This window comes from Balaenoptera borealis, assembly GCF_965194805.1.
Source record: "Balaenoptera borealis genome assembly, chromosome: 1".
Taxonomy (NCBI): Eukaryota; Metazoa; Chordata; class Mammalia; order Artiodactyla; family Balaenopteridae; genus Balaenoptera; species Balaenoptera borealis.
The window spans coordinates 3,134,768-3,395,466 of record NC_138860.1 but is presented as its reverse complement, the minus strand read 5'-3'; the positions used below and the strand labels follow the sequence as shown (position 1 = coordinate 3,395,466).

At 38.3% G+C, this 260,699-nt stretch overlaps 1 long non-coding RNA gene across 4 annotated transcripts; it reads right to left on the bottom strand.

Annotated features, from left to right (window-relative positions):
- Positions 1-105,065: 105,065 nt before the first annotated feature.
- LOC309630580 lies at positions 105,066-212,138 on the bottom strand. 4 transcript variants are annotated; one of them, XR_014245768.1, is made up of 5 exons: positions 207,414-212,138; positions 193,334-193,498; positions 193,096-193,232; positions 176,074-191,523; positions 105,066-117,121 (listed from the first exon to the last, which is right to left on the bottom strand). It is a non-coding gene; the product is annotated as an uncharacterized lncRNA (long non-coding RNA). The 4 variants fall into 4 exon arrangements; XR_014245769.1 differs by having other exon boundaries at positions 176,074-191,520; XR_014245767.1 differs by having other exon boundaries at positions 176,074-193,232.
- Positions 212,139-260,699: the final 48,561 nt, after the last annotated feature.

Here is a 260,699-nt window from a genome sequence, read left to right as displayed (position 1 = left end):
GAAACACCCTTATAAATACACCCAGAAATGACATTTAACCAGATATATGAGCATACTCTGGGCCAGTCAAGTTGATGCATCACAGTAATCATCACAGTCTTTAAATATTATAATTTAGGTATTTTAGATATTGTTGGATGTGATTGTTAAAATTTTGTTAAAGATATTTGTATTCGTGAGAAATATTTGTAATTTCCTTTCTTGTAATGTCTATCTAGTTTTTGTATTAGGGTAATACTAGCCTTCTTTGATTTTCTGGAAGCATTTGTGTAAAAATGGCATCATTTCATCTTTAAAAACACAGTAAATTGAGGACTTTCCTGGCGGCCCAGTGGTTAAGACTCCACCCTCCCAATGCAGGGGGCACAGGTTCAATCCCTAGTTGGGGAACTAGGATCCCACATGCCATGTAGCACAGCCAAAAGATAAATAAGTAAAATAAAATAAATTTTAAAAATAAATAAAGTTTAAAAAATAAAAACGTGGTAAATTCACCAATAAAGCCTAAAGTTTCCTTTTTTGGAAGATTTTTAACTATGAACTCAATTTCCTTAATAGATATGTAGCTATTCAGATGATCTATTCCTTCTTGACTGAGCTTTGGTAGTTTGTATTTTGTTATAGAAATGCATCAGTTATTTGAGTTGTCAAATTTCTTGGTATAAAATTATTTACAGTTCCCTTATTATCTTCTTACAGTTTGGAGGATCTGTGGTAATAACCCGCTTTCATTACTGATATCGGTTCATTGTGTCTTCTCTTTTTTTCTGACCAGTCTGACTAGAGGTTTATTAACATTATTGATCTCATTAAAGAACTAGTTTTTGTTTTCACTGATTTTTTTCAGTTATTTTTTCTGTTTCCTATTTTTTTATTTTTTCTTCCCATATTCTTATGTTAAGTTTATTTGATCCTACTTTTCTAGTTTCTCAAGGTAGAAACTTATATCATTGATTTTAAGCGTTCAAGCTTATAGATTTTCCTCTAAGAACTGCTTTGGCTGCATTTCACAAATTTTTATGTGTAGTTTCTTTATTTCACTCAATCCAAAATATTTTCTAATTTTCATTGTGATTTCTAAATATTTTGATCTATTATCTTATTTAGATGTGTGTTGCTTAATTTTCAATTATTTAGTGATTTTCCAAGTAACATTCTATCATTAATTTCTAGTTTATTTCCACTGTGGTCTTAGGATAAACTCTGAATGATTTCAGTTTTTTTAACTTATTTTAAAACTTTTGATGGTCCAGAATTTGGTCTATTTTGTGACTATTCCAGGTGTACTTGAGAAGAATATATATCCTGTTGTTTTGGAGGTAGAATTGTGTAAATCTCAATTAGATAAGTTGGCTGATAATGGTTGGTCAATTCTTTTGTATACACTTAACAGATTTTTTTTGCCAACTTCCCGTAACTATTACTGACAGAGGAATACTGAAATTTTCTACCAGAATTGTGGATTTTAAAAATTTCTTATTTAGTTTTATTAGTTTTTGTTTCATGTGTGTTGAAGCTCTATTAGCCTTGTATACATAAAGATTGCTGTATCTTCTTGATGAATTGATACTTCTCTTATAGAATATCCCCTTTTATAATAATCTTTGTAAAATAGACCTTGTCATCCAATTGTCTTTTCTTCCATTCACTAAAATTCATTCCACAGTAAAATTCACACATTTTATTGTACAGCTCCATAATTTTTGACAAGCACATATAATTGTGTAATTTCCACCATAATCAAGACCTAGAATAGTTCCTCCCCAAATTTCTCCATGTGTTTTTTGTAGTCACCTCTTCCTTCCACCAGCATCTGGTGACAGCTGACCAGTTTTCTGTCATAGAATTTGCCTTTTCCATAATGTCCCACAACTGGAATCACATAGTATGTTTCTTTTTGATTCTGCATGATTTCCTTAGCATAATGATTCTGGGATTCATCCATGATGTTGCATGGGTCAGTAGTTCTTTTTGTATTTCTGGGAAGTACTCAATTGTAAGGATATGCCAGACACCACTGCCACCTATTTTCAAATTATGCTCTTTCCAAATTCTTGACCATCCAGCCAAACTTTTAGCCACTGGACGTAAATCAGCATAGATCTGTACCTCTGGCCACCTTTTCCTACAGGAAAATGAACAGATATCTGTATTGCTTGAAATTCTGCCCATGGGAAGGATTTCTCTTCACAGTTGTCCTTAAGAGTTACTCCTGGTTGGAGCTCTAGTGCTCCAGGTGTTCAGTTTGGGTAGTGCCAACATATCACGCAGAACTATCTATAAACTAAATCTGACTTTTTAATTCTCAGTCAACTGGTTATAGCAAATTCCCCTGGAGGTCATAGGTGTAGGTTGAAAAAGAGAAGAAAATCTAGCAAGAGTTGAAAATCTGGGCTACTTTCTCAGTAACTTGCTTGTGCTTTCAGTATCTGCTCATACGTGATTTCATATGAACCACTTCTTAATGAAGAAGTTCAGTGATGCACACCCAACTTTATGGCTTTGGTGATGGGCAGCTCATATTGCAGGGTAGGTTGGTGACCTGTGATCAAGGGTTCAGTCTTTAGTAGGATCCAGTAGCAAGTCAGAAACTGTATCTTTAAAAAGTAGTATAATTATCTCCAAAGAAAGGCATAACTTTGCTCCCAAATCTTAAATGTCTGTACAGGTTTATTCTGCGTCCATGCTTTCCACACGCTGCTCCCAGCAAATGTTGAGTGCTGCATATACACTATCGGGCCCATTCCTGAGAATAAAACTCTGAGAGCTGGCTTTAGCTTGAGATCTTCTTGACAGCCTTGCTGAACTTTTATTAAACTGTATGGCTATTTAGGGCATTTTCACCAACCACCCTTCCCTCTCTCCTTTAACTGGGGTCAGATTTGCATTGTGGTTGGACAGACTGCCTCCCTATTTTCTCTTACACAGCATTTTCCTCATAAAATACTTGCATGTTTAATCTTGTCATGGGATCTGCTCTCAACGGTCTCTTCTTAGTTCAAACAATTGTCTTCCCAACCTGGGCAACTGCAGTAGCCTCCTAACTAATCTCCGTGTTCTCCTCCAGCCCCCAAAATCTATTCACTGATATTTTCACATTTCTACAGTCAAGGATTTTAGAACCAAAAGATCTTATATAGTCATGAAGTTTATGATTTTCTTCCAGACATATAAATCGATCAGTTAGTGCAACAATTCTGAATGTCTTATTCTCATCAAGGTGCTTTGTGGCTGTACAAAAGTCATGGTTTCTTTCTTTCAGAAATCTTACTCTTTTTACAGAGAGAAAAAATAATGTATAATAACCAAAAATAATGTAGATTTTCATAAAGTCGGAGACTTTGCCCTTTGTGTTCCTTACTCTTTCTCAGCTCCTAGAACTGTGCTTTGCACACAGAAAGTTCTCAATAAATATTTGTAAAATGAGTCACTAAGGTAATACACAGCCAATTGCAGGGTTATTCCTTCCTTCAACAAATGTATACTGAGCACCAACTCTGTGTCAGGTATTATTCTAAATGCTGGAGATAAAGCAAGGAATAAAGTGGGCAGAAATAACTGTCTATAAAGCTTATGTTTGTGCATTTGTGTGCCAGGCAATAAATCAATAAAATAAATCAATAAAAGAGATAGGTTAGATAGTGATCAATAAACATTATGATGGAAAAAAAGCAGGAAAGAGGGATAGGGAGAGTGCTGATGGTGGTGGTGGACCTTTCTGAGATGATGACATTACAGCGAAGCAAGAATGAAGAGGAGGTGAGGGGGTAGCTGAGCAGGTATTTGGGGGACGATCAGTCCAGGTAGAAGAAAGAGCAAGCACGGGTGCTCTGAGGGCGGGCACATCTTTGGATGGCTTCCTAGGCCACTGTAAGGGTGTTGGTGTTTACTCTGAATGAAACAGGGAGCTTTTGGAGGGTTTAATTTAGGTTGATGTGGTCACACAAATGTAGCAGAGCTTCACAGACACGGAAAATCAGCAGCAGTTGGGCCATCTTTGTGGAGGAGATCAATCTCCAGTGAATGGGGGTTCTGATTTATTTCTTCATACCAAATACCAAGCGCTATTAGTCTGCATCAGCCACAGGATGAGGACTCATACTGCAGAGCCAAGTGACAGTTCCTACTGATGGGAGAATTTAGTAGGGTGAGTGGTTAAAGTCAGCAGAGAAAGCTTGCAGGTTAACAGATGCAGATGTTTCTGAGGAGGCCGAAGGGAGATTGGAGGCACAATCTCTCAGCACAGGCTTGGGGTTTGGGGAGTGAGGCTGAGCAAGTGCCTGTGTGATGGCATTATTTTCTCTGGGAAGCAGGAGACGAGGTCTCTGCTGAGAGTGCAGGAGGACGCTGAATGTGCTGATAATTTATTCATGTGCTCAGTGATTGAAAAGTCTCTGAGTATGAGTCTTTGTGGTGGCCAGTTCTGTTGGCGCCATCTGTCTCCAAGCATAAGGCATTTAAAAAAAAACAACAAAAAAAACCTCTATGATCTTTATAATGATGACTGTGGTTAAAAACTAGGAGCTGAGTAAAAAAGCATTATTGGATGGATGGGTAAGCAGACTTAGATTTCCTCACAAGTCCTGGCTACTGTGGTGTTTTCCATGGAGTGTATTTTTAATATCACAAAAATTCTGTAAGATAGTCTTTTACTATCCCAGTTTATATATGAAAACTCTGAGGTTGAGAAGGGTTGGTAACTTTCCACACTTCGCCACAGCAGAGTTAGAATTTGAAACCACATTTGTTTGACCCCTGAGCCAGTTTAATTGTCAACTAATTATATGCCCAGAAAACTTGACCCAGGGTGGAAAATCCTAAATAGGAGAGAAACATAAACGATTAGGAAGAAGGAGACCAGAGGAGAACAATAAAGACTACTATGGGGTAGGGACACAAGCTCTGTGGGGAAAGGCAAAGTGAGGCCCACAAGGGAAGATGAATTCCCCCAACAAAGGGATGGCTCATAACAATTTTCAAACACGTGGACCTTTTTCTTAAGGAGAGAATCAAACCATCATTGCTTAAATGTCAATAATCAGAATAGAGTAACTCACCATTGTTATATGGAACGTAACTGGCTACTGCAAACGTTAACTAGCCCGGTTCCTGTTGACCATGTGGATGCAGAGACTTCCCACACAGCCTGGTAATGCTGTGAAAGAAGCCATTATGGGGTGCCAAGGGAACACAGAATGGGAACCCCCAAGCCAGACAAGGATGGAGGTATCAGGCAGTCTCCCCATGAAGGTGAGGGAGTAGGGGACATTTAGAGAACTGCGGTCATTAATTAAATAAGGCTGAGAACAGGATTCAGGCAGAGTGGCAAATGAGCCAGAGGTAGGCAGGGGCCAAGTTCACAGGACATTTGTTTAAGACTGTGAACCCCTGAGGAGCCAGGACCGTATCTTGTTCGTCTTTGCCCAGCCCAGCACTTGACACATGGTTGACTCTACAATCATACCGATGAAGAGACTGTCTTATTCTAAAGGCAAAGGGGCTATTGCAGGATGACGTGCAGGGAGCCGCATAATTATAATAGATTTCTATTTCACAAAGTTTGAGGGTTTCGTCCAGTGCCCTTGGGATGTGGTGGGGTGAGGACCCCAGGCTCGGGAACAGAGGGGTCAGGGCTGGTAGCAATGAGAGATCATTTGGTGGGGGGCTGCTGATGGTGATCTTTCAATGCCAAAATGAGCAGTTTGGACTAAACTGACATAAGGAAATCGAAAGCCATTGTAGGGTGATAGATTGAAAATGTGTCTTAGAAAACTTGATTAGACAATGAATTGTAGGGGCAGGAGCCTAGAGGTTGAATGTTCAGTTTGGGGGCTTCAGGGAGGTGATTATGCACTAGATGGTAGAAGTTCAAGCTGGGGTCTTGAGCAGGAATAAAGAGTGAGAGAAATTTTTATAGAAATAGTACTTGGTAATTACATTCATTTCCTCATAATTCTTCAATTTATTCATTAATATGCCATATCATTCAATAAAGAATTTAAGTGACATATGAACAACAGAAAATAAGTTAAAGAAACCTTCAAGGTTTTCCCAGAGAAAACCATAATTCAAAAAGACACATGCACCCCAATGTTCACTGCAGCACTATTTACAATAGCCAGGACATGGAAGCAACCTAAATGTCCATCGAGAGGAATGAATAAAGAAGATATGGTACATATATACAATGGACTATTACTCAGCCATAAAGAGGAATGAAATTGTGTCATTTGCAGAGACATGGATGGATCTAGAGACTGTCACACAGAGTGAAGTAAGTCAGAAAGAGAAAATCAAATATTGTATATTAACACATATATGTGGAATCTAGAAAAATGGTACAGATGATCTTATTTGCAAAGCAGAAATAGAGACACAGATGTAGAGAACAAATGTATGGATACCAAGGTGGGGGGTGGTGGGATGAATTGGGAGACTGGGATTGACATATACACTACTATATATAAAATAGATAACTAACAAAAAAATTAAAGAGAAAAGAAAGCTTCAGGATTTTGATCCTGGGGAGAAAAGTGCCACTGTGCTGAACAGAAATTTACATGTGAATAATGAGGAGAGAGAAATTTAATTTGTGCATAATAATAATAATAATAATGTAAAAAAATAGAAAAACTTTTATCAAACACGTGCAATGTTCCCCTCACTCTGCTGTGCCTTACGTACATGATTTCCTTCCCATGGCTCGGTGATATGGGTTCTCTTACTGGTCCTATTTTGCCCTTGAGGAAACTCAGTCTTGGAGGTTATCTAAGTTGCCCAAGGTCACAGAGCTATAAATGGTAAGACTGGGATTCAAAACAAGCTAGATGATTCTAGAGCCACACTTTGAGCCAGTGTGTGACACTGTTCTCCCCTACACCCGTGGTTCTTAGGTGGTAGCTAGGCATCCGAATGGAGGTATTCTGGAAGAAGTAGAATATCTGGCTGAAGGGCTCAGACAAGCTTTTTTCCCCTTAGTTGTCAGCAATATGGTGATGATACTTGATGTTGAAAGTGTGGATTGTATTTTCAAGTAAGTGGGAGAAACAGGTCAGTGGAAACTAGATCTGAAACTATTTACAGCATTGCCTTTTTAGGGGTTGCAGGAGGTTTCTACGTTTTAGGGTACACGTTGATTTTTTTTTCCTTTCTGGGAGAGGTCCCTTCGGAATGTGGTTTCAGTCAGACGGCTGTAAGTTAAGTACATAGTGGTTTGGAAAGCTTCCTTCAGAATTAGTAATTCAAGTCCTCTGCTTAGTAATCTATATTGGGTTGCTTAGCAGAGATACTTTTCTTAAATACGAGCTTATATTTCTGTGTCTGTGGAAATTACAGTTTGGGAAGAGGTGTGTGTGTGTGTTCTGAGCAGCAGGCCTCAGGAAATCAGGCTTACAGACCAACAGGAAAGGACAGAAAAGCGGAAGGTGCATCTTCTACCTATTCTGGTAGCAAGAGGCTGGACATGCAGCCCTGGAATCTTCACCTGGGTGATTTGCTTGTGCCCCAAATACACTGTGATTTTGAATAACTATATTAAACTTTGGGATGGACGGACTCGTGGGTTTTGTGATTGCATTCTCAGGAAGAGGGTGGAAATCTAAACAGGGAGCTTTGTTTTCCAATCTCAACCCTGATCTTGCAAAACCCACTTAATGTCTTCTCTGTACCTGCAATACTATCAATAATGGTATTTACCTCACAGGGTCAAACACGTGTGAAGTTCTAACACTGTGCCTGGCACAGCACGAGCACTCCACAAATGCTTGCTTCTGATTGTTAGTGATACCTCATATGTAGAGAGTGCTTATAACAAGCAGGCACGATACCAAGTACTTGAAGTGCGTTATCTCATTCACCCGCTGTATCAGCCCCATGATACGGATGACATCATTTCCTCATTTTAGTCATGGAGACACTGAGGTCCAGGGAGCTGCCATGACTTCCTCACCGTCACACAGTTATAAGCAGGAGGCCTGGGATTCAGACTCATCTGAGCTCAATTCATGTTCATCATTCTCTGTTAACCATTGTTCCGCAGGAAAGAGACCTTGACATGGAGTAGGCAGTGACTTACTCTTTTCTCTGGGTCCCAGGAAGTTTGGTTCTTTCCCATTGTAGATGCTGAGCTACGTGAAAGCCCCGAATGCTAGGCTTGGAACAGTGGGCCCTAGGACTAGCCTTTTCTTAGAGCCACTTCCGTTGCTACTCTATGTGTACTTCAGTCATCCCCAAGCCTTCTGGAGGAATAGGTTAAACCTCCCAGTGTGTCTTGGCTTTCCTTGGGTGGGATAATACAGGTGTACACCAGGCAACATCAGCCTGGAGTAACCAGTTATCAGATGGTGCTGAAGGGTCTGCAGGACCCTATGGCTATAATTGCTTAGGCTATATATAGAGCTGCAGCTATCGTGAATTTGTGTAACATTATAAACACTGATGTAGCAAGAATTCCCAGAAATTATATGAGAAGGGGAAAGTAAGAGGATCGGATTTCCTGCCATTTTAGACTTTGAAAATGGTGTGCTACAGTAGCACAGCTCTAAAGGCAGCATTCACGTAGGCCTTGTGCTTCAGAAAGAGCCAATATTTAGAATGCAATGTGAGTGGTGCTCTCCAAAATTGTATAATGCAGCACCCCCGTGTAAAGAAAACTACTACACTCTGAAAATTGGAGTGATTTAGGGACATTTGAATTGTGTAAAAATCATCATTATTTAGTTCTGACTATGAGCTAGGCCTTGTACATTCATTATAGTGCTAATCCTTATGACAGTGCCTCTGTATTATCTCTGAAATACTGAAATAGAAATGGAGACTTCAAGGGGTTAAGTGACTTTCTCAAGGTCACATGGCTAATAAGTGTTCAAGCTGGAATTTAAACCTAGGTCAACTCATTCTATGATCTGGCCTTTTTTCATCATACTCTCTTTAGGACTGAGCCTTGGGCAGCAGAAGAAGAAGCAAAACAGGGGAGAGTCTTAGACGAAGTAGGAGAGGCAGAGAAGTTGGGAGCAATGGAAGCTGTGGGGACTTCAGGATGGAGGCCATGATCAGTGGTGGGAGATGCCACGGAAGGTGAAACAGCACCAAATAAAGGCAGGAACAACAGACCATGATTGCAATTTTCAACGTGAATAAAACCATATTTACCCTTAGAAGTGGCAGGGTAGTCAGAAAATAGTGGTAACGTCTAAAAAAACCTTCCATTTAAGAGATTAGGAATTAAATAAACTAAAAACAAAACAAAAAACAGAACAGTAAGTGTAGCCATCAGAATAAGCCACAGTAACAGCCTTCAAACCTTAATGGATTAGGGACTTCCCTGGTGGTCCAGTGGTTAACAATCTGCCTTCCAATGCAGGGGACGCAGGTTCTATCCGTGGTCGGGGAACTAAAGATCCCACATGCGGTGGGGCAACTAAGCCCGTGTGCCACAACTACTGAAGCCCGTGAGCCACAACTAGAAAGAAGCCCGCGCACCGCAACAAAAGATCCCACATGCCGCAACTAAGACCCAACGCAGCCAAAAACAAAAATAAATAACTATTTAAAAAAAAAAACGTTAATGGATTAACCAAAGTTTTCACCCACCATCTGTCCTTTGGCTGGCATCCTGCTCCACGGCTCCTCACTTTGGGTCCCAAGTTGATGGAACATCCACTCTCTCAAGTATTGACAGGTATCAGCAGATGGAAAGGGGGTTCTGGGCAGTCTTGCTTGGACAACTGTGTATCCTGGCTCAGAAGTGACATATGTCCCTTCCACTCGCAACTCCTGATCCTCGTGACTGTCATCACATGGCCCCACCTAATCATAAGACTTTCAGCCGGGGTTACAAACCAGACATAGGCAGATGGTCCTAGTACCTCTTTATAACATGGGACCTGAAAGGGATGATAGTACCCAAGATATTCTTTTCCAAAGGCAAGCTTTATTTTCTTTTGGCTTTGGATACTTGAAGGGAAAAGGAAAAGAGCCAGTTGATTGAAATAGGAAAGATTGTAAATATAAAAAAGCACGTGTCAGTGACGGAGCAAAGTCCTTAAAGCTGGAAAGGAACACAGGAAAAGGATCAGCCTGAGAATGGACAAGCCTCCGAGACCCTGGAGACTATGAGAGCGAGATGTATATAAAGAGAAACGTTGGAGTGAGGAGAGAAGAGACGCCTGAAGCAGTTACTGTGAGAAATGGACTGGAGAGCCTGGTGATGCCTTGTCAGCCCAGCCAGGGCCACACTGAGCACACGCAGCTGAAAGCCGAGCCCCAAAGGACAGATGAAACTGTAAGTCTAGCTGGCACCTGAAATAGTGTCTTACTTGCATTTTTTGCTTAGGAAAAAAGAAAGGCATTTTAAAGTTATATGGTTTCCTTCATGTTTGGAAATGACAACCACAGCCAGAATCCTGCAGCTTATGATATTTTATCCATGTGCATAAATGTTCAAAAGGAGACCATTTCATGGGTACGAGAATTTTCCTCCGTGGTCCCATCCGTCTTCATTGGGCCACATCTTAAGGTAAGACTGGACAAGCAAACACTCTGTATGTTGGTTTTCTTAGATAGCATGAGAATTTGACTCATACTTCTAAGGAAAAGAGTTCTATTTTTAAATGTGAGCAGAAAATTCCATAAAATAGTTTAATCAATGCCTGGGAACATATTCTTTTTCCAGAGTCAGAACACAAATGTGATTTGCTATATATATATTACTCAAGACTTAGTTCCAAGTAGCAGAAAACCCAGTTTATACTGACTTAAGCAAACAGAGAATGTTTTGTGTCGTACAACTAAAAAATCTTGGGGGTAGAATGAGGCTCCCACAGCATCAAGGCTCCATTTTCTTCTCTCCATCTCCCTCTCTCTCACTTCATCTCTGAAACCTTCTTTCTACTCTTTTGGCTTTATTCTCAAACAAGCTCCCTTACATGGTACCAAGATGTTCACCAGCATCTCATGTTTACATTCCATAAACTTTAAAGAAAAAGACATTTCTTCCTAATAACGTCAACAAAAATTCCACAGTTGTGTTTCACTGGCTCTGATTGGCTGGCTTGGGACACATGACCATCGTGGATACATCCTGTGATGCATCCTCATTAGGCAGATCCAGATCACATGCTCCCCCTCCAACTAGGGGTGGGGAGAGGGCAGGGATATCGTCCTAAGTAAAATCAGTGTCAATAGTAGATGATGAAGTAACAGATGCTGTTTAAGTCAAAACAATGTCTACTACATTGAAAAAAATTTAAGTATAATTTCAATCCTTTCATCTGTTCTGCAAAATTTTGGACTCATGGTAGTGATGTCTCTAGTCAAAGAGAATAACATCTATGGTTTTTTAGACTCACCTACTTTTCTAAAGGTGGCTCTTTAAATAAGGACTGTATTGAAATGGTCAATAGACAAGCAGAAGGTAATAAGAAAAAAAAAGTATAACCCAACATAAGTTGAAGTCAGAATATTTTCAAAGATGGCTAACTAGAATTATTCTATAATTACTCCACCATGGCCCTGAAATTGTCACCAAGGACTGAATATTTATAAGCTTTCTGACCTCAAAAAATTCAAAATCTTAAATGAGGTCACCTAAGGAGACTGTGGAAAACTTCCATGCAACTTATTGGCAGATGATTTTAGTTCTTATTTCAACAAGCTTGGTATGAAATGCATGCCATCTGGTTACTGGGAAAATTCTAGTCCGTATTAACTGCTTGTGTGAGAGACATTCCTGCCATTTAGTTGTAAATGATTGCACCTGCAAATAAAAAAAAAAAAAAGCACGTCTTGTCACTTGCTCCTGGGGCTGGAAGATTTGATGACACAATACTGCTATTTTATCCACTTTTAGAATCTGTGTCTGATCAGTACAGCTGTTCTCCTGCACTATTTTGAATATACTGTGTTGTATGATAGAACATAAGATTGTGGGGGGGGGGAATTTTCAAATAGCATAAAGTAAAGATTGCAATGGTCCCGTCTCATTTCTTGAAGGCAATTCTAACTACTTCAGATAAAATGCAGGTACTTCTGATTTTGATTTTAACCCTGTCAAAGAAGTATATTTCAGGAAAGAAGGCTTTACATAATTCTATGCTTTCCAGACTTGATTTACCTGAGATTGTTGGGAGATCTCTGCCTAAGATGAGGTCATGTAGGCACAAAAGAAAAATCCGCATGGACATCATCACTTTCCCAGTGAGACAATGGAGATAATCCAGGCAACCAGTCTAAAACTGGGAGATTCACAGACTTTAAAACTGTAAACCCTGTTACAAAGAGCCTGGCAGTACTACAGTCCATTTTGTGGACCCGAACTTTATTGCATTGGTGATGCACTGTGCATTGCCCTCAATATTGCAAACCCATCAGAGAGCAAAGGAGTTCTTGGTACAGTGGAAAGATGATAGAATTTAGAGTTTAAATAGAGTTTATTCATATCCAAGCACTGCAACTTATTAGCAGTGTATCATAAGGGAAGAGGAAGAAATAAAAGGAATCCAAATTGGAAAAGAAAAAGTAAAACTGTCACTGTTTGCTGTTGACATGATACTATGCATAGAAAATCCTAAAGATGCTACCAGAAAACTACTAAAGCTCATCAATCAACTTGGTAAAGTTGCAGGATACAAAGTTAATACACAGGAATCTCTTGCATTCATATACACTAAAAACAAAAGATCAGAAAGAGAAATTAAGGAAACAATCTCATTTACCATGGCATCAAAAAGAATAAACTACTTAGGAATAAACTTACCTAAGGAGGCAAAAGACCATTACTCCAAAAACTATAAGATGCTGATGAAAGAAATTGAAGATGACAAACAGATGGGAAGATATACTGGATTGGATTGGAAGAATCAATATTGTTAAATTACCATACTACCCAAGGCAATCTACATATTCAATGCAATCCCTATCAAATTACCAATGGCATGTTTCACAGAATTACAACAAATAATTTTAAAATTTGTATGGAAACACAAAAGACTCCGAATAGCCAAAACGAACTAGAGAAAGAAGAACAGAGTTGGAGGAATCACACTCCCTGACTTCAGAGTATACTACAAGCCTACAGTAATCAAAACAGTAGGGCACTGGCAGAAAAACAGACACAGAGATCAATGGAACAGAATAGAAAGCCCAGAAATAAACCCACACACCTATGGTCTATTAATCTATGACAAAGGAAGCAAGACTATACAATGGAGAAAAGACCATCTCTTCAATAAGTGGTGCTGTGAGAACAGGATGGTTACATGTAAAAGAATGGAAGTAGAACATTCTCTAACACCATGTACAAAAATAAACTCAAAGTGGATTAAAGACCTAAATGAAAGACCTGACATTATAAAACTCCTAGAGGAAAACATAGGCAGAATACTCTTGGACATAAATCACAGCAATATCTTTTTGGATCAATCTCCTAGAGTAATGGAAATAAAAACAAAAAAAAACTAAATTGGACCTAAATAAACTTAAAAGCTCTTGCACAGCAAAGGAAACCATGAACAAAATGAAAAGACAACCTATGGGATGAGAGAAAATATTTGCAAATGATGCTACCGACAAGGGATTAATTTCCAAAATGTACAAAACAGCTCATGCAGCTCAATATCAGAAAAAACAAACAACCCAATCCAAAACTGGGCAGAAGACCTAGACAGACATTTCTCCAAAGAAGACATACAGATGGCCAACACATGAAAAGATGCTCAACATCACTAATATTAGAGAAATGCAAACAAAACTACAATGAAGTATCACCTCATACCTGTCAGAATGGCCATCATCAAAAAGTCTACAAATAAGAAATGCTGGAGAGGGTGTGGAGGAATGGGAACCCTCCTACACTGTTGGTGGGAATGTATATTAGTACAGCCACTATGGAGAACTGTATGGAGTTTCCTTAAAAAACCAGAAATAGTTACCATATGATCCTGCCATCCCATTCCTGGGCATATATCCAGAAAAGATGAAAGCTCTAATTCAAAAAGATACATGCAACCCAGTGTTCATAGCAGCGCTATTTACAATAGCCAAGACATGGAAGCAACCTAATTGTCTATGAACAGATGAATGGATAAAGAAGATGTGGTACAAATATACAATGGAATATTACTCAGCCATAAAAATAATGAAATAATGCCATTTGAGGCAACATGGATGGACCTAGAGATTATCATGACAAAGTAAGTCAGACAGAGAAAGACAAACATCATATGACATCACTTATGTGTGGGATCTTAAAAAGTGATACAAATGAACTAACTACTTACAAACCAGAAGTAGACACACAGACATAGAAAACAAACTTATGATTACCAAAGGGGAAAGTGAGGGAGAGGGGAGAGATAAATTAGGAGTTTGGGATTAACAGATACACAGTACTATATATAAGATAGATAAACAACAAGGACCTACTGTATAGCACAGGGGCCTATACTCAATCTCTTGTAATAACGTACAATGGAAAAGAATCTGAAAAGAATAGATACAGATAGAAATAAACAGACATAGATATATCTGAATCACTTTGCTGTAGACATGACACTAACACAACATTGTAAATCAACTACAATTAAAAAATATATATACCTAGCTTGTGTAATTTTAAATTAAATTTTCTCAAGGGAAGAAACAAAATTTTCTGTAAACATCTGATATTCCAATAGTGTAGATTTATTAGATGTGAATATCTTTAAGGATTTAAACTAGCAATATAATATTTTTCAACCACTTATTCAATTCTTCCTACAAATTTTTCAGAGATTCTCTGACATTAATAAATAATGATTGTGAAATACAAAAAAGAGTAAAACATTTTCTAACAATCACGGAGGTACTATTTTGCAATTTATGAAATGGATATCATGGTGTAGAATTGATATACTTAATTAAATTTTTCAAAAGCAGCCCAAAGAAATGGTCAAAACTCAACAATATATATTGAATACATACTGTTTTCCATACAACAAAGAGACATGCAAACAAAATAGAGGTCTTTTTGAGAAAATAATTTAAGTTAAAACTGAAAAAGAAAAAAATTAAATTATTTTTATAACTTCTCTGCTGAAACAAGTTTTGGTAATCAACTTAACCAACATCATTTGCCTATGTCAACATAATGGAGTTGGTGGTTCTCAACTTTTCCCAATCCCATATCCTAACTGCTTGTCTCATTAAGAAGTCAGGAACACCAGACTAAACAAATGAGAAAAAAGGCAGTCTACCTGAAAAAGAATTCAGAATAATGATAGTAAAGATGATCCAAAATCTTGGAAATAGCAATGTGATACCATTTCATATCCACCAGAATCCCCAAAGTCCAAAAGATCAAGACCAAGCATGCCAAGGGTTGGAGATAAGGAGTGACCAGTATTCTCCCATTTTGCTGGTGAGAGGACAAAATGGGTAAACTATTGTACTATAGAGAACAATTCTGCACTTTCTTACTGTTAAAAAACTACCTTGTGACCCAGCAATTCCATTCCTACCCATTGATCCAAGAAAAAATATATATATTTTTATAAAATATATAAAAGTCTTAAAAGTTTTATAAAAAAGACTTGTACAAGGATGGTCATATCAGCATTATGCATAATAGCCAACCATTAGAAACAACTCAAATATTCACCAACAAGGATATACAAAGTCTCCTGTATTTATAGGATGGAATGCAACTCAGGAGAAAAGGAACATATTTCTGATACAATAAGGTCGAACCTCAAAACTTTTCTTAAGTGAAAGCATTTGGACACAAAAGAGAACATGCTCTATGACTGACTATGTTAAGTCCAAGAACAGGCAAAACCAACCTGTGGTGATAGAAATCAGAATATGGTGCTGGGAGGATTGCAGGGGAAAGGGAACAGCTCACAGGATAAGGAAACTTTATAGGGTGATGGTTTATATCGTGTTTTGGAAGTGTGGGAAGTTACACAGGTGTATCCTAACTGAACACTTAGGATCTGTTATTTTATGTAAATTCCATCATTTTTAAAAAATATCTTTATTGGAGTATAACTGCTTTACAATGTTGTGTTAGTTTCTGCTGTACAACAAAGTGAATCAGCTATATGTATACATATATCCCCATATCTCCTCCCTCTTGAACCTCCCTCCCACCCTCCCTATCCCACCCCTCTAGGTGGTCACAAAGCACCAAGCTGATCTCCCTGTGCTATGCAGCAGCTTCCCACTAGCCATCGATTTTACATTTGGTAGTGTGTATATGTCAATGCTACTCTCTCACTTCATCCCAGCTTCCGCTTCCCCCCCCGTGCCCTCAAGAAAGTTCTCTACATCTGCGTCTTCATTCCTGCCCTGCCACTAGGTTCATCAGTACCATTTTTTTTAGATTCCATATGTACGTGTTAGCATATGGTGTTTGTTTTTCTCTTTCTGACTTACTTCACTCTGTATGACAGACTCTAGGTCCATCCACCTTATTCAAAATGGCCATCATCAAAAAATCTAGAAACAATAAATGCTGGAGAGGGTGTGGAGAAAAGGGAACCCTCTTGCACTGTTGGTGGGAATGTAAATTGATAAAGCCACAATGGAGAACAGTATGGAGGTTCCTTAAAAAACTAAAAATAGAACTACCATATGACCCAGCAATCTTACTACTGTGCATATACTCTGAGAAAACCATAATTCAAAAAGATACATGTACCAATGTTCATTGCAGCACTATTTACAATAGCCAGGACATGGAAGCAACCTAAATGTCCACTGACAGATGAATGGATAAAGGAGACGTGGCACATATATACAATGGAATATTACTTGGCAATAAAAAGGAACAAAATTGAGTTATTTTTCATATCAATTTTTTAAACTCTGCTTTCAGAGTGGTTTTGAGTTTGGAATTGTAGGTGAAGGACTATGGATCTGTATTAAATGCTTATTTCCTGACAAATCTTGCCTTTGATGGAAGAAGTTAAATACTTTCTGCAGCGCAGAGGAATTCTGTTGCTAGAACTTCTGGCCTGGTGTTTCCATACTTAGTGACTGTTTGACTTTTCACAGACAAACCATACATAGTTGGGTTTGGTAAACTGTCCAGGCGTACTTCAAAGACAGAAAATGTGCTTTAGCATTTAAAGCCTCAAAGTACACCTGAGTCTAATAAACCTCATATTGAATATTTACATCTTCAAGAAAAGGCCCAGAGCCTTTTCTAGCTACCACATCTCCTGCACTCCAAATCATAGTTTATTAGCTTTCCTACTGATTGAGAGAGTGAAACTGAGCAATGACACTTCACTTGTTCACACTCATTACTGAGGGGTCCACAGATGGGGCACCTGCTGTTCACTTCTCCTGTGGTCCTATCAGCCTTCTACATGCCCAGTCATACAGCAATGCTAGGCCTTAAACTTCCTTTTTGGATTATGTTCCATATTGTAGAATAAACACACTACTCCAATGGGAAAACTCTTCCAGCTGGCAGGTAGAGCAGTTGCTGCAATTAAGATTCTTTGGGGAATGTCCTAATGAAGACTTTCAAACCAGATATTGCTGTCTTCATTTAAATGTGGCTTTGAAGAGGGTGGAAAGCTAGGAGCACCTCTTATACAACTGTCAAAAGTCTAAATGTTTGTATCTCTGCTAAAGAAAATTCAAACTTGGAATAATATTAAATCTTCAAATTGTGTGATGTGTTTCTTAAAGTTCATTGAGAAAAATATCCTTGTTTACTTTATAATATCCTTGTCCTCATTTAGATTGTAATCTGGGTGAGTGGTAGAAAACTATATATATATATAAATGATAATTATGTTATTAATTATGTTAGTTATACAAATCTTAAGACAATTCACTCTTTACTCCTGAAAGTAAGAGGCAGTGTGGAATAGAGGAAACCACACAGGTTTGGTGGTAGCTATCTTTCTAGCTATGGAACCAGGACACTTTTCTGATACTATTTGAGTCCTAGTTTTCTTATTTGTAAAGTGAGGATGATAATATTTACTTCAATAAGTACTTTGAAGTTACTGAAAGAACTGATGAAGAACCTGTTTATAAATGTCAAGCAGAGAAATGTCACATTTAACTCCTCCTGGCAAATTCTTAAGCAAATGATTTCATTTCTCTTTGCCCCATTTTCTCATCTGCAAGATAGGAATAATATCAGTACCTGACTTGTAAGGTAAAATTGATATATGTAAAGCAGTTGAAACAATGGCTGACCCCCAAAATAAATAAATAGAAGGCACTTAATATTAGCAGTTTCTCTCCATCCCTCCCATCTGTTGTGACATGAACAGTCTAATGTTAATTTCCTCACCACGATTGCTTTGGCTCTTCAGCCATCATTGAGAATTAAGGTCCAGAACTGCTCCAGGTCTGAATAAGTATTAGACTGACACTTCAGTCCTCATCACACAAAAACAGGGTAATAACAGTTGACACTTATTGCAAGTCTGTTATGCATAAGACACAATACTGCTTTACATGCATTATGTCATTTAATCCTAACAAAACCCATGTGATGTCAGTGATATTATTATCCTCACTTTACAGAGGCAGAAGCTTTAAATGTTATCCTATCCATGAATAGGCAGCAAAGAATTAAGCTCCAACCCACGTCTGATAACCCAAGAAGCAGAATGTATAACCAAAATGTAACAAGTTCTCATCAGGAAAGAGATGCTTTAACTGGGAGTTGGGTTGGGGGATCAGGGCAGACCCCGAGCATGAGTGGAGGAGAGGAAAATCACAGCACCTCTCCTGAGCACATCTGATTGGGAGAAAAACTGCCTTTTCATCTCTGATGATCCCCAAAGCCCAGCGGAGCCCTTGGTACCTACTATGAGTTATGATAATGGGTGCTAAGCTTAGTATCCTGTTCAAAATTCCCTGACCTAAGGAGAGCTTCCCTGAATCACCCTGATAGGATTAAATACACCTAAACACAGTACAATTTAGTGATTTGCATTAAGACTTTTAAAGGCATTCATACACTAATAGAATAATGTCTCTTCCCAAAACACACTCTTAAAGAGACAATCAGTTGTGAACCAAATTTGTTGTAAAAGGGTATTTCATGCAGAATTACTTAAAAGAGAATAAAATCTAAAACACAGGATATTAATGCTACTGATCTCTGGAACACACTTTGAGTATTTAAGGGCATTCCCAGGTGAAAAATGTTAAAATCATCTTTGCGACCTGGATCCTGGAGGTGACCTGATTAGAAAGGCATTTCTTCTACAGGACTGGAAGTTTGAGCTGAATTTTTGGATGGGTTTGGAGAAGAAAGACTTCAATGATTAGGACAAGAAAGATCCAGGGCACAAAGGAATGGCTTTGATAGGGGGTATTTACCCTACTGAGAACTGGAAATCTCGCAGCCCACAGTAAAGCAGTGTTTTAAAGTGGTCTGCACACAGTTGTGACAGAAGGATGCAACAGAAGAATGTGAGCTCCCCTCTTCTTATGAAAACACAAAATCACAACTGAACAACCACTGACAAAAAAATGCTGGAACCTACCAAAAAAGATCCCCTACAGCCAAAGGCAAAGAAGAAGCCACAGTGAGACGTTAGGAGGGACACAGTCACAATAAAATCAAATCCCATACCTGCTAGGTGGGTGACCCACAAACTAGAAAATAATTATACCACAGAAGTTCTCCCACAGTAGTGAAAGTTCTGAGCCCCACATCAGGCTCCCCAGCCTGGAGGTCTGGCAATGGGAGGAGGAGCCCCCAGAGAATCTGGCTTTGAAGGCCAGCGGGATGTGATCACAGGAAGTCCACAGGACTGGGGGAAACAGAAACTCCACTCTTGAAGGGTGCACACAAGGTCTGGTGTGCACCAGGACCCAAGGAAAAAGCAGTGACTTCATAAAAGCCAGGGCCAGACCTACCTGCTAGTATTGGAGGGTCTCCTGCAGAGGTGGGGAGTGGCTATGGCTCAGAGTGGGGACAAAAGCACTGGCAGCAGTAGTTCTGGGGAGTACTCATTGGGGTGAGCCCTCTTGGAGGCTGCCATTTTCTCACCAAGACCTGGCCCCGCCCAACAGCCTGTAGGCTCCAGTGCTGGGATGCCTCAGGCCAAACAACCACAGGGCAGGAACAAAGCCCCACACATTAGCAGACAGGATGCTTAAAATCTTCCTGAGCACACAGCTGCCCACTAAACACACCCCTTGACATGGTCCTGCCACCAGAGGAAAAAGACTCAGCTCCACCCACCAGTGGGCAGGAACCAGTCCCTTCCACCAGGCAGCCTGCACAAGCCTCTTAGATCAGCCTCATCCACTAGGGGGGCAGACAGCAGAAGCAAGAAGAACTACAGCCCTGCAGCCTGCAGAACAGAAACCACAATCACAGTTAGACAAAATGAGATGGCAGAGGAAAATATTCCAGATGAAGGAACAAGATAAACCAGAAGAACAACTAATTGAAGTGGAGATAGGCAATCTACCCAAAAAAAGAATTCAGAGTAATTATAGTAAAGATGATCCAAGATCTCAGAACAAGAATGGAGACACAGATTGAGAAGATACAAGAAATGTTTAACAAAGACCTAGAAGAACTAAAGAACACACAGAGATGAACAATAAAATAACTAAAATAAAAAATACACTAGAAAGAATCAATAGCAGAATAAGTGAGCCAGAAGAATAGATAAGTGAGCTGGAAGAAAGAATGGTGGAATTACTGACATGGAACAAAATAAAGAAGGAAAAGAAATGAGAACAGTCTAAGAGACTTCTGGGACAACATTAAATGCACAAACATTCACATTATAGGTGTCCCAGAAGGAGAAGAAAGAGATAAAGGGCCTGAGAAAATGTTTCAAGAGATCATAGCTAAAAACTTCACTAACATGGGAAAGAAAACAGTCACTCAAGTCCAGGAAGCACAGAGAGTCCCAGGCAGGATAAACCCAAGGAAGAACATGTCAAGAAACATAGTGATCAAATTAACAAAAATTTAAAGTCAAAAAATATTAAAAGCAACAGGAGAAAAGCAACAAATAACATACAAAGGAATTACCATAAGTATATCAGCTGATTTCTCAGCAGAAACTCTGCAGGCCAGAAGGGAGTGGAACGATATATTTAAAGTGATGAAAGGAAGACTCTACAACCAAGAATACCCTACCCAGCAAGGCTCTCATTCAGACCTGATAGAAAAATCAAAAGCTTTGCAGACAAGCAAAAGCACCACCAGACCAGCTTTGCAACATATGCTAAAGGAACTTCTCTAGGTGGAAAGAAAAGGCCACAACTAAAAATAAGAAAATTACTAATGGAAATGCTCACCAGAAAAGGCAAAGATACAGTAAAGGTAGGAAATCATCCACAAACAAATATGATATCAAAACCAGCAATCGTGAAAAGAGGAGAGTACAAATGCAGGATATTGGAAATGCATTTGAAATTAAAAGACCAGCAATCTAAACAATCTTCTTTACGTATAAACTGCTATATGAAAACCTCATGGTAACTGCACACCTAAAATCTACAATAGATACACACACAAAAAAGAAAAAGGAATCCAAACACAACACTAAAGTTAGTTGTCAAATCACAAGAGAACAGAAAAGGACAGGGGAAAAAAAGACCTGCAAAATCAAATCCAAAACAATGAACAAAATGGCAGTAAAAACATACATATCAACAAATACCTTAAACATAAATGGATTAAAAGCTCCAACCAAAAGACATAAACTGGCTGAATGGATACAAAAACAAAACCCGTATATATGCTGCCTACGAGAGACCCACTTTACATCTAGGGACACATATGGACTGAAAGTGGGCAGATGGAGAAAGGTATTACATTCAAGTGGAAATCAAAAGAAAGCTGGAGTAGGAATACTCATATAAGACAAAATAGACTTTAAAATAAAGCCTGTTACAAGAGACAAAGAGGGACATTATGTAATGATCAAGGGATCAATCCAAAAAGAAGACATAACAATTGTAAATATATATGTACCCCACATAGAAGCACCTCAATATATAAGGCAAACATTGATAGCCATAGAAGGAGAAATCAACAGTAACACAATAATAGTGGGGGACTTAGACACCCCACTTTCATCAATGTACAGATCATCCAAACAGAAAATCAATACAGTAAGGAAACATAGGACTTAAATAACACATTAGACCAGGACTTAATTGATATTTATAGAGCATTCTATCCAAAACCAGCAGAAAATGCATTCTTCTCAAATGCACATAGAATATTCTCCAGGATAGATCACATGCTGGGCCACAAAGCGAGCCTTGGTAAATTTAAGAAAATTGAAATCATGCCAAGCATCTTTTCCAACCACAACACTATGAGATTAGAAACCAACTACAAGGAAAAAAAAAAACGTAAAAAGCACAAACGCGTGGAGGCTAAACAATATGCTACTAAACAACCAATGAATCACTGAAGAAATCAAAGAGGAAATCAAAAAATGCCTAGAAACAAATGACATGAAAACATGATGACCCAAAACCTATGGGATGCAGCAAAAGCAGTTCTAAGAGGGAATTTTATAGCAATAAAATCTTACCTCAGGAAACAAGAAAAATCTCAAATAAACAACCTAACCTTACACCTAAAGCAACTAGAGAATGAAGAACAAACAAAACCCAAAGTTAGTAGAAGGAAAGAAGTCAAAAAATCAGAGCAGGGATGAATGAAATAGAGATGAAGAAAACAATAGGAAAGATCAATGAAACTAAAAGCTGGTTCTTTGAAGAGATAAACAAAATTGATAAACCATTAGCCTGACTCATCAAGAAAAAAAGGGAGAGGGCTCAAATCAATAAAATTAGAAATGAAAAAAGAGAAGTTACAACAGATACCACAGAAATACAAAGGTTCATAAGAGACTACTAGAAGAAACTATATGCCAATAAAATGGACAACCTAGAAGAAATGGACAAATTCTTAGATAGGTACAATCTCCCAAGACTGAACCAGGAAGAAATAGAAAATATAAACAGACCAATCACAAGTGCTGACATTGAAACTGTGATTTAAAAACTTTCAACAAACCAAAGTCCAGGACCAGATGGCTTCACAGGTGAATTCTATCAAACATTTAGAGAAGAGTTAACACCTATGCTTCTGAAATTGTTCCAAAAAATTGCAGAGGAAGGAACACTCCCAACTCATTCTATGAGGCCACCATTACACTGATACCAAAACCAGACAAAGCTACCCAAAAAAAAGAAAATTACAGGCCAATAACACTGATGAACATACGTGCAAAAATCCTCAACAAAATACTAGCAAACCAAATTCCACAGTACATTAAAAGGATCATACACCATGATCAACTTGGATTTATCCAAGGGGTACAAGGATTTTTCAATATCCACAAATCGATCAGTGTGATACACCACATCAATAAATTGAAGAATAAAAAACATGATCATCTCAATAGATGCAGAAAAAGCTTTTGACAAAATTCAACACCCGTTTGTGATTAAAAACCCTCCAGAAAGTGGGCACAGAGTGAACCTACTTCAACATAATAAAGGCCATATATAACAAACCTAGAGCAAACATCATACTCAATTGTGAAAAGATGAAAGCATTTCCTCTAAGATCAGGAAAAAGACAAGGATGTCCACTCTCATGGCTTTTATTCAACATAGGTTTGGAAGTCCTAGCCATGGCACTCAGAGAAGAAAAAGAAATGAATGAAAATTGGAAAAGAAGAAACAAAACTGTCACTGCAGATGACATGACACTATACACAGAAAATCCTAAAGATGCTACCAGAAAACTACTAGGGCTCATCAGTGTATTTGGTAAAGTTGCATGACACAAAATTATACACAGAAATCTATTGCATTCCTATTCACTAACAACAAAAAATCAGAAAGAGAAATTAAAGAAACAACCCATTTACCATCTCATCAAAAAGAATAAAATACCTAGGAATAAACCTACCTAAGGAGGCTAAACACCTTTACTTCAAAAACTATAAGATGCTGATGAAAGAAATCGAAAATGACACAAACACATGGAAAGATATACCATATTCTTAGATTGGAAGAATCAATATTGTCAAAATTACTCTACTACCCAAGGCAATATACAGATTCAGTGCAATCCCTATCAAATTACCAATGGCATTTTTCACAGAACTAGAATAAAAAATTTTTTAATTTGTATGGAGACACAAAAGACCCTGAATAGCCAAAATAATCTTGAGAAAGAAGAACGGAACTGAAGGAATCATGTTCCCTGATTTCAGAGTATACTACAAGGCTACAGTAATCAAACAGTATGGTACTGGCACAAAAACTGACATATGATTAATGGAACAGGATAGAAAGCCCAGAAATAAACCCATGAACATATGGTCAATTAACCTATGACAAGGGAGGCAAGATTATACAATGGAAAAAAAGACAGTCTCTTCAATAAATGGTGCTGGGAAAACTGGACAAGCTACATGTAAAGAATGAAATTAGAACATTCTTTAACACCATACACAAACTCAAAAGAATTAAAGACTGAAATCTAAGACCTGATACTATACAACTCTTAGCAGAAAACAATGGAAGAACACAATTTGACATAAATTACAGCAATATCTTTTTGGATCCATCTCCTACAGTAATGGAAATAAAACAAAAACAAACAAGTGGGACCTAATTAAACTCAAAAGCTTTTGCACAGCAAAGGAAACCATAAACAAAATGAAAAGACAACCTACAGAATGGGATAAAATATTCGCAAATGATGTGACCAACAAGGGATTAATTTCCAAAATATACAAACAGCTCATGTGGCTCAATATCAAAAAAAAAAAAACCCAATCCAAAAATGGGCAGAAGACCTAGAGAGACATTTCTCCAAAGAAGACATACAGATGGCCAACAAGCACATGAAAAGATGCTCAACAGCGCTAATTATTAGAAAAATGCGAATTGAAACTACAATGAGATGTCACCTCACACCAGTAAGAATGGCCATAATCAAAAAATCTGGAGAGGGTGTGGAGAAAAGGGAACCCTCCTACACTGTTGGTGGTAATGTAAATGGTACAACCGTTATGGAGAACAGTATGGAGGTTCCTTAAGAAACTAAAAATAGAACCACCATATGATCCAGCAATCTCAGTCCTGGGCATATAACCAGAGAAAACCATACTTCAAAAAGATACATGAACCCCAATGTTCATTGCAGCACTATTTACAGTAGCCAAGACATGGAAGCAACCTAAATGTCCATCAACAGATGAATGGATAAAGATGTGGTACATATATATAATGGAATATTACTCAGTCATAAAAAAGAATGAAATAATGACATTTGCAGCCACATGGATGGACCTAGAGATTATCCTACTAAGTGAAGTAAGTCAGACAGAGAAAGACAAATATCATATGATATCACTTATATGTGGAATCTAAAAAATGATACAAATGAACTTATTTACAAAACAGAAATAGAGTCACAGATGTAGAAAAGAAACTTATGGTCGCCAGGGGGGAAGGGTGGGGTAGAGGGATAGATGAAGTTTGGGATTGACATGTACACACTGCTACATAGCACAGGGAATGATGCTCAATATGCTGTAATAACCTAAATGGGAAAAGAATTTGAAAAAGAATAGATACATGTATATGTATAACTGAATCACTTTCCTGTACACCTGAAACTAACACAACATATACCTACTGTATAGCACAAGGAATTATACTCAATATTTTGTAATAACCCATAAGGGAAAAGAATCTGAAAAAATATATATGTATAACTAAGTCAATTTTCTGTACACTTGAAACTAACACAACATCGTTAATCAAATATACTCCAATATAAAATTTGAAAAAAACATAAAACCCAGCAAAAGTAAAAGAGTTACATAAATTGTGGGAACACCTTAACATGGGATATTATAGAAATTTTATAATGATGCCTTCAAAATTTATTTCATAACTGAAAAAATTTATGAAAAACCATTAAGTGAAAAAGAACTTCTATATATAAAATGCTGGTTGTATAGATAACATGCCCACGATTTTAAACCACAAAATATATGCATATAAAACATATAATTATATGGACACAAGCATATAAAGACAAATAAATTATTCTAAAATATGAATGGTGACTGTATCTGACAAGCTCTCAGGTAATTGGTATTTTCTTCTCTTCCATTTTTATGTATTTTTAATTTTCTACAGTTTTATAAATAAACAGAAAACATTCAAAATCAGAAACTACATTGAAGAGCTAGAAAATAAAAAAAATAATTTATGCTGTGAACTTGTCTGTGTCTCTATTGCCAAGCAGGGAGATAGACAGATAGATACATAGATAGACAGAAATAGCATCCAAGGTTATTTCATGAAGAATTACTTTGTGTATACATATATGGACACACACATACACTTTACATATGTATGCATATATCTATAAGTCTCCACTTCATAGAATGACAGTTTAGTGTTAGCTTTGCCGTTTTTGCAACATAACCATAGCCTAGTTGTCTAATGGCCTAAGGCTTTTATTTCTTCGTTTTTGAGAACAATTTCTACTATTCAGTGTTGTTGACAGGATTAGAGATAGTACATGGAAATATGGAAACAGTCTAGAATAGTATGGTTGCTCAATGAATAGAAGTTCTACTCATTATCATTACATTGTCTTACATTATTGTAATTTGATTTTTATGTCTAAATTAATTATAATTCCAGTGAGGAGAGGGATTATGTTATTCCCCACAGCACTACGCATAAAGTTTTGTTAAGAACAAGTCTTCAAATGAATCCACAAAATAAAGAATAGGCAATTAAGGAATACTTGAAAAATACTCCCAGTTTAAATTTGTCATATCTACAGCCACATATAACATAGAAAGGATCTCACACACAGGGATACAGGTACAGTGACTCACAGTATTCTCTCCTCTCCCAGTAACTCAGAATATGATTGATAAGGCTGGGCTTAGAATTCTTTCTCTGAAGCAAACTTGAATAAGTAGAGAGTACAGTAAAAAGCAAGCCAGTTCCATCTTTCAAAATATATATAATTGAAGATAGAGAATTTTGTATTTTGGGGTAAGGCATTTACCAATACAAATTATCTTTCAGCTTCCTCTCCTAAACCATAGGTCTTCTACTGATTTTCAAAGTACATATATATATTTCAAACTATGATTACCTTCAAGGTCTTACATGTTGAAGAAATCTCGGAAACAGAATTAAAGAATAAAATTATATTTGTCATAAAAATTTCCCACCAAAATATATACCTAATATTTTAAACCATGATTGTATTTTCTTTTTCCATTTATCATTAATTTTCAGATTATTTCACACTTTTCTATGTTGTGTTATAAAGCTTATATTCACAAATCATCTGTCATTTTTGCACATTTTAGAAGATGTTTACTAAAACCTGGTTTAGTGGCAAGAAGAGGGGTTTTGGAAACAGAGGCTGGGATTTAGACTGCTGCTCTCCACTTACTGGGTGTACTATCGTGGCAAGCAAATCCCTTTGAGTTGTTTCCTTAACTGTAACATATAAATTTAAATGTCACATTTTAAGCAATAAAAATCATTTAGTCTGTGAGAACTAAATGAGATTGTATATGTGGAAGCATTTTAACTGACATAAATGTTTTTATTATCATCAATGTTTTAAATATGCACTCATCACCAGTCCCTCCCATTAGGAAACTTGCACAAGCCTCATAGATAGCCTCATCCACCAGAGGGCAGACAGCAAGCAAGAAGAACTACAATCCTGCAGCCTGTGGAACAAAAACCACATTCACAGAAAGACAAGATGAAAAGGCAGAGGGCTATGTACCAGATGAAGAAACAAGATAAACCCTAGTAAAACAACTGAATGAAGTGGAGATAGGCAACCTTCCAGAAAAAGAATTCAGAATAATGATAGTGAAGATGATCCAGGACCTCGGAAAAAGAATGGAGGCAAAGATCAAGAAGATGCAAGAAATGTTTACCAAAGACCTAGAAGAATAAAAGAACAAAGAAACAGAGATGAACAATACAGTAACTGAAATGAAAACTACACTAGAAGGAATCAATAGCAGAATAACTGAAGCAGAAGAACGGATAAGTGACCTGGAAGACAGAACTGTGGAATTCACTACTGCAGAACAGAATAAAAAAGACTGAAAAGAAATGAAGACAGCCTAAGAGACCTCTGGGATAACATTAAATGCAACAAAATTCACATTATAGGGGTCACAGAAGGAGAGAGAGAGAAAGGACCAGAGAAAATATTTGAAGAGATTATAGACGAAAACTTCCATTACATGGGAAAGGAAATAGCCACACAAGTCCAGGAAGCACAGAGAATTCCATACAGGATAAACCCAAGGAGAAACACGCCGAGACACATAGTAATCAAATTGGTAAAAATTAAAGACAAAGAAAAATTATTGAAAGCAGCAAGGGAAAAATGACAAATAACATACAAGGGAACGCCCATAAGGTTAACAGCTGATTTCTCAGCAGAAACTATACAAGCCAGAAGGGAGTGGCATGATATACTTAAAGTGATGAAAGGGAAGAACCTACAACCAAGATTACTCTACCCAGCAAGGATCTCATTCAGATTCAATGGAGAAATCAAAAGTTTTACAGACAAGTAAAAGCTAAGAGAATTCAGCACCACCAAACCAGCTCTAAAACAAATGCTAAAGGAACTTCTCTAACTGGGAAACACAAGAGAAAAAAAGGACCCACAAAAACAAAAACAAAACAATTAAGAAAATGGTCATAGGAACATACATATCGATAATTACCTTAAATGTGAATGGATTAAATGCTCCAACCAAAAGACACAGCCTTGCTGAATGAATACAAAAACAACACCCATCTATATGCTGTCTATAAGAGACCCACTTCAGACCTAGGGACACATACAGACTGAAAGTGAGGGGATGGAAAGTGAGGGGATGGAAAGTGAGGGGATGGAGCAAATGGAAATCAAAAAAAGTTGGAGTAGCAATACTCATATCAGATAAAATAGACTTTAAAATAAAGAATGTTACAAGAGACAAGGAAGGACATTACATAATGATCAAGGGATCAATCCAAGAAGAAGATATACAATTATAAATATATATGCACCCAACATAGGAGCACATCAATACATAAGGCAACTGCTAACAGCTATAAAAGAGGAAATCGACAGTACACAATAATAGTGGGGGACTTTAACACCTCACACCAGTGGACAGATGATCCAAAATGAAAATAATAAGGAAACACAAGCTTTAAATGACACAATAGACCAGACAGATTTAATTGATATTTATAGGACATTCCTTCCAAAAACAGCAGATTACACTTTCTTCTCAAGTGTGCACAGAACATTCTCCAGGATAGATCATATCTTGGGTCACAAAACAAGCCTCAGTAAATTTAAGAAAACTGAAATCATATCATGCATCTTTTCTGACCAGAACGCTATGAGATTAGAAATAATTTACAGGGAAAAAACCGTAAAAAACACAAACATACGGAGGCTAAACAATACGTTACTAAATAACAAAGAGATCACTGAAGAAATCAAAGAGGAAATAAAAAAATACCTAGAGACAAATGACAATGAAAACACGATGATCCAAAACCTATGGGATGCAGCAAAAGCAGTTCTAAGAGGGAAGTTTATAGCTATAAAGCCTACCTCAATAAACAAGAAAAATCTCAAACAATCTAACCTTACACCTAAAGGAACTAGAGGAAGAAGAACAAACAAAACCAAAGTTAGCAGAAGGAAAGAAATCATAAAGATCAGAGCAGAAATAAATGAAATAGAAACAAAGAAAACAATAGCAAAGATCAATAAAACTAAAAGCTGGTTCTTTGAGAAGATAAACAAAACTGATAAACCATTACCCAGACTCATCAAGAAAAAGAGGGAGAGGACTCAAATCAATAAAATTAGAAATGAAAAAGGAGAAGTTACAACAGACACCGCAGAAATACAAAGCATCCTAAGAGATTACTACAAGCAACTCTATGCCAATAAAATGGACAACCTGGAAGAAACGGACGAATTCTTAGAAAGGTATAACATTCCAAGACTAAACCAGGAAGAAATAGAAAATATGAACAGACCAATCACAAGTAAAGAAATTGAAACTGTGATTAAAAATCTTCCAACAAACAAAAGTCCAGGACCAGATGGTTTCACAGGTGAATTCTATCAAACATTTAGAGAAGAGCTAACACCCATCCATCTCAAACTCTTCCAAAAAATTGTGGAAGAAACACTCCCAAACTCATTCTATAAGGCCACCATCACCCTGATACCAAAACCAGACAAAGATACTACAAAAAAAAGAAAATTACAGACCAATATCACTGATGAATATAGATGCAAAAATCCTCAACAAAATACTAGCAAACAGAATCCAAAAACACATTAAAAGGATCATACACCATGATCAAGTGGGATTTACCCCAGGGATGCAAGGATTCTTCAATATATGCAAATCAATCAATGTGATACACCATATTAACAAACTGAAGAATAAAAACCATATGATCATCTCAATAGATGCAGAAAAAGATTTTGACAAAATTCAACACCCATTTATGATAAAAACTCTCCAGAAAGTGGGCATAAAGCGAACCAACCTCAACATAACAAAGGCCATATATGACAAACCCACCGCAAACATCATTCTCAATGGTGAAAAACTGAAAGCATTTCCTCTAAGATCAGAAACAAGGCAAGGATGTCCACTCTCACCACTATTATTCAACATAGTTTTGGAAGTTTTAGCCACAGCAATCAGAGAAGAAAAAGAAATAAAAGGAATCCAAAGCAGAAAAGATGAAGTAAAGCTGTCCCTGTTTGCAGATAACATGGTACTATACATAGAGAATCCGAAAGATGCCACCAGGAAACTACTAGAGCTAATCAATGAATTTGGTAAAGTTGCAGGATACAAAATTAATGCACAGAAATCTCTTGCATTCCTATACACTAATGATGAAAAATCTGAAAGAGAAATTAATGAAACACTCCCATTTACCATTGCAACAAAAAGAATAAAATACCTAGGAATAAACCTAGCTTGGGAGACAAAACACCTGTACTCAGAAAACTATAAGACACTGCTGAAAGAAATTAAAGATGATACAAACAGATGGAGAGATATACCATGTTCTTGGATTGGAAGAATCAATACTGTGAAAATGACTGTACTACCCAAAGCAATCTACAGATTCAACGTAATCCCTATCAAATTACCAATGGTCTTTTTTACGGAACTAGAACAAAAAATCTTAAAATTTGTATGGAGACACAAAAGACCCCAAATAGCCAAAGCAGTCTTGAGGGAAAGAAACAGAGCTGGAGGAATCAGACTCCCTGACTTCAGACTATACTACAGAGCTACAGTAATCAAGACAATATGGTACTGGCACAAAAACAGAAACATAGATCAATGGAATAAGACAGAAAGCCCAGAGATAAACCCACCCACCTATGGTCAACTAATCTATGACAAAGGAGGCAAGGATATACAATAGAGAAAAGACAGTCTCTTCAATAAGTGGTGCTGGAAAACTGGACAGCTACATGTAAGAGAATGAAATTAGAACACTCCCTAACACCACACACAAAAATAAACTCAAAATGGATTAGAGACCCAAATGTAAAACCAGACACTATAAATCTCTTAGAGGAAAACATAGGAAGAACACTCTTTGACATAAATCACAGCAAGATCTTTTTTGATCCACCACCTAGAGTAATGGAAATAAAAACAAAAATAAACAAATGGGACCTAATGAAACTTCAAAGCTTTTGCACAGCAAAGGAAACCATAAACAAGATGAAAAGACAACCCTCAGAATGGGAGAAAATGTTTGCAAACAAATCAATGGACAAAGGATTAATCTCCAAAATATATCAACAGCTCATGCAGCTCAATATTAAAAAAACAAACAACCCAATCCAAAAATGGGCAGAAGACCTAAATAGACATTTTTCCAAAGAAGACATACAGATGGGCAAGAAGCACATGAAAAGCTGCTCAACATCACTAATTATTAGAGAAATGCAAATCAAAACTACAAGGAGGTATCACCTCACACCAGTTAGAATGGGCATCATCAGAAAATCTACAAACAACAAATGCTGGAAAGGGTGTGGAGAAAAGGGAACCCTCTTGCACTGTTGATGGGAATGTAAATGGATACAGTCACTATGGAGAACAGTATGGAGGTTCCTTAAAAAACTAAAAATAGAATTACCATATGACCCAGCAATCCCACTACTGGGCAGATACCCAGAGAAAACCATAATTCAGAAAGACACATGCACCCCAATCTTCATTGCAGCACTATTTACAATAGCCAGGTCATGGAAGCAACCTAAATGCCCATCGACAGACGAATGGATAAAGAAGATGTGGTACATATATACAATGGAATATTACTCAGCCATAAAAAGGAAAGAAATTGGGTCATTTGTTGAGACGTGGATGGATCTAGAGACTGTCATACAGAGTGAAGTAAGTCAGAAAGAGAAAAACAAATATCGTCTATTAACGCATATATGTGGAACCTAGAAAAATGGTACAGATGAACTGGTTTGCAGGGCAGAAATTGAGACACAGATGTAGGGAACAAACTTATGGACACCAAGGGGGGAAAGCCATGGGCGGGGTGGGGGGGGTGGTGTGATGAATTGGGCAATTGGAATTGACATGTATACACTGATATATATAAAACTGATGACTAATAAGAACCTGCTGTATAAAAAAATAAATAAAATTAAAACTTTTTTAAAAATAAAAAGATAAATATGCACTCATCCCACCCAGTATTAGTGCACATGACACTAACTACTTGTACTGATTGATTGATTGATTGAAGTATAGTTGATTTACAATGTTGTGTTAGTTTTAAGTTTATTTATTTATACATATATATTTTTTCAGATACTTTTCCCTTTTAGGTTATTACAAAATATTGAGTATAATTCCCTGTGCTATACAGTAGGTCCTTGTTGGTTATCTATTTTATATATTAACTACTTGTATTTAAATACCAGTAGTATTTAAATACCAGTTAGAAGCCCTGTGATCTGGCTTCATCTGTGTTCCATGATCATCGCATGTCAAGTTCCTCTGGAGTCTCTGCCCAGTTCTCTAGTCTTCACTACACCCTCAAACGATGGCCAATATTGTTTTTAATGCCTCAAATGCTTCCCCGCCCCTCCTTTTCCTTCTTCATCCCTCCCCATCCTTTCACTCTCAGCTTAGGTGTCACTTTTTTTTTTTTTTTTTTAACGGTTGTACACAACATTTATTGTTTTTGCATTTGCTGCCAGGAATGTTTGCCACGAGTTCGGGGCCAAGTTGTAGATAGTGATCTGTGACTCTCGAAGCATGACGGTGTCCACTCTTCCTGAGTCCATACCTAGACTCAGTCTCCACTTGGCTTGTTTGGGTTGGTTTAAGCTGTAAGCTGATTCAAACCTTTCTACACAAGCTGTGTATACATTCCAAACACAGACCATCTATCACCCTGGTGGTGAAATCTGACAAGAACAACATAAAGTGTTTTATAGCACTTATTGATTTTAACTTGGCTAATTTCCCAAACTAGTTAGGAGATAAGGCAGTGCTCAGCAAACTTCTGTTATTTGCCTACCACAGTCACAGTTTTTGTTGCATGTATTACTATTGTTTATAATCAATATTTTTCTTTAAATCTATTTCTTTTTCTTTTTTTGAATTCTATTTTTATTTTTTTATACAGCAGGTTATTAGTTATCTATTTCAGACATATTAGTATATACATGTCAATCCCAATCTCCAAATTCATCCCACCACCACCACCTCCCCCACCACTTTCCCCCCTTGGTGTCCATGTTTGTTCTCTACATCTGTGTCTCTATTTCTGCCCTGCAAACTGGTTCATCTGTACCATTTTTCTAGGTTCCACATACATGCATTAATATATGATATTTGTTTTTCTCTTTCTGACTTACTTCACTCTGTATGACAGTCTCTAGATCCATCCACGTCTCTACAAATGACCAAATTTCATTCCTTTTTATGGCTGAGTAATATTCCATTTTATATATGTACCACATCTTCTTTATCCATTCGTCTGTTGATGGGCATTTAGGTTGCTTCCATGACCTGGCTATTGTAAATAGTGCTGCAACGAACATTAGGGTGCATGTGTCTTTTTGAATTATGGTTTTCTCTGGGTATATGCCCAGTAGTGGGATTGCTGGGTCATATGGTAATTCTATTTTTAGTTCTTTAAGGAACCTCCATACTGTTCTCCATAGTGACTGTATCAATTTACATTCCCACCAACAGTGCAAGAGGGTTCCCTTTTCTCCAAACCTTCTCCAGCATTTGTTGTCTGTAGATTTTCTGATGATGCCCATTCTAACTGGTGTGAGGTGATACCTCCTTGTAGTTTTGATTTGCATTTCTCTAATAATTAGTGATGTTGAGCAGCTTTTCATGTGCTTCGTGGCCGTCTGTATGTCTTCTTTGGAGAAATGTCTATTTACGTCTTCTGCCCATTTTTGGACTGGGGTGTTTGTTTCTTTAATATTGAGCTGAATGAGCTGTTTATATATTTTGGAGATTAATCCTTTGTCCATTGATTCGTTTGCAAATATTTTCTCCCATTCTGAGGGTTGTCTTTTTGTCTTGTTTATGGTTTCCTTTGCTGTGCAAAAGCTTTGAAGTTTCATTAGGTCCCATTTGTTTATTTTTGTTTTTATTTCCATTACTCTAGGAGGTGGATCAAAAAAGATCTTGCTGTGATTTATGTCAAAGAGTTTTCTTCCTATGTTTTCCTCTAAGAGATTTATAGTGTCCGGTCTTACATTTAGGTCTCTAATCCATGTTGAGTTTATTTTTGTGTATGGCTTAGGTGTCACTCTTTAAAGAAGTCTCCCTAGATATTTCTGACCTAAGGGAATCCTCCTACTATAACGTAGCAATGCACCAAGTAGCTCTCCTTCACTGATGTTGTCACATGTTTCCTTTTTACCATGCAATGCCTGTTAGTCACTCATCGAAGAACTGTGAGAATAATGAATAAGAAGCTCTTTACAGGCTCGAGTAAGGTTAGACTTGGGGTCCAAAGTAAGCTCCAAGATCCAGCTAAATCCAGTGCCACTCCATTAACACTGTGCTGTACCATGAACTCTATGACTTTGGGGAAATTATTTAACTTCCCTTGCTTGTTCTCTCAAGAGACACTTGGTTATATCTGGAACTAGTAGAACTGGCGTTAAGTCAAATTTGTTGGCTCAAGTAATAGTGAAGAGAATTTCCCCACAGTGCAACCTCCTACGTCTAAACCATAACAGCATCTGTTGCCCTAGACTCTGCCCTCCTTCCTGTTACTATCTATTTTCTTATAAAACTAGAGATGAACTATACATTTCCTTATAAGAGCATTCTGTGCTTATGCCCTCAATTCCATCCTTCTCTCTCCTGCTTAAGGAACTGGATCCAGCAATTCTTCCTTCTCACTCATGCATCACCAATTTTTCTTTCTTCTAGATCATCCCCATGGACCTAAAAATATTCTATGATTTCTTTTGTCTTAAAAAAGAAAAAGAAAAAAAAATTTTTTTTAATTGAATCCTTCTCACCAGCCAAATGATGACTTATTTGTTTCCCTTTGCAGCAAAAATCTACAACAAAGTTGTCCATCCTCACTCTCTGCCTCCCTCTCCTCCCATGATCTCTTAGGTACACTTTAGTCAACCTTTTGCTCTGGCTACTTCACTGAAACCACTTCCAGGAAATGTCTCGGGTCAAGGTCAACAGTGGCTTCCACACTGGCCCACGTGACACAGCTGATTATTCCATCCTCTCTGAGCCACTGTGGTCACTTGCCTCCTACTTCACAGCTCACTCCTTCTCAGAGGAAATCTGCAGCTCCAAGACCTCTTAATTTGGACTACCCCAGGACTCTGTTCTCCTGTCCTCTCTCCCTACATGTATTGCTTTGGCAAGCTCATCCATTTTCATGTCATCAAATGCCAAATTCATTCCTCTCAGAGACTCATTCTCCTAACTCCAGACTCAGATATGCAATTCCTTACCGTCATAGCCACTCAGGTATCTAACAGATGCCTTACTCTTAGCATGTCCAAAACCAAACTGCTCCACCCACAGCCTTCCTCACCTCAGCTGATAGCAATACCACTTGCTAGTTGCTCAGGGGAAAAAAATGATATCATCATTGATCCTTCCCTTTCCTTCCTTCCTTTTCCATCCAATCCCTGGGGAAATGCTGTTGGCCCTGCATTCAGATCCGTCATCCAACCACTTCTCACAACCATGTCCGAGTCACCAGTAATTATGCCTTCCCTGAATTATTGCAGTAACTTCCTTATTAGTTTTTTACTTCCACTGTTGTTCACCCTCATAGTCCTTCTCGAGAAATCCTTTAAATGTATAAGCCGGATCATTTCACTCTGCCACTCAAAACCTCGCCAAGGTTTCACATTTCACAAAGATAAAAACAAAACTCTCCCAAGGGCTGCATGGCCCCACATCATCTGGACCTATCCCCCTTTTGCCTCTCTGACCTTCTCTCTTTCAATTCTCCCCTCAATCAATTCCAGCCACACCAGGTACCTTGTCACTGGGCCACACCAGGCACGCTCTCACTGCTGGTTGCGGCACTTGCTATTTCAGCTCCCTGGACCACTCTTCCCCCAGATGCCTCCCCAGATGCCTGCTTGGCTCACACCCTTTCAAGTATTTCAAGTATTTGCTGAAACACCTACCTTGACTCTTATTTAAATTGAAAGCTGCCTACTTCCCGTCCCCCAGCCTTGCTAATTTCTTTACCTTCCTCTATTGCCCCCACCCCAAAGGATTATCACCCGCTAACACATGATGTAATTTACTTAATTATCATGTTTATGGTCTGCCTCTCCCTGCTAGATTGTAAATCCCATGAGGTAAGTGCTTTTAACTCTTCTGAATCCCAAAAACCTAAATAGTGCTTGGCCCTTGATCTAGTAGGCACTCGATAAGTGTCTGTGGGTGAGGGGGTAGATTAGAGGTAGGCTGGGCTGAGGGACAACTGGTCCCACATCAGAACCTTGTTGTCTATGAAGGCTTTCTGCATCCCCTGTCTCCGTTTTGTGTCTGCCTCATTCCTTCCTACCACCGATAAATTTCTTTTGTAGTGTGGTGGGGGGGTGTGGTGTGGACACAGCCACAGAGAGTCCCATGTTTATCTTGTCCCATCTATTGATCGAAAAGTGAAGAGACAGCTTTTCTCTTTAGGGGTCAACAGAATTCCAGGGAAGGACTCTGATTCATTTGGTCAACGGACAAGACAATTGGCCATGTCTGGGTCACAAGGCCACCCTCCTGGGGGGTAGAACCTGTGACTGACAGCCTCATTGGAACCACATGCAGGCCAAGTGGTATCACCAAAATATCATAGAATCGAACAGGCTAGAAATATCAAAAGATGATCGCTCCACTGTCTCATTCCTCTGAATTTTTTCTATTAGCCTTTTCCTAATTTCATTTTGTTCCCTCTTCTATTAGGGCATATGTTGTTTGTTAAAACCATGTCTCTAATCAGAATATTAAAAACCTGGAAAATATCACACGAGCCTTAAGATACAGAAAAAAAGAGTGTGAAGCTCAACACTGGAAAAGGGGGTATCACACTTTCACGGGTGGTGCCTGATAAATACGTGGTGACAATCACAACAATAACTTCAAGTGTACAAAGTATGCTCACATACTAATTACAAAGATTTTTAAGATAAGTTATCATTAACCACATTTTTATGGATGACCAACCTGAGGGATAAAATGTTTCTTTTTCCAGGATCATGAAGCAATGAACTGGTGGATCCTGGGTTGAAGATCTGGCCCTTTTGAGTCTTTATGTTACAAACTTCTTACTACACAGCACTGCTTGCTCAGAAAAATTCTACTAGCGAGTAACATTTTTTCTGTCACTTTAAAGTTTTCACAGTGGCCACATTCTTAGCACCCAATTATCATCATGAGTAGATAACTCTCCACGCCAGACCAAGTGCAGCTCTTGGTAACATAGCCAAACATATGCTTTTATTTTTTCCACAGAATCCATACAAGAGACACTGACATGCAAGAAATATGTGGGCATTCTATGCTTTCCATTCAATCTTCATGATCAGTACCCTTAGAAAATATTTTTTCTACTGTGACTGAATCAGTCCCAAATCACTAAGAAATGGAAATTCTTTCTAAGATGAACTAGAGACGAGACTGTTCAGCCACACTGTCCTATTGTTGTCCTCTCTGTTGCAATGATGCATCATAGTTTCAAGAAAGTGTTTCATGAAAGACTTTTAGACACAGATTCATACTGGCTTGGTGTATGAATGTATACTTCCTACTAATTCTGGGCAAGAAAATGAATTTTATACAAAATTAAGTACTAGTTTTTAGAGAACATTTCCCCTTCCTACACAACAGTGAAAATACAGTCACTGAACGGCTCAAAGGAGTATAGGATAGGGATTAAGAACATAGGTCCTAAGGCCAGAATCCCCCAGTGCAAATCTCAGTTCTGTCCCTTAATAGCCGTGTGACTTTGAACAAGCTACTTCTCTTCCCCTTCCTCTCTCTCTCTCCAGCTATAAAAAAAGAGAATTGATAATAGATCCTACTCCATAGGAATGCTCTGAGCATTCAACAAATTATATGAAAAGCACTTAGAACAGTGCCAGGAAAAGAATAAACACTATATACGGGTGGGCTATTATGACTGTATCCAACCCTGTCATTTTACAGATGAGGAAACTTGGCAAAAAGAGGTAAAGTAACTTGCCCAACATCATAAATCTAGTGTATCAACATCTGCCAACTCTTAATCCAGTTGTTTTTAACATGGCTCTTCTTTCCTTTTATAGCCTATCTTTTAACACATCAAATATTTTCCATTCATTAAAGCAAATGTTAAAAAAAAAAGAAGCCAAAACTGTACACTACATGAGAACCAGCTTCGTCCACCTGAGTATATACCACACTCTAGGTAGTAAATGCTTCCAGATATGTAACTGAAGGACTCTGAGAATGATGCACAAGCCCAGTCATATTTTAAAACCCTGTTAACCATCTTGATGAGGTCAGTGAGGGACAGGTGTCTGGTGTTTCTGGGATTCTAATTTCATTGCTTTGCAGGAGTAAAGTCCTATTCTTTTCTTATTCGTTTCAGTTAATTTGCTCTGCAGATGGACATCAGCAGAGGTACACTTAATATAGTGTGAGACATAAAAATGGACAACTTACTATTCATTCCAGCCACATGGATGGGAGAGAAACAGGGCACTCATGGCCCTCGCCGTGCATCCATCAAGGTGCAGTGTCAAAATCAAGTGTGTTACAGTGAAGAATGTTGCCTTCAAAGGCTGGCCTTGCCATATAAAGCAGAACATGAAAGCCCAATATGCCATCCAGGCTGTGAATTACTTTTCCCCTTCCTGCTCACCTCCCCTTCCCTTTTATCTTAATGATAATGAAACTCTGAATCAGGTATTCCATGTCAACCTAAGGTATGTGTCTTCAATGCCCTTGCATTTGTCACAAAACACCCCGGTACACACTTGCAGGCTGTGCTGCCTTTCTGCCAGGAATGATGCATGAGGACAGAGCAGACAAATCCGAGGTTGACAATCAGGCACACTGACGTAATGTATATAATGTGTCACGTTGACAAGTCACCCCGGGAAATACTGAAGAGCCCAGCCGACACTGTTTTTGCTTTTTAGAGGGAATTTATGTGCAGACAGAGATTGATCTCAAGATGGGCTGGAGGTAAAAGAATTGATATCACTTCTGAAGAAAAGCTAATACTGTTCCCTTCATTCTCAAGTAGTTAGTTATGCTTCAAATAGGTAGTTTTTCTTAGAATACCGGCTTAGTTTTATTTTATAATATTAAGCAAATGATATGTTTGAGTGTAAAGAATCATAAGAAAGTTGACCTGGACACCTACAGCCTAAGAATGCATCTGAATTGACCAAAGTAACCTTCAGTGACATTCACTCTCTCTCTTCATTTGCATATTTATTCACTCACCTATTCACCAGGTACTTATTTAGAATTTGTAGTCACTGTGTGAGGCCGCAGAGTCAGACTCCCATCATTTTCTCCACGGAGCTCACTGACTAGTGAAAGACGTGAGAATGTTCAGGTAACTTCACTGCACCATTCCTGATGTAGCGAGTGTACTCAAGCATGTCTTTGAATGGACGACCACCCATAATTTATTAATACGACTTCATACCTGATATAATATAGGCACAAATATGGTGCTGAGGGAGGAGCGACTACTGCCCCCAGGGGTGAGAGAAGGGGTCAGAGAAAGGGTGACCTATGCGATGGGTCTTGAAGCACTAATAAGGTCCTTCAAGGAGAAGACGGAGGAAGCACATGTCACACATAGGGACCAGTCTGAGCAAAAACCCGAGGGGGTAACGTGCTTGCGGCCTGGGGAGGAGCTCCTTCGTGGTACCTCTGCTCACATCATGGAGAAAACAGAGCCAAAGGGGCAGGCTAGAGTCGGACCTTATTCCACATGAAGAACTTTTTTATTTTATCTTATGGTCATCAGAGGACCACCAAAGAGTTTAAGCAAGAGTGGGCTTTGCTATTTTGGGGAAAAGTAGTCGGCAGCAGTAGACAGTCCAATGAGATACAGCAACATCAGGAAGCCACGCACAAGACAAGTGCAAGAGATGCCCCAGCCAGACATGCTCAGAGTAGGCACAGGAACATAAGAGCTGAACTCAGAGAAAAAATAATCTCCTTTCCCAAGAATGTGATTTCATTCTTCCAAATAAAGACATCTCCATGACAGTGCAGCACCTGGTTTGAGCAGACTGTTTGGGGAAAAGATATTATAAAAACATTAGAAAAACAGAATGTGAGGAGGTTTTAGGTAAGAGTATCATATGCTGGGAGGCAGGAAGCTATAGCATCTGATGGAGTGATGGGATGGGTTATGCAAATTAGACACCTCACAGCAATGTGTAAAACGAGGGAGGATACTCTCAATAATGCCTACCCATTTCCAAAATGCTTAGTGATGAATTTGGGGGCCAGGGAGGTGTAGCAACACCCTGAAGGCTGAGGGCTGCCTGAGGCTAGGCTGGGTGTTGTCTCCTGGGGTCATGGCAAGATTAGAGCAGATCTCAGATTCGAACCACAAACAAGGAGAAGGAGAAACAGAAGCGTACACCCTATGACCAGAAGCTGTTAATGACGATTAGGCCAGTGGGTCAGAGCAGAAAAGAACAGGAAAACGGGGGTGGAGGGAGCAGCCGTCAGATGCAGAGCTGATGGTCTGTAGGCTGATCATCCTGGGTCTGGTAGGCACAGGTGGCCCACAGCCACGATGAGCTGAAGTCATAGTACAGTAAGTACCTTACATATGAACCTTCAAGATGCGAACTTTCAAAGATGTGAACGTGCTACGACCCAGACATCCCTGGATCGTTTTGTCAAGAGGGTGGATAGAACTGAATCCAGCAAGGAACCAGAACCTGTGCCACCAACGTCAGGCGTGAGTGAAATTACAGCTTGCCCTCCGTCTCCTATTGCTGACGATCCTTCAGCTCTACCATCTCCCACCTCCTCTCCCTCCTCCAGTCAGGAACTCTTCTTGCCTGTTCACTCGATGCCAGCCCCTGTGTGCCAGCTGTTGTACTGGACTACTGTACTTTTCAAGGGACTGTACTGTAAGATTAAAAATGTTTTCTTTATTTTTGTGTTTGTTTTTTATGTATTAGTTTTGGGAAAAGTATTATAAACCTATTACAGTACAGTACTTTATAGCCAATCGTGTTAGTTGGGTACCCAGGCTAACTTTGTTGAACTTAGGAACAAACTGGACTTCCAAACGCACTCTCGGAATGGAACTCGTTCATATGCAGGGGACTTACTGTACAAAGACCCTAAATTCTTGCCTTTACAGACAACAGCATCCTCCCTACTTCCCAGAACCTTTCAGTTTCACTCTTGGGCGTGATCAGACTGGAAGGTGTTCACTGTAAAGATGCATGTAGTGGGTTGAATGGTGGTTCCCCCAAAGATATGTCTACCTGGACCCTTTAAATGTGGACCTTATTTGGAAAAAAAAAAGGTCTTTGCAGATGTAATTAAGGACCTCAAGGTAATCTCATCCTGGATTAAGGTAAGCACTAAATCCAATGACAACTGACCTTGGAAGAGAAGGAAAGGAGACACACAGGGAGAACCTGCGAAGACGGAGCAGAGGTTGGAGGGATGCATCTGCGCCCAGGAATGTGAACATTGCCACAGCCACTGGGAGCTGAGAGAGAGGCAGGGAGCAGACTCTCCCTCAGAGCCTCTGCAAGGAACCACCCCTGTAGACACCTTGATTTTGGGCTCCTGGCCTCCAGAACTGAGAAGGAATACATTTCTGTCGCGTTAAGTCACTTACTTTACAGCAATTTTTCACAGCAGCCACAAAAAACAAATACAGTGCACAGTTCTAAGGCATCAGTTGGCATTCCCCAACTGAGAAGTCATAGTTATGCTCAGCATTTGAGGTGTTCAGACTTGAATCTACCTGGCTTGTCCTAAAATGCAAATGCAGGTTTTAATTTGAGGACAATAATTTAAAAAAATATCAGATGAAGTATTTAAATGCCACTCTGAAAACAGTTTTCTCCATGTACGTTAGAAGAAAACGCTGCTGTGGGTCCATTTTGATTTTCTAGAAGTTCTAGTTGAAGTAAGATTCAGTCTCCATGGAAGGACAGAAACGAGAATAAACCATTGGTCCCATCAGCACCTAAGCTAGCCAAAGCAGATCCCTTTTGTGACAAGGTTGCCCTCAATTTTACTTCTACATTTATAATGACTCTCATCACCCTTTCCACTTGTGACATTCCTATTTGCCACTAATTGACCAAATTAATCAGTGGGACGGGAAATAATCACTCACTAGCTGTCAAGCAAACCTCGTCACTTCGTGATTTCCAGGGGCTCAAAGCCATTCAATTCCATTAGCCTCAGTGTTTTACATGAGGCGTTATACATCCATTTGGAAAATTCCTTACTGTTTTGTTCTTTTTTTTCCCATTAGACTATGATACATCTTAATAAATATGCTAAAAACAGATACAGAACCAACAATGGTAAAAAGCGCTGCTTTTGAAAGAGTCACCATCCTCTGCTTCAAAATTAACCACTACAGAAGTTCTATCCTTTCTGAGTGCCCTTTTCATGTCTGGAGGAAAAACCAGATTTTCTGGTTGTCCAAAAAGATCAGTAGCTAATTACAGCTAATTACAGTCAACTTTCACCTCTCCTTGCTAATGGAGGGAAGCACTGATGCAGGCAATCCCCAAATGGCAAGTCTTCCATTAGGTTTCAGCAAATTAAAACACAACAGACGTTGCACTTCAAGGTTTTTCTCACAGTTCTTCGAGAAAACTCCCGATCAAATCAGGGGTTGACTTTTAGATTGTCTGAAGGTAACATGGACATGTTTCTAGGTCCCACTGGACTTACCCTCACAGTTGCACTTATACGAGAATTAAAATGTAATTTACATCCTTTAGCAGGGCTGAAGAATGAATGGGAGGAACTCAGAGAGCTCCTGGCACATAGAACTTGTAACCTGCACTTGGACCACTAGTAATTAATAACAACAATAACAATTCCTGTTACTGAGTACCTGTTGCCTGCCAGGTATGTTATCTTCACTAGCTATAATCGTGGTAACAGTCCTGCAAGGTGTTATTATCTTCATTTTAGAAACAAGAAACTGAGTCCTGGAGAAGTTATGTGACTGACTTTGCTACCTGAACAGTAAATAACCAAGGTAGGTTCAAACTGGATCTTACTCCACACTCCACACCTCTCCCACGAGGCTGTCCGGATGACACAAGTGGACAATGTTTACTGATCAGTTTAAAATTCTCCTGTTACAATTACAGGTGACTGGTGCCTGTGCTAGTTAAATGGCTTTACAAACCTAGACCTCTGAGTGATAAAAATATACTAATATCTCTCTAAAGAGCAGAATTTATTGTATGACAAATGCAACTTAAGGGTTCAATTACTGAAATTTTAAAAGAACCTAGTTAAAGGTATTTTTATTTAGAAGGCAACTGATGGTAAAAGACCAGTGAAAGGCCCTTTATATCGGTGAACAGACAGTGACAGGCCTGTTATACCAAGACCCTGGTGTACAAAAGTGTCATCATCTTGCCACAGTAACTTTATCCACTGCCTGGTTGAGTTCTAAATAAAAAATATTCATCAAGTTTAATTCATGTCTTCTAACTTTGTAAAAATTATTTTCTAGAAATGAACTTTTCTTTTAAAATGATTTTAAAAGTAGATATGCTAGAAAAAAGTTAAATATAGGAATCCTCACTAAAGAGAAATTACACTTCTGCAAAATAAAAATTATGATAAAGACATCAATGTTTTCTGTGTTCCTCAATCAGCTCATTATCCTTGAATAATACTGACTCAATTAAAAATTTCATGCCATGATGGTGGTGATTAAACTATTATCAGTAAATGCCATGCCTATCCACACGTGTGGATTGAGTCAGGTGCCATGCTAAGTGCTGGAATACAGAAATTATTAACAGTCTCTGACCACATTCTAGCAGAGGAGACACACCTACAGGAAGATGATTATATGCAAAAGTATAGTTTCTGTTGACAGCACCTCTATCCATAATGCCCCTAAAGCAGAAGTCTAGAGATAATGATTCCTTACCCTCTGAAACCTCTGCTTTCAGTCATTCTCAATGTCTTGATAATTTTACTTCATAAATGTTTTCAACTCTACCTCTTCTTTTCCATCTGCACTCTCACCACCTTTGGCCAGACCTGTGTCATCTCTCACCTAGACTTTCATCGGCCCCTTGTCCAGTCTTCCTATCTCTAATATATGATCCATTCCCGTATTTTTCTACATAGATTTATCTAAGTTGAACATCTGACCATGTAATTCTCATGTTTTCAGTCAGTTAATGAATGTCTTTGTGATACAAATGGGATTTAGCCTCAAAAAGAAGTTCAAATCCTGGATTTTCCATGTATTAAATGCGTGATCTTGGGCATTAGTTGTTCTCTTTGAGCCTTGTTCCTGATGTGTAAACTGTCAATAATAATACCTTGGCACCCTCAGGGATAAACGAGAATATTATAAATAAAACACAAGGCACATAGCAATCACTCAATTAAAAAACTCAATAAAAAACTGAATCACAATCATTATTTCAAGCTCTCTAGCTTTGCATGCACAAGTCCTCCAGCATCTCTCTGCCTTGTACTCTGCGTTCTAGCAACATATAAACATTTGTAGTCACCGGAAAATGCCATGCTTTCCCACACCACCACAGCTTTGCCTATTCTAATAGCTTAGCTTGGAATGTCCTTTCTTCTTGGGAGAGCAGTCAGCAGAGAGCCACCTCACCTGAGGTTACAACTTTCCTTAAGCAACCTACAGCTTGCGCCTAGGCTAAGTGGAAGTATTAAAAGCCCAGCCATTTTGGCCCAAATTCTGTCGGGCACAAATAGTCATAGAAATGGCTGGAACCGGAATCAGTACATTGTAGGACAGAAATATTGCATCTGAAATCAAGCCCAAGTAGGGCCAGAGAGCACAAGCAGTTAGTCCAATCGCCCAAGTCACATCCCAAAGTTGCACCAGTGCCCTTCCCTCAGCTCACACCAAAAACCATATGGGCATCCCATAAGACAAGCCAATGGAGGAAGGGGGGGGGGTGGAAAAACAACTTTTGTTCACATGGTGATTGGCCAAGTATGTGAGTAGAAGCCAAAAACAGATAATGACTTCATTCTAGCCACACTCATGGGTGGCCTTGAAGGAGAGTAAAGAGGGGGATTCTTCTTAGTGGGTGGAATAGAAAGTGGTGTATCTGGTCATCCATGCTGTGTGGAAGCAAAAGTGGGTCAGGTTAGTATACATGCAGCTTCTGGGCAGTAGCCAATAGTCTGATTGTCCGATCAAGGATGTAGAAAGAAGAAATGGAAGATGTGGGTGTGGCACATGGAAATGCAATGAAAGTGTGAAGATTTTTGTATCACATCTTAATGTCCACCAGAAATCGTACACCAGGGGAGAGGCAGTAAAGAACTAAGAAAACAACTCACCCCACTGATACTATCCAGTCATCATAACTGGCAACCCCAAAACTAACAAGGGCAAATGACAGGAACAGCCGTGGTGGGAGAGGTGGAGGCTATGCATGGGTCCAACAGCATGGACCTACACCTCCTAAGATTGATCTAGCTGCTGATCAACTGATCTCTGAATGCCCAACCTGCTAACCATATAGACCAACAGTCCACCCCCAATATGACACTCTTGCCTAAGAAGATCAGCTGGTCTGTTGGTGGCCAGTCGACTACATTGGGTCCCTTCCATCCTGAAAGGGCTAGTGGTCAGTATTCAGAGGGATAGATACCTCTCCTGGGTCTGTTTTTGCCTTTTCTGCCCAGAGAACCTCAGCCAGCACCACAATTTGAATGCTTACCGAGTCCCTGATCCCCAGCCATGGGCTCCCATGCAACATAGCATCTAGCAGGGGATTCACTGAACAGTGAAGAAAAGAGTAGACTCAAGACCATGAGGTTACCTTGTCAAATCATTTACTGCACCATTCAAAAGCAGCCACCCTCATATAGTACTGGAACTGTCTTGAAAATGGGACTGAAGTGCCAGCTTAGAAGCAATACTCTGTAGGAATACACACTTCATTAGAGCACCTCAATACGGTGCTGTTTCTGATAGGAAGGATACATGAGTCAGGGAACCAAGGAGTAGAAGCTGGAGCTGCCTTAATTATCCTCACTCCTAATGACCCATTGAGGGACTTTATGATTCTCACAACTGCAACTATGGGCTAGAAGTCCTGGTTCCCAAAGGAACACACTCTTGCCAAGGGACTCACTATGAGTCCCACTGAACTACAAATCATGGTTGCCCCTGTGCACTCTGGGCTTGTTGCACGCAAAGACCAGCGGACAAGAGGAGGAGGCATCATTGCGGCAGAGACATTCGATTTTGATCACCATCAGAACACAGTGCTTTTTTCACACAGTTGATGAAGTGAAGAACACAGGTGGAACCCAAGTGACCCACTTATTTCACTTAGGATGAGCCACTCTTTGCCCAGTTGGAACTGTGAATGTGCAACAGCCCTGACCCAAGAAGGTTATGATTACCAGGGGTTCAGCCCCTCAGGAATGATAGTCAGGATTACACCATAAAGCAAAGCACCAAGACCTGCAGAAGTGATGGCTGAGTCAGGGAGAATTTGGAATGGCTAACAGCCAAGGGAGATGATGAAAACCCAGCACAGCCCTGAGACCAACTACAGTGGTGGGGGCTGCTTTTCTCCACACTAACCTCCCTCTCTCTGTCTCCCCCTCAGGAGCAGAGGTACGCCTCCATGGCTGAACAGGGCCGTGGACATGTTGCTGTGGGAGGGGTGTACTGAGGCAGCTATGCGGTAGCCACTCAGCTCTCCCTTCAAGATGGAATTTGCTGCAAGGAGAGTCACTAGTTGGTTCACAGCCTCCAGTGCTACACCTTAGGGGTCCGCCACAGCATTCACTAAAGCCCCACTCTCCCAGGGCTGCTTCCAGCCAACGACCGAGCACAGTGGGTGGCTGGGCGGGGAGTGCTGGATCCCGACCATCTCTGCCCCCTGTTGGGACTCTGGGACTCTTCCAACAAGTACTTGTGCTCTGGAGCCCCCACAGACCTGGTCAAGACAGTCCCAGAGCTGCAATGCAGCTGGAGCTTCTCCAACTCTGTCCTTCTTCCTCTTTCCTCTCACAAGCGTTAGGTTTGCATCAAGCTCTGAGACTCTTCCCCATGGCTCCTGCTTCCTCTCCTCTTTATCCTACACAAGAATTTCCCTCAATAAATCTGTTTCATATCTACTCCTATCTTGGCATCTGCATTCTGGAGGACTCAGCAAGCATAATCCATTGTATCTATTTTTCATTTCTGGGTCTTTCAGTGTTTTGTTTTGCCTGCCCAAAGAGCGATCCTCCCCTGACCTAGCTGGCTTTGACTTTTTTTTTTTTTTTTTGGTATTTTTTCTGGCTGGCTTTGACCACTTTGACCGCAGACAACAGATAACAGTGTAGGCATCACTTCCTTCAATAAACCTTCCCTGGCCTCTCCACCACCACCAAAATCTATGTTGGATGATACTGCTAGGGGTTCCATAGCACCATGTACACTCCCATCCAGCCCTCATCCCTCTGATTTGAAATTTCTTTTTGTGTGTGTGTCTGCATCCCTCCGCAAACTATAAATGTCATGATGAAAGGATCTGTATCTATTTCTTCACCATTGTATGCCTATCATCTATCACAATGCTTAGCATTTTTTAGGGACTCAATAAATATTTGTTGAATGGCTATCTAGACACAAAGCAAGAGAATGAAAACCATGGAAACCAATCAAGGGAGCACCCTGGGAGGAAGGGCCCAGCTAGAACTTAGAAGAATTCCACTGAATTAAAAACACTCTTCAGACATTTTTAAAAGGTATCACATAGAAGATGGCAGAGTAAGAAGACCTGAGCTCACCTCCTCCCATGGGCACACTAAAATAACAACTATTTACAGAGCAACTATTGATGAGAATGACATGAAGACTAGCAGAAAAGATCATCTACAGCTAAAGATATAAAGAAGAAACCACAATGAGACAGGTAAGAAGGACAGAGACGCAGTACAGTCAAGACCCACACTCCTGGGTGGGTGACCCATAAAGGAAAGGATAATCAAAATCTCCCCAGGGAGCAAGGGGCCCAAGCCCACATCAGACTCCCCAGACTAGGGGTCTGGCACCAGGAAGATGAGCCCCCAGAACCTTTGGCTTTGAAGGCCAGCAAGGCTTGCTTTCAGGAGTCCCAGAGGATGTGGGAAATAGAGACTTCACTCCTAAAGGGCGCACACAAAACCTCACACACTCTGAGACTTGGGACAGAAAGAGTAATTTGAAAGGAGCCTGGGTCAGACCCACTTGCTGATCTTGGAGAGTCTCCAAAAGAGGTAGAAGGCAACTGAGACTTACCCTGGGGGGACACAGATGCTGGCACAGCTATTTTGGGGAGCTTGTTCTACCACGAGGACACTACGGCTGGCAAGTGACATTTTGGAATCTTCCTTCTAGCTTATTCGCACCAGGACCTAACCCCACTCACCAGCCAGTCAGCACCAGTCCTGGTGCTCCCCCCCAGGCCAAGCAGTTAGCTTCATGGGGACACAGCTCCATTCGCCAGCAGGCTGGCGGCACCCATAGGCCCCCATGAGCACCCCAGGCACCCCAGGACCTAGCCCCACCCATCAGAGTATCAGGACCTGGTCTTGCCCACCAATGGACCAGCACTAGCTCCAGTTCTGGCTTCACCCACCAGTGGGCAGGCACCATCCCCCTGGGTCCTGGCCATGCCCACCAGAGAGGGGACATCAGCTCTAAGATACCTTGGGCCCCTCAGCCAGCAGACCTGGGACCCAGATGCACCCACCAGGAGGCCAGCACCAGCTACAGGACCCTGTGTGCACAGGCAGCTGCCCTGGGACCCAGCTATACCTACCAGCAGGTCAGCACCAGGTTCAGGACCCCCAGGCCCCCAAAGCCAGTCACCCGATGACCTGGTCCCACCCATCAGCAGGCTGACACCAGCTCTGGGACCTCTGGACCACAGCCAGCCACCCCAGGACCCAGCTTTGCCCACCAATGGCTGACAGCCTCTGCACTAGGTGGGGCCTGGCAACCAACCAGGCCCGGAGCCACTCAGGCCTACCAGTGTGCCCACAGTAGTCAGCCCACCACAACAGAAGGGCCCATGCAGCCCACATAGGGGGCACCCCTAGAGAATTTAGCTCTGGTCACCAGAGGGGAGGGTGCTGCTGGGCCCCATAGGACGTCTTCTACATAAGGCTACTCCTCCAAGATCAAGAAATGCAATTAACCTACCTAATACATAGAAATAAAAACAGAGAAAACAGGCAAAATGAGGCAACAGAGTAGTATTTTTGAAATGAAGGAACAAGATAAAACCCCAGAAGAAGATCTAAGTGAAGTGGAGATAAGTAATTTACCTGATAAAGAGTTCAAGGTAATGATAAAAAAGATGCTAAACAAACTTGGGAGAAGAATGGAATAACAGAGTAAGACGTTTAACAAAGAGTTAGAAAATATAAAGACAAATCAAACAACTGATGAGTACAGTAACTGAAATAAAAAATACACTAGAAGGAATCAACAGTAGATAAGTTGATACAGAGGAACAGATCAGCAAACTGGAAGACAGAGTAATGAAAATCACTCAAGATGAACAGAAAAAAGAAAAAAAAAAGAGTTATAAAAAATTGGGTCAGTTTAAGGGACCTCTGGGACAACATTGAGCATACAAACATTCACCTTATAGGTGTCCCAGAAGGAGAAGAGAGAGAGAAGGGGGCAGAGAACATATCTGAAGACATAATAGCTGAAAACTTCCCTAACCTGGGAGAGGAAACACATCCAGGTCCAAGAAGCACAGAAAATCCCAGGTAAGATCAACCCAAAGAGGTCCACACCAAGACACATTGTTATTAAAATGGCAAAAATTAAAGATAAAGAGAGAATATTAAAAGCAGCAAGGGAAAAACTACCAGTTATGTACAAAGGAACTCCCATAAGACTTTCAGCTGAATGGAAACTCTGAAGGGCAGAAGGGAGTGGCATGATATATTTAAAGTGATGAAAGGAAAAAAACGTATAATCAAGAATACTCTACCCAGTAAAGCTATCATTTAGATTTGATGGAGAGATAAAGAGTTTTACAGACAAGCAAAAGATAAAAGAGGTTATCACCACTAAACTGACTCTACAAGAAATGTTAAAGGGACTTCTTTAAGTGGAAAAGAAAAAACCACAACTAGAAATATAAAAATTACAAAAGAAAAAATCTCATTGGTAAAGGCAATAAAGGTAGTAGATCAACCACCTACAAAGCTAATAGAAAGGTTAAATAACAAAAGTAGTAAAATCATCTATATCCACAATAAGCAGTTAAGGGATACACAAAACAAAAAAATATGTAAAATATGATGGCAAAAACATTAAATGTGGGGGGAGTAAAAAATTCAGGGTTTTTAAAATGCATTTGAACTTAAGAGATTATCAACGTATAAAAATCATATAGAGAGAGAGAGAGAGAGAGAGAGAGAGCGCGCGCGCGAGCGAGAGGGAGAGCTATGTATAAACCTCATGGTAATCACAGGCCAAAAATCTATAACAGATGTACACACATAAAAGAGAAGGAAATCCAAACATAACACTAAAGATAGTCATCAAATCACAAGGGAAGAGAAAAAAGAAGAAAGGAACAAAAAAGAACTACAAAAACAAAATGAAAACAATTTACAAAATGGCAATAAATACATACCTATCAATAATTAAATGTAAATGGACTAAATGCTCCAAAGACACAGAGTAGCTGAATGGATACTAAAACAAGACCAGTATATATGCTGCCTACAAAGACTTACTTCAGAGCTAAAGACACACACAGACTAAAAGTGCACTGCTGGTGGGAATGTAAACTGGTGCATCCACTATGGAAAACAGTGGAAATTCCTCAAAGAACTAAAAATAGAACTACCATACAATCCAGCAATTCCACTGCTGGGTATATGTTTGAAGAAAACAAAAACCCTAATTCAAAAAGATATATGCACCCCTATGTTCACTGCAGCATTATTTACAATAGCCAAGATATGGAAGCAACATAAGTGTCCATCAATAGATGAATGGATAAAGAAGATGTGACACACACACACACACACACACACACACACACACACACACACACACAAAATGGAATATTACTCAGCCATAAAAAAGAATGAAATCTTGCCAAATGTGACAACATGGATGGACCTAGAGAGTATTATCCTAAGCGAAATAAGTCAGACAGAAAAAGACAAATACTATATAATTTCACTTACATGTGGAATCTAAAAACCAAAATAAGTGAATGAACGAAAGAGAGACTCACAGATACAGAGAACAAACAGGTGGTTGTCGGGGTTGGGAGGAAAGAAATAGGTGAGGGAGATGAAGAGGTACAAACTCCCAGATACAAAATAAAAGAGTCACAGGGATGAAATGTAGAGTATGGAGAATATAGCCAATAACAATGTATGGTGACGTATGGTAACTAGACTTATTGTGGTGATCATTTTGAAATGTACAGAAATATCGAATCACTATGCCATGTACCAGGAACTAACATAGTGCTGTAGGTCAATTATACTTCAAAAACAAACAAACAAACTCACTCATAGAAAAAGAGATCATAATTGGGGTGTGGGGGAAGGAGGAGCTGGATGAAGGTAGCCAAAAGGTACAGAATTCCAGTTATAAGACAAACAAGAACTAGGGATGTCATGTACAATATGATAAATATAGTTAACACGGCTGTATGTTATAGATGAAAGTTAAGGGAGTAACCCTAAGAGTTCTCATCATAAGAAATTGTTTCTTTTTTTTTTTTCATTTTGTATCTATATGAGAAGATGAATATTCACTAAACTTATTGTGGTCATCATTTCATGATGTACATAAGTCAAGTCATTATGCTATACACCTTTTAAAGTGCTGTACAGCAATTATATCACAATAAAACTGGACAAGAAAAAGATGTATCCTGAAATTTCAGAAGTTGGCAGAGTGGAAAATATTAAGGGCACTGACCCAGCTCAGCACAAATCTTCACAACGCTGGATTCCAACCATGACATTCCTTTCATTGGCAACGTGATCAGTTCTTACTGAGCTGGAGATTGATGCTATCTCTGCATTCCAGAAATAACCCCCAGCCAGATGATGCCACGTACAAGAACTGCCGAGGGTCACTCCTCTATTTTGGCCAGTGATAAGAGTCACTCTGTGTATAAGCAGGTTATGGCACCAAGTCAAACTCACGGATTTACATATGCAACTTAGAAAAGGATACAAGGAAGCTCCCAAGGAAGATGAGCCTTGGGACCTTCTCTCATTTCATCTTCCAATTTGCTGGACTCTTGTCCTTATTCCCGTCAACTTGATCCCAGATTCCATACCTGCTTCTAACACTATTGGATTTAGCGACTCTGAATTCCTTCCTTGCCTTTTCTACCAAGGTTCGTATTCTCCTGTGGTTTGGGGCTTTTTCTGTTCTAGCTATTTCTGTGTCCATTGTTACTTTGAGAAGGTCCTCCATTCTTTCCCAAAGGAAACCCGGCCCTTGTCCTCATAAATAGACTATATCATTTGAGGCAAAGAAAATTATCATTGTAATAATATTTACTTTAAAATTTTATCATGTAGAAGCCATAAAAATTACATTCATTTTTCTGAGTTAAAAAAATTACATGCCTGAGTACATAGGAAAGTCTACTAAATCAACAATGGTTTGAAGGTAGTCACATGAAATCCTCAGAAGCTGAGGTCACTTCAATTAGACATCAAAAGTTGATGTCCCAAGACATCATACCCAAGAATGTAATTTATGCAGTAAATTTTGGTCTTAATGTATCACTTTCAAAACACCTTAAATTCTCAGAGGAATGTCTGTTAAAAAGAGAAAGTGTGCCTGATGTAGAAGATTTTCTAACAGCATCCTTTCTTACCTGCCAATCTATCCTCCTTCCGCAGCAAGGAAGCTGTGTAGGTTCACCAGGAGGCCACACAACTGATAGAGCTGAACAGGCAGCAGAAGCTCTTAAGCTACCTCAACACAGAGGGCAAGATCTAGAAAAGTGTCTAAGCAAGCTTTCAAGCACAGAGATCTTAGGGGGCAAGCAGTGCAAGGGTGTCTGGGGCTGAGGAGGAAAACCAGGGACTCAGAAAAGGAATAGCGGGTTTAAAAGAACAAGTAAGAGGAGGACCAGAAAAATAATACAGACAATAAATTACAGCCCACAGCCCAACCCAGATGTCAGTTTACAGCCTTGCAGTAGCCGCTGCATGGAGAGTTTAGTGAACTACATTTAACATGTGTGCATTTCACTTTATTTAATGTTTAAGCTCTTTAATTCTTTGTGTCTATGAACAGTCACAGTCAGAAAGTCCAGATGGGCTATATTAATCAGAGCACATAATTTTAGTGGTAGACATGCTTATTCCCAAAGCCTGGATATATTCCTAGAGCCTTTGCAGTGCCCCGTTGTCTCGAGGTAAGAAATATGGTTGGCTCAGCAGCATTTGTTAATTTATGTAAGAAGGAAAATGAATCACATATAAACATATGGAAATATCCAAATGCCAATTTTTTTTTTTAGGTTAGCTCTTTGCGTCCTCATTTTCCTTCTAACCTGGGATTTATGCTATCAACTATTAACACTAAACAGATTCCTAGCTTATTCTTAGTTTTCAACTTATACATATATAAATTTAAAAGATATATATGTATGCATGCATATGTATATATACACATATATATTTTTTTTTCGGACTAAGTAAAATTAGTGTTTTATTTGGATAGAAAACTGACAAAGGACGGGAACTCCTTCCTTCAGGATATTGCAATTAAGGGTTGTGAACATTTAAGCAGGAGTTACTGCCATCCAGAGGCAGAAAGCCATGAGCTGCCATATCCTGTTACAGTTTTACTATAAAGGAAGTAAGCCAAGAAAAAACGTGTGCATTGTTGCAGTTTGGCTCATTAAATCATCAAAGAATGGGAAATTAAGACCCAGAATCAGGTGTCACGGGGTCTGCAATCCCACTGCCCTCATGAATGGGGGAACATACTTTGGATTCTTCAAAGCTAGTCATAGTGAAAGAGGACGCAGCTTTCTGTGACATAAGGCCAACCATTTCCAAAGACTCCTCAACATGCAAAAGCATAAAATATCTTGAACATGATCTCTTGTACATTTCTTAGAAAATCTATATTTTTCTTGTTTTGAAGCCATATGATACTTCAGTGGAGACACTGAAAAGGATGCTTCTAGTGTCTGATGAAGGTTGCCCATCACCCTCAGCAGAGGTAAAATATAGGGTTTCCTGGCTATGAAAAGTCTATCAGGACACTAGGATACCTATCATAGAAAGTGGTGGTCGGCCTTTGAATATGAGCGTCCAAAAAATATTTGCAGTGTATGCAGTAAATAATTTTAGTAGAATTAGTAAGTAACATCCTGAAAGACTTTGCATAGCTGAAAAGTGTTGGGATTACATGAAGAGAGTCCCTTATTATACAGGCTCTGATTTAGAGAAAATATGTTATTCTTCTAGGACTTGATCATTTGACGTTACTATTTGACTACTTAAGTTTCTGTAGCCGTTCCATAGGCTGAGTTCCCTCTGTCAATAAATGAATAAACAAATGCACTAACTCGAGAATATTTCTGCTTGTTTACGTTTTGTTAGAAACCCAAATTCAAAACATGCATCAGTTTGGGTTTTTAACAACAGGAACAAATAATGACTCCAAATTACACTTGCTATTCACAGACACTTTACACACCCATGACAGGTATAGATATAACCTTTTGAATATGTTTTAAAACATTGAATACACATACACACACACACAATCTGAAAAAATAAACCAAGTAAAAATATGTCTCTTAACCAAGCCTACTTCAATTTTCTAACCAACTTACACAGCTCAAAAGATTTCAGTCTGGGAACACTTTGAATCAAATAAAATAGTTTATAATTAGATGAGAAAATATTATTAAATTACTATTTTCATCTCTACCAAGATCATTTATTGTGTATGTTAAAATATTTTTTAGAAGCCCACATTCAAATGCGCTAAAGTCAGGATGGGGAGGTCCTACCCATTAGAAGTATAAATAGTTCTGACTTTCAAAAAGAAAACCCCAAACTGCATTTCTGAAGTTGCACTGTACTATGATCTCTGTCTTAAAACCCTATTCCACTTTTTGTTTGTTTGTATCTTTACATGAGACTTCTTGCATCTACAGGGTTATCAGTGCCCTCTACTGGTTTTCAGCCTGAAGTTTAAAATGGAGAAAAAGAAGAAAAGGGATGAAACAGTCATTCACATCCTGGGAAACTGCACTATACTAATGAAATGGGGGAAAAAAGGGGGAGACTTACCGATGCTAATGTTATTTGTTTACTTGCTTGTTGTCTTAATAAACTATTATACAAAACATTGGTTGTGAGGTGGGTTGTTTCTGAGGAGTTCCAAATCATTATTAATTCTTAATTCATTTCCAGGAAAGAAGCTAGCAACATATAATAAGGGCGGAAAAACTGAAAATAAATTGCAAAAACATATATTTTTTTAAAAATTATTATTTATAAATTATTTATAAATGACATAGGAAACGGTTTGATGATACACACACACTAAACTGTTAACAATGGTTACCTCTGAAAAGAAGATTGGCATTGGAGACAAAGGTATAGAAGCCATATTTTCACTCCTTACTTACTATAGACATAGTTTAAAATTTTAACCAAGAAGTTGTATCCTGAATCCCTGCACTTCTCACCTGCTCTCCAGCTACCATTCTCTTCCAGGCTACAGTCACCCCTCATCAGGTCTCTTAACTGTTCTCCCTGTGTCCTTCATTATCTTCCTCGAGTCCAGTCTCCGAGAGCAGGCAGTGATTCTTCTTACATACGACTTCCGTCATGCCTTTCCCCCAACAAAGCCAGTCAATGGCTTCTCTTCATATTTAGAATAAATTTCAGCCTGTTTTGTTCCCTGATTCCCCAGAAGCTAGAATTATGCCTGGCCCATAGTAGGTGCTTTAAAAATGAGTCTTTAATGAATAGATGGATAGATAAACAAGAATGTACTAAAGTATTATCTGTGCAAAATGTTAAAAGAAAGAGCATTCAACTTGGAGAATAGGTGAAAACTGGTCACTAAGAGTTAGGCTTGAGTAAATTTTCTTTACCTTTGGATCTTATTTGTCATATGGATGAATAGTGGCCCTAGTTATAAAATTTTAATGGTTCAAGGTCTCCAGCTTTTGCACCTAAACACGCACACACACACACACACACACACATATAATGTGTGCTTAGTATAGAAGGAATCCTATCTTGAGCTATTTTCTGATGACATTACACTATACAAGTGATAGAACTCTGAAAAATATAAGTGACACTGAATACTTGCTATATGCCAGTGCTATGCATTTACAAATAAATTGAGAACTTATGATATATTCACTTATTTATATTTCAAACAACCATTGTTTTGGTGCTATTATAATTATTAACTTACAGAGAGGGAAATGAGACACAGAGTGATAAAATATCATTCCTAGAGTCGTATAATTAGCAAGTGACACAGGGGGATGCAAGCCCCTTCTGTCTGACTACATCACCCTAAGCCACCCCAGACCAGTGATATTCACCAAAGGAATGCCAGGTGCCAATTAGCTTTGTCAAACCCGTCTCCACCCTGAGGTTAGGGATGGACACATTTTCCCCTGAGTCACACAAGAGATGTGTGGATATTTGTACAAAATTAGGGTTCTGTTAGAAAGGAAAAAGAGGTAAATGGATGCTGTATGAATAAACAGTAGTGCTTCATGCAAAATGAAGACTTCCTAACAACATAAATGTTCGTCACTAACAGAGAGTTAAGTAAACGATTCTACATCACAAAGGTAAAATATGATGAAGCCACTAAAAATGAGGACAACATTGAACAATAAGAGAAATGCAGAGAGAAAAATATAGAAAGCACTATAATTATAATTATGCAAAACTGTACATGCATATGAACAAGAGGAGAAAAATTGTGTTTACCTTTTTATTTTTAGATTTCCATTATTTCTGATTTATTATTGTTTGTGCAGCAAAGAAAAAGAAAACCAGTAATCAACATCAAATTTCCTGAAAACCTACTCTAGACCAATGATCTAAATATACTATAGCCTGAGCAATAGCCCAGAGAAAACTATGAAGAATGTTTACCACATACTGAAAATATGGGTCCCCACGAACAAGAATTTGTTATATTCCTCCTGCATCTTCCCTCCTATCATTTCCTTAGAGTGATTTTTTTTTAGTACATCTCATTCCTCAATACCGGCGCCTCTCATTATACTTATCTCGAAATTTAATCCATGTTTTCCCTAGTTCAAACCACCCAACAGAGTTTATTCTACATCCTGTTGGCAATTCAGTGTATGAAATATTTCACACTCATAGAGTTTATCATTAATGAAGTACTATGAAATCTTGAATATTGTATAGCAACTGTAACTGAATGAAAAGCCCACAGGTAATATATTTTGTTTTAGAAATATGAGGGAGAAGTGGGTTTGGTGTACAGAGTGGAAGTGTAAGATTACCTCCTGGAATTTTAAACTATAATTTTTAAAAATGAAAATTACATGATTTTCCTGTACTTTATTAAACTATATGTCTATGTATATATGTATACACACATGTGATGTGTATGTATCAGGTTATGAATGTTTTTATTTGTGCTTAAGTGTGTGTGCTCCACAAATAGATCCATTTGAGTTACAATTAATTCGGCTTGGTGCTTTGTTGCTGTTTTCCTCCCTCCAATGATTAAAACTCAAAATATAATCAGTATCTTCACACTGATCAGGGTGAAATTTGAATCATACCCACACCAGAAAAATATTTTCAACCGTACAATGTTTGGCCCAAAGGATTCTTTATCTTTCAGTATTGTTTCAATATTCTTTATCTTTCAGTATTGTTTACCACAAAATGGTGAGAAGGTCAGAAAATATTTAACCGGATTTGAAAGAGAAATTCTCCTAACTAGAAAAAGCAAAAGTTCACACGTCTGGTTCAAATATTTGCAAAATGAGGTTGATAAAATTATCCATTAACAAAACAAAAATGTATAGTTAGGAAAAATATTGTGAAAATAACAAGGTATTGTATAATTTTATATTTAGTGTTTATAAACTTGCAAAAGCAATAAATCTAAGTCTTATGAAAACCAAATAAAACTTTAAATCAACACAAGAAGCAAACAACAGGTTTTGACTCCCAAAGATTTTAGACCATGGATAATCAGTTGCAAAACATAAAATAGAGATGCTTAAAATATTTTTTTAAAACAGAGATTATTCACAAACACAAAAGCCTTAAGCTACTACTTAGAATGCCATTTACATTAAGGCGGGAAAAAACCCTAAAGAAAGGAAAAAATACAATCACTGAAATTAAAAACTTAGTGGAAAATTATACAGCGGATTGCATTAGCTGAGAAGTAATGAATTACAATCAATCTAAATACTAACCCAGAGAACCGCAGAGACAAAAAGATGTAAATTATGAATAAGAAGTTAATAGTTATGGAGAAAGGGACATTATGTCTAACTGCAGTAACAGAAGTATAGAATAGAATAAACTGGGGGACAGGCTATATTCAAAAAACATATACCTGAGAATTCAGATTCAAGAACCACTGTAAAACACAAGCAGGAAAAATAAAAAGTCCACACCTAGACAAATTAGAGTGATACAGCAGGACTCCAAAACAAACAAACAAAAAAGACAGATTTTTAAAGCAGTCAGAGAGAGAAGACATATTACTAGAAAGGTATGATAATTAAATCAACAGCATAATTTTTAACAGCAAAAATACAAGCCAGAGGACCACAGAAACATCTTTTAGAACAAGGACAAAATAAATACTTTTTATTCAATTAACATCTCTGAAGATTTACCTGTAACAGATCTCCCCTAAAATAAGTTTTAAAGAAGTACTTCAGGAAATTGAAAATTATTCAAGAGAGAACGAATAAGAAACAAGACGGAATGGAACAAAGAAACAAAAGTAGATAAGATGGAGAAAATGTTGACTACATAAGACAATAATAATAACAATTAATATGGGACCTAAATGAAGCTGATATTAAAACTTGAAACAAAAATATATGCAAGAAATGGGGGTTCATTTAAGAGTTTAAAATCTTATATTGTTCATGAGGAGAGTGAGGAAAATTACTAATTTCAGACATTGTCAACATAAACATACATCTGTCACAAGTAATAAAATTTAAGGATAAGCACTTTGGTAGATTGATTGATGGCCTCTAATTTTTTAGACCTCCCTAAATCCATAACTTTGGTAGTACCCTCCCATACTTATTTTGGATTTTCCATGTAACTTTCTTTGGCCAATGAGACAATAACAAATTTGATGAAAGCAGAGCCTTTAAATGGGCTCAAGTGTTTCTTCTTCTTCTTATTCTTATTTTCCTCCTCCTCCTCCTCTTTTTTTTGCCTCCACCACCTGTATCTCTATGTCTCTTTCTCTCTCTCTCTCTCTCTGACTTCTCTGTAGTTGCCATAAGTACATGCATGAGCTAACATGAAAATATGCTCAGACTAGCCTGTTGGAGAGAAGTAAGAACTTCATGGAGAAAAACCAATTCATCCCCAATAAAATTATCCCAGACCAACCAGGCTTTCTCCTCCCTCACCCAAGCAACCTACCAACTTACTTTAGAAGTGTGAGGCAGGCTGGCTAAGTTGAGACCAGCTCAAATTAGCAAACTACTCAGCTGACTTGTAGAATCATGAAAAATAATAAATTTGTGTTGCTTTAATTTACTAAGATTGGGGGTAGTTTGTTGTGCAGTAAATCCAACTGATGCAACCAGAAAAGAAAAGAGAGAGAGAGAAAATTCCAAACTAATAGAGAAAAGAAGGGATTTTTTAAATATATTAATATGAGATTATCAAAAGTTATAAGGTGCATGTAATTGGAAATAAAGAAATGAAACGGAAAAGAGAGAAAAGGGTAGAAGAAATACTTGACATAATAGTGACCAAGAACTTTCCAAAATTAATAACAGATACAAAAGCCACAGATCCAAGAAGCTCAGAGAACACTGAGCAGGATAAATACCAAAAACATCACACTTAGACATATCATATTAAATGTTCAGAAAGCCAAAGAAAAAGAGAATATTCTAAAGAAAAGAGAGGAGAGGAAAAAGACATTTAATCTATAGAAGAACATGGATAAGAATTACAGCAGACTTCTTGTCAGAACTATGCAAGCAAGAAGAGAGCAAAGTAAATTTTTAAAAGGTTGAAAGAGAATAAACATAAGTCTAGAGTTCTATATCTAGAAATTACTTCTAGATTTCCTCAACCTATAAATCATCTTTAAATGTAAAGGAAAATTAGAGACTTTCTCAGACAAACAAAAACTGAGGGAATTCGCCACCATCAGATCTTCCCTTCAAGAAATATTAGAAGAAGTTCATTGGTCAAAGAATAATATAGGTTAGAAACTTTAATCTACATAAAGAAAGGAACAGCTTCAGAGGAGGAATAAATAAAGGTAAAATTGATTGTATTAATTTTCTATTCTAAATTGATCTAAAAGATAAATATTTGTTTAAAGTAATAGTGATAATATAATTGGGTCATTATAGTATATGGGTAATGAAATAAAAGAGCAATAGCACAAGAAATAAAAGGAGAAATTGGGAATATTTAATTATAAGTTAGCTGCACTATACTTGAAGTGGTATAGTGTTATTTGAAGATGGGCTTAGAATAGTTAAAAATGTATATTGTAAACTTTAGGACAATCACTAAATAATTTTAAAGTAAGTATAACTGATATTGTATAAGGGGATAAAATGGAATTATATAAAATACTCAGTATAAACAAGAGAAGTCAGAAAAAAGACTTTTTAAAAGAAACAGAGAATAAGGGCAATGAATAGAAAACACTTACAAACATGGTAGATATTAATCCAACTATGTCAATAATCACTTTAAATGTGAATAATCTAAAAGACATAGATTTTCAGAGTGGATTAAAAAGGACAACTATATTTTGTCTACAAGAAACCCACTTTAAATATAACTCAAGCAAGATAAAATAAAGGGATGAAGAAAGATATACTATGCTAATACTAATCAAAGAAAGCACTATACTAATTTAAGGCAAACTTTGGAACAGGGAACATTATCATGAATAAAGAGTGTCACTACATCATGATAAAGGAGATAATTCTCCAAAAAATCACAAGAATGCTAAATATGTGTGCACCTAACAACACAGTGTCAAAATACATTAGAAAAAACCTGAAAGAAGAAATAAACAAATCTACTAACATAGTTGGAAACTTCAACCCCTCTCTATCAGTACTGACAGCTCAAGCAGTGAGAAAATCAGTAAGGATATAGAAAACCTGAACAACACTATTAATCAATTTGATCTAATTGCCCTTTATGGAATACTCAGTCCAAGAACAGCAGAATGCACATTCTTTTCAAGTTCACATAGAACATTCTACGATAGACCATAATCTTTGTCAACAAAGAATAACAGATCTAAAAGATAAAACTCAAACAATATATGTTCTCAGACCACAATAAAATTAAACTAAGAATCAATAACAAAAACATAATGTAAAATTCCCAATTATTTACAGATTTTACAAAACACTTTAAAATAACACAAGGGTCACTGAAAAAAAATCTCAAAAGAAATTAAAAACATTTTAAACTAAAAGAAAATACAAACTAAATTAAATTTGTATTGAATGCAGTGAAATCAGTGTTTAGAGGGAAATCTGCACTATCAAATACAGCTAATCATGGTCTTATCATACAATTCAGCTATCACATTCCAAAATATTTACCCAAGTGATATGAAATCTTAGGTTCACACAATAATCTTCATGCAAATATTTATAGAAGTTTCATTCATATGTAAAGTATACAACAATAAATTTGATTTTAAAAACAAGTATATAAAAATAAATTGCATTCCTATACAATAAAATTCTCTTTTTAATAGACCCTAAATAAGTGGCAAGATATACCACATTCATGGATTGGAATATACAATATTGTTGAATTGTTCACAAGATATCTATAATTCAAATAAATGCAATATTAATACAGTCTAAAACCATACAGAATGTAGGAAAAATCTAACAAACAATACACTATATCTTAAGGAATAAATATAAACCTTTATTTAAGTACTTTGCTAAAGAACACAAATAAAATGAGTGATATATTATGAGTGATATATTATGTTCATAGATAGGAATATGTAATATATCATTTCTCTCAAAATTAGTCTATAATTATAATACAGAATCTCAATAGAGGTTTTGTGAAATTCTGCAAGTTGACTTTAAAATATACATGTAATTTGCAAATGAAGCAACTGACAAGGGATTAATCTCCAAAATATACAAACAGCTCATGTGGCTCTATTTCAAAAAAACAAACAACCCAATCAAAAGATGGGCAGAAGATCTAAACAGACGTTTCTCCAAAGAAGACATACAGATGGCCAAGAAGCACATGAAAAGCTGCTCAACACCACTAACTATCAGAGAAATGCAAATAAAACCTACAATGAGGTATCACCTCACACCAGTCAGGATGGCCATCATCAAAAAGTCTACAAACAGTAAATGCTGCAGAGGGTGTGGAGAAAAGGGAAACTTCCTATACTGTTGGTGGGAATGTAAATTGGTACAAACACTATGGAGAACAGTATGGAGAGTCCTCAAAAAACTAAAAGTAGAGTTACCATATGATCCTGCAATCCCACTCCTGGGCGTGTATCCAGAGAAAACCATACTTCAGAAAGATACACGAACCCCAATGTTCATTGCAGCACTATTTATAACAGCCAAGACATTGAAGCAACCTAAATGTCCATCGACAGAGGGATGGATAAAGAAGTTGTGGTACATATATACAATGGAATAATACTCAGCCATAAAAAAGAATGAAATAATGCCATTTGCAGCAACATGGATCGACCTAGATATTATCATACCAAGTGAAGTAGTCAGACAGAGAAAGACAAATATCATATGATATCACTCATATGTGGAATCTAATTTTTTTAAATGATATAAATGAACTTATTTACAAAATAGAAACAGACTTACAGACTTTGAAAACAAACTTATGGTTATCAGGGGGGAGGGTGCAGGGGAGGGATAAATTAGGAGCTTGACATTAACATACACACACTATTATATATAAAATAGATAACCAACAAGGACCTATTGTATAGCACAGGGAACTCTACTCAATATTCTGTAACAACCTATACTGGAAAAGAATCTGAAAAAGAATGAATATACATATATGTATAACTGAATCACTTTGCTGTACACTTGAAACGAATACAACATTGTAAATCAACTATACTCCAATAAAATCTTAAAAAGTAAAATAAAATATACATGTTAAGAATGAGAGTCAACAGTCAAGGTATTCCTGAAGAAGAAAATGTTAGGGGTTTAGCCCTTGCAGATATCACATTTTATTATAAAACAAAAACAATTAAGATATAGTGGTAATGGCACATGAATGATGAAATAAACAGAAGAAAAAGTTCAGAAATATATTCATGTATATATGTATATTTGACACACAATAGCTCTGGCACTGCAAATCAGTGTAGAAAAGGATGAAATAATCAGTAAGTAGTGCCAGGACAATTGCTTCTGCATAAAAAATTAGGCCTCAGTGTCTTATCTTATGCAAAGATAAATTCCAAAAATATTAAAGAACTAGATGTGAAAAGCAAAGTTAATTTTTAAGAAGTAATGTAAGAGGAGAGATATAACATGTTCTTGGATTGGAAGAATCAATATTGTGAAAATGACTATACTACCCAAAGCAAGCTACAGATTCAATGCAATCCCTATCAAATTACCAATGGCATTTTTTACAGAACCAGAACAAAAAATCTTAAAATTTGTATGGAGATAGAAAAGACCCCAAATAGCCAAAGCAGTCTTGAGGGGAAAAAAAATGGAGCTGGAGCAATCAGACTCCCTGACTTCAGACTCTACCACAAAGCTACAGTAATCAAGACAATATGGTACTGGCACAAAAACAGAATCATAGATCAATGGAACAAGATAGAAAGCCCAGAGGTAAACCCACGCACCTATAGTCAACTAATCTATGACAAAGGAAGCAAGGATATACAATGGAGAAAAGACAGTCTCTTCAATAAGTGGTGCTGGAAAATTGGACAGCTACATGTAAAAGAATGAAATTAGAACACTCCCTAACACCACACACAAAAATAAACTCAAAATGGATTAGAGACCTAAATGTAAGACTGGACACTATAAAACTCTTAGAGGAAAACATAGGAAGAACACTCTTTGACATAAATCACAGCAAGATCTTTTTTGATCCACCACCTAGAGTAATAGAAATAAAAACAAAAATAAACAAATGGACCTAATGAAACTTAAAAGCTTTTGCACAGCAAAGGAAACCATAAACAAGATGAAAAGACAACCCTCAGAATGGGAGAAAATATTTGCAAACGAATCAACGGACAAAGGATTAATCTCCAAAATATGTAAACAGCTCATGCAGCTCAGTATTAAAAAAACAAACAACCCACTCCAAAAATGGGCAGAAGACCTAAATAGACATTTCTCCAAAGAAGACATACAGATGGCCAAGAAGCACATGAAAAGATGCTCAACATCACTAATTATTAGAGAAATGCAAATCAAAACTACCATGAGGTATCACCTCACACCAGTTAGAATGGGCATCATCAGAAAATCTACAAACAACAAATGCTGGAGAGGGTGTGGAGAAAAGGGAACCCTCTTGCACTGTTGATGGGAATGTAAATGGATACAGCCACTATGGAGAACAGTATGGAGGTTCCTTAAACAACTAAAAATAGAATTACCATATGACCCAGCAATCCCACTACTGGGCATATACCCAGAGAAAACCATAATTCAAAAAGACACATGCACCCCAATCTTCATTGCAGCACTATTTACAACAGCCAGGTCATGGAAGCAACCTAAGTGTCCATTGACAGACGAATGGATAAAGAAGATGTGGTACATATATACAATGGAATATTACTCAGCCATAAAAAGGAACGAAATTGGGTCATTTGTTGAGACGTGGATGGATCTAGAGACTGTCATACAGAGTGAAGTAAGTCAGAAAGAGAAAAACAAATATCGTATATTAACGCATATATGTGGAACCTAGAAAGATGGTACAGATGAACCTGTTTGCAGGGTAGAAATAGAGACACAGATGTAGAGAACAAACGTATGGACACCAAGGGGGGAAAGTGGCGGGGGGGTGGTGGTGTGATGAATTGGGAGATTGGGATTGACATGTATACACTGATGTGTATAAAGTGGATAACTAATAAGAACCTGCTGTATAAAAAAATAAATAAAATAAAATTCCAAAAAAAAGAAGTAATGTAAGAAAATTTCTTTTTGATTCTAAAGTAAAAGAGGAAAATTTTTTTAAAAACAAAAATTTTAATTTATAAAGAAAAAGACTGATTTGACTGTATTCATATTTTAAAATATCTGTTCGTCAGAAGACATCAAACTCAAATTGAAGAAATAAGCCCCAGTCTTGAAAAACACATTTTGGATACATATAATTAATAGTCAGGACAAGTAAAGAACTTCTACAAATCAATAATAAAAAGACAAATAACTTAAAATGAGCTCTCATTCAGAAAATGAACAAAATATATGACGAGGCAATTCACAGAGGAAGAAAACAAATGGCACATACCTTCGAAAGGACGTTCAACCGGTGACAAGGAAAAATGTGAATAAAAATCACACTGAGGAATCACTTCACACAGTCAGATTTACAAAAATAAATGTAAAAAGAAGTTTGACAATACAAAGGTATGTTATAGGACAACAGGAATACTAGTGTGAATATACATCAATACAAGTGCTTTGCAAATTCATTTAGACCTATAGCTGCCCTTCCTATCCATGGACGGGGAACCCATGGATACAGAGGGCGGACTGTACTGTACCATTTTCTATAATGGACCTGAGCATTCATGGATTTTGATATCCACAGGGGGTCCTGAAACCAACCCTCTTCAATACTGAGGGATGACTGTCTCTTAAATCTGAAGATGCACCCCTTACCACTTGTCATTCTACCCCTAGGAAACTTTAAGATATGCATGAAGAAAACCAGCACATAAACGTTCACAATAATATCCAATAAATGGAGTCAATAAGAATACCTACCAAATAGAGGATGGATAACTAGTTTATACCATATTCTTGTAGCACACTATATAATTTAAAAGTGATGAAAAGCAACTCTTGTATCAACATGGATAAATCTCACAAAAATAATGGAGCAAATTCCAGACAGATACATACAGTATTTATACAAAATTCTAATTTAAATAATGTTTTTAGATATTTAATTTAAAGCAATAGGATATATTGTTTAGAAATAAATTGGTATGCATTTAAGAAAATAAATATATGGGAAAGATAGTCACAAAATTCAGACAGTGGCTACTTCTAGTGGAAAAAAAGGAACAATGGGATTAGCAGTGGAGCAAGAGCAAAGAGGGTTTCAATTATCTCTTAAGCTACTTTGTGATTATATGAGTATTATATTACTTTTGTCAGCTTTTTATATCTAAATTTTTTCACTAAAAAAATAAAGAGTATATATATATATATATATATATATATATATATATATATATATATGTAAAACCGAATCACTTTGCTATACACCTGAAACTAATACAACATTGTAAATCAACTATACTGCAATAAAAAAGAACATATAATCTAGAATCAATGTGTGAATCCCAGCTCCATCATGACCATGTTACTTTGAACCAGTTAATCAACTTGTTTGAGCCTCACGATCTGACATACATACAGTTACACTAATACCTGACTTATGGAGTTATGGTGAGGATTAATGCACTATTGTTAACATATGTGAAGCACTTACCATAATGCCAAATACAGAAATCACTCAATAAATGGGAGCTATTATTACCTGTATGTGTTTCATCCCCTGGGGAGTTCTCTCTTGAATCTAATTATTATGAAATCATGTGTATATTGTATTCAGAGTTTTCTCAAGAGGATACACACTCGTTTCCATAAAGCTTCTGGTGCATTTAACACCTTGTCAATTGTGTCACAGGGAATAAAATAGTTATTGTGAGTACTAAACATTGCACCACATTTAAGCAGACTACTGACATTGAGCTAATGTATGACTATATTAGCAAAATTATCAGAAAAATCTCACTTCTTTGCTAATTGCAAAATAAGCAGCTCTCTAGTCAAGAACTAATTCTAGACTAGCATTTAAGCAAAGTAGGTAAATGAGCTATTCACGGAGCCTTAGAGGTTTTTAATAACTTTCCTCTTCTCCAATAAATGAATGTGTTGCTCTTGGGAGTACTTAAGCTTTGCATTAACAGGGAGCTTGGAGTTTCTTACTGCACTGGATTTTCTACAGAAATGAGAAAATAAACATACCTTCTAAAGATACGCAAGTCAAAATCCAGTATAACTTCTGTCCTTTTAAGAAGAGAGGGAGAGATACCAGGACGATTGCACACAAAGAAATTGCCATTTGAGGACACAGCAAGCCAATGGCCACCTGCAAGCCAATGACAGAGGCTCAAGAGAAACCAAACCTGCCGACACCTTGATCTTGGACTTCCAGCTTCCAGAACTTTGAGAAAGTAGCTGTTGTTTAAGTGACACGGTCTGTGATATTGTTATGGCAACCCTAGCAAACTAATAAAAATGTTATTTGATTATATCACCAAAAAATAATAATAAAATAAAATAAAAATAAGCAAGTCAACAAAGGATATTCCCTCTGCTCTTTTGACCCAATCCAGTTCCCAAAATACCTCATAGTGAAAAAGAGAAAAGTCCTTTTATGTGCTTCATCAATACTGCCAAATTTATGATTTTATGTCATTATATTTCACTTCTACTTAAAAAAGAAAAAAAAGTATTTTTGAATATTAGCATGCCAACCGCCACAATAGTCTATTTGTTCTTGCTCTACCTAGCTGTAAACAAACATATAAAATTGCTGGATAAAAATATTTTTAATGAAAATGAACACTAGATTCATCATTGTAAAGTCAAACTCCAGAAACAAAAACAGACTCTCTTGCTGGCCAGTGGGCAAAATACATCACTATTATTTGCAAAAGTCCATTTATATCTCCCTTCCGAATCCAAAGAAAATAATCAATTAGAATCCGCCAAAGACTGTACATGTTAAATTTTAAAAATTCATTATTTTTCTCTCCTCTTCACCTTTCCAATGTTTTGCTCTTCTGAGAGAAAACAAGACTTTCTGTCCTGAAGTTGTGTAGTCTGGTTAGAACATGAAACCAAACAGATTATCTTTAGAGGTTAAAATAACACAACCTGTGAGTACTCTGGCTGAACTGGAAAAAATGTCACCTCAGGGGAGGCCCTCAATATGTACATCCCAAATGGGAACGAGACATGTATTTACTCCATCACTTTGCACAGTCTGCTCTTGAGCCAGACTTCCTCTTGTTTCAAGAGGAGCTCAAGGCAGCCTGAGCTCCTCTTCCGTCTAATGAATCTGCCATCTCAGTAGGGCAAAGATGTAACAGGCAAATGCAGTTTTTAAGAAGCAGGGATTGTTATATTAATATTAAACAGAAAGAATACAGACAAAGGTATTAAATGACAATGAAACACATTATAACGTTGAAGACTACAACTCACAATGAAGGATAAATGAGTCAATATGTATACACCCCAAACACAACAGCAACTTACATACAGAAGCAACTGCAGGAGATGGAAAAAATGGAGTGAAATGCTAATTATAAGGCATTTTAAGTACCTCTCTCAGTCCAAGACAGATTTAGGGGAACGTCAGTGAAGATAGAGAAGACCTAAAAATCAAAATCAATAAGGTGTATATTATATGTAAATACTATAACCTGATACTTTGACAGTAGAGAATATATGTTCTTTCATGTGAACATAGAACATTCATAAAAATGGACTACATATAATTCCACACACAAAAATTAATAAATTCAAAAATAGAGCTAGTTTTAAAATATTAAAATAAATAATACAAACAGTATACTTTGACGATATACAATAAACCAGGAACTAATAACAAAAATTTTTAAGTCTCGTCTACTTGCAATTTTTTTAAATGATATTAAAGAAACCTTGGATCAAAGGGAAAAACACAAAATGAAATTACAGAGTTTCTCAAAAATAATGACAATGAAACAGCTTTTGGGATCTAGTGTGACATTGCTAAAGCAGTGCTCAGAGAAAAGAATGAAATACTTACATTTTTCATAATTATTTATTATCAAAAAGCACCTCAAAACAATAGTAAAAGACCAAAAAATTAACAAAATAAACCATAAAGGGCAAAAGGAACAAATTTACAAAATGAGAGATTAATAAAATAGAAACCATAAGGGGAACAGAAGTCATAAACCAACCAACCTAAAATTGGATCTGATCTTCACACACTACAACAGAATAAATTCCAACTGGAACACAGGTGTGAATGTAAAATAATTACAACTAAACAAGTTCTAGAAGAAAACATGAACATATCCCCTTAAAATTGATTGGAAAAACATTTCTAACCATGCTTTGAAATCCAAAAGCCACGGAAAATAGTAACTCTGACGATATAAAACAAATACCATTGAATAAAGGCCAAAGTTAAATTATCAGTGACAAACTGGAGAAGAAATTGTAATTTTATCACAAAGGGATTATATCCTCCATGCATAAAGGACCCCTAAAATCTGAGAAAACAGCTTGTTAAAAAATGGGAGGGGGGTAAAGGTGCTTAACAGTATGGACAGATGGAAACTAAACTTTCCAGTGTGTGTGGTAGGCACACTGCAGTGTATACAGAAGTCAAACATAATATTGCACATGTGAAACAGATAATACCACAAACCAATAAAACTAAGGAAAACAAAAGGTAGGGAACGCCAGTTTTCTGGTTCTACACGTAAGGAGCTTGGAAGACGCCATTCCATCCTAACAACAACAAAAAGCTAAACAGACTGAAAACCAACAACTCTTCTTGGATCTATAGGTGACGTGAAAACACAGGAAAAACCACTGCATCCCCGGTTGAAGGTAGAAAGGCAAAAACAGGAGTAACAGCTTACCTGAGCAGAGACTCAGGAGTGGAAATCACTGTGGGGCCCAGGCCGGGGCAGGAACAGCTGACGTGTGACTGACGAGATCCTGGAGGCTCAGGAGGACACGTCGGAGAGTTAGAAACTCCACGGGGACCAAGTCGTGGGGGGCCCTGTGGGATTTACCTGCAGGACTCAACCTGACGGCCGCAGTCAGTACCAAGGCCTCTCTGGCTTCTGGCTGGGGGCGGGGAGAAGGAGACGCTTTGAAAGTTCCCAGAAAGCTCTGCGCTTCTTAACAAGGCTGCCCTCAGGAGAAACCAATTACCCAGAGCCTAACCTGCCGGGGGTTATCGGAATCTAATTCACCTGGGGAAGGGAAATACCCAGCTCCAACAAGCTCTACCCTTCTCGTGGGAGAAGGGAAAAACACAGCCTTAGGCCCTCTGGCCATCTTCTCCCACCTACAGGGGAGAAAAAAATAGCAACACCTGTGAAGGTCACAGTTTAGGGGCACAGGCTCACTAAAAGACCAAGACCTAATCACAGGACTATTAGACTTAGTCATAATAATTAATACTATTATATGCTTACCCTCCCCCAACACCTCACCACAATATTTATTAAGGCCCATTTATAGCAGTTACTTTCACACAGTATGTCGTGTCCAGCTATCAGGAAAAAAGTACGAGGCATACCAAAGGCAAATAACACTATTTGAAGGGAGAGAGCAAGCATCAGAACCAGACATGGCAGGAATGTTGGAATTATCAGATCAAGAATTTAAAACAACTGTAATTAATATTCGCAGCACTCCAACAAATAAAGTAGACCACATGCAGGAACAGGTGGGCCGTGTAAGCAGAGAGATAGAAATCCTAGAAAGAAACCAAAGGAAGTGCTGGACATAAAAACACTGTAAGAGAAATTAAGAATGCCTAAGTAAACTAGACATGGCTGAGGAGAGAATCTTTGAGCTATAGGCTATATGAAAAGAATCTTTAAAGACTGAGAAGCAAAGAAAATAAAGACAAAAAACAAAAAACAACAACAAAAAAAACAGAACAGAATATCCAAGGGCTGCAGAACAACTACAAATGGTGTAAGGTACACGTAATGGGAATATCAGAAGGATAAGAAAGAGTGAAAGGAAGAGAATAAATATTTGAAACAGTAGTGACTGAGAATTTCCTTAAATTAATGTCAGACACCAAACCAAACCGTGGATCTAGGGTGCTCAGAAAACACCAAGCAAAAAACGAGATAAAAGAAAACAAAACAAAAACAAACAAAAAAACCTGCACCTAAGAATATCATCTTCAAACTACAGAAAACCAAAGATAAAGAAAATATTCAGAAAGAGGAGAAAAAAAAAACTTACCTATAGAGGAGAAAAGGTAAGAATTATATCTGATTTCTCAGAAACCATGCAAGCTAGAATAAAGTAGAGTGAAATATTTAAAGTGTTGAGAAAAGAAAATAAGCACCAATCTAGAATTCTGTACTCTGTGAAATTATTATTCAAAAGTGAAGGAGAAATAGACTTTCTCAGACAAAAATTGGGTAATTGTTATAAGTAGAATTGCCTTGTAGGTAATGTTAAAAAAAATTCTTAAGAAAGAGAAAAAAATAATATAGATCAGAAAGTTGGATCTTCATAAGTAAAGGAAAAACATCAAGGAAGAAGTGAAGGTAAAATAAAAACTTATTTTTCTTATTCTTAATTTATCGAACAAATAACAGTTTGTCCAAAATAATAATAGCAACAATGTATCTGATTATACATGCTTATGTGTAGACATATATATATTAGGTATACTATGTATAAGCCTGCATTATATATGTGTATGTGTGTGTGTATATATATATATGTTTTTCTATACTTGTATGTAAGTGGAATGAATGACCTCAATGACACGAGAAATGAGAGGAAGAAATTAGGATTATTTTGTTATTGGAAGGTACTCACATTACCAGTGAAGTGCCGTAGTGTTATTAGAAAGTGTACTTGGACAAGCTGTAAATGTACATTGTAAAAACTAGGGCAACCACTGAAAAAAAGAGTATAAAAGTATACTTTTATTGAAACATAAAAAGTATAAAAGTATACTTTTATTTTTTTATTAAAGACTAAAAGTATAAAAAATAAAGGAGAGAAAATGGAATCATATAAAATGCTCAATTAAAACCACAAATGATAGTAAAAGAATGGGAAACAAAACTGAAACAAAGAATAGGAGCAACAAATAGAAAATAATAACTAATATGGTAAATATTAATCCAACCATATCAGTAATCACTTTGAACATCAAAGGTCTAAATGCACCTATTAAAAGACAGAGATTTTCAGAGTGGATCGAAAAACAAGACCCAACTCTATGTTGTCTACAAGAAACCCAGTTTATATATATAGACACATAAAGATTAAAGGTAAATGAATGTATAAATATATACCATGCCAACACTGATCAAAAGAAAGCTGGAGTCACTATATTAATTTCAGGCAGAACAGACTTCAAAGTCAGGAGAATTATCAGGGATTAAAAAGGGGCATTGCGTAATGATAAGGTTGTCAATTATCCGGGAAGACATACAATTCTTAATGTGTATGAACCTAGCAACACATCATCAAAATACATGAGGCAAAAACTGACAGAACTGCAAGGAGAAATAGAGGAATCCACCGTCATAGTTGGAGGTGCAACACCCCTCTCTCAGAAGTGGACAGACCCAGTAAGCAGAAAATCAGTAAGGACACAGTTAAACTCAACAGCACCATGAATCAACTAGATATAGTAGGCATTTGTAGACTACTTAACAAACAGCAGCAGATTATATGCATTTTTCCCAAGCTCACTTGAAACATTTACCAAGATAGATCTCATTCTAGACCACAAAACACACCTTCACAATTTGAAAAGAACATAAATCATACAATGTCTCTTCTCAGACTAAAATGGAATTAAACTATAAATTAATAACAGAAAGATAACTGGAAGTTTCCAAAATACATGGAGATTAAACAACATATTTCTAAATAACACATGGGTCAAAAAAGAAACCTCAAGTTAAATTTAAAATACTGTGAACTAAATTAAAATGAAAACAACTTATTAATATTTGTGGAGTATAGCAAAAGTAGTACTTACAGAGAAAAGTATGGCATTGAATACATACATTAGAGAAGAAGAAAGATCTAAAATCAATAAGCTAAGTTTCCACCTTACAAAATTAAATCCAAAATAAATAGAATAAAAGAAATAAGAATTAGAGCAGGTATCAGTGAAATTGAAAACAAGGAATCAAGGGACTTCCCTAGTTTTCCAGTGGTTAAGACTCCACTCTCCCAATGAAGGGGGCCCAGTTTCCATCCCTGGTCAGGGAACTAGATCACACATGCTGCAACTAAAAAAGATCCCACACGCCACAACTAAAAAGATCCCACATGCCGCAACTAAAAAATAAGATCCCGCACACTGCAACAAAGATCCCGCATGCCACAACTAAGACCTGGAGCAGCCAAATAAATAAATAAATAATTTTTTTTTTTTTTTTTAAAAGAAAAGAAAACAGGGAATCAACAGAGAAAATCAATAAAACCAAAAGCTGTTTCTTTGAAAATATCAGTAAATTGATAATCCTTTAGCCAGGCTAAGGAAAAAAAGAGAGAGGACAAAGAATAGGAACATCAGGAATGAAAGAAAGGACATCAGAACAGATGCTATGGACATTAAAAGGATAACAAAGGAATACTATGAACAACTTTATATGATCAAATTTAATAACCTGGACGCAATGGACCAATTCATTGAAAGATATAATCTACTGAAACTCACACAAGAAGACATAGACTATCTTAATAGGCTTAAAATGGAATCAATAATTAATAACCATCCAAAACAGAAAGTACCAGGCCCTAGATGGTGATGATGTCTTTATAGATACAATACCAAAGACACGATCCATGAAAACAATAACTGACAAGCTGGACTTCGTTAAAATTAAAAACTTCTCCTCTGTAAGATAATATCAAGAAAATTAAAAGTCACAGACTGTGAGAAAATATTTGCAAAAAATTCCTCTGGTAAAGGACTGTTATCCAAAATGTACAAAGGGCTCATAAAACTCAACAGTAAGAAAATATCCTGATTAAAAATTGGGCCAAAGACCTTAACAGACACTTAATCAAAGAAGATATACAGATGGCAAATAAGTATATGAAAAAATATATCATATGTATTTTGAGAGAAATGTAATTTAAAACAGCAGTGAGATACCACTACACACCTCTTATGGTGTGTGGTCATTTGAATGACCAAAATCTAGACCGTTAATGACACCAGAGGCTGACAAAAATGTGGAGCAATAGAAATTCTCATTCATTGCCAGTGAGAATGCAGAATGCTACAGCCACTTTGGAAGACAGTTTGGTGATTTCTTACAAGACTAAACACACTCTTAGCATTTGACCCAGCAGTCATGCTCCTTGGTATTTACCCAAAGGAGTAGAAAGCTTATGTCCACACAAAAACTTACTCTTGGGTGCTTATAGCAACTTTATTCATCATTGCCAAAACTGGGAGCAACCAAGATGACCTTCAGTAGATGAATGGATAAATAAACTATGATACATCCAGACAATGGAATGTTATTTAGTGCTAAAAAGACAGGACCTATGAAGGTCAAGTCATGAACAGACATGGAGGAACCTTAAATGCATACTACTAAATGAAAGAAGCCAATTTGCAAAGACTACACACTGTATGATTCCAAGTATATGACTTCCTGGAAGATGCAAAACCACAGGGATAGCATAAAGAGCAGGAGTTGCTGGGGATGGGGGAGGGGAGAGAGATAATGGGCAGAACAGAGGATTTTTAGGGCAGTGAACATACTCTGTATGATATTATGTCATTATCCATTTGTACAAATCCACAGAATATACAACACCAAGAGCAAACCCTAAGGTAAATTATGGACTTCGGGTGATTTTGATTTGTCAATGTAGCTTCATTCTTAGTAAAACATGTACCATTCTGATGAGTGATGTTGATAGTGGGCCTATCTATGAATGTGTGGGGCAGGCGGTATATGTGAAATCCCCGTGCCTCCCTCTCAATTTTGTTGTAAAGCTAAAACTGTTCTAAAAAAATAAAGTATTTTTAAATGGGGGGGTGTTATGTATAGCTGAATCACTGGAAAGGAAATAAAAATGTCTATTAAATATGTGAAAAGATGTTCAATCTCACTCACAAGAAAAATACTATTTAAAACTACACAATGATACATCTCTCCCTGTCAGACTGACAAAATGTGAAACTATGAACTATGAAATCATACTCCATCGATGAGACTGTGGAAGCTTCTTTTACATTGTTGGTGGGAATAAAAAATGGTACAAGTTTAAGGAGGGGAATTTGGCAATATCTAGCATAATTACATATAGACAGATAGATGATAGATAGATAGAGCTCCTCACCTTCAGTAATCTACTCAAAAGTTCACTGGCAAAAATACTAAATGACCTATACCCAAGGCTATTCATTGTAGCATTATTAGCTATAGCAAAAGCTAGGAACAACCCAAACGTCCATCAGCAAGGTACTAGTTGAATAAACTATGGCCCATCAACCCAATGACATAATATGCAATATAAAAAGGAAGGAAAACCCTCTATAAGTGATATGCAGTGATCTCCAGGCTACATCACTAGTGAAAAAGCAACCTGGAGAACAGCATCTCACTTCCAGGAGCAAAATCTGTTATAGTTATCTGTTGCTACAAGAAATACTACCCCCAAATCTGCTGGCTTACCACAAATATTTCACAGCTTCTCTCTGAGTCAGGACTCTGGACAGAGCCTAGACTCTGTGGCTTACAGTCTTCATGAGGCTGCATTCGAGGTGTGGGCAGGCATCTCAAGGCTGGGCTGGGGATGGTCCACTTCCAAGCTCACTCACATCGTCCACAGGCCTTTGATCCCTGTTAGCTGTTGGCTGGTGACATCACATCTGTGACACAAGGACCTCTTTCCTTAGGGCTGTACATAGCATGGCAGCTGGATTTCTTAAGAGCTAATCAGCTATCTTTTATGAAAAGGAAAGTATGTGAGTGAGTGTGTGCGTGTGTGTACATGTGTGTGTGTAGAATTAGAAAATAACCATTTTGCAATCCCAAATGAGTTAATGGGTTGAGGCAACAATTGAGGAATTTTGAAATGGAAGGATCAGGCAGACCGCACCTAAAAAAAAATGCTTAATCTCAGTGTCATTAAAAGTGAACAATCAGACATTGTGTTCCTCATAATGTATTAGGTACATTTTTGAAAAATGAAATAATGTAAAATGAAATGAAATGAAACTAGTCAAGTCTTTAGATTTAACTACCAGTTTACATAAAATACAGGAATGGAGGAGCAAGATGAAAGACATAACAAGGAAACAATCAGCATAATGCAGAACATGGGATTTTCTAAAAAACGAAAGACCCATTTTTCTCCAAAAAAATCATGGGCATGAAAAAAAGGGCATGGTAGTAGGGACTGTTGTAGAATAAGAAACTTTTGAGACAAAATAACCAAATGCAGTATGTTATTGTTGGGATTCTGATGCAAACAATATTAATTGTCTGCCAAATTGTCAAATATTCAGAGAAACTTGAACACTATTTGCTGTTTCATGAAATTAAGAAATTATTAACTCTGTTAAGTGAAATAATGAAATAGTACTTATATACATAAAGAGAATTATTCTTATTGGTTAGAGAAGAATATGATGTCTGGAACTTGCTTTAATATAATCCAGAAAGAAAAGTATACATGGGTGAGGGGGATTAATGAAACAATATTGGAAAGATGTTGGTAATTATGAAAACTGAATGATAGATAAATACAGCTTTATTTTACTATTCATTTATTTTTTTTGTGGGTTTGAAAATTCCATAATAAATAGTCTAAAAAATATTCTAAAAAAACATTTTGTTTGCCTTCTTTTCAAGAAGTTAAAAGTACTTAAAGAAAGGAATTGTGGGGTAAGGAAAAAATAGAGTCTTTATAATGTTCTTCATGGGCTCTGAACTCTGTGTCACTAAAAATTAAGAAAGGGGGATATATGAAGATTTCATGTACCTTTACTAGGCATCTCTTAATGCAGTTTTACAAAATAGGTGAGAAAAATAATTACTTCATGGTTAATAAAAAGATGTATCAATAATATGATTCTTTTTCTCTCAGTGTGATTGGAAATGTTAGGTCAAACAGCTAAGGAAAAATATTTCTAGATTGCAAAATGCATTAGTCAGAAGAGGTTAGACTGTGTGGAAGTAACAAACAGCCTTAAGATCTCATTGATTTAACAACAAATGTTTACTTTTTGCCCATACTTCATGTCCAGTAAGAGCCAGTGTGCTCAGGGAAGCAGCTGCTCCAGTGGGAGCACTGACCTTCTCAGCCTTCATGGGGTCGGGGGTAGCCTAGCACCTGTCACCATGCTCTCATCCTAAAGTGACACGGACAGCTGCTGCATTGAGCCCATGGACCAGAGTGCATCCTGTGTTCAAACCCAACTGAAGGGGATGCGAGGAAATAAAGTTTCCCCATGCATCCAATAAGAATAAATTAAAACAGAACTTTGAAGATACATACTGTATCTGCTCTAGTTAGGACCTCCTTCCTGTTATAAACTCAATATTGAGGTACCCCTCATATGGAAACTTACAAACTTTGAAATGGAAAGAAAAAAATTATTCTATAAAATGAACACTGTTGTGATTCCAAGTAGATAATCAAGGAAGATATGGACACTTCCCAGGTCTGCAAACCTTGGGAAGCTCATCTCAGCATTGTCCCAGATGTTCGATTTAAAGATTTATTTATTTATTTATTGTTAATTTATTTATTTATTTTGGCTGGGCCGGGTCTTAGTTGCAGCATGCAGGATCTTTGTTGAGACCTGTGGGATCTTTAGTTGCAGCATGCGGACTCTTAGTTGCAGCATGAGAACTCTTAGTTGTGGCATGCATGCATGCGGAATCTAGTTCCTGACCAGGGATCAAACCCGGGCCCCCTGCATTGGGAGCACGGAGTTTTACCCACTGGAACACCAGGGAAGTCCCTCAGATGTTAGATTTATACTGTCTTACTATGAGGATTGTATTTTGTCTTTGGGGTATGTGTGTGTATGTGTGCGTGTATACAATCATTGAAGACATAAGTCGGCACATCTTTCTTTCACTCTGGCAAAGACCTTGATGGACTCTCCATAAAAAATACCCAAGTCCACCTGGACCATTCTGCTGAAATGCCCTCCCATCCACGAATTACCATTCATTTAGCAAGTACATGTGCCAAGCATCCTTCTAGGTGCTGGAGGTACAGTGAACAAAGAGAAGACACTCATCCATTGACGATACTCTAATCTGCTTAAATTTGGACTTTAAGAAATACCCTGCAGGGGCTTCCATGTCTGCAAATTACCTGATGGTGGGATGGAATTGATTCCAGGGTGAGACCAACTCCTGTGGAGAGAAGTAGAGGGCTTTTCTACAGAGGAGTAGAAATTTATACGGTGAATAATTCAGGAAAGTGTTATGCATATTAGCATAGTTCCATCAAGAAGTCAGATCTCCAAATCTGTTTTCCTAATTAAAGAAAATTAAAGGTCTCCCCACACCATTAATTTTTCTGAATGTTTCTGCTTACTATATGCTATATTGTCACACCAGTTAGCTTGTATTTTGCACATGTATCAGAAAAGCATAAATCAAAATGTGTTAAATCGTTCAATACCCACATGCTATTTCAATAGGGAGGCTTTCATTCCCAAGCAGCAAAAGCCTTTCAGAACTCTTGAAATAAACTCTCTCTTTTCTGCTTGAAGAATAATTTTTTTTATTCAGCATATTGTTAATAGCCAAAGAGCTCAACAGTTAATTCTACATGCCATTAATGTAATAAAGGGGAAATTAAGTGATTTATGTAACTAGCAGTGTATGTGGAAAATACTTAGCCCTTTGTGACAGTAACAAGTTAGAATAGACACACACTGCTTTTCACATTGAAAAGAAAAAGCATATGCTATTCCTGGGACACTTTGTAATTATGATATATAATATGGAAAGATAAATGGGAATATATTTCCCTTTCAGAAGGGAAACTGCTGTGTCTATTCTAAATTGTTCCCAGGCTAAGATTCAGATGGTAGTGGATCCCTGGCCTCATTTTCCCCTTCCTCTCCTTTGTTGTTTTGATATGTCAGGAAATGTAATCCTAAAAAAGAGTAGGGGAAAGGTAGGCTATTTTGCTACTTGATAGCTGCTCTAATAAAAACCTTTGGAGAGAGGAAGATTATACCTTTTGGAGAAAATAAGATCAAGGAATTTAGGTAGATTCAATGTGTCTTCATCACTTCAGATATATTCTACATTTGTATTTATATTAATTCAAGTAGTTGTCATTTTTTAAGCTCTTGTTCATACCCAAGGATGGATCATGTTTGAGAAAGAAAATCTTTCAATGGTCCCCTTTTTATCTGTTGGTTATTTCTATACACCTATTTTGTGACAGTTGTGAATGAATATACATAATATGTATTTTTTGAACCATGTGAAATTTGCAGTTAAGTTTATATCCCTAGTCTACTGTTTCCAAGAGATTATTTCTTTACACCATGCCTCACAAGATGGGTAGACTTCTGCAAATGGGCTAGAAGAAAATAATAAAGCACTTTGCTGTTTAGGTTGTTAGATGAGGGCTAGGAAACCTTAACTTAGTCTCTAGATTTTCATTTTCAAGCTCCTACATTACATTTGTTTCATCCCTTTTCACCTGATTTTTTTAACATTAGGCAATATTCATGGAAAGAAGCTTCAAAACTCTCATTCATCTATTCTGTCTATTAGTTGTTTCTTTTTTTATTGATGTATAGTTGATTTACAATGTTGTGTTAGTGTCAGGTATACAGCACAGTGATTCAGATAGATAGATAGATAGACAGATAGATAGATAGGAATAAAAGAATCTTTTTCAGATTCCTTTCCATTACAGGTTATTACAAAATATTGAGTAGAGCTCCTGTGCTATACAGTAGGTCCTTGTTTTTCATCTATTTTATACATAGTAGTGTGTAGTTGTTTTCTTTAAGGCAGAAGTTGTATGGAGGAGCAATTTGTGAATGTTTCTAATAGCATTTTTTTCAAAACAGTGAGACAAATTTTAAGGAAGGATCTTGAGGCTATTTGTTTCATCTAATATTCTGATAAAACTCTTTCAGGTGAGGGGAAAAGTGGGCATTGCACATAATTCATCTCTCCCACTCAGTAAGAAGTCCAGCTGGATATCTTATTGCTTTCACTGAACTACCTACCAGAAAGATATTTAATGAAGTTGGTCATTTGAGAGGACAAGTCGCAGGCTATGTGCCACCAAACCAAATACCTCCAGTGGAACATTGTGTCAGCTCTGCCTCTATCATGAGACGATCTATTTCAATAGCATGTGAGAAACAATTGATCTTGAAGGTAATAGATAACTCCCAAGTAATAGCATCCAAGAAAAGCAGAACAGAAATCACTTGAGTACCAGCTTCTAGTGCCTGGGATTGAAAATGAGCTTTTGTGTGAGCCTAAACCTAAAAAGGTTTTCCAGGATATTTATATAATCTGCTACATTTTAAAATCTATGTATCTTGATCAAAGATAGAAAAAGCAATGGATTTTGTTATATGTAAACTGTGGCCACGCTAACACTGTCCACAAGATTGATGGGCTGATTCTCAAAATCCTAGATGTAATTTTCCACCACATTTGACCAGCTAAATACACATATTATAAAGAGTTTTGGCAACAGTTTTCACTTCATTGTCGGTGTTTCTTTTAAACACAGACAGAAATAGAGAGGAAATCCTCAAAAGAATGAAATCATTAGAGTAAATTCTATTTGTATATTTTTAGACAATCAGAACAATTCTTTGAAGGCAGTTTGTGGTAATAATTTTATGCATGTTTCTTTTATTGCCTGTGCCTGGAATCTCCCTGATCTGGCTTCCTGGCTGGCTGCCCTCCTGTAAACACTGCAAAAATGAAATGCTGCCACAAGGAATTGTCCCCGAGACAGGCCACTCCATGGAAGCACATGCCACAGTGGCAGTCTGAGTTAGGAAAACAAACCACTTCATCAGACTCAAGAAATTACTATTAAACAAATCGTGAGCCTTTTTTCCTCTAACTAGAGCAGTGACGATTAGGATGACTGTATACTGAGTACCTAGGATCAAGCACTGAGTTAAGAACTTAACCTCTTCCTCTTAACAGCACATCAGTACTGATGACCTTCTCCCAACTTCACAGGTGAAATCAACAAAGGCCAAAGAGGTGAAGACGCTTGTCCAAAGCCTCCTGGCAAGTGGCATGTCCCCTACCCAGCACCCAACTAGAAGAGCTAGAATTGTAACTCTTCCTGCAGTCAGCCAGATGACAGGCTCCTAAAGTCAGCAGCAACAGTCAGCTGAGTCCGGAACAAAAATAATGCATGATAGAATAGTGCTTCCCTCAGAGAACGAGTGATTTATATTGTCAATTCTCTTTTAAGCCTGTTAACATGCCTCCCAGAAGTTGCCTGGGTCTGAACAAAAACTAGAGAAACAATAATAAGAGAAAAGTGTGAAATGATGTGTGACGTGAAAACCACAAAGAAGAACATTTAAATCTACTTTGAAAAATAACGTTCAATTCTATCCAAGTTAATTGCATATCTCTTTAGTGAATGTGAGTGACTTCTGATGCCCAATTATACGAACAGGGAAAGAAAGGTATAAAAGACAATTTGAAATGAAATAAACTGTGACTTGACCTTCAGTGCATGTAACAAAACACTTGTTTTCAATATAAAATTATGTATTTTTAATCAATACAAAATTACTACCGGGGGGGACCTTCAAGATGGTGGAGGAGTAAGACGTGGAGATCATCTCCCTCCTCACAAATACACCAAAAATACATCTACATGTGGAACAACTCCTACAGAACACCTACTGAACGCTGGCAGAAGACCACAGACTTCCCAAAAGGCAAGAAACCCCCCACGTACCTGGGTAGGACAAAAGAAAAAAGAAAAAACAGAGACAAAAGAATAGGGACCGGACCTGTACCAATGGGAGGGAGCTGTGAAGGAGGAAAAGTTTCCACACACTAGGAAGCCCCTTCACTGATGGAGACAAGGGGTGGCGAGGGGGAAGCTTTGGAGCCACGGAGGAGAGCACAGCAACAGGGGTGCAGAGGGCAAAGCAGAGAGGTACCCACACAGAGGATCGGTGCCAACCAGCACTCACCAGCCTGAGAGGCTTGTCTGTTCACCCTCAGGGGCGGGTGGGGGCTGGGAGCTGAGGCTCGGGCTTTGGAGGTCAGATCCCAGGGAGAGGACTGGGGTTGGTGGCGTGAACACAGCCTGAAGGGGGCTAGTGCACCACAGCTAGCCAGGAGGGAGTACAGGAAAATGTCTGGACCTGCCTAAGAGGCAAGAGACCATTGTTTCAGGGTGCGTGAGGAGAGGGGATTCAGAGCACAGCCTAAACGAGTTTCAGAGACCCGTGTGAACCACGGCTATCAGCTCGGACCCCAGAGACGGGCATGAAAGTCTAATGCATTTCTCTAAGCAGGAAACAGAAGAGAACGAAATGACGTACAGAAACAAACCCAAAACAATTAAGAAAATAGTAATAGGAACATACATATCGATAATTACCTTAAATCTAAATGGATTAAATGCTCCAACCAAAAGACATAGACTGGCTAAATGGATACAAAAACAAGACCCATATATATGCTGTCTACAAGAGACCCACTTCAGACCTAGGGATATACAGAGTGAAAGTGAGGGGATGGAAAAAGATATTCCATGCAAATGGAAATCAAAAGAAAGCTGCAGTAGCAATTCTCATATCAGAAAAAGTAAACTTAAAAAATAAAGAGTATTACAAGAGGAAAAGAAGGACACGACATAATGATCAAGGGATCAATCCAAGAAGAAGATATAACAATTGTAAATATTTATGCACCCAACATAGGAGCACCTCAGTACATAAGGCAAATGCTAAGAGCCATAAAAGGAGAAATCAACAGTAACACAGTCCTATTAAGGGACTTTAACACCCCACTTTCACCGATGGACAGATCATCCAAAAAGAAAATAAATAAGGAAACACAAGCTTTAAATGACACATTAAACAAGATGGACTTAATTGATATTTATAGGAAACTCCATCTGAAAACAACAGAATACACTGTCTTTTCTAGTGCTCATGGAACATTCTCCAGAATAGATCATATTTTGGGTCAAAAAACAAGCCTTGTTATATTTAAGAAAACTGAAATCATATCAAGTATCTTTTCAAACACAATGCTATGACACTAGATATCAATTACAGGAAAAAATCTGTAAAATATACAAACACATGGAGGCTAAACAAGACGCTACTAAATAACCAAGAGATCACTGAAGAAGTCAAAGAGGAAATAAAAAACTACATAGAAACAAATGTCAATGAAAACACGAAGACCCAAAACCTATGGGATGAAGCAAAAGCAGTTCTGAAAGGGAAGTTTATAGCAATACATTCCGACCTCAAGAAACAAGAAAAATATCAAGTAAACAACCAAACCTACACCTAAAGCAATTAGAGAAAGAAGAGCAAAAAACCCCCAAAGTTAGCAGAAGGAATAAAATCATAAAGATCAGATCAGAAATAAATGAAAAAGAAATGAAGGAAACAATAGCAAAGATCAATAAAACTTAAAGCTGGTTCTTTGAGAAGATAACCAAATTAATAAGCCATTAGCCAGACTCATCAAGAAGAAAAGGGAGAAGACTCAAATCAATAATAGAATTACAAATGAAAAAGAAGAAGTAACAACTGAACTGCAGAAATAAAAAGGATCATGAGAGATTATTACAAGCAACTATATAGCAAAAAACTGTACCACCTGAAAGAAATGGACAACTTCTTAGAAAAGCAAAACTTTCCAAGACTGAACCAGGAAGAAATAGAAAATATAAACAGACCAATCACAAGCACTGAAATTGAAATTGGGATTAAAAATCTTCCAAGAAACAAAAGCCCAGGACCAGATGGCTTCACAGGTGAATTCTACCAAACATTTAGAGAAGAACTAGCACCTATCCTTCTCAAACTCTTGGAAAATATAGCAGAGGGAGGAACACTCCAAAACTCATTCTACGAGGCCACCATCACCCTGATACCAAAAATCAGACAAAGATGTCACAAAAAAAGAAAACTACAGGCCAATATCACTGATGAACAAAGAAGCAAAAATCCTCAACAAAATACTAGCAAACAGAATCCAACAGCACATTAAAATGATCATACACCATGATCAAGTGGGGTTTATCCCAGAAACGCAAGGATATTTCAACATACACAAATCAATCAATGTGATACACCATATTAACATATTGAGGATAAAAACCATATGATAATCTCAACAGATGCAGAAAAAGCTTTCAACAAAATTCAACACCCGTTTATGAAAAAACTCTCCAGAAAGTAGGCATAGAGGGAACTTACCTCAACATAATAAAGGCCATATATGACAAACCCACAGCCAACATCGTTCTCAATGGTAAAAAACTGAAACCATTTCCACTAAGATCAGGAATAAGACAAGGATGCCAACTCTCACCACTATTATTCAATATAGCTTTGGAAGTTTAAGCCACAGCAATCAGAGAAGAAAAAGAAATAAAAGGAATCCAAATAAGAAAAGAAGAAGTAAAGCTGACACTGTTTACAGGTGACATGATACTATACATAGAGAATCCTAAAGATGCTACCAGAAGACTACTAGAGCTAATCAATGAATTTGGGAAAGTAGCAGGATACAAAATTAATGCACAGAAATCTCTTACATTCCTATACACTAATGATGAAAAATCTGAAAGAGAAATTAAGGAAACACTCCCATTTACCATTGCAACAAAAAGAATAAAATACCTAGGAATAAACTTACCTAAGGAGACAAAAGACCTGTATGTGGAAAACTATAAGACACTGAAGAAAGAAATTAATGTTGATATAAACAGATGGAGAGATATACCATGTTCTTGGATTAGAAGAATGAACATTGTGAAAATGACTATACTCCCCAAAGCAATCTACAGATTCAATGCAATCCCTATCAAACTACCAATGGCATTTTTCACAGAACTCAAACAAAAAATTTCACAATTTGTATGGAAACACAAAAGACCCTGAATAGCCAAAGCAGTCTTGAGAAAGGAAAACGGAGCTGGAGGAATCAGGCTCCCTGACATTAGACTATACTACAAAGCTACAATAATCAAGACAGTATGGTACTGACACAAAAACAGAAATATAAATCAATGGAACAGGATAGAAAGCCCAGAGATAAACCCACGCACATATGGTCACCTTATCTTTGACAAAGGAGGCAAGAGTATACAACGGAGATAAGACAGCCTCTTCAAAAACTGGTGCTGTGAAAACTGGACAGTTACATGTAAAAGAATGAAATTAGAACACTTCCTAACACCATACACAAAAATAAACTAAAAATGGATTAAAGACCTAAATGTAAGGCCAGACACTATAAAACTCTTAGAGGAAAACATAGGAAGAACACACTTTGACATAAATCATATCAAGATCCTTTTTGACCCACCTCCTAGAGAAATGGAAAGAAAAACAAATGGGACTTAATGAAACTTAAAAGCTTTTGCACAACAAAGGAAACCATAAACAAGATGAAAAGACAACCCTCAAAATGGGAGAAAATATTTGCAAATGAAGCAACTGACAAAGGATTAATCTCCAAAATATAGAAGCAGCTCATGCAGCTGAATATCAAAAAAACAAACAACCCAATCCAAAAATGGGCAGAACATCTAAATAGACATTTCTCCAAAGAAGATATACAGATTGCCAACAAACACATGAAAGGATGCTCAACATCACTAATCATTAGAGAAATGCAAATCAAGACTACAATGAGGTATCACCTCACACCGGTCAGAATGGCGATCATCAAAAAATCTACAAACAGTAATGCTGGAGAGGGTGTGGAGAAAAGGGAACCCTCTTGCACTGTTGTTGGGAATGTAAACTGATACAGCCACTATGGAGAAGAGTGTGGAGGTTCCTTAAGAACTAAACATAGAACTACCATATGACCCAGCAATCCCACTACTGGGCATATACCCTGAGAAAACCATAATTCAAAAAGAGTCATGTACCACAATGTTCATTGCCGCACTATTTACAATAGCCAGGACATAGAAGCAACCTAGGTGTCCACTGACAGATGAATGGATAAAGAAGATGTGGCATATATATACAATGGAATATTACTCATCCATAAAAAGAAACGAAATTGAGTTATTTGTCGTGAGGTGGATGGACCTAGAGTCTGTCACACAGAGTGAAGTAAGTCAGAAAGAGAAAAACAAATACTGTATGCTAACATATATATATATGGAATCTAAAAAAATAAAATAAAATAAACTTCTGATGAACCTAGGGGCAGGACAAGAATAAAGACACAGACATAAAGAATGGACTTTAGGTCACAAGGAGGGGGAAGGGTAAGCTGGGATGAAGTGAAAGAGTGGCACTGACATATATACATTATTAAATGTAAAATCGATAGCTAGTGGGAAGCAGCCGCATAGCACAGGGAGATCAGCTCGGTGCTTTGTGACCACCTAGAGAGGTGAATTAGGGAGGATGGGAGGGAGACGCAAGAGGGAGGATATATGGGGATATATGTATATGTATAGCTGATTCACTTTGTTATACAGCAGAAACTAACACACCATTGTAAAGCAATTATACTCCAATAAAGATGTTAAAAAAAAGATACTACCAAACACCACTCGATGAAGGATGAACAATATTTTGTAAATGTCACTTTGGAGGGGTTCCAAATTATTAGGAAAGTAGGGATAGTTTACATACCTTGTTTTATTCATCTACTTATTTATTCATTCATCCCACAAATAGTTATTAAACACTAGCACCTAAGGATAAAGTAGTGGGCATATACCATAAATCATGGTCTCTGACCCAAGGATATATAAATGATATATATAACCCAAGGATATATATATTTAAACATTTATATAAAAAGTGTTCATTATGTTCTTCTGTGTGCAAAGTACTCTGTTTTGCCCTTAGAATGAGAAGGTGGAGTACACAGGGTGCCTCCTTCAGACCATTTGAGCTAAGGACAGAAGGAAGGAAATCGAATTGCAGGGGTTCAAGTAGAGAGAGCAGAGATGGTACACATTGAGCTTACAGTTGGTGTGGGCCGTCCAGGGTGTAGGTGAGCAGACCTGGGGGAGACCGTCCACTCTTCATCCCGACCACTGTTGTGGTTGACAATGGGCAGGAAACCGTACTGCACAGGAGTTTTGAACGAGGACGAAGGACACCTGGCTCCGGTCCCAGGGCCAGGGCTCACCTGCAGGTAACTTGGCTGCTTCCTTCTCAGTCTCCTCATCTGTAAAGTGAGAGAATTTGGATCAGGTTGTCTGTGCGTTCCCCCCAATTAATTTAGGCAATGTGAAATGTTTTTTTCTACTTTATTCTGGGAAGGGATTATCAATGGTAAATACATTTTTATCTCTAAATTCAGCAACTTAACTTTCCTCAGTGGAAAGACTTAGTATTCCAAAACAAGTATCATGACCATCTCCCAAAGCATCTTTTAAACACTTCTTTGCCAGTGGCAGCGAGCTGATCTTGGGAGCTTATTATTCAGGTAAAAATGATAAATAACAGGCATATAATATCCATCTATATGTTATTGAAACCTGTGTGTGAAAAGTAAAAGATTCGATGGACGAAGCCGGTATTTTCTCAGTGCCATGCCTTCCATGAAGGAACTCCTCCTATTGGGTGCCTTGACAGTCGCCCACCTGCTGTGATTTGAGGACTCTCTGTTTCTAAATTATATCTGTCACTCTATCTGCAATTCTACCATTACTGGTTGATGTCTTCGTGTTAAGACATTATCTCTGAGATTTCTCATTCAAGATGCAAATATCCTGAGAGAGTTTACTGCAATAAGCCATGAGCCAAGAAGAGATTAAGGAGAGAAAATGTTAGGCGTATACATTTGATGAGTAAGAGAGAAAGAAACTCAGTAAGAAGTGGGCTGCCTTGGGGAAGCCCTCCCTCCACAGAGAGAACCCCCAGTGATCAGAGGCCAAGTGAAAGCCCTTCGTTAGGTCAGAGTGGAGATTTGGCTCCGTCAGGAAAAGAAACGCTGAACAAGGTGGGAGAATGCAGAAGACAAACTTCATTCACTTTATAATTTTTCCAAGGGTTAGTCCTAGTGCCAGATGTTGGTCATGTAGTCAGTCAGACTTGGGGTGATTGAACTCTTCATCTTTATGCTTGAAAAATTTTCATTGTTTACATATGTTCATGGACATGTCAAGAAAGGTTGAAATTAAATGAGATATTGCACATGAAATGACTTGTATCAACTCTAAAGTATGAACCAGATGTGGTTGTTTTTATTTGATAGAGAAAGCAAGGGCAAGGGGCTTTAGAGGATAAAGGGTAAGGGAAGTAGCTATACAAATACATAAAATTGTATCTGGCAGCATAAGCTAATTTAGCCCCAAAAGCATTTTTCCCTCTCTTCATCATAACATCCATCCCTCACTTCAGAACAGAAACATAGGTAGGTCTTTTGGAGAAAAGCTTTCCCTGCCTGAACATAGCAGGGCAGTAACAGAGCAAGATGGTCTCTGGTCAGGAAAAGAGGGGTTGCAGGAGCAGTTAACCACCAGCACGTCCAGAAGACATCAGGGTTTCACCTGAGAGAAACTCTGTTCTCTATCAGGAGGAAAAAATGTGATCCAGAGTAAGTTCCAAATGTCAGAAGAATTAATCAAATTATTCCGAGTCCATTTACGCAGTGTTATGTGAAGGACACTAACAGTGGGCTGATTATGAGCCTCCCATACGGATAAGCTGTATCCTGCTTCTGTAGCCACAGTATCTGCAACAGTTAGAGAATGATGGCAAAGCATCACCATTTCTGAAAGTTGATCACAAGGCCAACTTCAGCAGTAGTTAAGACTAGTTCTCCACTCTCACTGTCTGCAACGATCACATAAAGTCTTTTGAAACTTCTGGCTCACAAAAGCAAAATCAACAGAAAGGAGATCCAACAGAAAGAAGAGACGAATTCTAGTTCCTATAGAAAAATCTCAATAGTTTTCTTCCACAGTTTTATGATGCTTCAAACTTAGGCTCACGAAACTTGATTCCCCAACATAGTTCCAAGAATCAAATCCTATTATTCCAGGTTCAGTTTCCAGTTCCCAAACCACTGCTCCATCCTCCATTCGATTTGCTCCTTTGTTTTTGTTTTTTTTCACGATCAAGTAGAAGGAAACCAGGTGTTCACCCTGATTTCAGAGAGAAAATAACCAGAATGTTCCACCTGTGAATCCCCATACAGTCAAACTCTCCACCTGAAGATGTTTTTAGCACAGCAAATACCCCAGAGGCAGAGGTAGTGCTAGAAGCAGTTAAGCTGTGACCAGAGAAACATACAACACTGAGGTCTATTGCAGACAGGTCCAAACTCAGCACCAGGTCTCCTCAGAATTTCTGGCTCTGATTACTAACCTAAGTCCCCAGAAGACGGTTCACCAGCTGCTGAGGTTTTATGGAGGTGTTACCCACGTGACACCAGCCTGGCAAAGAGTAGCCTATGATGACTCAACCAGAGTGTCTGGGCGATTCCTAGCCATGCTCTGCAAGCCATAATCACCCCCAAGTAAGCTTGTGAGGGGACTGAGCCCAGAGAAGGAGAATCCTCCCACACCACACCCCTCTCTGATGGCCACACAGAATGAGAGGAGAGACATCCTCAGGGAAATTAGAACGAGAGGCAGCTGGGTCAACTATTGCCACTCTTCTGTCAGGGCCCTTGCAGACCTGACTGGTAAAAACAAGGAGAAAGCACTTTACACCTATTAGACTAAAAAAAAATGAAGAGCTGATAATGCTAAGTAAAGAGAGATATAGTGGTATGGGGAGAGTGCAGAATGGTATAATTTTTCTAGAGAACAGTCTGGGAGCACTTAAATTACACACATTCCTCACAGCCCATCGGTTTCAATTATATAAACAAGCCACACACACACAAATACATATATATGCCATATAGGTCCTTTTAGGGATAGTTATTTCCATGGAAATTGGGAGTCAGGAAATTGATGGCAATTTGAGTATCTATTGGGATACGAGAGTGAATAGGAAAAAACAGTGGATGCACACATTCATTTAAACAACAAATTAGAAGTACATATATTAACATAAATAGATCTTATACATACATATGGGGGGAATTAGCAGAATGAAATAAATAATGCAACGCCATTTGCATAAGTTAAAAATATAGGCTCACAAAATCACGGTATCCATTTGGGAACAATGATGGCAAACAAAAACAGCCACATTAAACACTACAGAAAGTTGTCTATGGGGAAGGGGAGGAAAATAAAAGTAGGAAGTGGGTATAAAAAATAAGGAAGGAAGGAAATGAGGGAGGATCCTTATACAGAATTATGATAATTTGCCATAACTGGAAAATATGATTAATGCAATCATCTGTATCTGAGTCCAAACAAATCCTGTCTGTAGAGTCTGACTAACATGTACAGCGTTTCTCCTCTCTTACCTCCTCCTCCATATCAAGAGTCTTGTATGGTATAAAACCATGTGCTTCGGGGAATGGGAAGGGTAAGCTGGGATGAAGTGAGAGAGTGGCATGGACATATATACACTACCAAATGTACAATAGATAGCTAGTGGGAAGCAGCCACATAGCACAGGGAGATCAGCTCAGTGTTTTGTGACCACCTAGAGGGGTGAGATAGGGAGGGTGGGAGGGAGACGCAAGAGGGAGGATATATGGGGATATATGTATATGTATAGCTGATTCACTTTGTTATACAGCAGAAACTAACACACCACTGTAAAGCAATTATATTCCAATAAAGATGTTAAAAAAAAAACCATATGCTTATTACAGACATCAGAAAGGAGAGGTACTACACCAGATGGACCCCCTTGCAGATCCACCGGGCTCCCTCCACACACTGTGATATCCAGAGCCACACCCAGAATTCTTGTATAGACTTTCTAAAAATCACTGCACTTTAAAGTTGGATAAGAATTTAAATATCAGTCAAATTTTACATTTTACAGATGAGGTGGCTGGAACCCCTCAAGATGACAAGTGACCCAGAAAGAAAATGCATGTCCCTTAACTCCAGCTGGGAAATTTCCCACTACATACTTCAACTACACAATTTAGCATTGAATGACTTTACCTTCTATAATTTTTTAAAATTTATTTATTTATTTGTTTTATATTTTTGGCTGCATTGGGTCTTTGTTGCTGCACGTGGGCTTTCTCTAGCTGCAGCGAGTGGGGGCTACTCTTCACTGCAGTGCGTGGGCCTCTCATTGCGGTGGCTTCTCTTGTTGCTGAGCACGGGCTCTAGGCATGCAGGTTTCAGTAGTTGTGGCACGCAGGCTCAGTAGTTGTGGCTCGCGGGCTCTAGAGTGCAGGCTTAGTAGTTGTGGCACACGGGCTTCGTTGCTCCACAGCATGTGGAATCCTTCAGGGCTCCAACCCATGTCCTCTGCATTGGCAAGTGGACTCCCAACCACAGCACCACCAGGGAAGTCCCATCTTCTATAACTTTTTGAGGGCAGTGGCAATGTCTTATTTGCCTCCCTAATTGGATCCAACTCAAGAAAAATTTACATCGCTGAATAGAAATTTATTTATCCCAAAATGTTTATCTGCCTACCCTGCTATTGACAAGGTTATACGTTCAATAACTGCAAGGATCAATTACTTCTGTTCAAAAATGGATTCTACTGGTCATGATGAGATCTGGGTCCATAGCAGACCCTTATGAATTTTAGTTGAATCTCAATTAAATCAGTGAGTTTTTACCATAATGAGGAACAAAACTGTCTCTCTAAGATGATTTTTGTTTCACTCCAGTTCTCACCTGGAACACAGCAAACTAATTAAGCCGCAACGCAAGATAGAGTTCAGTACTTTCAATTTGCTAAATCCTTTGATTTAATATTGAATTAACCTCCCTGGAGCCCTGCCATATTGATTTCTCTGCCACATCACACCATGGAATGGAAGGTAGCAAACAAAGCGTTTAAACACACTCTAGTAATAACATTATTCATTCTCATGGACGCCATATTGATTCACACCTGTGTGTCTCTGCCATGTCCCCCAGCAGCCAGGAGGATCCCATCCTTCCAGACTCAACTCGAGTTGAGTCCAGGAAAACTCACTGAGCCCTCACGACACATCCAAACAATAATCTATTTACATGTCTTTTATTCCCATCAGTAGACCTACAGGAGTGCAGGAACTGAGCCTTTTTCTTTGTTCCCAATAATATCTACCCAATTCCTGACTCACAGTAGGGGCTCAAGAATTGAACACAATAAGGGAAAAGAATCCAAAAAAGAGTGGATACATGTATATGTATAACTGATTCACTGTGCTGTACACCTGAAACTAATACAACATTGTTACTCAACTATACTCCAACAAAAAATTTTTTTTAAAAAGTTATTCAGTAATCAATATTAGCAAGGTGTCTGGACTATAGAGAGAATATAAAAAAATTTTTTTAAGAAAAGAATTGAACAAAATAGATATAAGAGAGCTAAGAGAGGCAAGATAGGGGCCCAATTAGTTTTTTTCAGATATGTTAATTAAGAGATTATAGTCCACAGGACAGAGTAGCAACTTAGGTTCAGGCAGGCAGAGGGTACAGCTCTATGTAGGGAAGAAGGGTCTATTGGTCTCTCGGGTCAGAATCTAGGACTGGTTGATGAATGTAGACTTTAAACAAGAACAGTTACTCAGGCAATGAGCATCAGCACCAAAACGTCAGGATGCTGGGCAGTAAAGGGGTGGGGTACCAGGAAATGAGGGCTGGAGACAACACCAGTGACTCTGAGCTGGGGGTTCTCTATAAGCTGTAAGCCAAGTACAGGGGCAGATCTCAGAATACCAGCCAACCCCAAATCCAAGTTGGCAGCAAGTCAAGATAAATTTTAGTGTGGACACCAAAGAGACCAAGAACAAACTGGTTTGGAAATAACTTACACGTAGCTCAACATGAATTCAGTAAAACAAGGCTACATCCTAATATTTCTCTCAAAAATGTGTAAGATTGAAGCTCTCATAGAAATACAACATAAGCAGAGTATAGCCTTATAAAACTCCCAGTTTTATTTCACTGCATATTCTAATATATTAAAATAATGTTATTATTCCAAAATATCTATATTTAAGACCTACAGAAAAAAAATGTTAAGTCATTCAGAAGTAGTATATACATTCTATAAGGTTTCTGATATGATTCTAGCACATATAATCTTAATTCTTATACGATAAAACTGCTTATTCAAATCAATAATGTTAACTTAAGCTTTTAAATTTTATCTTCATTTTTATGTGTTTAAAAATGTGCCTTTACATTTTTTGATCTACATCTACAGATTTATTTATCAGAAAATCTAGCTCAGAAGTAAAGAAAACGGCTTCTAAGGATATTCTCTAATAGCCTGCAAAGTAATTCTTTTTGCAATGTTGTCTTCTTCTACTGTCACCTGAGTATAAAACTTTGCTGGTGGATCAGTCCTTTCTCCAAAGTCCAGTACAAGGAAGTTTCTCACACAACTGTCAGACAACCTTGACACTTTTCCAGAATGCCAGGGAGTCATATCCTTTCCAGAAAATATTTTGGGAGAAGAAAATAACCTCTATCTCAGCGTATAATGTAGTAGCAATAAAAGAAAAAATGATTTAGAAATTTTTAAGAATGGGGTTTTTATCCAGAAGTTTCCAGAAGCCATTACCAAACTCCATTGCTCAAAAAAAGTATTCTGACACAAAAAGAACTGCTAACATGCATATCTTGAGCTTTGTTTCATAGGGGACCAGTTTAATGCCCTTTTACAGCAGTCCACCAATATTCCAGCAAGAACCTTCTTGAAAACTACAGATTACAGAGGATAGGTGATTGAAAAAGTATTTAAAATGTTAGAATGTTTACTGGGTTATTAGGGATGGGAGAAGGGGGATAGAGTTCAGGGCTTCAGAGAGTCACTCATGTGTGCAGCTTCTTCTTCCTGCTCACTTACATGAATGAAATGAGGAAAGCCAGAAAAAGGTTTAAGATTATCTCACAGACAGTACAAGTCGTTTCCTCCAAGGCTCCCTCTCACAGGAACAGGTGTTCTTCCTCCACTTGGACATGGATCTGGGGTTACATACACACAATGCACTCTTTATGGAAGGCAGACATTTGTTCCTAATTCTAAAATTTTATTTTAATGAAAATTTTGTCTAAATGCAATGTGGTATCCCACATAAAATCATGGGGAAAGGATATTAGTGAAAAAACTGGAGAAATTTGAAGAGTCTGGAATTCAGTTAATGGAATGTACAAATGTTGGTTTCTTAATTTTTCCAAACATGCCAGGGTATCATAGGATGTTAACAAGGAAAACTGGGTGAAGGTTGTATGGGAACTCTCTGCACTTTCTCCAAAACTTTTTTGTAAATCTAAAATTATTCAAAATTAAGATGTGTATTTTTTAAAACCCTTTGATATCTTTGTTAATAAGCGTAGTATTTACCATTCCATGCAAAACTTATTTCACTCATGCTGCCTTTGAAATGCACATAAAATAAAGCTCCTAGTAGCTAAATTCATGACTCTAACTTGTCTTGGAAGAGCAGATATTTACCAAGGTTTCTGGAGATTCTGTAATCTCATTATAAATCAAGTCATAGAGAAAAGAGGATTCATAAAACAGATGATAAAAAATGCCAAGATATTCATATGGCTCTTGAAATTCAATTAATGGGGATTGTGAATTTCATATTTCTACTAAAAAGTAACTTTTATAAAAGGCAATTGAAATTCTTTTTTCCTATAACATGCTAAACAGAGCAAATTATTAATTTATCTCAATTTAATCAAGATGTATTGAAGGTGGGAGACTCACTGCTCTGATTTGTGGTGGGGTACTAAGTAATCATGAAAACAGAATACTAAACCTTCATTGATTCAGAAAATCTACAAGGGTTTTTCCCAGTATATGTCTATAGCTTGAGCCACTGAAAGAACAAACTTGATAAATAAAAATAAATAACTATATAAAAACTATTTTAAAATGAATATAGAAAAGTCAGATTTTATATTATAAATTTGCTTTTTAAATCTTCACTCCAATGAGTTCCTATTCTATCAAAAGGCAAGGGAAAAAAACTGTATTAAGGTCTAATAGAGTGATGATTGGAGGAACGACAGTAAAAGCAGTGATAGGTATTGATAGATGCCATCCGCAGTAATCTCCTCATAGCAATTCCCCACGAAAGGCCATGATTCATCTTCCTGTTGGAAATGGGTTTGTCCATAATCACCCTAGATAATTCATCTTCCTCCCATGTTTAAAAGGTCTCCAGGAAGGACAACAAGATGGCCTGTACCTTCCAACATTTACCAACCCTCATTGCCAAGGAAGTTTTCCCTGTTTAGCTTCCAAATTACTATGTAGTTCCAGGTAAGGAAAACAGAGAAGATATTAGTCTATTAGCTTTTCTAGCAATCTTTTATCTACTGGTAAAGAATGAATTAATCCCTCAAAGACAGGTGCTCCCTAGATGAATGAATAAAATAGTTTCTGAACTAAAAAAAGAATTACCATATGATACAGCAATTCCACTCCTGGGCATATACCCAGACAAAACTATAATTCAAAAAGATACATGCACCCGTATGTTCATAGCAGCACTATTCACAATAGCCAAGACATGGAAACAACCTAAACGCCCATGGACAGATGAATGGATAAAGAAGATCTGGTACATATAGACAATGGAATACTACTCAGCCATAGAATGAAATAATGCCATTTGCAGCAACATGGATGAAACTAGAGATTATCATACTAAGTGAAGTAAGTCAGACAGAGAAAGACAAATACCATATGATACAATTTATATATGGAATCTAAAATATGGCACAAATGAACCTATCTACGAAACAGAAAGAGACTCACAGACATAGAGAACAGACTTGTGGTTGCCAAGGGAGAGGGTGGGGGGGGGAGGGAAGGACTGGGATTAGCAGATGCAAACCAGTATATATAGGATGGATAAACAGCAAGGTGTTACTGCAGAGCACAGGGAACTATATTCAGTTTCCTGTGATAAACCATAATGGAAAAGAATATTTTACAAAGAATGTCTATATGTGTATAACTGAGCCACTTTGCTGTACAGCAGAGATTGGCACAACATTGTAAAGCAACTATACTTCAATAAAAAAATATTTTAAAAATATACTTTCTGTGGTTTATTCCCCTGGATGGTGACAAACAGACTTCTCCATATGAGCCCAATTCTGACTCATTCCAACACATTGCAAAATATAACAACAGACCTGTGAAATCCACCATGAAATAATCAATTTGGTCTTCCTAACATCATACTGCTCTTTAACCCAATGTACATATTTATAAAAGACATAGAAAGCACTTACAAAAGGGTTAAACATGGCTGCCTGTATTGAGATTTGGATTAGGACTATGGCAAGACAACCCAACCTCTCTGTGATATCTAATATGGCATAGGCTTCTCATTAACCAAATTCCACAATAATACCCCAAAGAAGGGAGCTTATTAGGCAATTATTGTCCCATAAACCACTTTTCTGTATACGCTGTAATCTTCATGCAAGCTTATTATAGTTTCTTTAAAATACTTTTTCATATTAAGGAAATTGAGAAATTTACTTCAACACTAAAATTAGCAAATTACCTTGGATTTGCAATTCTATTAATTGCTCTTCCCTTGTATTTCTTGGCAGACTCTGAAAACTTTGTAAAATTTAGCTCTACCTCACATTAATGAAATATTTCAGGCCACTGAAAGTGTCACTAATGTCATTTTCCAGGTCAGTTTCAAATTGAAAACATGTTCATACTTTACACTCAATTTTGTCACCCAACTGCTCCTCAGTGAACTTGTAGCAATTCCAGGGTATTCTTTAAATAAGGTTATTTGTGGGTATGACATGTGACCATTTTTGACAGACTGAGTGAAAAATAGATTTATTCAAAAATGCCCATTTCTTTTTATTTAAAAATGTTTTAAATGTTAACTTTATGCAGCAAACTATATTTTCAAGCCATTTCTAAATTATTATTTCAGTGTCAGGGTTACTCAGTATTTTTTCCACTTTATCTATGGAAAAGTGAGATTAAAACACATTGTTAAATGCATAAAAAAGAGGAATAGAAAAGTGATCTTAAACTTTGAATTCTAGCTCAGTGTTATGCCCATAAGACCTTTTTTGTAGTAATAATCCACATTTTTCCATTATAGTGAAACTTCTCTATAGTTGGAGCCATCTATGACTAGAGCCACTGAAAGAACAAACTTGGTAAGTAAAATAACTGTATGAAAAATAATACACAAAGAAAAATAAAGGGAGACGAGATGTTGGAATAGAAGGACCCTAAGCTCACTTCCTCTCACAAGCACACTAAAATCACAACTAACTGCTGAACAACCATCAGTAGAATGACTGGAACCTACCAGAAAATATATTCTACATCTACAGACATAAAGAAGAAACCCAACGAGATGGTAGGAGGGGTGCACTTGTGACATAGTCAAATCCCATACCCTCCAGGTGGGCAACCCACAAACTGGAGAACAATTATATCACAGAAGTTCTCCCACAAGAGTGAGAGTTCTGAGCCCCATGTCAGCTCCCCCAGCCTGGGAGTTTGGCATCAGGAGGACGAGTCCTCAGAACCCCCCAGTGGGGGCTTGATTGCAGGAAGTCCACAGAACTGAGGGAAACAGAGACTCCATTCTTGGAGGGTGCACACAAGGTCTTGTGCACACCAGGACCCAAGGGAAAAAGCAGTGACTACCTAGGAGCCTGGGCCAGACCTAACTGCGGGTCTTGCAGGGTTTCCTGGGGAGGCAGGGGGCAGCTGTGGCTCACTGTGGAGACAAGGACACTGGTGGCAGAGGTCCCAGGGAATATTCATCAGTGTGAGCTCTCCTGGAAGCCGTCATTTTGGCACCAAGACCTGGCCCCACCCAACAGCTTGTAGGCTTCAGTGCTGGGATGCCTCATGCCAAACAACCAACAGTGCAGAAACACAGCCCCACCTATCAGCAGACAGGCAGCTTAAAGTCTTCCTGAGCCCACAGTCACCTCTAAACACACCCCTTGACAGGGCCTTGCCCACCAGAGGGACAAGACCCAGCTCCACGCACCAGTGGGCAGGCACTGGACCCTCCCACCAGGAAGCCTGCACAAGTCTCTAGACCAGACTCAGCCACCAGGGGGTAGACATCAGAAGCAAGAGGAACTACAATCCTGCAGCCTGCAGAACAGAGACTGCAAATGCAGATTAGAACTTACCCTGGGATCAGCTGGTTGGTCCCTGGCCCTTGGGCGATGAGAGGGGAGTGTACTGCTGGGACACATAGGATGTCCCCTACAGAGGGCTGCTTCTCCAAAACTGAGAAACATAACTAATCTTCCACATTTGTAAAAGTACAAGTAGAAATTTAGACAAAATGAGACAGCAGAGGAATATGTTCCAGATGAAGGAACAAGGTAAAACCCCAGAAGAACAACTAAGTGACATGGAGATAGGCAATCTACCCAAGAAAGAGTTCAGAGTAATGATTGTAAAGATGATCCAAGAACTCAAAAATAATGGAGGCACAGACCAAGAAGATAAAAGTAATGTTTAACAAAGAGCTAGAAAATATAAAGAACAACCAAACAGAGAGTAACAATATAACAACTGAAATGAAAATCACACTAGAAGGAATCAGTAGCAGAATAAATGAGGCAGAAGAATGGATAAGTGAGCTGGAAGACAGAGTGGTGGAAATCACTGCCATAGAACAGAATAAAAAAAAAAGAATGAAAAGAAATTAAGACAGTCTGAGACCACTGGGACAATGTCAAACATACCAACATTTGCATTATAGGGGTCCTAGAAGGAGAAGGGAGAGAGAAAGGGCCTGAGAAGCCATTTGAAGAGATAATAGCTGAAAACTTCCCTGACATGAGAAAGGAAACAGTCACCCAAGTCAAAGAAGCACAGAGAGTCCCATACAGGATTAACCCAAGGAGGAACATGCTGAGACACATAGTAATCAAACTGACAAAAATTAAAGATAAGGTAAAAATATTAAAAGTAACAAGGGGAAAGTAACAAATAACATTCAAGTGAATCCCCATAAGGTTATCAGCTGATTTTTCAGCAGACACTCTGCAGGCCAGAAGGGAGTGGTACGATACATCTAAAGTGATGAAAGGGAAAAACCTACAACCAAGAATACTCTACCCAGCAAGGCTCTCATTTAGATTTGACAGAGAAATCAAAAGCTTTACAGAAGAGCAAAAGCTAAAAGAATTCAGCACCACTAAACCAGGTTTACAACAAATGCTAAAGGAAATTCTGTAGGCAGAAAAGAAAAGGCCACAACTAGAAACAAGAAAATTAAGAAATGGGAACTCTCACCAGTAAAGGCAAATTACAATAAAGGTAGGAAATCATCCACACACAAATATCTAAACCAGTAACCATGAGAGGAAAAGAGTACAAAAGCAGGATATTTGAAATGCATTTGAAATTAAAAGACCAGCAACTTAAAACAATCATGTACATATCAATATATACACTGCTATATCAAACCTCGTGGTAACCGCAAACCAAAAATCTATAATAGATATACACACAAAGAAGAAAAATGAATCCAAACACAACACTAAAGATAGTCATCAAATCACAAGAGAAGAGAACAAAAGAGGAAGGGAAGAAAAAAGATCTACAAAAACAAATCCAAAACCATTAACAAGATGGAAACAAAGGGACTTCCCTGGTGGTCCAGTGGTTAAGACTCCATGCTTCCACTGCAGGCGACATGGGTTCAGGCAACTAAGATCCCGCATGCCATGCAGCACGGCCAAAAAAAAAAAAAAAAAAGATGGAAATAAGAACATACATGTTGATAATTACCTTAAGTGTAAATGGATTAAATGCTCCAACCAAAAGACAAAGACTGGCTTGAATGGTTACGTAAACAAGACCCATATATATGCTGTCTACAAGAGACCAACTTCAGACCTAGAGACACATACAGACGGAAAGTGAGGGGATGGAAAAAGGTATTCCATGCAAATGGAAATCAAAAGAAAGCTGGAGTAGCTATACTCATATCAGACAAAATAGACTTTAAAATACAGACTGTTACAAGAGACAAAGAAGGACACTACGTAATGATCAAGGGATCAATCCAAGAAGAAGATATATCAATCATAAACATATACGTACCCAACATAGGAGCACCTTAATATGTAAGGCAAATGCTAATAGCCATAAAAGGAGAAATTGACCGTAACACAATAATAGTAGGGGACTTGAACACCCCACTTACATCAGTGGACAGATTGTCCAGACAGAAAATAAATAAAGAAACACAGGCCTTAAGTGACACATTAGAACAGATTAACTTAATTGATATTTATAGAACATTCCATCCAAAAGCAGCAGAATACACATTCTTCTCAAGTGCTCATGGAACATACGCCTGGATAGATCACATGCTGGGCCACAAAGCAAACCTTGGTAAATTTAAGAAAATTTATTGAAACACAATTCATGTTCCAATTCACAGACTCACAGACATAGAAAACAAACTTATGGTTACCAAAGGGGAAAGGTGGGAGGGAGGAATAAATTAGGAGGTTGGGATTAACATATACACACTACTTTACATAAAAAGGATAAGCAACAAGGACCTACTGTATAGTACAGTGAACTGTATTAAATATCTTATAATAAACTATAATGGAAAAGAATATAAAAAGCATATATATACATATATACATATATATATATATATATGTATATATGTATCTTTGATGTACACCAGAAAATAACACAGCATTGTAAATCAACCATAATTCAATTAAAAAACAGCAAGAACAACAAAAAAAGAAAGTGTGGTGTGCAGAAGCCATGTCTCGAAAGCAGAGTGGTCACTATGACAGGATGCTGAGCAGTCAGGAAAGGTGAGGACTGAGAACTAAATTGTTGGACCAACTTGGGTGTCTCATTTATCTCTGAATCTGCTGCACAGGACCTGGTAAGCAGTCAGAAGTCCTTTCTGGTGTGTGTATCACAAGTGTATTAGATAATACAACACCAGAAGAGATTTGGAATGTAGTGGAGGTGGGAAAGGGGCAGATGATTTATACTACAAGGTACAATTCTTAGCAGTGTTTTGATTTCTGATTCATCATGATGTATATGCCTGTGCCATGTCTAAATGGGCAAAGATGATTTGTATAAGGGCAATTTATTTATGCACATTACTTTTATATTGGCTAAAAAACCTTACTAAATATTTTCATATTGCTTTTGGAGAGCTCTCACTAGCTTTCACTGATATAATTTGCCTGCCTTTGTTACTTTTTAGGTTCTCCAAAAGGAATCAGATCATTATTGAAACACATAGTAAAACCCTGAGCAAAGGGGATGGATGAGAAATTAGAAAGTGCAGTGAAATTTTAAAATACAAAACTTACCAAACATTCATAGACTTTAAGTTGGGAAAAAGCAATGTCGGTAAATAACAAACTCAATAGAGGTAAGGTATTGAGTTTTACTAGGACATTTGAAACACTGCATTATAAAGTCCTCTAGGAAGATGTTTCTTAACATCTTATGCTTTGGTTAGGCAACCTGTCACTGACACTGAAATAACAAGTAATGAAAAATATCAACACCATGAACTGAGAGAAGATAGTTAATAGGATGACAAAAGGCCAGGGGTAACTCCTGTTTTATGTAGCTTGTTTTATGTATTTGGAAAGAGGAGTAAACATTTACAGATTACATTCTGAGACAGCACTAACTTTGATGATGCTACAAAAGTGATTAATAGAGGAAAATAAAATGCACCAGAGCCTGGAAAGTTACTTTTTGTACTTTGGGGTTCTAAGAATTTGTAGCTGTATAAATTTGGATGCTCAAACCATGTCATGTGCACAGTGGCACTGGTCAAGGGAGTTGAAGTGGTAATTTCTAAGGAGAATTCCTCCAGCCGCCTCTCCTCTCCCAAAACCCAGGCAGAGACAAGCTTCCTTGTCTTTTTGTGCTGGTGGTAAATTTTTTTTCTAGCCCCCTCTACTCGAGAGTGCAGATTGTTGTGGATTTTAGTTTTATTTGGGGGTTCTAATTTCTAACTCTGTTTCAGCTGGTTCTGAGAGAGCATGTCTTCTCCTCTGAGACTAGTACCTACAGTTTCTCTCTCCCTGCTCCCTGCCCCACCCCAGGTAGTTTCCAATGAGCAATAACGTCACAGCTAAACTTTCTTTTTCAATAGAGAAAGGGAAAAAGACATGGTGTTGGCTTAAATACTAGCATTTTCTGCTATAGCATATTCCTTTGGCCCCATGAAATATACACTCCCTCCTCGGGGAAGATGATCCCAGGAACTCATCTAATAACATGCAGCTCAAAGCTCAAGATTTCTGCAATGACTGCAATGACTGATTTCTGCAATTTCTCAATGACTGGTAAAAGACAGTCATTTACAACAAGTCTAAGTATGGTGCTTCATGTCCCTATAAACCAAAGCACAGTTTATCCACTCCTCTCTTATATGTCCAACATATATTGCTGGAGAAAGAACAGGATAACCACAATAAAAACATTTATTTAGGGAAAGAAGGAAGGAAAATCAGAGCAGTCATTGGTCTATAGCAATTTTCTAATTCTAAAAGGAGGGAATTTCCAAACTCCCTGGTGATAAGTTCCCTGGTCCTGGTCTCCTTAAGGGATCTCCTTGTCTACTGTCTATCATGGCCCCAGTATTTTCCCTCTGAGAAGTTTTCCTTTTTCCCCAATGCTCCATGACCACATCTAATGTGGACATTTAAGAGTATGCTCTTCTTAGGAGCTGTGCAGTTTTTTTTTGGCTCATTTACTGCTAGTGCAGGACTATAGTTTAGGGGCTTCTTTAGGAATCAGGGGGAAAACACCATAGTTTTTGCTAGCCAGGCTCGTGGTTCCTTTGAAAATACAATTTTCTGAAAAAAAATAGTGGGTTTTTAGTCTATTTTGCATCCATCAGTTTCATATGCAAGCCCAAAATCTTACGTAGACTTAAAAAAAAAAAAAAACAGTCTTATTTACTGACCTCTAGCCCCTACCATCTCCTCTTCTCAGTTTAACAATGGTTCCCTTGATCCATGTAAAACAGTAGACTTGAATAGGAAGACATTGTCCAGATGATCTTTGCAATAAGAGTAGCTCAAATTGTCTGACCCAGAAGTCTGAAAAGGAAGTGATTTTTTTAATACAAAATAAGTTGTTTGAACATAGTTACTTCCTATTTCTTGCTGCAGTTCCTAAAATAATTAAAATAATTTCTTTACTTCTTGTAGTACTTCTCACCAAAAAAAAAAGGTGTTTTCAAAGTGGGTCTTTGTAGGCAAAATAAACTGAGTCTTTGTATGCCTGAAAATATTTTTATAATACCTGAAGTTAAATGAAAATTTGGCTAGGTATAAAATTATAGATACAATGTGGATTTTTTTTCTTTATAGCTTTAAAAATACTACTATTTTTTTGCTTCCAAAAAAAGAGAGAGATCTGTGATTAATGTGATCCTCCTCCTTTGTTCATGGTCAGCTTTATCTCTTTAGAATTTAATAGAAGTTTCTCAATATAATGTTTTAAAATCTCATTATAATGTGGTTATGTTTGTATTTCTCCTTATTCACACTTTTACACTTCGTAATCTATGAAGCCAGATGTCATTCATCTTTTCTTTCTTTTATGGGGGAATTTTTAAATTGAAGCATAACATATATAACATAAAGTGTACACATCTTAAGTGTATATCTCAATGATATCTTTTATTTATTTATTTATTTATTTATTTATTTATTTATTTATTTATTTATTTATTTATTTATTTTTGTCTGTGCTGGAGCTTCATAGCTGCGTGCGGGCTTTCTCTAGTTGTGGTGAGCAGGGGCTACTTTTTGTTGAGGTGAAGGGGCTTCTCATTGCGGTGGCTTTTCTTGTTGCGGAACACAGGCTCTAGGCACACAGGCTTCAGTGGCAGCATGTGGGCCCTAGAGCGTGAAGGCTTCAGTAGTTGTGGCACACGGGCTTTGTTGCTCCGCGGCATGTGGGATCTTCCGAAACCAGGGATCGAACCCGTGTCCCCTGCATTGGCAGGTGGATTCTTAATGACTGGACCACCAGAGAAGTCCCTCAGTGATATATTTATATGGTGACTATACCCACATAACCACCACCCATATCAAGGTATAGAATATCCCCAATACTCTAGAAAAGTAACTATTTTTTTACTTCTAGCACAATTTATTAGTCTTTCCTGTTATTTATACAAATGAACTCACACGATGTACACCTTTTCTATCTGACTGTTTTTTTACTTAACATTATATTATGTCTGAAGAATTCACTCATCTTGTGGTTACAACAGAAGTGCATTACTATCATTGCTGTTTAGCATGAATATATTGCAATTCATTATACTTTCCTCTTTTGATAGACGTTTGGGTGGTTTCTAGTTTGGGACTATTATGAGTACCGCTCTAAGCATTTCTGTTCATGTATGTTAATGTGCATAAGTGTGAATTTCTGTTCGGTATATACCTAGGAGTGGAAGTGCTGGATTGCTGGATATGCATATGATTTAGTAGATACTACTTTAATATATATTGTCAAACAATTTACCAAAGTGGGTATACATTTACACTCCCACCAATCACATATAAGAAATCAACTATAGCAAAATGTTGATACTACTAATTCTTCATGGTGGATACATAGATTTTATTAAATTATTGTCCAATACTTTTCTTATGTTTGAAAGTTTTCACAATTTGTTTTAAAATATAAAAATATAAAAATTAAAAGTAATTTCAGGATCAATGTTCAGCAAGATGGGGCAAGATTATTTTAGGCTGATAAATTATTAATACTAAAAGTGTTCCATATTCTTTTAACCATGCTGAGGTTCTAAAGTGAGCTGTTTAAATACTTTTATCCTTTGCAACCACTTCTCTGTATGACTCATGATTTTCTTGATACAGTTTAACCAAAACAAAACACAGAAATCAATAGGATGGTGATCCTGATGTTAGCGTACAGCGGCCATCCTCAGCTTCTAAATATAATTTGTGTACTCTCAAAAATGATTTTATAAATAAATGTTATCAACTTCAACTACTAAAAAGACATTTATACAAAAGAAGTAGCATTGTTATCTATTCTGTATAATGGGGCTCCAATTAGGGTTTTCCTTGAAAAAAAGGATCCTGATGCTTTGAAAATTTAAGGATGAGTCTACTACACCAAGCCATTTAGCAAATAATAGTACCTGGCTGTGAAAGAAAAATGAACGTTTATTGAATAAACAGACTACTTTGTAAATTTCCATTGTAACAAACTGAGGTAAAAATACATTTTATTGAACTCCATTATTCTCCAAAGCAAAGTCTTAAGAGAAATACTTATATTCTCAAAGGATACTTCATCTATAGCATCCTCAATTGAAAGAAGAAAGAATTTAAAATGGGGTTGAGTTTATAAAACTGGATCACTTTAGCCAATATGGCATTACACATTTCATTGTCCATTTGTAGCATTATTTATAATAAAATATGAGGAAGCTTGATGCATTCTAGCACAAAGCAGTCAATACCATGAATGTGTAGAATATTATTTAGAAACAGCCTCTTACCAATATAAAATATCATGGTATATTGTATTTAATGAATAACACAATCTACTCTTCTTCCTCAAAGCTCAATGACTCCAGACTGTTTCTTCACCTGTCAAATATATGTGATAGTTCCTCTAGAGCCATTCTCTCCACTGGTACCCAAATCCCATCCCTCCCACCCACTCAAGGACATCCCTGCATCAATTCTCCACACCCTCTTCTGTGCCATCATCTCTTGCTCTCTACTGGGCCTTTCTCATCAGGATCTTTATATTTGTCTCACTGAAAATAAACCTCTATCCTCCATGTCCCCCACTAGCTGACACCTCACATTTATTTCTCCTCTTTACAGTAAAACTCCTCCAAAGAATGGCCTGTATATGCTAGCTCCAATTTCTCTCCTCTGTCCTCTGTTAAATCCTCTCCACTCAGCCCAACTGAAGTGATCGTGTCACCATCAGTCCATTCCTCTTATCAAAGTCACCATCACCTCCACATTTTATATCCAGTGGTCATTCTCAGTCCTTATTTACAGACTCAGCAGCGACATTTGACACCACTTCTACATGTGGTTTCCAGGACATCGGAGTTCCCTGGACATTTTCCATCTATGTGCCAATAACTCTCAAATTCCTATCTCCAACACTGACCTTCTCCCAAACACCAGATTTGTTATCCAATTGCCCACCTGAAATCTCTCTTTGTCCGTTCAACAAATACATCAACTCATGGATTGCCAGACCTACTCCACCTACAGTTTTCCCCATTTGCACTGATGGCAGCTCCATATTTTTAAGATGCTAGTGCTAAAACCCCCAGAATCCTGCTGAATGCTTACTTACAGCCATCCGATCCTAGAAGTTCTTCCCGTCTTGTTAACAATATTTTGACCTATGGGGGTTATTACTTTGAAGACATTTGACCTAGACTATATATGGTTTTTAAGTGCTATTGAGTACTTCTAAAACTTATCCTTTCAAACATTGTGTTTTTACTCAAAAGCAGCACTATTTCAGGGAAAGTATGAGCTTTGAAGATAGGCAAACTGAGGCTTTGTCAATTATTAGCTGAGTGGCAATAATTATAAACTAAATTTAAATTATATATAATTTGTTCAAAAATTATTAAGAATTTTAAGACAATGAGAGCAGAGCATTAAGCCAAGCATTGGGCCCATTAGAACAGAGAAGGATTACATAAACTATTTGACAGTCAGTTTTGTCATTTATAAAATTTGTAAAAGTTTATGACATAAAGTTTTTTAAAGTTTCTAGCGCATATTTTTCAAAATCACCTATCACAATAGGTGTGTCATCACATTGTTACAACCTAACACAATTTCCAACATTCTAGTTTAGGGTCCCACTAATTGGAAATGACATTTTGACATCTGTAGTGGATTTGGAAAGGCTCAAATGCATTTGTCTGTAAAACTGTAGCTCTAGATTAGAGTGAAAGACAATTGAACTATAGGTACCAAATATTAGTAACTACGGTAACTAAAAATTAGTAAGGATATAAACAGAGAAGCATAGAGCTCCAGAGTATTTATTTAATTAGACCAACTGTTGTACCTTCCTGCCTGATTTTCCTCATCTATAAAAGTCAGAGGATTGAACTGAAAATCTTAAAGCCTCTGTTTCCATCGAAGGTGCCACATCCAAGAAGGAGAGGACTCAGGGTGTCCCCAAGTAGGTACTCCCTTGGTGGAGATAATAGGTTCCAGGTCCTGCTCCTCAGCTTTTCAGATTCAGAAAGTATCTTTGATTAGTTAAACTCAAAGAGATTTATTCACACAAACTAAAATTGCAGGAGTCTGTTTCATAAAACAAAGTGCCAATTGTTAACTTACAATAGAAGAAGTAATACCAAGTTCACAGCCTTTGGTCATTAGCTCAGGGTGTTTCTTCCTGGTGGACCAATTCAGAGACTAAATTATAGGTCAGAAGTTTGCTTGAAGAGCCCAGAATCATTATATAGGGGTTAAATTTTCATCAATGAAGGAGAGCTATGTGAATTTGATTGGGGGTATTCTTGCCCCAGGAATCAATATTAGCCTTTTGGATGTAGAAGGACTTCTCTCCTGCACTAACCTGAACAATATTTACTATCTGCACATCCATCCTTTTTCTTTTAACCTCTATGTATGTTGTTACCCTTCTATTAATACTTTTCATCAGATGGTTACATTTGGTATATTTAAGTCACTTCTCAATTATGGAAATATACTCTAGTCCCATTGGTTGACCTGAGCTTCCTAATGCACACATTTACAAATCATCTTTAGGGAAAGAGAAACTCCATAGTTATCTACTGTAGACAGATTCGGAACACTTGCTCTGGGATCAGACAGAGTTGAGGTAATGTATAAGTAAATTTAGGCAAGTTAATTACCTTCTCTAAGCCTCAAAAATCCTCATTTGTAAAATAAAGTACAAATACCTACTCTTCAGTTTCGTCAAAAGGATAATGAAGTAATATTTATGAAAGGCAAAGTAAGGACTCAACAATGAGAAGATATGGTCATCAATACTTTCAAACATTTTACATTGTGTTTCTACTCTTGTGGGATTTTTTTTATTCCTTTGTCTCAAAATAGGAGAGGCACCTATATGACCCTTCATGTCTTGACTACACATTTCAGCATTAACTTTCTGTAAGTCAATGTGGTATAAAGTCAAAGGCAGGTGAACTTTCAAAGGCAATGTACTCTTCATAAACTTAATTGCAATGAACTATACATTCACAAGCTAATAACTAATTATAACTCTTTGTTTTGCCAGTATGGCAATGCGTTATGCTATTTCGTCACACTGCAAATGTTACAGAATTGAACCCATCATTTCATGAACACAAGTTCAGCATCCCTTTATCATGCTTAATAGAAATCAACTGTACAATGAAATTCTGTTTGGTTTAAGCTCGTGATCATTACCAGTGTGGACCATGCAAACTTTGGCCTTTTAACTCCAAGACCATTTTTATTATAGTTCTTTGTTAGAAGGATCTGTTTGTATATAATTAAATGTGGCTTCCTTAAACCTTTACAGTTGGTAGCTTAATGTAGTTTTGTTTTATTCTGAGTACAAAGGCTATATTATGCTTTTGTTGGCTTCAATGCTAGTTAGTATGGCAGCTAAATAATTTTGTTCTCTGCAATATGTCAGTATTTGAGTGCCGTGGGCCCAACAGGTGGTGCTAGATAAAGTTCTGGCAAATCAAACAGGTAATGTGGTTATTTCTTTTGTCAAATTATAATTAAAAACAGAGTCTTTGTAAAATGAGACATACTTTTTCCTGTTTTAAAAATGGCTCAACATCCAGTACAAATTACTTTCTAAAACAGAGACCCATTAGGAAGGAAGCATATTGTCTGTATAAATGTGTAACACCTTCTCACCTATCTTTTTAATGCTCTTTGTAAAGTTTACTTTGTAAACCTGAAGTGTAAGCATTGTTACATAAGGTCGTGATGTTTCCACCCTTCTGTAATTCAAGACTATGTATTTAAGGCCATGCCAAACATCTATCAGGAAATTTAAACATTGTTATTTACTATTTTATAAAATATGAAGAAATTCTTTTTATTTTATTTTATTAAAGTATATTTGATTTACAATGTCGTGTTAATTTTTGCTGTACAGCAAAGTGATTCAGATATATATATATATATATATATATATATATATATATATATATATATATTCTTTTTTATATTCTTTTCCATTATGGTTTATCACAGGGTATTGAATGTAGTTCCCTGTGCTATACAGTAGGACCTTGTTGTTTTGAAGAAATTCTTTGATATTTTATTTGAATAATCTGCTTAAAAACATTTCCTTTGTATGCTCTGGTATCCTCATCCTTGATTATAGCAGAGGAAAGACCAGTTCTTCCATGATCAAGAAACTGGGAACTATATTCAATTTCCTGTTAGATATATATATAACTGAATCACTTTGCTGTACAACAAAAATTAACACAACTTTAGTAGAAATCAACTGTACAATGAAATTCAACTATACAATGAAAATCAACTATACTTCAATAAAATAAATTTAAAAAAATAAAGGCCATGTGTAACTAGTAAAAAATTAAATTTAATTTTAAACATTGTATTTTCTTAAAAGAAAAAGAAACTGGAAAGACCCTCAGCCCAAGAGTTAGGGTTCCTCTCCTACAGTCTAAAGTCCAGCCTGAGGGAGAGGGGGCATTTCCCCACAGTGTGATGAGAGACTCATACACCTGACCATGTCTATGAAAGTTCTCACTGATGAAAGCTGCTTCTGCAGGACAGGCATATGTGCTGCTTGGCTAGTTGCTTTTGTGTGCTCAACATCACTCCAGAAGGAAGAAACCAGATGGTGGCTATGGGCTGCCTTTGTGCCCAAGAAGAGGCCACTGTGGTCCTCCTGCAGGTCAGAGTATATTTAATATTCTGGTTTGGGTTTTATCATACTAAAATCAAGACCTGTTAGAAAAGGAACCTATTGTGTAGTTCTTTCATTTCAACAAAATTTGATCCAAGAATAGTAATTCACTTATCTGCACCCATATAGCAGATTATCTGAAGAAAAGTCAAAGGAAACCAAAAATATTCATCTAACTTCTTATCTCTGTACAAATGTCTTGATACTTAGGAACACTGGGTATTTGACATCATATAGACACGACACACAGAAGGCCAAATGAAACTTCTCCAGGAATTGGAGAAGTTTTTCTCCTTTCAACTGAATTTTCCTTGTGCCCTATAATAAGAGATAACTCATTTCAATATATTTTAATTTCCTCTAAGTCAGTAAGTTTTCTAAGGTCTTCATATAACTAACACTCATGAATTATTATGTATAAATATTCTTTAGTTCTAAGATGAAGGTATATAGTTTTGACAGACTATGCAGTATCTATTTGTATTGTGTGTCTATATTTGGCTTTATTTATAAAGAGATGTCTGTATCTGGCTACAACAGAAAATCAGCTTTCCAGACTGAAAACCAAAGATAATTAAATTTTGTATAGATTTTAAACTAGTATAGATTTTAAGTTAAAGGTTAAGCAGATTGAATGTATATCACACATTAAACATTAGACCATGCTTCTGGTTTAACACCACTATTATCAAGCTGAGCACATGGGAAAATAACCTCTGCTGTTCATCAGTTTCTTCAGCTATAAAAATGAGGGTCTAGGGGCTTCCCTGGTGGCGCAGTGGTTGAGAATCTGCCTGCCAATGCAGGGGACACGGGTTCGATCCCTGGTCTGGGAAGATCCCACATGCCGCGGCGCAACTACGCCCGTGCACCACAACTACTGAGCCCGTGAGCCACAACTACTGAGCCTGCATGCCGTGCACCTAGAGCCCGTGCTCCACAGCAAGAGAAGCCACCGCAATGAGAAGCCCGCGCACCGCAACGGAGAGTAGCCCCCGCTCGCAGCAACTAGAGAAAGCCCGTGTGCAGCAACAGACCCAACGCAGCCAAAAATAAATAAATAAATTTATTTTAAAAAATGAGGGTCTGGACTAAAACTAGAGGTTTTCAGTGTTTGAAATCAGTACCTCTCCTTCTTCAAGCTTAAAAAAAAAAAAAAAAAAACATAAGGCGTAAACCTAATCCATACAGCCGAATGGCCAGTGTCCCCTGCTGCATTTTCACGTCTCCTTCCGCTCAGGACCCCAGTTCTACCCCTGGCTCCAAGAAACACATAGGAAATACATAGAATTCCAAGGACTAGCGGACTAGCTAATCTCTGAGGTCCTGGTCCAGCTCTACAACTTCATTACTCCAACATTACATAATATCAAGCATTTTGTAAAACACTTTACAAAGTATATCACGACAGTTTATGTTCTTCTCAATCCTCTGAAATAAGTAGTGTGGGTATCATTATTCCTATTTTAGAGATGAAAAAGTTGAATCTCAGAGAGTTAAAGGAAATCTCTATTCCACAGTGAATAAGGGCTAAAACTAAGAAAATAGAGTGAAAAACTCTCAGTGTTCTGTTTCCCACTTGAGTCTTTTCTATATAGCTCACTGTCGTAGGTTTTAATGCTTTATATTTTTGCAAGATTCAAATAAGCTCCTCCAGCTTTGACCAGAATAATGAAGACAAGACTTTACAGAAGCTTAGAAAGAGACACAATCAAAATTGATAGTTAGTGGGAACCTGCTATATAGCACAGGGAGCTCAGCTCGGTGGTCTGTGATGACCTAGATAGGTGGGATGGGGGATGGGGGTGGGAGGGAAGTCCAAGAGGGAGGGGACATATGTATGCATATAGCTGATTCACTTCGTTGTACAGCAGAAACTAACACAACATTGTAAAGCAAGACTATACTCCAATAAGAAATAAAGAAAGAAAGAGATACAATCAAATTACCAAATTCAATAGGCTGAAGAAACTCTTTACCATTCACTGTTACACTAAAAAACAGTTGCTAGGATTAATGACTCTCGGTATCCTCACAGGGTTTTAATGCAGAGATTTGGCCTTTAGCTACTTTATATTGAAGGTGTACAATACTTCATTAACCCTACTCCATTAAGGAGGCCGAGAGGCCAAAATTTTTGTCCCACTTTCTCAGATATTGGGGTAATATCGAAGAGAAAAATTGATATTGTAATGATTCTCTCCACATATCTTTATAAACAATACAATTCCCCAAAAATTCTAACAGGATGCAGTTAAAATAGTAAAAATTATTTTAAATTTTAACTGAAAAAATGTGTGAAAATAGCTACAAAACTTTCGGGGGGGGGAAGGATAAGGACATTATAGTACAGAGTGTTAAATGCACTGTAAACATACACTAAATTCAAACAGTGATGTACTAGTTAAGGAGGTAGATAAATAAACAGAAGAGAATAGAAAATTCTGTAAATAGACTAAAGCAGCTGTTCTTAAAATGTGGTCCAAAGACCCCTGGGGGCTCCTGAGACCTGTGAGAGGTCCTTCCTTTCCCAACTATATATCTATGTGAGCCCAGATTTTCTTCATATTCTTCAAGGAAAACAAGATATCACAGCAGATTGACTGAACAAGCAGATATGAGGATCTAGCTATCTTCTGTGAAGCCAGACATTAAGATATTTGAAAAACAGTGAAACAATGCCACTGTTCTCACTAGTTTTGTTTTCTTTATAGGAAAATAGAGGCTTTTCTCATAAATAGGTGTTATTTACATTAACATGTAATAGCCATATTATTTTAATGAATTAATAAATATTTTAAATACTTCCCAGTTTTAATTTCTAATATGATAAAAAGCAATAGATATAACCTACATAAACCAAAGCTCTTTGAGATCCTAACAAAATGTTAAGAGTATAAAAAGAACATATAAAAAAAGAATGTGTATATATATATGTATGTATAACTGAATCACTTTGCTGTATAGCAGAAATTAACACAACATTGTAAATCAACTATACTTCAATTTTTAAAAATTTCCAAAATGTTAACAGTGCAAAAATGTCTGCAACCAAAAACTTTGAGAACTACTTGCCTAATAATATATCAAAGTTTAATATATGACAACATTTCAAAGTAGGGAAAAGGATGAAGTATTTAATATTGTTGGAACAAGAAGCCAATTATTTGGGGAAAGTGTCTCTGTGTCTAACTAGAGGCAAACGACTTTCTAAAAGGAATTTCCTTCTCAGTGTGAGGTGCTCTCTGCACCACTCGCTGAATGGAAGTTGGGTGGTTAATATTCAATCAATCACGTGTCCCCGTTCTACATCTGTTTCCACAGATGGATCCAATCCCACCTCCTGTTTAAATGACTGTCACATGATAACATGTACCATTGTAGCCCACCAAATTGGGTATTTTCTAATTTTCCTTAATTTCCAATTCTGAGTTTCCACTCGCGATGGGCTGATGAGAAATTTAACCTCAGTCACAGTTGGGGCTCTCCCCCTTTTTCCCAGGGTTCTGACAACATCCTGCAGTGTCACTAGTGCCAAAGTGTCATCCTTTCATACCGGGTACCATGGAAACAACCGCCAGCTCGGTCCACGAGGTCCCTTCAGGGTCAATGCCTTCAGACACAGACCACTCTTCTGTGATATCCAGCTACCTTCCCAGCATGCTGCCAACACCACTCACCTGGACCCACACACATGTGAGACCCTCCTCCCTGACCCATCTCAGGTGTAATAACCGTCATGTTATTTTCTGCATTTAACGCTTCTCATCCTTTTATAGGCCCTCCCCCAACTGCCGCCCTTGTTCATCACTTTGGGCCCAGCGGTGCATCCTCGCTCTGTGAGAGATGCTGTTTATACTGTACATTTCAAACATCTGTGCACGTCCTGTGTACAACAGTGAGGGGCTTCCCCTCTACCCACTTCTCACTGACCACGCTCAAGAAGAGACCCGGAGTTCTTTTTCTTCTCTAACCCTGTGTGTTTCCCCGTGAGGTCCTGTGTTGCAAGCCATGCCTCCCACATCCAGAAAGCTGTGAGTATAATAACTTCTGTGTCTGCGTGTCTCAACACACCTAATGAAAACAAATCCCGAGTACCATCTAAAACACGAGAGAATTCCCTTTCAGTCTAGAAGTTCTTCCTCTCTCTTCAGGGCCCCCTTGGAAGCAACCTGATGCTTCTTGCCACCGACCTGGTACTCACGTGAAGCCAGATTTTGTTAACGGGCTTCGTTATCACTCCTGAGTCTGAGCCCAGTGACCTCCTGTCCGTCTTTTCTGCCTTCATCCTTGGATTTTGGTATCAGCCTGGGATCTTTCACCCTTACCAGCTCTACGCACTGTCTTGTCTTCTCCAGTCTCTCTTCCATATTCCATTGGTCTTATTACCCAAAAGCAAACCTCCCCCACTTCCATCTGTTGCTCTTAGCTAGTCTGGTCTCCAGCCTCTTCCTGATTCACTGGTTGAGAAACATCTCCTGGGCACATACTCAGTCCCAGACATCGTGCCAGGAGTTGGGTATTTATCAGTGAAACAAAGAGACATGGTCCCTGCTCTGTGGTAAGATTGAGATTCCCAATCTTGAGCTCCATGATATAATCTTTCCCTGTCTCCAATCTGCGACATCCCCTGGTTATTTGCCTGAGCTTGATGGGATGGTGGACATGTGTTTGGGGCTGATATTTCATGTTTTCCTGTCCACGAAGGTAATTATAGTGTCCAGTCTTGACATCTCTCCACCTCTCACATCTCACTGTAGATCAATGACTTGGCCAAGCAGAAGTCCGATCTATGCCAGGAAGAAGTGATATTCTGTATCTGAGGAGAGTGAGAGAGGTTTGGAACAGCAACTTTAAGGAACAGAGTAGGAAATTAGCTGGCACTGGCAGCTCAGCTGAGGTTGGAAATATGAACATGTTATTGATGTACTTTTCAATAGAGTTTAATTTGTTCATCTCGACATCTTTGTGGCTTAACACAAGTTTGATATGGAGTTGGGTGGCATGAAGAAAAATGAATTAAAAACTAACAGTTATTGAGCTACAGTTATATTACACAATCTTTGTTTCATTTGATACATCATCCCAATGAGATTGATATTGCTAGATATGACTATCCCCATTTCACACAAGAGAGCAAAAATTAAATAACTTACCCACGATCACCCAGGGAGTAACTGGTAATCTTGGGATTAACCTAAATCTGTAGAGTGCCATGTCCATGTTGTATCTTTTTAGGACATTTTCCATCACTTTATACGTGGATATTTCTATGTAAAATGTCACATTGCTGACCCATTTAACAGGTTAGGAATGTGTTTATTATGTATTAAATATTCAAACTAAAATTGCTGCTAAGCATAATTTACTACAGAGCTTGCAAACAAATTACACTCATTTTATGAAAATGCTTGAATTTGCATTGTTTTGTTTTTTTATTTAAGACACTGTTTCACTTGTGAAAGGTTTTTATGATGGTCACAGCCAAGCTCCTTCAGTGTCTCTCATACTATCACGAGCAGGGGAAATACTTGCGGGGGTTGTTAAAATGCATATTCTGATTCAATAGACCCAGGATGGGAGTAGAGAAACTGCATTTTTGTAGTGGTTAATATTTATTGAATTGTAACTATTTTCCAGGCAACATTTTAACCACTCCATGTGGATTGATATCTTTAATCCTTATGACAACCGTATTGTATAGGTACCACTAGTGTATCCATTTTCCAGGGGAGAAGAGTGAAGCACATAGAGGTCAAGGAACATGCTCAAAGTTATAGCTCTGTAATAACTTAAATAGGAAAAGAATATGAAAAAGAATAAATACATGTATATGTATAACTGAATCACTTGGCTGTATGCCAGAAACTAACACAACATTGTTAATCAACTCTACTCCAATATAAAATAAAAATTAGAAAAAAAAGAACCTGCATTTCTAACAAGCTCCCAGGTGGCGATGACTCTACCGGTTCACAGAATATACTTTGAGTAGCAACATCCTAGCCGATTCCCTTAGATTTTGCAGATTAAAAGAACCAAGGCTTGTATAAGATGAATAGACTCTTGGATAGCAAATTTATTAGTGGCAGAGAAAAACAAGACCCCAAAGTCTAGTTTCCTTTTTACTATACTACACTCTTTATATTACAAAAAATAAAATACTACTTAAGATTACAAAACACAACATCAAATACATTCATCTGATATATTTTTGCATTTGGTAATGAATAAGAAACTAGAAAAACATTATGTATTAATGATAAAACTCCCTTCCTTATATTTCTCAAAAAGAATAAAAAATGTTAAGTGTAATAAAAACCATGGGTATATATCTTCTGGAGAATGTGTTTATTATGTATTGAATATTCAAACTAAAATTGCTGCTAAACATAATTTACTACAGACCTTGCAAACAAATTACACTTATTTTATGAAAATGTTTGAATTTGTATTGTTTTGTTTTTTTACTTAAGACACTATTTCACTTGTGAAAGGTTTTTACGATGGTCTAAATCTTTCCCTCAACAATAAAACTTTATATGCTTTTTTATAAAAATGATTTTCCAAGTCTCAAGTCACAAGGTGGGTAATGTTAGAAAATGTGGTAAACCAATATGAATATGCATAAATAAGCAAATATGTAAATGTAATTGTTTCCCAGTTTTTACACATGTTGTATATTAGAGCATAATAGTTTCCTATTTTTCTTGGCCCCCAGGAGTAATTTTTTTCCTAAAATTGTTTGTTAGAAATAAATACATCATCAGTTGACATCCATAACAAGGAAAGAAAAATTCAATAGATAATAAACTGTGGGGATTTTTCAGTGATTTATATTCAAATGTTTAAATAAAGGCATTGCCGTAATAGAGCAGTCATCACATTAAGGTATGATTTTTAGACTGGTATAATTTAAAATGATGCACAGCTCAAGTAATGATGTGATACAATCAAGGCAAACTCCTTTTTATGTAAAAAAGGAGTTAGCTGTATAATCAAAAGTGAAATTGAAAAAGAATGTATTGATTTTAGTTGGTTTTTTTTTTCTTTTTGGAAACATTCATTATATTTGCCTTTCAGCAGTATCATAACTAGCCTCTTAAACACATGGAAATTGTCAGTCACCAATATTTTAGCACATGAATTGTCCAAAACTGACTCCACTCCTCTTATCCCTTTTGAAGTTCCTTTTTGGTGCCATTGCTGGTTAAAATGTTGACCAGCATGTTGGACAGCTGGAGCACGGCATGTTCCTGTCATTGATTTTGTTGTTTAGCCATGAATTTTTATTCTTTATCTGTTTTCGGTAAAGATCTGTTTGAGGAAGATTTCAAAAAGTTGCTGAACCATTGTTTGGGGAATTATCTCTGGCTTTATTAAAATGGTAGACTGGGGCATGCCTGCAGTCCAGTGGTAAAGAATCTGCCTTCCAATGCAGGGGATGCGGGTTCGCTCCCTGGTTGGGGAGCTAAGATCCCACGTGCCAAGGGTCAACTAAGCCCACACGCCACAACTAGAGAGAGAGAACCCGCGTGCCACAACTAGAGAGAAGCCCGCGTGCTGCAATGAAGACCCAACGCAGCCAAAAAAAAAATAATAATAATAAATAAATAAATTTTAAAAAATAAATAAGTAAAATGGTAGACTGCAGTAATTAGGTAAAGAGTATGTACTCTTGAACCATATGGCTAGCGTTTGAATTCTGGCACCACCGATAAGCTCTGTGTCCTTGGGAAAATTGAACTCTTTATTCCTTAATGTTCTCATCTATAAAGTGGGTTAATAGTGATAATACTTACTAATGCAGTTATTTTGAGAAATAACCAGTTGATAAATAATTTTGTAATAGTCTGAAAACTTGGACTTGAGGCTTCTTCTTAATTTGAGCTATTTATATTAAGAAATTGAATTCCTCTTTTGGATGATAACTTTTTAAAGAAAAAAAGGAATATTAGGGATAGAAATAACATTAAGTTTCTACTACCTAGAGCAGTAACTAGTGAATTTCAAGCAACCAGAGGCTTAAAAAAGAAAATGACAACCATAAACAAAATGAAAAGACAACCTACAGAATGGGAGAAGATATTTGCAAATGATGCGACGACAAGGGATTAATATCCAAAATGTACAAACATATCATACAACTCAATAACACAAAAGCAAACAACCCAATCAAAAAATAGCCACAAGATCTAAATAGACATTCCTCCAAAGAAGACATACAGATGGCCAACAGGCACATGAAAAAGATATTCAGCATTGCTAATTATTAGAGAAATGCAAATCAAAACTACAATGAGGTATCACCTCACTCTGGTCAGAATGGCCATCGTAAAAAACTGTGACTAATAAATGCTGGAGAGGGTGTGGAGAAAAGGTAACCCTCCTACACTGTTGGTGGGAATGTAAATTGGTGCAACCAACATGGAGGATAGTATGATGGCTCCTTAAAAAACTGAAAATAGAGTTGCCATATGATCTTGCAATCCCATTCCTGGCCAAATATTGGAGAAAACTCTAGTTCAAAAAGATACATGCACCCCAATGTTCATAGCAGCACTATTTACAATAGCCAAGACATGGAAACTACCTAAGTGTCCATCAACAGATGAATGGATAAAGAAGATGAGGTATATATATATATACAATGGACTACTACTCAGCCATAAAAAAGAATGAAATAATGACATTTGCAGCAACATGGATGGACCTAGAGATTATCATACTAAGTGAAGTAAGTCAGACAGTGAAAGACAAATATTATATGATATCACTTATATGTGGAATCTAAAAAAAATGATACAAATGAACTTATTTACAAAATAGAAATAGACTCACAGACATAGAAATAAAACTTATGGTTCCCAAAGGGGACAGGGGATGGGGGAGGGATAAATTAGGAATTTGGAATTAACATATACACATTACTGTATATAAAATAGATAACCGACAAGGACCTACAGTATAGCACTGGGAACTTTACTCAATATCTTGTAATAACCTATAACGGAAAAGAATCTGAAAAAGAATATATATATATATATGTATAACTGAATCACTTTGCTGTACACCTGAAACTAACACAACATTGTAAATCAAATATATTTCAATTAAGAAAATTAGGGCTTCCTTGGTGGTGCAGTGGTTGAGAGTCTGCCTGCCAATGCACGGGACACGGGTTCAAACCCTGGTCTGGGAAGATCCCACATGCCGTGGAGCAACTAGGCCCGTGAGCCACAATTACTGAGCCTGCACGTCTGGAGCCTGTGCTCCGCAATGAGAAGCCACGATAGTGAGAGGCCCACGCACCGCGATGAAGAGTGGCCCCCGCTTGCCGCAACTAGAGAAAGCCCTCGCACAGAAACGAAGACCCAACACAGCCAAAGATAAATAAATAAATTAATAAAAGCCAAAAACCCTTCTATCCTCCAGCTCTAAAAAAAAAAAAAAAAAGAAAAAAAGAAAATTAAAAAATTAAAATTTTAGAAAAGATTACATTCAAGACTTTGATTCTTCACATTTGTTCCATTTACTATAATACATTCAGCCTCTAATATTACTGGTATTCAATTTAGTGTCACTAAGTATTCTGTGTATTGCAATGAATTTTCATATATGTATTTAAATATTTAATGCTGAATGAAATGAACAACATATTTAGAGTGTGTTTGTTTAATACAAATCGATCCAAAAATATTTGTCACTATATATAGTCTGATAATATAAATATAATAAGTAATTATTATGCAACACGTATTTATTTCCTAGAGCTGTGTTCACTAAATCCTTCCTCCCTTCTCCAGAAGTGAGGGCAGATCTTTTACGTATGATATATATTTATTTCTACTGTGCTATTCCTCCAAAGGGGTTTAGGCTTCTTAAGCTATAAACCGTAGTTCCAGGGAAAATACCTTACAGTCTGGATGCAGTTTGGGTGTGTTCCCTGCGACTATGGTTTATGTAGATTAAAAATCTCTGGGGAATCAGACTATCTCAATCATACTAGTTTCTCTCATCAAGACTCAGCCCTGTGCCTGCCCAAGGGAAACACACATTAATGTTTTACTGAGTTGACTGCTTCAGCTTAGTCCTTTGGGTGAGGAAGAATTACCACAAAATGGGCCGCCTAGTTTCTTTTTTTTTTTAACATCTTTATTGGAATATAACTGCTTTACAATGTTGTGTTAGTTTCTGCTGTATAACAAAGTGGATCAGCTATATGTATACATATATCCCCATATACCCTCTGTCTTGCATTTCCCTCCCACACTCCCTATCCCACCCATCTAGGTGGTCACAAAGCACCGAGCTGATCTCCCCGAGTGATGCAGCTGCTTCCCACTAGCTATCTATTTTACATTTAATATTGTATATATGTCAAGGCTACTCTCTCACTTTGTCCAGGTTATACTTCCCCCTCCCTGTGTCCTCAAGTCCACTCTCTAAGTCTGTGTCTTTATTCCTGTCCTGCCCCTAGGTTCATCAGAACCTTTATTTATTTATTTTTTTAGATTCCATATATATGTATTAGCATATGGTATTTATTTTTCTCTTTCTGACTTATTTCACTCTGTATGACAGACTCTAGGTCCATGCACCTCACGACAAATAACTGAATTTCGTTTCTTTTTATGGATGAGTAATATTCCATTGTATACACGTGCCACATCTTCTTTATCCATTCATCTGTTGATGGACACTTACGTTGCTTCCATGTCCTGGCTATTGCTGGGTCATATGGTATTTCTCTTTTTAGTTTTTTAAGGAACCCCTATACTGTTCTCCATAGTGGCTGTATCAGTTGACATTCCCACCAACAGTGCAAGAGGATTCCCTTTTCTCCACACCCTCTCCAGAATTTATTGCTTTTAAATATTTTGATGATGGCCATTCTGACCGGTGTGAGGTGATACCTCATTGTAGTTTTGATTTGCATTTCTCTAATGATTAGTGATGTTGAGCATCCTTCCATGTGTTTGTTGGCAATCTGTATATCTTCTTTGGAGAAATGTCTGTGTAGATCTTCTGCACATTTTTGGATGGGTCGTTTGTTTTTTTGACATTGAGCTGCATGAGCTGCTTCTATATTTTGGAGATTAATCCTTTGTCAGTTGCTTCATTTGCAAGTATTTTCTCCCATTCTGAAGGTCGTCTTTTTGTCTTGTTTATAGTTTCCTTTGTTGTGCAAAAGATTTTAAATTTCATTAGGTCCCATTTGTTTATTTTTGTTTTTATTTCCATTTCTCTAGGAGGTGGGTCAAAAAGGATCTTGCTGTGATGTATGTCAGAGTGTTCTTCCTATGTTTTCCTTCAAGAATTTTATAATGTCTTGTCTTACATTTAGGTCTTTAATCCATTTTGAGTTAATTTTTGAGTACGGTGCTAGGGAGTGTTCTAATTTCATTCTTTTACATGTAGCTGTCCAGTTTTCACAGCACCACTTATTGAAGAGGGTGTCTTTTCTCCATTGTATACTCTTGCCTCCTTTATCAAAGATAAGGTGACCATATGTGCGTGGGTTTATCTCTGGGATTTCTATCCGGTTCCATTGATCTATATTTCTGTTTTTATGCCAGTACCATACTGTCTTGATTACTATAGCTTTGTAGTATAGCCTGAAGTCAGGGAGCCTGATTCCTCCAGCTCCGTTTTCCTTTCTCAAGATTCCTTTGGCTAGTCGAGGTCTTTTGTGTTCCCACACAAATTGTGAAATTTTTTGTTCTAGTTCTGTGAAAAATGCCATTGGTAGTTTGATAGGGATTGCATTGAATCTGTAGATTGCTTTGGGGAGTATAGTCATTTTCACAATCTTTGTTCTTCCAATCCAAGAACATGGTATATCTCTCCATCTTTCTGTATCGCCTTTAATTTCTTTCATCAGTGTCTTATAGTTTTCTGCATACAGGTCTTTTGTCTCCTTAGTTAGGTTTATTCCTAGGTATTTTATTCTTTATGTTGCAATGGTAAATGGGAGTGTTTCCTTAATTTCTCTTTCAGATTTTTCATCATTAGTGTATAGGAATGCAAGAGATTTCTGTGCATTAATTTTGTATCCTGCTACTTTCCCAAATTCATTGATTAGCTCTAGTAGTTTTCTGGTAGCTTCTTTAGGATTCTCTATGTATAGTATCATGTCATCTGCAAACAGTGACAACTTTACTTCTTCTTTTCCACTTTGGATTCCTTTTATTTCTTTTTCTTCTCTGATTGCCGTGGCTAGGACTTCCAAAACTATGTTGAATAAAAGTGGTGAGAGTGGGCATCCTTGTCTTATTCCTGATCTTAGTGGAAATGATTTCAGTTTTTTACCATTGAGAGCGATGTTGGCTGTGGGTTTGTCATATATGGCCTTTATTATGTTGAGGAAAGTTCCCTCTATGCCTACTTTCTGGAGGGTTTTTATCATAAAAGGGTGTTGAATTTTGTCAAAAGCTTTTTCTGTATCTATTGAGATTATCATATGGTTTTTATCCTTCAATTTGTTAATATGGTTTATCACATTGATTGATTTGTGTATATTGAAGAATCCTTGCATTCTTGAGATAAACCCCACTTGATCATGGTGTATGATCCTTTTAATGTGTTGTTAGATTCTGTTTGCTAGCATTTTGTTGAGAACTTTTGCATCTATGTTCATCAGTGATATTGGTCTGTAGTTTTCTTTTTTGTCACATCTTTGTCTGGTTTTGATATCAGAGTGATGGTGGCCTCGTAGAATGAGTTTGGGAGTGTACCTCCCTCTGCTATGTTTTGGAAGAGTTTGAGAGGATAGGTGTTAGCTCTTCTCTAAATGTTTGATAGAATTCGCCTGTGAAACCATCCGGTCCTGGGCTTTTGTTTGTTGGATGACTTTTAATCACAGTTTCAATTTCAGTGCTTGTGATTGGTCAGTTTATATTTTATATTTCTTCCTGGTTCAGTCTTGGGAGGTTGTGCTTTTCTAAGAATTTGTCCATTTCTTCCAGGCTGTCCATTTTATTGTCGTATAGTTGCTTGTAGTTATCTCTCATTATCCTTTGTATTTCTGCAGGGTCAGTTGTTACTTCTCCTTTTTCATTTCTAATTCTGTTGATCTGAGTCTTCTCCCATTTTTTCTTGATGAGTCTGGCTAAGGTTTATCAATTTTTTTATCTTCTCAAAGAACCAGCTTTTGGTTTTATTGATCTTTGCCATTGTTTCCTTCATTTCTTTTTCATTTATTTCTGATCTGATCTTTATGATTTCTTTCCTTTTGCCAACTTTGGGTTTTTTGGTTCTTCTTTCTCTAATTGCTTTAGGGGTAAGGTTAGGTTGTTTATTTGAGATTTTTCTTGTTTCTTGAGGTAGGATTTTATTGCTATAAACTTCCCTTTTAGAAGTGCTTTTGCTTCATCCCATAGGTTTTGGGTCATTGTGTTTTCATTGTCATTTGTTTCTAGGTATTTTTTGATTTCCTCTTTGATTTCTTCAGTGATCTCTTGGTTATTTAGTAGTGTATTGTTTAGCCTCCTTGTGTTTGTATTTTTTACAGTTTTTTTCCTCTAATTGATATCTAGTCTCATAGCATTGTGGTTGAAAGAATTCTTGATATGATTTCAATTTCCATAAATTTACCAAGGCTTCATTTGTGACCCAAGATATGATCTATCCTGGAGAATGTTCCATGAGTACTTGGGAAGACAGTGTATTCTGTTGTTTTTGGATGGAATGTCCTATAAATATCAATAAAGTCCATCTTGTTTAATGTGTCATTTAAAGCTTGTGTTTCCTTATTTATTTTCATTTTGGATGATCTGTCCATTGGTGAAAGTGGGGTGTTAAAGTCCCCTACTATTACTGTGTTACTGTCCCTTTCCCCTTTTATGGCTGTTAGCATTTGCCTTATGTATTTAGGTGCTCCTATGTTGGGTGCATAAATATTTACAATTGTTATATCTTCTTGGATTGATCCCTTGATCATCATGTAGTGTCCTTCCCTGTCTCTTGTAAGAGTCTTTATTTTAAAGGTTATTTTGTCTGATATGGGAATTGCTATCCCAGCTTTCTTTTGATTTCCATTTGCATGGAATATCTTTTTCCATGCCCTCACTTTCAGTCTGTATGTGTCCCTAGTTCTGAAGTGGGTCTCTTGTGGACAGCATATATATGGGTCTTGCTTTTGTATCCATTCAGCCAGTCTGTGTCTTTTGGTTGTAGCATTTAATCCATTTACATTTTAAGTAATTATCGATATGTATGTTCCTATTACAATTTTCTTAATTGTTTTGGGTTTGTTTTTGCAGGTCATTTCCTTCTCTTGTGTTTCCTGCCTAGGGAAGTTCCTTTAGCATTTGTTGTAAAGCTCGTTTGGTGGTGCTGAATTCTCTTATCTTTTGCTTGTCTGTAAAGGTTTTAATTTCTCCTTCGAATCTGAATGAGATCCTTGCTGGGTAGAGTAATCTTGGTTGTAGATTTTCTCCTTTCATCCCTTTCAATATGTCCTGCCACCCCCTTCTGGCTTGCAGAGTTTCTGCTGAAAGATCAACTGTTAACCTTATGGAGATTCCCTTTTATGTTATTTGTTGCTTTCCCCTTACTGCTTTTAATATTTTTTCTCTGTATTCAATTTTTGATAGTTTGATTAATATGTGTCTTGGAGTGTTTCTCTTTGGATTTATCCTGTATGGGACTGTCTGTGCTTCCTGGACTTGATTGACTATTTCCTTTCCCATGTTAGTGAAGTTTTCAACTATAATCTCTTCAAATATTTTCTCAGTCCCTTTCTTTTTCTCTTCTTTTTCTGGGACCCCTATAATTTCAATGTTGGTGCATTTAATGTTGTCCCAAAGGTCTCTGAGACTGTCCTCAATTCTTTTCATTTTTTTTTCTTTATTCTGCTCAATGGTAGTTATTTCCACTATTTTATCTTCCAGGTCACTTATCCGTTCTTTTGCCTCAGTTATTCTGCTATTGGTTCCTTCTAGAGATTTTTAATTTTCATTTATTGTGTTATTTATCATTGTTTGTTTGCTCTTTCATTCTTCTAGGTCCTTGTTAAACATTTCTTGTATTTTCTCCATTCTATTTTCCATTCTATTTCTATTCCAAAATACATTCTTTTATTTTCTCCATTGGATCATCTTTACTATCATTACTCTGCATTCTTTTTCAGGTAGACTGTTTATTTCCTCTTCATTTGTTTGGTCTGGTGGATTTTTACCTTGCTCCTTCATGTCCTGCATATTTCTCTGTCTTCTCATTTTGCTTAACTTACTGTGTTTGTGGTCTCCTTTTCACCGGCTGCAGGTTCATAGCTCCTGTTTTTTTTGGTGTCTGCCCCTAGTGGGTAAGGTTGATTCACTTGTGTAGGCTTCCTGGTGGAGGGGTCTGGTGCCTGTGTTCTGGTGGTTGAGGCTGGATCTTTTCTTTCTTGTGGGGAGGACCATGTCTGGTGGTGTGTTTTAGGGTGTCTATGAACTTATTATGATTTTAGGCAGCCTCTCTGCTAATGGGTGGGGTTGTGTTCCTGTCTTGCTAGTTGTTTGGCATGGGGCATCAAGCATTGGAGCTTGCTGGCTGTCGGGTGGAGCCGGGTCTTAACGTTGGCATGGAGATCTCTAGGAGAACTCTCGCTGACTGCTATTACCTGGGGCAGGGCAGTCTCTGGTGGTCCAATGTCTTGAACTCGGCTGTCCCACCTCAGAGACTCAGGCCTGACACCAGGCCAGAACCCCAAGACCCTGTCAGCCACACGGTTCAGAAGAAAAAGGAGAAAAAAGAAAGAAAAACTAATAATAAATTAAAAAGTAAAATAAAATAATTAAAATTTAAAATTTTTTAAATTATTAAAATAAAAAAATTTAAAAAGTAATAATAATTTTAAAAAATCAGAGAGCAACCAAACCAATAAGCAAATCAGTTGCAGAGAGCAAACCACAAGTCTACAGTTGCTCCCAAAGTCCACCGCCTCAATTTTGGGTTGATTTGTTGTCTCTTCAGGTATTCCACAAATGCAGCATACATCAAGTTGATTGTGGGGATTTAATCCGCTGCTCCTGAGGCTGCATGGAGAAATTTCCCTTTCTCTTCTTTTTTCACACAGATCCTAGGGTTCAGCTTTGGATTTGGCCCTGCCTCTGGATGTAGGTTGCCCTCTGGCGTCTGTTCTTTGCCCAGACAAGAGGGGGTTAAAGGAGCAGTTGATTAGGGGGCTCTGGTTCGCTCATGCCAGGGGGAGGGCGGGGTACCGTAGTTATAACTGGAATGCAGGGTGAGCCTGCAGCGGCAGAGGTCAGCGTGATGTTGCAACAGCCTGAGGCACGCCATGTGTTCTCCTGGGGAAGTTGTCCCTGGATAACGGACCCTGGCCGTGGTGGGCTGCACAGGCTCCCAGGAGGGGAGGTGTGGATAGTGACCTGTGCTCGCACATAGGCTGCTTGGTGGCTGCAGCAGCAGCGTTAGCGTTTCATGCCCATCTCTGGTGTCTGAGGTGATAGCCGTGGCTCACGCCTGTCTGTGGAGCTCATTTAGGTGTTGCTCTGAATCCCCTCTCCTCGCGCACCCCGAAACAATGGTCTCTTGCCTCTTAGGCAGGTGCAGCCTTTTCCCTGCATTCCCTCCTAGTTAGCTGTGGTGCACTAGCCCCCTTCAGGCTGTGTTCACGCAGCCAACCCCAGTCCTCTCTCTTGGATCTGACCTCCGAAGCCCTAGCCTCAGCTCCCAGCCCCCGCCCGCCCCAGCAGAAGAGCAGACAAGCCTCTCGGGCTGGTGAGTGCTAGTCGGCACCGATCCTCTGTGTGGGTACCTCTCTGCTTTGCCCTCTGCACCCCTGTTGCTGTGCTCTCCTCCGTGGCTCCAAAGCTTCCCTCCTGCCCACCCACTGTCTCTGCCAGTGAAGGGGCTCCTAGTGTGTGGAAAATTTTCCTCCTTCACAGCTCCCTCCCAGAGGTGAAGGTCCCATCCTTTTCATTTTTTGTCTCTGTTTTTTCTTTTTTTCTTTTGCTCTACCCAGGTATGTGGGGATTTTCTTGACTTTTGGGAAGTCTGAGATCTTCTGCCAGCATTCAGTAGGTGTTCTGTAGGAGTTGTTCCACATGTAGATATACTTTTGATGTATTTGTGGGGAGGAAGGTGATCTCCACCTCTTAGTCCTCTGCCATCTTGAAGGTCCCCCCGGGCTGCCTCTTTTATTTAATGTGTTTTGCTTTCAGGAATGATTGGATTGCCTTTTAATTTTGGTCTGAAAGTATGGTAGGTTTTTCTCTAAAAGCATAAAGTATTACTTTCATAAGAAAATCCAGAAGAGATTTATCACTGTGGCTATAAAAGTGAGCTTGGCCATCATCCCTCCCCTTTCTCCATCCCATTGTCTGGCTCCTTCTTGTAAGCACATTGGTAGCATGAAAATACGAACTGTCTGCTGCACTGATTCTCCCTTCTCATGACCCTCTCTTTCATTGCTAGTGTTTCCGTGGAATTGGTAGTGAGTGGTGCAAACAGAAATTCTTTAACAAATAGAACGTTTATTTTTTAAACATGATATTTATCAAAGGTTCCTAGCCTTCAATATTATACAGACCCAGTATGATGTTAATACTGAGATGTATTCTACAGTGACGAGGTTGAGTATCTGTCTTGGGATGTCTTTCCCAGTGTGAGAAGCTTGTTTTACGAACTTAGTTATGTGCAGACTGTCAGCTGTCAATCTATCAAGTTCCGATTACAAAGACCAACAGAAGCAGAAAACAGGAATCATCTTATGCTTTCTGGTTAATGTACTGTATACAAATTAAAAGAGCAAATGAAGGTGATTTTAGGGGGAAAAATGGGTCAATATACTGTTAAGTTTTCCATGAAAATTTGTTGCAAATAAACTTTAATTGGATTCATATTGTATTTAGTCAGCTATATTTGAAATATCTTTGAAGTGAAGAAGATCACTGACTCACATTTTTAGAAGAAATGATTGAAGAGCAACTTTTTAAAAAACTCATGAATACAAATGGATTTTAATGGGGGTCTAGTATCGCCTCAATGCTTGTATGAAACTGCATTAATATTAATGAGAGTTAGACATACACATTTATGTGAGATGAATAGACTCATTGTGTTTACTACAGGATTGTTTGGCTTGTCCACAAATCTGTAGTGTTGAGATTAACCAGATTTGCCAATAACAATGAATATAAAGAAAAAAGGAAACTTCCTTTAATATTTACCCCTTTTGCCCTCACTCTTTCTTAAGACATTTCTCATTTCCTGTAGAAATGGGAAGTTTTAAATATCTGCATTTATTGGTTTGTAAAATTTTGTTTCAAGTGGCAAGCTCATATCCTGCATAAATAATTAATAAGATAGAAATGAATATGTAGTAGGCTGTTTTCATTCCTCTAAGGGTTAAGTTCCACTTCTGTAAATTGGTTTGTACCCAATTTCAGTTCTTATGTGTCTGCACATCTGGGCATTTTCCTTGGCTCTTCTTTGCTGCACTGAGACCACCAGAGACTTGCTAGTAATTGACCTGTTTGGATTACACATGAGTGATATCTGTTAAAAGACAATGCCATCCTGCATTTCACTATGCAGGGCTGGCCACATTATTAACTTGTGGCCAAACCACTATAAAGACTCCTGAAGACATCCTCTTCCTTTAGACGACTTCATTTTGTTCTCATTGTTATCTCCATCATAAATGAAGCACTTTGGCCCAGAACAAAGATTTGCATGTCCTGCAGCTTGTCAGCCCCTCATACGAGGTACTTCATGATCCAGTCCTTATGGCTTCATGTGTAACCACCCTCTTCTTCCCTCCACGGGCTCCCCACCCCAAGAATGACAACCACTAAGAATCAACACAGCTCTTCCCAGGAGAGAAAGGATCAATAGAAAGTGAAAGTCAGATGAGTTAACCCCCACCACTTAACTTAAATGATGAAGTAGCCACCATTCACAGATCATTTTCGTGCTTCAGAGTACGGGTGCATCTCGCAATTTCTTTCCAAATGTCCAGACGTACCTTGTTTAGTAGGAAGCACGTGTCAGAGCAATCCTTGCTTTCTTTTTGTCACACTGAGGGATGTCAATCTGAGCTAAAATTTGCACCGAAAAGCCAGAGGTTAACAAGGAAACACAGACACTCTCTTGGATAGAACAAAACAGCAAAATTGCTGATCCACGCATTTAAGAATAGCAACCCAAATAGAATACTATGAGGTTGGCGATAATCTAGAGCCTAATTAACTGTACCTGAAGGGAGAGCACTCTTTTAATACTGGTAAACTGAATTCAGTACAAGTCCCTTTAGACCAATAACCGTGTTTAGACAACCTGACTAAAAATTACTCAAAACAGAGACAACTATGTTTAAGCAAAAAGATAAATGACGTCATATCAGTTATAGGATAATTTCTATGTCAATTGATTATCAGAGTGATACGGAGGTAAACTCAAATTTCTGTTGAAACTAAGCAGAACCCTGTGAGGCCCCCCAAGTACAAGGTCCCTCAGTGTCCCCTGCCTCTTTTTTGTAGAAAAGCTGAAGTCTCCCAGGCCTCCCTGAGTCACAAAAGAACAGGTTCGAGCAGTTAATAATTAGGACTATAGAGTCACAGACTCAGCATCTGATGAACATTCCTGAGTTGTTTTACAGACACTATAACACCAGAGGAAAAAGCTAACTGCATGATGACCAGACTGTAGCCATGACATAAGCTGCTCCAACTTGAGCAGTACTGAACCTATGGCCAGCACAACTCCAAGAACTGGCCTCAAGAGAATGGGATTAACACTATTGCTCATAATAATCTGTATCTTTGTGGGCATCAAAATAATTGTAGTTTGCTCTGCCCGTATATGTAAGCAGACAACTAAAACTGTCAGCAAAGAGGTGCTACAGACCCAAGTCAACATATTCCACTCTGAGAATACGGTGCCCTACGTCAGCATAAAGAGTTACAGAAGAGGGACCTTTGCCCCTAATCCCATAGAGATGGAATGATGTCTGACAGTGGACTTGTAGGCAGCTTTTTTCAGGAAAGAGCTCTCTGTAGGAGGCCCCTTTTGTCTTGTCACTTTAGCAAGGCTATATATTAACTCACCTCCAGCCCAAGCACATCTTTCAGATCTTCTGATCACATAATACCTTGCCTAACCTGTTGATTCCTTCCACAGATCAAAGAAGTAGAAAAAAAGAATAAGTAATTAACAAATGACTAGATCTTTTCCCCAGCTTCCCCCTCAGTTATCTTGTGAACAAGCTGTGAACGAGACAGTATCTAAAGAAAGATCACAAGGAGTCGACAGGCCTGCACACAGTGGGGGACGGCGACACCTCTGACCCCTCGCCTCAATGATTCACTGAGATTACTTCCCCTTTTTTCCTTTAAAACTTTCATGGTTGAGCAGACTCTTCAGGGATGGTTTTGGGACGTGAGTCCACCTTCTCCCCAGATTGCCTGCTTTCTGATTAAAGCAAACTTTCTGTTTCTACCAGCACTTGCCTCTTGACTACTGACTTTCAGCTGGCAAGCAGCCGGACCTGAGTTTGGTAACACTGTTTAACTTCAAATTAAGAGACTAAAAAGTGATAGTAAAAAAAAAAAAAAAAAAAAATTTAGTTAAAAATGACCTGGTCTCTAAGGAAGGTATGTGTGTATCTATCTAGTGAGCACTTCGTAGATTCACAGCCCTCTAAATAGAAATAATACAAATTATATATTATTTTTTTAATCTTTCCAGTTTGAAGAAATATGTAGTAGGACATTTTAAATCACAAGGTTTTAAAACACCAATTATAACATCACTTTGAGTGAAACTGATATTTTAGTATATTTTGATTAAATAATCTGTAAAGTACTTAGAAGTATAAGACTTAAAGTTATTGATAACTATTCATTAATAATAATAATCCCCTGTGGATTTGCTGGAAGAGAAGAAGCAGCCTTGCCAGCCCTCTAGCAGGATAAGGGACTTTTCTCTCAGAGGATATGACAATAATCAGACCATTTAACAGAGCATCCACAGGATCTTGGGAAGGTCAGATGTTCAGGTCCAGCAGGTAAGTGGAGAATCAGGAAAGAGGAACTAATAACCTGTGGGGTTGTTCCATGCAGGGGGTCTGAGGTTCAGATTACAATGTCCAGCACCATGTGTTTGGACTGCTGGAAGGTGCTATTGGGGTTCTGGATGAGGATGGGGATCCATCTGGTTAAAAGTAGGCACCCAGACAGCATCTGGGAGACCTTGTGCCTAAGGAAGACTGTCATGTCTGAAGCACAGATAGAAAGAGACTGGGACCCCAACTGACCATGAGAAGCAGAGTTCACACAAATTCACCCCCATCTGGTACCGAGTGAGTACATGAGTGAAAGTAAACATCTATCGTCTTGGGCCACTGTTACAGCAGCCTACATCATCACCTCGCCCCATATGGCCCCAATGCCCCTGTCAAGCTCCCCATCCAGAAACACTGGTCCATGCCACACACAGAATTCAAGAGTGGGGTGGGAAAGACAGTGGCCCCACGTGTCCCCCTGCCTGACCAGATTCTGCCAGCAAGTCTACTTTGATCATACCGTTCCCATGATGAAGTGCCAGTCAAGACACCTTCCTCCCACACCCCCAAGGGGAAAGTAGAGGTAAAAACATCCCCCAAGCTGCCCTCATTACTCAAAAAACTCCCCTATCAGACTCTAGAAATCAGAATGCATGTCTGTCCCTCATGTTTTTCTACCCAGAACTTTCTTCTTCAGAAAAGGTATATTTCCCTCTCTCTTCCTTTTCCTGGGAACTCCCTTTTATAAAACATTATGGTTGACCTAGAGGGGTGGGATAGGGAGGATGGAAGGGGGGCTCAGGAGGGAGGGGATATGGGGACATATGGATGCATATGGCTGATTCACTCTGGTGTACAACGGAAACTAACACAGTATTGTGAAGCAATTATACTCCAATGAAGATCTATTAAAAAAAAAAAAGTTATGGTTTCACCAGCAGCAGCTATAAGAGGAGTTAGAGAAATTCAGATGCCCTTTTTGTCAGGTAATATCACTGCCTGCAAAACTACCATTCTGATGCAAAATCATATTTTCTTTAAGAGTAGCAATTAATTATCCCCTAATTCTTTTCCTTTGCAATCCTCCCATAACACATTTTAATCTACCCCTAGGCAGAAGGAAGTTTTCCAAAAGGCAAATCTATGTTAATAATTTTCAAAACAGTCGTGTATGTAGATTGTACAGAATAGAACAAATAAATTTTTAATGAAGTATCATTTGATAACGTTATAAATATGTCTTATATGAGTATAAAGTTGTCATTTTATTTTATCAAAATTTTTAAAGTGGTTATCTAATTATTAATGGAGTTTGAGAATGAGAAAATCATAGCTGACATTAGTTTTCAATTCTTGCAAGTGTTGCTGAAAATATTCCTCATTTTGCCATCAGACTGTTTTTAAAATCAGGAAATGCCAATTTTTCATTCTTTGAGTATAAATTAAGCTTTCTTATAATTGCTGCCACTCCATCTTCCATACAGAATATTCAAATTACCATAAATCTCTCGCTTTTATACTGTACTATGATGTAATTTGACCTTCATTTAGCACTACTATAATTGTAAGCACAAATGCTAATGTGGGCAGTAAAACTGCATCGTGATTCTAGGTTATCTAGATTGTGCCATTTTAATTCCTCTATATTGTCTTTTAAGTAAAAACAATAAATTAAAATTTTTTCGCCAGGAACTCACAGGTCCCAATAAACAGTAAGATATCTCACTGAAACCTTAACATATAAAACCATCCTGGGGTGAGCATCTATTATTTTCTAGGCATTATACTGGTATTTTAACATACATAACTTGATTTAACCCTCACATGAGCTTGGTTTCATTATCTTCATTTTATAGAGATTCAGAAAATTCTAATAACTTACATATAAATGACAAAGTTATGAATAAACAACCTCAGATGCCAAATACCGTGCTTTTTTTGCACCACAATTCTATGCCTTCTGTTTTGTATTATCATATGCATGCATGATAATACTATAAGTAGCATACACATTAGAATCTGGAAAAGAACAGCTTTTTTTACTATGTCAACATCTAGAATATATTCATGTAGAATTATTTCTACAAAGACCCAGTGATTAAAGATGTGATGCTAAAATTAGTATGATCAATATAGATTTGGAGAGTGTTACCACCAAATTTATAAAATACAATCACTACCATGAGCTACATAAGTATTCCAACAACACAATCTTAGCTCCCTAAATTTGAACCAAAGGCATTCTGCATAGAAGGTTATAAAATCTGTAACCTTGCTTATATGAAACAGATCACCTTGTAAGAGTCTAAGGAACACCTACAGTATAAAACTTCCACCTTCCTGGGACTTCCCTGGTGGCACACTTGTTAAGTCTCCGTGCTCCCAATGCAGTGGGCCCAGGTTCGATCCCTGGTCAGGGAACTAGATCCCACATGCATGCCAAAACTAAGAGTTCACATGCCACAACTAAAGAGGCGGTGAACCACAACTAAGGAGCCCATCAGCCACAACTAAGAAGCACACGTCCCGCAACTAAGGATCCCACTGGCTGCAACTAAAGAGAACACATGACGCAACTAAGGAGCCCACTTGCTGCAACTAAGACCCAGCGCAACCAAAATAAAATTAGTTAATTAAATAAATATTTTTTAAAAAGCAAAAAACAAAAAATCTTCCACCTTCCTTAACAGTGTCAATCACAGTTCAAAGCCAACCTCCAGCTTTTACAGTTCAGCAAAAGTGCTGAAATAGGATTGAGATCAATTTAATAAGATTTTCCTTAAACTGTGAGAGAAAAATATCTTAAAGTCTGTCTGCTAATCATTAAAGAAAAAGCACATTACTTGTGCATAGCAAATTGCATTTTAAATTATTTGCTCTGGATTTCTAGATAAAACGGTAAAGTTCAAGCCTGGGTATAAGGAAAGGAAAAAAGAATAGTTAGCAAATTTATAAATATAACCTGCTCCCATGGTGAAAAAGCATCATTGTTGAAGTAAGATTGCATTTCTTTTTTTTTTTATATAAATTTATTTATTTTTTATTTATTTATTTTTGGCTGCATTGGGTCTTTGTTGCTGCGTGCGGGCTTTCTCTAGTTGCAGCGAGCGAGGGCTACTCTTCGTTGCAGTGCATGGGCTTCTCATTGCGGTGGCTTCTCTTGTTGCAGAGCACGGGCTCTAGGCGTGCAAGCTTCAGTAGTGTGGCACACTGGCTCAGTAGTAGTGGCACACGGGCTTAGTAGTTGTGGCTTGCGGGCTCCAGAGCACAGGCTCAGTACTTGTGGCGCATGGGCTTAGTTGTTCCGTGGCATGTGGGATCTTCCTGGACCAGGGATTGAACCCATGTCCCCTGCATTGGCAGGTGGATTCTTAGCCACTGCACTACCAGGGAAGTCCAAGATTGCATTTTTTGATCGCAGTAGCAATATACAACAGTGGGCTATGTCTACATCCCAACTATGAAATATAGGAAGAAAACTACAATAAATTTATAAGAAATATAATTGATTACACATGGACACTATTGCCCTTCATTGAAGAAGAATAGCTTGGATAGAATAAATAATTTACTTTGACAAATAAATGCAGTTGAAGCCCTAATTAATCAGTTTGCTTGCTTTTCACTCCTGCTGCAGTAAAGAGTCACCTATCCATCTTTACCCATACATGTACCTATGTCTGGGTTCTGGTTTTTAAGTCAATTAGGAAATGAAGTAACCGTCCTGTCAAAAAGAGAAATGTGTACACCTCTTGTGTAGCTTTCTAGGCACTTGAATTGCAGCATTAATGGAAAGTAATTCTCTTTAGTTCAACATAGATAAATAAGAATCCCTGATTGATAAATGGCATTATTCTCTTTTTCTTTCAATACTCGGCCTCAGTCTGACCTCCAAGAGACCTCCCTTCACATCATCTCTACTTATCCCTTATTTTAAAATATGGATCCCCTAAATCCATCTGCATTTATACTTTTGCACATTATTAATTTCTGTTACGTAGATGTGTTTCTATTATGGCTATTGTCACTAATGGTTAAGTATCTGTTCTCCCTCCAACTACAAAAACTTACATTGATTTCATATTCATGTATTGTACTACTGAGCATGACACAAAAGTCACACTTTAGATGTTAAAATTGTCACAATATTGGGAGATATTGCTTGCTACCATCAAAGGGACCTAGCACAGGTAGTTTCATTCCTAGTGGGAATCCATGCTTCAGTAGAAATTTCTTTACAATACACAAACCTTTGAATGATGTCAGGTCCCTCTCTCTGTAGCCTAATGATTGTTTTTTTCATTGATAAGCTTTATCAGGAAAATACTTGATCATTTAGCAACATTTAAATGGATAACTTGGATGACAAATCTTACTAAGGTTTCCAAAGAAGGCTTTTCTATCTCAAATTATCAGAGACAAAAAGACAATAAGCTGAAATCATGATGTTAGGAAGGTTACTGGCAAGAGAAAATTGTCTTTAAAAACATAGGAAGCCTGAGGCTTCTGATTCATGTTTAAATCACACAGAGAAAAAAATGTATACAGCAAATAAAATCTTACTTAAAGTGACTCCGTTTAACAATTTAATCCAACATAAATTATCAGTGGTAATCCGTGGAAGAATGTGTCTCTACTACTTGTTCAGAATTTTTTTATCGCCTAAAAAAAAACAAAACAAAACCCTTTATCTATCATCCTTTATTCCACCTCCCTCCCCAGACCTGACCTAAGAAAAGACTAATTTACATTCTATCTATGTGTATTTCCCTACTCTGCACTGTCACATGAATAGAATCATATAATATATGGACTTTTGTCTGGCTTCTTTCACTTAGCATGTTTTTGAGGTTCATTTAAGCTATAATGTGTATTAGTACTTTATCCCTTTTTATGGCTGAATAGTATTCCATTGTTTGGATACACCACATTTCATTTATCTATTCATCCACTGACAGACAACTGGGTTGTTGCCACCTTTTGGCTATTATGGACAATGTTGCTATTAACATTTATGTAAAATTTTTTGTGCAGACATATATTTTTATATCTCTTGGGTACATACCCAGGAGTGAAATTGCTGGGCCATATGGCAACTCAGTGTTATTATTTGTTTGAGGAATTGCCAGATTCTTTTCCAAAGCAGTTTCACCATTTTATATTCCCCTCAGCAATCTAAGAGAATCTGACTTCTCCACATCTTCATCAAAACCTGTTATTGTCTGACTTTTTGATTCTAACTATTCCACTGAATGTGAAATGGTGTCTCATAGAAGTTTTGATTTGCATTTCCCTGATGACTATTGATATCAAGAATATTTTCATGTGCTTATTGGCCATTTGTATATCTTTGGAGAAATGTCTATTCAGATCATTGGCCTAATTTTTAAAAGGTTATTTTGTCTATTTATTATTGAGTTGCAGGGGTTCTTTATATTTCTAGATATAAGACCCTTATTAAATATATGATTTGTGTATGTTTTCTCCTATTTATGGGTTTTTCACTTTCTTTTTTCCAACTTTATTAAGATATAATTAACATATCACATTGTGTAAGTTTAAGGCATACAATGTGATGATTTGATACACATATATATTGTGAAATGTTTACCAAAATAAGCTTACTTAATACATCTTTCACCTCACATAATTACCATTTTATTGTCGTTATTGTTAAAGTGAGAACGTTTAAGATCTACTCTCATAGTAACTTTCAAGTATAAAATACAACTTTGTTAACTATAGTCACCATGCTGCACATTAGATCTCCAGAACTTATTCATCTTATAACTAAAAGTTTGTACCCTTTGATGGATATCTCCCCATTTTCCCCAGCCCCAGGCCTGGTAACCATCAATCTACTCTGTTTCTATCAGTGTGATGTTTTTAGATTCTACATATCGGTGAGACCACATAGTATTTGCCTCTCTTTGTCTGACTTATTTTACTTAGCAAAATGCCCTCAAGGTCCGTGTTGTCACAAATGGCAGGTTCTCTTCTTTTTTATGGCTGAATAATATTCCACTGCATATGTGTACCACATCTTCTTTATCCATTCATCCATTAATGGGCACTTAGGTTGTTGTTTCCATATCTTGGCTGTTGTGAATAATGCTGTAATGAATGTGGGAGTACAGATATCTATCTGAGATACTGATTTCATATTCCTTTGAAATCAGAAGTGGGTATGTAATCGGAAGTGGGATTTCTAGATCATATGGTAGTTCTATTTTTTATTGAACTATAATTAACATATTATATCAATTTCAGGTATACAACTTAGTGATTCTATATTTTTGTATGATACTAAATGATTACCACTAAGAGTCTAGTAACCATCTGTCACCATAGAAAGTTATTACAATATTATTGACTATATTCCCTATGCTGTACATTACATCCCTGTGACTTATTTATTTTATTGCTGGAAATTTGTACCTCTTAATCCCATTGTAATTCTATTTTTAATTTTTTGAGTAACTTCCATACTGTTTTCCATAGTGGCTGCACCAATTTACATTCCCACCAACAGTGAACAAGTGTTCTCTTTTCTCCACATCCTTGTCAGCATTTGTTATTTCTTGTCTTTTTAATAATAGTCACTCAGGTGTGACATGACAACTCATTGTAGTTTTGATTTGCATTTCCCTGATGATATGTGATGTTGAGAGCCTTTTCATGTACCTGTTGGCCATTTGTATGTCTTCTTTGGAAAAATATCTGCTCAGGTCATTTTCCCACTTTTAATCAGATTTGTTGTTTTGTTATTGAATTGTATGTGTTCCTTATATATTTTGGATATTAACCCTTTATCAGATATATGATTTGCAAATATTTTCTCCCATTTGGTAGGATGTCTTTTCATTTTGTTGATGGTTTCATTTGCTGTGCAGAAGCTTTTTAGTTTGATGTAGCCCCATTTGTTAATTTCTACTTTTGATGTAGTCCCATTTGTTAGTTTCTGCTTTTGCCTCTGGTGCTTTTGGTGTCATACCCAAAAAATCATTGCCAAGACCCATGTCAAGGAGATTTTTCCTTATCAGGTCTTATGGTTACGTCCTTAACCTACTTCAAATTAATTTTGTGAGTAGTGTAAGATAGGGGTCAAATTTCACCTTCTTTTACATGTGAATATCCAATTTTCCCAGCTCCATTTATTGAAGAGACAATTATTTTTCCTTTGGAGTATTCTTTACTCCCTTGTCAAAATAAGTGGCCATGTATGTGAGGGTTTATTTCTGGGCTCGTGATTCTGTTCCACTGGTTTATGTCAGTGCCATACTGTTTTGATTACTGTAGTTTTATAATATAGTTTAAAAGCAAGAAGTGTGATTCATCCAGGTTTTTTCTTCTTTCTCAAGATTACTTGGCTATTTGAGGTCTTTTGTGGTTCCAAATGAATTTAAAATTGTTTTTTCTATCACTGTGGAAAAAAAATGTCACTGGAACTTTGATAAGGATTGCATTGAAGCTATAGATGGCTTTGGGTAATATGCCATTATAACAATATTAATTTATTCCAATCCATGAACATTGGATAGCTTTCCATTTATTTGTGTCTTCTTTAATTTCATCAATGTGGTATCATTTTCAGTATATAAATCTTTCACTTCCTTTGTTAAATTTATTCCTAAGTAATTTATTGTTGTTAATGCTATTGTAAGTAGGATTTTAAAATTTTTTTATATAGTTACTTGTTAGTGTATAGAAATGCAAATGATCTTTGTATGTTGTTATTGTATTGTTGTCTATTACTCTCTTCAGTTCTATTAGCATTTGCTTAATATATTTAGGCACCCTGATATTGGGTGTATTATATATTTACAATCACCACATTCTCTTGTTCCCTGTGAACCCATCAAAATAAGGTTTCCTCTTTATGATATTACCATTTTGCTTAAGCCATCCAATAATTTGACAGGATCCCAAATCTGATATAAAGGATGACAATGCAAAGCCTCAGTGTACACAACTCTATTCTTCTAGCTGATTTGAGAAGCAGAGGTGTGTAAACAGTGCTAGATATTGAGGACTAAAAGCATAAATGACTCCTTATTTGGGTTTATTTTTGTTCACAACAGGACACAGGATGAGCCATGTTGGGTAAGGATGGAGGACACAGGATGAGCCTTGGGGATGAGGATAGAGGGACACAAGATGAGCCATGGTGGGTAGGGATGGGGGACACAGGAGGAGGCTTGGGGGTGAGGATAGAGGGACACAGGATGAGCCATGGTGAGTGGGGGTGGAGAGACTCCTGTGAATCTAGTTAAAGAAAGCAGAGGTAGGAGGAACAGGTAAGGACTAATGGAGAAGATTCTTACATGAGGCCCTCCTTTGACCAGTTCTTTGACTAGAAATTGAGAGTGCGGATCACGGTCTCTGGTGTGGATTCCCTGACCACCACCTTCCTGGCTTTATTAGATAGCATTTATTTGAGGGATGATGAAAAGAGATAATTATATATTATAGAAAGAGGTATTTAATCAGAAAGGAAAGAATCCTCCTCTAAATTACACATGCAATGTCTTGTCAAATTTCTAAGATTCAATAGTTAATTTTATACTTAAAACTTCAAAGGAACATTTTAAGTTGTAACTCATTTGCATTCATGCATTGTTCCTTTGCTTCCAGGGCATAATTATAATAAATTTAACTTCCCACAATTACAGGTGGGAATTAATCCCACAATTAAAACAGGTGGCATGTTGTTTAGGGTATATTTTAATATCGAGTTTTTGCCTTTAACAACAGGTTTGATATTTGGAAACAGCAAAAGTTATTCTGGGCCAAATGTACTCAAGAAAGTAGGTAATCAAGCCACCCAATACTGTTTTGACAAAAAAGAAAAAAAATAACTTTATTCACACAGTATTTGACAAATATTTCTTGAGTCATAGTAGGTGCCCAGGTACTGTCCTAAGTGCTGGGGACATAGCTGAGGACAGAACAAAGCTCCTGTTTTCATAGAGTTTACATTCAAAATGGGGAAACAGACAATAAAATATCAGATGTTGGGGAGTTCAGTGAAGAAAAATGAAGCAGAATGACAGGACAGAGAGTAGAAGGATAGGGGGTATTTTAAGTAGGGTGGAGGGTCAGAGGAGCCTTCTCTGATGAGGTGACATAAGAAGGGACAGGGAAGGGACTTCCCTGGTGGTCCAGTGGTTAGGACTCCGCGTTTCCACCGCAGGGGGCATGGGTTCAATCCCTGGTCAGGGGACTAAGACCTAGTATGCCACGCCAAAAAAAAAAAAAAAAGGAGGTAAAGAACTATGGTGTTTGTGTGTATATATGAGCAAATCCCATCCGTTCAATATACTGGCTACACTTCTCGATTCTATATATACCAATTTCACTATTAGAATGCATTGCTGTGGCACCCCTTTCTTAACAGACAAGCCCTGACTCCTTAGAAATATTTTCACATTCACCCAGGAAACCAAATTAATATTCAGGCATTCCCACCACTTTGTCCAAGCTGCAACAATCTGGAAGAGTTTTATTTCATCAAGTATGGATAAATAGATAGTCACAAGTAGGATCTGAATTTTATTATTAGCCTTCTGGCTCCCTAGTTATAGTTTTCTGAAAGTGTTATGATGGAAATTTCCCAAAAATGAAAATACAGAGCTTACTAGAACTTTAAAAAAGCATCTTTTTCTCGCTCTTCTCAACCCATCTGAGAAAGGTATCTGTCCAAACCTTTGTCTAATCATTTGTTTAAATTCCCTAGAAGAGACTGTACCCACCCCCCCTTCTCCTTTGGCTTTGCCATAAATAAGGACATAACTAGTAACAGACACTTTGGCCAACTGAAACCATTATTTTGGGTTTTCTAAAAACATGCATTTTAGATATACTCTTCAAACAACAAATTATTTATGAAAAGCTCTATTCTGAAACCCCGCTTTGTTCAAAGTCTAGCAAGTCACCATGTCCACTGAGGACTCAGTTATTGCCAGAACTGTTTCATCCATTGCAAACCATATTAGGCAGAAATTTGGCTCTTAAAATTTTAGACCAGATGCAAGTTTCAAAGTTTTTTTTCTCTGAAGATGCATTAACTATTTTCTGATTTGAGAGTTGAAATGAATTTATATTTCCCACCCTTCAGACTTAAAGTCAGAACCGTTGCCTCAAGAAGCAGCTTTGAAATTCTACTAATTTGATATTTACCAGTATATTTATAAATGCAGTGAGCAAAGCAGATATCTTTTTTAAAATTCATTATTATATTCTGGAACCAGTGAAAAATTTATCCTTGACTAGTGACTATCTCTGTTGCCTAATTAGGGTTTTGGCCTAGTTATTGGTTGGTTTAAGATGTGTTGCTGTGTGTAGCTGATGTTACATTATGCTGTTTTCCTTTTTACATGTCTCTGTTCCTCGTTGCATGCCACAACCCTACCCCTCACTCTGTACCTTCAGAAATCACCGGAAGCCTTGAAGACGGGGGAAACCAGGAGTTTCAGAGAGGAACAAAAGAAGTTCTAATCTGTAGCAACATCACAGCCAAGTGCTGTCGAAAGGAACTACATAAATAGTTATAGGTGGCTTTTGCTTTATTATTATTTATAGTAAAATGAGACCACTTGCTTATCGAAACTATCACCAAAACTATTCTACTCCAGGGAAATTACCTCTATAGATGCAGTTTCTATAGATGCAGTTTCTTTGTATCCATCCTTAAATAGAAATGAGCACACATAAAGGATTGGGAAAGATTGGCTGCATGGATTACACTGAGATCCAGCATTTTCTTGATTAGTCATATATGGGCTCCCAAACAAAAAGTACATCTCATTCACATCCTATTCTTTTTTCTAACAAACATATGATCCTCTCGAAAAGTATTTGCTCTCCACAAGGAAATTTATGGTGCAAAACATAACTCAGGAGAGAAACTAAGCAAAGAAAACCCTAAGATAAAAAGGAAGAATAAAAGGCTCTATTTTTTCACATGCATTTTAATTCATCCCCCTTCTGTAAAGCAGCCACTAGCTTCGCCCCTCGCTTCAAATCTCAGGACAGGTACACCAACCATGGACTAAGGGGCAACTGAGACCACAAGAAAGCAGGGTTGGGTCTATAAAGAGTAGAAGTCAATTCTCCCTACTAAAAAACGTCAAGAATGCATTTGTACTATGTGGATACCCACCATAAAACATTATTTGACACATTTTAAGCAAGTCATCCTCAAATAGGAGTTTTTTCTTCTTCTTGAAAATATAGAAATCAACCGAATTTTTTTAAATGACCCTTTTATTCGATGTCTTCTTCCTTGTTTAGGGCCTAGCTTTATGCCTCCAATACAGATGGCAGATGTACAAGCCTTCTCTTCTACCCACAGAGCCAAATGTGAAGGGAATGGGGTGGGGGGAAGGGGGCGCCGCAGGAAATCAGTCACTCCACCCATTCTGAGTCTCCTGAGACTTCATTATGAAGCCCTACATATACTTTGCATACATCTTATCAAGCATAAAACATTACTCAGATTTGTTCAGGAGCAACGTATTTTCTCACTTCTACTGACAAGTAGTTTTTTGTACCCCCTGAACCATCATTATCAACATTTTGTGAACCGCCCACGGGGCGCCCAAATCCAACGTAATTTAAAGTTGCACATCCTTCTCCTTAAGCAATGTTTGGGTGTCACCAATATACTGCAAGACAGATGAACCGCGCTCATCGCAGCACAGCCTTTAACCTTTCCTCCCCTCTTCCACGATGCGGGTGAATTACTGTCCATGATGGGGGCCCCGTCTGCAGCGGGGACAATTGATTTGACCTGACTGCCTCCCGAGTGCTAATGGACTTTGTGGCCTAATCCCCCGAGATATAAAATATGTCGAAGTGAATTGGGGCAGGTTAAAGAACAGATCGGCTTTCCATCGGAGCTCCAGCGATAATACATCTCCCAGTTGTTCGGGGAAAAAGATTAAAAATGATCAATACCCAAATCATTTTTTTCCAAGTGTTGCCCTCAGTAAATCTATTTTGGTTATTTTTCTCCCTCTGCCAAGCCTGATTTTACAAACCTTGAAAAGTCCTTTTCTTCAGACACAGAATTGCATACACGCTCTGTTTTCACTTTATTTTTATTTAATTTATCCTCATCTATCCAGTATATTGATGACTTGGGCTGTACAAAATTTCTTTGGATTTAGATAGTGAATTTCTCGTTCTTCGAGTTTACACTGAAGTTTCTATTTGCAGCGAGAAAAAGCTTATCAAAGAGGAAGGAAATATGGAAGGAAATACGTTGGGCAAACAAAAGAGAAAGTAATAAAGAAAAGGTGGTCCAGATAAAGTACAAGACATAGACAAAAAAATTAGATTATAAAAAAATGATTGTTTTCCAGGTTGAATTATTTTTTTTTAATTCACATGATATGTAAGAAAAAGAAAAAGTCATGGCCAGGGTATTTTTTAAATGCTAAATTAATTCATTAATGGTATAAGAAGTAAAGAACAATAACAAAAACAAAATTTTCATTGTTTCCAATGAAAATGAAGCCCTAACACTTGTCTCTCGTGGCCATTAGAAGAAGCGACACATACCCCAAGGGGAGATTCATGTACAGAGAAAAAAATGGAAAAGAAAACATGCAGTAAACCAAGGAAAGAATACTTTGATGAGATGCTGTGTGAATCAAGAGAAAAGCTGGTGTCTGAACAACAATGTCATTGGGTCCAGAGCTTCTTAAAGGGTGTTATCCAACTCTGTGTTCTGGGAAACAATGTACAAGGTGGCTTTTGTGTCATCTTGAAAGTATATCGCAAAAAGTAACCTCCTAAAAATAAATTTTCTTTAAAAATGCAATTAATCAGGTCAGTGATGTTCATTCAACGAATATTGAGCAATGCCCTTGACAAAACGCTGTGCTGGATGAGAAGGGAGAAAGTAGGGTGAAAGACACCTATCCTGTTCCTTGAGGAGACTGCAATCTAGCTGAGAAAAATATAAGCACTAATGATAACATTAAGCCAAAGCAAATATTGTGAGTGCTCTAAGAGTTACAGAGTGCTCTGGGTGTCAGAGTAAGGAGGAGTGTCACTCCCTTGTCAGAGCAAAGGAAGCTTCGAGGAGTCTGCATATTGTACATAACCAATATGCAGCTCAAACAATTTGAAAGAGGCAGATATTTTCAGAAACAAAGTATACGAGAGAGAATGATCTCCATAAGTGAGCTATGTTATGTGTGTAATTATACTGCCTTTCTATGGCTGAAACACTGAGCCTTCAATTAGGGGCCAGTAAACTATTCTACAAAGGGCCAGATAGCAAATATTTTATGCTGGGTGGACCAAATATGTTCTCCATTGTACCAGCTCCACCTTAGCCAATACATAAGTGAATGAGCATGGCCGGGTTCCAATAAAACTTTACTTACGGACACTGAAATCTGGATTTCAGATAAATTGCACATGAAACAAAATATTATTCTTTTTTATTTTTTCAACTATTTAAAAGTGTAAAAGCCATTCATAGCTCCCAGGCTGCAAAAAATACAGATGGTGGGCTGCATTTAGTCTATAAGCTGTAGGTTGTCAACCCCTGTTATGCTTTAGAGCTTTAGTATCTCATCCCAGGCACACACATTTCTTGGTAATTTTCTACCTGTCACATCTTCCTCAGAGCTCATCTTTCCAAATCATCTTCATAGTACACCCAAAGAAAAAGAAAAACCACTTCCATTTCTATGTATGTTTGTAGTTATACTTTTTGGAAACATTTCAGCTCTTTTCTGATTTTCTTGGAATGAGCTAGGAGTATGTACATGGTATATGGCATATTATATTCTAGAGTCTTTTAAAAGGGCAGTGCTCCAATTTTTGTTTGGATTTTACACTCCAATGCCCTTCCAGATGACAACCAATATTTTTCTGAAATTTTTAAGCAACAACATATGGGTCAAAGATGATACATGTTTAATATGCTGAAGTGTTCGTTAGAAGCACAGAATGAGATGAAGCACAAAGGATATATGGACCCTAAAATGGTATTTGAAAGAACTTTCTCGCATGGATGTTCATCCTGTAGGTACCTGAGGACCCACTCCTGTGACCTTCAGAAAAGAACATTTATGGGATCTATGCTATGAATCACAGTTCTAGGTTACCTCATTTGCTCTCATCCGATCCTCACTTTAACCCTTTGAAGGACATGTTATATCATTTCCACTTTTAAAAGTTTGAAGAGATTAAGTGACTTATCTAAATTAACATAGTAAATGGTAAAAATAAACTGTAAAGCTGGACCTCCTGCCTCCAAATTCCAAAACTATTTTGTTTTGCTGTTTCACTTCTTCTGATCTGGAGTCAAGGTTATCTTAGCCTGTCTTTTTATATAATTAAATATTAAGAAACTAACCAAGCAGATGGAATGCACACATAAAAGCAAATCCATATTTATTATAGTCAACAGGTCAATCATTATTGAGCAAATATTTAGTACTTAATAAATATATCGTGTTATATGACAGAAGGATAAGCAGCAGTATCATCTCCTGAACTCCAGTAAAGAGGTATAACTCTCTACAGCAATTCTAATTTTCTTTACAAAATAATTCTAAGAAAGAAAAGAGTTTATGGTTCTGATACTTCGTTACTAAATAAATCACCTCCTCTCTGCACAATGATTCATTCATATATATACACACACACACACACACACACACACACACACATAGACACATGACATCATTTTCACCTGTAACAAAAACTAAGCTCAAAAAATTAAATTTTCAACTCAAAATGGATTCAAGACCTAAATGTAAAACCAGACACTATAAAACTCTTAGAGGAAAACATAGGAAGAACACTCTTTGACATAAATCACAGCAAGATCTTTGTTGATCCACCTCCTAGAGTAATGGAAATAAAAACAAAAATAAACAAATGGGACCTAATGAAACTTCAAAACTTTTGCACTGCAAAGGACACCATAAACAAGACGAAAAGACAGCCCTCAGAATGGGAGAAAATATTTGCAAACGCATCAACAGACAAAGGATTAATCTCCAAAATATATGAACAGCTCATTCAGCTCAATATTAAAGAAACAAACAGCCCAATCCAAAAATGGGCAGAAGACCTAAATAGACATTTCTCCAAAGAAGACATACAGATGGCCAAGAAGCACATGAAAAGATGCTCAACATCACTAATTATTAGAGAAATGCAAATCAAAACTACAATGAGGGGACTTCCCTGGTGGCGCAGTGGTTGAGAATCTGCCTGCTAACGCAGGGGACACTGGTCCGCGCCCTGGTCTGGGAAGATCCCACATGCCGTGGAGCAACTAGGCCCGTGAGCCACAACTACTGAGCCTGCGCGTCTGGAGCCTGTGCTCTGCAACAAGAGAGGCCGCGACAGTGAGAGGCCCGCGCACCGCGATGAAGAGTGGCCCCCACTTGCCGCAACTACAGAAAGCCCTAGCACAGAAATGAAAACGCAACATATCAATCAATCAATCAATCAATCAATCAATCAATCTTTAAAAAAAAAAAAAGAAGGGTAGGGCTCTATACCTGCACACATACACACAAGTATATGATTATATTTAAAAAAAAAAAAATTACAATGAGGTATCACCTCACACCAGTTAGAATGGGCATCACCAGAAAATCTACAAACAAGAAATGCTGGAGAGGGTGTGGAGAAAAGGGAACCCTCTTGCACTGTTGGTGGGAATGTAAATTGATACAGCCACTATGGAGAACAGTATGGAGGTTCCTTAAAAAACTAAAAATAGAATTACCATATGATCCAGCAATCCCACTACTGGGCATATACCCAGAGAAAACCATAATTCAAAAAGAGTCATGCACCCCAATGTTCATTGCAGCACTATTTACAACAGCCAGGTCATGGAAGCAACCTAAATGCCCATCGACAGACGAATGGATAAAGTAGTTGTGGTACATATATACAATGGAATATTACTCAGCCATAAAAAGGAACAAAATTGAGTCATTTGTTGAGACGTGGATGGATCTAGAGACTGTCATACAGAGTGAAGTAAGTCAGAAAGTGAAAAACAAATATCGTATATTAACACATGTATGTGGAACCTAGAAAAATGGTACAGATGAACCGGTTTGCAGGGCAGAAGTTGAGACACAGATGTAGAGAACAAACGTATGGACACCAAGGGGGGAAAACCACGGTGGGGTGGGGATGGTGGTGTGCTGAATTGGGTGATTGGGATTGACATGTATACACTGATGTGTATAAAATTGATGACTGATTTAAAAAAAATAATTAAATTTTCAAGGAATACTTCAAGATAACATTAGAAATATTGTATAGATATAAGGAACAGAAATATGAACTGCTACTCCTCCTGGGATAGTGCCTGAAATTCCACACAATCACAGAGTATCAGAGGTGGAATAGCTAAAGGGGTTTTCAGTTCAATCATTCTTGCAGAGAAGCTATGAGCTTAAATCAGAGAGTCCAGAATTATTAAAAATTAAAAAAATAATATTGTACATGTTAATGAAAAGCATAATCTCTACTTTCCAACAATGTTAAAGGGATATGGAGTTACAGAATCTATCCTAGAGGCCAGTAAACCAAGCCAGTAAGAGCCATTTCCTGAGATTATTGGACTTTAAGTGTTTTGGTCCTTTTGATTTTCAGAATACTTCAATAAAGTTCTTTTAAGGGAAAAAGTAGATTCTCTTCAAATTTCTAATTGATTAATAACATTATGATACATGAGGAAATCAAAAGTCAAAATAATGAGAAACTTTTAACTCAGGAATAAAGGAGTTTCCAGATGTTCCATTCCTCCTCTAATTAGTCCAATTGCATTCCTCCAGAAAGGTTATAGCATTTATTAATAATTTACGGGTATTTATAACTTCATAATAACTAGATAAAATTATTCAGTTTGGTTTAATTCTACTAAATGTAGGGTGCTGTTTTGTTTACCTTATTGTCACTTTCTCTACAGAATCCAGTGGTACCTATACACAATGTTTCCATGATGATATTTTGCTCCCCGGTGATGTAATTCACAAAAAAGAATCATTTTCTTCTATTGTATACCCAGACTTCTGTGAATCAATTGCTTTTATATAATTTGCCATACGTCTGCTTAAAAATTAGAGATCCAGTAATCAATTAAATTTCTTCAAACAACCTAATAGTAACCAATTAGCTGTACATTTGATAGAATTCTAGACTATTTACCCAGATATTTAGCATAACATTGATACAGATGTTTTCCATTTCTGATTCATCTTCTTCACCTGGACTACATGTGCCTTTTTTATATTATCTCTCACTTCTGCTTTTTTATCCCAGGACCTCACGATGTAGTCTCTAGAAGTCCTTTCCAGCAGGGCGGGGCAGGCATGGAGAAGGTAGCATAGAGATGGAGAAATCACTCTTAATGGCCGGAGGTTGTGTGGGTATATTTGAGTGGGTTTTTTAATTTACTTTGTTCCTTTACTTGTTTTAGTGGACCTCTTTGACAGACCTGGATGCAAACATGTAATTTTTATAAACTTCTTAACTGAAATATAACCTCCGTCCAGAAAAGATATTAATCTTCAGTGTAAGCTTAATGAATAACAGTGAACACACCCATGAAACATCCCCTAACAAGATACACAGCATCACCAGCATCCTAAAACATGCCCTCTGGTCCCTCCCAATCACTACTTCATCCATCCTCTCCACCAAACAAGCACCACTGATATCAGTGCTTCGTCCTTTTTAATGTTATTTAAATCTACTCATCCACCATCATGTCACTGACACATCTTGTAACACAGCATATTGAACTATTAGCAGCTTGGCCTCCACTAAGAAAGATGTGGCTCTGTCTCTTATCAATTTTGTGACCATGCACAAGTCCCATAACTCTCTAAGATTCAGTCACTTCCTCAACAAGATGTAGACCATCATAGTATCTACCTTTGCCAGGTTATCATGGGGAGTACATGAAAGACCACATGTAAAGTAGTTAACACTCCGTCTGTTGTTTAGTAAGAAAACAACAAATAACAATTTTTATTATTATTTGACTTTTTACTAGTCTGGCATAAATATAGACAGTCAAGAAATATCAGAGTCCCTACCCTGGACTCTGTGTAACTTGGCTTATATAAACTATATAAACCTCCATATGTACATAACCTGATTCACTCTCTAATTTCAAATGTAATCAAGACAATTCTTAATCTTAAATATCAGAAACTCTTCATTATTTCTAAAACCTAGTTCACAACACATATATATTTGTGTGTGTAGCTCTCCTAAAATGAAATACCGTCCACCTGGTTTCCTCCCAAAAATCTAACTATATTTTAAGACTCATCTCAAATACCACCTCCCTCTGTAACACTTTTCTTGGTCCTCTGATCACAGGTAACCTCTCTGTCCTGTGGATTCCTAAAGCCCAGAACTTCCATTGTCTGTCTCAGACAGACAGGTTTACAAGTGACCATATTGCACCTGCTACAGGATGGTCACCTTGAGCACAGAATCTGTTTCCAAATCCCTTGCAGCCAGCCCAGCATTATATTTTACACATAGTAGCAATAATATAGTAATAAATATACTATCAAATAAGTATATATGAGTTTACATTTTGCTTTATTTAATTCTGATAGTAACCCTCCCAAATATGCCAGTTAAGTATTATAATTATTCTCAGTTTACAATTATTTGATTTGGGAAACACTTACATAGCACCAAGTATGCCCAGGCAGTGTTCTAAGTGCTTTACACAGTATCAACTCATTTAATCCTACTGCATGAGATAAGTATCATTATTTTCCTATTTTACTGATGAGACTGAGACACAAAGTGATTGAGTGGTCCGAGGTCACCCAGTGCCATAGACTAGATGTCTATGTCCCCCACAAATTCATATGTTGAAATGCTAACCCCCCCAATGTGATGGTATTAGGAGGTAGTCCTCTGGGGAGTGATTAAGTCATGAGGGTGGAGCGCTCATGAATGGCACCTTTTAAAAGATGCCCCACAGGGACTTCCCTGGTGGTCCAGTGGTTAAGACTCCATGTTCCCAATGCAGGGGGCCTGGGTTCGATCCCTGGTCAGGGAACTGGATCCCGCATGCCTGTCGCAACTAAGACCCGGCACAGCCAAAAAATTAAATATTTAAAAAAATAATAAAATAAAAAAATAAAAGACGCCCCACAGGGCTTTCTCACCCTTTCACCATCTGAGGACCCAGAGAGCCATCCAAGAACCTGGGTCTTCATGGATGGCCATCTGTGAACCAGAAAGGGGGTTCTCACCAGATGCCACAACTGCCAGCACCTGGATCTTAGACTTTCCAGCCGGCAGAGCTGTGAGAAGTAAACGCTGGTCGTTTAAGCACCCCCGGTCCAGGATATTTTTGTAATAGCAACCAAAATGGACTAAGACACCCAGGTAGTATCAATACATTGCATCCCTGGGGTTCACCTCCAGGAAAGCCAGCTCTGGTGGCAATACACCTAACCACCACGCCCAATCTGTCATGGGCTGCTGCCTGCGTGTGGTAAGGGGCCAACAAATAGGTGAAGAAATTGATTGAAGATGAATAACCAATGCTTAGTTGTATACTTCAGGGGAGGAGACGGGATGGCGGAGTAGAAGGACCTGAGCTCACCTCCTCTCACGAGCACACCAAAATCACAGCTGACTGCTGAACAACCATCAATTAAAAAGGTGTATAATTCAGCATGTGAAAGAGAGAGATTTTAAGTGTTTGTGGGGGGGAGGGGCCGGGTCTCTCTTTCCTGCCTTAACCTCACCTTCACCTGTCTCCTGCCCAGGTGGGCCCGGCGTACTAGTGAGCCGGTCCCACGCGCAGCGCTGTGGCAGGTAAACAGAGCAGACACCTTGGGATCCTCGTGCCCTGGAAGCAGGTAGATCTAAAAAGCATTTACGTGCTTTTTTAAAAAGACTTTAACAAATACTTCTTCGTTTTGAAAAATCTAAGACACTTAGATAACAGGAAGAATAATCTGCTTTCCTGTTCAGTATTTAATGATGATAATTTTTCAGATCTGTAGCATTTCCAATTACCAGGTATCTCCTCTGTACATTAGCTTTTTTTAGTATTATCATCAACACGTTTGTGAAATACCTGCTCTGTGCTTTGCGCTATCCAAATTACCAGCGATACAGACATAAGATATTATTTCAAGTGGCTTATTGTCTAGTTTTCTCTTTTATGCTATATCTAGGAAAATAAATGCCATCTTAAAATGAAAAAAAGTTATTTTTTTGCCTTAATTAACTGGTTAATTAAAATCAGATCTATCAAGCATTTTATATTTCTTTGAAAGGAGGTGATATAATGTTTTCTGTGAGCATTGCATTATTTTAAATGTCTGGGAAGAATATATTTTAAATTGCTATTTCTATTTGCCTCTTTCCTCCTGTTGAAGTGAACACCAATTCTTTATAATGGCACATTTGTTCTGTTCCGTGGGCTACAGTGGGTGACCTCTTGGGCCTCTGTTCTTGTACCAGAAACACAGTCGGGTGTTGCTGGCCTCCTATCCCCTTAAAAGCCGGGGCTGAGCCCTACATTATCTGGGCAGACGACACCTGATTCTTATTCCTCAACAATTCTAACAACTCATAGACCCCTCTCAGCCCCTTTATGAACACAGATGTCATTTTAATGGGGGGAGAGCTGAAGTGACAAGAAGGTGACCTGTGAGTGAACCCAGGAGTGGGTGAGGCCTGTCAGTTTTTAATCTGAAACTGGTGTCAGGTCTGAGGAATGGCTGGTATAATCACGTTTGTAACTGATCTCCTCTAAACTCAGCAAACCTTCACAGGATGGCCATGGTGGGCAATATGAAATTAACAATTCATGCAGGTCTCTGGGCACCTAACTAAATCACACGGAGCATTGAAAACGGTATAAACATCACATGTTTCCCAGATGACAAGACTGGCATTGCAAAAAAGTACTGATTGTGCTTTTAATGAAAGATTTTGGGGGGCATCAATTTATAAAGATGACATTTTTTAAGAAGACATTTGCTGGTTCAAGGGATAAATTTAACTTATCACATAGTCCAATAGAAAAGGTGTGTAAAATTAAACTCATTTCTACCATCACATAATATTCATCTCCAAAAATTACACCCTAATATATACTTTTACATAGTGTTACCTGCTTCAAATTTCTTCTATTCAGTCCCTCAAGATTTCCTTCAGCAAAAATTGATTCTAAATATTAGAAGTAGTGCTATTCAATAATTGTACCTTAGACACAGTTTCAAAACTTTACATTTAGTAGAAAATTATTCTAACTGGAGACTTGCCTACAAAAGTCAAATTCAAATGTTCTATAAGATTATGATGTATCTCTACCAAACCTAGAAGTATCACAAAGCTCTCCAGGGTGGAACGTCCTTATAGGCTTAGAGGGTGATGTGGTATTTGACATTGAGCAATGTCAACTGATAGTGGAACAAGACTGTCAGAGCACATGGGATTTGTCCCTTTTCTTCCACTGATTTAGGATGGGAGAAGAAATAATAATAATAATAATAATAGTAATAATTGCTGGTATTTTTAGTAATTGTTTGCCAGGAACTGTTCTAAGCCCTTCATATGTCTTGATTCATCGATCTTCACAACAACCCTACGAGAAAGGTCTGTTTATTACTATTATTATTATTATTATTATTATTATTTTACAGGTCAAGGAAGCTGAGGTACCACACGCTTAAGACACTTACCCAACCGCCAAGAGTGGAACCAGGATTTGAACCCAAATCTGACCCTAGAACCTTCATTCTTCTCTTCTCTTCATCATGTGCTTGGTCATCTCACTGCTGCTGACACACTGCAGACCGTGAATATGTGGTCTATTACCAAAACCTCTTCAACTGAGGGACATGTGAGAGGCACTGACAATTATGTACTTCCATAACGTCCATATGTTCACAATGTCCCTAATGTTCCAATAAGAACGATGACCTATTCTTATTGTACCTCCTTAGAATTCGGTCTTCTGGAGCATCGTGTCAGGTGACATCACTCCCTAAATTTTAGACATGTGGAATCCCCTTCACTTCCAGGTAGTCAATCCCATAATCTCACCTCTCCCAAGCTGCTCATATGTCTGACAGAAGAAAACATGGTATAAGGAAATGAGCCTAGATTAAAGGGTCAGAGAACCTAGCTCTGAATCCCAGATCTACAGTAGGTTATTACTCAGATTTACAGTAGGTTATTGCTCACTCATTAATCAATGTATTCATTCATTCAATAAGCATTTTTGAGTACCTGCTATATGTCATTTAATAGTAACTCATAAAAATGAATAGGGTATGGTTTTCTTCCTTGAATAGTTTATTGTACTATAATTTCATATGAAGCATTTGTAGAAAACATCGTAGCACAAAACCAGAAGAGTAGTCTGATGGCTAAATGTTTATAAACCACTGGGTCAGGTGTGTATCTGGAGAGCACACAGCCAAGAAATCAATGAAGCACCTTCACTCCTCCTCCCATCTTCACGATACTCATCAGGCAGAGGTCTAAGTCCCGAGCCATTTGCTCTCAGTTAAAGCAGGGAACTTCCCAGGAGACTTGTCCACACAGCAAGGCAGAGCTGCTATCAACAAATTTTATTTTCACAGGGTGCTTCAAAAGGATTTTCCTTTTCTTTTCTTTTCTTCTCTTTTCTTTTCCTTCCATCCTTCCTTCCTTCCTTCCTTCCTTTTCTTCCTTCCCCATCCCTACAATCATTTTGATTCTTGTATTTGTTTGCTAGTGTTGCCATAGGAAAGTATCACAGATCGAGTGTTTATTTTCCAACAGTTCTGGAGGCTGCAAGTCTCAGGTCAGGGTGTCAGCAGGGTTGATTTCTTCTGATGTCTCTCTCTTTGCCTTGTAGCTGGTCCTGTCCTCCATGCCTTCACACGGTCTTCCTTTTGTGTGAATGTCTGTACCCTAACCTCCTCTTTGTAAAAAGACACAGGTCATTTGGGATTAGGACCCAACCTAATGACCTCATTTTAACTTAATTACCTCTCTAAAGACTCACCTCTAAATACAGTCACATTCTGAGGTCCTGAGTGAAAAGGATTCAACACATGGATTTTGCAGGGACACAATTTAGCAGATACCTATCTCTGTCCTGTATCCTCCTACAATCAACTTGTTTAAAAGCCTGCAGCCACAGAGCCACTCCTACCTTTGACTGGGCACAAATCTACAATACCAGCTCCATAAAGAGAGTTTAGGATAATGAATGCACTTTGGAGAGACTTGGGAAGTTTAAAATAACAACAAGAAGAGTGGTACTGCATCTCGTACCTGGAGATCTGATTTAACTGGTTTGGGTGGCAGCCTGGGCATGGAGATCATTAAAAGCTCCCCCAAAAGATTAAAATAGGTAACCAGGGATGAGAACCGAGGAAGGAACTCTTCAAGTTAAGATGGGTAGGAACTTCAGATATCAATTCCAGAGGGGATTCTGTGGGTTCAGGTAAAGAGAGAGCCATTTGAACATTTCTATTATACAACATACTTCAGGAGAATTAAGACCTAACTCACCTTACTAGCATCTACAGCTGTTTCCCACAATCAATACTGACCTGATCACTCCGTAGTACTAAATCAATCAGTAAGAAAGCCTGCCAGTGAGGAACACTGTTGCAGCCGACACTCCACAAGATGTTCTGGCGTGAAGAACCAGAAGTTGGAGTGGGAGAGGAGAGGGCACAGTACATCCACTCTTGTGGTCCCCCTACTTTAGGGAAATATGGATGCCAAACCCAAAATAAAGTATTTTGAGAGAGCCCTTTTTTCTTCCATTTTTCCCATTCCTGAAAGTGCTATTTTTAATCAATGTCATAAAGTTAATTTAATAAAGCATTGTTGAAACTCTGATGCCATTTATAAAAAACTAGGTTTTTAACCAATTCGTTTACGCTGAATTCTCATTATACCCTTCCCTTAGCTGGTACATAAGTAGGGCTGGTTTCTCCCAAAACATCAGCAGATCCTTGTGAGTCAAGGTCGGATGCTACATCGGAGTTCAGAAAAACAAAACAGAATTTACAGAAAAAAAAAATCAGATGTATAAAATTGTTAATGTCTGCAAAAACTAAAATTCCTGGCTTCCAGAGTATCTGACTTTGAAATAGTTGCCATTTGCTTAGAACTCTTTATTCATTTCCCAGACAACTGATAGTCGAAATAGAGGTTAGAGATATAACAGAGAAAATAAACTTTCTTTTAGTTCAGCTTAGTGGCAATGAAACGCACCTTCATAAATAGGAAGAGACGCTTGAAAGTTTTGAAGAAACTTCAAAACTTTAGTGTTTCTAAAAGAGCTTTGAACTGTATCACTATAACGTTTACGAAGGCTTCAACATCATATTTAATTTGCATGTAATTCATGTTTTACCTTCAGAAAAACTTAGGGAAATATTCCTGGCTCCCGAAATTCATGTTTCTTCCTCATATTACATATGAATTGTGATTCTCAAATGCCACCTTCTTCACTGGGAATTTCTGTCCTCTGTTCCATTTTACTTCCATACTTATACACACACACACACACACACACACACACACACACACACACACGAGTCTACCAAAATTACCAAAATGAGAATTACTTCTATATACTAAGGCGAAATATAATTGCAACCTGACAAGCCAATGTAGGCAATCCTCAACTTACAAACTAGTTTTTGCTTCAAGGTCCATGTGTGATGTGATAATAACTTGAAAACTATTTTCCTCTAGAAATAGCTTATAAACAGTTGTCATAATTTCAGGCCTGTCAACAACAACAACAAAATAATTGAGACCTGTGCTTTATTATTAGACATTAGCATGCTAGTGTGGACTTGGTTAGTATACAGTGATGCCAAGGGCTATATGAGAAAAAGGAAGGGGAGACTTGCTTCCTCCTTCCTAAGTTCCAGAATCACCCATCTATCCTCTCTCTCAGTCAAAAGGTACATCCTCTCAGTGTCATTCACTTTAACCAGAAAGCACAGGTTACTTCCCTTCATCCTTGCAGCAGCAGTGAGGATTCACTTCCATCTTACACTTGAGTAAACTATGGGTCGGAAAACTTGAGAAGCTTGCCTGAGACAAAACCATCAGAGCTGGTAGAGCAGGGATTCAAGTTCACGTTGGTCTGACTCCCAACCAAATCACAGGAACCGAGTAGGACTTCCATACACTAACGTTAGAACAATGGCCTTTCCTCACCTGGTCTCTGGGCATCACAGTTCCCATATCCAAAGGCCTCTTTTTGGTCCTTATTTGAGGCATGTGTTACTTTTTGTTAATCCCTCCTTGTTGGCTACTACAACAACCAGGCTGAGTGTTTTCCTCCCTCTTTTCCCCGTCTTTCTCCTCAATCTGTTGACCTCCCTGACCTCTCTACGTCTGTCAGACCGGAAGTTAACAATTTTTAATTTTCCCTAAAGTTAAATTAACCACATTCTTCTCTTCTCACCCAACATACTCCCTGTTGAGAGTCTGAACCATTCCGCTATTTCAATTATCATCCGCGGGCTCATTATTATGAATACTACCTCTAGCTTAGATTGATGAGTTTTAGAACTTTCTTTCCAACAACCTACTGGAAGTTTCCACCTGATAAGTCATAATTACCTCAAACTCAACATATTCAAAATTGAACTCAGTATCTTCCACTAAATACATCTGTGCTTCTTGAGTCCCAATTTGATTTAATGGCATTATGATCAGCTATCCAGTCTTCTAAAAACCTAATCTGATTCGTTCTTGACCTCACATCCTCCAGGCATCAATCCTATCAAACCTACTTCCTGGATAGATACCTCCTGAAGGTATCTTATTCTGTTTATTCCCACTGACTACATCATTTCTCATTGAAACTATTTAAATTTTCTTTTAAGTGGTGTTTCTGCTTTCAATCTCACTTCACTCCAATCAAGCTATTTCGACACTATGACATTTATTAAAATATTAAAGATTGTATCCAACAAATATTTGTTAAGCACCTATTACATGGCAGCAGTGCACTGGGTCCTAAGGATACAATGTAAAAGAAGGCATAATCCAATCTCTCAAAAAGCTCACAGGCTCTACTAGAAAAAAATATAATAATAAGAGAATATCTTTTAGGAAGTATTAAAATAGAAGTAAGCACAGGTTTCAGGAGGGTCAGAGAGAGAGGGCATTTGACCTCCACGGGAAGCAGGTTTTCTTTCTTATGTTCCCAACACTTCTCACATATCTCTATTTTAGTTTGTTTAGCAAGGTCATTGTTAGAAGAGCTTGGAGCTGCATCCAATAATCATAAGTAACAAGAATCAGGCAATAAATAGACTAAGAGAATCTAATCAAGTGGTTACAGAAACTGAGTGTGGGCAGTAGAATTTCATCCATGCAAGTGATTAAAGTTGTATTAGGTTGGGAAATGTTGAGTAAGAGGATAAAACCCAGGGCATATAGGTTGCAAAAGGAATCTCATCCTGAAGGCTATATAGACTTGGAGTTTTCCTTTGTCATAGTGACTACAAAATTGTTCCTTTGTCCATTTGTGTTCAGGATAAATCAATAGCCAGGTTTTCCTTCTCAAACTCAAATCCCATGGCCAGAAGCTGCCCTAGGTGATAACCATGTGATAGTCATGAAATGCTGAACTAGCAACCCCAGCTCACCTATGACGACACTTGTCTCTTTTAGAAGGTAAGTGTCTGGGAAGGCTTGGAAATAAACACAACAATTATGACATAAAGAAATCCCATATTACTAATTATGTTTGGTCAAATTGATGATAATCTGTGTTTTTAAGTATTTGCCATATTTAAAAGATAGATCTATTAGAGAATCTGACAGATTTACCTTGTGATTCTAATTTAAATAAATGATTGAGTTTGAAGTAACAATTTTTAAGCTAAAAGGTATGCAGAAACTGGTTAAGTTTGCTAAGAGTGTCAAACCATTTTTTTAACTTGATTTTCTTTCCAAGTGTAATTGATTAGATTTGCAAGAGTTGTTTAAAGTACTTGGGAATTTTTATTACTAGAATTCTAGTTTCCCAATTATACATTTTAAATGGTTAAAAAGAAAATATATTAACTTTACAAATTATTTTAAAATATTTAAGGGAATTCCATTAACAAAATTCCTAAAAGAGATCAAATTGTTAAGGGGATTTAATCTGTTTAAGATAATCAGATAGACACAAAGAAAAAGTGGAAGAGAATGTAAAACAGATTTGCTCAAGCTTTGTGAGTTAAACATAAACTTTAAAGGAAATCCATTTTAATTTTAATATAAATTTAAAATAACTGCAAATAGTTCTCTCTGATACAAAAGCTAACCTCTGACACAATAAAACTTATTTTGATAATTATATTATGAAGTTTTATTATGTGTCTGTCTCCTCAATAGACTGTAAGCTCCTTGGAGACCAGAGCTGAAACTAGAAAATGCCACATTGCCTGATAAAACTGATACCTGCTAAATATTCACAAAAAGACAATTCCCTAGTCCTACCCTGTGGTAAGCTTACATGGGTCTCCTTCCTGAATCTTATATTCTCTAGGGTCTTATCATTCTTTCTGCTTCTGCTGCTATGTCCACCTGGACTGTCATTTCTACTTACCCCCAACTCTCGACTTCACCTCTGCACATTCATACTCCAATCTAAGCATAGTACCACCATACAACCATATAATGATCCAAAGCAGAAAGTACATATATACATATGTATAAGTATAGTGTGTATTAATACTCATGACATAAGTGACAAAACTATTCCTTGATTGTTTAAATCTTATTTCCGGAAAAACACTCTTGTTTGCTTTTACAAAAGAAAATATGATGAGACATTATTAGTCAGCTGCACCTTTTCAAGAAGAAAAAGCATTCATGACACTAATCCTACTGACAAAAGCACATGATTAGGAAACATCAAATTATAATTCTATTTACAACGTTTGTATCATTAAACCATCCTACCTTTATTTTCTTATCTTTAAAATGTGAGTATTTTAAAGGCTTTCTAACATACTAAATCTAAAAACTCTTACAATTATAAAATGCAAGAAATGTGTGAAAAGGAAGTCCTAAGTTCACAATGTTTCATCATGAAATATCTTTGTGTCATTTTCTTTAATAAGAGTTTTAAGTTCCATTTTTGTCACTTTCTGGGGTTATACACATACATGCCAAGTGTTTAGATGTTGGAAATTTGAAAACCTTTGTACCCCTAGTGTTAACTTACTTCTGTTATCAAATAAAACTAGGCTGTATTAGGCAATATCCAAATGGAGTTACATTGTTACTAAAATTCCCAATGCCATGGAAAGTTCTTAATTAAAAATAGTGGCTGGTCATGCAGCTCAATATTAAAGAAACAAACAACCCAATCCAAAAATGGGCAGAAGACCTAAATAGGCATTTCTCCAAAGAAGACATACAGATGGCCAAGAAGCACATGAAAAGCTGCTCAACATCACTAATTATTAGAGAAATGCAAATCAAAACTACAATGAGGTATCACCTCACACCAGTTAGAATGGGCATCATCAGAAAATCTACAAACAACAAATGCTGGAGAGGGTGTGGAGAAAAGGGAACACTCTTGCACTGTTGGTGGGAATGTAAATTGATACAGCCACTATGGAGAACAGTATGGAGGTTCCTTAAAAAACTAAAAATAGAATTACCATATGATCCAGCAATCCCACTACTGGGCATATACCCAGAGGAAACCATAATTCAAAAAGACACATGCACCCCAATGTTCATTGCAGCACTATTTACAATAGCCAGGTCATGGAAGCAACCTAAATGCCCATCAACAGACGAATGGATACAGAAGATGTGGTACATATATACAATGGAATATTACTCAGCCATAAAGAGAACGAAATTGAGTCATTTGTTGAGACGTGGATGGATCTAGAGACTGTCATACAAAGTGAAGTAAGTCAGAAAGAGAAAACAAATATCATATATTAATGCATTTATGTGGAACCTAGAAAAATGGTACAGATGAATCGGTTTGCAGGGCAGAAGTTGAGACACAGATGTAGAGAACAAACGTATGGACACCAAGGGGGGAAAAACCACAGTGAGGTGGGGATGGTGGTGTGCTGAATTGGGCGATTGGGATTGACATGTATACAGTGATGTGTATAAAATGGATGACTAATAAGAACCTGCAGTATAAACAAACAAACAAACAAACAAAAAACAACTAATACTAAACTTTCTTTGGGTTGTTTGTATGGAAATATGTTAATATAAATGTTTCACACATTACATGAAATTTCTAAAAATCTTATATGTTCTGGTATAATGTTATAAGTCATAATTCTAGTTATTACTTTAAAATGTATATCTCAGAAATAACTAAATTTCCTTGTCAATTGCATTATTATGAACGTTCATCAAATCTTTAACCGTGGTCATTTTTAAGTCTTTTGTCATTTACAGACAGTTCTGGATGTATTCTGATGCTTTTGCAAAAATGTTCCTATAAAAGGGTTTCATCTTCAAGGAATTCATGGAAAAGACTCTGACAAGTACAGGTTTCTGGTAACTGACTGTACCGCTGAACTGAATGAATAAGCATTTTCAGAACTCTAATGGAAAACTGATGAACTCATAAAAGTGCTAACAAAAGATCAAGATGAAAAAAAAAATTAATTACATGGGACTGAGTGAACTGATGAGGATGATTATAATTTTTGTGACTTTCTGTTTGGAAAAAAAAAAAAAAAATCCCACAAGGACTCAGAGGCAAAAAATCAATTTTCACTGCAAAGTAAAGGAGCTGTGACAGTGGAGGATTACTGGACTGAATGTCAATATTATGACATAGTATGAATGTGTTTCGTGTTTGGTAAGTGCAATCATTGTTGCTTTTGTTGTGGTCATCCATTTACAATGCTTGGTGTCAGTTTATTTATCTCTTGTAAAAATAAAATATAGTGTGTGTGTGTGTGTGTGTGTGTGTGTGTGTGTGAAAAAATAAATAAATAAATAAATAAATAAATAAATAAATAAATAAATAAATAAATAAATAAAAAGAAACTGTCAAAAAAAAAAAATAGTGGCTGGGAATTTCTGCTTTTAGCCATGGTGGAGTTAACTAGAAACAGACCAGCTTTCCTGCCATGAACTAGGACACTGGACAAAATCTATGAAGCAACACTTTTCAGATGTTGGGCAGCAAGCAGCACAGGACTGTGATCTCTGAAAGAAGGAAAACACACGTACAAGGTAAAGCCCACCGTATTTTCTGCCTAAAGGAACTTTTCAGAGTGTGGCACAGAGTGGTGGAGACCAACCAGGACACGGTGGTCTTGCTAAACTGAGAAGGCAGGAACCAGAGTCAGGGCTGGGGAAGCAGGCGTCATTCACAGAGCACACTACCAGAGAGGAAGCCTCTGTAGGAAGAAGGAATTCCAGAAATCGCCAAGATCAGGGAGAAAAAACGCAGTGGAAGCTCAATGGTATTTCTGAAGGCTAAACAGTATTGAGAGACATAGGATTTCTGACCAACCAGACAGGAGAGATCTCACCCCAGGCATTCAAATGAAATGCCAAAAACTCCCAGATACTAGGAGTAGGGCCACATTGACCCTAGAGTAAAGACTACTCCGGATTCACCCTAACAAAAGTTAAAACAAGTCTCACATGGAAGCAACCTAAGTGTCCATTGACAGATGAATGGATAAAGAAGATGTGGCACATATATACAATGGAATATTACTCAGCCATAAAAAAGAAATGAAATTGAGTTATTTGTAGTGAGGTGAATGGACCTAGAGTCTGTCATACAGAGTGAAGTAAGTCAGAAAGAGAAAAACAAATACCATATGCTAACACATATATATGGAATCTAAAAAAAAAAATGGTTATGAAGAACCTAGGGGAAGGACAGGAATAAAGACGCAGACATAGAGAATGGACTTGAGGACACAGGGAGGGGGAAGGGTAAGCTGGGACAAAGTGAGAGAGTGGCATGGACATAAATACACTACCAAATGTAAAATAGATAGCTAGTGGGAAACAGCTGCATAGCACAGGGAGATCAGCTTGGTGCTTTGTGACCACCTAGAGGGGTGGGATAGGGAGGGTGGGAGGGAGACGCAAGAGGGAAGGGATATGGGGATATATGTATACATATAGCTGACTCACTTTGTCATACAGCAGAAACTAACACACCATTGTAAAGCAATTATACTCCAATAAGGATGTTAAAAAAAAAACAAAAAAAAAACAAGTCTCAAGAGGAACATGTTGATCTACCCTTAAATCAACTTCTTGCCAGAGCAGAGCTCAGCACTCCTTAAGGGTAAACTATAAAACACAGACTCTCAACAGTGTAGTAGCCATGCTTTCCACCACCACTAAAAAATGACTGGATGGGTAAAGAAACAGAAAAAATAACCGATACCAGGAAAGGAAAAAGAAAAAATTCAATAGAAACTGACCCATAGATGACAGAGCTGTTGGAAATGGCAGAGAAGAACATTTAAAAAGGCACTGTGAATATATTTAAGTACTTCAGGTGAAATACAGACACATCAAGTGAAGTCAAGTAGTTTCTCAGTAGAGAAATGGAAATTATTATTTTTAAGATACAAATTAAAATTCTACATCTGATGTATTTTAACAACATTGATAAAGAGAGACCAGGCCTTAAATTTCTGTGGTTATTAGTGTGTGAATTTGGAGGCAATGTGAACTGTTACTTAAAGGAAAACGCACCGTGGAGGCTTTTAGCAACTCATTTCTCTGAATAGAACAGAAACTGACTTCTACAGGATGTTTGTTTGAAGGATTCTTTTTTTTTTTTTTACCAGGGCTGGTCTAAAGAACCCTTGTGATTACACTGGACTCACCTATATAATTCAGGCAACTCTCCCTATTTTAAGGCAAAAGAGACAAGCCAGTAATCGGGTGCTAAATGCAGCATAAAATTAAGTCTCCTAAAGAACACACAGAGTGTCTCCTTCTCCAGAGCCTCACCTGGCTCTCCCCCTGTTCCAGCTGGTAACAGTTTATGAGCCCACTGCAGTGTTAATACCTTGTTAAGGTGGTTTCAGCTGTTGGGTCTTTGAGACATCAACATCTGGACTGTTTTACCGTGAACCCTTAATGGGTAGGGTAAATCCTGGGATATGCTGAACCTCCACCTTCTCCCACTGCACGCATGTCTTCCCATGAGGTGGTGTTGCTGGCAGGGAGCGGGAGGAGACAAGATGGTGGAGTAGAAGGACTTGAGCTCACCTCCTCTCATGGAAACACCAAAATCACAACTAACTGCTGAACAACCATCCACAAAAAAGACTGGAACCTACCAAAAAAGATACTCTACATCCGAAGACAAAGGAGAAGTCACAACAAGATGGTAGGAGGGGTACTTTCACAATGTAATCTAATCCCATACCCGCCAGGTAGGTGACCTACAAACTGGAAAATAATTATAGCACAGAGGTTCTCCTACAGGAGTGAAAGTTCTCAGCCCCACATCAGGCCCCTCAGCCTGGGGATCTGGCTTTTGAGCTGGAGACGCCACAACCTTTGGCTTTGAAGGCCAGCAGAGCTTGATTGCAAGAGCTTGACAGGACTGGGGAAAACAGAGACTCCACTCTTGGAGGGCACACAAAAGGTTTCACATGCACTGGGACCCAGGGTGAAGCAAGGCTTCCATAGGTGCCTGGGCCAGACCTACCTGCTGGTCTTGGAGGGTCTCCTGGGGAGGCGGGGTGGCTGTGGCTCACAGTGGGGGCCAGGACACTGGAGACAGAGGCCCCAGGAAATATTCACTGGTGTGATCTCCCAGAGATCACCATTTTGGCACCAAGACCTGACCCCACACAACAGCCTGCAGGCTCCAGTGCTGGGGCACCTCAGGCCAATCAGCAGGGTGGGAACACAGCCCCACCATCAGCAGAAATGCTGCCAAAGTCATTCTGATCTCACAGACTCCTCTAAACACACCTCTTGACATGGCCCTGCCCACCAGAGAGACAAGATACAGCTCCACCTACCAGTGGGAAGGCACCAGTTCCTCCCATCAGGAAGTCTGCACAAGTCTCTGGACCAACCTCACCTACCAGGGGGCAGACACCAGAAGCAAGAGAAACTATGACCCTGCAGACTGCAGAATGGAGACCACAAATACACAATGTTAGACAAAATGAGACAGCAAAGGATTATGTCACAGAAGAAGGAACAAGATAAAACCCCAGAAGAACAACTAAGTGAAGTAGAGATAGGCAATCTACCTGAAAAAGAATTCAGAGTAGTGATAGTAAAGATGATCCAAGATCTCAGAAAAAGAATGGAGGCACAGACAGAAGATACAAGAAATGTTTAACAAAGACCTAGAAGACTTAAAAAACAAACAGAAATGAACAATACAATAATTGAAATGAAAAATACACTAGAAGGTGGACTTCCCTGGTGGCACAGTGGTTAAGAATTTGCCTGTCAATGCAGGGGACACGTGTTTGAGCCCTGGTCCAGGAAGATCCCACATGCCATGGAGCAACTAAGCCCATGCACCACAACTACTGAGCCTGCACGCTGCAACTACTGAAGCCCATGCACCTAGAGCCCGTGCTCCGCAACAAGAGAAGCCACCACAATGAGAAACCCACGCATCGCAACGAAGAGTAGCCCCTGCTCGCTGCAACTAGACAAAGCCCATGCACAGCAATGAAGACCCAACACAGCCAAAAATAAATTAATTAATTTTTAAAATAAGGACAATTATTTTTAAAAAATACACTGGAAGGAATCAATAGCAGAATAAATGAGGCAGAAAAACAAATAAGTGAACTGGAAGACAGATTGGTGGAAGTCACTGCCATGGAACAGAACTTTAAAAAAAAAAAGAATGAAAAGAAATGAGTACAGTCTAAGAGACCTCCGGGATAACACTAAATGCACCAACAATAAATGCAACATTAAATGCATTATAGGGGTCCCAGAGGGAGGAGAGAGAAAGGACCTGAGAAAATATTTGAAGAGATCACAGTGGAAAACTTCCCTAATCTGGGAAAGGAAACCCTCACTCAAGTCCAGGAAGCACAGAGAGTTCCAGGCAGGATAAACCCAAGGAGTAACACACCAAGATACATAGTAATCAAATTGACAAAAATTAAAGACAGAGAGAAAATATTAAAAAGCAACAAGGGAAAAGCAACAAATAACAGACAAGGGAATCCCTATAAGGTTATCAGCTGACTTTTCAGCAGAAATTCTGCAGGCCAGAAGGGAGTGGGATGATATATTTAAAATGATGAAAGGGAGAAAACTACAACCGAGAATACTCTACCCAGCAAGGCTCTCATTCAGATTCAATGGAGAAATCAAAATCTTTATAGACAAGTAAAAGCTAAGAGAATTCAGCACCACCAAACCAGCTTCGAAACAAATGCTAAAGGAACATCTCTAGGCAGAAAATAAAAGGCTACAACTAGAAACAACAAAATTACAAATGGGAAAGCTCACCAGTAAAGGCAAACATACAGTAAAGGTAGGAAATCATCCACACAAATATGATATCAAAACCAGAAATCATGAGAAGAGGAGAGTACAAATGAAGGATATTGGAAATACATTTGAAATTAAGAGACCAGCAACTTAAAACAATCTTGTTTATATATAGACTGCTATATCAAAATCTCATGGCAACTGCAAAGCAAAAATCTACAATAGATACACACACACACACAAAAAAAAACAATCCAAACACAACACTAAAGATAGCCATCAAATCACAAGAGAAGAGAACAAAAGAGGATGGGAAGAAAAAAGACCTACAAAAACAAATCCAAAACAATTAACAAAATGGCAATAAGAAAATATATATCGATAATTACCTTAAATGTAAATGGATTAAATGCTCCAACCAAAAGACTTAGAAAGACTGAATGGATATAAAAACAAGACCTGTATATATGCTGTCAACAAGAGGCCCACTTCAGATGTAGAGACACATACAGACTGAAAGTGAGGGGATGGAAGAAGGTATTCCATGCAAATGGAAATCAAAAGAAAGCTCGAGTAGCAATACTCATATCAGATAAAATAGACTTTAAAATAAGGACTGTTACAAGAGACAGAGAAGGACTCTACATAATGACCAAGGGATCAATCCAAGAAGAAGATATAACAATTGTAAATATATATGCACCCAACATAGGAGCACCTCAATACATAAGGCAAATGCTAACAGCCATAAAAGGAGAAATTGACAGTAACACAGTAAAAGTGGGGACTTGAACACACCACTTACATCAATGGACAGATCATCCAAATAGAACATCAATAAGGAAACACAGGCCTTAAATGACAAATTAGACCAGATGGAGTTAGTTGTTATTTATACAACATTCCATCTGAAAGCAGCAGAATATACATTCTTCTCAGGTACACATGGAACATTCTCCAGTATAAATAACATGCTGGGCCACAGAGCAAGCCTCAGCAAATTTAAGAAAACTGAAATCATATCAAGCATCTTTTCCAACCACAAAGCTATGAGATTAGAAGTCAACTACAAGAAAAAACTGTAAAAAACATAAACACATGGAGGCTAAACGATATGTTACTAAACAACAAATGGATCACTGAAGAAATCAAAGAGGAAATGAAAAAACACCTAGAGACAAATGAAAATGAAAACACAACAGTCCAAAACTTATGGGACGCAGCAAAAGCAGTTCTAAGAAGGAAGTTTATAGCAATACAGTCTTACCTCATAAAACAAGAAAAATCTCAAATACAACCTAACCTTACACCTAAAGCAACTGGAGGAAGAAGAACAAACAAAACCCAAAGTTGGTAGAAGGAAAGAGTCATAAAGATCAGAACAGAAATAAATGAAACAGAGATGAAGAAAACAATAGCAAAGATCAATGAAACTAAAAGGTAAACAAAATTGATAAACCTTTAGCCAGACTCACCAAGAAAAAAGGGAAAGGGCTCAAATCAATAAAATTAGAAATGAAAAAGGAGAAGTTACAACGGACACCACAGAAATACAAAGGATCATAAGAGAAAACTACTAGCAACTTTATGCCAATAAAATGGACAACCTGCTGTAGAGCACAGGGAGCTCAGCTCAGTGCTCTGTGATGACCTAGATAGGTGTGATTGGTGGGGGGGGGGGGGTGGGCAGTGGGAGGGAGGTCCAAGAGGGAGGCAATACATATATACATATAGCTGATTCACTTTGTTGTATAGCAGAAATGAACACAACATTGTAAAGCAAATATAGCCCAATAAAAAAAAAATTTTTTAATGGACAACCTAGAAGAAATGGATAAATTCTTAGAAAGGTACAATGTTTCAAGACTGAACCAGGAAGAAATAAAAAATAAGAACAGATCAATCATAAGTACCAAAACTGAAACTGTGATTAAAAAACTCCCAACAAACAAAAGTCCAGGACCAGATGGCTTCACAGGCAAATTCTATAAAACATTTAGAGAAGAGTTAATACCTAGCCTTCTGAAACTATTTTAAAAAATTGCAGAGGAAGGAATACTCTCAAACTCATTCTATGAGGCCACCATCAACCTCATACCAAAACCAGACAAAGATATCACAAAAAAAGAAAATTACAGGCCACTATAAATGATGAACAAAGACACAAAAATCCTCAACAAAATACTAGCAAACTAAATCCAACAATATCTTAAAAGGATCATACACCATGATCAAGTGGGATTTATCCCAGGGATGCAAGGATTTTTCAATATCTGCAAATCAATCAGTGTGATACACCACATTAACAAATTGAAGAATAAAAACCATAAGATCATCTCAATAGATGCAGAAAAAGCTTTTGACAAATCCAACACCCATTTATGATAAAAACTCTCCAGAATGTGGGCTTAGAGGGTATATACCTCAACATAAAAAAGGCCATACATGACAAACACAAGCCAACACCATACTTAACAGTGAAAAGCAGAAGGCATTCTTTCTAAGATAAGGAACAAAAGAAGGATATCCACTCTTGTCACTTTTATTCAACACAGTTTTGAAAGTCCTAGCCACTGCAATCAAAGAAGAAAAAGAAATAAAAGAATCCAAATTGGAAAAGAAGTAAAACTGTCACTGTTTGCAGATGACATGATACAATACATAGAAAATCCTAAAGATGCTACCAGAAAACTACTAGACCTCATCAATGAATTTGGTAAAGTTGCAGGATACAAAATTAATATACAAAAATTTTTGCATTTCTATACACTAACAATGAAAGATCAGGAAGGGAAATTAAGGAAACAAGCCCATTTACCATAACATAAAAAAGACTAAAATATCTAGGAATAAACCTACCTAAGGAAACAAAAGACTTGCACTCCAAAAACTATAAGACGCTGATGAAAGAAATTGAAAATGACACAAACAGATGGAAAGATATACCATGTTCTTGGATTGGGAGAATCAACATTGTCAAAATGACTATACTATGTAAGGCAATCTACGATTCACCACAATCCCTTTCAAATTACCAATGCCATTTTTCACAGAACTAGAACAAAAAAATTTTAATTTGTATGAAAACACAAAAAACCCCAAATAGATAAAGCAATCCTGAGAAAGAAAAATGGAGCTGGAGGAATCAGGCTCCCTGACTTCAAACTATACTACAAAGCTACAGTAATCAAAACATTATGGTACTGGCACAAGGACAGAAATATAGGTCAATGGAACAGGATAGAAATCCCAGAAATAAACCCACGTACCTATGGTCAATTAATCTATAACAAAGGAGGCAAGAATATACAATGGAGAAAAGGCCATCTCTTCTATAAGTTGTACAGGGAAAAATGAACAGTTACATGTAAAAGAATGAAATTAGAGCATTCTTTAATACCATACACAAAAATAAACTCAAAATGAATTAAAGACCTAAATGTAAGACTGGATACTATAAAACTCCTAGAGGAAAACATAGGCAGAACATTCTTTGACATAAATCGCAGCAATACTTTTTTGGTTCTATCTCTTAGAGTAATGGAAATAAAAACAAAATAAACTAACGGTACCTATTAAACTTAAAAGCTTTTGCCCAGCAAAGGAAATCATAAATGAAACAAAAAGACAATGCACAGAATGGGAAAAAATATTTGCAAACAAAGCACCTGACAAGAGATTAATCTCCAAAATATACAAAGAGCTCATTCAGCTCATTATCAAAAAAAACCACAAAAAAACCAATCAAAAAATGGGCATAAGATCTAAATAGACATTTCTCCAAAGAAGACATACAGATGGACAAAAAGGACATGAAAATATACTCAGCATAGTTAATTATTAGAGAAATGCAAATCAAAACTACAATGAGGTATCACCTCACACCAGTCAGAAAGGCCATCATCAAAAAGTCTACAAACAATAAATGCTGGAGAGGGTACTGAGAAAAGGGAGACCTCCCATACTGTTGGTGGGAATGTAAATTGGTGCAGTCACTATGGAGAACAGTATGGAGGTTCCTTAAAAAACTAAAAATAGATCATAATCCAGCAATCCTACTCCTGGGCATATACCCGGAGAAAACCATAATTCAGAAAGATACACGCACCCCAATGTTCATTGCAGCACTATTTACAATAGCCAGGACATGGAAGCAACCTAAATGTCCAGCAATAGAGGAATGGCTAAAGAAGATGTGGTACATATATACAATGGAATATTAGCCACAAGAAGGAATAAAATAATGCCATTTGCAGCAACATGGATGGATCTAGAGATTATCATACTAAGTGAAGTAAATCAGACAGAGAAAGACAAGTATCATATAATATTATATATGTGGAATCTAAAAAAAAAGATACAAATGAACTTGTTTACAAAACAGAAACAGACTCTCAGACTTCAAACTTATGGTTACCCAAGGGGAAAGGTGGGAGGAGGGAGAAATTAGGAGTTTGGGATTAACATATACACACTACTATATATAAAATAGGTAACCAACAAGGACCTCCTATATAGCACAGGGAACTCTACTCAATATTCTGTAATAACCTATATGGGAAAATAATCTGAAAAAGAATATGGATATATGTATATATATAACTGAATCACTTTGCTGTACACCTGAAACTAACACAACATTGTAAATCAACTGTACTCCAATATAAAATAAAAATTAAACTAAAAAAATAAAAATAAAATTCTCCATCTGGAAAAACAACTGATAGGAAAAATGGCGAAACAGGAACACGTGAAGGATAAATGAGAAAACAATGAGGTAGTTACTTAGAAGACATAGTGGGTGGTGGGAAACAGGTGGGAATATAGGAAAGGGAGTAGAGCTTCTAGATATATAGGAATGGATGCTTAATAAAATTCTACATATTCTAAAAAAGTATTGAAAGGGGAAAATAACTAAAACTAAATGGAAACAGAAACCATTAAATTCAACTGAACTGCATTTACATTGAGTAAGCTAATCACACTTAAGAAAATAATTCCTAAGATTGCGTTTATATTAAATCCTAGAACAGGTAATAAAGATGAAAGAAATCAGAAGGGTGGCTGCCTGCAAAAAGGGGGGTGGGAGCGGAGTGGGGGGGTTTGCAGAGTTTGCCTGGGAAGAGGTTGGAGGAAACTTTCTGGGGAGATGAAAATATATTGAATCTTGATACAGGATGTGGATTACACAGGTGCCTACAGTTGTTCAAATTCCTTCAACTGTAACACCACATTTCAACAGTGTGTAAATTATACCTCAATTTTTAAAAATAAGAGGACAGATAATGGCCTGGCTTTATAATTGCAATGTAATAATAATCAGCTTTTTCACATCATCACCAAGGAAGCTCTTCTCAGTCTCAGCCCATGAATGTATATAAAAGACACAGTTAGCAAACTTGCAGTCTTTTCCTCCTCAATGAGTGTGAAATTGCTTGAAAGTATTCTTTTCACTTTCGCCACTTCCTTACACCTGCTAAAAATTTCCGCCATGGCCAGCTCCTCCCTCGTCATTCTAGAGTAAATGATGAGCTAAAGGAACAGGAATAAGGTCTGTCTGACCTGCTGTTAGCTGTAAAGAGAAACATGAGCCATCTACCTTGAGTCTTAAGCCACATTTTTTTTCTTAGTGTGAATACTATTATGTGGTATATGCAAGTCCCATACAATGCAATTTACACAGCCGGGTTGCTCTCACTGACAAAATGCCTTTTAAAACAATGATCTATCTCTGCTGGAAGTTTCACATACCCTAAGAGAGCGGAGGGAATGAAGAGGAAAGTCATTTCTTCTGAAAAAAACTTCTGCAAGGAAACTCGCATGATAAAAATCTAGCAGATCGCATGTCGAATTATCTCTTACTACTGGCAGTTAAAAACTACTTTGCCCAGGAATGGCATTCTGCAAAACAAACGACTACCTTTATCACATTGTCCAGTCTGTTGTTCTCTATGTGCAATAACTCCTTAAATAAAAGTCCAGGACTCTTCCCTAAAGATGATTTCAACTTTATAACATGCATTGTATTTCCTAAATCATCTGGACTCCACTACCTTAATTATAACAAAACAGTCACCTTTATAACAAAACATTTTGTGCTTAAAATTTCCTATTGACGCAGTCAATTCTTTCACATAATTTTATGGTAATAAATGAAACTTTGCTGGGAGTCAAAATAAAAACAAAAAATTTTAAATTCATTCTACTTGTCAATTATCAATACTTGAGTCTTACAACAATACCACAGTTTCAACACTTTTACACCATCACATGTAATAGTTCATATCAGAATAAGCAGATGAGAACTTTCCCAGAGTACCTCTCAAGCAGATAAGTGAATATCCAAAAAGAAATTACAGGTAAAAAAATAATAACAAGCATTACAATTATGTACAGATATTTATATATTTTCAAGCTTTTACTATCATGTCAGTGTATTTCAATCCTTTCCAACAAACTAAATAAAACTAAATTTTGATATGTGGTCTTTTCTTCACTTCAAGCTACTGTACATTCTTTCAAAGCTCTATAAAGGGAGAATTCTTCATTTCCAGAAGCTTCCCATTCCTATCATTTTACTACTATCTAGTGTTAAAACTCTGTACTTAGGACAATGGTTTCTCAAATGTGATTTTTTTTTTTTCCATATAAATAATATTCTGAAGGGGGAAAAAGAAAACATGGCGGTAAACAGCACCGCTGGCTTATATCCACTAGATGTCAGTCATGCTGTTAACATCAATTTACATTCTTAATCCTGAACGACACAGACAGAAATTCTATTAAATCTATCCCTGATTCAGTATGAATATACCACAGAGGCACCTAGGATTTGACACGATGTGAACTAAGCCTTGTGCCTAGAAAAACTACGGTTCTGCCATCAATGAGATACAGGCTTTTGCTAACTGCCATTGTTAGTTGAGGACAGTTGGGTTGGGGGCACTTGTGACAGTAATCAGTTTATGAGAAAGAGTGATGTGCTAATAATTTCAGAGAGAAATGTTTTCAAAGACTTAGCATGTGGAAACAGGGACGCAAAAAGCCGATCATTTCTTATATACATAAGAAATTCAGAATATTTAGAATAGTTCATAGAACAGGCTTCCTTCCCCCTCAAAAATGCTGACTGTATTGAAAATAAAACGTTTCCTGGGAAACTGATTTAAGAAGATAAAACATCCTTGATTGTTGCCACCAAAATCACAAATTAGTTCTGTTCTTAAAGATACCTGAATTCCTCTTCCCAGTAAAATAGTGTGAGTGAGGTTTGTAAGAAAAATTCTTAAGCATTCTCACAGAAAAGAACCATATAAGGCACTTACTGTCTCTGGGAAGGCAGTAAAATGACTGTTTACCCAATTCTCGGATCATCCCAGGCCAGTTCAACACATTAATCGTCACCGTGGACTTTGCAATCTCACCATAATACCAAACATTCCACACCATCCCCTAAATAAATGTGGGAGGTGACATTAAAAGAAGACACATAAAAGTCTTTGGGAAAGTCCTGATATCATCGACAGTAAAATTAAGAGACTGAATTAGGTAGTCTCGCATTTTCTTCTAGCCCTACCATTTTGTGCTTCTATGATGCAAACATGCTCTTTTCCTCAAAATAATCATCTTTTCTGAGGACTAGCTGTAACATGTTAATTGTTCCTGAAGATAGAAAAATATAAATATATGTTGTCAATTACGTTAACTCAGTGAGATCCCTGATCCCTGGCTTTTGTGATCGCAAAGTTTATGGTTCTTCCCCCCACCCCACATCCAATGCAAGTCAAGGATTTCTTCCCCAGAATTCTCTTCATGTTGCCTCGACTCCCATTTCTCACCCCCTAACCACCCTTCTTACACACCCCACACGACACAGGATCCTCTCTGAAGAAATATTAGTTTGCAGATTTAGGGAGATCCTACCCCATCTAAATTGTGCTGCAGGTAAATTCCCAGTGAGGACCTATTGTATTGTAGTATGTTTTCTACGTGTTGGAAGCAGCATCGGATGCCTTCGGTATAGCACTGCTTTCATCATGACATCGCCAACACCTGATTTCATAACTGAGCATGAAATAAGCACGCCAGCTGAGTGTCACATATGCTGGGAGGAACAAGAAGTGGAACTTGGAATTCTAAGATGAGTAGATCCAACACACGCCCTTGGTCTGGGTATCACCCCATTTCTGGGCACACCGTTAATGAGGTCGTGTATTCATTCAGTTTTTCAACAAATATGTCGGCCCGCTCTATGCCAGGTGTTGTGCTAAGCATTGAAGAGGGAGCTGTGAAACGGGCAGGTGCAGTCTGTTCTCAAAGAATTTAAAGTCTAGTAGAGGATAGTGATGAATTAAATCACATAAGGTTCTAATGAGAAATACAGTCGTTGGAAGAGTTACTACAGTTACAATACTGCAAATTCTATGGTTACCAGTATAAATGTAGCATAATCCTGCACAGAACAGAAATGTAGACGCTCCCAAGTAATGTGCCCTAAATTGCAGGATGATTCTAATATAGATTCCAGAACTATAGTTCTGGTGAGTCTAGGGTTCATGGACCTGGCACTTCTAGAGCATTCCATCGTTTCAGTCACTCCTTGTGAATTCTGGGGGCCTGGATGAACCTAAGGAAAAAAACTGCTCAGGGGACAGATTCTAGCCCACTGTTTTCATTATTAATTTAATTTGTATTTCCTCAAAAACCTTATCAAAGGATGTTACCAACTGCCAGAGAGAGAGAGAGAGAGAGAACTGAGATGAAAAGCCATCCCTCTTTCCTTTATACTTTTGATGTTAGACTCCCTAGAAAAGACTCTAAGGAGAAACCCTGGAAGACCTCAAAACCAATACTGCTGTCACTTTGCACAACTTATAGGGGAGAAAAGTAGCTAATAGACTGTCAGAAGAGAGAGGTTTATTAAACCAAGCAATTAGCCCTTTAAAGGGATGTGGTGAGACTCAATGAAGTCAAGCACACAAGGTGATTTAAGCTTTTTGAAAGGAAGGACGGAGCATTCAGGGCTGTAGGAATAAAGGCTCAAAGATTTAATGAACATCTGTCTAGCACTTTCCACTTAGTAAGTGGCTTTCACTTATTTTATTACCTTCTCACAGTCGCCCTGTTAAACAGCAGGGAGGATACATGTCTTTCTGTGATCCCTGAAGGTCACAGTGAAACACACACTCCATGAGTTTATATAAACACACAACGAGGGGGGCGGGCACTGATGGAGACCCAACCAGTTACCTTACAAGGCTCAGCAACCTGAAGGATGTCGGCGACAAACGGGAAGGGGCAGACTTCTGGGCGAGTGTGACCCTCAGGAGGCAGATTCAGGATGTATTAGCCGTACGTGAGCCATGTCTCAGGCAGGTTAAAGTGACTTGGTTAAGACTGGACCCAGCGTACAGACATAGAAAACAAACTTAGGGTTACCAAAGGGGAAAGGGGGAGGGGGAGGGACAAATTAGGAGTTTGGGATTAACAGATACACACTACTATACACAAAATAGATAAACAACAGGGACCTACTGTATAGCATAGGAAATTATACTCCATGCTTTGTAATAATCTATAAGGGAAAAGAATCTGAAAGAATATGTATATATATATATATCTGTATAACTGAATCACTTTGGTGTACACCTGAAACTAGCATGACATTGTAAATCAACTGTATTTCAATTAAAAGAATTAGACACAGCCCTTAGTCTTTCCAATATACAATATTTTCTCTTAAACAGGTCTTAAAGCAAGGAAAGGGGTGAGGGCATTGGCCTTTCTTGAAGTCCTACTATGTGCAAAGAGCATTCTAGGTGCTGGGCACCCCTGACCTCATTTCATTCCCATCACAACCCCATAAGACACTATTACGGACTCAATTTTACAGACAAAGAAACTGAGTCTCAGAATTTAAGTAACTTACCCTAGGTTATTTGGCTCAGGAAGATATGAAGCCTAGATCTGAGTACAGTTCTGTCTTTTTGAAAGTTTGTGATTTTTGTGGGAATGTAAATTGGTGCAGCCACTGTGGAAAACAATATGGAGGTCTCTCAAAAAAAACTAAAAATAGAACTACTACATGACCCAGCGATTCCGCTCCCGGTTGTATATCCAAAAAACATAAAAAACAAAAACACTAATTTGAAAAGATACATGCACCCCAATGTTCATAACAGCATTATCTACAATGGCCAAGATATGGAAGCAACCTAAGTGTCCATTGACAGATGAATGGATAAAGAAGATGTGGTACATATATACAATGGAATATTACTCAGTCATAAAAAAAAAGAATGAAATTTTGCCATTTACAGCAACATAGATGGACTTGGAGGGTATTATGCTAAGTGAAATAAGTCAGCCAGAGAAAAACAAATACTGCATGAGATCACTTATTCGTGGAATCTAAAAAATAAAACAAACTAGTAAATATAACAAAAGGAAGCAGATTCACAGATAACAGAGAACAAACTAGTGGTTACCAGTGGGGGAGGAGGGAGGGGCAGCATAAGGGTGGGGCAGTGGGAGATACAAATTATGGGTGTAAGACAGGCTCAAGGATATATGTACAACATGGGGAATAGAGCCAATATTTTGTAACAACTGTACATGGAGTATAACCTTTAAAAATTGTATAAAAAATTAAAAATAATAAAAAGTTTGTGATTCCTTAAAACGATGTTGTTGACCATCCTACTATGTTTATTTTTTGTGTTTATCCCATAGTACCTCTCTCCACTTTAAGAAGTGTAATATACATTTTCAGAGCTAGAACCATGTTTGCTAGACCTTGAGGCTGCTTCCTGCCAAGTTATCCAAACAGACATTGAAAAAAAACATTAAAATACATAATTCAAAAAGCAAATGAATGCATGGACACAAGATATTACATAATAGAATTAAATAGGTAATTGAATAAATACCTAAATCAGAGATTGAGCAACTTGGATAATCTAAACTTTTAATTACCTAAACAAATGCATGCTTTTAAGAGATTAGGCAATTATTTTGGCATCAGCTTGTTCACATCACTTAACTAAGTTGATTAACATTTCTAGGAAATATGAAATCATATTGATAATATTAGAAAAATTTGCATTTATCATAAAATCTATCCACAAGGAAATGTTTTTGGCAATATACACTGCTATATCAAAGGTATCTGAATATTCATTTTTCTTAAAACTTAAATTATATTTTCAGTGCCCTGCAGGAAAAAAAATCCTATTGTCAATTATCTTAGAAAGTGAGAAACTGTGTTATGAAGCAAATATTTTACTCCTTATCCCAGTTTACCTTCCATTGTCTTTAAGTGAACTCTTCAGATGCCAGTCACATCCTGGCATGAAAAACAATTTGCCCTTAGAAAAAGGAAATTATAAACTGAGCCCCTACAGACCCCAAAAACACTCTACCCAAGAGCAAACAACCTGAAGCTTATTCCCCATCCGGAAAATTGTTCATTCACATCCCCTCCCATTTCCTCAATACTGTGACCTTATCCCAGCTGGTGAGCTAGCCCCACAATCCATTTAGACTCCACCGCAGAAATAAAATGCACACATACTGTGGCTGTAATTCAATTAATCTTCTCCTTGGGTTTCCTCTGCTCCGTGCCAGGGTCATTTGTAAGGCCATCACTCACTCCAAACTGTTGCACCTGTGATTCTATGGAAACACCCCCTTCCTCCCTCCCCATCTCTATCCTCCCAGGCACCCGTGCCCTAATCACCTTTTTCTCAGGCACAAAAGCTTTCCTCTGCAAACGAGGAAGGCTAGAATTCCCCCAAGCATTGGCAAGGAAATATTTAAATGTAATCAGAGGATCTCCCTTTGTTTTATTTTTTTTTTCCTGGGGAAATTAATCTCTCTAAGGTATTCGATGTATTCTTTTGCTCTTCCGTGAGGCCACATCATCACACAGTGCCCGAGTGGTCACAGCTTGCAAAGGCTAAATATTTTCTTCTCTTTTCGCTGCGGACACAGATGATACGTGCCTGCTTCCCTCAAGCATTTCTAATTGAATACTTTGCTTCATGTAAACTGTTTTAAACTTGGCTGTGAGAAATGTGTGCTTGCGCACCCTACTCCTCCCCCAGCTAGACTGTGGATGCAGTATCCCCCGCAGCTGCTGCCCCCCGACAGCCGCCCCTCCCAGCCCGCGGTTCCCTTGCCTCCAACAAGCTTGAGAAACTTCTCAGCTCACTTCTCCCAAAACACTGCGCGTCTCGGGACCTTGCAATTTCACGGAGTTCCTAGTAGAAAACCTCAACTCGGTTATGTATTTTTATAAGGTTGGAGGTCAAACTGGCCTTCAGTTTCTGCTCTACCACTTTGGAGCTATGTGAGCTTAGACAAATTGCTTGGCATTTCTGAATTTCGGGTTCATTATTTATAAAGTGGGGGGGATAACGTCCACGACATGGGGTTGCTGTGAGCATTAAATGGGATAATGGATGGATATGAGGTGTCTGACATAATACCTGGCCCATACTCTGCACTTAATGGATGTGACAGCCCTCCTTCCCATATTGTGACTTAATTACTGGGTGTCCTCAAATTGTGATTAGATAGAGCAGGCAAAGACGCAGACAGATCTGACCCCATCACTCTCAAAACAACAAGAAGCAGACAGACCTGAGGGTTCTGGGGGTCAAAGCTCTGGGACCGGGGGTCCTCAGGCTTCAGCCAGCATTGCAATCACCAGGAGAGCTATGGAAACACGGGCCACCGGGCCCCTGCTCCGGACCCTCGGATTCAGAAGGCCTGGGCGGGCCTTTGAGAATCTGCATTTACAAGAAGTTCCCTGTGTTGCTGCTACTGGCTTAGGGACCGTATTTTGAGACCCATCGCTTTACAGGATGTGACAATAAGCAGTTTGGGGGAAATAACTGACGTGATGGGATAAACAAATATCTCATGTTGGAAAGAATCAACGTTTTGGAGATTCGAGGAAGCCTTGCCAAAGGAGATCCCCTGCTTCACAACAGTGCCTGGATTACCGAGGCAGAGCTCCCCGAGTGAAACACACTCTCCCAGCCCCAGCAGAGAGACACTAGTTTTTCGTTTTTTTTTTTTTTTGGGGGGGGGGGGTGGGGGGGGTGCTGGTGGTTGGTGGGCGGGGTGTTGTTTTTCAGATGAGCATTGTTTATTTCCTCTTCCCTGCATATTTTGGCCATTAGGGCCAAGGTTAAAGTTTACCATTAATCCTGCAAAGTGCTCTATACTCTACTTTGATCATAAACAGAGGCTGACGACCATCACCTCCGACAACCTAGTGTGGCAGTGATGGTGGTGGGACCCCAGGCAGGCCTCCCAGCTACCCAGGTGCTGGGAGAGAGCAGGGAAGCAGCGGGTGGGATCCCTGGGACAGCAGCTTTGGGGCTTCTACGGACTCTCAATTTAATCTGGGATTCTGTAAGGCAAATGCGACCATTTCCACTTTAAAAATGGAATGGAACAAAAAGATGCATGCACCCCAGTGTTTATAGCAGCACTATTTACAGTAGATAGCCAAGACGTGAAAGTAAGCTAAACGTCCATCGACAGAGGAATGGATAAAGAAGATGTGGTACATATAGACAGTGGAATGTTAGCCATAAAAAAGAATGAAATAATGCCATTTGCAGCAACATGGATGGACCTAGAGATTGTCATACTAAGTGAAGTAAGTCAGACAAAGACTTATAAGTGATATGATATCACTTATATGTGGGATCTAAAAAAATGATACAAATGAACTTATCTACAAAATGGAAGTAGAGTCACAGATATAGAAAACAAACATGGTTACCGGGGGGAAGGGGGGAGGGATAAATTGCGAGATTGGGATTGACATACACACTACTATATATAAAATAGATAATCAACAAGGACCTACTGTATAGCACAGGGAACTCTACTCAGTACTCTGTAATAACCTATATGGGAAAAGAATCTAAAAAAGAGTGGATATAAGTATATGTATAACTGATTCACTTTGCTGTACAGCAGAAACTATCACAACATTGTACATCAACTATACTCCAATAAAAAAATTTTTAAATAAAAATAAATAAATAAAATGGAATAGAAATTAAAGCTCAGACAGCATAAGTCACCTCCCCATTCCCCCCCATTATTAAGTGATATAACCTGGTTTTTTCAGGTTTGACTCCCAAGGTTTTATTTCCACTTTGCCATTTCAGTAGCTTTTCTGTAAGATGAAGGGGACTGAATTCTGACTCTGATTCCTTCTGGCCGGTTCATTCTGTGATTTACCAGCTTTCCTCTTCCAAATTTACAGTAAAAATGTTTTAAAAGTCCATACATTCCCAACACAGCAACATAAAGAGTGTCACCCTTTTAAACTATCAAACATCAACTCAGAGTGTTTAATAACAACAGAATTTTTCCCACCTGTGCTTGGTCTTAAGCCTCTATCCTTCCCTCAGGTTGCTGAGACTGAACCAAAGGAACTTTTTGCCTCTAGGTTAGTTAATGACCTCTAAGGAAATTATGTGGGTTGTAAGTGGAGTTGTCAGATTTAGCAAGTAAAAGTACAAGACACCCAGTTAAATTTGGATTTCAGATGAATCACAAATAATTTCTAAGTATGTGTTTACCTCCATGCGGTATGTGGAAGACAGTCATACTGGAAAATTCTTCTTTATCTGAAATTCAAGTTTAGCTGAGCATCCTGTATTTTATCTGCAACCTGCCATAAAGGCTTCCTCATTAGGCTCTGTATTGTCAGAAGACAACATGTGAGATAAAAACAGGGGATGGAGGGAAGCCCCTTCCCCCTCTGAGGGCTGCTCCTTCCTTCTGCACGTCCCATGTGGTCAGGAGACATGTTAACTTCAGCTCCAACACAGGTTTATAAATCATCACTCGCTTCCTGTCCGTTAACATTGTCAACCAGCAGAGACAACTTGTGACCTATTATCCTCCAGTCAAGCCCTTGCTTAGAGGTGCATCAGGAATGTTAGCTCGCTAAGTAAATTTGTACATTTTAATACAGACTCGCTCTTCCCTAAGTCAAATCCTAACCGCCCCCAACTGTTACTACTTTTTTTTTTTTACCCATAGATGCCCTGAGTTATTTTCCTCTTTCACTACATCATTATCAAATGACCAAAGTTTCCAATTTTTATCATTTTCCTCATCAGCAGCAATAAAGCAAAGATGTTAAAACACCTAAAACCATCAGATAACGCATAAAGTCAGTTCCAACCAGGAGATCTGCTCTCAGGAACGGGGTTGAGTGCTGAGGATATACAGATGAATAAAATACCTGCCAGGGACTGAATAGCCCCCCTCCTCATTCATATGTTGAAGCCCTAACCTCCAATGTGATTGGATTTAGTATTTGGGAGATAATTAGATGCAGGTAATTCCCAATGAGGTAAATCTTCATGATGGGATTAGCGCCCTTTTTAGAAAAGACACCAGAGAGCTTGCTCTGACTCTCCTTCTCTCTTGCTACTGAGCCGAGCAACAAGGCAGCTGTCTACAAACCAGAAAGAGAGCCCTCACCAGAACCTGGATCTCCAGCCTCCAGACCTGTGAGCAAACACACTTCTGTTATTTAATCCACCCAGTCGGTAGTATTTTGTTGTGGCCACCTGAGCTACCTAATGCAATATCCTTTTGTGAACCCCTTTAAAATATGTAGGAAATTTAAAATGATTTGGAAAGTATCCATCAGTCCTCTTGTTGGTCCCTGATGCCCATTCAATGCACAGTTATACTTTTCTTGGAATTTCCTCCCCCTTCCAGAAAAGCAGATCCTGGAAACCATCTTAAGTGGCTTCTTTGTGTCCCCAGCAGCTTGGCCATGACTAGTTGGACTGGGTGCACTCCTGATGTAAGTGGCATCGATCTGATCTCCACACCTGGAAATTTGGGGGTTGAAACTGAGAAACAGCAACTCAGCCTCTGAATGTGGTCAGAGCTAGGATGTGGAAACTAGAGTGCTGGGGGAGGAATTCATGCCCTCACTGTGCTAGAAACACAGAAAAGGTCAGTTACAGAGAAAAGGTGGAAGCAGACAGAAAGAAGAGAGGGTTGCTATTTTTTTTTTTTTTACTCATCCATCCATTCAAGATACATTTGTTAAGTGCCTGCCACAGGTCAGACACAGCTCTAGACTCTAGGAACAGAGCAGTGACGAGACAGCTGCTGCCCAAGGCTAACAATAAATAGATAGAAGGAAGGAAGGAAGGAAGGAAAGAAGGGATGGAGGGAGGGAAGGAGGAAGGAAGAGAGGAAGAAAGGAAAGAAGGAAGGGAGGCAGGGAAGGAGGAAGGAAGGATGGAGTGAGGGAAGGAGGGAAGGAAGGAAGGAAAGAAAGAAGGGATGGAGGGAGGGAAAGGGAGGAAGGAAAGAAAGGATGGATGGAGGGAAGGAGGGAGGGAAGGAAGAAAGGAAGGAAGAAGGAAAGAATATGATATGTCAGATAACTGCTAAAAAGAAAAAGAAAAATCAAACAGAAATAAGAAGCTCTAGAAAGGTGTAGGAAAATTTCCAATAGAGTGGTCAGGAAGACCACTCGCTGAGAACAAGATGTTTCAGAAGAGACCTGAGAATGAAGCAGTGAATGCCTTAAGGGGAGATAATTTGGCACTTTGGAGGTATTCTGAACTCAACTAGCTGAGATGGCCAGCTTCATCATTTAAAGTCTAAAGTACCTCTGCAAACACCTTGCAGTAGGACAGCCATCTCCTTTGCCTTTGGCAAGTATTCAGCAAAAACCCACTGTGTGTCTACTGTGTGAAGTCAAAACAGGCAGCTAGATGGAGTGGATGTAACACAGTGACCTGGAGTGCTGACATCAAGGACAAGAAGAGGCAGAGAGACACATGGCAGAAGGAAGGGCTTTGGGTACTCAGTGCTGGGCACCAGGTCACAGCCCCCTACAGATCATACAGAATCCGTGTCCCAGTCCAGAACTATGCAGGACATGAGAAAAAGGGCTGCCACCACTCAAGCCTGCCCATTAGAGAAGCAATATCCTGGGGGAAATGTCAACGTTCAGTTAAAAGATAGAAGTGGTCCAGAACCAAGGTCAGCAGAAGACACCATCTTGAAAGACCTTGTATGAATGGGTAGCTGAGAATGTTTCATGCTGCTAATGATCTAAAGATAAAATATATTTTGTGCTCTGCTTTATTTAAATAAAGATGCATTAAAAGAAAGCCTGCCTCTATTTGTAGATCAGACTATAATTCAACCTAAAATACGTTTTTATGATGTTATGAAGTCAAAATAATTTGCATAAGCAGCAAGTAACATTTCCTTTGGATGAAAAAATAACGGATGGCAAACTTGAGTCTTCATGGGTTAATAAGCGAGTTACTGAGAGCAGAGAAGAGGGGGTGATAATACAGTAAATGAAAGCAAATAATGAGAAAGAGCGAATCATTTAGACAAGAGTGGAGGGGCGAGCCTGAAATTGAGGTACTAGGGCAGCTGCCAGCAGCTGGGCAGCCGGTCATGACTGCAGATGCTAAAGACGGAACAGTTCCCTTTCCTCTGGGTGTCTTCCAGTCTCAGGAGCCACCACAAGCAAGTGATGCATCTGAATTATTATGCAGCATGCAGTATTTTCAATCATTTCAGGCTTCATTAGGTTACAGTATCACATAAGTCATATAATGCTGTGCTTGGGAGAAGTGGTTCATATTTGTTCCTTTTCTAGGAGTTAAAATATGGATTTCTCCCCATTTCTTTTAAATATGTAAATATCAAAGCTCAGATGACTTCACTTTATCCAATATATCAACATAAACCTTGGGCATAACTATCACTATATCACAGTGAGGTCAATATGAACCAATGGTGTAATCCCTCCAATCATGTTTTGCTCCAAATAATCTCGGGTTTAGGATGGAGTTGGGGGATGGGGGAAGGTTGCGGCACAGAATGAAAGGAGAGGACATTATTGGAATGAAGGAAAAATCAAGACTGGAGATGGCAGAATTGGGGGGAGGGAAGAATAGAGACCACCATCGTACAAGAGTGTGACAGCAACATGGCCTGGCCGATGCAGGCAGCTCCACCCGCCTCTTGTCAGAATGACCCACTGCAGGTGTTGTTACACCTGAGGATTTCAAAATGTCTCTCACATTCGTATAGTTAGTTTTCCTACTTTTTCTTCCCTAAATGACCTTCCCTGTTGTGCACTCACAACCACTATCCCTCAAGATGCAGCTCAATCAACAACCCCCTAGAATTCTTGGATCATTTTCCTCCCTCCCCCGAAATGTAGAACTGACCACCCCCTCTGCTGTGCCAGTACACAGTCTTAACAAAACACCAGTTATATTTTACTAAACTCAGATGTCAATTCTCTTGCTACCAGATGGAAAGCTCCCTGAAGGCAGGAATGGTGTCATTCTCATTATGACATACTTAGCAAGATCTATCAACTAAAAGACAAACGATTCAGTTATAGTCAGTCTTAATTCTCATGAAATCAACTGGTATCTTTTAGATAATTCTCTGATCAATAGAGAATTCAAGCTAAAACCCACGATGCCTTCTTTTCAAGCCAACAAACTGAGCTTTAACCTCCAAATGATCCCGAGCAGAATACATCTGGAAATATGCTGCTAAAAAGCCAGATTCCAGCTACAGGAGGTCACCCTGGGCCTCTTCAGCCCTTTCTGGAAGAACAGCAGTAAAGCAAAGAATGTTCAACTTGTCAGTTACTTACACTTAAAAGACTGGAGGAGGGACTCTGTGTGGTCAGAGAGCGAGCCCCTAGCTTTTCCGAGAGGAAATTCATTTCAAATCTTTATCTCCTTAATTCTAATTCCGTTGTATCCACTAACTATTGGGTATTTCCATGTGGAAGCTCTGTAGTTACTTCAAACACAGCTGTTCCAAATTCAAGCCCATCATTGCCTCATTTAATCATCTCCTTCTACCAATAACCTCCACTTCTTGGACCACCTGGCTCAGATACTGGGATCACTGTTAATTTTCTCTTCTCCTTCACACTAGTCTCACACACTATCATGTTGATCTTGCATTTGCGTGAGGCATTAGAGTTTTTTAAACTGGCATATAAATTGCCTCATTTAATCCTTACAGTAAACCTGTTAGAAATAAGGAAAATGAAAATTGGAAAAATTGATCAATATCACTAAGTTAGTAACAATGGCGTATCTGAGGTTCAAAACTTGCCTTCTGACTCCAAACTCAAGTCTCACGTGCAAGCACTAATAAGGCTATTTCATTCTCTTTGAAATGCCGATCTCTCCCGTAGACTCCTACTGCTATGCACCTACATTGGTGCTGGCTCTCAGATCCTCAAGCCTGGATCTCAACATGTCTCCATGCATCAAAATTCACTCATCTCCATCCATCCTCTTAATGGTAATGCCAAACTAATATGCCTCAAACACTGCATTTGTCATATCCATAACCATACAAAAGGTTTCAGCAGAATCCTATTGCCCTGAGAATAGGCTCCAAGGGAGAGCAGTGTTTGGAAATGGTACGAGGTAGGGAGAGGCACTCCCATATGCTTCTGGTGGTAATGGAGATGGGTATGACCTTTCTGGGAGAAATTTGGAAATATCCATTAACATTCAAAATATGAATACCCTATTCCTTAGCAAGTTTACTTTAAAGATTTATCTTATGGAAAACTTGCTTAAGAATACAAATATATATTACAATTCATGATTGTTGCAGAATGGTTTTTTTATGTAAAAGAAATTTTTAAATTAATTTTTATTGGAATATAGTTGACTTACAATGTTGTGTTAGTTTCTGCTGTAGAGCAAAGTGAATTAGATATACATATACATATATCCACTCTTTTTTAGATTCTATTCCCATATCAGAATTGTTTTTAACAGTTAAAAATTAGCAATGTAAATTTCCATCAACGGTGAAGTCATTATTTAAATAAGGTTTCATCTATACAATGGAATACAATGTAGTTACTTAAAAGACTGTTATAGATCTACACGCATCTACATGACAACATGGTCTATATAAAGTGAAGTAGGCAATAAGGGAAGTGTATTATGACCCATGCCCTTGTGTTAAAAATACATGTATGTGTGTCTGAATAAGATATATGTATTATGGTTATATTCATGTACATAATATTCATTAAACTAGAAATCAATAACAGAAAGATATCTGGAAAAAACCCAAATTTTTGCAAAATAAAGAACACACTTCTAAATAACCCATATGTCAAAAAGAATATCTCAAGAGAAATAAAAATATTTTAAACCGAATGAAAATTAAAATGCAATACATGAAAATACGTAGTTTTGCAGCTAAAGCAGAGATTAGAGAGAATTTTATAACATCGAATACATATGTTTTTAAAAAAAGGTCTCAAATCAGTAACTAATCTTCTCCCTTAAGAAGCTAGAGAGAAAGCAAATTAAGAACAAGGAAATCAGACGGAAGAAAATAATAAAGAAACAGAAATCAATAAAATTGAAAAAAGGAAAACAATACAGGTCAAGGAAACCAGAAGTTGATTATTTGAAAAGATTAATAAAATTGATAAACCTCTAGACAGACTGACAAAGAAAAACCAGAGAAGACCCAAATTACCAAACCAGGAATGAAAGAGAGGACATCACTACAGACCTTGAGACATTCAAAGGTTAATAAGGGAATACTACCAAAAACTTTATGCCCATAAATTCAACAACTTAAATGAAAAGGATCAATTCTTTGAAAGTCAAAAACCACCAAAATCACTCAAGGAGAAATAGATCATCTGAATATTCTTATATCTATTTAAGAACTTCAATTTGTAGTTTAAAGCTTTCCAAAAAAAGAAATTTCTAAGTCCAGATAATTTCATTGGTGAATTGTACCAAACATTTAATGAGATAATAGTAACAATTCTGCATAACATCTTCCAGTAAAAGGAAGACTTCCCAACTCAGTTTATAAAGCCATCATTACCCTGATACCAAAACCAGACCAAAGAATTATTTTTAAAAAGTATAGATTAATGTCCCTCATGAACATACAGGCAAAATAGTCAACAGAATGTTATCAGTCAAAACAAGCAATATGTAAAAAGAATGATAAATATCAACTAAGCAAGTTTTTCCCAGGAATACAAGGCTGCTTCAACATTAAAAATTAATATCCATGTAATTCATATTAGTCAAGAAAAAAGGCATATGATCATCTCAATAGATGTGGAAAAAAGCATTTGAAATCAATATCCATCCATTATAAAAACTCTCAGCAAACTGGGAATAGAAGAGAATTTTCAAAACTTGATAAACGGAATCTACAAAAATCTACAGTTAACATTATGCTTAGTCACAAAATACTGAATATCCCCCCAAGATAGAGAACAAGACAAGAGTGTCCTTCCTCACAACTCCTATTGAATCTAGTACTAGCAGTGCTAGTCAGTGCAATAAGGGGAAAAAAAAAAAAAGGAATAAAACATTGAGATGCTAAAGGATAAAATAAGACTGTTTCTATTAGCAGACAACATGACTGTCTATAAAAAAAAAAATTTCCAAATAACCTACAAAACCTATTAGGATTAATGAGAGTTTATCTAAATCATAAGGTCACTATACAAAAAGAATTTGCATTTCTATATAATGGCAATGAATAATTACAATTCAAATTTATTTTTTAAAGTGTCATGTATAACATCACCAAAAAGCAAAATGGAAAAACAACACTAAGATATAAATCTAATAAAATATGTACAGAATCTATATGCTGAATACTATAAAATACTGATAAAATAAATCAAAGTAGACCTAAAAAAATGGAGTCCTAAAAATCTGTTCATGGACTGAAATACTCAGTATTATAATATTGTATTGAAATATTATATAATACTGTAATATTATACAGTAACGTAATTATATTATAATGCATTGCATTATATTGCAAGTGAGTTGTAATTTTATTATAATTACAAAATATTATAATATTGTACAATATTGTTTCATAATGTTGGACTGTATTGTAAAGATAATATTGTGGAGACGCAAAATTAATCTATCAATTCATTACAGTCTCAATCAAAATCCATGCAAGATGGGTTTGTTTTTGGTTTTTCTTTTTCTTTTTCTTTTTTTTTTTCTGGGGCAGTGGGGTGTAGAGATTGGCAAGTTGATTTTAAAATGTTTATGGAAAGAGAAAGGAACCAGAAGAGTCAAAACAATTTGGAGAAAGAACAAAGTTGAGGACTCACACTGCTCAATTTCAAGACTTATAAAGTGTCAAAAAAGAAACAACAGGCCCCAAATGGAGTCTCTTGTGCTCAGCCCCACATCAGCAAACCAAGACTTAACACCTAACCTAACTGCAGTTTCAGCCTCTCCTGGGGATGTGACCTTTAACCAATCAGTCTGGAATTAGCTGTTCAGCACTATCGAGGTAATCTGCCTGATAGACCCTATCTTTCCCCAAAGGAAGGTGACCTTGCCTGAAACACTCTTTGCTAGAATAACTTCCTTGCCCCACCTTGTACTGCCTAGAAAAGTCTTCCATTTTGTACAGCTCCTCAGGGCTTCTTTCTATTTGCTGGGTGGGATCCTGCATGATTCATGAATCTTTGAATAAAGCCAATTAGATCTTCAAATTTACTCAGTTGAATTTTTTTAACAAAAGTGACAGTAATAAAGACAATATGGTAACAGTGAAAAGATAGACTCAGCAATCAGTAGAACAGAAGTCCAGAAATAGATCCACACAGATATAATCAACTGTTTTTGAAATTAAAAAGTTATAAAATACACTTAGAATCTGCACTTAGTTTTACCTTAATATTCATTGGATTTCTGTACCAGCACAATTGTCATATTGATACATACAGTTGTTCTGAGGAAAGCTTGTTTGATTTGGTAACAGGATTTTTCTATATATTCTTCCTGAAACATAAAGGAAATATTTCCATTTCAAGGGAATTGGTAAAATGGCCAGATTCAGAGAGAATGATACAGATTCTCTCCTAGAAACCTCCAGCACCTCAGAAGAGTAGATAAAACCTTGGGAAATCTTTCAAGAGTTTCCTAAAATTAGACTTGTTGAATGGCATACATGTTTTGGATATGGATTATTTGTGTTTCTTCTCAAAGGGTTTTTTATTCATTACATTAGGGAATTGAGGACAAGCTTCTTTTTTTTTTTTTTTGAGAAGTTACACTGTACCTTTACAATATAGCTTTCAACAACATCATTGGTGAGATTTTATAATTTTGATAAATGCATGGAAGTCTCAACGTGCTTGATAAAGGTCCTTACAAGACAATATAATGGAATTATTAACATATTACAATGTCTATCTTGTACTTATGGGCATGTATGAGTACTATTGCAAATATTTTGGTATTCTGGGCACCTTTAGTGGAATCCTCAGCATATTCTGTAATTCCCAGGCTTCAATTTCCTGTGAATGTTCAAGATCATCTAGCAGCGATGATGTGAATGAAACACTATGACAGACAGTTAATAAAAATTATGCTAATGACTTTGCAGAGCACAGTCTCTCTGGGTGGTCTTTTGGTCTTTATTCTTATAGAACCTTTAGCTCACTGTCGTAAACATTTAAATCAGTTGCTATTGTAACTCTACAAAACCTGCACAAGAATTGGCATCTCTGAGCTGGTCTGTAGGTATTCTGGAGCATGGTTTTCTGGTATTGAGCTGTCCCTGTTACACCATGAAGTGTAATGTATGAAATGACCAGGGGCTTCCCTGGTGGCGCAGTGGATAAGAATCCGCCTGTCAGTGCAGGGGACACGGGTTCGAGCCCTGGTGCGGGAAGATCCCACATGCCACGGAGCAACTAAGCCCGTGCGCCACAACTACTGAGCCTGCGTTCTAGAGCCCAAGAGGCACAACTACTGAGCCCACACGCCTAGAGCCTGTGCTCCGCTACACGAGAAGCCACCTCAATGAGAAGCCCGCGCACCGCAGCAAAGAGGAGCCCCCGCTCGCCGCAACTAGAGAAAGCCTGCGCTCAGCAACGAAGACCCAACACAGCCAAAAAATGAGTAAATTAAAATTTAAAAAATATTAAAAAAAAAAAAATGACCAGTGTTTCTATTAAGTTACTCTCTTAATTACTCTCCCAGGTATTGGTGAGGGTCCCTAACCAAATCTCTCTCTGACTCTTCAAAATTTTATATTTGTTTCAGGGAAAAGATGAGCTTGGAAAATTTCAATTTCACATTCACATTTTAATGATCAGGCAAAGTAGCATTTTTTAAAAATCTACAAAATTAGAAATGCCTATGCCTTATAAGTAGCAATATTCTCATAAGGCTCTTAGTAGTGATTATGAGATATTTGCAATGAGAGGTGATGCTGGAACTATTTATAATTATAAATTTATAAAATATTATAATTATGGAATTTTAATTTCAATTATATCTTAAATATTTTAATGCCTTAGCTTTGAGGGTTCCACACAAGTAAGTATCACAAAGTACTTCTTTTCAGTGATTACTGTTTTATCTCCTTTGGAGAGAAGATCTACAAATTAATCTAGAAAACAGGATTAAGCAGAATCACTATAACCACACACAACCCAAGCATTTTAAGCACAGAGTATCAGCAGTTTCAGAGTAGAGATTTTATTCAATAGTTGGTTACATTTTTATTAAAGAATTTATACTTTCCATTTTCTTCAGATTTCCTTTGATCAGGATCCCATTCTTAATGCCAGAATACCTACTGGGATAGAGAAATGTAGATTTTGAGGAACAAACATGAGATAACTGTCCTTGTTTAGATGAAAAACACATCAGGGCTAATCACATCTTAAAATCTTCAAGTCTACAAGGTAGCAACTCAGAGGAACAATTCACTAACAACATCATTGTTTCCAACATGTGTAACAATGATTCTTGAGACAATGAGAATCTTAGAGGAAACAGTAGTCACTAACTTTGTCAAGGTAGGTCATACCCCATGCTGTCATGTCTCCTGGAATATTTACCTAAATTCAAACCCAGAAGCTGTCCAGCAAAAGGGAGAAAGTCTGGCTTTGTAGATGCAGATGAGGATTGGCATTTACTTATGTTCAGAAAATAAACTCCCATCATGTCATACTGGGCAGGACTTTCCCATAAATTCAACTCTAATTGTATTCAACCCACAAGTCAACTTTGTTTCATTTTCCACGTTTTTGTTTTTCATCTAAGTTAGAGCCTCTGTTCCCTGGGGTGTGGCAACCTCAGTGGTCTTACCATCTCAAAATGCACCCCCCACCCCGGATCCCCTTAGCTTCAGCAAGCACCTTGAACCCTTTCTCCAATGATTGGTCTTCAACAAATACATAACGCACGCTAAGGAGACCTTTTCCTTCTAATTTTTAAATCCACATTTATTTGAAGAAGTTTATATATGCCTGTTTACCCTCAAATCACCAAGAGAATTGATAGTGGCAGTGATTTGATCACCAAGAAAGCTTTGTAAGCCATTGATACATTTTCAGAAAACTTTTAAAGACATTTTTAATAGAGGAAATTGGGTTTCTTTTGACTGTAGATAATGTGAAACTTCAAATCTCAGCTCATCTGCATCTACGTGATTGAAACAACCTCTAAACTCGGAGACAAGCATTTATTTAACCCACAAGGCAATTTCTTTCATCCATATTTTCTAATCAAATTTTAAAATGTTTCACAGAGATACGGTGGAAATACTATTTCCAGAGCAGCCCAATTTAGACATATGCAGACCTACAATACTCCTTCAGTGTGTATTTTTTTTTATTGAAGTATAGTTGATTTACAGTGTTGTGCTAGTTTCAGGTGCCCAGCAAAGCGATCCAGATATATATAGAGAGATATATATAGATATATAAAATATTCTTTTCCAGTGAGTATTTTAAATGTAGAAAAATCTGACCTCTGAACTACCAGTTCCAGTGAGAATTGTGAGATACAAAACACCAATCTCTGGTCTTTAAAATATAATTTTGGGTGAACTCAGTACTTAGGAAATATGAGTGAATTAATGGAATTAACTCAAATGTATAAAGACGGTTGAAGACACCTTAATTAGAAATCACACATGCGTCAGGTTCTCTATTTCTGAACTTTCTTAAAGAATCTACTGTTTTACCAGAGCTGAGATGTTCTCCTTTTAATATAACAGCAAAATAACAATTCAGTATGTTCCTAGAGTAAAAACCAGGATTGTGCTGATACCATATTTACAACCACTGCTCCCCCGTGTTATTCTTTTATCTCTTCCTCTGCTAGAGTCTTTCATCAGTCAGTCAGCGAAGGTCAGACTCACCTCGATGGCTAAGCACCCCAGTCTTCTTTCCATTCCATTTGGAGGCAAGAAATCTGAATCTTTACCGTGCTGACCTTATTGTTTTAGAAACTATTGATTGTGGCTATCAAGTCCCAACAGTTCACTGGCGTCAGTCTCTGGAAAAAGAGAGGCAGAAAGACAAGCCACATTCCTCTCCCTTCTCCGACCGTACTGACCCCTCCATTAGTTAGGTTTGGGTGTAATTAGACTGACTCACCGCAGGGTGCAGTCCCTTGTCTCTTCCAGCCCTCCACTCTGCTTCACCTGGATTTTTGGCCATACATCAGAGTACACGTCTGGTATGTAATGAAGAATGTACAGAGCCGATAGGGGAGGTCAGCGAGAAGTGGATGGGTCCTCCGTAGCGATGATTACGGAGTTACTGACACACAAATAAATGGCATGTATCACACTCCAGAACACTCAGGAAGCGTAAATCTCATATTTGACATACCCTTTGGCGAGAGATAGACTATATGAATCTTTTTCACATCACTAGAGCAGCTTTATACAAGGATACCCTGTCCTGGCATAACTCTCAACCTCAAAATGCTTTCCTTATCTGTCAGGAGTACGCTTTTTCACTGTACTTTTTTCAATGTATTAAACATTTCATACAATAATCATTAAGCCACAGCACTTCTGCTTCATGTGTGATCTTCTCCCTGGGCCACTTGCTTTCTAATCTTGTGATTCCTTTAGTAATACTACTACTTATTGAATGCTTGCAATATTCTAGGCATGGTGCTAAGTGATTAACATAATTATGTCATTTAAACCTCAATAATCCTACAAGGAAGAGTTGTACTATTATCTCCACTTCATAGATAAGAAGGCTGAGGTACAGTGGGATTAAGTGTTTGCTCCCAATCACACAAGCATTAAGTGTCGGAAACCAGACTTTTAACCCAGGAAATATGTCTCTGTACCCGATTGCCTCCTTTTCATTAAATGAATGAATGAATGAACTAAGCAACTACCACCCTGCCACCAACTCTGTGCCTGATCTGGTTGCTCGGTGCTGGGAATACAAAGGTGAATCTCTCATTGTCCCTGAAGTATTCCCCAGAATAACAACAGTGTGTGCCCATGCAGTTTTATCACAAGGGTACAATTATAATAAACTAGCTAACATGCATTGTTTGTTACATGCCAGACACTGCTTGAAATGCTTTACCTTCCTTTCCTGACACAAACGTCACAACTCACCAAGGCAGGCAGTATTGTTATCCCCATTTTACAGGTAAGAAAAACAAAACACAGGAGAGTATAGCTGACTTGTCAAGGACAGCCAGCTATCAAGGTGTGGATGTGAGACACAAGGTAAAGTGGAAAAAGCCACAATACATGTAGATAATGGGGTCGATTTCATAAAAGAACATGTTTTCCTTCAGTTGAGAAAAATCAGGGAAAACCTCACGGCAGAGATGGCATTTGATCTAGACCTTGAATTCTAAGAAGAAATAAGAGGATGAGCTAAGACATAAATGTAGAAAAACAGGGCAAATACTGAGAACAGTAAGTACTCCAGAGTGAACCATACAGAAAGCAATAATAAGTAAAGGCCATGCTTATATGAAATCACATGTGTGAAACTTTTGAAAATTGTAAAGCACTATAGAATTTTTTTTAAAATAAAAAATAAAATAAAAATAAAGCCATCTAGGTAGATTTTGATCCTCGTGGTATCCTTGAATTGGTGCTCTTAAATCACACAAAGGTAAACAGATTACAGAATTCAACTTGTAATCCACCTGTACAAACAGAGATGAACATGCTTTTAGAAAATGATTACACCCATTTTCCACATTTGACCTGGATTCTGATGTGAGTTATAGTGGAGTGGCAGCTCAGTGCCTCCCAGCTGCTATCTCTGTCACTGGTGTGATCTCAGGGCAGATTTTCTCACCTTGTTCTTATCAGGCACTGTATCAGTCAGGGTCCCAACAGGAAACCAAAGGCACAGTCCAAATGCGATGATTGTTTGGAGGCTTTGTTTTCATGGAGCCTATTATAAAGCTGTGAGCACAGTGTCAAGTCAGCAGTAGGGACAGTGCCGGAAACTGAGACCAACAGTCCCAGAATCTTTCCCTGGCTCAGCTTACAGGCACGAGAGGGAGAACTGAGGACCCAAAATGTGAGACAGCCCATAGAGGAGGTGACCTTGAAGGCAGCAGTGACCTTCAGTGGAGGGCAACAGCCAGTCTGAGGAAACCTTGAAGGGAACCAAGGGAATAAATGCTTTCTTTCCTTCCCACTCTTTAGATCTGGCGGTGGGTAGATGGGACTGCCCACTGGCCTGAGCCAACCGGGAACCCTAGGGCATGGGTACCACAGGTGCTGTCCAAATAAGTCAGCAGTGAGAGGATGTGATGGGGGTGCCTGGAGGGGCAAAAGGAGCACATCTTGTACATGTACATAAAAACGTGCTCTGCGTGTGTGGAATGACTGTCGATTTTTCAGGAATATGTGGTTTGAATAATCATTAAAATATGAGGAGATGGTCCTGATTTATATCGACTCTTTTAGATGATTACATAGGATCACTTGAACTTAATGACTGACTACCCCTTAACAAATGACTTCTAATACTTCCAAAGTAAATATACACTCCAGGTATGAAGATATTCAAGCAATTATGTTGTAACTCTTGATTCAGACAAAAGAAACTCCAGAAAAATAATTTGACATTTGATATTTATTTTAATGGTTGAAGGGTTTTTGAAATAGGTATGGCGTTTTGTATGAAAACATTCACTTAGGCCAGTGGTTTGTAAACTTGATTATACATTGAAATCCCCTGGAGAGCTCTGAAAAGCATTGATGCCTGGGACCCGCCCCCAGAGATTCAGTTCTAGGGGTCTGGTTCCAGCCTAGGCAAAAGAAGTTCTAGATATTCCTCAGCAGAGTCTAATTTACAATCTATTCCTCAGCAGTCTAATTTACAAGGATGAGTATCACTGATTTAGCCAATAATGATGATTTACATAATATGATTGTATTATTTATCAGATTCTCATAATATAATTGTATTATTCCTGTTAACTCATATGACATTTAGTCTTCTTCAAAAATCGATCATAAGACAGTTAACTGTATATTCAACTCAATCATGAAATAAATTGAAAGTAGCAAATGAACCCTGCCACCGTCCCTTTAGTTTCACTCCATGTCAACCTCACCTGAATCAAACAATTATATTTTACATGGAGAGCCTACATTTTATCCTAAAGTTGCTAAGGAAACAAGTTATTGAAGCATTAACATGTTTAAACTATTATGATGATATTCTGGGTATAAGGAGAAATTACAAAAGTGAAAATGCTAAGGGAGATTGCTAGACATAAATGAAAAAGCATGGACTTTGATATCCAAAAGCCCTAGGAACTAATTCTGATACCAGTTCTTTCTACCTTGCTCTTCCAAGTGTGGTTCATGGACCAGCAAGCAGTTTCAGCATCACCTGGGAGCTTAACAGAAATGCAAATTCTCAGATCCCACCTCAGACCTACTGAGTCAGAATCTACACTTTAATAAGACCTCCAGGTGATCTGAATGCATGTGACAATTTGAGAAGCAAGGATATACTGGATATAGAGTATATTGATCAGGGTTATGTACAATTGCAGGTAGAAATATGCAAGCAATAGTGGCTTAAACACTATAAAAGTTTATATTTCTCTTTCATTCAAAAGAATTCCAGAAGTAGGTGGTCCAAAGCTGATATCATGTTCTGTACTGTAGAATCTATACAGTCAGGGCTTTTCAGTTCTTAGTAATGGTTGTCTACTCACAATCTAAGAAGGCTGTTGGAGCACCAGCCATTGTATCTATGTTCCTGCCAGAGGAAAGAAGAAAGTATCGGGGGGAGGTGTCAGAGATACAGTCTTCTGAGACACTTCTCTGAAGTCACACACATTTGTTAACACCTCATTGGCCAGAACATAATCCCATGGTAACATCTAAATGCAAGGAATGCTTGAAAAGTAATCATTATTCCAGGTATTCTTATAGCCAGTTAGTAATCAGGAGGGTTTATTACTGATGAAGTTGGAAAGAGTAAATATTGGGAAACAACCAGCATTTCATGTAACCTTGGGCATATTATTTAACCTCCCTGAATCTCATATTCCTCTATGCAAAATGTGAATAACAAAACCCACATAACAAAGTTATCACGAAGATGAAATGAAATGAATATAAAATATCTCACACATAGTAAGGACTCAGTAAGTAATAGCTCTTATTTTAGAAGGAATGCTTCAAGAGCTCACTCTTTATATAATATATAACGCTGGTCCAAAAAAAAGAGCAAGTAAATGTTAAATGTTATTGCAAATATTGAAAATTGATTACAATTTTGTCTTTTAGAAAATTCAGCTACAAGCAGATCCCAAGGGAGGTTTTATCGACTACAGTGGTATTCTTCCCTGGGCCACACCACAGCAGTCCTAACCAGCATCCTTTATCACTTCTAGATGAGGGTCCATGCATGAGAAAAAACAGCACAGCATAGGAGTTAGGGGCTGGACTCTGAAACCAGAAAGTCTGAGGCTGAATTTGGCTCCATTGCTTTACAGCTACGCTATTTTTGTCATCACTTTTCAGCTTCTGTAAAGCTGAAATAATAATTCCCATCTCACAGGGTTATTGTGAGGATTACCTGAGTTAGTATAAGTAAAAGCACCTAGAAAAATGCCGAGCTCATAGTAAGAGTGAAGTGTTAGCTATTACTATCAACCATGCAACTTAGGGTGAATTGTGTGCTAGGAAACAGTCTTTTTCTACAGTAGGACTTGTCTCTTAATAACGCAGCAGTTTACCAGCTAGGATTTAGTTAACATGCAAAGGTCATTCATACAGCTAATTCTTGGCTTTAGAAAGTATAGGGAAAAAATCAATAAATACACAATTAAAAAGAAAAGGAATTAACGTTTTCATGTTTACATGGCTCTCCCTCTTAGGAACCTTCTTGATAAATACTTGCTTATACTGCAATCAATAAAGGGAAGGATTTGAAGATCACACCTCGCAAGAAATAGGCAGCAAATGGAGAAAAAGTTCACTCAAGTCCTCTAGGATATGAAAGAATAGAGTTAATTTCGGATAAAATATTTAGTTGAATGAGGGTGATTCAAAAATTGCCTTGGTTAGAACACTTTGAAGTTTGTCCCACTGTGAGGAGACAGGTTCCTGCCCCATTTGCATTCATGTGGTTTATATTGTTCTTACCTAATGAGATACAGAAAACCTCCCAAACACTGACACATTTAAAGCATGCTTCACTCAGCATGAAGGTTTGAGACGTCAAGGATACCCTGAGCATCCTCAGATTCCAACAACTTGTCAGACAAATTAGCACCTTCTCAACCAAGGGTAAAATTGAGTTTCACATTCCTCCCTGGTGGGGGAGAAAGAACGAAGGGGAAAATCACCCTGGTTTAATGCTTCCTTTGTTAAGACAAATACAGAGAGCCTTATCATCTCTGTATGGCTCTCCCCGACCTCCTGATTTTTAATTCATTGGTTTTAAATGATCCTGAACAGTCAAGATCCTTTTGTCAACTCTTATGTGCTTACCCCAGAAGACAGACTCTCTGACTTTTATCAATCAAGCTTATTTCTCTTTGTGTGCGTTTATCAAGCTAGTCTTAAAGAAAAATTTAAATTGTGCTAACGTGATGAAAAAAGTAGGTCATAAATCGTAAATAAGATCTTAAAATGTTATACATGTCACTTTTTAAATTTTACAGACGTTTTAAAAATTCAGTTGCATCCAGTTCGTGGTCCAAGTTAACCATTTCAGGGAGTAAGAGGGTCACACTCATTGCTTTAAAATTTCTCCATGCGAGCTTGAGAAGAATGCCACCTTGCACTTGTGTACAAAATTTACCATGTTCCTCCTTCCTTTCTTTTTTCTACAGTAACTTTTCATTTTGTAAAGTGAGATAAAATACATGAAAAAAAAATGCTTTGAAAAGTATTTTGTGTGTTATTGTCATTATAGTAAAAACTATATCTTTCTAGAGATTAATCTCGTAAAACCCCTAAGTTCCAGAAAAACTTCAGAAACCCCTCCCAAAAAGAACCTCTTTAGTGGTTAATCAAACCCTACACACCTGGCAAGAGATGGACCTTAAAAAAGCAAAGCTGGTGTCATCAGGGAGGACCTGGCGGGGGTCCATCTCTGACACCCTGACTGGCCCACTCACTCTGGGGGAAGAAGGATGAGCTTCACCAATGGCCAGGATCTATTCTTAGGAAGACAGTTTTTCAGTGGAACCCAAAGCAGGTAGGAGAATGAATCAAATGCAGAAGAGGCAAGAAGAAGAATGAGAGAAGAAGAATCATAGAGTTAGAAAACTGGAAGAAATCTGGGAAATCATCTCCTCCAATCCCCTCATTTTTCAAAAAAATAGGAACCAAGGGCCACTAAGTGACTTTCCCTTGGTCACATCACTACCCTGACTCCCAGTAGCAGGAGCTGCAGGAAAGGCACTATATGAATGTCACTAGTGGTTGTTCCCCCACTACCATGGCAGAGAAGACGACCAGCGACAGAGCAGGAGGCAGGATGGAGGCTCCCAGGTGGGAGGCAGGATGGAGGCTCCCGGGTGAGGAGGCAGGATGGAGGCTCCCGGGTGAGGAGGCAGGATGGAGGCTCCCGGGTGGGAGGAAGGATGGAGGCTCCCGGGTGAGGAGGCAGGATGGAGGCTCCCGGGTGAGGAGGCAGGATGGAGGCTCCCAGGTGAAGAAGCAGGATGGAGGCTCCCGGGTGGGAGGCAGGATGGAGGCTCCCGGGTGAGGAGGCAGGATGGAGGCTCCCGGGTGAGGAGGCAGGATGGAGGCTCCCGGGTGGGAGGCCGGAGGGAGGCTCCAAGCACGTGGCCCCCCCCTCATGTGGGCGGGTACACAGTCCACACTCTCATCCTGAACAGAACGAAAGGCTGAGAAAGAGGGAAATCCTCCTGCCTGACAATTGAGCTCGACATAGGTCTTTTTTGGCCTTTAACCTCTAAAACGTCGACTTTCCTGGTCTCCAGCCTGCTGACTGCAGGTCTTTGGGACTTTGCAGCTTCCATAGTAATGTGAGCCAATCCCTTATAATAAATCTCTCTTTCTCCCTCTCTCTCTCTCTCTCTCTCTATATATATATATATATATGTATATATATACACACATATATATAAAGAGTATATATAGTGTGTGTGTGTAGAGAGAGAGTATACATATTTATTTATAGAGAGAGTATATGTGTATATATGTGACTGTGTGTGTGTATATATATATACACATCCTGTTGGTTCTGTTTCTCGGAAGCACTCTAATACATACAACCTAATTAATTTTTAGCTGAATATATTCTCCCTTTCCTATGAGAGTTCAGCTCTTTGTGGCTGGAACCAATCTACTTCTCAGAATATTAGTTAGTCCAGTGTTATTCACACAACTGGTACCCCAAAACTCCAACTACACTGATACAGGCTGAGAATTTGAACAGTTGATATGTCAAAGCAAAAGGGGTTAAAAGGTTTTTGGAGGGATAAACCCAAGGCTACTTTTGGATGAAGATAGGAGTCAGGTAATAATATTAGAACTCATCAAAATGATTTAAAAATAGGAGGCAATTCTAATTTGGCTTCCGACCCAGTTGACCACGGGAAGTGCTGGCCTGGCAAAATGCTCCCAAGACTATACTAGCACTTCCCATTTAAAATGGGTGAGAAGTAAATGTGCTCGGGGAGATGACTTTTTGTTTTCCATTCTATCTGGAATAAGCACATCAGGGCAGTTATTTGAATTCACAATCAACAGGCTTGGACATTTTTACTGTCATTATGACATCATTATACTTAAGCTTCCTAATTGTTTAAAATTTAAAATTAAAATTAAATATGTAGGTGGTACAGCAAACTTTAAAAGTTATTTTCCAACCATTAAATGTAAGCTGTAATCCTGGACTGGATCCTGGGCCTGAAAAAGATCACAATTAGCAAATTTAACTAAGATCTGAAGGCGACTGAGTGGAATTAAATCCGCATGAATTCCCCGATTTTGATCATTGTATCAGGCTCAGGTAACGTTAACATTGGGAGAAGCTGGGGGAAGGGCATATGGGAACTCCTCGTTCCATTTTTGCAACATTCTTCTAAGTCTAAAATTATTTCAAAATAAAAAGGTAAAAGTTTTAAATTAAATCACAAAGGCCAAGTTAACCACAGAGTTGTGGCATTAGGTGCTCCATAAGTTAGCTCTCTCCAGAACTGTTGCCCTCAGCGAGGCTGACCACACTGCAACAAATTCATTATCCTCATGGTGTTTTCCTTAATTTACTACTTCCCGCTTGCTGTGACTGAAGTATCCCAGTTGAGTTCATTTCCAATTCCGCGAAAGAGAAGAGGAAGCTGTTGAAAGCAGGACGTGATTGTGATACCACAGCAGCCTCGGTGTGCTGACCGGCTGCCAAGGATGCACTACGTTTGGGAAACAGGGGCCCGCCCTTTCTAATGTGTGCACATCCTAAGCAATTACAAATTTAAAAAAGAACAAAAAACACAAAAATCTCAGTGGTGTGAATTTCCTGAGGAATGTCAAAATGTCATTCTTCAGCAGAAACCAAGCAAGGAGAGTTATAACAGAAACATGGAAGCAGTTTCTTTCTCTGCTGTTTTCCTTAGGTACCACACTGCCATTTCTTCTTTTTTTTTTTATAATTGAAGTATAGTTGATTTACAATGTTGTGTTAATTTCTGCTATACGTATACATACATTCTTTTTTATATTCTTTTCCATTATGGTCTATCACAGGATGTCGAATATAGTTCCCTGCGCTATACAGTAGCACCTTGTTGCTTATCCATTCTGTACATACTAGTTTGCATCTGCTAATCCCAAACTCCCAATCCTTCCCTCCCTCACCCCCACTCCTTGGCAACCACAAGTCTGTTCTCTATCTCTGTGAGTCTGTTTCTGCTTCATAGATAGGTTCATTTACATCATATTTTAGATTCCACATATAAGTGATATTATATGACATTTGTCTTTGTCTGATTACTTCACTTACCATGATAATCTCTAAGTCCAACTATGTTGCTGCAAATGGCATTATTTCATTCTTTCTTATGGCCAAGTAGTATTCCATTGTATATGTGTACCACATCTTCTTTGTCCATTCATCTGTCCACAGACATTTAGGTTGTTTCCATGTCTTGGCTATTGTGAATAGTGCTGCTATGAACACAGAAGTGCATGTACCTTTTGAATTATGGTTTTGTCCAGATATATGCCCAGGAGTGGGGTTGCTGGATCATATGGTAACTCTATTTATAGTTTTTTGAGGAACTTCTCTACTGTGTTCCATAGTGGCTTCACCAGCTTATATTCCCACCAACAGTGTAGGAGGGTTCTTTTTCTCCACACCCTCTCCAGCATTTTTTATTTGTAGACTTTTTTAAAATTTTATACCAAACAATCTTAATTCCACTCACCATGACACTATCAAAATGTCCTCAATGAGGTCAAAATTTCTTTTAAATTTTCAGTTCAAATGAACATATTTCAATCCTAATTCTGTTTGCCAGATGACAACATTTTCTCCCATTTACCAGTCCTATCGTATCACCTTCCTAGATGTCTAGTCTCATTCCCTCCTGAGAATTTGTAGACTTTTTTAATGATGGCCATTCTGACCGGTGTGAGGTGGTATCTCATTGTACACACTGCCGTTTCTGGCTAGAAGATTCATACCACAAACCAGGATGTTCATCGTCTCCTGGTTTCAGGTGACACAGTCAGACTCTCTGAACCTCATACCATTCTGTCAATTACATTCTATAAACCAACAATCAAACAGCTAGAATGCTTGTACATCATTTGTAGCATAAAAAGTTTCTGAGTGTTTTTTTGCATGCTTCTCAGGGGAAATAAATGAGTGGTGGTATGAGAGGAATACTTGAGCCTCCCTCCCCACCCCGACTGTTTTAGAAGAAATAGGTATCGTTTTACACCTCCTGCACTATGGAGAGGACCCCTCATCAGGTGCAAAAGTTACACCCATGGTCTGATCCTAACACTGGCCAGAAACTCTTGGGTAGGGTTACATCTTATAAAGAACAAGAGACAGTTTGTTAACTAGATGAAGACATACAGCCTCTTAAACTGTGGGTCCACAACTGTGCTATTTTGACCCAAATGATGCTGCAAATTTCTATCCCGACAGTGGGCTGTCTCTTGGTCAATCTAGAAAAATAAAGAATCAAGAGGAGTCTTCCAAGTGAAATCTTAGCAAGGGTAAATGACTTTTTAGGTCATCTGTCCTCTCATGATTTAAATGTGTTTGGTAGAGCTGGGGAAGATTATGTTTTGAGAAAGGAAGGTAAAAAATGCAAAGGTACATTTTGAACTGCTGCAGAATGCCAGGAGTGTTACAAAATGGTCCGTGGTTCTCATGTAGGTGTGGGTATGTAGTAAGGGCACAAGCTGTGGAACTTTTGCACGCAGCTTTGTCTGTACACAGATGAAGACAACTGGAACAGCCACAAGCAAATCATAAAACAAGGAAATTTGCCTTGAATGGCTCTGTCTTACCTCTTCTGTCCCAGTCCCTGCACTTCAGGGAAACTGGAGTTTTCTGTCCCCAGAGAGCCTGCCCCCATCAAACCAGAAAAGTTCTGACACCCATATTTACCTCCCTGCCCATATCCCATTACACCAAGATGTGAGCTTTTCCAAGTGTGTTCAGCCTTTTAATTCTGTGGACTAGGAAGCTTTGTTTACTTTTAAAAGGACAGGGGTGGGGAGAGGCAGGGACTAGTTTTGCTGAGAAGCAAAGCTTTCTTTCCTGACTCCATAAAAGCAAAGGTTACACACTTGGCTTCTTTTAAGGAACCAGAGATGCTGAATCAACAAGTGAGTCTCCCTAACTCCTTTCCTGGAAAAGCCTTAGCTCCTCCCCCAACCCTCATTCTCCAGCTCCCTTTCCTGTTAGCTCACCCCTCCTCTCTGTCCATCGCTGTCTGGGCTATTTCCTCTGCTTCCCATGCTCCAGCACCTAGAAAAACCTACAGATTAAGGTGGGAGAGAAGAAAAGGGGCTCATGAGATCTGCTCAAAAGCAGAGGCTCTCAGGAGATTTGTAAGATGACAGAAAGAATCCATACCTTTTAAGGCTGGATTAAGAAAAGAACTCATACCTTAAATTATTAAAAAGTGGTTGAGGTCAAAGTAACCCCCATTGTGAAAGAGTAACGTAAAAATTTTACCAAAAAAAAAAAAAAATTGGGGTATACCTGAGTGATAGTAATGATAGAAGTCAGGATGAAACAGAACAGGTTATTTGGAGAAATTTCTTGATTATGAAGACGAAGTTACACAATGAAATTGGACTGGGTAAAATGTTCATGATCTTATTAGATTTTGAAAGAATTATAGAAATTATCTCATTTCATTTCTTATCCAAAGGAGGAAAATTTTATATTCTAATTAAAAACATTTATTTCCAAACTGAGGAGGTGAAGAGGTATGAATCTTTCCTAGCTGTGTGTTCTCAGGCAAAAGCTTACCTTCCCTGGGCCTGAGAGAAAGCTAGGGTCATCTGAATCCAGCCAGCCTCTCAAATTCTATGGTAGGACGCACATAGCTTTCAATCTATGCTGATTTATAAGGTGTTACAATGGTGTTTATAAATTTTACTAAATATATATTAGACTTAATGTACATTTAGTTCAACATAAGAACAAAATCTTCATAGTTTAAGGTTCATTACTTTGAGTATCATTATCTGCTGTTGTAGCAAAATGCACAATCAAAACGAAAAGAATCCTGTATTGTGTGTAATGTTGCCTTATTGACACATGTTAATGATGTTGAGCTCCTGACCATAAATAATTCATATTTCTGGAGGAGACCAAGAGTCTCTTGGAGACCCCTTCTGTGAGTTTCTGAGTTTTCACCCAACACTTTGAGATAACCAACATCAAGTCTCTAAATACAGATGGCCAACAGGCACATGAAAAGATGCTCAACATCACTAATTATTAGAGAAATGCCAATCAAAACTACAATGAGGTATCACCTCACTCTGGTCAGAATGACCATCATCCAAAAGTCTACAAATAACAAATGCTGGAGAGGGTGTGGAGAGAAGGGAACCCACCTATTACTGTTGGTGGGAATGTACATTGGTGCAGCCACTATGGAGAACAGTATGGAGGTTCCTCAAAAAACTAAAAACAGAACTACTATATGATCCAGCAATCCCACCCCTGGGCATATATCCAGACAAAACCATAATTCAAAAGGTACATGCACTTCTGTGTTCATAGCAGCACTATTCACAATAGCCAAGACATGGAAACAACCTAAATGTCCATCGATAGAGGAACAGATAAAGAAGATGTGGTACACATATACAATGGAATATTACTCAGCCATAAAAAAGAATGAAATAATGCCATTTACAGCAACATGGATGCAAATAGAGATTATCATACAAAGTGAAGTAAGTCAGAAAGAGGAAGACAAATATCATATGATATCACTTATATGTGGAATCTAAAATATGACACAAATGAACTTATCTAAAAAGCAGAAACAGACTCACAGACATAGAGAACAGATTTGTGGTTGCTGAGGTGGAGGGATTCAAGGAGTGAGGGAGTGGGAGTTTGGGATTAGCAGATGCAAGCTAGTATATATAGAATGGATGAACAACAAGGTTCTACTGTATAGCACAGGGAACTATATTCAATATCTTGTGATAAACTATAATAGAAAAGAATATGAAAAAGAATGTATATGTGTGTAAAACTGAATCACTTTGCTGTACAGCAGAAATTAACACAACATTGTGAATCAACTATACTTCGATAAAATAAATTTTTTTTTTTAATAAATTTTTAAAAAATTCTTTCCTCTTCTATCTCCTCTCTGCCAAAGCTGTCAAACAAGAGGGACCACCCATTAGCCAAAAAATAAAAACTAAAAAAACACACACACATTTGGACTTCCCTGGTGGCGCAGTGGTTGAGAATCCGCATGCCAACAAAGGGCACATGGGTTCGAGCCCTGGTCTGGGAAGATCCCACATGCCGCGGAGCAACTATACCCATGTGCCACAACTACTGAAGTCCATGCGCCTAGAGCCTGTGCTCCACAACAAGAGAAGCCACCGCAATGAGAAGCCCGTGCACCACAAAGAAGAGTAGCCCCTGCTCGCCACAACTAGAGAAAGCCCGCGCACAGCAACACAGCCAAAAATAAATAAATAAATAAATTTATTTTAAAAATACACACACATTTAGCTACAGGAATATGTGTCCTTTACTTAAGAATGTATGTCAGATGAAGGGGAAAAAATACAAAGAAATTCCATGTATATGATACAAGCTCTCCACCTTCACTGGACGCTGATTGTGATTGACTCACAAAACACCCTCTCCAACTCAAACTGAGCAAGGCTACTTAAACATGACACTTTTAGAGCTTTTTAAGGAGCTAATTAATTCATTTGTTGGTTCCATACAAATAAGGTCCATTTTTATTTTCTTTCTTTTTTTTTTTTAATTAATTAATTTATTTATTTATTTATTTTTGGCTGTGTGGGGTCTTCGTTTCTGTGCGAGGGCTTTCTCTAGTTGCGGCGAGCGGGGGCCACTCTTCATCGCGGTGCGCGGGCCTCTCACTATCGCGGCCTCTCTTGTTGCAGAGCACAGGCTGCAGACGCGCAGGCTCAGTAGTTGTGGCTCACGGGCCTAGTTGCTCCGCGGCATGTGGGATCTTCCCAGACCAGGGCTCGAACCCGTGTCCCCTGCATTGGCAGGCAGATTCTCAACCACTGCGCCACCAGGGAAGCCCCATTTTTATTTTCTTAGCCTCAGGCCCAGACTCTCTGAAGGCTGTAAAGCCTGCATAATGACTTCATCTGAATTTCACTTTTTTGGAGCTATTTTGGAACAATTACATGACCAACTTATATTGGTCATCTCAGAGAAATCTCAGATCAAGTTCCCACACGTACCCCTTGCTCATCCTGCTTCCTTCTGTGTCACCAGCGACATGAAGAAGTTGAAAATTACAGCATTATGAGTTGATGTTATTGGCCTTCTGGATCTTTTTACGGTTCTGTTCCTGGTAAACTAACATAAATTATCGTATAACCAAAGTTTAAGCAATTTTACTGCATTACACAACATTGTTAATCAACTGTATTCCAACATAAAGAGTTTAAAAGAGAAAAAACGTTAGTGCATTTATAAAGCTAAAATTAAACGGAGTCTTAAAAAATAAAATTACACTTACTTCGACTCGCATCGTTTGGAAATAGTCTACTATGCCAGCTACCCCTTCCTGATCTGGCCTGAGTTAACTCCAATTAGGAAGTAACTGTTAGTGGCCTTTCACACTAGTAATTGCTAATGAGCAACTCACTCCAGATATATTGGGAAACTCAAAGAAGTCAGGTTATTTGGTTGGGAAGTTACCTTTGTTGGTGAATCATTCTATGAGCCTCCCAGACAACAGAACAAAGTGGCTTAGATATTAACCTAGCATCCGCCTGACTCAGCATAATCAGTGTCATTTTTGAAAGGGAGAAATTGGTTTTATAAGCTTTCTTGCTTTCAGAAAAATAGTCCCAGGGACTTCATTCTACCATAACCCAATCAGACTCTCTTATTTTCTTTTTTCTTCTTATTTTTCTGCTCCTCTTTCTGTTCGCCCACAATCCAGCCCTGTCTCCGGAACAGCAAAGGACTACACTGGTAGAGAACAATGAACATACTTTGTAGCAAACTGGGAAGTAACTTTATTCATTAGGTAAAAGCACTGCCTTTCCCACCCTTCAATAAAATTGCACCAGGATTCTTTATTATTCCACCCTGCATTTCTAGAAAATACCTAAGTCTAAAAAAGTGTCCCTGTCTTGTGAGTTCCAAGAATGGAATACTTATTTATTTTTTTAAATTATGACTAAAGAGTCTACAAGTGCAGTTGCAAATCACCTGGCGAATATTTTACTGAGGCATGAGAGGAGGATTTGTATAATGTTTACAGCAGAGTAATAGTTTAAGTTTCATCCTAGGCTCCTGGATGGCCTTTCTGAAATCAGAATCTGTTCTTCAAGCATCCCCAAAATGATAAACACCAAACATCTATCTATCTTAGAGACAGAGGGTGGGAACACCACAACCCAAGAGTATTCTAATAGGGAAGAAACTTTGTATTCCATTACAAGTCAATCACTAAAGGGATATTGCCTATAAGCTTAAATTATACATAATGGCCCATTTCTGGGAAACCTACCTCCCAGGTAATGAGTGTTCAGCTAAAATAACTTCGTTTAGCTCACAGGAAACCTCCTGACCAGGGCCACCTGTGAATGGCTGCAGGAAGAAAGAAATTAACACGTCCCCTCTGAGTCTGGCCAGAACCAGGACTTTAGCCCCCCCCCCCCTTTTAGAATAAAAGAAGCCTGAAGTCTAACTCCGGGAGATGGTTCTTTGGGACACTAGTCCACGGTCTTCTCTGCCTGCTGGCTTTCTGAATAAAGTCATTGTTCCTTGACCCAGCAACTCATCTCTTGATTTATTCGCCTAATATGCAGCGAGTTCTAGGAGCTTGGACTCGGTAACAGGATCACGAGTTCCTGGAGGAGTTGCAGGTGTGTTCCCCTCTGTGGCTCCTGTTCTAAAATACGGTAAGCTTCCTGGGCAGATATCTAAACCACTTTACTCATCAAGATATGACTGCCCTGGACTAAGGAGTCAAGAGGACTTTCTGGGGAAAATATTCACAGTCTGAAGAATGGGTAGACGTGAAAAGTGAAAGATGGCCAAGGGTGGTGAGGATTTTAGACGTGGGGGAAAAAAAATGTGCAAAAGTCCTGTGGCCAGCAGAGCAGGGACATGGCACATCCTCGGGGTCGGAGAGGAGGCCAGACCGCAGAGGACAAAGGGAAGTTGCAAGAAGCCCCTGGTGATGTGAGCAGAGACCAGTACATGGAGATTTTGTGGTCATTCACCCCCTGGGAGTAAGACCACACTCGACCTCACGTCTTGTCTCCCCTGTCGTCGTGCCCCGTTAGACCTAGCACCCAGCCAGGAGCGGTTTTCTTCCTAGCTGATTATACATTCCACAGAAAAATGCTGCACTAGCAATTGCCTTAGGTACCAGAAGTGACAGCTGAGGCTAAAAGGGGCTGGGCATCTATCCAGCTGCTAGGGGTTTCCAAAGAATCCTTGGCCTCTGGCTCCATCTAAGGAGGAAAATTGGACTCCAGTTGATGAAGGATAAGATTTCTGAGGTATTAGCCCCTGTTCTTTTTTTTCTGGCATTTTCCCTTTTACCTTCAAGCAGTTCCCAAATGTTTTCTTTGTCTCGGGGCAGGGAGGTACCAGGCAGAAGACAGAAATAAAACCTGCAAAGATATACACCTCCTAAAAGCACATTCTTCTAGGGAAACCTAAAGAACTAGAGTTTGGCTGATTCAATGTGATATTAAATAGATTAACCTAAATGAAATTAAAAATTCAATTCCTAAGCCACACCAGCCACATTTCAAGTGTCCAGTGGCCACATGTGGCTGTGATATTGGACAGCACAGATGTAGAGCATCCCCACACCAGCTGCACTGGACAGTGCTTCCCTGGAGCAGAGACAAAATATCTGTGAGAAGCAGAGGTGCAAGATACGTAGTTTATCCTCCAATAAACTACCAACTTCTGTCTTTAAGAGAGCCGGAAAAAGACATTTATGCTCCCTTCTTTCCTCACTAATCACTCTAAAACAACAACAAAAATAAGCAAGTGAGATGTAATTTCCACTGGAGGAAAAGACTGCAAGGATCTAACAGGTCCATGGGATACACCAGAACAAGACATCTGTGGCTGGAGAAAGCCTACAGAGAGTGGCTCTCAAGGTGGTGAACAAGGCTGTGGAGTGATTCCAAGTCCTCTCCCTGAGTGAGAATTTGGGGGAATTGGATGGGGACCTCCCTAGGATCACGTCTGGCAAAGCGGAGGAGCAGAGCGTGGGCTGCATGGGAACACACAGATGCTTGGTCTTTGCTGAAAGTCATCTGCCAGGAGGCGAGGCATGAGGAGAGGGGCTCTGGGTAGACAGCAATCATGTGACTGCTGGTCCCCTTCCAGGGGGAAGAATAATTTTAAAAGAACTCACTCAACCACATAAACTGGTGCCATGAGGAAATTTCCTAAGAGCCAGAGAGAGTACTGTTCGCATAGGAAACCACCCTGGACCGTTCCCCATAAACCTACTAAGAGCTGGTCCAGAAAGAACTCATCTCAGTTCAAGATTAGTAGTAGTGGCCGCGATAGTGAGAGGCCCGCGCACCGCGATGAAGAGTGGCCCCCGCTTGCTGCAACTAGAGAAAGCCCTCGCACAGAAACGAAGACCCAACACAGCCAAAAATAAATAAATATAAATAAATAAATAAATAAATAAATAAATAAAAAGAAAGGAATTCCTTTAAAAAAAATGCATATTGTAATCCTCAAAGCAACCACAAAGAAGTAACTCAAAATAATTCAACATGGATGAATCTCAAAATAATTATCTGAGTGAAAGAACCCAGAAAGAAATTACATAAGTGTCATTCCATTTATATAAAACTAGGAAATATAAACTAATAAAAAATAATAGAAATCAGATCAATGGTTGCATGGGGATAAGGAGTGGTGGGAGAGGTGAGAAAGAGACATGAATATATTCATTACCTTGATTGTGGTAATTGTTTCACAAGAATATACATATGTAAAAAGATCAAATTGTATATTTGATTTGTATATGACAATTATACCACAATAAAGCTGTTAAAAAATGAAAAAAAAAAAAAAGATTAGTAGTAGTAGTAGTAGTAGTAGTAGTAGTAGTAGTAGTAGTAGTAATAATAATAATAATAGAACAAGCACAGGATCTGTATACAGATAATATAAGGGGAGAAAAAAAGAAGGAAAGGAACAGAAAAGCAAACAAACAAATGGTGGAAAAAGAAAGTTCACCAGAAAAATGCTGCCATGTAGCTGATAAAAATTAGGACTGAATGTACTTCTCTAAATTAATAATAATAATAATTCTTTAAAACAAGAGCTAAAGCAAGTTCAGATAAGACACAGAAAGAAAATAAAAGATGAGCAACTAGAGTTCAGGAAAAGTTGGAAGGAAAGAGCCCATTATGTAAATAAAAACCATGATGGAAACAAAAATAGACAAATATGCACTGCATACAGCATGGTACAGGACAAGAAGCACAGAAACTTTGTAAAAAGTGGGCAAAATAAATGGAAATGAACAAATAGCTTTAAAGGAATGGAGAGAAATTAGTAAATACAAAAGATAGACAGAAAAGATGAATTATACATAACTGGTGCCACCAATAGAGAATAAGACAAATAGAAAAAAAATACAAAAAAAATACATAATTCAAGAAGACATTACTATACTTAGGAAAAAATATTGTTGGAGAACAGCATCATTTTATAAATTAAAAAGAAGGGTATTAAATGACCTTTAAAGCATGCACAGTGTCACAGATATTGTCATATTCCTTGGTCCTCTGTGTGTGCTCACTGACCTCTAGCCATCGGTACCAATGTCTCCATGCCTGAGGGCATTCCTCCAACCGTGAAGGGCTTCTCTGCCCATGCACAAGGCAGGCCGAAAGTGCCAGAGGATTAATATTAATTATTAATGTAATATTTTATTATTGTACTGATTAATATTTATATCATAATTAAAGTGAAAGGTTGGTGGGAATGTAAATTGGTGTAGTCACTATAGGAAACAGTATGGAGTTTCCTCAAAAAATTAAAAATAGAACTAACACCTGATCCAGTAATTCCACTTCTGGGTATTTATTTAACTGAAGAAACAGAAAACACTAACTCGAAAGATATCTGCACCTTATGTTCATTGCAGTATCATTTACAATAGCCAAGATATGGAAACAACCTAAGTGTCCACTGATGGTTAAATGGATAAAGAAAATGTGGTGTACATATATATATATATATACACACACAATGGAATAGTATTTGGTCATAAAAAAGAAGGAAATCCTGCCTTTTGTACAACATAGATGGACTTGGAGGGCATTATGCTAAGTGAAATAAGTCAGACAGAAAAAGACAAATACTATATGATCTGACTTATATGTGAAATCTTGAAAAAAAAGAAAAAAATGAGCTCATAGATACAGAGAACCAGATGGATTGTTGCCAGAGGTGGGGCATGGGAGGTGGGAACAATGGGTGAAGGTGGTCAAAAAGTACAAACTTCCGGTTTTAAAATAAATAAATCCTGGGGAAGTAGTGTACAGCATGGTGACTATAGTTCATAGTACTGTATTGCATATTTGAAAGCTGCTAAGAGAGTCTTAAAAGTTCTCATCATAAGAAAGAAAAAATTTTGTAACTATGTATGGTGACAGGTGTCAGCTAGACTTATTGTGGTGAGTATTTTGCAACATATACAAATATTGAATCATTATGTTGTACACCTGAAACTTATATAATGTTATATGTCAATTATGTCTCAATAAAAATTTTAAAAATTAAAAAATTAAGTGAAAGGTGATGAATATAAAAATCAACTGGCGAGCACAAGCCCAAGATTCCCAAAAGAGGGCACGCAGAAAAGCTCCAGGTCATGGCTGGTCTTTATATCCTCTGAGAGTTTACAAGAACCTTCCTGGGAAGATCTGTGGGCAAGGCTGTGAGTAAGTCCTGGAAAAAGGGACTCATCACAATTAGGGGATTTGTCAAGGACGACGTGTGGTCCTGGTACAGGACATCCAGCAAGAACATGGATGGGAGAAAGATCCTGTCCCTTCTCAGCGTGCTGTGGTCTTTGGTTCTCAGAAGGGCAGATCACAATGGGACAAACAGTGAAATGAGTACCCTCAGCTTATCCGGGTTGCAGGAATGAACACAAGGGGAGTTAGCTTGTTCTACCAGATATCAAGACTTACAAAGTAGTAGCATGAGAGGCACTGTGGTATTGGGACAAGAAGTATCAAACAGACCAATAAAACAGACAAGAGAAACCAGACACAGACTGGAGAGTTGATTCATTATAAACTTCAATTGCCAAGAAATGTCTTCATTTAAGGACAGTGGTGTCTTCAACTAATGGTGCTGGGTCAATTAGATCAGCAGTCTCCAACATTTTTGGCACCAGGGACTGGTTTCATGGAAGACAGTTTTTTTTCCATGGATGGGGGAGGCGGTGGGTTCAGGCAGTAATGTGAGCGATGGGGAGTGGCATGAAGCTTTCCTCACTCGCCTGCCGCTCACCTCCTGCTGTATGGCCCGGGGTGGGGGGGCGGGGAAGGGCGTTGGGGAGCCCTGAATTAGATATTCTTATGGAAAACAATTAAAACTAGACAGCTGACTTAATAGCTAAGAATATATATTTTAAACAAAATTTCAAATGGATTGTAGACATAAATTTCAAGGGCTAAACAAGTGTTTAAAACAAAATGTAGAATATTTTCAAGATTTCAGGGTGGGGAAAGTATTTTTTTTAATGGAACACAAAAATACCAGCGTTAATGTTGGTGGGAATGTAAATTTGTGCAGCCACCATGGAAAACAGTATGGAGGTTCCTCAAAAATGTAAAAACAGAGCTACCATATGATCCAGCAATCCCACTCCTGGGCATATATCCGGAAAAGGCAAAAACTCTAATTTGAAAAGATACAGGCACCCCAATGTTCACTGCACCACTATTTATGACAGCCAAGACATGTAAGCAACCTATGTGTCCATCAACAGATGAATGGATAAAGAAGAAGCGGTACATATATACAATGGAATATTACTCAGCCATAACAAAGAATGAAATTTTGCCATTTGCAGTAAGACGGATGGACCTAGAGATTATCCTACTAAGTGAAGTAAGTCAGACAAAAACAAATATTATATGATATCACTTACATGTGGAATCTAAAAAATAATGCAAATGATTCCATATAACAGAAACAGACTCATGGACATAGAAAATGAACTTACGGTTACCAAAGGGGAAGTGAAGGGAGGGATAAATTAGGAATTTGGGATTAACAGATACACAGTACTAAATATAAAATAGATAAGCAACAAGCCTTTACTGTATAGCACAGGGAACTATATTCAATATCTTGCAATAAACTATAATGGAAAATAACCTGAAGGAAAGTTACATATATATATAACTGAGTCACTTTGCAATATACCTGAAACTAACCCAATACTGTAAATCAACTATACTTCAATTTAAAAAAGAATATATCAAAAATACCAGTGTTAAAGAAAATTTGATAAATGACACCAATTGGGAAATAAAGAATATACATTCATTTTCAAATTCTATTAATAGAGTATAAAAACATACCATGAAATTGGAGAAGGTATTTATACACAAATAACTCTTTAAAAGGTTCATATCCAGAATATTTAAATAAATTTTACAAATCAACAAGAAAATAACAGAAAACCTAACAGAAAAGTGGGGGCAAGGGGAATCCCTGGTGTCTTAATCCAGTTGGGCTGCTATAACAAAACACCAGAGACTGGGTAGCTTACAAAGAACAAAAATTTATTACAGTTCTGGAGGCTGAAAGTGCAAGATCAAGGTGCCAGCAGGGTCCTATTCTGGTGAGAGCTGACTTTCAGGTTCATAGCTGACACCTTATTTCTGTGCCCAGAGCTAGGGAGCTCTGTGGGCTTTCCTTTATAAGAACACTAACCCCATTCATGAGTGTCCCACCCTTACGACCTAATCACCTTCCAGAGGCCTCACCTCCTGATACCATCACCTTTGGGGGTTAGCATTCTAACATACGAATTTGGGGGGGGGATGGTAACATTCAGACCATAGCACTTGGTCAGGCACTTCTCAAAAGAAAAAAAACAACCATTCAATTGACATGAAATCTGCACAACGGATCAGGGAATTGAGACTGAAAGCCACAATGAGACGCCAGCACAAGTTCACCAGGATGGTTAAAATTAACACATCTGACAATACCAAGAACTGACGTAGAAGGTGTTGAGCAATGATTAGTTTCATACTTTGCTTGTGGGACTATAAATGGGTGCAACTACTTTGAAAACCAGTTTGATATTATTTAAGTTAAAGACATGCTTACCTTATAACCAGCAATTCCATTCCTAGTATATACCCTAGATTAAGGGTCAGGAAACAAGGACCTCAGGTCAAATCCAGCCTGCAGCCTGTTTTTGCAAATACAAGTTTATTGGAACACAGTCATGCACATTCACTTCTGTATTATCTGTTATGTCTATGGGTGCTTTCTCACAGATTTCAGTAGTTGTGACAGAGACCATATTACCTGAGAAACCTAAAATACTTACTATCTGGCCCCTTACAGAATAAAACTTACCAACCCCTGCCCTAAAGAAAGGCATGAGCATATGCAGCAGAAGATATCAGAATATCATGGGAACATCATTCATAATAGACCCAAAGGAGAAACAGCTCCAGCATCCATCAAAAGTTTAATGGAGGGGTCTGGGCAAGATGGCGGAAGAGTAAGACGCGGAGATCACCTTCCTTCCCACAGATACATTAGAATACATTAGAATACACAGATACATTAGATACATCTACACGTGGAACTGCTCCTACAGAACACCCACTGAATGCTGGCAGAAGACGTCAGACCTCCCAAAAGGCAAGAAATTCCCCACGTACCTGGGTAGGGCAAAAGAAAAAAGAAATAACAGAGACAAAAGAATAGGGACGGGACCTGCACCAGTGGGAGGGAGCTGTGAAGCAGGAAAGGTTTCCACACACTAGGAGCCCCATCACGGGCGGAGACTGTGGGTGGCGGAGGGGGGGAGATTCGGAGCCACGGAGGAGAGCACAGCAACAGGGGTGCGGAGGGCAAAGCGGAGAGATTCCCGCACAGAGGCTCGGCGCCGACCAGCACTCACCAGCCCGAGAGGCTTGTCTGCTCACCCGCTGGGTGGGCGGGGCTGGGAGCTGAGGCTCCGGCTTCGGTTGGATCGCAGGGAGAGGACTGGGGTTGGCGGCGTGAACACAGCCTGAAGGGGTTAGTGCACCACGGCTAGCCGGGAGGGAGTCCGGGAAAAAGTCTTCAGCTGCCAAAGAGGCAAGAGACTTCTTCTTCCCTCTTTGTTTCCTGGTGCGCGAGGAGAGGGGATTCAGAGCGCCGCCTAAACGAGCTCCAGAGACGGGCGCGAGCCGCGGCCATCAGCACGGACCCCAGAGACGGGCATGAGACGCTAAGGCTGCTGCCACCGCCAGCAAGAAGCCTGTGTGCGAGCACAGGTCACTCTCCACACCGCCCCTCCCGGGAGCCGGTGCAGCCCGCCACTGCCAGGGTCACGTGATCCAGGGACAGCTTCCCCGGGAGAACGCACGGCGCGCCTCGGGCTGCTGCAACGTCATGACGCCTCTGACGCCACAGGCTCGCCCCGCCTCCTCCGTACCGCTCCCTCCCCGCAGCCTGAGTGAGCCAGAGCCCCCGAAGCAGCTGCTCCTTTAACCCCGTCCTGTCTGAGCGAAAGAACAGACGCCCTCAGGCGACCTACACGCAGAGGCGGGGCCGAATCCAAAGCTGAACCCCAGGAGCTGTGCGAACAAAGAAGAGAAAGGGAAATCTCTCCCAGCAGCCTCAGGAGCAGCGGATTAAATCTCCACCATCAACTTGATGTACCTGCATCTGTTGAATACCTGAATAGACAACGAATCATCCAAAATTCAGGAGGTGGACTTTGGGAGCAGGCTACATTAATTTTTCCCCTTTTCCTTTTTTTGTGAGTGTATATGTGTATGCTTCTGGGTGAGATTTTGTCTGTATAGCTTTGCTTTCACCATTTGTCCTAGGGTTCGGTCCGTCTGTTTTTGTTTTGTTTTTTTTTTTACATAAAAAATTTTTTTCTTAATAAATTTTTTCTTAATAATTTTTTCCTTATTTATTATTTTAAAAAATTAAAAAATTTTTTTTCTTAATTTTTTTATTTTTTATTTTAAAAAATTAAAAAAAATTTTTTTCTTAATAAATTTTTTCTTAGTAATTTTTTTCTTATTTTTTATTATAATAGCTTTATTTTATTTTAGTTTATTTTAGTTTAGTTTATCCTCTTTCTTTCTTTCTATTTTTTCTCCCTTTTATTCTGAGCCGTGTGGATGAAAGGCTCTCGGTGCTCCAGCCAGGCATCAGGGCTATGCCTCTGAGGTGGGAGAGCCAACTTCAGGACACTGGTCCACAAGAGTCGTTGAGTGAAGAGACCTCCCAGCTCCACGTAATACCAAACGGCGAAAATCTCTCAGAGATCTCCATCTCAGCATCAAGACCCAGCATCACTCAACGACAAGCAAGCTACAGTGCTGGACACCCTATGCCAAACAACTAGCAAAACAGGAACACAGCCCCATCCATTAGCGCAGAGGCTGCCTAAAATCATAATAAGGCCACAGACACCCCCAAACACACCACCAGATGTGGACGTGCCCACCAGAAACACAAGATCCAGCCTCATCCACCAGAACACAGGCACTAGTCCCCTCCACCAGGAAGCCTACACAACCCACTGAACCAACCTTAGCCACTGGGGACAGATACCAAAAACAACAGGTACTACGAACCTGCAGCCTGTGAAAAGGAGACCCCAAACACAGTAAGATAAGCAAAATGAGAAGACAGAAAAACACACAGCAGATGAAGGAACAGGGTCAAAACGCACCAGACCTAACAAATGAAGAGGAAATAGGCAGTCTACCTGAAAAAGAATTCAGAATAATGATAGTAAAGATGATCCAAAATCTTGGAAATAGAATAGACAAAATGCAAGAAACATTTAACAAGGACGTAGAAGAACTAAAGAGGAACCAAGCAATGATGAAAAACACAATAAATGAAATTAAAAATACTCTAGAAGGGATCAATAGCAGAATAACTGAGGCAGAAGACAGGTAACTGACCTGGAAGATAAAATGGTGGAAATAACTACTGCAGAGCAGGATAAAGAAAAAAGAATGAAAAGAACTGAGGACAGTCTCAGAGACGTCTGGGACAACATTAAACACACCAACATTCGAATTATAGGGGTCCCAGAAGAAGAAGAGAAAAAGAAAGGGACTGAGAAAATATTGGAAGAGATTATAGTTGAAAACTTCCCTAATATGGGAAAGGAAATAGTTAATCAAGTCCTGGAAGCACAGAGAGTCCCATACAGGATAAATCCAAGGAGAAACATGCCAAGACACATATTAATCAAACTGTCAAAAATTAAATATAAAGAAAACATATTAAAAGCAGCAAGGGAAAAACAACAAATAACACAAGGGAATCCCCATAAGGTTAACAGCTGAACTTTCATCAGAAACTCTGCAAGCCAGAAGGGAGTGGCAGGATATACTTAAAATGATGAAGGAGAAAAACCTACAACCAAGATTACTCTACCCAGCAAGGATCTCATTCAGATGTGATGGAGGAATTAAAACCTTTACAGACAAGCAAAAGCTGAGAGTTCAGCACCACCAAACCAGCTTTACAACAAATGCTAAAGGAACTTCTCTAGGCAAGAAACACAAGAGAAGGAAAACACCTACAATAGCAAACCCAAAACATTTAAGAAAATGGGAATAGGAACATACATATCGATAATTACCTTAAATGTAAATGGATTAAATGCTCCAACCAAAAGACATAGACTGACAGAATGGATACAAAAACAAGACCCATATATATGCTGTCTACAAGAGACCCACTTCAGACCTAGGGACACATACAGACTGAAAGTGAGGGGATGGAAAAAGATATTCCATGCAAATGGAAATCAAAAGAAAGCTGGAGTAGCAATTCTCATATCAGACAAAATAGACTTTAAAATAAAGACTATTACAAGAGACAAAGAAGGACACTATATAATGATCAAGGGATCGATCCAAGAGGAAGGTATAACAATTGTAAATATTTATGCACCCAACATAGGAGCACCTCAATACATAAGGCAAATACTAACAGCCATAAAAGGGGAAATTGACAGTAACACAATCATAATAACAGACTTTAACACCCCACTTTCACCAATGGACAGATCATCCAAAATGAAAATAAATAAGGAAACACAAGCTTTAAATGATACATTAAACAAGATGGACTTAATTGATATTTATCGGACATTTCACCCAAAAACAACAGAATACACATTTTTCTCAAGTGTTCATGGAACATTCTCCAGGATAGATCATATCTTGGGTCACAAATCAAGCCTTGGTAAATTTAAGAAAATTGAAATCGTATCAAGTATCTTTTCTGACCACAACACTATGAGACTAGATATCAATTACAGGAAAAGATCTGTAAAAAATACAAACACATGGAGGCTACACAATACACTACTTAATAACGAAGTGATCACTGAAGAAATCAAAGGGGAAATCAAAAAATACCTAGAATCAAATGACAATGGAGACACGATGACCCAAAACCTATGGGATGCAGCAAAAGCAGTTCTAAGAGGGAAGTTTATAGCAATACAAGCCTACCTCAAGAAACAGGAAACATCTCGAATAAACAACCTAACCTTGCACCTAAAGCAATTAGAGAAAGAAGAACAAAAAAATCCCAAAGCTATCAGAAGGAAAGAAATCATAAAGATCAGATCAGAAATAAATGAAAAAGAAATGAAGGAGACAATAGCAAAGATCAATAAAACTAAAAGCTGGTTCTTTGAGAAGATAAACAAAATTGATAAACCATTAGCCAGACTCATCAAGAGAAAAAGGGAGAAGACTCAAATCAATAGAATTAGAAATGAAAAAGGAGAAGTAACCACTGACACTGCAGAAATACAAACGATCATGAGAGATTACTACAAGCAACTCTATGCCAATAAAATGGACAACCTGGAAGAAATGGACAAATTCTTAGAAATGCACAACCTGCCAAGACTGAACCAGGAAGAAATAGAAAATATGAACAGACCAATCACAAGCACTGAAATTGAAACTGTGATTAAAAATCTTCCAACAAACAAAAGCCCAGGACCAGATGGCTTCACAGGCGAATTCTATCAAACATTTAGAGGAGAGCTAACACCCATCCTTCTCAAACTCTTACAAAGTATTGCAGAGGGAGGAACACTCCCTAACTCATTCTACGAGGCCACCATCACCCTGATACCAAAACCAGACAAAGATGTCACAAAGAAAGAAAACTACAGGCCAATATCACTGATGAACATAGATGCAAAAATCCTCAACAAAATACTAGCAAACAGAATCCAACAGCACACTAAAAGGATCATACACCATGATCAAGTGGGGTTTATTCCAGGAATGCAAGGATTCTTCAATATAAGCAAATCAATCAATGTGATACATCATATTAACAAATTAAAGGAGAAAAACCATATGATCATCTCAATAGATGCAGAGAAAGCTTTCGACAAAATTCAACACACATTTATGATAAAAGCCCTGCAGAAAGTAGGCAAAGAGGGAACTTTCCTCAACATAATAAAGGCCATATATGACAAACCCACAGCAACATTGTCCTCAGTGGTGAAAAACTGAAACCATTTCCACTAAGATCAGGAACAAGACAAGGTTGCCCACCCTCACCACTATTATTCAACATAGTTTTGGAAGTGTTAGCCACAGCAATCAGAGAAGAAAAAGAAATAAAAGGAATCCAAATCGGAAAAGACGAAGTAAAGCTGTCACTGTTTGCAGATGACATGATACTATACATAGAGAATCCTAAAGATGCTACCAGAAAACTACTAGAGCTAATCAATGAATTTGGTAAAGTAGCAAGATACAAAATTAATGATCAGAAATCTCTTGCATTCCTATACACAAATGATGAAAAATCTGAAAGTGAAATTAAGAAAACACTCCCATTTACCATTGCAACAAAAAGAATAAAATATCTAGGAATAAACCTAAGGAGACAAAAGATTTGTATGTAGAAAATTATAAGACACTGATGAAAGAAATTAAAGATGATACAAATAGATGGAGAGATACACCATGTTCTTGGATTGGAAGAATCAACATTGTGAAAATGAGTCTACTACCCAAAGCAATCTACAGATTCAATGCAATCCCTATCAAACTACCACTGGCATTTTTCACAGAACTAGAACAAAAATTTTCACAATTTGTATGGAAACACAAAAGACCCCGAATAGCCAAAGCAATCTTGAGAACGAAAAATGGAGCTGGAGGAATCAGGCTCCCTGACTTCAGACTATATTACAAAGCTACAGTAATCAAGACAGTTTGGTACTGACACAAACACAGAAACATAGATGAATGGAACAGGATAGAAAGCCCAGAGATAAACCCATGCACATATGGTCACCTTATCTTTGATAATGGAAGCAAGCATATACAGTGGAGAAAAGACAGCCTCTTCAATAAGTGGTGCTGGGAAAACTGGACAGGTACATGTAAAAGTATGAAATTAGAACACTCCCTAACACCATAAACAAAAATAAACTCAAAATGGATTAAAGACCTAAATGTAAGGCCAGACACTATCAAACTCTTAGAGGAAAACATAGGCAGAACACTCTATGACATAAATCACAGCAAGATCCTTTTTGACCCAACTCCTAGAGAAATGGAAATAAAAACAAAAATAAACAAATAGGACCTAATGAAAGTTAAAAGCTTCTGCACAGCAAAGGAAACCATAAACAAGACAAAAAGACAACCCTCAGAATGGGAGAAAATATTTGCAAATGAAGCAACTGACAAAGGATTAATCTCCAAGATTTACAAGCAGTTCATGCAGCTCAATAACAAAAAAACAAACAACCCAATCCAAAAATGGGCAGAAGACCTAAATAGACATTTCTCCAAAGAAGATATACAGATTGCCAACAGACACATGAAAGAATGCTCAACATCATTAATCATTAGAGAAATGCAAATCAAAACTACAATGAGATATCATCTCACACCAATCAGAATGGCCATCATCAAAAAATCTAGAAAAAATAAATGCTGGAGAGGCTGTGGAGAAAAGGGAACCCTCTTGAAGTGTTGTGGGAATGTAAACTGATACAGCCACTATGGAGAACAGTATGGAAGTTCCTTAAAAAACTAAAAATAGAACTACCATGCGACCCAGCAATCCCACTACTGGGCATATACCCTGAGAAAACCATAATTCAAAAAGAGTCATGTACCACAATGTTCAATGAAGCTCTATTTATAATAGCCAGGACATGGAAGCAACCTAAGTGTCCACTGACAGATGAATGCATAAAGAAGATGTGGCACATATATACAATGGAATATTACTCAGCCATAAAAAGAAACGAAATGGAGGTATTTGTAGTGAGGTGGATGGAGTTAGAGTCTGTCATACAGAGTGAAGTAAGTCAGAAAGAGAAAAACAAATACAGTATGCTAACACATATATTTGGAATCTAAGGAAAAAAAAAAAAGGTCATGAAGAACCCAGTGGCAAGATGGGAATAAAGACCCAGGAGAGTGGCATGGATATATATACACTACCAAATGTAAAACAGATAGCTAGTGGGAAGCAACCGCATAGCACAGGGAGATCAGCTCTGTGCTTTGTGACCACGTAGAGGGGTGGGATAGGGAGGGTGGGAGGGAGGGAGATGCAAGAGGGAAGAGATATGGGGCCATATGTATATGTATAGCTGATTCACTTTGTTATAAAGCAGAAACAGACACACCATTGTAAAGCAACTATACTCTAATCAAGATGTTTTAAAAAAAAAAAAGGAAATGGTCAAAAGTAATGAAATCTAGGGACTGGTTGTAGAACTGATAGTATGAGAAAAGTATTATTATTATTTTGATTTTGATTGTTAATGTCTTTTTCACTGCTTATTTTTCTGTTTATACTATTATTTGGGCAATAAATATTAATAAAGTCATATTCTGATCGTATTAAAAAAAATAAGTGTCGAGGACTAACAAGCCCCGGGCAGTGGGTGCCACTTGACATCCAGCTTTTCTGTAGGGTGATTGGCTGGTCCATTTGGGGGTCACCCTGTGACGTGGAATCTTTAGGTCTTTTCTCTGGGGCTGCTCCTGCTCTGGTCCCCCTGAGAAGGCTCCTCCGATCTCCTGCCTGGAGGGTGAGGGCTGAGCTGCAGAGTTCTGGGATCCAGAGCAGGCTCAGGAGGGCTGAAGGTGTCAGCTTCAAACACAAAGGTCTACGGATCCCCCTGGGCTGGTGGAGCATCTGCTCCGTCACCCACTCCTGGGGTGCCCAGCGACGGGCTTGGTTTCACCTCCTCCCGATCCTGGAAGCATTCATGGGAGCTGGTCAGCAGCAAACCGTGGCAAAGGGTATCTGAGGATCTCACAGTTTTCAGTAAACTCTTCTTGCTTTGGCCCCCAACGCCCTTTTACCCCACTTCCGGGAACACCTGGTCCTGAGCCTTCCTGAGCCTTCTGAAGATTCTGCATCTGATTGGACCTTTCTTTTCACCTTTTGAGTAAGGATTAGGCTTTCTGGGGTCTGTCAAGCCCGTTGTCACCCACCCATCTGCTTTCCAGATTTCACATGTTCTACCTTCTCCCATTTTCTCCATCCCGGTGGTTTTATTTTTCAAAAATCTCTTTATTGTATTTTCACTGAGGTTTCAAAAGAAGTAAAGTTATATTCAATATGTTCAATCTTCCATCTTTCCACAGAAGAAGTTTTCATTTCTTAATTTCTAAAATGAACATAAAAATAAAAGATGTAAGCTATTATGTACGGAATGGCTAAATGACAAGATCCTACTGTATAGCACAGAGAACTATATTCAATAAAAAGAATATATATATGTATGTATAACTGAGTCACTTTGCTGTACAGCATAAATTAACACAACCTTGTAAATCAACTACACTTCAATTTTAAAAAGTAACCATCTCATGGGGTTGGCTTGACTACTAAAAGAGATTTATGTATTTAAAGCAACCAGTTTCTTTCTTTATGGCTATTAAAAAAGAAGGACTTGGGGCTTCCCTGGTGGCGCAGTGGTTGAGAATCAGCCCACCAATGCAGGGGACACGGGTTCAAGCCCTGGTCTGGGAAGATCCTACATGCCGCGGAGCAACTAGGCCCGTGAGCCACAACTACTGAGCCTGCGCGTCTGGAGCCTGTGCTCCGCAACAGGAGAGGCCGCGATAGTGAGAGGCCCGCGCACCGCAATGAAGAGTGGCCCCCGCTCGCCGCAACCAGAGAAAGCCCTCGCACAGAAACGAAGACCCAACACAGCTAAAAATAAATTAAAAAATAAAAGAGAAGGACTTAATGCAGGTGAAACCACCGCCCCAGCCCCTACACACACACACCCATCCTCGCCTCTCCTTCCCCTGCCCAGGAAGACCATGTACATGGAATCAGTTCAGATGTGGATTATTCAGATATGGAGCTTATTGTGAAGATGGGACATTCTTAATCCATGATGAGGAAACATAATTGACTACAGGAACCCTGAGAGGACATTTAGACAAGAAGCATCAAACTTTCTCTTGAAAGACACTATTAAAACAGGATGCACAATCGTAATCAGTTGTGTATCTGGGGAGATACTGGGACTTGAATAGGGCAGTATTAGTGAGCGTTAGAATGTGGTCTATTGCCTGACTTGTGAAATATAGCAGTAAAAGAAGATCACAGTTCCCTGTTAATTAGGACCAATTGCAGTGTTGGAAACCTTTCTGGGTGATCAAAGAGGAGGCATACTTAACACAGGAGATGTTGACAAGCTCTCCAGCTTGTGAGCATAATAGAACTTTCGACTGCATGCTTGATGTACAAGCTCTTTTATGCTCTGCCATGGTTTGGGTTTAACAGTTTTTAAAGAAACTGTTACCTAAACAATAAAAGTTAAATGGGAATTTGATTTGTGCCCGTGCCCATTTATGTATCATTTAATATTGAGTGTATTTTTGGAATATTTCTTCTCACGACAAGAATCTCAAAATACTTTAAGATAGTAAGAATGTTATTTTGATTTTTGAATCTGTAACTGAATCCATAAAGATCCAAAAGGGACAGGCTCAGATTACATAGAAGATCACCTGTTTCTCCTCATCTTCTTCACAACAACTCAAATACTGGTCTCTAATGTGAAAACTTCAGGGAATTGAGAAAAATGCATTCTTGGCAAGGAGTCTCATATCAATGATTTCCTGAGCTTGAGAGAAACTTTTTCAAGCCTCTGGTTTATATAAATAGTCTGTGTGGCACAACAGAAAGATGATTTCCTTTGGATGAAATAAACATGACTCAACTGCCCATGCCACCACTTACGTCCTGAGTGCTTTGGCGTATGTTGCTTCATCCTTCAGCGTGAAAAACAAGGGTCATAATACCAACTTTTAGAATTGTGTGGAGGCATGAAGAAGAAAATAATAAACCACCTGGCCCATTTGGTCCCTCCATAAGTTGCAGTTATTACTAATAAACAGACACTCGATCTGTGTTCTTTTTTCCCTTAAACCAAGAATAAAAGTATCATAGAAGGGGTTGAGGTACTAGTAGAAAAGAACTATTATGTGGTATTTAAAATAAACTTGTACATAGTATCATTTAAATGATTCCACTTCCTTCAACCTCCTAACTACCAAAAGACATCAATCAGTGAAGTTCATTTCGTTAACAAATATCTCTTGAGCACTGAGGTGCCAGTCAGTGTGTGGAGCTGGGTTGTGGTGGAGACCCGGGCCGTCCTGATTCAGCAGACAAAGTGGGCTCCCTGGCCATTCTCCTCGTGGTCGTGTGTCGGTCCTCTGTGAGCTTATGGAATGGGTACCAGTCCCTTTCCACATCCACGATGTGATGTATAAACAAGGGAAGGGAGCACTAGTCTATTTACTCTTTACAGTTCTCACGAAATGTTGACTGTGGCTTTGTGATATCTCCGTTAGAGAACAGAGATGGATGAAATGAAAAAGTAATATAAAAACGGTGCATCATAAACTGCCTATTATCTTGAGTATAAAAGAGGCGGCAAGTCACCTCAAGGGGAGAAGCCCTGCTGAAGGAGTGCCTGTGAAGCTTCTCCCCTCCCTCTGGGCCCCCTCTGCTCCACATCTGCAGTTCAGGGGCCAGAGGTTAAGGCATGGGGGCCAGTTTGTCAGGAAATGGGCCTGGAGGAGCAGGCTGGGCCCAGGCTGGGGAGATAAGGCCTCATGCTTGAGGCACCAGGGGCCCCACGGAGGTCTTGAAGCAGGGAAGCCATGTGATGAGATTAGCTTTTGGGGACAACTCTTCATTGTGGAAAATGGAACAGGGGGTGGAATGGGGTGATGGAGATGTGCTAAGGGAACCAATTAGGAGGCTGTTGCCTTACTGGACTCTTACACAATAACTATATGTTATTCTATAAAGTATCTCTAAGGACCTCAGAATCCTGTAACTTTTCATGTTTATTTAATATTCGACACAATTTTATTCCCTAAGCATTTTCCTTCCCTCCTCATTAGTATATGTTGAAATGCTATCCTAATAGAAAATAAAAATTCAATCCAACCTCAACTTTAAGATATGCATGCTAATCTCCACTCTTTCAAAAGAATTAAGTAAATAAAATATGCATGTTCACTCTGTACATGGACATGAAAGTCTTAACTTTGAATTTAAAAGATCCTATATCATTCGCAAAGATGTTTGCTTCGTGTTCCATGGTACAATGTGTCTATTTTCCAACATAAACTAATGTCATAGATTTAGATCTTAACTAGATGTTAAATTGTACAGCATCAGACTGTGCTAAGCTGGCCATCTCCATCTAGAGCACTCTGTAATAAGTTTAAATATACTTGTGTGTATATACTGGCGTATCTGAGGGTTCCGCTGAGCCTAAACCGTCTAATATAAAATTACCAGCAGAATTTGCTCAAGTCGCACTTTGGAAATTCGTTCTTTTTAGAAGTTGTAAAGTATTCATAAAAGCTGAAAAACTGTGCAGAAATTTGCATTGATGGATGTTTCCTTATCCTCCATCAGGAAATGATGTACTTGAAACTCATTATAGATCTTCATAGAAACTCGGCTGAACGTGCCTTGGGCTTTGTGCTCGTCAGCACATACCGAGTTGACTGCATAATTCATTATCTCTTGTGTCACATTTAGTATATAACATGTATTTCCTGTTAATTATGAAAATAAAAACACATCATATATTCTAAGAGCATAATTACAAAAAGGCTGTAAAAAGTTGCAAGTCTGAAGTCTATTAGCCAATTTCTCTTTTATACTTATAAGGGGAAAGCCGTTATTTCCTTCTGCTTTTGTAAAATCAGTTTCACAATGCTTCCTTTTTCCCTTCCACCTGACTCTGCAGAATGATATAGAGACTCCATAACATAGGAAACAGGAAATAATAGAGACAGAGGAGCTAACAACTCTATCATCTCGAAACTTTTAGACAAATAAATAAAATGAACTCAGGACTTTCCAGGACAGAACTGAGATTGTTCGCTGGATAGGAAGACCAAAGCAATTCACCGATCAGTGATTAATTATTTTTTCTCTTTCTCTTTCATAGAGACATCATTTTTTAATATGTTTGTAGTTCATGGAAAAACAAAATTCCACAAAGGGCCTGATCCTATAAACCTCCTGCAGTCAAAGCTCCCTTAGATAACATCTTCCTCTATAAGGAGGAAATATATCATGTAATTAAAATTCTGACTACTTAATAATTATAATTTGTCTTGAGAGGACTTTTTAAGTATCATGTAGGATTCATAAATCTTGAAGTGCCTGTGAAGTTATAACCCCTAGTGTAGTCTAAGCTTTCACACCTACATAATATACAAGCTCTGCCATGTGAGGCAGGCATCACTCTTTGGTTACTAATTAAACAGGCATGATATGAAAAATTAATTAGCTACACAATTAATATTGCATGCTTGTCATTGGTAGCTATTGTGCATCTTTTCCCTTGACTCAGGAGGGAAACTTTTCAGCATTAAACTTACTTTGAGACACTGCTTAAGAAGCGGGCTGGATTATTAGCAGACAACAACTTCCCCACATAGAAGCTGAAGAGACAGACTCTGAGTTCCCTAAAATGACTCTGTTTTGCCACCAAAGACCCTCTCTAAGAAAACAGTGTGACTTGTTTATTAATGCATATAACATTCATAAACATATTCACTCATTGATTTGTTGGTTTATCTGCAAGTGTCATCAGAAGCTAACATGTTTATAAAAGTGAATATAAAAATTTTTCTTTGCAGAAACGGTGAACTGGTTTTATCTGACCTCTTACTTCCAATCTCTTGGCATTAACTGCCTACCATACTCATCCGAGTTCAGCAAATATTAATAATAAAAATAGCTATTATTAATATTTTATAAGAATTAGGTCCTATAAAGGAAGAATGAAGATGGTGATCTGTGAGTCAAATATTTGCAGACCTATAATAAAGATTCCAGAAGCTTGTACAACATACAGTAAAGGTACCAAAAAGAGAATAATCTAGTCTCCTTATGGGGTCATATTAAAAGTATCTCTTGGTGAGTTGAGACGCCCCAGAAGAATTCCAGTAGAGATGACCAGTGAGCAAGAGCTAAGGAGAGGTTTGGGCTTGAGATACAGATTTATGAGTTACAAGCAGATTCTTGAAAGATATGGAAATGTTTTCTAGGTGGGCCAGGCTGGAAAGACATCCCAGGCAAAGATGCCAACTTGAGCAAAATAACATCCTTCTCAACTTGGTTTAGAGTTCGTTACCATAGAAGCATTAAATGTATTTCCTGAGTGATGAGAAGCAAGTGATAAAGCATTAGAAACCTATTGGTCTCAAAGAAAACATTAATCTAGAATTTTGCTCTTCATCAATTTGTGTTTCTCAGAGATGAAATGTCACCACACTTACATCTTAGTGTATTTATATTATAGATTTACATACTTTGGCGCTCCTCATTGCTAACTTAAATAAGTATGAAATCCTATTACTCAGTAAACTATTCTCTTTATTCAATTATAACTGCTTCTTTGTGAACCTTGTCAACTTAATATATATTTGAGATAATAACTCCAGTGTATCACCCCCATTCAATAATGAAAAAAACTTGAATTATTTTTTTGTTTGTTTGTTTTTTGTTTGTTTGATTTTTTTGAATGATATTTTAATAAAGGTTTTCAAATGCACTTATATACTTAGGGTTTTCTAATTAATAGAATTCTTGAATATATGTAGGACAGATACACAAACCTTTAAGGGTTTGCTTCAGTGTGTCAAGGCACAGTTCAAAAAAACAAGTGTAGGGGTTTTTATTGGACAAAATTGGTTTCTAAGCCTGGGCAAATGGCTTACAGTTAGTTCCCTAACATCTGCTCCTTCTCAATTGAAAAAAATAGAATGTAGAGAGGATAAAACAAGATAAAGCATGTGCAGCAAGAAAATGCTAATAAATGATGACTGTACTCTTATTGGAGCATCTTATTATGAAATGATGTACATGTGCTATACAAGAAGCCAAGAATGTGCTCAAATCATCCTCAAATTTAAACGCAGCCTACATTAGAACCTATATCGTGTAGTTCCTTTTAAGCAATTTACAATCGAGTGATGTAATAAATAAAAGATGTCAAAGCCGGTTTGCCTTAGGAAAGCGACTAGTGTACACGATATTGTCCAACTGAAATCTGGTCTATCAGCACTTTACGGATGATGGCTTTTGTAATGTAGGAAAAAGACCTACAGAATCAAATTTTTAAAAATTTCTTTTAAAAGAGTAACTTTTAAAAAAGTGATTTCAAAATTTTGGAATTATGTGATTGCATGAAATAGTGGATTTTAAAAGGCTTACAATATTTGCGTAAAACCAATTATCTCTTCGACTCAAAGAGTTTTATATTTGTAAGTTATTTTTAAGCCCCCAGTGGAGACACTCTCATTAGTCAAATGAGAGATTGATTGCGGTTAGGAACATTCTAGTTTGTCCTCAGAATGGAACCCTCTCTCCCCCTTTTTCCCTTTTTCTCCTCCTTCCTCCACAGATTTATTTGGATTTGTTTCCTGCTTTCCCATGATTGATCATCCAGGGCCTGCTGTTTCACATTCATTACACCAGGCTGGGTGCAGCACAGGCAGAAGACATGAGGAACTAGCTGAGGACTTCCAGGTGGAATTGGGGGTTCTTTTGCTTTTGTTATGTCACAGTCGGATCAAGGGACTTGCTTCACTGTCACTTTTCTCTCACCTTCTCCGTTAATATTTGTTTTTTGACATGATTTAAATACATGATTTTTTTTTTGAATTACATTGCCTTTTCTTTTTTTTAACATCTTTATTGGAGTATAATTGCTTTACATTGTTGTGTTAGTTGCTGCTGTATAACAAAGGGAATCAGCTTTATGCATACATATATCCCCATATCCCCTCCCTCTTGCGTCTCCCTCCCACCCTCCCTATCCCACCCCTCTAGGTGGTCACAAAGCACCGAGCTGATCTCCCTGTGCTATGCGGCTGCTTCCCACTAGCTATCTATTTTACATTTGGTACTGTATATATGTCCATGCCACTCTCTCACTTCGTCTCAGCTTACCCTTCCCCCTCCCCGTGTCCTCAAGTCCGTTCTCTACATCTGCGTCTTTATTCCTGTCCTGCCCCTAGGTTCTTCAGAACCTTTTTTTTTTTTTTTTTTTTTTTAGATTCCATATATATGTGTTAGCATATGGTATTTGTTTTTCTCTTTCTGACTTACTTGACTCTGTATGACAGACTCTAGGTCCATTCACCTCACTACAAATAACTCAATTTCATTTCTTTTTATGGCTGAGTAATATTCCATTGTATATATGTGCCACTTCTCTATCCATTCATCTGTCAATGGACACTTAGGTTGCTTCCATGTCTTGGCTATTGTAAAAAGAGTTGCAATGAACATTGTGGTACAAGACTCTTTTTGAATTATGGTCTTCTCAGGGTATATGCCCAGCAGTGGGATTGCTGGGTCGTATGGTAGTTCTAATTTTTGTTTTTTAAGGAAACTCCATACTGTTCTCCATAGTGGCTGTATCAATTTACATTCCTACCAACAGTGCAAGAGGGTTCCCTTTTCTTCACACCCTTTCCAGCATTTATTGTTTGTAGATTTTTCATGATGACCATTCTGACTGGTGTGAGGTGATACCTCATAGTTTTGATTTGCATTTCTCTAATGATTAGTGATGTTGAGCATCCTTTCATGTGTTTGTTGGCAATCTGTATATCTTCTTTGGAGAAATGTCTACTTAGGTCTTCTGCCCATTTTTGAATTAGGTTGTTTGTTTTTTTGATATTGAGCTGCATGAGCTGCTTGCATATTTTGGAGATTAATCCTTTGTCAGTTCCTTCATTTGCAACTATTTTCTCCCATTCTGAGGGTTGTCTTTTCATCTTGTTTATGGTTTCCCTTGCTGTGCAAAAGCTTTTAAGTTTCATTAGGTCCCATTTGTTTATTTTTGTTTTTATTTCCATTTCTCTAGGAGTTGGGTCAAAAAGGATCTTGCTGTGATTTATGTCATAGAGTGTTCTGCCTATGTTTTCCTCAAAGAGTTTGATAGTGTCTGGCCTTACATTTAGTTCTTTAATCCATTTTGAATTTATTTTTGTGTGTGGTGTTAGGGAGTGTTCTAATTTCATTCTTTTACATGTAGCTATCCAGTTTTCCCAGCACCACTTATCAAAGAGGTTGTCTTTTCTCCATTGTACATTCTTGCCTCCTTTATCAAAAGTAAGGTGACCATATGTGCGTGGGTTTATCTCTGGACTTTCTATCCTGTTCCATTGATCTATATTTCTGTTTTTGTGCCAGTACCATACTGTCTTGATTACTGTAGCTTTGTAGTATAGTCTGAAGTCAGGGAGCCTGATTCCTCCAGTTCTGTTTTTCTTTCTCAAGATTGCTTTGGCTATTTGCAGTCTTTTGTGTTTCCATACAAATTGTGAAATTTTTTTTCTAGTTCTGTGAAAAATGCCATTGGTAGTTTGATAAGGATTGAATTGAATCTGTAGATTGCTTTCGGTAGGATAGTCATTTTCACAATGTTGATTCTTCCAATCCAAGAACATGGTGTATCTCTCCATTTGTTTGTTATCGTCTTTAATTTCTTTCATCAGTGTCTTATAGTTTTCTGCATACAGGTCTTTTGTCTACTTAGGTAGGTTTATTCCTGGGTATTTTATTCTTTTTTGTTGCAATGGTAAATGGAAGTGTTTCCTTAATTTCTCTTTCAGATTTTTCATCATTAGTGTATAGGAATACAAGAGATTTCTGTGCATTAATTTTGTATCCTGCTACTTTACCAAATTCATTGATTAGCTCTAGTAGTTTTCTGGTGGCATCTTTAGGATTCTCTATGTATAGTATCACGTCATCTGCAAACAGTGACAGCTTTACTTCGTCTTTTCTGCTTTGGATTTCTTTTATTTCTTTTCTTCTCTGATTGTTGTGGCTAAAACTTCCAAAACTATGTTGAATAATAGTGGTGAGAGTGGGATCCTTGTCTTGTTCCTGATCTTAGTGGAAATGGTTTCAGTTTTTCATCATTGAGAACAATGTTGGCTGTGGGTTTGTCATATATGGCCTTTATTATGTTGAGGAAAGTTCTCTCTATGCCTACTCCATTAATATTTTGGTTCACAGTCACAAACACCTTGGATATTCTCTGCATGGAGAATTAGACAAATAGTAAGAAATCATAATTTTAAAGCAATGGGATAAGAGAATTATTCCCAAGCACAGGATAGTGGGGCATAAAAGATGGGGTTAACCCACCAGCGTCTTACATATGAGTAGGAATTACCCAGAAGAAGTGTGGGGGGCAGAGGGTGGGCTGGGATTAGGAGCAGAGTTCAACCAAGAAATGCATGAGCTAAGACACAGCAATTTTTGTTGTTTGGTGCAGCTGAAACTGGCCAGTGAGTAGATTGGTCAGATTATGGAAAGAAAGCCTTGTATGAAATGTTCATGTGTATAAACCATAAGTCATGGATATTTATATAGAGAGAGAGAAAAGACAGGAATCTCAGCTCCTAAATACCCTACCCCACCATTAGAGGTTCAACGACAATTATATCCAAAACTTCAAAAAAAGAAACACACTATATTTATTTTTCCTCCATATTCATTCCCTAGGTGATCTCGTCTGATCATGACTTTAAGCACCATCTGTATTTAAATGACTCGTGGCTCCCAAATATCTATCTCCGGCCCCAGCCTCTCCCCTGACCGCCAAGCTCACATCCAGCATCCTACTTGATTTCCCATCAAATGTCTAAGGGAGACCTCAAACTTGAGGTCAGTGCAGAAGTTCCAACACCCCCTCCTGAGCTCCCCCTCCCCCACTGTTCTCCTATCTCATTAGATTGAAACTCCGACCTTCTAGTTGCTCAGGAGGAAACACTGCCTCTCATCACCTTATCTCATCTGTGAGGACAGCCTGCTGGCTCTTCCTTGAATGCCTGAGCAGAAAACAGCTGCATCCCACCTCTGCAGTGGCCAACCTGGTCCAGCCACTCTCTCTTACCCCCATCATTCCAGCCGTCTCCCAACCGAGCTCCTTGCTTCCAGGTTGTTCTAAAGCAGATGCTCCACACAGCAGAGAGAGGCTTGAAAAACAGGAGTCAGATCACACGGCTCCTTCCAGCGCCCCCCACTCCACTTAGGGACCAAAGTAACTGCCGTGACCTACAGGGGTTCCTGGTGGGCTCCTTCCACCCCTCTGCCCTGTCTCCCTCTTCTCTGCCCACTGCGTCCTCTACTGCAGCCCCACCGGTCTCCTGGCTGTTCCTCAGACACCCCAAGTTCTCCCCGGCCCCAGGACGTGTGCACAGATACTCTCTCTGCTGGGATGCTCTTCATGAAGTGCTTTCCTCCTCACTTCTTTCAGGCCTCTTTGGGAGTGTCCTCTTATCATCGGGGTCTTTCTTCATCACATTATATAAAGTAGCAACAGCTCCCTACATACATACACACACACACACACACACACACACACACACACACACACACACAGAGAACTGATGATTCTCCTGTAACTTACTTTATTCTACTCCCTAGTACTTCTCATCACCTGTCCACATACTCATGTGCAGGTATGTGTCTAAATCTAGGTCTGAGTCTCTACAAATGGATGAATTTGAGGCTCCATCTCAAATGCACACTCTCCTAGTGAGATGCTCTAGACTCTTTCTGCCTCTCCTCCCAACCCCCACCCCCTCCCATCCCCAGAGGTGAGCTTTCTCATTCACTCTTCATCTCTGCACCCAAGATCCCCCCAGTGTCTGCTGCATCTGGCCCAGAAGACACAAGCATGATTTCATGGATCCCTTTACACTTCTGAACCACTATAATAAGACAATAATTACTACTTCAGACAGAAATAACTCTTTCTTCCCCTAAGCCTAACTTACCCTTCTGATGAAGAGGATACACTGACTCAAGTCACTCCACGTAAGAAGGTGGACCCTATGCCCCCTGCCCCATGCAGCAGCCCAAAGCCCCCTTCTCTCCCTGCTCACATGGGACGTGAGTCTCCAAAGGGGCCTGGAGGTGGATTTAGTGTGAGGCTAATGAAGTACGAAACAGGGTTCCTCAATTTCACGGACACCTCCTAAGACCCCAGGCCTACTTGTCTATTCATAATTTTGTATTTTCTCTCTTAAATCTTTTAGACTTCAAACCCCGCACCACCTGGATGAGGTGGGAATTCTCCTAAGACAGAATGAAAGGAGAAAACGTCACCCTTCGGGCTTGATATGTGCACATACATGTCACTTTCCTACCTCTCACCTCGTCAGCCCCTACCTGTTCATCTTTCCACTTGAAATCCACCATGTTTGGGACTTTTGTGGTAGCGCAGTGGTTAAGAATCTGCCTGCCAATGCAGGGGACATGGATTCGAGCCCTGGTCCGGGAAGATCCCACATGCCGTGGAGCAACTAAGCCCGTGAGCTACAACTACTGAGCCTGTGCTCTAGAGCCCGTGAGCCACAACTACTGAGCTCACACGCCTAGAGCCTGTGCTCCACAACAAAGAGAAGCCACCGCAATGAGAGGCCCACACACCGCAAGGTAGAGTAGTCCCCGCTCACCACAACTAGAGAAAGACTGCGTGCAGCAACGAAGAACCAACGCAGCCAAGAATAAAGAAATTAAAAGAAAAAAAAACCCACCATGTTTGAGAACACCTGTCCTTGACAGTTTTAAAACCTAAACTGATTTCGTCTCTTTCTTATAATTATACATAATAATTTCCATTCCCGATTTTTTTCAAAACTCTTTAGCTACCTTATTTCTTACAGACTTTGTGTCCCACAATCAGACAATGATTTTCATTGTATTGCAGGTTTTCTTGTGCTTCGTTTTTCTCATTCTTTGAGTCGTGGCGGGTTTCTCACTATTGTTTTCATTTCCTCCTTTTACATTTCTTTTTCTAATGTGTAGGCTTGATGGTCAGTGTCTGTCCATGGAATCTATGATTTATTGAGGAGCCTACCATTTGTCAGCTTTATCGCTCCTTCTCTGGCCTGTTCTCCACTGTGATGTTTCCTTTCAAGGCCTGACGCAGCACTTGGCATTAGAGGCCCAAGATGAATATACGAAATGTAAATCTAGAGGAAATTACCTTTGAAAGGCATATGGTGCCGGTTCCCATAAGGACTTCAAGCTGTCTGTTCATTCATAAATTCAGAATCCCCAAATTGTATTATTCATAGACTCACCCACGACATAAAGTTGTCATAAATTTAACATTTATGGAGCGGAAGCCAAAACCTGGATTGCCCCACAGACTTTAGGGTCGAGAAACTCAGAGAATTCGCTATTTCTTAAAAACATTTTTAAAAAGAACTGCAGACCTTCAGAGTAAAGGGCACTTAAACTTATAAAGTTACACATTCAATCAGCCAGGACTTTATTTACTGATGCCAAAGGCTTAACAGGAGTGGATCCAACGTCTAAAAGGTGGAATTTCTGGTTGTCCTAGCATTTTCCATCCCTATAAACTTCCTTCTAGAACATGATCTGTATCTTAAGCAAGTGATTTTTGTGAGATTTCAGGAGATAAAAATGATTTTACCTCCATAACTTACAGATCAACACAGAGAACTTCACATAGAGCCAACCCCACCATTTTCCTTTGGAAGAACTCATATTTAATACGTGCACAACACATTTCCATGTGTTAAGTAGACTGCCGCATTCACTCGTTCTACTTTCTTGCCAGTCCTTCTCCACGGAGCCTCTGGTTTGCTCGGAAACAGCTGAAATAATAGATGAGAAACAATGACAATCACTTCTCTGAATCTTGTCTCCAACAGGGGAAGGAGGTAGCCCTTCCTCACCAGACGCTCGAGATTTCTTTCTTTTCTAGCTTGACATCTGCATCTTTTAGAGTCTTGTTTGGGACTGGACCACTGGGGTATGGGTGCCAGCAATGATATGTGGACACAAAATTGAACACTATAGAAATTACACTAAGAGGAGCATTCTCTGTTTAAGTCTTTTCTACTCTTTAGGAGTGAATCAAGGGGAAATTCTCAGTTTGGTGCTAATAGGATGTGAAGTCCTCCTAACTCTCACTAATACTCCTTTTTAGCGAAGAGTAACCCTCAGGCTCAAAGCCCTCAGCATGTCACAGTTAACCAGCTCGAATTCAATGACATGAGTCACTCGATTGACTGCTCATATCTTTTTAAAAGAATTTTATTGGAGTGTAGTTGATTTACAATGTTGTGTTACTTTCTGCTGTACAGCAAAGTGAATCAGTTATACGTATACATATATCCCCTCTTTTTTAGACTCTTTTTTCATGTAGGTCATTGCAGAGTATTGAGTAGAGTTCCCTGTGCTATACAATAGCACAGGTCCTTATTAGTTATCTATTTTATATATAGTAGTGTGTATCTGTCAATCCCAATCTCCCAATTTATCCCTCTTCCCCTTTCCCCCCTGGTAACCATAAGATTGTTTTCTACATCTGTAACTCTATTTCTGTTTTGTAAATAAGTGTATTTGTACCATTTTTTAGATTCCACATATAAGCAATATCATACGATATTTGTCCTTCTCTGTATGACTTACTTCACTCAATATGACAATCTCTAGGTCTATACATGTTGCTGCCAATGGCATTATTTCATTCTTTTTTATGGCTGAGTAATATTCCATTGTATATATGTACCACATCTTCTTTATCCATTGACATATCTTCTATTGAAAAGAATCTGAAAAAGAATGAATATATGTATATGTATAACTGAATCACTTTGCTGTGCACCTGAAACTAACACAACAACGTACATCAACTATACTCCAATAAACTTTTTTTTAAAAAAAGAAAAACAATATTGGTTTCCCATTTGTGGGAGCAACTGAAATTTTCCTTTAAATCAAAATCTAAGCAAACATAAAAAGTTAATTTAAAATAATATTACAGAAGTAATAGACCTGGCAGAAACCCTGAAGACTGTCTGGGAATAACAAAAATTTAAGAAACAGGAGGCTGATTCAATGGCATTATTCATGGAGGTCTTTAGGAAAATATTCTCTACCTGGAGTGGGAAAATGGCTTTTGTGGCTCCAAATTGTCCTGATCACCTGGCTTACTTTTTCTTGTAAGTGATCGGTCTTTTTTGAAGGAAAGCAACAACATCACCCTCATAACTATGGGAGGGAAAGTGCTTTGGTTGTGATTGAGGAGGAGGCAAAGGAGCATGGGTAGCATGGGTCTGGGGGGCAGCGGCAGTGGGAGGACCAAAGAGGGCACCTTCACATCCTGCCCTGGAGAACTTGGCGTTGTGCCCCCTGAGAGTGGGGAGATGGTGGGCTGTTTGGGAGTAGCTACCCCAAGGTTCTCCCCTAGAGGTCAGTGTACCCTGGAAGGCGGGAGACTTGAAAATAAAAAGATGCCCATCTTCAGGGTGGAGAGGCAAGAGCAGCGGCACCCAGACAACTTCCAAGTCACTCCCTACGCTCAACTGCTCATCTCTTAATTCTCAGTCATCTCTGCAGACCCCAGACTCTACATAACCCCCTCCCTGACAGCCTTCACTGCACACGTGGACCAGGAGACCCCAGCTCTTATATTCCCGCTGCGTTCCAGGAAGCCTTCCAGAAACGTAAAAATCATGAGTAACCATCTCTCTGCCACACATGTGCTGTCTCACCCTGCCTTCTCAGCAGCACCTTGTAAACAGCATCCAAACCACTGGGTCCCCCACCCCACCTCGAAAAATTACCATAGACTTCATGGGGTGGGGGGCAAGGGGGGCAACACAAATCGAGCTCTGACAATAAAACACAAATTGATGATCTCTTCAAGAGAGTGAAGCCTGTAGGTTTGCCCAAGGTCTAAAGTTTACAGATGAAGAACTAGACTTACAAACTGGGACCTCTCCAATAAAGATGTTAAAAAAAAAGAAAGGAAAAGAAAAGAAAAAGAAACTGGGACAAGAACTAGGGGAAAGGCAGCAGGAACAGAATTTTAACTGAATTGGACGGTTCCCCGAGACCTCGAGACATCAGTTAGTCTTTTTCTTACCGCGGACTGTTTCTAGAATAAAATTCAACCATCTGCGGGTTATTTCAATGAGCTTTGCACTTCAACACCTAAAAAAATAATAATAACGACGGTTGCTGACTGGACGTGTTATTCGAGCACTCTTTAAAATTCTTTCCAAAATTAATGAGGGCACATAGTACATAAAGTTGCACAGAGGGAGACATTTGAACATCTCACCTAAACACAGCTGGTAAACAAGTTCACTACACGCATAAAAATGGCTGTGGGCTCCTCTCTGTGAGAAGACCTCAGAGGGATTCGCAGGCCTGGGCAAAGTTAATAAGTTTTGCCACAGACTTTCAGGTCTATTGTGATATTAAACTGACTCTTGGTGCCTGCATAAACAGTTCATTTTATTTTTCCGTTTAATTACGTATGGTGATGGCTGAATATTAATCTCTTCCCCTTTTAAAAGGAGAATGTCTATTTTTGCCTGTCATTCAGAGTTTTTATAAATTCTTCAGATTTGAAGCAAAGTCATCCAAAAACATGCCCCTACCCCGACTACCTCTGGGTTGCCAACAGTCCACACGAATAGGAGGTCGAATGACAGCAAGGGACCTTGGACTCACTAAGTGTTTTATGAGTGCTCCCATTTCCAAAAAAAAGGATAAATTTGTTTTCCAGGTCCACTCTCTCTCCACATGTGTCCATAATGAAAGAGGCAGGCGTTCTTTTATCTTACCGAGAGCTTTGTTTTATAGAAGATACGGAAAACAGAAGACAATTTTTAACAATGAAGTTAATGCTTCCAATGTTAAATTACGCTGTAAACTCCTGCACCAATCGAAAATTACCTAAAATGAATGTAGCTATGAAGATAGCAATGACACCATCACATATTAGTTTATCCCTGACAGTAGAGTATCCAAACATGTAAGGAAGCAGTTTTTTCTGTCTCTTTATTAGCTCCTAATAGTTTACTTTTTCATGGAGAATGTAAGAATCACTGAATTCTGGTGAGTTCTGCTATCTTGCAGTCAGTAAGTTTACTGCTCCTCTTTTCCTCCATTGCTACCTATAAAGTTCCATGTCCCCAGGACCCAGCAGAGGTAAAAGAAAGGATCTGGGGTGTGTACCAGGGAGTTATCTAACACGGCACACAGAGAAGAGACAGGTTTGTAGAGCACAGCACGGTCAGACAGTTAGAAGTGACAGAAAGAATGGTTTAAAGACGTAACTTTGGCTCTGGACTCAAACAATAATGAGAAAAAAAAGAAACCTCATCTACAACTTTGATTATGCAGACCGCCTTTCCAGTGCTTGGCTAAGTTCCTTGCAGCCTTTAAGGATTCGCAGACATAGTATTTTCATTACTAATAAATGGTTTGTACAATTCAAATCGTTTTTCTGAAAGCCCTTTGAGCTGGAGAGCACACAGAATTACCGTTTGCCTGGTCCTGAATCAGAGCCATCAGGTAGAGTAAGGTTGCATGTCAGCGCACGGATCCTTTGTTTTATGATTTACTCAATTCACCCTAATATTTCCCTCTACTACCTGACTCTCCAACAGCATTGATCTGCTCTTTCCCAAAGCAGGGAATCCAGATCCGAATCGAACCTGTCTCTGGCAGTCACAGTCTCTCCAGGAGATGGTTCTATTTAGACTGTTTCGTGTGCCGTCTAGTTATTTGTTCATTGTTAGGGATGGTGGGAGAGACTGTAATAGCCGAGCAGCCTCAGCTGGCTACTGGAAGGAAGACCAGGGCTGGTATTATTAAAAGGATAGATGGTATATTCTATGCCCTATGGAAAATAGTTTGATAATACATCTTGACCCAGAACTTATTAAAAAATCCATTACCTTTTTAATTCAAGTTCATAATGCCCTTTGGAATTTCAATTTAGGCATTTCTTACCAAAATAATAGGTAGCTTTCTTACTGGACACGGGAAATAGAGTGTCTCCCACTGACAATTCTAACATGATGGTTATTAATTTATTATTGACGAATTCGTGTTCTTCAAAAAAAAAAAAATGATGGGGGTGCGTATTCTTTTCTTGGGACTAGACCTTAGATCAACTTGGCCGTTTCCTTGTGTTAACCTTATGGTGGTGCACAAATTCTATTTATTGGGCTGTTAATCTTTGCCTAACAGGACCGAGATCAATCCCTCGGATTGTTCATAAAATCCACACCCTGAGGACAGTGGACTTTGAAAAGAACTGTACACAAATATTGAGAAAGGACGGCAACGTACACGGAATCTGGAAGATCATCATTTCATTTGCGATATCAAAGATGGCGTGTGGCCACCTCCGTGGCCAGAAACCCAACACCTACACCCCTTCCAACAATACACATACAAGACAAACACGTGTCCCACCGAAAATAACACCACTGGCTCTGACCTGTTGTCTTCCCATGCACGTGGCTTCAGACTGTCCTTGTGTTGGGGGGTTGGGTCCTTCAGTATATCTTGGTACCACTGCATGGTGGACCTCCTGGAAGCCCAGCTGGCAGACTGGCCATGACATCAGCCACTCAGAGCATCCTCCCATCTCCAGAACCAGGTTGATCTCAAGCCTTTTTCCCCCACTGTGTTCCTGAGTCTTTTAGGTCCCTCTTGGATGTGCTGACACAACTAAACATTCTCATAACTGTGGTTAAAATCAGCTGAAGGCAATGTGGTACCTTCCCCACCCTGTACCATCCAGCTAGTGAAGGTCTTTTCGAACTGATTCTCCCTCCTTCTTTTAAAATAATCTACAAGAAGAAAATTGTTTATCTCAGTATTGGGTGTTCTGATGATTGTTCTAACTGGCCCAAGGAACTAATGAATCCAGTCTAGAGATGTAGCGTGATTACGCAAACTTTGCTTATTACTTCACTGAATTTGGGCCACAGATTCTACACATGCATCTCATGGGTCAAGCGTGATCATAATTTTGGGCACAGCCTGGAACCCTTGGAAGGGCTTCGACCCATCACAAATGTATCGTTATTAAAAGGAAAGCATCAAAACAGCAGGTACATCTCTACAGTGATTCTAAGAAATATGTAAATTATCATTTAAATGACTCTACCTGTCTGTCGGGGGAGAAAACCTGAGGCAATCAGTTCTGTGTTGGAGGAACACGTGTTCGACACCCTCTCATTTCTGGGCTTTTAATGAGTGGTCAGTGGCCTTTCTTCACGTCTCAGCCCCAGCCTTTCCCAGGAGGAAACGGTGAAGAAAACAAGTCCATTTAGCATGAGTGCCCCAGAGGCAGGGTCAATGATGCCTTTTGGGGGAGGGAGGGAGTGTTTCAAGCAGTTAGCACTTAGGGACACATTAGCTTTGTCTTAAAGGTTCCTCCTTAAAATGATGGGAAAATTACCAAGGGGGAAAAGGAGGGGAGGGATAAATTGGGAGATTGGGATTGACATGTACACACTACTATATATAAAATAGATAACTAATAAGACTTACTGTACAGCACAAGGAACTCTACTCAATACTCTCTAATGACCTATATGGGAATAGAATCTAAAAAAGAGTGGATATATGTATATATATAACTGATTCACTTTGTTGTACAGCAGAAAGTAACACAACATTGTAAATCAACTGTATTCCAATCAAAATTAATTTTAAAAAAAATAAGGGACTTCCCAGGAGGTCCAGTGGTTAAGACTCCAAGCTTCCACTGCAGGGGGCACGTGTTCAGCCCTGGTTGGGGAACTAAGTTCCCACATGCCGCGGCCAAAATAAAATAAAATGATGGGATAAAAGAGAAAGTACCCTTTTGCCTTAATTTTTTTCTTCATCCATGTTCTCGTAATGTTCCACCATCACTACTGCTATTTCTTGAAGAATGTGGTTTCCAGCACGTTTTCAGCCTTTTCCATTCTTTTTCCTTACAGTGTCCTTTTATTATTATTGAAGTGCAATCATCCATTTCCCTTCTAAGAAAAATGACTTCTAAAAAATTAATGAGGCAATGTTTTCCCCTTGTTAATTTAGAAAATAAGAGAGTGAGAAATTCCCCAGTAACTCTGCAGAGAAAGTCAGAATTAGATGAGGTGCATTGAGAGTAGGTCTCATCACATTTAAAGGAAGCTTAAGAAAATGTTTAAAGAATGGAACATAATAGCAAGAGCAGGGCCACCAGCGGTGGACAGATGTGATGTGTGTTAGAGAGCCTGGGAGAGGTTCTAGCATCAGAAGGCCAGCCTTTTTTATTTTTTTATGTTTTTTTAAATTTAACTATAGTTGATTTACAATGTTGTATTAATTTCTGCTGTGCATCAAAGTGATTCAGTTATACAAATATCTATCTATCTATCTATCTATCTATCTACATTCTTTTCCATTATGGTTTATCCCAGGATATTGAATATAGTTCCCTGTGCTATACAGTAGGACCTTGTTGTTTATCCATTCTATATGTAATAGTTTGCATCTGCTAACCTCAAACTCCCACTCCATCCCTCCCCCAACCCCCTCCCCCTTGGCAACCACAAGTCTGTTCTCTATGTCTGTGAGTCTGTTTTTTTTCCTAGATAGGTTCATTTGTGTCATATTTTAGATTCCACATATAAGAGATATCATATGGTATTGGTCTTTCTCTTTCTGACTTCACTTAGTATGATAATCTCTAGTTGCATCCATGTTGCTGCAAATGGCATTATTTTGTTCTTTTTTATGGCTGTGTAGTATTCCATTGTATATATGTACCACATCTTCTTTGTCCATTCCTCTGTCAATGGACATTTAGGTTGCTTCCACGTCTTGGCTATTGTGAACAGTGCTGCTATGAATATTGGGGTGCAGGTATCTTTCTAAATTATACTTTTGTCTGGATACATGCCCAGGATTGGGATTGCTGGATCATATGGTAGCTCTATTTCTAGCTTTTTGAGGAACCTCCATACTGTTCTCCATAGTGGCTGTACCAACTTACATTCCCACCAAAAGTGCAGGAGGGTTCCCTTTTCTCCACACCCTCTCCAGCATTTTTTACTTGTAGACTTTTTTATTAAACAAATATGTAAGACCAACAATCGAGTATAGGGGATAAAGAGCAGTCAGCCTCAAATTTCTGTGGGCCTGGAATTTAATACATATGCTTTAAGATTCAGAAACCTAATAAGAAGGCAAATGACCAGCACTAAGTATAATGTTGTAAATTGCTTTAAAAATGAATTCTTATCACAGCTAAAATAGTAAGTCTAGCAGAGCAACATGAACAATTTAATTGGTAAATTGGTAAATGCTGTGAAAGTCAGAAATACTCACCTATATTGACAAAGAATATTTGGAAAGGAAAATATAATTTGAAGATATTTCTTTAGCAGATTTGCACAAAGCATTCAGTAATACCAGATCTTCTCACAAACCCAGTCAAAACATTTCAATCTAAGTAGTGATTTCTTTTTTTTTTTCTTTCTTTTTTGTGATTTCTTTTGAGTCATGTTATTGAAGAAGGTATTCTAGGGTCTCCTGCAGCCATGCCTCAGAAACACTGGCCCAACTACTGTGCACATGAAGAACTGAGGACCACGGCATTGGAAAGGAACCACACGCCAGGTGGCTAAGAAGATAGTAATAACCATAGCCAGCTCTTGTACAATATTACTGTGCACAAGGAGCTTTTTAAAGCACTTCTCATATATTAGCTCATTCAACCCTCCTAACAATTCCATGAGGTGTATATTTTTATGATCCCCATTTTCCCAATAAGGAGATGTACCACCCATAGCTTAGGCGGCTCACCATGTTTAAACAACTAGTCTGTAACAGAGCTAGGATTCAACCCCTGGCAGGCTGGCTCCAGTGTCTGTGGTCTTTCCCACTATACTATGTTGCTTTTGAAATCGGTCATAACCTTTTTATCAGCAATATACCTCTGAAAGTTAACAAATTAAAGATAATGTTTCTTACCCTGTTGACTTCTTCTCAATGCTATTTTCCACTGAAATTAATAATTAAATGGTTTACTTCACTGGCAAATATCCACTAGTATGCATTAATGAGAAGTCACATTACTAACAGTTTTTTCTCTAAAATAAACATTAAATACTCTATGAAATGTAGGTATGGCAAGTTAATCCATACAAGAAACGGGTACAATTTACTTTAGAATAAATTAAGTGATATTTAATCCGTTTGTTTGGGTCAATATGCAGTTCTGTGTAATTTACCAAAATTACGGGAGAAGTGGAAAACAGAATAGAAAAGAAAATCTACCTTTATACTAAGATAGAACATTATTAAAAAAATAATAAAATGAAACTAGAGACGGCATCTTCCTCAGGACAAAAGGCAGTTCTGCTCACAGACTGGAGGGAGAGTTGACGTCTCCCTGACCCAGCAGGGGTCAGGCACGCTTGCTGCCCATCAGGGAAGACCGGGGTTTCCTGAGCTTAAGGTCCCTCTCCTAGAACAGATGCCACTGCACGGCCAGCTAGCTCTTCCTTGGCTGGAGGAGTCGGGGCTCTGCGAACGAGGAAGACAGTGGCTACTTGGTGACTGGCTGATGCTGTGAATTACAGACTGGTCTTCACTTCTAACCAGGAGTCCTGACGTTGCTGCCTGTCACACAGCCGTCTCAGTTGTTGACCACCTTCTTCACATCCACCGCCACACGCCGGACACGTAAGCTCAGTGGGAGCCAGGTCCTGGCCCATCTGTTTACTGCTGCATCGTCAGTGTCTAAACACTGCGTGTTCACAGTGGGCACTCCATAAAAGCTTGTTAAATGAATAGAAGGAGTTATGTATTCTCATTGACTCATTTAAAACTAATCAACAACCAACCATAGGACTAGATCTGTAGACTTCCATACAATCAAACCAATTTCACATTAGACGGTTTTTGACTTTTTTTTATTACTTCTAAAATACATATTCTAACGATTAAACAAAAAATAATAATAATAATGTAAAAGTATGGAATTCTTACCACATCACTCATTATTTAAGAACTTAAGCACAATGTAAATATACTTTTTAAAAAAAATTTTATTGGAGTAGAGTTGATTTACAATGCTGTGTGTTAGTTTCAGGTGTACAGCAAAGTGCATCAGTTATACGTATACATATATCCACTCTTTTTTAGATTCTTTTCCCATTTAGGTCATTACAGACCACTGAGTAGAGTTCCCTGTTATACACAGTAGGTCCTTGTTGGTTATCTGTCTTATATATAGTAGTGTGTATATGTTGATCCCAAACTCCCAATTTATCCCTCCCTCCTTTTCCCCCCTGGTAACCATAAGATTGTTTTCTGCATCTGTGACTCTATTTCTGTTTTGTAAATAAGTTCATTAGTACCATTTTTTTAGATTCCACATATAAGCTATGACATGATATTTGTCTTTCTCTGTCTGACCTACTTCACTCAGTACAACAATCTCTAAAAAATATGGAACACTTCACGAATTTGCATGTCATCCTTGCACAGGGACCATGCTAATCTTCTCTGTATCGTTCCAATTTTAGTATATGTGCTGCTGAAGCGAGCACCACAATGTAGATATACTTAACACTACTGCATCCTTAGAAGCAGTTAGGATGGTAAATTTCATGTTATGTGCTTTTTACCACCATTAAACATTTAAACTTTTATTTAAAAAAAAACAAAAAAAACTTGGATATCCTCAAGAAGTAAATCTCTTTAGTATTGCATGCTGCCCACAGAATCGAGCTGACATTGCCTGGTGCTTTTGTCACCCACACCACCCCCAGGACCCCTGAGCCTTTACAACAAGGAATCAGGAAGCTCTGGCTTCTCAAGAGAACTCTCTGGATTCCCCTTAGGCTTAAACACTTTCCCCTATTTTTCCACTGGTCACCTTGATCAGACCATACCAGCTCTCATCCTGGTCTCTGTGGGGAATATGGACTATGGAAGATGTGGAAAATATAAAATATGAAATATGGAAACTACTTGTCAAAATTCACTAATCAGCAAAGATATAGTTCCCTCTAAGCAGTGCTGTAAAATGTATCAGTGCTCACAGATACATCACAAACTTTGGGACCTATACATAGCTTTGTTAACGGTATCAGAACTGGCAGGCATGCGCCTACACGGGAAAGGACGTGGGCAAAAAGAGATGTGGAAGGAAGGAAGACAAGGGGAAGGAAGGAGAGAGATCATAAGAGGAACTGGGGTAGCAGGGCGGCAAGTCAAGGTTTAATTTCCTTTTTCTCAGAGGTACAAGTTTGCTCACTCTCCTGTACATGCTAAAATCAATGGGCACTTCATAAAAAGGAACAAAATAGTGACATTTGCAGAGATGTGGATGGACCTAGAGACTGTCATACAGAGTGAAGTAAGTCAGACAGAGAAAAGCAAATATCATATATATCGCCTATATGTGGAATCTAGAAAAATGGTACAGATGAACTTATTTGTAAAGCAGAAACAGAGCCACAGATGTAGAAAACAAATGTATGGACACCAAGGGGGGGAGGGGGTGGGGTGGGATGAATTGGGAGATTGGGATTGACATATACACACTACTATCTATAAAATAGATTAACTAATGAGAACCTACTGTATAGCACAGGGAATTCTACTCAGTGCTCTGTGGTGACCTAAATGGGAAGGAAATCTAAAAAAGAGGCGATATATGTATACGTATGACTGATTCACTTTGCTCTACAGCAAGAAACTAATGCAACATTGTAAAGCAACTATACTCCAATAAAAATTAATAAAGTAAATAAATTTTTAAATTAAAAAAAAAAATCAATGGGCACTTTCAAAAATGAAAAGGTCGGGCTTCCCTGGTGGCGCAGTGGTTGAGAGTCTGCCTGCCAATGCAGGGGACACGGGTTCGAGCCCTGGTCTGGGAGGATCCCACATGCCGCGGAGCAACTGGGCCCGTGAGCCACAATTACTGAGCCTGCGCGTCTGGAGCCTGCGCTCCGCAATAAGAGAGGCCGTGATAGTGAGAGGCCCGCGCACCGCGATGAAGAGTGGTCCCCACTTGCTGCAACTGGAGAAAGTCCTCGCACAGAAACGAAGACCCAACACAGCCATAAATAAAATAAATAAATAAATAATTTAAAAATAAAAAAAAAAATGAAAAGGTCCAAAGTGGACCCTTTTCTCACTGAGCCTGTATCTCCCTGACCTAATGGCCTGGCTCCTTCAGCTGCTTCCAATGGCAAAGAGCCCCAGACTGGGCACCTTAAACAACAGATGCTTATTTTCTCACAGTTCTCGAGGCTGGAAGTCCATGATCAAGGTGTAAGCAGCTTTGGTTTCTCCTGAGGCCTCTCTCCTTGGCTTTAGGCAGCCGACTTCTCTCTGTGTCCTCACATTGTAGCCCATCCATCTGCATGTTGTCTGTGCCCTAATGTCTCCTTCTTATAAGGGCACCAATCATATTGGATTAGGGCGCACCCACATGACCTCATTTTTCCTTACTTACCTCTTTAAAGGCCTTGTCTCCAAACACAGTCACATTCTGAGGTGCTGGGGATTAGGACTTCAACATATGACTTTGGAGGGACACAGTTCAGCCCACACCTGCCTCATCAGAGTTACTGAAGGGGCCCAGGGCAGGGTTACAGGTCAGCCTGTAGCACCTGTCAGAGCCTTCCCAGTAAATCTACTTATGGGTGAACTTTTTTCTTCCTCTGGACCTATTCTGCAAGCCAAAGAAAAGAAAAGAAAAAACTAAATTAAATTAAATCAGAAATAATGTAATAGCTAGATATAGGTGAATTTACTATTTTGACTATTTTCTATTTTCCCTATTTTGAACTATAATATATGGACCTGGATTCTTCCCTAGAATTTTACTCTTTTGACACTTTCTCCTCCAGACCTAGCACGAGTAGATTGTCTCTTTTGTACTGAATACAGTAAACACAAACAGGTCCTGTCATCTACAAATATAAGTTTTTCAGTCATCCCTAGATATAAGCAGATATAAGCCCAAGTTATGGGATATTTTGTTTATGGGTCTCTTCCGAAATGATTTGGATATTGAATGGTTCATGCAAGAAATATTGTAAAATAAAATTTCTGTCTCAATAAAGCATTTTGATAGGATAATTTACATTTAGACCTATTAAACATCAAACCAACTTGTTGAGACATTTCATGAAATTGAAGATACATAGACCCAGCTATAAAGATTATATCATTTGTTATTAGCATTAGAATAGAGTTTAGGAAAGCAGATCCTTTTTTAAAAACCAGTATATAGTTACATGTATCATTTTACTGTTTTGTGGTCAGATAATGAATTTACCAGTTCACACATATATTTTTATTAGACTTCCTTCATCTGAGAAGACACAGATAAAGGAAATTGCTCATTTTTCTCTTCATGTAGAGTAAAATGTAGACCAGTTATTTGAAGGGGTGAGTATACTATATTCCATATTTTCTATGATGTAAATTAATTGTGTACAGTACCTAAAGGAATTGTACTGATGTATTTAATGACACTGCATCTTGGGATGCAAAGTATTTAAAGGAGAGGAAAAGAGAGGGAAAGGAAGTGTGAAATATACACATAACATCTTTGTTCCATTTGAGTAATCAGGCAAAACAGAGAAAAATAGTGCTATTGTGTTATTGTAATAAGCATTCTTAAAATTAAAACAAAAAAAGTTTTCTCCTTAAATAACTAAAGTATTTCTGCTGCAATTGTAAGTAACCTGCAATTTTACTTGGGGCGGTAGTAGGGCGGGGGGTGGCGTGAGGAGTTGCAAAAGTTCCAAGAGGCTTGAAGCTTCTGCCCTCGGGAAGCCCACCTGTAGTCTCCTGAATTGCTTTATTTTCCCTCCATCTCACCCTGTAACGTATCCTGTTCTATGTTAGGTGTTCCCTCTCGTACCACAAAAAAAAGTGAGAAGTTTCAGAGTCAAACAGACCCCTTCCTGAATCTCAGCTCCACCTCTAGGTAGCTCTGTCACCTTCATTAAGCTTTCTAGTCCTCAAATTCTCAGTTTCTTCACCTGCAAAATATGATTAATAAAAAAAACTTAACATTTCCCAAAAACATAGAGTCCTTACCTTACTCTTCTTTAAAATTTTACTTTAATTGTACCTTTCCAAAGCCCGCAAGGCTTTTGTTCAATAATCCTCCTTCAGTTATTCAAGAGTCAACCATCCCATTTATAGATGGTTTTAAATTTGTAGCTTCTTCCACCTGCTTTGCTGTTACTGACCCACTGGCCTGAATCACCATCAGGTACACAGTTAGAGCAGAGGAAATTAATCAACAATTGCATTCAAAGCCGGGAAATCCTGAGAACAGGAGCCAAACTATCATGTGTGTTTCACAGACACTATCCTCCCTAGAACCCATTACTATTCTTCACAGAACTTCAAAAAATATTTTTCTTCTTCACCTTCTCAGACCCCATCTTCTCTTCTTACATCAACCGCACCGTGCAAAAGCCTGCCTGTTGGTTCCTGTCTCAAAGTGGATTCCTCTTTTATTATATCTTTTGTCCATTTGAAACATCTTGCTTGTGACACAATATGCTATCATAAATGTCATCATCAAGAAAGCATCTCCAATGTAAGAATGACATTAACACATAATGAAAAGATAAATGCACAAAAAGAACTGACTTGAGCCATCCATAAAAGCTCCTCTTTTCTCTCTGGGCCATTTAAGCATTTTTATTTTCACTTTGTATTTACATAGTTGTCAAGTGCACCCAAGAGGAGCTCTCCAGGTTGAACCTGGAGGATCTAGGAAGCTGTTAGTCTCTGCTCTCACTACAGGTGGAGAAGCCAGATCCACATAAACCAACGAGCCACCACACAGCCACCTGACTCAGGACCCTGTTCACCAGCATCACTTAAAGATGGCCCACGCGGGATGTAAGATAAAGAGCACATTTTAAAGGGGCCATGATCTTCACCCAAAAATAAGACCAGATCTCTTTGAAATGGAGGTTCATAGCAGACGGTGTAGGTAGTGGGCAGAAAAGACCCCTACCGTCTCAGAATGCTGCCTTCTTCTCTCCACACCTGCTTCAACTCCTTCCCAGGCGTTGGTTTCTCCTTCAAAGAAAACTGACTTTTCACTGAAGTAGAAATAATCAGGTGTTGTACACCTTATTGTCCAAGTAACATATGCCTACTTAACACGCCAAGGAAAGTCTTGCCAATATTTTACAATAACTATAAATGGAGTATAACCTTTAAAAACTGTGAGTCACTATATTGTACACCTGTTAATATATAATATTGTACATCAACTATACTTTGATTAAAAAAATAGATATCTGAAAAGATAATGGCTTTGGCTTAGGAAAAAAAGAGAGTCTTAACATAGGCACTTTGTGTTCATCTCTAAATAGGATGTTATTGTCCATATCTTCTGTATCAGTGGAGAAAGAAGTCCTTCCACACAGAAGCAAGTTTGTCTGAAACTTGCTCGGAGCTGGTGAGTGAGGATGTGGAGGGTCCCCTGAGCTGTAGCCCTTCAGTCTCACCATGGGGAGACATTCAATAAAAGGGCTGAGTTATCAAATCAAATGATTTCTTTAAAAGTGAGTTCAGGGCAGCACCATCAATGTGGTGCCACAGCAGCAGTCCAAGACTACACACCTGTGAGTGATGCGGTCACCATGGGAACCGTGTGGGGCTAGAAGGAGTCTGAGTCATCACTCCAAGTCCATATCTGAAGAGGCGTTGACCTTGGATAAGTCAGTCACTTGGAGACCAAGCCTCTCCTCTAAAATGTAAAATCATGGAAGTTGCCCTCTAGCTGACACTGATATTTTAAGTGAAGCACAGTGACCTTTAGGAAAATAAGTTAGACTCTAGGGAAGAAAGGAGCTGTGTAAACCCAGGGTTCTAACACAACTAACCAGTGTAGATTGATGTTGTTACACAAAGGCTAGGTGATCATGTCCCTGGCACCATACAGGATACTTTATGGAAAGTATTCTACAGATTCCTTCAAACTCACAAGTTGAAATGACCTGAAAGTGTCTCAACAGAGACTTAGAGAGGCATAGATTAAATTGTAATACTTAGAAAGAATCACAAATTCCAGATGCCTCGTAGGAATTGTACTCTAAGTTCTCCATCAGACAGGGAATTTCCAAACTGAGAGGGGAACAGAAAGGGAATTCAGTATAAATATGATTACTTTGTAGCTTTTGTGTTGCTCCTAAATTGGAACACTGATGTATTTAAGACATGTGGGGCACAGTCCTGGGCCTTTTGGGGGTTTGAGGGAGCTCTTAGAACTATTATGTCACTCACATTTGATCCAATATGGCACGGGGAGAATTGACCATCCACATGGTGCTTTGGGATATACTGTGAATGAAATAGTAAAATACAGCCTGGCCTAGTGCAGAGTTTGGCAATCTTTCAGCAGAGAGGGACGCTAAGTTGCTGACTACAGGCCCTGAGAAATAGAGGGGGTTTGAGTGGGGAAAGCAGCGGGCCCTTGGAAGGTCCCTCTGTTCAGAAATCCCTCCCTAATGCAAGTTTCATTTGCAATAAACGTTCTCCATTTTTTTTTTTTTTTTCTTTTGGCCTCGCCACTCAGCATGTGGGATCTTAGTTCTCCGACCAGGGATGGAACCGGCGCCCCCTGCACTCGAGGAGCAGAGTCTTAACCACTGGACCGCCAGTGAAGTTCCATTTTGCTTTTAAAATACAAATATTCCTTGAGAAGTAGTTCCTTCAGTTAGCTCAATTTCTGGCTTGGTATAGGTGGGTCTCAAACTGAGAGGAGTTTTGCTCGGGGACCGCTGGGGTGAGGGGAGAAGGATCATTAGGAACGTGAGTCACTTTGGAGGCAGCGAAACCTGAAGGGCTGTGAAGCATTAGGGGCTGTGAACAGCCAAGGACGGCGAGGAGAGGGGGACCAGGCAGGGGAAGGGGGTGTCGAGCCCCGGGGGACATACAGTACCAACCCGACAGAATGTTCTAGTACAGCTGGCCTGGAGCCACTGAGAATCCTTCCCTGTGAGTCCAGGGTCCCCCGTGTGGAGGGATGTTGACTCCTGTCAAAACGAACCCCTCACAGCTCTTGTGTCTGCCTCACCCTAGGCCTCTGCCAGGTAGGATGGTTCAGATATGCTTTCACCAGTCTGACTGGGGTACTTGAAGAACAAACGATTGAATTAGAGACACAGACATAGAGAACAAACGTATGGGCACCAAGGGGGGAAAGTGGGGGGCGGGGGGTGGTGGTGGGATGAATTGGGAGATTGGATTGACATGTATACACTGATGTGTATAAAATGGATGACTAATAAGAACCTGCCGTATGAAAAATAAATTAATTAATTAAAAAAAGAATTTCTGAACAACGCTAGAAATTTAAAATGATAAGCAAAAATCCCATAGGTGACTATGTTCTTATAACCTCTTCTGTCAAATAAAAGTAAGCTGCTTTTGTGTACATTTTTAAGAAATAAGAGACTTGGGACTTCCCCGGCGGTCCAGTGGTTACGACTCCACGCTTCCACTGCAGGGGGTGCGGGTTCGATCCCTGGTCGGGGAGCTAAGATCCCACGTGCCTCGCCGCCAAAAAACTAAAGCATAAAACAGAAGCAATATTGTAACAAATTCAATAAAGACTTTAAAAAATGGTCCACATCAAAAAAATCTTCAAAAAAAAAAACGTAAGAGTCTTAATGCCTAGAAATTCAGTGTTATTGGGAAAGTAACGTCATCCTCTGCAGAATAAAATGCAAAATGATTTTAGTAGAGATCTAGACCCTTTTTTGGAGGTTTAAGAATAGGGGAGCAGTAGAATAGATTACTCCCAACCAGGCAGACTCCTAGGATAATATGCATTATCTCATAATCTTTTGGGAAGAGACAGAAAGCTCATCTTTTTTTAAGTATATGAATAAACAGAAGGAAATAAAACAGCAAACCTTCATAAAACTTTCATTTCTTTTTAATCTCACAGAAAAATATTTAATTATTTGTATAAAAAAGAAAAATTTTGCAAGTAAGAAAAAAAATATGCATTATCTCATGTAATCTCCACAGCAGCCTGTGACATTGCTATTAGTACATCCTTTTTTTTTTTAATGAGAATAGCATTTTAATCTACCAGTGGTTATTTAAGCCACCTCAATTTCAATTTACCAGCATAAAGTAATACACTTGATCTACACAAAAGCAACACAAAATAAAATCTTGTTAATTTCAATGCATTAATACGACAGGATAGTTATTTACTTATATTTTGCAAGAGTGTAGTTACTGTATCTTCAGATATATCTTTCCATTCCTGTGAAAAACTTATTTTTGAATGTGTGCTTTCTTCTTTGTCTTTATTTTTTTATTAATTTTTATTGGAGGGACTTCCCTGGTGGCACAGTGCTTAAGAATCCTCCTGCCAATGCAGGGGACACAGGTTTGAGCCCTGGTCTGGGAAGATCCCACATGCCTCGGAGCAACTAAGCCTGAGCGCCACAACTACTGAGCCCACATGCCAAAACTAGTGAAGCCTGCGTACCTAGAGCCCATGCACCGTAACGAAGAGTAACCCCTGCTCACTGCAATTAGAGAAAGCCCACACAGCAATGAAGACCCAACTCAGCCAAAAATAAAAATAAAATAAATAAAAATTTTATTGGAGTATATGTATACGTGTGGCTGATTCACTTTGCTGCACAGCAGAAACTAACCCAACATTGTAAGGTAATCCATTTTTTTTATAGATCCAGAAACTGAAGCCTAAAGAATACCTGCATCAGGTACCACAGCCAGTAAATGCTGAAGCCAGAATTCAAATCCAGACAGTGTGAGACAAAAGCCCACACGCTTAACCAGGGGTTGGCAAACTTTTCCCATAAAGGGCTTGATAGTAAGTATTTTCAGCGCTGCAGGACATACAGTCTGTCTCACGACTATTCGAGTCTTTCATGGCAGTGGGAAGGCAGCCACAGATGATACATAAACAAATAGGCATGGTCGTGTCAATAAAGTTTTATTTACAAAAGCAGGCAGACAGAGGACTAGATTTGGTCCATGTGACTCTGGAGTGCCTGACTTTAACCACTATTATCTGATGCTGCCTCTTAGTATATTTAATTTTATTCTGAAAAGCTGAAATTATTTGTTGCTTCTGTATCTTGGTTGCTATGTGGCACACACTGACCTCCTGATTTGTTATTCTGCTAAGTAGCCCAAGATACACTGGAAATGCGTGGGTCCCTTTTATAAAAGCTTGGGTTTTAGCAATTGCTGCCATTTGAAGTATCTGTTGGGACATCCCATGACTTACCTTCCTGAAAGAGAAGCACAGAGGCTATATTTTATACATGAGCAGTCCTCCAGGACGTTTGATGAGCAAGAAAACACTCTGTTAGCTCAAAAGCCTGCCTTCCCATAGGGCATCCAGCTTGGTCATTAGGGTGTTTGTTTCCAAAGATCAAGCGACAGTGTAATACAGTCTGATGATCTAGGACAGATGTGGGGATAAAGTCTAAGCTGAAAATATTACTGGGGAACTTAAACTAAGATCAGAGGCATTTCCACCAGGCATGTGATAAGTTGGAGTTTGGAAAATGTGCTCTGTCTCGGACGATTTCCACGTCCCACTGAACTCCCCACCCCACCTTTGACACTTACAGCTGCAGAGGGAGGACGTCAGATTTACAAGTGGTGTCGACCTCGTTGTCAAAGGAAGTAAAGTCGATTTGGTTGCTCTCTCCTCCCTTTAACCTGACAGAAGGGAAAGGGCTTCTGCCAAAAATCATGAAGCTGACCCCCCTGTGCCTCCTGCAATTTGACGTTGTGTATTTATACCTCTATTCTTCACTATCTCTTCTTTGAAGATGGCTGCATTCGTTTTGTTTGGGTGCTGCATATATGCCTATGTCCTGGAGAAACCAGGCATTAACAATAAACTGTTCACAATGACAAACTAGCAAAGACGTTGGCCAATCTACTTCCCAATGTATTAATTCCTAAATCATGATATTAGTATTTAAGCATTGCAGCTAGGTTTGCAGGTTTCTTTTTCATATTCTATTTCTCTCTCTCTCTCCCTCTCTTTCTCTTTCTCTCTTATTCACTACCTGGTTACCTTGTTTCTATAGCTACTAATAGCAGAGCTACCTTCGGAACTATAATGGAGTTTGCCTCTTTCATTCTTATTTTAAAGAAAATAGAAAATTGAGTCCTTTAAAACTTAGTGAATTCCTGCTTTTTAATTGCCCTGCTTCTGATGGAAAATCTACTTTACCATACCTGATTTTATATCATTTGAAATGGGGTTGCCATCTTATACGCATTTAGATGATGGGACAGATAAAGTTATCTTTTCTTGAACTGAATTCTGGAAAATAAACAATTATCCTCATTTCCAATAGGAAGTGGTAGATAATAAAATCCACCTGTATTTGCACAAATCTTTTAGATATCACTCTGAATTAAGAGAAAATCTGTTATATTCACTTGGGTAATTTCAAATTTCAATTAAATGTTCTTTTTTCAAAAGTGCCACACTGTGTACTACAAATAAAAACGGCCCTGTTTTTGCCTGGAAGGCAGAAAATAGTCCAGCAAATTTATGGGAAAGCAAATTTTTTTCTATCGATCAATCCCTAGAGGGGCATTAACTACTCTTAAGGGAGCTTATTGCAGAAGACGGCATAAGTGACATGCACAAAAGACAGGCTAAGGATGCTGAGAAGTGGAGGAGAAAATGGAAGACTTTAACATTACATCCTGGTCGTACCAAGGTCCATTGACCCTGTGTTCATTCTAGGTAATTAATTTACAACACGTTAAAATCTAGATGTGAAGAAGGCTGTTATGCGTCAAATGTGTAGGAATAAAAAGTGTTATTGATTTAGGATTTCTATTGTATCATATGCTGACAGAAAAACCTCCTCCACCGAGTTACGGCTCAACGATGGAACAAAGCTTTGCTGAAGGACGAAACTGCCCAAGAAGTGCACTCTGGAATACACTCAGCTGGAGCAACACACAACACAGCCTGCAAGGGATTCTGTGGGATGAATTAGGAAGCATCATTAGAACCAACCCATGCATCTAATAAATATTGATAAATAAGCACTGTAGAAATCAAATTTGGGGACGTGATAATGATCTTCTTTACAGTAAAGGTCTAAAATAGCCCCCCTGCCCTCTGCCAAAGCCAACCATTAATATTTATTAAATAAAATATGAGTATACCATTAATTTTAAACAACTGACATAAATCGAAGCTCTCTTCCTTTTGAAGTGTAGAAATTATAAGGATGAGGCCACACAAGCTTGAAGCCATGATGATTTGGAGAGACTAAAAGAACCAGTTCTAATTTTAAAAATTAAGTGGCTTCATTAACTAGTAGAACTGGCATACGGGGGGAAAAAATAGACAATGACTATTTGGGGTCTTTTGTGTTTCCATACAGATTTTAAAATTTTTGTTCTAGTTCTGTGAAAAATGCCATTGGTAATTTGATAGGGATTGCGTTGAATCTGTAGACTGCCTTGGGCAGTATGGTCATTTTAACAACACTGATTCTTCCAATCCAAGAACACGGTATATCTTTCTATCTGTTTGTGTTGTCTTTAATTGCTTTCATCAGTGTCTTATAGTTTTTGGAATACAGGTCTTTTGCCTCCTTTAGGTAGGTTTATTCCTAGGTATTTTATTCTTTTTGATGCGATGGTAAATGGGAGTGTTTCCTTAATTTCTATTTCTGATATTTTGTTGTCAGTGTATAGACATGCAACAGATTTCTGTATGTTAATTTTGTATGCTGCAACATTACCAGATTCACTGATGAACTCTAGTAGTTTTCTGGTAGCATCCTTAGGATTTTCTATGTAGAGTAAATCTACTATACTTCAATTAAAAAAATACCAATGAGTAAAATTATTTGTCAACTCCTCGGTGACCAAGGACAAGTCACTGAGCATCTCTGAAGCCACAACAGTTGCCTCTAATAAAGCAAAAATAACACCCACTCTACTTGACTCATAAGGCTAATGACAGGAATACATGAGATAACACATATGAATGTGATTGAAAATAATATTCAATCCTATTTAAATGTGTTACTGAAATTATTTTATTTGAAAATTGATTTTTAAAGAAAATAAAATGACAAGGACTTTTTTTTTAAAAGGTGAAACATTCTACATATGGCTTTCTAACATATCACATATTCTCTCCATCTTTTCCTAATGATAATTTAATTTAATCTAAAAGGACTTATATGGGAATTTCCTGGAGGTCCAGTGGTTGGGACTCCACGCTTTCACTGCCGAGGGCCTGCGTTCAGTCCCTGGTCGGGGAACTAAGATCCCACAAGCCATGCAGCACGGCCATAAATAAACAAATAAATAAATAAATAAATGGACTTATTTTAGATAGAAAAAGTAGTACAGGATGAAGGTGTACATAACAGAGGCAGAATAATAAAGTTACAAAAAATATTACTTAAAAATTTGGGTGCCCATGACTCCGTGGATCAAATTAATATGACCTGAGTTCTTTCATTAATTCAAGGTCCTCTGTATGTATTAAAGGACTTCATCACATGTAGTTTCCCAAATGGTTTTTTCTTCTTCTCCATACTACCTATCCAAATACCTTTTCTGCATGTAGCATTTTCAAATCTACAATAGAAAAATGACAGGACCATCAGTAGGGAATTATACTGATCCTTACAAGTTCTTCCTATACTAAAAATAGGATTACTATAGAAATGCATTGTCCAATATGATAGCCGCTGACCACGTGTGGATATTTAAATTTAAATTAATTAAAAATTAAATTTAAAAATACAGCTCCTCAGTCACTCGAGCCATATTTCTAGTGCTCAACAGCCGGACATGGCTGGCTGGTAGCCGTAGTATTGAATGGAGCAGATATAACATATCTGTCCTCACAGAAAGTTCTAGTGGATAGTGCTGCTGTAGAGGGTCTTTGAAGTCATCGCCCCAGCTCAGCATCTCTGGGTATCCAGACTCAGCCATTTCTACGGCAGTAAGCTCTTCTCCCACTTCTCTGAGGAACATTGTGAGGCCCTGCCCTTCCAGATCCTCAAAGCCCAAGTTTCTTGCAGGGTATGAAACCATTAAATAGTTTTATTTAGTTTTTCTAATAGTCATAACACCTGGTTGGAGAACCATGGTTATGAGGATAGGAGCATTTATGCAATGAGAAAAAAATTAGAAATAAAAAAGGAAAATCGAGTAAATAAATGGTCTACCTAGGTTTTCTGGGGTCCACCTTTTAAATGGCCTCCTAAAACTTAGGTGATTTTTTTGAACACTGAATAGATTTCCCTGAGATGTTAAATGGTTGTGTCCACTGTACTCACAGACTTGGTGACATCACCGAGAAATTGTAGAACTTGCAGAGAGATAAGAGTCAGAATAACATCCAAATAGCTGAGAGGATGCACTCATTAAAGACCTACCAGCCAATGAAACCAATGAAAGCATGGCTACTGGCATAACCAGAGTGAACAATTTAGAGAGGAGCAGAAGCATTTACTAAACACCTAGTATGTATTCACATACTATGAATTGGGTACAATAAATCCCATTTAGTAGAATAGAAAACTCATGTTTGCAGTAAAATGTTCTCAAAGTCACACAGCTATCTGATGTATATACTATTTAAATCTATATCTATCCAGCTTCAGGGCTCTTATTTTTCCATAATACTTTAAAGACCTCCAAAGGGAATACTACTGTCATTGAAATCTGGGATTCCTGCCTTCTAATCACGGATGAAATTAGACCTAAGACTTTCCTCAGAGGACAGTTGGCTAAGAACAAAATATACCATAAGGTGAAAATGTAAGGGCAATCAAACCTAGTGTGCAGAAATAGTTCACAAATATGTAGAGTTGTTTAAAAGCAAGATACTTCAGGAGCAAAGAAGCTTTCATAACAAAGGTTTCAAGGTTTGTATAATAGTACTTAGATGCTGATCAAATTCAGAGGGGATCTTTCATTGTAGCCAAAAATGAGGATTGACATAGAACTCAAAAAAATCTAATAAGGCAAAAAGGGTATAAGATAAGGAGATGGAGTGAGCATCTGATTCCAGGAAACACACCGTAGTCCCTGGTAAGTGGATATAGAAATGAACAAGACAAAAACAATAATACCCCAAATGCCTCGTAAACGTGCAGATTAACCATAGCAGTTTGAGGATCTTCTCAAGGAATTTATATTTTCCAAGTTGAAGAACTCTTCTGCTTGAAACCATCATGGAGTAATTGGAATTGCCCTCCCACTGTAAACAGTTAGAAAACTGGGCAAAGTACATGAAATAACCGTTTTCAGTCACTGGACATGGAAAGCACAGGACTGTGTCTCTGAGAAAAGGAAACAAACAAGGTAACCCCTACAGCTGTCCCAGCTGTCTCTCTAGAGGTTCTTTTTAGATTGTAGTGCAGAGAGGGGGAACTCAAGCAGATTATAGTGGTTGTCCAGTTGAAGAGATAGAAAAGGGATTTCAGAGAGGGTGAGGTGCCTGGAGTTTGAGAGGCAGAGAACCAGAGAGCAAAAAGATCAAGCTGAACTGCAACAACCTCCCAGAACAAAAGTCAACATTCTTCAAAGGAAGACACAAAATCAAATACTTAATAAACTAATATTTATAATCCTGCACCCAATAAAAAATTATTATACAGGCAATGATGCAGGAAAATGGAATCCATAACCAGGAGAAAAGTCAGTCAATTAAAGCAGACCTTAAGATGGCAGAGATGATGACATCAGCAGATAAGGACATTAAAATTTATTATAAATATGCTTAAAGATTTAAAAGAAAACATGAACATAATGAGGAGAGAAATGGAAGGTATAAGAGGGAACCAAATGGACCTTAAAGTGGTGAAAACTACAATATCTGAATTGAAAGATTCACTAGCTAAACCAAACAGCAAATTAGATATTGCAGAAGAAAAGATTAGTGAATTTGAAGACATAGCAGTAGATTCTATCCAAACTAAAAGACAGAAAGCAAAAAACCTGGGGAAAAAAACTTGAAGTCTCAATAACTTGTGGAATAATATTAAATGGTCTAACAAATATATAATTGGAATTACAGAGGAAGGAGGAGGAACAGAAAAAAATTTGATGTGTGGCATAATTTTTTTCAAATTTG